Source organism: Mya arenaria, chromosome 17 (genome assembly GCF_026914265.1).
Source record: "Mya arenaria isolate MELC-2E11 chromosome 17, ASM2691426v1".
Classification (NCBI taxonomy): Eukaryota; Metazoa; Mollusca; class Bivalvia; order Myida; family Myidae; genus Mya; species Mya arenaria.
In genome coordinates this window covers 54,404,615-54,673,841 of record NC_069138.1, presented here as the reverse complement: position 1 = coordinate 54,673,841, position 269,227 = coordinate 54,404,615, and the positions used below count along the sequence as shown (strand labels likewise).

The 269,227-nt window shown below is 36.1% G+C and overlaps 10 protein-coding genes and 2 long non-coding RNA genes across 15 annotated transcripts; 7 read left to right on the top strand and 5 right to left on the bottom strand.

Annotated features, from left to right (window-relative positions):
- Positions 1–2,134: 2,134 nt before the first annotated feature.
- LOC128222748 (uncharacterized) lies at positions 2,135–46,177 on the top strand. Of its 2 annotated transcripts, XM_052931859.1 has the most exons (18): positions 6,333–6,493; positions 6,927–6,989; positions 38,182–38,276; positions 38,482–38,643; positions 39,253–39,417; positions 39,616–39,820; positions 40,086–40,261; positions 40,657–40,821; positions 41,182–41,415; positions 41,780–41,956; positions 42,225–42,437; positions 42,886–43,155; positions 43,397–43,576; positions 43,864–44,019; positions 44,799–44,840; positions 45,010–45,088; positions 45,289–45,366; positions 45,869–46,177. In XM_052931859.1, the coding sequence occupies exons 1-18, from the start codon at positions 6,468–6,470 to the stop codon at positions 45,948–45,950; spliced, it is 2,568 nt and encodes an 855-aa protein (XP_052787819.1). In that variant the 5' UTR covers positions 6,333–6,467; the 3' UTR covers positions 45,951–46,177. The 2 variants fall into 2 exon arrangements, 1 of the variants encoding a protein (XP_052787819.1); XR_008259216.1 differs by lacking the exons at positions 40,086–40,261; positions 40,657–40,821; positions 41,182–41,415; ... (7 more) ...; positions 45,289–45,366; positions 45,869–46,177 and adding exons at positions 2,135–2,496; positions 2,839–2,963; positions 3,249–3,440; ... (2 more) ...; positions 5,388–5,597; positions 5,770–5,973 and having other exon boundaries at positions 6,327–6,493; positions 6,927–7,146; positions 39,616–39,754.
- On the bottom strand, positions 10,225–16,581 carry LOC128222750 (uncharacterized). Its single transcript, XR_008259217.1, has 3 exons — positions 16,528–16,581; positions 10,861–10,944; positions 10,225–10,541 (listed from the first exon to the last, which is right to left on the bottom strand). It is a non-coding gene; the product is annotated as an uncharacterized LOC128222750 (long non-coding RNA).
- Positions 28,805–35,202, top strand: LOC128222749 (uncharacterized). The gene is made up of 7 exons (XM_052931860.1): positions 28,805–29,042; positions 29,700–29,774; positions 29,979–30,081; positions 30,444–30,542; positions 31,827–31,901; positions 33,718–33,762; positions 34,002–35,202. Exons 3-7 carry the CDS (start codon positions 30,070–30,072, stop codon positions 34,110–34,112), a joined length of 342 nt encoding a protein of 113 aa, XP_052787820.1. The 5' UTR covers positions 28,805–29,042; positions 29,700–29,774; positions 29,979–30,069; the 3' UTR covers positions 34,113–35,202.
- A 3,692-nt stretch (positions 46,178–49,869) lies between the features above and the next one.
- Positions 49,870–53,348, top strand: LOC128223626 (uncharacterized). Its single transcript, XM_052932900.1, has 6 exons — positions 49,870–49,906; positions 51,509–51,664; positions 51,971–52,012; positions 52,182–52,260; positions 52,461–52,538; positions 53,040–53,348. The coding sequence occupies exons 1-6, from the start codon at positions 49,870–49,872 to the stop codon at positions 53,119–53,121; spliced, it is 474 nt and encodes a 157-aa protein (XP_052788860.1). The 3' UTR covers positions 53,122–53,348.
- Positions 53,349–58,761: 5,413 nt separating this feature from the next.
- On the top strand, positions 58,762–59,431 carry LOC128222968 (uncharacterized). The gene is made up of 3 exons (XR_008259259.1): positions 58,762–58,835; positions 59,142–59,183; positions 59,353–59,431. It is a non-coding gene; the product is annotated as an uncharacterized LOC128222968 (long non-coding RNA).
- A 5,556-nt stretch (positions 59,432–64,987) lies between these two features.
- Positions 64,988–97,472, bottom strand: LOC128224201 (hamartin-like). Of its 2 annotated transcripts, none has more exons than XM_052933956.1 (22): positions 97,415–97,472; positions 92,816–92,947; positions 92,221–92,324; positions 90,244–90,396; positions 88,622–88,766; positions 88,058–88,215; positions 87,555–87,628; positions 87,116–87,276; positions 85,834–86,049; positions 84,687–84,769; positions 83,659–84,235; positions 80,619–81,064; positions 80,041–80,230; positions 79,502–79,645; positions 78,729–78,895; positions 78,129–78,259; positions 73,615–73,711; positions 73,258–73,353; positions 70,750–70,891; positions 69,834–69,991; positions 69,216–69,324; positions 64,988–68,426 (listed from the first exon to the last, which is right to left on the bottom strand). In XM_052933956.1, exons 2-22 carry the CDS (start codon positions 92,931–92,933, stop codon positions 68,008–68,010), a joined length of 3,888 nt encoding a protein of 1,295 aa, XP_052789916.1. In that variant the 5' UTR covers positions 92,934–92,947; positions 97,415–97,472; the 3' UTR covers positions 64,988–68,007. The 2 variants fall into 2 exon arrangements, with proteins under 2 accessions (XP_052789916.1, XP_052789918.1); XM_052933958.1 differs by lacking the exon at positions 97,415–97,472 and adding an exon at positions 97,061–97,179.
- Positions 97,473–101,540: 4,068 nt separating this feature from the next.
- Positions 101,541–133,631, top strand: LOC128224576 (kinesin-related protein 4-like). The gene is made up of 35 exons (XM_052934481.1): positions 101,541–101,784; positions 102,723–102,787; positions 103,377–103,541; positions 104,057–104,179; positions 104,792–104,870; positions 105,303–105,384; positions 105,471–105,575; positions 105,975–106,050; positions 106,878–107,042; positions 107,236–107,300; positions 107,835–107,920; positions 108,231–108,334; positions 108,768–108,865; positions 109,261–109,352; positions 110,016–110,131; positions 110,500–110,556; positions 111,509–111,710; positions 113,578–113,630; positions 114,288–114,408; positions 114,803–115,011; positions 115,305–115,436; positions 116,131–116,298; positions 117,132–117,290; positions 117,640–117,784; positions 118,821–118,909; positions 119,994–120,116; positions 121,198–121,306; positions 122,198–122,445; positions 122,988–123,113; positions 123,714–123,843; positions 124,288–124,462; positions 124,872–124,963; positions 126,733–127,581; positions 128,955–129,115; positions 131,449–133,631. The coding sequence occupies exons 1-35, from the start codon at positions 101,664–101,666 to the stop codon at positions 133,333–133,335; spliced, it is 6,777 nt and encodes a 2,258-aa protein (XP_052790441.1). The 5' UTR covers positions 101,541–101,663; the 3' UTR covers positions 133,336–133,631.
- A 2,629-nt stretch (positions 133,632–136,260) lies between these two features.
- On the bottom strand, positions 136,261–145,920 carry LOC128224587 (28S ribosomal protein S18b, mitochondrial-like). Its single transcript, XM_052934499.1, has 6 exons — positions 145,813–145,920; positions 141,691–141,865; positions 140,378–140,472; positions 138,821–138,892; positions 138,103–138,229; positions 136,261–136,460 (listed from the first exon to the last, which is right to left on the bottom strand). Exons 1-6 carry the CDS (start codon positions 145,879–145,881, stop codon positions 136,315–136,317), a joined length of 684 nt encoding a protein of 227 aa, XP_052790459.1. The 5' UTR covers positions 145,882–145,920; the 3' UTR covers positions 136,261–136,314.
- Positions 145,921–153,704: 7,784 nt separating this feature from the next.
- On the top strand, positions 153,705–195,112 carry LOC128223717 (serine/threonine-protein phosphatase 1 regulatory subunit 10-like). Its single transcript, XM_052933046.1, has 20 exons — positions 153,705–154,027; positions 158,862–159,046; positions 167,356–167,450; positions 173,709–173,795; positions 175,052–175,236; positions 175,825–175,890; positions 176,964–177,431; positions 182,583–182,667; positions 184,322–184,482; positions 184,984–185,180; positions 185,726–185,873; positions 186,270–186,422; positions 186,815–186,879; positions 187,302–187,355; positions 187,758–187,961; positions 191,153–191,629; positions 191,979–192,045; positions 192,511–192,687; positions 193,218–193,388; positions 193,751–195,112. Exons 2-20 carry the CDS (start codon positions 158,870–158,872, stop codon positions 193,855–193,857), a joined length of 3,144 nt encoding a protein of 1,047 aa, XP_052789006.1. The 5' UTR covers positions 153,705–154,027; positions 158,862–158,869; the 3' UTR covers positions 193,858–195,112.
- A 2,506-nt stretch (positions 195,113–197,618) lies between these two features.
- LOC128223084 (uncharacterized) lies at positions 197,619–244,972 on the bottom strand. Of its 2 annotated transcripts, none has more exons than XM_052932323.1 (13): positions 244,935–244,972; positions 242,185–242,365; positions 241,600–241,752; positions 240,914–241,051; positions 207,995–208,066; positions 206,580–206,691; positions 206,158–206,323; positions 204,422–204,526; positions 203,848–203,950; positions 202,643–202,825; positions 202,376–202,434; positions 201,662–201,769; positions 197,619–201,030 (listed from the first exon to the last, which is right to left on the bottom strand). In XM_052932323.1, the coding sequence occupies exons 2-13, from the start codon at positions 242,360–242,362 to the stop codon at positions 198,505–198,507; spliced, it is 3,903 nt and encodes a 1,300-aa protein (XP_052788283.1). In that variant the 5' UTR covers positions 242,363–242,365; positions 244,935–244,972; the 3' UTR covers positions 197,619–198,504. The 2 variants fall into 2 exon arrangements, with proteins under 2 accessions (XP_052788283.1, XP_052788281.1); XM_052932321.1 differs by having other exon boundaries at positions 242,185–242,362; positions 244,935–244,960.
- Positions 244,973–245,016: 44 nt separating this feature from the next.
- Positions 245,017–259,647, top strand: LOC128224440 (uncharacterized). Its single transcript, XM_052934282.1, has 5 exons — positions 245,017–245,151; positions 248,651–248,724; positions 249,741–249,825; positions 254,868–254,988; positions 255,607–259,647. The coding sequence occupies exons 1-5, from the start codon at positions 245,107–245,109 to the stop codon at positions 256,002–256,004; spliced, it is 723 nt and encodes a 240-aa protein (XP_052790242.1). The 5' UTR covers positions 245,017–245,106; the 3' UTR covers positions 256,005–259,647.
- Positions 259,648–262,303: 2,656 nt separating this feature from the next.
- Positions 262,304–268,334, bottom strand: LOC128222739 (probable voltage-dependent N-type calcium channel subunit alpha-1B; the record flags this gene model as incomplete). The annotated part of the gene is given in 3 exon segments (XM_052931841.1): positions 262,304–266,283; positions 266,765–267,065; positions 268,209–268,334. Coding segments are annotated over 3 exon segments (1,494 nt in total), but the record flags the coding sequence as incomplete, so codon positions are not given.
- Positions 268,335–269,227: the final 893 nt, after the last annotated feature.

The following is a 269,227-nucleotide window of genomic DNA, read 5'->3' as shown; positions in this document are numbered from 1 at the left end:
TACTTTTAATAGTTGTGTGTTGCCTCAGTTTGGTAAATCAGTCTTGACCCTGAAAATAAAAAATACAACATTTTAAAGGCTGCTTATCACGTCATGGGACAAAAAACAACACAATACAATTATGTTTTTGGGCGATATTTCCACATATTTTTAAACCTTTAAATCCACTAGGATTATATAATTCACAAGAGAAGAAACTTAACAAAACACGATTTGTCATGAAAAAGATAAATGTCCAGTTCAGACATTAATTGAATAGCTAATACACAAACCAACTGCTCAAAGGTACGATTTATATACCTGCAAATATAAAATTTAATATTTAAATACAAAATGCTATATTTACCGTTTTTGTTAAAACTTTTAATGAAAAGAATTAAATTGATTAATTGAATCAAACTCCATGTATTTTGGTAGTTCATAATTATCATACGTCTTATGATCATTTTAGTTGGATTAACATTTGCTATCGATGCGTACAGGGTTCCATAGTATATCAATTTACCGAGTATAAATCAAATTTGTTTTGTAAATGTTGAAAAGCAAGTTTTAAATACATGTGGCTGCTTTATATCTGCCAGGTTTAATTGATTGTGTCTGCATTCAACTTGCAAAAATGAAATATCGAACAGATCAAGCTTGACTTATTACTTTTATAAACCTTAAAGCTGCACTCTCACTGATTTACCGTGTTTACAACTTTTTATTTTTTGTCAAGGAAAGAGCATTTTTTTCCGTAGATATCTGCTAACCAATGATAGAAGACTGCTGACAAAAAATCAGATCGTAGATTTTCATATTTCCGTTCGGAAATTAATGTTTTACGGCTTACTAACGGTTTAAGATCAATGCATTAAACATCAATTTTTGAACTTAAATATAAAAACCTGCGATATAATTTTTGTCAGCATTCTTATAAAACTGGTTTCCATGGATTTTCGCAAAAATTGGCTTGTTCCAAGACAAAAAAAATAAAAAAAGTTGTCAAAACGTTCAATCTGTAAGAGTGCAGCTTTAAACTCTTACGTACACTGAAACGGACGTTCACGCGAAAAAGACTTTAAAAAAGCTCCAAACCTTTTCCCTATTTCTTAACTGCCACTAAAATGAATTTCTTACCAGCGGAGCAAGGTCAAATAGGAAATAATCAGGAAATTCTTCTATTAGAGCGTAACAGAATGTACACGTACGAACGCAGTCGCTGATGACACATCAACAATACTCAGTAAAATAACAAATTTTGAGAAAATTTAATAATTATCAAGGGAAGGATTTTTTTCTCAGCGCCGAATGTTTATTTGTCCGCCCTTCTCATTTTGGCGCCTTTCTCACTTGTTCTCTAGTTTTAATCCGGTTCGGACGTGTGTTTTCGTATTAATATGAATGTCAGATTCTTTAATGTTGAACATTTCACGACCACGCAGTTTGACCTCATTGATACCCATTCAAGCAAATGTTAATTAACATTACGTTGAGAAATATTTTATGCTAATCAGGAAGTTGATACACAATAAGACAAGCAACTGCTCATAGACTTTCAATTAAAGACCCGTTTGAATGTTGATGATATCAGACTTCTCTGATCAAAGCTTAACCTTATCGATCTACTACAAAACGTATCTTGAACGACATTCAATTATTTATATGTCAAAGTGAGATCTGCCCTGTCGCATTAATTTCAATAATTATAAATTAAGTATAGAAAAGTACATTCATATTCATAAGCTAGATCAGTTACCCCAGTGAATGAATTACAATTATTATTTCTTTTCATTGAATGATTACACAAACTTCCTTACAAACAGTCGGCTGGAGATCAATTTATTCATAATTGATGAAGAATCTCTATGTGATTTGAAATCAAAACTTAAGATGTGGGGTAAAATGATCTCATAAATAAACCCATAAATGAATACATGCGGAACTTAAATTCAATTCTGTGAATTTCTTAAAGTGCAGTGGAATTCTGGTTATAGGCTTGTCAAACAATTATTCGTAGAACTCGGGTAAGTACCTAATAAAAACCATTCTACAGACAACGTTATTTGATTGGTCAAATGAAGAGAAAGGAATATTTAAAAAGCATGAGCTGATGGAAGAATTTTAAGTCAAATTTTAAGACGTCAGCAAAGTGTATTGGTATTTCCATTTATAAACCTTACTGTTTCCATGAATTGCTAGAAGAAGAATAAGAAGAATTTAGAGAAATCTTTTGTCCAACTTTTTCTTCTAACATTCACAAGTTGCGACTGAACATTTGAAGTGAACAATGTGTTCCCTACGCGAAGTATGTTTATATTTAATTTTAACCTATTTACTGCTTATCTCATTTTCCCATGGGTGTAGTAGAAGGAAAAAGAAGCGGGATCGAACTTCTCCGACCCTAAGAGGTTGCCCTGGTGATTTAGAGTATTATACAGACTACAAGAAACCTTATTCATCCAGAGTTACCTGGGGAACGATAACTGCATGGGATGACAGGGATGGGCATGTCAGGTAACACATACATGCACTTCTATGATTATCTTTTACTTCTGTTTATGATCCGCTGCTACTGCTGCTACTGTTGTTGTTAATGATGAGTTTTATGATGAGGATCATGTTGTTGTTGTTGTTGTTGTTGTTGTTGTTGTTGTTGTTGATGATGATGATGATGATGATGATGATGATGATGATGATGATGATGATGATGATGATGATTACGACAATCATGATGACGTTGACGTTGACGACGACGCCGATAATGATGATGATGATGATTATTATTTTTTATTTGGCTTTATTATACTGCTTTATCTGACTGTCATATACTTTTTATAACATTTTATATTTACAAAGTGCTGTGCGATCAAAGGGCATTGGTCCAGGACAATATTTTTACCAGGGTGTACATACTATCCAATACGTTTCAAAAGATAGAGCGGGAAACCCAGCATCGTGTTCGTTTAAAGTCAATGTTAGACGTACGTATAATTAAGGAGTTGTATAGTTTTAAAAAATAAATGTTTCTAACATGATGAAATAATGTTCACAATAATTTCTTTAAAGCAAACAAGTGTTAACATTTATAATAGTATGCTTAGACTGCAAGATGATTTATCTTAATAACTTACTTATAGCCAAACGGCCTGTGGCTGTTCATGTTTTCGGTATAAAGTTTCAAACAGCATCTAAAACTAATTATTTTATGTTCATACATATATTTGTGTAACATATTTATCTCTTTCACAACCACGCATATTTGGCAGTTAGACAATGCGACAAACTACAAGCGGTATCGAACGGTTGGTATTCTTGCGATGAAACAACCCGCATGTATGTTGGAACTCGCTGCAAGTTCGGTTGCTATGCAGGATTTCAACTTAACACTGGGGATGCAAATACGATCGAATGCGCGGGACATAAGCGGTGGAGCGTGGACCAACAACCAAAATGCAACCGTAAGTAGAAACATTAATGTTTGAAGGGTGCTCTAATAATTCTATACACGGAAGTTATTTCAGTGGTACAGTATGTATTTTAGCGAATATCTAAGTACGGTGGCATAGAGTTCACAGGCCTCTGAATCGTTGTTGGTCACTAAAATGTTGATTAAAACCATTTTGGGTACATTCAATGATTTAGAGGCTTGTGATAGAGTTGACATCCGCAGTTGTGCTCTCACGTTACGAAGTTTAATAAGTTGTGGCCAAAATATAAATAAAGAGTTCCGTATGTCACCTCTGTGCCACGATATGTAAGTCTGCTATATATTTATCTTGACATGTTCAGGCGTTTTAAGAAATACTGCGAAATAATACTCAACTTAGTGAAAACAGCAGTTATATATACGCACTAACTCTTTTAAAATTCGGAGATATTTAATATACTTATTTTTCCAGCAATCACTTGCCCTACTCTTCAAGCTCCTTTACATGCGAGTCTTGCTTGCTCCAAAAAGTACGAGTACCAAAGCGCGTGCCATTACAGTTGTAGTGAAGGTTACGGAATATTACCAGGACAATCACGCGTTCGAACGTGTAGCAAAACTGGAGAATGGATTGGCGGGGAACCAAAGTGCGTAGGTTAGTATGTTTTAAAATAAAAAAACAAAATGACCGTTACAGAGACTACCCAAGCATTGAACAATACAATTGTTTAAAGACACAACGTCTAAAACAATTAAAAGTGACACACAAGACAACGTGTACGGAGTACACGAATATTTAGATACCGTAATAATTTAGTGCTAGGGTTACAGGTGTGTGTAGTTTGCGCGTAGACAGTTAGTCTTAAATACATGGAAAATGAGTGTCCACGGTCGAATGTCGTCGGTCGACTATTGTACTTACCTATATGCATATGGTCTTGATTTTGTTAATTAGTAATATGGTTCTAGAAAACCTAGTGAGATTATAAGTATCTTCCATGGCCGAGAGTGTAAGATAGGTTCATCCCGACCCGACCGTAGGGTGTTTTTCGGAAACGAGTTTTACCGGGGTTTATTGTCCATTAATGTTACAAAATAAGCGTACGGAGAATTGCTGTACAAAGTGTGATAACGCGGTACATATAGCCTGTGAATGCATGTTAATTATTTGTTTGCGCTTTAGATATAATACCACCAACTTACACAAACTGCCCCGCGATGGTTACGGTATATGCGGATGAATCCAAACACACCGGTACTCCTAGATGGAACGATCCAAATTTTACGGACAATGAGGGTATCGGAGGTGTAAACTCAGATCAAGTTCAAGGGCCTAGGTCGGCTACAGAACTGGGCGTAGGCGACTACACTGTTGTATACGAAGCTTCTGACAGAGCCGGCAATACGGCTAGATGCGAGTTTACAGTCGTTGTAAAACGTAATGATTGTATCTGTCATTTGATTTCTATCTGGATAGAAAAATACGGCCCGAAGACACGTGCGTAATTCGGTTACAAGGCGTGCCGAATTGCCGGCCGCAGTTTTTCTATCCTGACCAGAAACATATGATTGATTTTTTCTTGCATACCTTTAATTCTTCATTGCGTTTGATGTCGATATTTAAAATGCATGTTTGTTTATTTCTTGTAAAAGCTTATAAGATGTTAACATTTGATGTGCAGTAACTTCCTGTCATTGTCAAGGAAGTTAGTCTTCCCTTAAAATTCATTTTTTTGAATATTAATATAAGACATGGCGCGTTGTTGCACGTGACTCATCTGGTCACTGACGGAAATCTCCAGCAAAATGTAGAAGTAAATGCCTTCACGGCGGTTAAAAATGTATTATATTGTTTGTCAACATGTTTGTGTTGTGAAATAACAGAAGTTTTACTATATGAACTCAGCTGTTATCAAAGTCGTGTATGTAGCATTTTGTTATCTTTTTTTTTCTCAACATATTTTATTTATGTTTTTAGAGATAACTTGTCAGTCTCTGTACCCAAGACCTTATACGTCGCTTATTTGCCCAACTGGAAAGATATACGGGTCATCATGTTACTTCACTTGTGCGAACGGAACTGAGCTTACCGGAGCTGAAGAAATAAAGTGCGAAACGATTGACGCTGGTCATACCAGCGTTGCTTATGGCCTTTGGTCATTTGGAACAGCACAACCCTTCTGCGAACGTAAATATGTTTTTATCATATTTCATAAGTATACATTTGAAACAGGCAAGCTTGTATATGCATTTGAATAAAATCATTGATTTGATGTATTGTGCAACTGTTGTAAGATTTAAGTTGTAGTTTCCCCCCCCCCCCAATAGTTGCACGCAATAATGAATTGTTTTTCATAAAGTGACGGATACATGCCAAAAGCCCGAACCTCCGGAAAATGGCGCCCTGGCTTGCGATACTTGGGCAGGCGGGAAATATTGCGTTGTTCAGTGCGGAGAAGGTTTTGTCATAGAAGACAGTACCTTTGACAGTCTATTGACGTGCAGCGATAATAGTGGAATGTTTACGGGAATCGGAGAGGATCAGATCGTTCCTAGTTGTACAGGTAGTTTTTCGTCTTCAATGAGGGATAAGTTAAACGTCGTACCTTCTAAAATTTCAAATAATCTGACGGCAAGTTTGAAATAATTTGCCATTGGTAACTTGTGTCTGGTAATATTTCTGTTTTATGAGTTTCGTTTATAAAGAACGGTATGCGCTTATTTTCATATAATATCAATAAGGTAAACTAATGCATTTAATAAGATGTGAAACGTCTTAAGCGATGAACAATTCAAGTTAAGTCAGTGCAATTATTATCGTATTAACATTAACGACGGACAGAGAGACATTCGCTATGGAAATCATTTAACTGACAGCATGTTTTGTTATACATTCAACCTAAATCTTTCACTTTAGCGGAGTCATCAAACCCATTTTTCAACTATAAAATTGAGGAATACTACTACTTCGATGGTAACTGCTACGAATCAACCACAGAAATACAAGAACATTTCATTGAAGCATTGCTAGCTGGATTAGGAGACATTTGTTCAGCTAATGTCTGTGATATCGAGATTGTTGAGGTAAAACTAGTGTTCAATTACTCTTTAAAATAAAGCTCAGGCTTTTTGTGTATTTTTCTTTCATTGCTTTTACAAAGAAATCCTAGATTTATTCATTAAAATAGTATGGGCAAACATCAAGAACGTTTGCGCATTTAAATGGCCTACATAATTTTGTGATAACAAACACACTCAATAACTTTTTTTACGATGGTATTAGTAAAAATAGTGATACATTTACTTGTATTATAATAATCATCATGTATAGAGATTGAGAGCGGGCTAGGTATAAGTGTCCACCTCTCTTCAATGACGTATTTGGTTCGAGTACCACAGTAAACATGTTCTCTGGTCTCTCACTGAAAGGACGTCGGTACTTACAGCTTACCGCTGTCTAAACTATCCATAAAGCTAAACTATACCAAAGAAACTATTCGTAAGATTAATATTTCAGGTTATATGTCCAGATTCAGACGAAGCTAGAAGAAGACGTTCGTCAGACTCAGCAACAGTCATTGTGTGTGGTTTTGCTGTATCAATACAACAAAATAGCCAATCAAATGTGCAAACAGCGTTTGATATCAAGACTAAACTTTCTGAAGGCAGCCCAAATAAAAGCCTTAAAACAAACCGCAAAATGAAAAGGGAAAACGCAACTTTCCCTTTTCAGCATGGTAACATTTTTATTCAACAGAAACCCTTTGTAATGTTCTCAAAGCATTTCTGTAGGATTAGACATATTTTTGGGAATATTACCAAACACTTCATAGTATGGCATTGAAGAGTTATAGTGTGGTTTTCAACATTTCTGGTAATATTCCCAAAAGTATCCATAGTATGCCAGGTTTTCTGGGAATATTACCAATTTGATCTTGAAAATTTGGTAACATTACCAAAACATTTTGAAAATATTTCCAAACACTTTGTAGTATAGTATTGAAAGTTGTGGTGGGGGTTTCAACATTTGTGGGAATATTCCCAAAATAATCGATACCACGCCGAGAGATTTTCTAAAATATTCTTCAACTATGAAAAGTCACAATTATTTGGTAATATTCCCAAAAAAAATGATGAACATTTTCTGCTAGGATTCTGAATTTAATGTCCAGGTTTTCTGGGAATATTACCAATTTGATCTTGAAAATTTGGCAACATTACCAAAACATTTTGAAAATAATTCCTAACACTTTGTAGTATAATATTGAAAGTTGTGGTGGGGGTTTCAACATTTGTGGGAACATTCCCAAAATAATTGATACTATGCCGAGAGATTTTCTGAAATATTCTTCAACTATGAAAAGTCACAAATATTTGGTAATATTCCCCCCCCAAAAAAGATAAACATTTTCTGCTAGGATTCTGAATTTAATGTCCGGGTTTTCTGGGAATATTACCAATTTGATCTTGAAAATTTGGTAGCATTACCAAAACATTTTGAAAATATTTCCAAACACTTTGTAGTATAGTATTGAAAGTTGTGGTGGGGGTTTCAACTTTTGTGGGAACATTCCCAAAAAATCCATACTATGCCGAGAGATTTTCTAAAATATTTTCAGCTATGAAAAGTCACAAATATTTGGTAATATTCCCAAAATAAGTGATGAACATTTTCTGCTAGGATTCTGAATATAATGTTCAGGTTTTCTGGGAATATTACCAATTTGATCTTGAAAATTTGGTATCATTACCAAAACATTTTGAAAATATTTCCAAACACTTAGTAATATATCATTGAAGAGTTATGGTGGGGGCTTCAACATTTGTGGGAACATTCCCAAAATAATCCATACTATGCCGAGAGATTTTCTAAAATATTCTTCAACTATGAAAAGTCACAAATATTTGGTAATATTCCCAAAATAAGTGATGAACATTTTCTGCTAGGATTCTGAACATAATGTTCAGGTTTTCTGGGAATATTACCAATTTGATCTTGAAAACTTGGTAACATTACCAAACCATTTTGAAAATATTTTCAAACACTTTGTAATATAGTATTGAAGAGTTATGGTGTATTTTTAACATTTCTGGTAATATTACCAAAAGTATCCATAGTATGTTGAGAGGTTTTCTAAAAGTTAATAAAAACTAGGGGGTATTTTTCTGAATTATGAACATTTTCGGCTAACATTCTAAAATTCGTCTTGGAAATAACGTCCAGGTTTTCTGGGAATATTACCAAAGTTAATCTTGAAATTTCTGGTAACATTACCAAAACCTTTCTGGAATATTACCAAACATTTCATAGTATAGTATTTAAAGTTGTAGTGGGCGTTTTAACATTTTTGGGAACATTCCAAAAACTATCGATATTATGCCCAGAGATTTTAAAAATATTCTTCAACTATGAAAAGTCATAAATATTTGGTAATATTCCCAAAATAAATGATGAACATTTTCTTCCAGGATTCTGAATAAAATGTCCAGGTTTTCTGGGAATATTACCAATTTGATCGTGGTATTTGGTAACATTACCAAAATTATTTGAGAATATTACCAGATGAACTGAAACAAACTAATTTAACAAAAAGCCTTTGAAAACTCCACAAATAGTTTTTGTAGGACCAAATAGTTCATAGTATAGTATTGAAAACTGGGGTTTTCAACATTTTTGAGAACATTCCCAAAATAATCCATATTATGCCGAGAGATTTTTAATATCATTCTTAAACTAGGAATAGTCACAAATATTTGGTAATATTCCCAAAATGAATTACGAACATTTTCCGTTATCGTTCTCAAATTCATCCTGAATACAATTATATTATCTTGAAATATTTGGTAACATTACCAAAACTTTTTTGGGCATATCAAAAGATGAATTGACATAAAATAATCCAAAAGAAAAAGCTCCACGTGGGCTGCTGTAGGACATGAATTATTCTGGGAATATTACCAAAATCTTCATTGCATAGTATTAAAATTAACAGCAGGTTTTTCAGCATGTTTGTAATATTCCCAGAATAATCTATAGTATGACTAAAATTGTTCTAAACATTTCTAAAACATGCAATATCGCAAATGTTTGATAATATTTCCAATAAAAATATAAACATTTTATAATAAGAGGTGTTTGTCAAACATTAATCCCCACCACCCCCTGAGCGCCATGTTGTCAGGATTATTTGAACAATCGAAATATGCATGAACTTAAATGACAGCTGATTGGTCATGGCCATTGGATGACTTTAAGGCAGTTTAAAGATTATGACCATTCAAAGTGTGAGGATAGTAGACAAAGTGTTCAATCGTGTTCAGATGATAACAGATATTTGCAGATAAAATGTGTCCTCTTAGAAGGGAATAAGTAAATACGACAACATTTTATTGGCGAATATGAGATATGACCATGACGTTTGACTCTTATAAGTGTTGATTGATAGAACGACATAGATTACATATTCCTGGTTGTTTAAACCTACTAGAATGTTATTTCAGTATTACAGGTATGTCTCTTGCAATTTTACAATTCGACAATAATTATTTTAAATACAAGTGTGGAATTTCGCATATTATGATTTAAAAAAAAAAAACAGAAAAGAACAGAACAGACGTTTATAAGTCATATACATCAGAACATTTTCTAAACACATACACTTATGTTTTTGATATCAAATGCTTGTACATGGTTAGTGCTATGGTGAAAGACACAAATATGTTGACGTAAAGGCAGCAGTATCAGAAGATGAACTAAATTGATAATAATAATAATAATTATTAGGAATAACATTACGAATACATACTGATTCTTTAACATAATCGCAGAGCTTAACCAGCTCACATTTATTGACAGAGTTAAATATATTTCTGGGAATATTACCAACTAAATCTTGAAAGGTTTGGTAACATAACCAAAACAATTCGGGGATTCTTCAAACTTTTCCAACATCCAGTCAACTCTATAGTTGAAATCCTTCGTCTATACTTTTTCTCTAGCCCTGATGATCTGGCTCTGGGATACATTGCTATGAAAACTTCATCTCCTACATGGCTGTAGACGTTGCACTTCCCCTGTTTTCTTAAGCTTTAATAACCTCCGAACTGGTCTGCCTTTTCCTGTTTTACTTGTCTGAAAAATAATTATAATTGATTAAACATTATATATGAACTTTTTTTACAAGCAATTAAAATTTAACACGGTGCATAAATATGAACTGGTCTGCCTTTTCCTGTTTTACTTGTCTTAAAAATAATTATAATTGATAACATATCTATGAACTGTTTTTTTTAAGCAATTAAAATTTAACACGGTGCATAAATATGATCTATTTGTGTATTGTTCTTTATTATTTAAAAAAAAATACATGACTTTATAGGGTAACTTAATTGTAAAAAGTACAGTCTTCTGCAGCAAATTTTCCCATTTTTGCAGGCAGTTGAATACATACATGTATGGGTTTCTTTGGTGTTGATGTATGAAGTGGCTGTGTGGGTTCCTCTGGACTAACAACAGCCAATGGTTCATCGGACTCCTGAATTAAACCGTCATGACTTTTTTCCAGTTTTACTTCTTTATGTGCAAAATTAAATATAATGTCAAGAGTTTGTGCCTTCCAAACTTATCATTCTAATAAAGGTTACACAGGGTCACTGCTTATCAACATTTCTGTGATAATGATCTGAAGCAACATATAAGCCACAGTCTTATAAATACTCCTGACTGCCCAGCTGGTATTCAATTCCAATGCACATGTTTCAAACGAGCTGTACATCTTATTTTTAACTTTTTTTGTCGTTCATTAAATTTCATTTGATTCAGTTAACTTGAACTTTTAAGTTGAAGAATTTTGTTGTATACCATTATACTTACATAAACAGTTTAGAATGATCTCTTTTTGTGGGATATTATATATTTTTAATAATAAGAGCTATCACTAAATGTCATGAATATCCCCACACGCCCAAGTCAACTCATTTTAAATACGACCTCGTATGACAAAATTGAAGACCGAACACAAGCTATCGCCAGTTAGGCTGATAAAGAAATGATACGAAAAAAATGACTTAGAGGTCCCTTTATCAATTTCAAGAACTGTAATGAAAACATTGTGATTTCAGTTTTAACTTTTAATTTATCAATTAGTGTAGGCCACTTCTCTATGTATGCAAATATTTACCCCATTCTCAAGATCATTTTGATACATGCAATAACTCACCACAAGCTTAACACTGCAGTATCAGTCAAAACAAAGATCATCTGGGAATACACACATTCAACAGCCCAGCAGGATGGCCCACAAAGAGGTAATTAATTGACTGGTACAATTTCATGGTGATTTCATGGACTGATTAGCCTTTTTCTCAAAATGAGGAGTAAATGGGAGGCAATTTCTCTGAATTGTAGAGCGCAATGGACTTAGTTTAATGGCACAAGCTAATTTTTATTTTTCGCCAACTACCTTAGGATAACGGCAATCTACATGCCAATGGTACTTACTAAAATATTAAAATTCTAACCCTTGTAGAAAAGTAGTTTTCAGTTTAACCGCACAAAGGCATATATTTATAAACATATTGACCACTTTACACGAGGTTATGAACACTTGCAGTCCTATAGTTAATGCCGCTACTGAGCATCAAGCTGATGCTCGGGCTTATCAGTGGAACTAATCTAACATAACTGTAAACTGACCACTTGACCCTTTCCCTGCTGGGAGCTGTTTGCCTGACTAATTTGAGAGTAATAGCTATTCTTGTCTTGAGATTTGGGCCATTTTATGTTAGGAGGTTTTTCTTGGTATTTCAACTTTCGCTATCTTGATTATTAAAATAGTATTATTATCGAATGCTTTTGTATAAATTTTGTATATCATAGTTATTATTATTATTATTATTATTATTATTATTATTATTATTATTATATACGGTAGTCCAAAATCCACAATACTGACGCCCATCAAGTATCATTGTGCAATGTTTAAATGACGTCATAAAACAAGTTTGTCATGAATGTAACATTTATTACGAAATCATGTATCTTTTAAGTGATTTAAACCATTGATATATATATATTAATAACATGTTGATCCGGAATGTCTTATTCAACTGTTGTTGATGTTTTAAGATATTGATTTCAGTCAGTAAGCGCCTCGTGCGTCTTTAGTCGAATTCCATCTCCCTAATCAAAACGCACTAATAATAAGTTATTACCCTATTATAAGATGCTTTAATATACATATATTTTCTTTTTCGCAAAGAGAAAATAATATGGAGAAAATATATATTTCTGGAAAAATGCTCTACATACATTGTATTACAGAAACATGTAATAAAAGTTCAGTGACTGCTGTGATTAAAAATTTACATCAACTGTGCATGTAGGAGTGCAAACGATCAGAAAAAGTTAATTAATAATTTTAAATATTATATTAAAATAAAATGAGTCATATAACGTTCAAATATACTGGTATGATATCAAAAGTCCGGACATAGTGGTTTAAGATACAGTATTGCTTTGTTGTGATCATTTCTCATATGATGATATTAAACTGCTTTGAAACAAGTATTATATATATTGAAATAAGGTAGCAATGTTTTATGATAATTCCGAAAGCTTCCATGCAGTGTGTATAATGTTTAATCACTCTTCTAATGAAGAATGTTCTCACACAACAATGCAAATTAAGAAGAGAAATCTTACAAAGAAAACAAACGTTGATTTAACTGTGTCAGTAAAGAAGATTTTAATCGCTGTTTCAAAAGCTATATTTTAGGAAATGAATTTTCTAGAAAATTACATAAACGAAGATACACAAACATAAAGAGGGCTTATATAATTCACATGAAAAGTGGGCAATGATGTTTTTTTGAAGTGCATTTTAGCAAAGACCACTATGTCAATGTATCAATAGAAACCTATGAAAGTTCAGTTTCAACATCAAGGTAATATAGTGCTCAGATTAAAAAAAATAAGTTGCAAGCTGTGTTATAAGTAATAAGAATATCTAAGTACATCAATATATGACCTTATATTTTGGCAAATGGTTAAAATATTACATTTCTTTTAATATTACATCTTATGCCCCAATAAAATGGGGGGGGGGGGACATATAGATTTGCCCTTGGTCGTCCGTCTGTCTGTGATTCCGTCAGTAGGTAATATGCCAACTTGTGTTACTTAAAACTCGATTATATTACCTAAAGTCCAGAAACTCGGGCGTTATTTAGGTAAGGACGTTTTGCATCTCGGGTTTCGTTTCCCACTGCACTAAGTAAAACCAGAGTTATTATAATTTAATCAAAAAAGTATTTCACAGGAAAACATACGAACCTCAATCCAAGTGATGACTTCAGAGTTAACAAACTTTAGACTTTATAATTATGAGACTGTTAGCAATTGGATAATGTTGCTATGATTTAATGCGGTTGAATTACGCGTAATCATCCTAAAGTGAAAAAATAGCAATGTATCAAGTTTGCAGTATTTTTTTCTTGTTCCAAAAATGCAGCAAAAGAAAGTATTAATTATCATTTGTTGTGTGTGAAAATTGCGAAAAACATATTCTTTAGATATAACCATATATAACAAACTTCATTATAACTACATTATTGACACTGTTAGATATAACACTGTTAGTCATAAATTATATTTTATAAAACCTAAATATCCATTTCATTCAATTGTACATTTCATTGGGTTTAATAGGGTTGATATTGATACTTTTGTAGTAAGTAGACAGCTAACGTTATCTTAATGAAAAGTATAAATAAAAATCCCATGTATAAAGTTATTCCGTTCGAAATTAAATCAAACGATAAGACTGAATATATTTTTTTATTTACTTCAATGTTTCATTTCTTTGCTATGGAATCAATGTTTATGTTTTTTTCATTTTCATAAATAGTTTAAAACTAAAGTAAATGATATAAATTGCTTTTCTATAGTCATCGTGAATTTTAGTGCAGAAATCGTACTGAAGATGTTCTCTGATAAATATCCTTCTGACCCCAAAACTGACCAGGGAAGAGTGGTTAATGGGCCCCTGCTGACAGAAATTGGTTATCTCAATTACATGCATAATAAACACCTGGCTGTGAAGTGAGGCTTTGAAAATGGACCAAAATCCAGAAACCTGGCATAAACTGTAGGACTGCTTGATATGGGCACATTGAAAATGATCCATGAAATAATCAAAACAATAACTGGTAACATGAATCGTATCTTGTTAACCAGTTAGAATGTACTTACTTAATGGAATTCATAAACACTTACTAGACAACCAGTTGAAGCTAAAGGCCAAAATGCATTTATAAATATGTGGTAACACGAATGTTATCTGCCGGTAATTATGTTCCTAATTAAGTGGAATTCGCTAACCATAACTAGATAACCTGTTTATGCAGCTAAAAGGGAAAAAGGTGGCAGTTCCGAGCACTTTGAGGCCATTTTTTAGTATTGTTATATTTATCTTACTGAGAACAGTTTCTATTAACTAGATAGCTTGATAATTATCGCATAATTAAGTGGTTAACACGAACAACTCGCAGACGTTAACAGATTATCTGACAGCAGTTATGTTCCACCGTATGTATCAGACACATGCAGCCGATAACCTATGTTAATCATTTTGTTATTGTGTAACTTGTAAAAGTCAATCTCTGGAATGCTTTGATTGTGCAAACATTAGCTCCTACATCCTTTAAAGAGTCACATCAGTTATAAAAATGTATAACTAAATAAATAGTAACAACATGATGGTTTCATAAATGTGCATATATACATAATTATTGAAAAAAGTATACCTTTATACGTTTAGTAAATGCATGCAAATAACATTTAATGAATGTAAATGTAATACACGTTGTGAATTGAAGAATCATATTTAATTACATTTTAAAAAAATATTGCATACCTGAGAGGGCAATAGGAAAACATATCAACAGCATAACATAAATAACTGCACCTTGTAACGTGGGATAATACTCCTTTCAAGAATGCAATACTTGTTTAATAAATACGAGCTAAATATTTCTGAATCATGTGTTTTTGAATTTCACTTCAAAAGCTTCATGATACTAAGTATTTCTTTTTTCTATTTTACATCGATTGAACTGAAAATGTCCATCGATTATATCAATTATCCCTCTCAATGACTGAGTCCCGGGTCATAAACAAGTAGGCCAACCGCCTTTATTATGGAACCGTATAAAACAAAGTCGTATTTTCCTACCGGGATTCAAACCAACGACCTTAATAGTCTGGCACCGAATTAGCCGGGTAATGCAGGAGAAACAGGAACAAATCGTTCAAAGTTCTGATTATCAAACACTCAGCCATTTCTTAATTTCAAGTATGCCTCTGAATCACGGTATTGGGTGAATAATAAAAACTCTATAGAGCATTAATGAACAAAAGATCACAATAATATAATGCGCATTCCATTAACATGAATTCCATGCGCATATAATAAAATAGCGCCTTTGCGCCGATACTAATGTATATGATTAACCGAAGAAAATCGCATGCGTAAAGTAAATACAAATTGCAAAACATACTCCTGCGCTGGAAATATGAAAAGCTGAAATGTGCTTAACTTTATACTGAAATAGTTCTTTTGTAATTTTTGAAACTTTGATTTACTTAAATAAATAAAAATGACGAGTCTGAGAACGTCAGTGTAACTGATTTGTTTATTGTGTTTATTAAAGTTTAAAAGCAATGACCCTTAAACAACAATCATACTGCAGACACTTAAAACCAAAAGTGAAAGTAAATTGCGCAGTAAACAATTAAATATTTTAAAGTTGAAATAATGCCATTATAGCTAAAATACACCCGTTCCGTTCTATTGCATACAAATAAAAGTTTGTAAAAGTCTGTATGACCTTTCGATTTCTACAGATAACAACAGGTAATGAATACTCCGAAACAATACAACTTTTGACATCCATCTGATAAAGAAATCAGAAGAGGTAGGCAGACATTGAGTTGTGAATAAAATGTAAACAAAATTGTTGATCTAAATACACACATTAATAGTCTAAATCACTCAAACAAACTATAAACGTCACTGGCAGTATGCATTTATTAAATAACAAAAAAAATAACAGTTTACCTTTAGGCTGAAGATAAATTCATCATCAAACTCAAAGATATGCTTTGACAAATCCTGAAAGGTCAAATATTATAATAATTATAATAGTCTTAAAAAACAATTAACTGTGTTAAGCATACATCATACATATTCATGTACTTAATACAGTTTGATCAAATATCGTTATATTAGTAAATGGAATTACGTAGCATTATAAAATATAATGTTAATCTAAATTGAGCATTAAGATAAATTCCATGCTGGTGTATTCAATACAAACATTGCTTTTAATCTGCCTTTACGACATAAAGGTTAACTGCTTTACATAAGTAGAGTTATTTATATAAGAATATTTGAGTAAAACATGTAAAGTACCTGAGGATTTAAAGAGGTTTCCATTTCCTCAAGGGATATTCCTAATGTGTTGGTTTCTTCATCAATGACATCTTCCAAAGAAATGTTTTCTAAAGATATTCCGAGATAATCCTTTATTGATTTCAACTAAATATTGTGGGAATTAGTTTCAATTAACTGTTCAACAAAAATTTAAGCAGACTATCAAAGTTGTGTATCCTAAACAGTTCAGTCAAAATCACTTTATTTCACATTTTAATAGTCATATTGTTAAATCACATTCTGGATTGTTGCTTATTGGTTAATTATATCCCTCCGCAAATTTCTTAATTTCTAGACATTTTCCTTCAATCTTGAAGCTTCGTTTTATGACCTGCTGATGAGCAGTTATAGGCACTTGAACTGTTGCGGATTTCAAGACAAATATTGATCTGATCTTGACACTAATGGGCTTTGCAATTACAAGGGTGATATCTGACATCAAGCTGGTGTTACTGAGTGTTTTAACTGGTAAAATAAAACAAAGGTTTTACTATTGACTGATTTTAGCGTCAATCTAGTCCAAACTTATGAAGGCTCTGGACTGAAAAAATATATATCTGGCAACACATTCCATCATAATAATGTTACCTTTGACTAAGCTGACAGTACAGTGACTAAAGCTGAAACAAATGACTAATAAGCATGGATAACAAAAACCTTTTTCCCATTTTTTGTCTCATACAGATCGCATTGCAACTGCATAATGTCAAATGTATATGAATGGTCAAAGGTAACATATTTTATTATCAGTATAATTTAACACAGGTTATTGTTAATATGAATGCACATTTGTATAGTTTTGAGTCACCGGATCGATTTGTTGATTTGTTGATTGCCCTTACAGAAGTATACCAACCCTTCAGGTAGCTCATAGTGGTTGAGCACCTGACTTGCAAGCAGGGGGTTGAGGGTTCGAGTCCCGAGCTGTTTATAGCTGTGTATAACCAGAACTCGTTATGCCCTATATTTTATCAGCCTTACTTATTTAAAAAGCACCATCTACAATTTTATTTAACAATACGTGTACATTATACTCCTCTTCCTCTATATATGCACTTGTTTTCTCTTTATTCAACAGCATTGATACTGGTTCTGTTAGAATGGGCGCTACCTAAGTAATTATCAAACAATATATCTTGTACATGTAAGAACTTGAATTTGATTGAGACCTCAATCCTTCCCTCTGTAATTTCAAAAAAGAAGTCGATTTTAAATCGAAACAATAACAGGATAAAACTGTTTTCATCCGTCTGATCGCGTCAATTTGTGGTGTATGCTCCTTTTCATAGTTTCAGACTAAAAGCATGAACATTGGTATTGATATATGTGTATGTTTCACGTGTAACTTATCACAGACACAACTAATGGAAGTATTAACATCATTATTATAATTGTTATACGAACGTGTTTTGATGTGCAACACAATATTTTGAAATTACTCTATGTACAGCTCAATATCATAAAGCATTAATCATTGAAGGTCATTAATAGTAACTTGATAATGCACGACGTTATATGTATGCGTGCGTGTTTGTTCGTCCATCTGTCCATATGTCCGTGCGTATGTTTCTTCTGTCTGTACGTGTTCTTTTTATATGGATGTTAAAATGTAGAGTTCCAGACACATAACCTTAATCTTGACATTGTTATATTCATATAGACATGAATATACGATAAACATAAATACAAAGACGACCACGTCGTCAATGGTTGCGACAACAATCAAAAGGATTATGACAACGGTGATGACAAAATGAACATGATATTGAAGACAAGAACTATTACGAATCTGCTGATAACGATGGAAATAATAATGATAACAATAATAATTTAATGATTATGCTTATGATGATGATTAATATTATCATAAGTATTATCACGTCCAAAGAGCATTCAACTTTAGCAATGGTACGTCACATTGCAACGAACAACGGTGTTCAAAATATTGACACGAAAATATGTAAGAACATGACTTTTAATTTATTGCCGAAAAATGTTTGGTTAAGTGCAAACAGAATTGAGACATAATAAAATTGGGACTTTTGCAATAAAACAAAATGCCATACCAACTTTAATGACATACATGTACTATGTTTTAAACTACACGATTGTTCCAATTATAATATTAAAGTCCGAAATAAAAACGATATTATAGTCACATGAAATAGACGTCTATACGACGTCTAACGAAACACTGCAAATCTTCTTCTGTAAGAATAAAGCTTGACAGATAAACAGCTTTTATAAAATACTTCAATAAGTATGATCGAAGAAATATATATCTTAAAGCAACTGTTGTTTTCCATTCATTATCAAGATAATAAATTGGCTCCCCGGGAGGCCGCTGGCAATATTATTTCAATATTGTACAAAATTAGCATAGGGACCAGCGTTTAAAGTAGATGAACCAATGTTAACGTGTATAAGAACTCTTGCACAAGAAAAGATGTTTGATTAATGACTTCATGTATAAGTCTTCAATGTGATCTCATGATGACGCAAGTGACATAGATAGTCTTAGTAATCTGTGGCAAACAATAAGATTGCGTATGCCTTAATATAATAATGCATATGTATTACATTTGCATCACCGTAAAATCAATATAACAATTCACTAGAGTGACAGGTACATTTGTTTATGTTTCAAGCATTGGTTTTACTTATCATAATAATATTACATTTTGATTCAGTGCGGCGAGTGCCTTTACTATGGATCATTGAACAATTCTCATTTTTCGTTGGAAAAATCTAGGAACATACTGAAAGATTAAGATGTTAAGAAAGTGTATAAGCTTTTTCACCAGTCAATTTGTAACCACGCCCCCTCCCACATATCCGGCGGGATAGCCGGGGAAATGGGCCGTATTTTTACCTTTCAGGTAGCCCGGTAGTGCCGGGTGAATGAGGTGGTTTTGTCTTTGCGCCAAAAATAGCCAGGAATAGTCTTTACTTGGGTGCGGGGGAATTTTGCGAGGATTTTGCCAGTAGTTTTTTCCCGAAGGACGGGGATCATGGCTGGACCAAAAGTCAATGTCCCCGCTAATCCACGGACCTGGGAGGAGGGGGGGGGGGGGGTTGGGGCATGGTTACAATTGACTGGTGCATTACGTTGATATACAAGTATGCAGTATCTATGTAAATGAACGTTACCTCCGTAATATTGAATGCAGCAAACGTATGTTTTAGGTACAATCTATGCATTATTATTATTTTGTAACCGTAAGTAAACTATATATAATCAGCAGCATAAAATTTTTCGTTTCAGAAATTTATTATATATGTTTTAGGTCAATCCAATCAGATTAAAAAAACAATTATTATAAATATTGTTGCGTTTTCATCATCGTACTGTTATGTTTCGAACATCGTACTGTCCTCTTTTCACCATCGTACTGTCGCGTTTTGACCATCATACTGTCATGTTTTCACCTTCGTACTGTCACATTTTCAACATCGTACTGTCATCATGGGACTGTCGCCTTTTTGCCATCGTACTGTCATGTTTCACCAACGCACTATGATGTTTTCCCCTTGTAATGTCATGTTCTCACCATGGGACTGTCGCCTTTTCGCATTTAAACTGTCTTGTTTTAATCATTGTACTGTCTTGTTTTCACCATTATACTGTCTTGTTTTTATCAAGGTACTATTTTGTTTTCACCATCGTACTGTCATGTTTTCACCTTCGTACTGTCATGTTTTCAGCATGAGACTGTCACCTTTTCGCCATCGTACAGTCTTGTTTTCACCATTATACTGCCTCGTTTTCATCAACGTACTATCATGTTTTCACCATCGTACTGTCATGTTTTCACCTTCGTACTGTCGTGTTTTTAGCATGGGACTGTCTTCTTTTCGCCATCGTATTGTCTTGTGTTCACCATTGTACTGTCGCATTTTTACCATTTTACTGTCATGTTTTAACCTTCGTACTGTCATGTTTTCTACATGGGACTGCCGCCTTTTTGCCATCGTACTGTCTTGTTTTCACCATCATATTGTCGCCTTTTCATCATTTTACTGTCATGTTTACACCATCATACTGTAAGGTTTTCACCATCCTGCTTTTATGTTTCACCATCGTAATGTATTTGTTTTCATCATGGGACTGTCGCCTTTTCGCAATCATTCTGTCTGGTTTTCACCATAGTACTGTCGCGTTTTTACCATTGTAATGTCATTTTTTCGCCATCGTACTGTCATTGTTTTCATCATCGTACCGTCATGTTTTCACCATCGTACTGTCGCGTTTTCACCACTATACTGTCAAGTTTTTACCATCGTACTGTCATTGTTTTCATCATCGTACCGTAATGTTTTCGCCATCGTACTGTCATGTTTTCCCCAACGTTCTGTCATGTTTTCACCATGGTTATGTCATGTTTATGCCATCGTACTGTCATATTTTCACTATCGTAATGCCATGTTTTCACCATGGTACTGTTACTTTTTTGCCATCTTACTGTCATGTTTTCACTAACGCACTGTCAGGTTTTTGTCATGGTAATTACATGTTTTCACAATTGTACTGTCATGTTTCCATCATGGTACTGTCATGTTTTCAACATCGTACTGTCATGTTTTCACCATCGTACTGTCATGTTTTATCGTACTGTCATGTTTTCTACATAGGACTGTCGCCTTTTCGCCATCGTACTGTCTTTTTTCACCATCATACTGTCGCCTTTTCAACATTTTACTGTCATGTTTTCACAATTGTACTGTCATGTTTTCACCATCCTGCTTTTATGTTTCAACATCGTAATGTATTTTCTTCATCATGGGACTGAGCCTTTTCGCCATCATTCTGTCTTGTTTTCACCATAGTACTGTCGCGTTTTTACCATTTTAATGTCATATTTTCGCTATCGTACTGTCATTGTTTTCATCATCGTACCGTCATGTTTTCACCATCGTACTGTCGCGTTTTCACCACTATACTGTCAAGTTTTCACCATCGTACTGTCATTGTTTTCATCATCGTACCGTCATGTTTTCGCCATCGTACTGTCATGTTTTCACCAACATACTGTCAAGTTTTCATCACGGTTATGTCATGTTTATGTCATCGTACTGTCTTGTTTTCACTATGGTAATGCCATATTTTCACCATGGTACTGTTGCCTTTTTGCCATCGTACTGTCATGTTTTCACTAACGTACTGTCAGGTTTTTGTCATGGTAATTACATGTTTTCACAATCGTACTGTCATGTTTCCACCATGGTAATGTCATGTTTTCACCACCGTACTGTCATGTTTTCACCATAGTACTGTCATGTTTTCAACATCGGAATGTCATGTTTTCAGCATGGCACTGTTGCCTTTTTTGTCATCGTACTGTTATGTTTTTGTCATTGTACTGTCATGTTTTCACTTTCTTACTGTCATGTTTCCATCATGGGTATGTGGGATTTACATCATTGACTGTCTTGTTTTAATAATCGTACTGTCGCGTTTTCACCATCGTTCTGTCATGTTTTTACCATCATACTATCGCCTTACGGTGCGCATGCACATAAACTAATTTGCCCTTCATGTGAAAAAAATATCGGATACGATCACCATCAATGTAAATCTCCAATCATAATTGCGTCAAACTTGATGAAAATAATACAGATGTATAAGAAACGTCTCGTAAACTCATCGGTCTTTTGAAAAAACTAATGATAGCACAGCCCTAAAGCAAATGGCACAGTTTGAAGTAAAATGACGTAACGTCATATTTACTTTATAAAAGCACCTGTCTTTTTATGAATAATAATACTTCTACAACACTTCCTGCTATTAGAACTGCTACTGCTACTACTACTTCTACTACTACTACTACTACTACTACTACTACTACTACTACTACTACTACTACTACTACTACTACTACTACTACTACTACTACTACCATCATCATCACCTACTACTACCGCTAACTACTATTAATTCTACTTGCTACTACAAACACCACCAGCACCACAACCACTTCTATTACTACAACTTCCACTACTATTACTACTCTTGCGATCTCTATTCTGACTATTTGCTTGCTCATGCTGCTATTCTGTAATACAACTATTCCATTCGGGATTTAACGTGTTTGAGAACCAAGGCAACCATAGAAACCCGAATATGTCAGTCTTATACATTGTATTTTTAGAACAAAAACATCTGAAATAATATTCCACAAGCACAACCTTTTATAAAAGTTTTTTTCCGGGAAACCGACCCTCCGTAGCAAACTTGGTGTAAATATAATGATTATTGAACATCAAATCTATGATAACTGAACTATTATTTTGGGTACATTGAATGCTATGTAAAGTAAGTGCAAATGTGCAACATGATGATGATGATGATGATGATGATGATGATGATGATGATGATGATGATGATGATGATGATGATGATGATGATGCGTATTGTGATTATGAGAATGTTGATTATGATAGTTACGATAATGCCACATTGGCGACAATTTTTACAATAATACAAATCACAATGCGACGACGATGACGACAACTAAGATAATGATAATCATATCACGACGCAACATGACAACAATGATTACAATGATTATGTGATGACCACAACTAAGATAATGATATTTATAGTAGCAATTAGGTAACAACGACATTTATGCAAATCATGATGCAATGATGACGTGAATGGTGCTAACGAGGTTATAATGCGTAGTTGTTGTTGTTGATGATGATGATGATGATGATGATGATGATGATGATGATGATGATGATGATGATCTTCGGTTGAAGATATATTTCAAAGACACGCACCCCTGAAACCAACATGTTAGCACTTGGAGGGGAAATCTTCTTTGCTCATGCGCACCGGAAGACAATAGAACGATGATTATAACACGACAATACGATGATGACTTAGTGACAGTGCGATGATGGAAATACAATTGTACTTCAATAAAACGCGATAGTACGATGATGAAAACACTATAGTGCAATGATGATTACACGACAGTACGATGATAAAAACAAGACAGTACGATGATGAAAACACAACAGTAAGATGATGAAAACGCGGTGATAACAGCAGACAAATTAATGAAAGAAAATTAACATGCATTAAAAGAAACCATCTTTTTATACTACAGTTATCAATTTCCAAGAAAGAGTCTAAAATTTGTTAGCAGGGGTCAGTTCCCACCAAACCTGCTCTATCATAGTTTATTACGCTGGTAAACTAGTGGCTGGCTGATTTGATTATCCATGCTGGTATATAGCAGTGAAGTTATGATAGTTGAAATAATTACTACAGTCGTATGCAGAACGCTGTTTGTTCTTACTGCAGGATTGACCAAAGTTGGGGGATTTATGGAGGATGGATGACTTGCTAATTGAATTGCCCATCTCAATAACACCTATAATAAATACCTAAATTATTTAATCATTCACTTCGTTCCATCAGATAAATGCTACTCAGTTGCAGTCTGAGGATTGAAAAATGCGTCTCTTTGTAAAGTCCAGTTCTGGTTGACTTGCCGGCAACAAAGTACAAGCACATATTACTGAAAACAGAAAACTGGTTAGATAATAATAGCCGTCTCCCCGGCAATCTGTCCATTTCGATTTTTGTGTGAGGGAAATTACAAAATTTTGAGCGACTCAATAAAACTTCATATATTATTTGATTACGAACAATGAGAGAGACTACGAACGCTATTTTAGTATTTTGAAGTATATTTGCATCAATATTTAATTTTAATGAAATTGATAAAAATATGTTTTACTTGGAATATTGATGATTATTTTGATTTATTTAATTTAAACACGATTAGCTCAACTCTCATGAGTTATACACAAATACACCTTTTCGAAGACGTCATCATATCAGAAAGTTTAAATGGTTTACGGTTAAACAGACATTGTTACCCTTAAAGAATTCTTTATATTTCACACAAGTTAACTACACCATGATATAAATTGGTAAAACATTTCTAAAACGAGGCACTCAATGCACCATAATCAGTTGGCTTTGACACAAAGCCCCTGGGACGTAGATGGCTATTAAATTTTGGCATTAACTATCCAGCCACCAGAGTGCTAGATCTTAAATTACCTCAATGCCATGCTTATCAAACTGATCACAAGAATTAGTTATACATCATTATGCTGAACAAACTTGCCTCGCGTCAGTGTCAGTGGCTAGCAGGGGAAAGTCTTATTTTGCATACGCACTGCCCTCTCCATTCCTAAGTTCACTGAGCAAGCGCATGCATGTAAAATGGAATTTTCAATGAAGTGGAGTATTGATGGTCATATCTTCCAAACTAAAGAACAAAAATTCAATGGAAGAGTAATCAAGCATGTTCATTGTGGCAGCTTTGGTTGCATTAAGGTAAATACTACTATATTTTTGTTTATTTGTAAAAACGATATGATTCTTATCGTGTTATTGCCGCCTTTAACCCTTTGTAAAAGCGGATGCACAGTTTTAAAACAGTTTCTGCCTTCATGAAACAGTGTAAAAAAATACCTTTGTCAAACAATTTTCGCTAAGTTCCACATTTGCATTCCTTACACATTTTACTAATTTAAAACATATAATTTATGTTTGGCTTTTCAAACAACATTAGTTTTTATTATCATCTTTCTATCAACAAATTGCAATGATATAATTAAACATTTATCAAGTATTATATGAGTTGATATGAGCAATTTGCAATTAAGTTTTGCCACGCATATTTTCCTAGCAAAGTTTATAAACGCCTTTTTAAAAATGATAATTATAATAATAATATCATATAAAACTTTCCACAAGCACTAGTTGTGATGATTATATTTATCTTGTTTAAAATAAATATCTTTCACAATTTTCCACAAAACAGGTTTCCTTTGAAGATGATGAAAGCATTCAATGCAAGTTAGAACAGTTTATTTCCGGTACGAAGCCAGGATTCAGGCAAAGCAGATCCCTGTTCTTGACATGGTTAGATTTCCAGGTAAAATTGTTCAATGTATGCTCACTTCGCCCATTCTTAATAACTTATAACTTACTTCAGGTCATCTAACTATTTATTAGTAAAACATTTTTATAGTAAAAGTAACCTAAGCCTAAATCCCAGGTGCATTACGACACAAGGTGGTTTACATTTCTGTTACGCTTTGTGACTCTGGCTTATATAATAGCCGTCTCCCCGGCAATCTGTCCATTTCGATTTTTGTGTGAGGGAAATTACAAAATTTTGAGCGACTCAATAAAACTTCATATATTATTTGATTACGAACAATGAGAGAGACTACGAACGCTATTTTAGTATTTTGAAGTATATTTGCATCAATATTTAATTTTAATGAAATTGATAAAAATATGTTTTACTTGGAATATTGATGATTATTTTGATTTATTTAATTTAAACACGATTAGCTCAACTCTCATGAGTTATACACAAATACACCTTTTCGAAGACGTCATCATATCAGAAAGTTTAAATGGTTTACGGTTAAACAGACATTGTTACCCTTAAAGAATTCTTTATATTTCACACAAGTTAACTACACCATGATATAAATTGGTAAAACATTTCTAAAACGAGGCACTCAATGCACCATAATCAGTTGGCTTTGACACAAAGCCCCTGGGACGTAGATGGCTATTAAATTTTGGCATTAACTATCCAGCCACCAGAGTGCTAGATCTTAAATTACCTCAATGCCATGCTTATCAAACTGATCACAAGAATTAGTTATACATCATTATGCTGAACAAACTTGCCTCGCGTCAGTGTCAGTGGCTAGCAGGGGAAAGTCTTATTTTGCATACGCACTGCCCTCTCCATTCCTAAGTTCACTGAGCAAGCGCATGCATGTAAAATGGAATTTTCAATGAAGTGGAGTATTGATGGTCATATCTTCCAAACTAAAGAACAAAAATTCAATGGAAGAGTAATCAAGCATGTTCATTGTGGCAGCTTTGGTTGCATTAAGGTAAATACTACTATATTTTTGTTTATTTGTAAAAACGATATGATTCTTATCGTGTTATTGCCGCCTTTAACCCTTTGTAAAAGCGGATGCACAGTTTTAAAACAGTTTCTGCCTTCATGAAACAGTGTAAAAAAATACCTTTGTCAAACAATTTTCGCTAAGTTCCACATTTGCATTCCTTACACATTTTACTAATTTAAAACATATAATTTATGTTTGGCTTTTCAAACAACATTAGTTTTATTATCATCTTTCTATCAACAAATTGCAATGATATAATTAAACATTTATCAAGTATTATATGAGTTGATATGAGCAATTTGCAATTAAGTTTTGCCACGCATATTTTCCTAGCAAAGTTTATAAACGCCTTTTTAAAAATGATAATTATAATAATAATATCATATAAAACTTTCCACAAGCACTAGTTGTGATGATTATATTTATCTTGTTTAAAATAAATATCTTTCACAATTTTCCACAAAACAGGTTTCCTTTGAAGATGATGAAAGCATTCAATGCAAGTTAGAACAGTTTATTTCCGGTACGAAGCCAGGATTCAGGCAAAGCAGATCCCTGTTCTTGACATGGTTAGATTTCCAGGTAAAATTGTTCAATGTATGCTCACTTCGCCCATTCTTAATAACTTATAACTTACTTCAGGTCATCTAACTATTTATTAGTAAAACATTTTTATAGTAAAAGTAACCTAAGCCTAAATCCCAGGTGCATTACGACACAAGGTGGTTTACATTTCTGTTACGCTTTGTGACTCTGGCTTATATAATAGCCGTCTCCCCGGCAATCTGTCCATTTCGATTTTTGTGTGAGGGAAATTACAAAATTTTGAGCGACTCAATAAAACTTCATATATTATTTGATTACGAACAATGAGAGAGACTACGAACGCTATTTTAGTATTTTGAAGTATATTTGCATCAATATTTAATTTTAATGAAATTGATAAAAATATGTTTTACTTGGAATATTGATGATTATTTTGATTTATTTAATTTAAACACGATTAGCTCAACTCTCATGAGTTATACACAAATACACCTTTTCGAAGACGTCATCATATCAGAAAGTTTAAATGGTTTACGGTTAAACAGACATTGTTACCCTTAAAGAATTCTTTATATTTCACACAAGTTAACTACACCATGATATAAATTGGTAAAACATTTCTAAAACGAGGCACTCAATGCACCATAATCAGTTGGCTTTGACACAAAGCCCCTGGGACGTAGATGGCTATTAAATTTTGGCATTAACTATCCAGCCACCAGAGTGCTAGATCTTAAATTACCTCAATGCCATGCTTATCAAACTGATCACAAGAATTAGTTATACATCATTATGCTGAACAAACTTGCCTCGCGTCAGTGTCAGTGGCTAGCAGGGGAAAGTCTTATTTTGCATACGCACTGCCCTCTCCATTCCTAAGTTCACTGAGCAAGCGCATGCATGTAAAATGGAATTTTCAATGAAGTGGAGTATTGATGGTCATATCTTCCAAACTAAAGAACAAAAATTCAATGGAAGAGTAATCAAGCATGTTCATTGTGGCAGCTTTGGTTGCATTAAGGTAAATACTACTATATTTTTGTTTATTTGTAAAAACGATATGATTCTTATCGTGTTATTGCCGCCTTTAACCCTTTGTAAAAGCGGATGCACAGTTTTAAAACAGTTTCTGCCTTCATGAAACAGTGTAAAAAAATACCTTTGTCAAACAATTTTCGCTAAGTTCCACATTTGCATTCCTTACACATTTTACTAATTTAAAACATATAATTTATGTTTGGCTTTTCAAACAACATTAGTTTTTATTATCATCTTTCTATCAACAAATTGCAATGATATAATTAAACATTTATCAAGTATTATATGAGTTGATATGAGCAATTTGCAATTAAGTTTTGCTACGCATATTTTCCTAGCAAAGTTTATAAACGCCTTTTTAAAAATGATAATTATAATAATAATATCATATAAAACTTTCCACAAGCACTAGTTGTGATGATTATATTTATCTTGTTTAAAATAAATATCTTTCACAATTTTCCACAAAACAGGTTTCCTTTGAAGATGATGAAAGCATTCAATGCAAGTTAGAACAGTTTATTTCCGGTACGAAGCCAGGATTCAGGCAAAGCAGATCCCTGTTCTTGACATGGTTAGATTTCCAGGTAAAATTGTTCAATGTATGCTCACTTCGCCCATTCTTAATAACTTATAACTTACTTCAGGTCATCTAACTATTTATTAGTAAAACATTTTTATAGTAAAAGTAACCTAAGCCTAAATCCCAGGTGCATTACGACACAAGGTGGTTTACATTTCTGTTACGCTTTGTGACTCTGGCTTATATACTTATAAAAAAGTGACAGTTGCACTTTCCTAATCACGACGTTTTAAAGTGACACATGGAAGCCGGGCAAATACCAAATAATTCGTATATTTGTAATGCAGCATTTTTGGCAATATTTTTTTACATAATTGGACTTCCTGTTGTTGTTCTGTTTATTTAATTAGCGCAACTAGGTATCTTTTCTGAAGTTTTTTAACGTTATATTTGTCTAGTTGTTCTTTAGTCATCACTATTTCAATTTATTTAAATATTTCATGATATTTCATGATTTTGAAATGGATCGTCTGTAGCGTTTGCTATGAATCCATGTCAAACATCCATTTCTTTGTATTTAGATGTATAAAACTAAATTAATTTCCGTGGTTTGAGGATTGTTAAATGGTGTTACAAGGAATGATAATATTTTAGGCACACCTGTGAACAATCTCTTTGCCCAGATTATCACTACGAGTTGCCATACTTTGTTGTATTTCAGGGATGCGAGATGCAACATATCGAAAACAATCACCTCGAAAAGAAGTGCATCGCTAAAACGCGGCAAATAAATGAGGTATAGTACCCGGATTGCCAATATAGTAATGTTTTAAATGTTTTTAATTTGCTGGGAAAATCACACACAATAAGTTGTAAATACAAATATAACGAGCAATTTCTTTTCACACGCGTGAAGACTACATGAGATAAATGTGAAATTCCATACATTATTATGTTGTTGAATAGTATAAGGGTTTAATTGTAATTGTTTATTTTTCAGTTACAAGGGGAAATTCAGAATTTGAAAGAAAAACTGGTAAATAAAGACAGGCAGATTGCAGATATGCAGATAATATGCCGTTAAATCTTAAATGCTTAAAATGGTAAACTATTTTGATTAATTTTTGACATGTCTTTTTATTGTATCGTAATATTTCCATTTCTGTAAAGAGACCTTGTCGGTGTTCAACTTTTAAAGTAGTGTAAATAAATAAGCATAGGCCCTCTATTTTGTAACAAGTATTTCATTATATATGAACAACCTTATAAAGAACATAAAAAAGGAAAGCACATATGCTTATCTATAAATATTATTCATAAAATGAACATGAATTCTCTGTGAATATACGCCTATACACATTTTCAGAGAGTATTATGTTTTGTACTATTTAAATGTTTATTAAATATTTCCTATGTCGATTTAGAAAAATATCGCAAATTTTGAGGCCATGAACATATATTTCAGGCAAACCAAAACAGAGTGTATGCAGAGAATGATAGTCTAATGCTCAGAGTGAAAATGGCAGAACAGATAGCAGCAAGGGCAAGGGCTTCCCTACCAAAGGTACTGTTTTTTACACGGAAACCAATTATATCCAATGAAGCTCGTTATTTCTCACGATTATTATGTATATGTGCATGTTTATAGCTTCAACTTAAATAACAAAGTCCACAGCCTCTAACCACATACATAAATGCCGCATCTGATCAACCTAGAAGTAAATGGGGTACCTATTATGACCATATTCCTTGCATTTGTTTTAGCTCGTCTGTTTAAGAAAGATGAGCTTACATCATAGCTTCATGGGGATATGTTGTTGTCTTTCGTTGAAAACGTGTTAAAGTTGATATATGTGTAGTAATCACACAAGTTACAGCTAAGATGATTGACAAGTATATTATAAATCATAGTAAACCAAAGGGTCAACATTCATAACTCATGTAGTTCTTATTAGCATTTTGGTAAAATATTGTCCCTTTTTGTCTTTTTTGAACCCACAAGCGAAGCTATTGTTTAATTAACAAGGATAACAGTTGCAGTCTAATGATCTTTGATATCTTCATGTCGCTTTTTTAAAATAATCAGTCCGTCAACCTATAAGACTGTCCATCGTTCATAACAGACTCTTTATGATGGCTATAACTATGTAATTTCATATTTTGACGATCTATTTTAAACAGTCTTTGGTAGATTAACTGAAAAATCTTCATTATATCTTCATTTCTTTTCATCAAACCTTCAGCACATGTGATAAGATGACAACCATATTTACAACATCAAAATGTGAAGGTTAAGTTAACACTTAAGATCTTTGACCGGATTAAGAAATTAATTGTAATGTAAAAGAAATGTATATTGATGAAATATGTCTGCTTGCTGTCTGAGCCTTGTAATTATATTTTCAAATTCCTGCAATGGGTGAAAATCCATATGGATTTCAACATTTGACGAGAAAATAAAAGTTTGATTTTATATTCACATCTTTTATTCAATATTAATTTTGTAAGAATAACTGAGTTTTGGAGCACTGCTTGTTTTTCATTAAAGAACAGCCAAATTCACCAATGCATCTTTATGTTCCTAAAGTTTATTTATGCAGAAGGATCATGTAAACAATATTTTGCTTTGAAATATTGATATAAAGACCATTGTGTATCTCGATTCTAGATTCTGTTCCCATTTTTTAACAACATATTACTACAACTGACATAAATTTATGGTAGAATGAGACAAATATTACAAAGATAGAACTCTTAGTATGTCTTTGTGACTATTGTTAGTGAAAAGAAGCTCTGTCTTTTTTCTTGACCCAAATAAATTTGTATATTTGTATTATACCATTTGCAGGAATCTCGGGTTGCTGCAAAGAAACAGCTTTTGCAGGAAACGGTTACACAAGCAAACAATGCCAGATTCGATCAGGTTTGTTTGTCTGAAGAAATACAACTTAAAACTAGGCTGAATTCATTTATTACATATGACTGATAATATTTGATAGACATACTTTTCTCCTACCTCAGATAAGTAGATCCAAAAATTTGGCCATGCAGGAAATTAGTATCTTGCCCTCGGGCAAAGATAAAACAAAGACCCGTATGAAATACAGTTGAACACTGTTATTCCGAACACCGTTTATCCGAATTGATTGCTATTTTTTTTTGGTCCCGATTTTACTCCTACTTTGTTTAACTAAATTTTTAATCTTTAATCCGAAATCGCTAGTCCGAATGAATCGCTATTCCCAAGTAAAAATTACGGGCCCGATTTGGTATTTCACACCTTTTTATCAATTCTTATTTCGAACCTTATCATGTCATAGTTTTTCACACCATACTTCAATTACACTAGGGCATGGGCTTGGGGTGACAATGGAGCACAATTAGCGCTTGTTAAAGAATGAAATTGAGCACGTGAATTTTACAATCATCGATGTAAAAAAATTAGCAATTCATTTTGGTGATGTGATGTGTATATAATTTCTGGTTAACACAACATGAATATCAATCGAAAATACGCATTGCTCACTTAACCCGCTACCGAATAATCCGTACTATGTTCCGAATGCATACATGTGCTGTCAATTTGTTTTAAACGTTTTATGTTTTAATAAAGAAGTAAAAAAAAAAACGAATTGTTTGTCATTTTGTACATAATAAATCAACAAATATTTTTGTATACGAAATATCACTCAAACCGAATGTATCATATTGGTAACGTGTAACCGAAATTGCAATCTTCACGACTTAGTATTTCACGTCATCTATTATTCGCGAATGCTGTCAATTTTATGAAAATTATTAATCCGAAATATCATTATATTATTTTTGGGTCCCTACGATATTCAATTAACGGTGTTCAACTGTATTTTTTTATTGTCATAAAGAGTTCCAGTAAAAATACATTTTTACCTAATTTTATTAAACTGAGATGGGAGAAAAAGCATATACCATAGCCGCCCGTATAAGAAAGGTTCGTCCCAACACTCGCTCAGGGTGTTCTGTGAAAAATCAGTAAACCTCGAGTAAACCTCGTTTCCACAAAACACCCGACGCACAGGTTGGTAATGAACCTATCTTACGCTCTCGGCCATGTAGGATACTAATAATAACGTTGATACGTAATCGAATTAGCTAAACACTTCCAACTGAAAAACAGAAATTGCCAACCGCAAAATTAAGTTAAAGTGTTTTATAGTTCAGTAGTTGTAAAGATTGTATGAAAATAATAATTGAATTTAAGAAAAACAACTTATACATGCTAAATTATTAATGTTTATTTTCCATGATTTCTTTACCAAAGATAACTGGCAAAATCTTATTTAATGTAACAATTATAACTGAGCATAATAAATGATTTTAGTAATGAACTGAAACTTTCCTACCAGTATTCAAATGAAAACTTGGCAAGTGGCATACATGCATTGCATATCACATTCATGTTGTATGCAAAATAATAACAATATGCAATATAATACTCAGTCATATTCATAAATTTGGCAACCCAAGAAATAGTGCAAAAAAAATTCATACATACTTAAGAGCAAAGTATACTTTTGCAATTGCTTTAGAGCCCCGGTCCTGTGGTTAGACCATATACTTTAAAATCACGCTGTTGCGGATTCGAATCCCGCCTCCGTCCAGCATATTTTTATTATGGTTTCCCCACCTCTGTTTGTTATATGCTTTTCATAAATTCAATCGTTATTTTAGTACAGAAGGATTCAAAAATATATTTTCAGACAGCAGAAACTGAAACTTTAGCCGAAATAGCAGAAAATATGACGGTATGTTCAAGTATAAATACAGAAATATAAAGCCATTTGTCTATTAAAGTATGAAACATTATATAACAAAGCCATTTGTCTATTAAAGTATAAGACATTATATAACAAATATACTGAACTTAAAATGATCATTAATTGGATTTTGGCTATAATGGCAATATGTAGTATACACTGTAATTTTAAGAATACACCACATCTATAAAATCTAGGAAATACTTATATGTTTGGTTCGTCTTCAGGTGGCAGTTGTGGAATATACAAACCAGAGTGTGTATATTGGAGAAATGGAGGGAAACATGATAACCTTTGCCCGTCGGCCAGTCGGAAAACTAACAGTTCTCTCAACGTAAAAAATAAACAGAGCGTGATTTTGAATCCCTTGGACAAAATGAAAATTAATCGTCGATATTTAATTGCAAAATTCGAAGGATGTAAGAAAGACAACGTAATACAATTATCGGAAATTCAGATTCAACTTATAAATCAGTCCGTAGCTTCGTATTGTTCCAAACAAGCTTCAGACATCTAAAACCTCATATATTTGGTATGATCATAAATATCAGATAACAGTTTGCCTGTACATATCTTTTAAACCTTGTTTTTGTATTTCAGTAAGCTTACATTGTGTTTTCATTTTGTAAATATTTGTACATTTTATGATTGAGTTATTTTTTATTTACTTTTGCTTTGCCTTAAAGCCTATTTTATTTTAGTAAGTTACAAATTCAAGTTTCATTTTGTGAACACAGAGAATCGGTCAATGGCGAAGTCGGGAATCTAGTCTTGGTCTCTCTCGAGAAACATTCCAGTATGCTAAGCTCTTACCCTACATAACTCATTATTCATGAAATATTACATTTATACCCTTTATTGTCACTTGATAACAGTTCGAAGGCCATCATGCTTTGGCTCATCTACTCTGTGTTTATTATAAAAAAAAATTCTATTTTTTTTCATAATTTGTTTGTATGAAATACCCCTTCTTTCAACAACATTTGTGTCCAACATAAGCTGACTCAGAGTCTGATATAGTGACATCCTTGTAGGAAATATAAATCAACTTTTAAATGTTTGCTATAGGTTGTTTAGCATATACTATAAAGTATTCCGATCAAGAAAATGTCTTGTAAATGGCGAGAACGAATGATAGAAGTATTATTATTTTCTTGAATAGATAACTTTAAGCAGATACTTTAGGTTTATTTTAATGATATGGAAAGAAACATAGAACAATAAAAAAGTATTGAACCTGCTCCATGTTTACTGATGGAACATTCACCAATTATGTTAATCATGTTCTCGATGACTTTTTTTTATTTAAGCATACTTTAAATGTACAGTTCATAACATACACTTAGTTGTTTGTCATTCACGTTGTGAATAAATTGTTTAAAACTGTATATGTGTTATAACCGAAAAATGTTCAATACTGCTATTCATTTAAATGCCCCAGTCTGAGAGGCAAATAGATTTCACTTGTCTGTCTGTTCGTCGGTTCATCCAGCTGTCACAAACATTTTGTCACACGTATCTCCGGCAGTAAATTAGCAAGAGTCGTAAAACCAGCATGTCTAGTTTTGCATCTTAAGTTCTATTTGTCTGTTGGCTGTTTGTATGTTTGTCAAATAATCATATTTGTATTCCCTTCATCTGGTAACATCCCCGAATTGTTTTGGTTATGTTACCAAACCTTTCAAGATTTAGTTGGTAATATTCCCAGAAATATATTTAACTCTGTCAATACATGTGAGCTGGTTAAGCTCTGCGATTATGTTAAAGAATCAGTATGTATTCGTAATGCTATTCCTAATAATTATTATTATTATTAATTTAGTTCATCCTCTGATACTGCTGCCTTTACGTCAACATATTTGTGTCTTTAACCATAGCACTAACCATGTACAAGCATTTGATATCAAAAACCTAAGTGTATGTGTTTAGACGATGTTCTGATGTATATGACTTAAAAACGTCTGTTCTGTTCTTTTCTGTGTTTTTTTTTTAAATCATAATATGCGAAAGTCCACACTTGTATTTAAAATAATTATTGTCAAATTGTAAAATTGCAAGAGACATAGCTGTAATACTGATATAACATTCTAGTAGTTTTAAACAACCAGGAATATGTAATCTATGTCGTTCTATCAATCAACACTTATTAGAGTCAAACGTCATGGTCATAACTCATATTCGCCATTAAAATGTTGTCGTATATACTTATTCCCTTCTAAGAGGACACATTTTATCTGCAAATATCTGTTATCATCTGAACACGATTGAACACTATGTCTACTATCCTCACACTTTGAATGGTCATAATCTTTAAACTGCCTTAAAGTCATCCAATGGCCATGACCAATCAGCTGTCATTTCAGTCCATGCGTATTTCGATTGTTCAAATAATCCTGACAACATGGCGCTCAGGGGGTGGTGGGGATTAATGTTTGACAAACATCTCTTGTTATAAAATGTTTATATTTTTATTGGAAATATTACCAAACATTTGCGAATATTGCATGTTTTAGAAATGTTTAAAACAATTTTAGTCATACTATAGATTATTCTGGGAATATTAAAAACCTGCTGAAAAACCTGCTGTTAATTTCAATACTATGCAATGAAGATATTGGTAATATTCCCAGAATAATTCATGTCCTACAGCAGCCCACGTGGAGCTTTTTCTTTTGGATTATTATATTTCAATTCATCTTTTGATATGCCCAAAAAAAGTTTTGGTAATGTTACCAAATATTTCAAGATAATATAATTGTATTCAGGATGAATTTGAGAACGATAACGGAAAATGTTCGTAATTCATTTTGGGAATATTACCAAATATTTGTGACTATTCCTAGTTTAAGAATGATATAGAAAATCTCTCGGCATAATATGGATTATTTTGGGAATGTTCTAAAAATGTTGAAAAGCCCCAGTTTTCAATACTATACTATGAACTATTTGGTCCTACAGAAACTATTTGTGGAGTTTTCAAAGGCTTTTTGTTGAATTAGTCTGTTTCAGTTCATCTGGTAATATTCTCAAATATTTTTGGTAATGTTACCAAATATCACGATCAAATTGGTAATATTCCCAGAAAACCTGGACATTTTATTCAGAATCCTAGCAGAAAAAGGTCATCATTTATTTTGGGAATATTACCAAATATTTGTGACTTTTCATAGTTGAAGAATATTTTTGAAAATCTCTCGGCATAATATCGATAGTTTTGGGAATGTTCCCAAAAATGTTAAAACCCCCACTATAACTTTAAATACTATACTTTGAAATGTTTGGTAATATTCCCGAAAGGTTTTGGTAATGTTACCAGAAATTTCAAGATTAACTTTGGTAATATTCCCAGAAAACCTGGACATTATTTCCAAGACGAATTTTAAAATGTTAGCCGAAAATGTTCATAATTCAGAAAAATTACCAAATATTTGTGACAACCCCTAGTTTTTATTATTTTTTAGAAAACCTCTCAACATACTATGGATACTTTTGGGAATATTACCAGAAATGTTGAATATTACCAGAAATTTTGAAAACCACACCATAACTCTTCAATACTATATTACAAAGTGTTTGGAAATATTTTCAAAAAGGTTTTGGTAATGCTACCAACTTTTCAATATCAAATTGGAAATATTCCCAGAAAACCTGAACATTATACTTAGAATCCTAGCAGAAAATGTTCATCACTTATTTTGGGAATATTACCAAATATTTGTGACTTTTCATAGTTGAAGAATATTTTAGAAAATCTCTCGGCATAGTATTGATCATTTTGGGAATGTTCCCACAAATGTTGAAACCCACACCACAACTTTCAATACTATACTACAAAGTGTTTGGAATTATTTTCAAAATGTTTTAGTAATGTTACCAAATTTTCAAGATCAAATTGGTAATATTCCCAGAAAACCTGGACATTATATTGAGATTCCTATCAGAAAATGTTCATCATTTTTTTGGGAATATTACCAAATATTTGTGAATTTTCATAGTTGAAGAATATTTTAGAAAATCTCTCGGCATAGTATGGATTATTTTGGGAATGTTCCCAAAAATGTTAAAACACCCACCACAACTTTCAATACTATTCTACAAAGTGTTTCGAAATATTATCAAAATGTTTTGGTAATGTTACCAACTTTTCAAGATCAAATTGGTAATATTCCCAGAAAACCTGGCATACTATGGATTCTTTTGGGAATATTACCAGAAATGTTGAAAACCACACTATAACTCTTCAATACCATACTATGAAGTGTTTGGTAATATTCCCAAAACTATTTCTTATCCTACAGAAATGCTTTGAGGACATTACAAAGGGTTTCTGTTGAATAAAAATGTTACCATGCTGAAAAGGGAAAGTTGCGTTTTCCCTTTTCATTTTGCGGTTTGTTTTAACATCAGTTCAGGTTCTCTCCTATTTGAAGGAAGGACGGTTTCCAATCCGGAATTATCATGTCCTTTGGGCTCATATAAGGACAACTTTACTCTTACATGTGGTGAGTGATTTTTGTTAATGTCCAAACGTTATTGTGTTTTGGTGATGACGTTTGCACTTCAACTATTCTTGTGAAACACTAGCTCAATGTTCAGCATTATAATTATGTCGACATAACACGTCTCTTCAACTCGTAATCGTTTTATCGTTATAAATGTCGGTATTATGCAACAGATAAGGATTTATTTCCTTTCTTTTAAATACAGTTGAATGTAGAAGAGGCAGATTCCACAAACCTGAAAACAACCGATGTGAAATCTGTCCTCGCGGCATGTTTCAGCCATTGCCAGGGCAAACTAAGTGTGATTATTGTCCTTTTAACAAAACAACAGAAAGGATGGGAGCTGTGCACTTTGACGAGTGTATTGGTATGTAATAATTTCAATTTTAATTAACCAAAAACATTATAATTACCAGGTGCCATTTATCAATTACTCTTGTACATGACTAATAAAAAAAAATGGTAAGTTATATATGTTTGTAAAATGCAATCCATTTAAGAGTAATTTAAACCCATTGACAAACAATCTCGACAAACCGTTAGGGTTTTCTGCAAACCTATTACAAAATGTATGTAGTTAAATAAACTGGTAATTGTGAATATCCAACAACATAAAATAAGCCAACCTTATTAGAACGATAGTTTTGAAAGGAAATGAGGGCCATGTCCCGGTTTCTATCAATAAATTAATTGTTTTGGGAAGTTGGCGATTGCCATGATGTTAAAACAAAATAACAACTCAAGGACAGGCCCAGTAACCTTCATTCAACGAAGACCCTGCTCAATTGGTTATTCGAACAAACCCATATCTATTAAATTTAACACTTATTATTAAAAGTTTGCATGATCACGTTTAATACATAAAACGAAAGCATAATTTTGTTGGCACTTCTCATACCAATATGGCACAACATATAAGACAAATGTACAACTTTAAGCAGGAAATCATTATCACACTCTGATTGACTCCTTCCAGATGCGTGTCCGCCGGGATATGTCTCAGCCAACGGGGTTCTTCCATGTTCTCCATGCGACACAGGCAACTTTGCGTCCACCTTTGGTTCTGTAGACTGTTCAGTCTGTCCTGGACCCACAACAACCAAACCTGGTGAAATAGCTAAGTCCGCTGATGATTGTTATGGTACTGATTTTGATATCATCCTTGAAATGTATAATGTTTATGTTAAATATGACTGTTCTACGATGGAACTGGTATTCAGCATTCGATTGTGATTGTTGCAAATGAATTGAAATGGAATGAAATAAAAATGATATACAAGTAAATATATAAACCAAATACTATTAATGACTTAGTTCATAATACTTATGTCTTCATTAGATTTCGACCTTCAATTTTCATCGGATTCCGTAAAGAGTGCTGTTGCGACAACCAAGCAAGAAGTTATGTTGGAATCAAATGTTTATCTCAGTTTCTGGTTAAAGTGTTCAGCATGCTACAATATATTTAAAATATATGGAGAATTTGATGAAACAATTGCCTTTCTCGGGCATGCAAATAACACTGTGGAACTGAACTGGAAAGGGTATGAATTTCTGTTCACTTATTTGCAATTGATTTATATATTCGTTACTTATAATCATACCAAAAATATCTGAAACGTAGATTGAGTTATTTTCATGTATAAACCTCTGTATTATGTTTTATTAGAAGACATGGTGTATAGAATGTCTTAGAACAGTTATATCATAAACGGACTAAGAAATACCCTGGGAAATAAGAAACATATTTTCAATACATGTCTTTATTGTACGATAATTACATTACTAAGTAAACATTCATTTATTTAGCTGTGTATTCACGGGACATATTGATGCGCTTGAATTCACAAAACGGTGGCAACACGTCGTGCTTCATTTGCAAGACGATAGTATGACACTTGTTTTAAACGGACACCCGATAATATCAGGGCAGAACTGCTCTACCACACACATGGCAGCTACAAATTTGACTCTTCACGTTGGAGGTAAACTCGATTAAGTTAACAATATACTTTTAATCCAAATCATTCAAAACTATCTGACCGAGATTAATATTAATTAAATGAATAAACCTTAAGTGTGTAAATGCCCTATAAAAATAATTACAAATACACAGAATATCCGGGCTACTATTTTTAACTTCTGTTTTTAAGATTTCTTGCATGATTATTTTGATATTTTGAAGTTTCAAGTTCCAATCAGGCTAATGTTATCTTAGAAGAGTAAATATATTCCTTTAAGAAATCGTACAATCTAAGTATCAGTGGATGGCAATGACAAGATAATCCAAACAGCTGAAAATGAATTCCTAATTTTAAAAAACAACTATTTTTATACATTTCTGATGTAGCTAGCTGTTCATATTTTCTTTGAATTCCAGGCGACGGTTTTAGTGGAAGATTGACTTCCTTTAACGTTTGGGACTACAAACCCATCAGCGACGATACCAGAAACTGCTTCTCGGAAAATGAAGGAAACATCTTTTCTTGGAAACAGTTTGCTGATGCAGAGGGCCATTTTGCTGTCTCGATTAGTCAGTGCGATGGTAATTGGTATTGTTGATTTTCTTATCGTTGTATCCTTTATTTAACCTAATAATTTAGATAATATGTACGAGTACTCGTTCATATTAGCGTTTTGCAACCACTATATACAAATTGAAGTTGAAAAGTGGTTTAAGACCCTAGAAGACTCCAGTTCCAGTGAATTCTTGTTTCACTGACCGTTCCAAGGCGGTTATTCCATCACTTAACGGTAAAGCAATTTTGATGGGTATGGCTTGTTTGTGGGTGTTTGTATTTGCGTATGTGGTGTCAATATGTTTGTGCTGAAACGCACAAATGTCGGGTTCTATATGAGAGAAACGCTTACCGGTATGCTTATGACTTTTCACGATTTATTACAGACTATGATAACTGCCAAAGTGCACCATGTTTGAATGGTGGAACCTGTTACGACAAGATCGAATCCTTTACATGTTCTTGTATGCAAGGTTTCGACGGAGTGAAATGCGAACAGAACATTGATGATTGCGATATGAATTCCTGCCAAAATGAAGCTACATGTGAAGACGGGATTGACACATACATATGCGATTGTGGTGTTCATTACACAGGCGAATTTTGTGAAATTTTCGTCGGTGAGTGTAAACATTTTGGTTTGAAAGCATTGTCTTTATAGGTAAAATGTATCTAAGTCGTCAGTGTCATAAAAGAACTGTTCGATATGTATTATGTTAATAAAACCGCGGCATTACTGCAGTTGTATTGAATGGTTAAGAACCTGATCAGACACACCTAAGTAATCAGAGTTTCCAATCTACCAAACTACGAGTTTAAACGACGAAAGTTGTAAAACGATAAAATAATAGTTTTAGGGGCTACTGACTACTCTTGCTATTACCAGCAAACATACGATGTTCTTGCAAATGATGTTTATATCAGATTGAACTAACATAAACATTTGCTTATCATAATTAGTATAAAATTCCTTACGTTCTACAGTGAATGGATCGTGGTCGGCTTGGGGTGACTGGGGAGAATGCTCAGTAACCTGCGGCAAGGGACAACGTTCGCGTTACCGTCAGTGCGACAATCCTGTGCCGGAAAATGGCGGATTTGACTGTGTCGGTGAAAATGAGAAGGTTGAGCCATGTGCTTTGCCAGATGATTGCATTTACGGTAAATTGTTTTGTTGTTATATGAACACAAGGATATGAGTATGTGCTTTCCCAGCAAACTGTAATAACGGTTACCAACCGGAAACAGTGATTATTTTCCAAAACTACGTTATCAAGAAATCCATGAATTTTACAATCTGTGCATCATAAATTTTGTACATTTTTGGTGCTCACAAGGTGAGTTATAACGCGCAAAAAAGAACGCTTGTACATGTCCGTAGATCGACCGGGATATTGCCAATATTCATTTCATATTTTCCTTACATCAGAGTGTAACGAGGACCCCGAAGATCCCGAGAATGGCGCCATAAATTGCTCATGGACAAGCAATGTCACCAAGGAGTGCTTCCCCTTTTGTCAGGATGGTTTCGCGTTTGATTCCGATGAATTCTTGGATCATATTGAGTGTGGACCTAACACAGGATTTACATGGAATATACGGAATGAAGATAACCCGAAGGCACAAATACCATCTTGTACAGGTACATTATGTTGATGTTATATCAACATTAACATAAAATATGCATGGTCATAAGTAAATCATACAAAAAGAACAAATAATTTCCGCCTTCTTGGTCCGTGTTCAGGTATATATAATTTCGCTGAAATCAGTAGCTAAACTGTATTGTCGCCAACCGCTAATGACATAAGCTATACTCGATCAAAAGGGCGGATTTCTTTATAGTGAATGTAAGCATACCCGCTTGGTTTGAACTCCCCGAGGCTCGAGGTATTTTCGCCGGTCCCTTGGAGTTCGAGCCAACGGGGTTCGACTGTATAATGACCAGCTTAAAAAAAAGTTTATACACGTTTATGTAGTTCCAACCAAACATATGTAAAACAATCTAATGATACTTCACTTCAATATTAGTTTTTGTTTATTATGTATAAAATAAACTCTATACATGATAAAAAGCATTTAAATTTCAGAGGCCAAACTTGCTGAAGATAACATAATGAGATATTCTGGTGAATATGAAATTGTAAATGGCTGGAGTAGCAGTGCCGACAACAGCAGCTTAAGACCTGCAGTGAAACTGAAAGTAGAGAGTCTCGTTGAGGAGTTAGATTGTGTGGTATCAGGAACTTGCAACGTCAAAGGTTTAGAAGTAGTATCAGAGGTGGATACGGCATCTATCAGAAAGAGGTCTTTGGCAGGCATGCTATTTGTATTAAGGCTTTCTTGTTCGCCAAATGCAGGTAACTATTTGTACATGTGTTGATATTTAATTTTAGTTGATTTAAATAAAAATCAAATGAAATGACACGACCTTTAAAAATAAGATTTTTTCAAGGATTTACCAAATGACTTTAGCACCAAACGGTCGTCAAACTAATCCTAAGGAATCTCGACCTTACAAGAAATCACAGACTATTTTAACACAAATGATCTTTGCAACAACTATTTTATTTACTGCACGTATAAACGTTTCTTTCTTAGAATTTCGGGAATGCTACGATATCTTAGAACAAGCTTATAACACTCTTCAAAATTACGTCAATCAGACGTTGTTTGCGGTCAACGTTAATGGAGTTACGTTAGACCTAGTACACAATGGAACATCTGTAGAAGGAGAAGTGAACTGCTCACCTGGCACTGTGCAGATTGATTACTTCTGTGGTAATTATTACAAATGAATTATCCATTTTATCAAACAATAACATGCTTTAAATTATTTTCTAGCTACAAAGGTTTAAAAGGAACAATCAGTTATTACTCATACAAATGAAATGGAGAGAGTTTTAATGGTTCAAAAATACCTGGCCCATGTCGGTCAGATGTGTTTTTTTGTCAGTACTTACCCTAAACTTAAATCTACTCACCACATATAACACAGACAAAGATTTTATTCTGAATATTGTCGGAGCAAGTTTTTTTTTAAATATTATAGTGTAAATCAATTTCAGTACCCTGTGGGTCAGGAAACTACCCCGATGATTTCTTCTGTGAGCGTTGTCCACGTGGAACGTACCAGGATGAGATTGGCCAGTTGGACTGTAAACCTTGTCCCGATGGCTGGACCACCGCTGGGATGCAAACTAGAAACATCTCACTTTGCAACGGTAAACCAAATATGCATTGTATCTGATAGGTAGTGAGGAGGTCAGAGGAGTTTAACACTCGCCAAGTGGAGTGTAATAGTCTTTCATATACAGTTTCACATGAAACTTTTAGGGGCACTAAACAAATAAACACTTAACTAGTTCAAGTGTTTGCCAATATCAAGTCGATATCATTGTTTCCGCGCATATGTGTACCTTTATATCTAATTAAGTAATGTTTAGTTTTTAGTTTTATTAACAAATACAATAGACAATATGTCCATGAGTATACATTTACAAATAGAGAATTATATGCATGTAAGTAATCAAATGGTCAAATAAATCACCAATGATCATATAAATAAATATTCATGTTTCATGTCATAATAGAGACACAATATAGCATTATGTACATGTATATGACAGCGAGAGATCATTGTGTACATGAAAAACACATATTATTCATAGTAATAATGGTATTGGTTTCTAACATAAAATGCCTTATGTATATACATAGCTAAATTTCTATTCACTTTAACATTGTCCGATTGCATTAACTCAACAAACTTTGGTACATTTGGTCTAGTCCAATAATATTTACTAATATAAGTTTTTCTTAAATCACTATACAATGAGCATTCTAAAATAAGATGAAATTCATCTTCTAATACATAACAACACAAACATTTTCTATCAATATATGGTATAATGTATCTGCTTGAGTATTCTTATTGTCTTTCGAAATAGTTTAATTTTCATTATACTTTGAGTTTACACTTATATCATTAACACTATTTTAGTGCCACTGGATAAGCCAACACACAGTGAACGTCCTGTTTTATGTAAGTACCTTTCTGGTTCTTTATCAAGATATAACGTAAAATACAAAGTGGGCTGCAATGGCCTAATCACTTAATTTTTACACAACCGTTTACAATTTTCCTTTTTGAATTACCATTAACGCTTGAAGCATGTGAGCCTTCGATTCATTTTATTATTTATTTATTTCAGATAGCTTCATAATTACTGGGTTGGTTGTGAGTGTGTTCTTAGTTTTTATTGGCGTTTGGTGTAATCGTAAATTGGTAAAGTAAGTACTTGTTACTAGTTTTTCTTTCTGTTAAAAATACGAGTCTAATCTGTATATAAACTATTATATATTATTTTTCTCTTGCTTTGGGCGATTTGGCTACCGTTTTAATTAGCGACCACATTGATTTGCAATCTCCCGTAGTTAAAATGTATGTTCATAGTGTGAGTCTGAAAATGCTTACTGATCATAATTTATAGAAGCAACGTGTATTGTGGAAGACGGCCAAAGAAAGTCAGCGCATATCCACGCAGACACGGCCATCCCCGAGAGATTGGGTATTGACTTTTCTTTTTTATTTGCAAGAGCCTAAATAATGATGTTCCGTGCATACACTTTATAGTTTGAACTATAATAAAGCTGATACCATTGACGAATTTATCACAGCACAGATCCATTAGTAATGTAAACGTGGTCAGTTTAGGTTCAGGTCCATCTGCACAGCTGCATATATATTAAAACATTATATATATTATGTAATTAAAACGTTGTAGATCGAGGAAAAAATCTTACAGTAGTAAACTTTAAAAATATAATGGATCAATACAATATAAAATAGTAAAAAAAAAAAAACAGCAAGCGTTCGGAAATAAAAGGCCTGGGTTTCAGCGACCCTCTGGTAGGAGTAAAAGACAACAGTTATGGTCTTTGCGGAAATAACAGTCCTGGGTTTAATGAGACTGTTTATTGGAAGTAGTATTAATGCAACACTTAATGTTTGAACCGGGAAATAGTGTGATATGTAAGACTTTTCACATGTTGTTTTATTTTATTTTTCAGGAATATCAAATATGCATGGGGTGAAATGCATCATGGCCAAAGTAATGCTGATGAAAATGACTTTGTTGAAAAATCAATATGAAGGTCTACCCGATAACAACTGACGTGGACAACGGCTTTCCACCTCCATATTCAAAATGACAATTTACAATTTCAGACGTGAATGTACAGTCCAGTCACAAACTTTCTTAAAGATGATTCAATAAATTTCCAGAAAGAAATCGCGATATGCTTTTTGGGGAAAAAAATGGAGACGTTTTATATAAACATTACAAAGTGCATATTTATAATAAAAAAGTCAATACTGTTTCACATTTTTGGTATTGTTTTTTATTAGTTTTGAATTATAAAAAACTATTTAAAACAAAGAGCTGAGTTTGAAAATCCGGTGCCCGTGGTCTTCGGGCATGAGTTGAAACTACAGTATGGATTGATTACGACCAAGTTCACTAGAGCATAGCAGCCTGTGTAACGAGAAAGATGTCAGTGTGTCGAGAAAATAAGTAATGGCCAAGTGTCTAGTAAAACGGCCATAACATGCTGTTATGTCACTATTTCTGTTCAAGCTAAATAAATGATATGTTCTGTTATGTTATGCAAAAGGCACGTATGATGGTCACCTTGATATATTAAATGACGTCCACGCATAGTTAGAAAGCATGGAATATATTTTTCTCCCACCTCAGATAAGTAGATCCAAAAAATTTAACCATGCTAGAAATTCTTGCCCACGGGCAAAGATAAAACGTCCAACTATAAAACAGTTTTCATGCCCCTTTCAAGAAAAAATGCTTCACTCTCCTCAGAACTATTTAAAGACCGAATTCACTATTAACGCATATCCATGACAAACACGAATTATCACATATCCATACGCATTTATTTTCACTTCGCACAAAAGAGCTCCAGCAAAAAATACATTTTTTCTTAATTTTGTTGGTGGGAGATAAGGCATCTTCCATAGCCGCTCGGTAAACCTCGTTTCCGCAAAACACCCTACGCTCGGGTCGGGATGAACCTATCTTACACTCTCGGCCATGGAAGATACTTATAATCTTAGTCAGATACCACTGAATAAATTTCCGGTATATCGATGTTCAATTCAATTTGCAATATAACACTCATTTTCTCACTTTCACCAAAACCATATACGGGGAGAAAGCTCCACTCGTGTACTAATCATTAAACAATGTTACCACTGTATATTCGGTGACCATATCAAAACAAACAATGCTGTGAAAATTTAAACAAGAACATAGTACATCTAGCATTTTCAATGATTTTGAAAACACAAACCATTGGGCTGCAAATTCTATAAAGATGGAAAGAAGCCAATGGTATGGCATGAAACAATGAGTAGGCACTTCCGTGTATAAAGTGCCCTCTAGATGGCGTATTCACAATGGTATGGCATGAAACAATGAGTAGGCACTTCCGAGTATAAAGTGCCATCTAGATGGCGTATTCACAATGGTATGGCATGAAACAATGAGTAGGCACTTCCGTGTATAACATGCCCTCTAGAAGGCGTATTCACAATGGTATGGCATGAAACAATGAGTAGGCACTTCCGTGTATAACATGCCCTCTAGATGGCGTATTCACAATGGTATGGCATGAAACAGTGAGTAGGCACTTCCGAGTATAAAGTGCCCTCTAGATGGCGTATTCACAATGGTATGGCATGAAACAGTGAGTAGGCACTTCCGTGTATAAAGTGCCCTCTAGATGGCGTATTCACAATGGTATGGCATGAAACAGTGAGTAGGCACTTCCGAGTATAAAGTGCCCTCTAGATGGCGTATTCACAATGGTATGGCATGAAACAGTGAGTAGGCACTTCCGAGTATAAAGTGCCCTCTATACCCTACATAACGTAAAAACGCCATTTTCTGAAGAATTCCTACATATACACATTTTAATGGCTAGATTTTTCTGATTTTTAAAACAATACAAGTAGTCTGTCCATGCGTTAACGTGATTGAAAAGTCACATATTCAAAAAGTAACATCAGAGTTTTAAAACTGAAATATTCTAAAATACTGAAATACTGATGGTTTTAATACACGGTGACTCAATTATAAGAAAATATGTGCAAAGGTTGGAAATAATCATTATGCAATGTAACTATACAAATGTTACATTTCTTTCAACGCAGATAGAACAGAATTTTATTTCACTACAAGCTTACAGCCTATGAGTTTTATATCCACGGTGGAGAACCCACATGACTTATGTGCACGGCAAAATGTAAATCTCGAGGTCTCGATTCAGGTAGTTTCTTAATAACTCGTCATTGAACGTTTGTCTCTGACAATGCGTTTTAACATATAGACACGGACACTGAGCTATTTTTCAATGAAAAGAGTGTTATTTTCGTAAAATACAGTCGTGTAGTTTAACAATATAATCGCAATGAATATATAAAAGGCTTTTAATTTGTCGTGATGTGTGTTCCACGTGACATACATGTACAGCCAGTATAGTGACATATAACTTTGTCAATTTTCTAAATTCCACAGAGGGTTACAATTGTTTATTTTGTTGCCGGGTCGTTGGACTCATCAGGGCGCAGACGGCGATGGTGGTTTGCTGCTCGCGCAAGATTGTCTGGTTTCGGGAGGATGATGTCATCGGGAGTCACCATATCCCGCATGACTCGCTCCACGGTGGCGGCGGCCGACTCGAACAGACGTTCCTTAGCCACTTCCTTAACCTGAATAATACAATAAGAGTTATTATTTTTATAAGTATTATCAATCATAAGTATCAATTATTATGAAATTATTTTTTTTTCACACGCACCTTCTTCGTCATCATCACTCTATTGGCTGCCCCCGGATCTGCTGGATGAATATGTCCACCCAGACCAGGTATGAACATGCCCATGTACTCCTTCACGGAGGCAGTACACTTCATCTTCTTGTTCCTGATGGCGCACCTCCAATACTGTCGGCCTCCGACCTTGACCCCTTTGGTATACCTAGAAAATGGTATATTCGTTAACATACTCGAATCTAGCGAATGATGAAATAATCACTTTATAACTTACTTTACGGGAACAAAATTATGGTTTTGAGTAACTTCTTTATTATCATTAGCACTGAGCATTCCTGATGTTTCACCTACCAAGCACCCTTAAACGCTTGAGAAACGCTACATGAAATTACAGCATCCTCTTAACTCACTATGCGTAATATGCAAACATGCAGATAACAATAAAGGAATTGTAAATGTCGCTATGGTGATATTACTTTACGGGAAAAAGCATGGCTTTTTTTAAATATTTTTATCATTTTGTTTTTAACTTGCCTGTTCCGCATTTTCGGTGGTTCCATCTACCACAGCTGTCGCAAGCGACAGCGTGTGACCTCGTAATGTTTACGTTGCATTCAAGGCATTAGGATACTGATCTGCCATAATGAAATGGTAGTCTGAATTGACTGACAAAAACAACATTGTCATGCATTATATACATCTTCGAATGGAATAGTTCACTCACATTACAAACTGTCAATCATTAGTGACCTCAGTTTACCAATCTAGGAACAAACACAAGCGCATTGCTAATTAATTAATGACTATGTTGTCACTTGATTGCAATTATAATTAAACAAGTTGCATCATTACTATTGGAACCAATGTTAAATTGTTTAAATGTTTAATTAATTTCAGATATTTAAAAGAAAATGGATACTATATGGAAATATATTATTATTATATAATTTGTCTTAAGCATACGTCATAACATACAATTATACTAAATATATTATCTTATAAAAGTAAAAATATATTATTATTATTATTAAATGCTGTTAAGCCGTTTGAGTGTGATGTATAACTTAAACCCAATATTTTTATATGTATTCAATATTTACATGTAGGTTATTATAACGTGTAAAACGTGTAATACAAAAGTAATTGTTGAAATTTGTGAAAATAGATCTGTGACTTTGATTATCCAGTGTGTTTTATATAAATGACTAGAGCTATCACTGAATATGATTAACACCCCCGAATGCGACCCTGATAGGAACTGTTAGTGAAATATTTAGAAATCCCCTAAAAGTTACAGCGTGGAAAAGTTATGGTTCTTGTAATCTGCACTTCACCGCATTGTGCTTTACCATTGCATGATGTTTAATTAAATTCCATCAAGAAATTTTCAAGTTATGCTTCGTACAAGATATTCACTGCACTTCCTCTATTTTTGCATTTGAAGTTTCAATCAATTCCATCCAGTAGGTTTCAAGTAATTGTCCAGAGAAAAGTTTGACGAACAAAGGGGAATAACTGTTCTTGTACACTTCTTATTGTGCTTTACCATTTTATGACGTTTTATTAGATTCCATCTAGTAGTTTTCAAATATTAATCCGGACAAGAAAAAGTGAAAAAGTAACAAATGACAACAACTCTGCAATAAGCTAAAAGTGAGTTATGGTTCCCGTACATTGCAATTCATTTCATCATGTTCTATAACATTGTTTGAAATTTAATTAAATTCCATCCAAATGTTATCAAATCATGCTCCGGACAAGGAAATTTGTAATGGACCAACGGACCGAACAAACAGGGCGACTCCAATATACCCTGTTTTTACTTGATTTGCCGAGGGTATAATAAAACAACAGAATAATAAATATATTTCAACTATTTATTCCAATGCAAGGGTGGATAAAATCATATGTTGTCTTTTTTTAAGTAACTTAAAGGGACTCGCTCATGTTTTGGCACCAAAAAATAATTTCCCCGGAAATGCATTTGAAAACACATGACTGTAATAAGTTTACTCTTTTATTCAGAAATTGCAGAAATAAATACAATTAAAGAATAAAATGAAAATCTGGTTTTAGTGGAAGCAAATCCATGGTAGTACAGTCAAGAAAAAAAATAAGAAAACCAACATTTAAGCCAATTGGCAACACCGAGACAAACATACCATTTATATTTTAACATTTATTAAATACCTTGAATACCTTGAAAACATCACATGTTAATTGCAATCAACCATTCACGCTACAGCCTTTTGCTGAATTGCCTTATCAACTGTTTTGGAAATGGTGGACTTCAAAGACAATATTTGAGCATTTATCAACATTTGTTAAGGGTTCCAGCTGTCAGTATCGTAGTTTTAAAACTCCTGATGATTTGACACTTTATTTCATATTAATAAAACATATCTGTAAAAAAAATGCATTGTATTAACCAGGTGTGAGTCCCTTTAAACGGACTTATTTTCCCATAATATTCCACGCGGTTATCAGCCAAGGTATTCTTGCAAGGATTTCAATCAAAACACATCAAATATATGGTATTTTAATGATTGTTTAAGAAGTAAACTGCTTAGACAGTGGACAGTATATACACAGATTAAACACACTTTACTTAACACATAAACATGCCTATTAAGGAAACAATAATAATACAACACTTTGTCACTATATACCAATATGTATAAGCAGTATAAATTAAATCAATTCTGAAAAACAGGATTTTAAAAATCAGGCTTAAATTCATGTTTTTGTCAGTACTTACCCTAAACTTAAATCTACTCACCACATATAACACAGACAAAGATTTTATTCTGAATATTGTCGGAGCAAGTTTTTTTTAAATATTATAGTGTAAATCAATTTCAGTACCCTGTGGGTCAGGAAACTACCCCGATGATTTCTTCTGTGAGCGTTGTCCACGTGGAACGTACCAGGATGAGATTGGCCAGTTGGATTGTAAACCTTGTCCCGATGGCTGGACCACCGCTGGGATGCAAACTAGAAACATCTCACTTTGCAACGGTAAACCAAATATGCATTGTATCTGATAGGTAGTGAGGAGGTCAAAGGAGTTTAACACTCGCCAAGTGGAGTGTAATAGTCTTTCATATACAGTTTCACATGAAACTTTTAGGGGCACTAAACAAATAAACACTTAACTAGTTCAAGTGTTTGCCAATATCAAGTCGATATCATTGTTTCCGCGCATATGTGTACCTTTATATCTAATTAAGTAATGCATCTGCTTGAGTATTCTTATTGTCTTTCGAAATAGTTTAATTTTCATTATACTTTGAGTTTACACTTATATCATTAACACTATTTTAGTGCCACTGGATAAGCCAACACACAGTGAACGTCCTGTTTTATGTAAGTACCTTTCTGGTTCTTTATCAAGATATAACGTAAAATACAAAGTGGGCTGCAATGGCCTAATCACTTAATTTTTACACAACCGTTTACAATTTTCCTCTTTGAATTACCATTAACGCTTGAAGCATGTGAGCCTTCGATTCATTTTATTATTTATTTATTTCAGACAGCTTCATAATTACTGGGTTGGTTGTGAGTGTGTTCTTAGTTTTTATTGGCGTTTGGTGTAATCGTAAATTGGTAAAGTAAGTACTTGTTACTAGTTTTTCTTTCTGTTAAAAATACGAGTCTAATCTGTATATAAACTATTATATATTATTTTTCTCTTGCTTTGGGCGATTTGGCTACCGTTTTAATTAGCGACCACATTGATTTGCAATCTCCCGTAGTTAAAATGTATGTTCATAGTGTGAGTCTGAAAATGCTTACTGATCATAATTTATAGAAGCAACGTGTATTGTGGAAGACGGCCAAAGAAAGTCAGCGCATATCCACGCAGACACGGCCATCCCCGAGAGATTGGGTATTGACTTTTCTTTTTTATTTGCAAGAGCCTAAATAATGATGTTCCGTGCATACACTTTATAGTTTGAACTATAATAAAGCTGATACCATTGACGAATTTATCACAGCACAGATCCATTAGTAATGTAAACGTGGTCAGTTTAGGTTCAGGTCCATCTGCACAGCTGCATATATATTAAAACATTATATATATTATGTAATTAAAACGTTGTAGATCGAGGAAAAAATCTTACAGTAGTAAACTTTAAAAATATAATGGATCAATACAATATAAAATAGTAAAAAAAAAAAACAGCAAGCGTTCGGAAATAAAAGGCCTGGGTTTCAGCGACCCTCTGGTAGGAGTAAAAGACAACAGTTATGGTCTTTGCGGAAATAACAGTCCTGGGTTTAATGAGACTGTTTATTGGAAGTAGTATTAATGCAACACTTAATGTTTGAACCGGGAAATAGTGTGATATGTAAAACTTTTCACATGTTGTTTTATTTTATTTTTCAGGAATATCAAATATGCATGGGGTGAAATGCATCATGGCCAAAGTAATGCTGATGAAAATGACTTTGTTGAAAAATCAATATGAAGGTCTACCCGATAACAACTGACGTGGACAACGGCTTTCCACCTCCATATTCAAAATGACAATTTACAATTTCAGACGTGAATGTACAGTCCAGTCACAAACTTTCTTAAAGATGATTCAATAAATTTCCAGAAAGAAATCGCGATATGCTTTTTGGGGAAAAAAATGGAGACGTTTTATATAAACATTACAAAGTGCATATTTATAATAAAAAAGTCAATACTGTTTCACATTTTTGGTATTGTTTTTTATTAGTTTTGAATTATAAAAAACTATTTAAAACAAAGAGCTGAGTTTGAAAATCCGGTGCCCGTGGTCTTCGGGCATGAGTTGAAACTACAGTATGGATTGATTACGACCAAGTTCACTAGAGCATAGCAGCCTGTGTAACGAGAAAGATGTCAGTGTGTCGAGAAAATAAGTAATGGCCAAGTGTCTAGTAAAACGGCCATAACATGCTGTTATGTCACTATTTCTGTTCAAGCTAAATAAATGATATGTTCTGTTATGTTATGCAAAAGGCACGTATGATGGTCACCTTGATATATTAAATGACGTCCACGCATAGTTAGAAAGCATGGAATATATTTTTCTCCCACCTCAGATAAGTAGATCCAAAAAATTTAACCATGCTAGAAATTCTTGCCCACGGGCAAAGATAAAACGTCCAACTATAAAACAGTTTTCATGCCCCTTTCAAGAAAAAATGCTTCACTCTCCTCAGAACTATTTAAAGACCGAATTCACTATTAACGCATATCCATGACAAACACGAATTATCACATATCCATACGCATTTATTTTCACTTCGCACAAAAGAGCTCCAGCAAAAAATACATTTTTTCTTAATTTTGTTGGTGGGAGATAAGGCATCTTCCATAGCCGCTCGGTAAACCTCGTTTCCGCAAAACACCCTACGCTCGGGTCGGGATGAACCTATCTTACACTCTCGGCCATGGAAGATACTTATAATCTTAGTCAGATACCACTGAATAAATTTCCGGTATATCGATGTTCAATTCAATTTGCAATATAACACTCATTTTCTCACTTTCACCAAAACCATATACGGGGAGAAAGCTCCACTCGTGTACTAATCATTAAACAATGTTACCACTGTATATTCGGTGACCATATCAAAACAAACAATGCTGTGAAAATTTAAACAAGAACATAGTACATCTAGCATTTTCAATGATTTTGAAAACACAAACCATTGGGCTGCAAATTCTATAAAGATGGAAAGAAGCCAATGGTATGGCATGAAACAATGAGTAGGCACTTCCGTGTATAAAGTGCCCTCTAGATGGCGTATTCACAATGGTATGGCATGAAACAATGAGTAGGCACTTCCGAGTATAAAGTGCCATCTAGATGGCGTATTCACAATGGTATGGCATGAAACAATGAGTAGGCACTTCCGTGTATAACATGCCCTCTAGAAGGCGTATTCACAATGGTATGGCATGAAACAATGAGTAGGCACTTCCGTGTATAACATGCCCTCTAGATGGCGTATTCACAATGGTATGGCATGAAACAGTGAGTAGGCACTTCCGAGTATAAAGTGCCCTCTAGATGGCGTATTCACAATGGTATGGCATGAAACAGTGAGTAGGCACTTCCGTGTATAAAGTGCCCTCTAGATGGCGTATTCACAATGGTATGGCATGAAACAGTGAGTAGGCACTTCCGAGTATAAAGTGCCCTCTAGATGGCGTATTCACAATGGTATGGCATGAAACAGTGAGTAGGCACTTCCGAGTATAAAGTGCCCTCTATACCCTACATAACGTAAAAACGCCATTTTCTGAAGAATTCCTACATATACACATTTTAATGGCTAGATTTTTCTGATTTTTAAAACAATACAAGTAGTCTGTCCATGCGTTAACGTGATTGAAAAGTCACATATTCAAAAAGTAACATCAGAGTTTTAAAACTGAAATATTCTAAAATACTGAAATACTGATGGTTTTAATACACGGTGACTCAATTATAAGAAAATATGTGCAAAGGTTGGAAATAATCATTATGCAATGTAACTATACAAATGTTACATTTCTTTCAACGCAGATAGAACAGAATTTTATTTCACTACAAGCTTACAGCCTATGAGTTTTATATCCACGGTGGAGAACCCACATGACTTATGTGCACGGCAAAATGTAAATCTCGAGGTCTCGATTCAGGTAGTTTCTTAATAACTCGTCATTGAACGTTTGTCTCTGACAATGCGTTTTAACATATAGACACGGACACTGAGCTATTTTTCAATGAAAAGAGTGTTATTTTCGTAAAATACAGTCGTGTAGTTTAACAATATAATCGCAATGAATATATAAAAGGCTTTTAATTTGTCGTGATGTGTGTTCCACGTGACATACATGTACAGCCAGTATAGTGACATATAACTTTGTCAATTTTCTAAATTCCACAGAGGGTTACAATTGTTTATTTTGTTGCCGGGTCGTTGGACTCATCAGGGCGCAGACGGCGATGGTGGTTTGCTGCTCGCGCAAGATTGTCTGGTTTCGGGAGGATGATGTCATCGGGAGTCACCATATCCCGCATGACTCGCTCCACGGTGGCGGCGGCCGACTCGAACAGACGTTCCTTAGCCACTTCCTTAACCTGAATAATACAATAAGAGTTATTATTTTTATAAGTATTATCAATCATAAGTATCAATTATTATGAAATTATTTTTTTTTCACACGCACCTTCTTCGTCATCATCACTCTATTGGCTGCCCCCGGATCTGCTGGATGAATATGTCCACCCAGACCAGGTATGAACATGCCCATGTACTCCTTCACGGAGGCAGTACACTTCATCTTCTTGTTCCTGATGGCGCACCTCCAATACTGTCGGCCTCCGACCTTGACCCCTTTGGTATACCTAGAAAATGGTATATTCGTTAACATACTCGAATCTAGCGAATGATGAAATAATCACTTTATAACTTACTTTACGGGAACAAAATTATGGTTTTGAGTAACTTCTTTATTATCATTAGCACTGAGCATTCCTGATGTTTCACCTACCAAGCACCCTTAAACGCTTGAGAAACGCTACATGAAATTACAGCATCCTCTTAACTCACTATGCGTAATATGCAAACATGCAGATAACAATAAAGGAATTGTAAATGTCGCTATGGTGATATTACTTTACGGGAAAAAGCATGGCTTTTTTTAAATATTTTTATCATTTTGTTTTTAACTTGCCTGTTCCGCATTTTCGGTGGTTCCATCTACCACAGCTGTCGCAAGCGACAGCGTGTGACCTCGTAATGTTTACGTTGCATTCAAGGCATTAGGATACTGATCTGCCATAATGAAATGGTAGTCTGAATTGACTGACAAAAACAACATTGTCATGCATTATATACATCTTCGAATGGAATAGTTCACTCACATTACAAACTGTCAATCATTAGTGACCTCAGTTTACCAATCTAGGAACAAACACAAGCGCATTGCTAATTAATTAATGACTATGTTGTCACTTGATTGCAATTATAATTAAACAAGTTGCATCATTACTATTGGAACCAATGTTAAATTGTTTAAATGTTTAATTAATTTCAGATATTTAAAAGAAAATGGATACTATATGGAAATATATTATTATTATATAATTTGTCTTAAGCATACGTCATAACATACAATTATACTAAATATATTATCTTATAAAAGTAAAAATATATTATTATTATTATTAAATGCTGTTAAGCCGTTTGAGTGTGATGTATAACTTAAACCCAATATTTTTATATGTATTCAATATTTACATGTAGGTTATTATAACGTGTAAAACGTGTAATACAAAAGTAATTGTTGAAATTTGTGAAAATAGATCTGTGACTTTGATTATCCAGTGTGTTTTATATAAATGACTAGAGCTATCACTGAATATGATTAACACCCCCGAATGCGACCCTGATAGGAACTGTTAGTGAAATATTTAGAAATCCCCTAAAAGTTACAGCGTGGAAAAGTTATGGTTCTTGTAATCTGCACTTCACCGCATTGTGCTTTACCATTGCATGATGTTTAATTAAATTCCATCAAGAAATTTTCAAGTTATGCTTCGTACAAGATATTCACTGCACTTCCTCTATTTTTGCATTTGAAGTTTCAATCAATTCCATCCAGTAGGTTTCAAGTAATTGTCCAGAGAAAAGTTTGACGAACAAAGGGGAATAACTGTTCTTGTACACTTCTTATTGTGCTTTACCATTTTATGACGTTTTATTAGATTCCATCTAGTAGTTTTCAAATATTAATCCGGACAAGAAAAAGTGAAAAAGTAACAAATGACAACAACTCTGCAATAAGCTAAAAGTGAGTTATGGTTCCCGTACATTGCAATTCATTTCATCATGTTCTATAACATTGTTTGAAATTTAATTAAATTCCATCCAAATGTTATCAAATCATGCTCCGGACAAGGAAATTTGTAATGGACCAACGGACCGAACAAACAGGGCGACTCCAATATACCCTGTTTTTACTTGATTTGCCGAGGGTATAATAAAACAACAGAATAATAAATATATTTCAACTATTTATTCCAATGCAAGGGTGGATAAAATCATATGTTGTCTTTTTTTAAGTAACTTAAAGGGACTCGCTCATGTTTTGGCACCAAAAAATAATTTCCCCGGAAATGCATTTGAAAACACATGACTGTAATAAGTTTACTCTTTTATTCAGAAATTGCAGAAATAAATACAATTAAAGAATAAAATGAAAATCTGGTTTTAGTGGAAGCAAATCCATGGTAGTACAGTCAAGAAAAAAAATAAGAAAACCAACATTTAAGCCAATTGGCAACACCGAGACAAACATACCATTTATATTTTAACATTTATTAAATACCTTGAATACCTTGAAAACATCACATGTTAATTGCAATCAACCATTCACGCTACAGCCTTTTGCTGAATTGCCTTATCAACTGTTTTGGAAATGGTGGACTTCAAAGACAATATTTGAGCATTTATCAACATTTGTTAAGGGTTCCAGCTGTCAGTATCGTAGTTTTAAAACTCCTGATGATTTGACACTTTATTTCATATTAATAAAACATATCTGTAAAAAAAATGCATTGTATTAACCAGGTGTGAGTCCCTTTAAACGGACTTATTTTCCCATAATATTCCACGCGGTTATCAGCCAAGGTATTCTTGCAAGGATTTCAATCAAAACACATCAAATATATGGTATTTTAATGATTGTTTAAGAAGTAAACTGCTTAGACAGTGGACAGTATATACACAGATTAAACACACTTTACTTAACACATAAACATGCCTATTAAGGAAACAATAATAATACAACACTTTGTCACTATATACCAATATGTATAAGCAGTATAAATTAAATCAATTCTGAAAAACAGGATTTTAAAAATCAGGCTTAAATTCATGTTTTTGTCAGTACTTACCCTAAACTTAAATCTACTCACCACATATAACACAGACAAAGATTTTATTCTGAATATTGTCGGAGCAAGTTTTTTTTAAATATTATAGTGTAAATCAATTTCAGTACCCTGTGGGTCAGGAAACTACCCCGATGATTTCTTCTGTGAGCGTTGTCCACGTGGAACGTACCAGGATGAGATTGGCCAGTTGGATTGTAAACCTTGTCCCGATGGCTGGACCACCGCTGGGATGCAAACTAGAAACATCTCACTTTGCAACGGTAAACCAAATATGCATTGTATCTGATAGGTAGTGAGGAGGTCAAAGGAGTTTAACACTCGCCAAGTGGAGTGTAATAGTCTTTCATATACAGTTTCACATGAAACTTTTAGGGGCACTAAACAAATAAACACTTAACTAGTTCAAGTGTTTGCCAATATCAAGTCGATATCATTGTTTCCGCGCATATGTGTACCTTTATATCTAATTAAGTAATGCATCTGCTTGAGTATTCTTATTGTCTTTCGAAATAGTTTAATTTTCATTATACTTTGAGTTTACACTTATATCATTAACACTATTTTAGTGCCACTGGATAAGCCAACACACAGTGAACGTCCTGTTTTATGTAAGTACCTTTCTGGTTCTTTATCAAGATATAACGTAAAATACAAAGTGGGCTGCAATGGCCTAATCACTTAATTTTTACACAACCGTTTACAATTTTCCTCTTTGAATTACCATTAACGCTTGAAGCATGTGAGCCTTCGATTCATTTTATTATTTATTTATTTCAGACAGCTTCATAATTACTGGGTTGGTTGTGAGTGTGTTCTTAGTTTTTATTGGCGTTTGGTGTAATCGTAAATTGGTAAAGTAAGTACTTGTTACTAGTTTTTCTTTCTGTTAAAAATACGAGTCTAATCTGTATATAAACTATTATATATTATTTTTCTCTTGCTTTGGGCGATTTGGCTACCGTTTTAATTAGCGACCACATTGATTTGCAATCTCCCGTAGTTAAAATGTATGTTCATAGTGTGAGTCTGAAAATGCTTACTGATCATAATTTATAGAAGCAACGTGTATTGTGGAAGACGGCCAAAGAAAGTCAGCGCATATCCACGCAGACACGGCCATCCGCGAGAGATTGGGTATTGACTTTTCTTTTTTATTTGCAAGAGCCTAAATAATGATGTTCCGTGCATACACTTTATAGTTTGAACTATAATAAAGCTGATACCATTGACGAATTTATCACAGCACAGATCCATTAGTAATGTAAACGTGGTCAGTTTAGGTTCAGGTCCATCTGCACAGCTGCATATATATTAAAACATTATATATATTATGTAATTAAAACGTTGTAGATCGAGGAAAAAATCTTACAGTAGTAAACTTTAAAAATATAATGGATCAATACAATATGAAATAGTAAAAAAAAACAGCAAGCGTTCGGAAATAAAAGGCCTGGGTTTCAGCGACCCTCTGGTAGGAGTAAAAGACAACAGTTATGGTCTTTGCGGAAATAACAGTCCTGGGTTTAATGAGACTGTTTATTGGAAGTAGTATTAATGCAACACTTAATGTTTGAACCGGGAAATAGTGTGATATGTAAAACTTTTCACATGTTGTTTTATTTTATTTTTCAGGAATATCAAATATGCATGGGGTGAAATGCATCATGGCCAAAGTAATGCTGATGAAAATGACTTTGTTGAAAAATCAATATGAAGGTCTACCCGATAACAACTGACGTGGACAACGGCTTTCCACCTCCATATTCAAAATGACAATTTACAATTTCAGACGTGAATGTACAGTCCAGTCACAAACTTTCTTAAAGATGATTCAATAAATTTCCAGAAAGAAATCGCGATATGCTTTTTGGGGAAAAAAATGGAGACGTTTTATATAAACATTACAAAGTGCATATATATTTATAATAAAAAAGTCAATACTGTTTCACATTTTTGGTATTGTTTTTTATTAGTTTTGAATTATAAAAAAATATTTAAAACAAAGAGCTGAGTTTGAAAATCCGGTGCCCGTGGTCTCCGGGCATGAGTTGAAACTACAGTATGGATTGATTACGACCAAGTTCACTAGAGCATAGCAGCCTGTGTAACGAGAAAGATGTCAGTGTGTCGAGAAAATAAGTAATGGCCAAGTATCTAGTAAAACGGCCATAACATGCTGTTATGTCACTATTTCTGTTCAAGCTAAATAAATGATATGTTCTGTTATGTTATGCAAAAGGCACGTATGATGGTCACCTTGATATATTAAATGACGTCCACGCATAGTTAGAAAGCATGGAATATATTTTTCTCCCACCTCAGATAAGTAGATCCAAAAAATTTAACCATGCTAGAAATTCTTGCCCACGGGCAAAGATAAAACGTCCAACTATAAAACAGTTTTCATGCCCCTTTCAAAAAAAATGCTTCACTCTCCTCAGAACTATTTAAAGACCGAATTCACTATTAACGCATATCCATGACAAACACGAATTATCACATATCCATACGCATTTATTTTCACTTCGCACAAAAGAGCTCCAGCAAAAAATACATTTTTTCTTAATTTTGTTGGTGGATGATAAGGCATCTTCCATAGCCGCTCGGTAAACCTCGTTTCCGCAAAACACCCTACGCTCGGGTCGGGATGAACCTATCTTACACTCTCGGCCATGGAAGATACTTATAATCTTAGTCAGATACCACTGAATAAATTTCCGGTATATCGATGTTCAATTCAATTTGCAATATAACACTCATTTTCTCACTTTCACCAAAACCATATACGGGGAGAAAGCTCCACTCTTGTACTAATCATTAAACAATGTTACCACTGTATATTCGGTGACCATATCAAAACAAACAATGCTGTGAAAATTTAAACAAGAACATAGTACATCTAGCATTTTCAATGATTTTGAAAACACAAACCATTGGGCTGCAAATTCTATAAAGATGGAAAGAAGCCAATGGTATGGCATGAAACAATGAGTAGGCACTTCCGTGTATAAAGTGCCCTCTAGATGGCGTATTCACAATGGTATGGCATGAAACAATGAGTAGGCACTTCCGAGTATAAAGTGCCATCTAGATGGCGTATTCACAATGGTATGGCATGAAACAATGAGTAGGCACTTCCGTGTATAACATGCCCTCTAGAAGGCGTATTCACAATGGTATGGCATGAAACAATGAGTAGGCACTTCCGTGTATAACATGCCCTCTAGATGGCGTATTCACAATGGTATGGCATGAAACAGTGAGTAGGCACTTCCGAGTATAAAGTGCCCTCTAGATGGCGTATTCACAATGGTATGGCATGAAACAGTGAGTAGGCACTTCCGTGTATAAAGTGCCCTCTAGATGGCGTATTCACAATGGTATGGCATGAAACAGTGAGTAGGCACTTCCGAGTATAAAGTGCCCTCTAGATGGCGTATTCACAATGGTATGGCATGAAACAGTGAGTAGGCACTTCCGAGTATAAAGTGCCCTCTATACCCTACATAACGTAAAAACGCCATTTTCTGAAGAATTCCTACATATACACATTTTAATGGCTAGATTTTTCTGATTTTTATCAATACAAGTAGTCTGTCCATGCGTTAACGTGATTGAAAAGTAACATATTCAAAAAGTAACATCAGAGTTTTAAAACTGAAATATTCTAAAATACTGAAATACTGATGGTTTTAATACACGGTGACTCAATTATAAGAAAATATGTGCAAAGGTTGGAAATAATCATTATGCAATGTAACTATACAAATGTTACATTTCTTTCAACGCAGATAGAACAGAATTTTATTTCACTACAAGCTTACAGCCTATGAGTTTTTTATATCCACGGTGGAGAACCCACATGACTTATGTGCACGGCAAAATGTAAATCTCGAGGTCTCGATTCAGGTAGTTTCTTAATAACTCGTCATTGAACGTTTGTCTCTGACAATGCGTTTTAACATATAGACACGGACACTGAGCTATTTTTCAATGAAAAGAGTGTTATTTTCGTAAAATACAGTCGTGTAGTTTAACAATATAATCGCAATGAATATATAAAAGGCTTTTAATTTGTCGTGATGTGTGTTCCACGTGACATACATGTACAGCCAGTATAGTGACATATAACTTTGTCAATTTTCTAAATTCCACAGAGGGTTACAATTGTTTATTTTGTTGCCGGGTCGTTGGACTCATCAGGGCGCAGACGGCGATGGTGGTTTGCTGCTCGCGCAAGATTGTCTGGTTTCGGGAGGATGATGTCATCGGGAGTCACCATATCCCGCATGACTCGCTCCACGGTGGCGGCGGCCGACTCGAACAGACGTTCCTTAGCCACTTCCTTAACCTGAATAATACAATAAGAGTTATTATTTTTATAAGTATTATCAATCATAAGTATCAATTATTATGAAATTATTTTTTTTTCACACGCACCTTCTTCGTCATCATCACTCTATTGGCTGCCCCCGGATCTGCTGGATGAATATGTCCACCCAGACCAGGTATGAACATGCCCATGTACTCCTTCACGGAGGCAGTACACTTCATCTTCTTGTTCCTGATGGCGCACCTCCAATACTGTCGGCCTCCGACCTTGACCCCTTTGGTATACCTAGAAAATGGTATATTCGTTAACATACTCGAATCTAGCGAATGATGAAATAATCACTTTATAACTTACTTTACGGGAACAAAATTATGGTTTTGAGTAACTTCTTTATTATCATTAGCACTGAGCATTCCTGATGTTTCACCTACCAAGCACCCTTAAACGCTTGAGAAACGCTACATGAAATTACAGCATCCTCTTAACTCACTATGCGTAATATGCAAACATGCAGATAACAATAAAGGAATTGTAAATGTCGCTATGGTGATATTACTTTACGGGAAAAAGCATGGCTTTTTTTAAATATTTTTATCATTTTGTTTTTAACTTGCCTGTTCCGCATTTTCGGTGGTTCCATCTACCACAGCTGTCGCAAGCGACAGCGTGTGACCTCGTAATGTTTACGTTGCATTCAAGGCATTAGGATACTGATCTGCCATAATGAAATGGTAGTCTGAATTGACTGACAAAAACAACATTGTCATGCATTATATACATCTTCGAATGGAATAGTTCACTCCCATTACAAACTGTCAATCATTAGTGACCTCAGTTTACCAATCTAGGAACAAACACAAGCGCATTGCTAATTAATTAATGACTATGTTGTCACTTGATTGCAATTATAATTAAACAAGTTGCATCATTACTATTGGAACCAATGTTAAATTGTTTAAATGTTTAATTAATTTCAGATATTCAAAAGAAAATGGATACTATATGGAAATATATTATTATTATATAATTTGTCTTAAGCATACGTCATAACATACAATTATACTAAATATATTATCTTATAAAAGTAAAAATATATTATTATTATTATTAAATGCTGTTAAGCCGTTTGAGTGTGATGTATAACTTAAACCCAATATTTTTATATGTATTCAATATTTACATGTAGGTTATTATAACGTGTAAAACGTGTAATACAAAAGTAATTGTTGAAATTTGTGAAAATAGATCTGTGACTTTGATTATCCAGTGTGTTTTATATAAATGACTAGAGCTATCACTGAATATGATTAACACCCCCGAATGCGACCCTGATAGGAACTGTTAGTGAAATATTTAGAAATCCCCTAAAAGTTACAGCGTGGAAAAGTTATGGTTCTTGTAATCTGCACTTCACCGCATTGTGCTTTACCATTGCATGATGTTTAATTAAATTCCATCAAGAAATTTTCAAGTTATGCTTCGTACAAGATATTCACTGCACTTCCTCTATTTTTGCATTTGAAGTTTCAATCAATTCCATCCAGTAGGTTTCAAGTAATTGTCCAGAGAAAAGTTTGACGAACAAAGGGGAATAACTGTTCTTGTACACTTCTTATTGTGCTTTACCATTTTATGACGTTTTATTAGATTCCATCTAGTAGTTTTCAAATATTAATCCGGACAAGAAAAAGTGAAAAAGTAACAAATGACAACAACTCTGCAATAAGCTAAAAGTGAGTTATGGTTCCCGTACATTGCAATTCATTTCATCATGTTCTATAACATTGTTTGAAATTTAATTAAATTCCATCCAAATGTTATCAAATCATGCTCCGGACAAGGAAATTTGTAATGGACCAACGGACCGAACAAACAGGGCGACTCCAATATACCCTGTTTTTACTTGATTTGCCGAGGGTATAATAAAACAACAGAATAATAAATATATTTCAACTATTTATTCCAATGCAAGGGTGGATAAAATCATATGTTGTCTATTTTTAAGTAACTTAAAGGGACTCGCTCATGTTTTGGCACCAAAAAATAATTTCCCCGGAAATGCATTTGAAAACACATGACTGTAATAAGTTTACTCTTTTATTCAGAAATTGCAGAAATAAATACAATTAAAGAATAAAATGAAAATCTGGTTTTAGTGGAAGCAAATCCATGGTAGTACAGTCAAGAAAAAAAATAAGAAAACCAACATTTAAGCCAATTGGCAACACCGAGACAAACATACCATTTATATTTTAACATTTATTAAATACCTTGAATACCTTGAAAACATCACATGTTAATTGCAATCAACCATTCACGCTACAGCCTTTTGCTGAATTGCCTTATCAACTGTTTTGGAAATGGTGGACTTCAAAGACAATATTTGAGCATTTATCAACATTTGTTAAGGGTTCCAGCTGTCAGTATCGTAGTTTTAAAACTCCTGATGATTTGACACTTTATTTCATATTAATAAAACATATCTGTAAAAAAAATGCATTGTATTAACCAGGTGTGAGTCCCTTTAAACGGACTTATTTTCCCATAATATTCCACGCGGTTATCAGCCAAGGTATTCTTGCAAGGATTTCAATCAAAACACATCAAATATATGGTATTTTAATGATTGTTTAAGAAGTAAACTGCTTAGACAGTGGACAGTATATACACAGATTAAACACACTTTACTTAACACATAAACATGCCTATTAAGGAAACAATAATAATACAACACTTTGTCACTATATACCAATATGTATAAGCAGTATAAATTAAATCAATTCTGAAAAACAGGATTTTAAAAATCAGGCTTAAATTCATGCAGGGAGCCATAGAAATAAATAACATTATAAAGTAAATGTAGCAGGAGTTTCATGTATGTAAAACTCATATTTTTGTCCAGATTTGGATCTAAAATTTGTTCTCAAATTGCACGCAGATGGCAGATGTATACGGAGGTATACCACTAATCAATTTGTTAAATGTTAAATTATTTGGTTACCATTGAACAGTTCTGATGTTTCTATAGCATCTACCAAGCACCCTTAAACACAATAGAAAAACATGAAATTACATCATCCTCACAACTCACTATGTGTAATATGCAAACATGCAGATAAAAAAAAATAATAATGGAATTGTATGAAAAAGCAAAATGCTGTTATGATGATATGGCTTAAACATTTGTTAAACTGTGGTCAAAAATGTTGTAAAACTTGTATTTGTATTTATTTTATAAGACAATAAAGCTGACTGCTCTTATAATGACAATGTCAAGTGACATCTTAAGGTTGTGTCATTTTGGTCTACCTACCCTCTTGCTGTGTAAAATGTATAAATTCATTTTCGCACTTTCAAAGAAAGAGGTTCAGACGATTTCTGTAAGATGTATATATAAACATTATCTAAACTAAAGGTTTTATGTACAACATGTACTAAGTCCACATAGTTTTAGATTGACCGTCATATATATTTATTCTGATTAATAATATAATACTTTTTCAATACTTTAACCTCCATAACAGTACACAATAACTTGTACAATTTAACAGATTATATAAATGTTAGACAAATCATGCACCAAATATTCCGAAAATTACTTTAAAAGACAATTCATTCACCAAAATTTCCTAAAATTACTTTTAAAAAATCTATTGAATTACCTATTTTCCATTTATACAGTATTTTATTACTGTTGAAATGATTTTTATTCCCACTATTCAAGTAGAAAACATAAATAAAATAAAAACTTAACAAACCAAAAAATGTGGCCTCACACTAGAAATCCTAACCCTCAAATATTCAAATGTAAATAATGATCCAAGATGCATAGAAAAAAATTCATTTAGTGTTTATTTCCAATTTAATTGATTGAGTTAGGTCAAAACAACCCATGATCAATCATTTCATTTAACATAAAATGCAAAAGCATACGCAATCAATCAAATAAAGGTTACACTAACAAGAGCTGTCACTGGGACAGCATGCTCGACTATTACGAATATTATGATGCTTTTAAGTTCGAGGATTGCACAGTTTGGTGAAACATGGATGGATCAATGTAAAACTAGATAAGATGCAAAAACTTAACAAGAATTTAGAATGAAAAATGCATTATATGCAAGGAACGGTAATTATACTAGATTGTATCCAGTTGCAATGCAATACATCAAGTACTTGCTGAGATATTAACTTAAATGTGGTTACATGCAAAACCTTGAACAGAATTCTAAGTCAAATAATAAAGGCCCATACTTTGCATTATATTAAAAAAAGTGTATTCTAACTTCATGAATTAAAAAGGTTGGATGGTTGGAAATACATATTTTAAAGTTTCAAAGCAATACATGATGTATTCACTGAGATAATGACTTAAAGGTGCTTATATGTAAAACCTTTACCAACTTGGGACGCCCACACCAACGCTAGGATGAGTAGTATAGCTCTCCTTATTCTTCAAATAACAAATAAACATAACATCATAATTATGGAAAGTGTGTAATAATTAATTTTAAGCATTAAAAATCATAAAGAATCATCATACTTAATAACACAAAATTATTCAAGAAATCAAGTGTATAAACATAAATAATTGTCTTAAATGTAACAAATAATAAATAAATATTTACAACCCTAAACAAATCCAAGTGATGTATAAATGGTAAAACCATGCTCATTTAGAGTTGTAACAAAATTTCATTTCTATTAAATTTTTATAAATACATTAGTTTTAATTGATAAAATATTCACACCATAATTACTGATATTTATCACATATTAACATTTCATACTGATTAAAATAATCGCTTAATAAATTGAAGGAAAAAAATCAAAACACCAATGACAATGATACAAAAATGGCTGTCAGACGGAAAAATGTAACAATAAGAAAATTATCGATTACACTCACAATACTGCAGATAAAAGGTAATTTGATTCAACGCATGCAATTGTAATTGTATAAATCATATTACAGATAACATTTATAATAATGATTGTATATAAATATTTACTAAAACAAACAGGTAAGTATTTAATTCCATTATTTAGCACATGAAAGTCAATTTAAAAAAGCTGGGGCAAGACAATAATATTTACTTTTACTGTTCCACACTATCTGAAGTATAATTCCGTTGCCCTGGCAACAGACTAGCTTCCCTTGATGACACTGACCCAATGTCAAGGTCAGGGGTCTTTTGTTGCCTAGCAGCAGCACCAGAAATGATCTCAAAATCCTCTTCTTCAGTCATAGATAATGGAAATTTTCCATGTTTATCACTTGCTGACCTTTGACTTTGGCTATGTGAATAATCAAGGCCAGTATTTTTCTGTACACCAGAGATGGAAATTTCCCCAGAAACCGGTAGACTAGCCATTCTGGTGAGCTGTTTTGTGGGAAAGCTGGGCTGTTGTCGGAGAGGGTCAGAGTTGGTCCTTTCTCGGAACTGTTCATCCTCCTGTGCCGGACTGAGGGGTGGTTCAAAGCCAGGGGTGATAGAGGTTTGTCTACTTGGTGATCCTAGAAGGCAAGGCATGAACTATTATGTTTTGGCTAAATTACTATATATATTCAACTAAAAATTCTCTACAATTGTTTGGGTAAACAAGTGAAAATATTTGACTTAAAATAATAGTGTAATGATAAGTTGACCATTTTCTAGCACACAATTTGAAAACTATAAAGAAATTTTGCAAATCGTTTGGTGAAAGATCTAATATTCATATCTTATTTTAGCATATAATTTTAACCACAATGCACAAGTCAAAGATTGTACCTTCAGAACCTAAATCTTTCTTTTACCCTTCCCAAATATTGTTCATACCATTGTTAACTATACTTTGCCAATTTGATGCAGCCAGGGATTTGGATAACGGAAGTTTGGAAGTATATTACTCCCTACAAAAGGACTTAAAGTTAAAATTCCAAAACTAAGTCCCTGGAAATACAGAAACTTCCATAATATTTAATTGTGGACACAACTTCCAAAGTCGAAGGCTTTCAAAACCTGCTGGCAATATTGGCAGTATGGTAACATTTTCCTGATTTTAAATGAATCATTTGAAAACCCTTTGAAATTAGAGTTGGTATGTTTGAGTAGCTCATTATTTTATGTCAATAAGAACTGCAATTCAACAATGGAGAACATCTTTACTGTGCATGTGACTAACACTAAAAAATTTCAGAAGAAAAAAATCTTAATTTGCCGCCAAGAAAGTTCATACATCCAGTTTCAAATCCTTAATAGAAGCCCTCACAGTACAGTCATGGTCTGTATTCATATAAATCGAGCTTTAATTCTACACTCACCCTTGTCCAATTGTGCCTTTGAGAGTTCAAGGTCAGAGTAAAGTTGCAGAATGTGGCTTTCAAGCGCTTGGTTCACACGCAGGGAAGCTTGATGTTTCTCTTCTACACTCTGTCAATATAATAATAACTACTGTAAAATAACTTACGTATGATATTTGTTTATCCTGAAAAATAGCTGGGGATCTGTTTGAGTAAAAGGGATTAAGGCCCAAAACTTCTTCATGGTTGCAGGATTAACCCTGAACTTTACAACACCTGTATGATATTGCTTGGGAGCTTATGCTTGTTGAGATGCCGAGAAAACATGGCCTTGGTTTGGCTCACACCCACTTAACTGGTATGTTAGAGGCTTACACAGACCACTCTCAACCAACTTTTACAGAAGAGAGACTGAGAAAAAGAGTTACTTCTCCATTCTGGGAAATAAACATTTTTGTTTCATTAATGCATTTAATTGTATAATATTATTGTTATTAATTACACTGGATCCAATTTGAATACATTCCATGCTTCTGCAGTTATTAGATTCAATGCTCAGGTTTCATGTATTATTATTTGTAATAAAAACTGGCTAAACTAACAAACTTTGACATTTCATTTCATATGAATGAAACCCACCTGAAGTTCTTCACTATGTCTGGCCTTTACTTTATCCACAAGCAGTTTCATCTGAGACATGGCCTCTTCCTTAGATGTTAGGGACTCCATTTGATCTCTCAACTGGGCCTGACAACCTTCCAACTGGGTAGACTTAACACTTAAATCCTTCTTTAGGGCTGAAATTCAGATGTCATGCATGTATTTCATGTTGGCCATCAAACATAATATAATTTCTTCAAGGCAGACAAATGCAAATGCATGGCCAACAACTCCACTGGGGGTTGAAAAACTGAGGTCATACATGCATGTTATGTTGGACTTAAGTGATTCTAATTGATCTTTTAGCTCCGCCTGACAACCGTCTAATAAGGTCAACTTCAGACTGGATTTAATTTTCAAGGCTGGATTATAGTCCATATTAATTCATTCACAAGAGAAGAATCAATAGCAAATAGATACAACATTAAAAATCCTACATAAAAACAAAGACTATCTCAGCAGCGTGACACATGCCTCCAATTTGGCCTTGTTGGAATGATTGCCAATTAACCTTTAAGTGTGATCTTGACCTCTGAGAATGAATGCTAGGCATGTCACATCTACCCATGCTGCTGTACATTTTGATGAAAGTTGATAAACATCCGAAAAAAATTGAGTAAGTAACAGCTGAGACACTATTAAAAGGACGACAGGACACACAAACAAAGAGACAGTGCAATTACCATATGACTCCCTTCGGGGGCATAAAATACTATAAAACTATAAAGATGCAAGCATATACTAATGCTCAACTTAACGTTTATTAACCTGATTACTGATAACAGGGACAACAAAACAATGAAAAAAGTAGTCAACATCTCATTTTTTTCCTTAACAACAGATATTCCTTTCCTCAAAAAAATGTTAGCTAAAGGATGAGATTTTATCTCCTTACTGTGTATTTCCTGCTGTAGGCCAGCCTGTATGTGTTTATGCTCCAAATGTGAGGCCTTGCTGGCCTTGTAGGCTAGGAGTTTCTCGCTACTCTTGTGTTGTAACTCTCCCATCAAAACCAGCTCCTTCTGCAGCTGTAGGACCTGCAATAAAAAAAAAAATGGTTTATTGAAATTTAAAAATTTAATCCAATCCTGTATATATTTCTCCTATCTAGACAACAACATTGAAGAATTTCGGAAGAAGCAGAAACCTGCCTTTGATTCTCCATTGACAAAACAGGAATAACACATGAATTATCTATGCCGGAAACTATCTATGTGACTAGCTACACAATACAGGCATAATAATAATCCAAATCATTATTGGATATTTATCATTTCAATTAATTTCTGAGAAATATGCGCACTCGTACTAAAGGACATTTGGAAATATTTGGCCATAATTGACGTGTACGTGCAGTGTGTTCTCTTTCTTTCTCATGAAATTGATACTTAGGGAAACACAAATTTTAAACTCTAGAATGTGTCCTGTCACATGAATATCTTTCGCACATCGCTAATGAGGCTGCTGCTATCAAAACCATGAAGATTTGCTAATAACTAAACTATTTTCCAGTAAAAACTATAAGCGCTGCAATGCGACAAAACCAGGTTTTTGTAATGGGCAATCAGAAATTATAGCTAATTAATTTGTTGTATGAGCAAGTTCAATCTGCAGCTTCATATAAGCTATATTCACACTAAGATTCATCAATATCCATCAATTCTAACTAAGTTGTTGGGCAGAAAAACATTTTTCTATTTTTAGGAACAGTGACCTTGATCCCACCTCCCAAGCTAGCTCTTCACATAAGCTTCCTTCGCTCTAAGTTTCATCAATATCTATCAATGCTAACTAAAGTTATTGGGCAGAAACCATTTTTCTGTTTTTAGTAACAGTGACCTTGACCCCACCCCCCTCAAAAGAAATTCCAAGATTGCTCTTCACATAAGCTACTAGTACCTACACACAAAATTTCGTCAATATCTATCAATCCTAACTAAAGTTATTGGGCAGAAACCATTTTTCTATTTTTAGTAACAGTGACCTTGACCTTAGCTCCACCCCCCTCAAAAGCAATCCCAAGCTAGCTCTGTACATAAGCTACCTACACACCAAGTTTTATTAATATCTATCAATGCAAACTAAAGTTATTGGGCGGACACCATTTTTAAATTTTTAGTAACAGTGACCTTGACCTTAGCCCCACCCCCCTCAAAAGCAATGCCAAGCTAGCTCTTTACATAAGCTACCCACACACCAAGTTTAATCAATATCTATCAATGCTATCAAAAGTTATTTGGCAAAAAACATTTTTCTATTTCAAGTAACAGTGACATTGACCGTAGCCGCTCCCCACTCAAATCAATCCCAAGCTAGCTCTTCACATGCTACCTACACACCAAGTTTCATCAATATCTGTCAATCCTAACTAAAGTTATGGGGCAGAAACCATTTTTCTATTTTTAGTAATAGTGACCTTGACCTTAGCCCCTCCCCACTCAAAAGCAATTCCAAGCTAGCTCTTCACATAAGCTACCTACACACTAAGATTCATCAATATCTATCAATGCTAACTTATGTTATTGGGCAGAAACCATTTTACTATTTTTAGTAACAGGCGACCTTGATCTTAGCCCCACCCCCCCTCAAAAGCAATCCCAAGCTAGCTCTGTACATAAGCTACCTACACACTAAGTTTCATCAATATCGGTCAATGCTTACTAAAGTTATTGGGCAGAAACCATTTTTCTATTTTAAGTAACAGTGACCTTGACCATTTTTCTATTTTAAGTAATAGTGACCTTAACCTTAGCCCCTCCCCAATCAAAAGCAATCCCAAGCTAGCTCTTCACATAAGCAACTTACACACCAAGTTTCATCAATATCGGTCAATGCTAACTAAAGTTATTGGGCAGAAACCATTTTTCTATTTTAAGTAATAGTGACCTTGACCTTAGCCCCTCCCCACTCAAAAGCAATCCCAAGCTAGCTCTTCACATAAGCAACTTACACACCAAGTTTCGTCAATATCTATCAATCCTAACTAAAGTTATTGGGCAGAAACCATTTTTCTATTTTTAGTAACAGTGACCTTGACCTTAGCCCCACCCCCCTCAAAAGCAATCCCAAGCTAGCTCTTCCCATAAGCTACCTACACACCAAGTTTCATCAATACCTATCAATGCTAACTAAAGTTATTGAACAGAAACCAATGTTTGACGACCGCCCGCCCGCCCGCCCAACGACAACCTCATTCTAATAACCCGGTTTTCGTTGAAAACCTGGTTAAAAATTAAAGAGCAAAACAATGTAACCAGTCTTTTAGTTTAGTGTTAGCCTGTGTGACCTTGGCCGTTTTCAAGATCATTGGTAGTGTTGTATAAAGGAATACTGTCTGAATATCCTGAACAGACAGATGAATTTTACATGATTTCTCTTTAATTTATGAGGTAGGTCCACTCACCTGTTCCTTAAGTTTAGCGTTGGCCTGTGTAACTTCAGCCATCTTTTCCAGTTCCTTGGTCGTGTTGAACAGATGTGACTCCTTCTCCATCAGTCTCTGTAATAACATACACCTGTCCTTAACATAATTTAATAGAAATCTATTTGTAGCCATCGATTGAGAATCAGCTATGACAGCAACAAAATATTCTTTTAATCACGTAAAATTATGTTTTATCGGCCTAATACTAGCTCGTATTGACAGTTCTGGTGCTCTTTTGAAGAAATACTGTATTTGCCGATTTTGTGTCCGTCTTGTGTCTAGTCCCTTTCACAATGTTGTTTATTTTGTTCTGAAAAATTGGCCTAATGTCCCTACCTGTTCAAGTTTGTCTTGCTCTTCCCTCTGTCTAACCAGCAAAGTGTTAAACTCCTTCTTGGCATTCTTCAACTCTTCATTTTCTCGTAGGCAAGAGCTGAAAGACATACATAAATATTCATATGTTTGTGCAGTTTTATATCACAAATTAGAATATGGTGGTATAGGTGTCCATCTCGCACCCAAGAAGTTGTGGGTTTCAGCCCCTTTTAGGGCACTAGCTTACAGCCTCTTAAAACGGAGACCAGTTTGAGTTCTTTCACCAAGATAAAGGACTGGAAAGTCATTTAAAACTTCTAATAAAGATAAATTAACCTTAAAACTAATTTCAGGAAAAATGATGGATCATGCTGTGTATATAACTATTGACATCTTAAATGTGTACATCAATATCATTATATTTACTATGGTTTTCTAGTTATGGCATCAATAAAGATTTTTAATGATGACAACAACAAACAAAGACCATGCCATCAAGACTTTAACAATATCTCATTTTTTTTCATTTAAAAAACAGACAATCTTAAAAGTTGAAATTGTACATAAACAACTTTGGCACTTTGAAACAGTCATACCAGACCAAACTTAAAACAGGAAAAACCCTATTAATTGGACATGCTCATGTTTTGGCACATTTTTTCCCCTCAGTTGTGCACTTAATTTATAACATCTTTGATACCAAAATGACAGAGATATACTTAAAAGTATGAAAAATATTCTGGTTGTTGCGAACTCACGCCCGTACAGTCAATCACCTAATGATTTTCCACATTAGTGTCACGTAACGCCACCGCTCACTTAACTTTCGTGATAGTTCGTTCAGTAACCAATCAACAACTGTTCAAGTGTTCTAAGTCTTTATTGTTCCACGTTCTTTCTAAGTATAATAATCAGTATATAATACAGCATGGCATTTAAGGTAATCCCGCATCCTAACTGCCGTCCATTAAGGACCCAAGGCCGGTCTCCTTCCGTGCCTAACAAACTCTCTGTTTTCACATCCCAAATCATCTCTTTTATACTAATTTGTACTAATTTGTTGTCTACCTATGACAGCTTTACAACCACAGGAATACACGTTTTTGTAATTAACATGACCATTTTGTACATTTGTACCAGGTCGGCTGTCAACCATCTTCATATTCAAATGACAATCAAATATGCCCTACATTACTAAACATGCAGTATGTAGACACATATCCATTTAATTAAATCTTAATTATATCTTAATTATAACGTATTACGTCACATTCTATAGTATTAAACTCTGTTACGTGACATTCGTCCCTTTTTTATCAAGATTTTTAAGAAAATCTTTGCGTCAACCCCAAACAATGGTTATAATTGAATAGATAAATAAAATCGTAAGAAACTATGTTTCTCAACCCCAAACAGGTAAATTAAAAAAAATAATTCTGACAAAAAAAAAATACGCAAAAGAAAATCTGTGCCTAAATCTCAAACAATGATATCAAATTGTATTTCCGACAAAAAATACGCAAAAGAAAATCTGTGCCTAAATCCCAAACAATGATATCAAATTGTATAGATACCGTCCCTTTTTAATGCAAGATTTTCTTTTCGTAAGCAATAGAAAGTAAACTGACACGTTATTTGTCAAAATGTCTGACATAATATAGACTAATTGGTAATTAGCCCTCAGGTAATTAATAAACATAGTTAACAATTAGAAAATAACTGCAGATTGAGTACAAGTAATTAACACTGACAGTACTGTTGTCAAATTTGGTAATTAGTCAATGTTTTATGTAGCGCTGTTTTTCATGTTATCATTCTGAAGACAGGGAATCATCGTTGTTGTTGTTGCTGCTGCCGTGTTGTTGTAGATGTAGAGTTTATAGCCAAGGGGTTGTTTGATTGTAGAATGTCCCCACCGACTCGAAATGTTCTGCCATTATACGACTGCTAATTCTTGAAGTGTACTTAGATATATGTGTGCAAGTGTTCATGTTATTGAAGATGCTAACGATCTCAAGTTGGTGTTGTCCATCACACAGGAATCATCACGGTCCTAAAGACTTGATCATGTGACGTCAAGCCGAGCACAGGTCATACGAGAATGTGTGCTTAGCTCCTCTGGATATTCCGAAGTGTAACCAATTGGTTAGCACATCACATACGCAATACCAGAATATAGTTCGATCCTTTATGAAACACCGATGACCACTTAACACGATATCGCCACTAGGTATATTATCTCGATATCCGCTGAAGAAGTATGTTGACATTGACTGTTCGTATCACGTGACATATTACCTGTACTTTTACCTTTCATTGACATAGGTGTTGCTATTACCATGAAATTTTGTGTTGATATTTTCAAGCAGGCTTATATTTTGAAAGTGGCCCCATTTATAATTAATTACTGTATCTGTGCGTAAGTATTCGTATGTTTGATTTAATGAATGTTTGACCTAAGTTGTTTTTTTTTGTGAAACGTTTTGTTTTTATGAACAGCATTTTATTTTATTAAGAACCTTTTTATGCAATATTTTACAAAGCTTATATGTTAGCTCATAAGTAGTCCATTATTTTAAGAAAACTAATACATAAGTGATTCAATTAATTGATTAAATAACTCACACCCTAATGTGACTTCACAGGAGTCCAACAATTTTGTTGAAATTCAATATCTTGAACGTATCATCTCCAATCACTTTTAAGAAACCTGGTCTTTCTTGACCACTATCTTTGTTTATCTTTGTACAACTTTGTACATCTTCACAGTTATAAGAAAGCTAAACTCTAGCTTAACATGTTACCATCATGCTTATCATCGGATAACTTACAACTTTATAATTGATTCATTAGTTTTACCAAACTAATCTGTGAGTTACTTAAATAATTTAATTAGATTACTTACTACCTAACAAACAATTTTATTAGTGATTTCGAAATTGAAAATTACTTGCCGTATTCAGGCGATACACTTATATAATGACATCTAAGAAATTACTTTTCGTTTTGCACGCTTTCTCTCTCAGACCTTACTATGATCCAAACAATGATTTATTTATTTGATTTTTACAACTTTAAAACCATCACCAATTTACTCAAAACTATATAAAATGATATATTGACAAAATACTACAATTATTTACAAGACTATAAACTTACTTAATGTTAATGATTTCATATCATTAATGTCAAGTTAATTACAGGTAACATTGCATTCATTTAGCTATCTGATGTGTTTGACAATTATTTACAGTTACATGACAACTGAAGTAATGAAACCTGCCATTTGTCTCCTTCTTCGACATAAAAAATATTTCATTTTGTATTATCGTCAGTGTTTGCACTAAACCCTGAGTATATGTCATTATTTTTTTGTATTTATGCAACTTTCATTAATGTTAGACCTGCTAAATAAGTTTACTCAAACTTCTTTTAATTACATTTCTTTCCATGTTAATTATTCAATTAATGTCCTTAAATGACTTAGTTTTCGTTTTCATCTAGTTAGTCAATAATGTACTTAAATGATTTAGTTCAATACATGACAAGCTCTTCGTTTGCATTTAACGTTGTTAAGTCAGAAATTAGATAACTTAGGGGTTCTTTCAAAAGAACAGCTTGGCTCTGATTGCATTTATTATCCAAAACTTTAAAATTTTGCCCTGTTAAATATCCCAAAATTATAGCAACACATGTCATATCTAGGCAAGAAATACAAAGTAATAAAACGTAACTAACTTTTGTCCCGTGGCCTGGTCGCGCTGCAATGTCCATAGTCACTCGAACCGCAGTTGTCATCATGTACCTTTTTCTTCTTCATATCAAATGTGATCCAATAGTCATAAGTACTTCGCCGTTGTGTTCCACGTCAACCCTGTTCTTGAATATCCTGGTCACGGCACCAAACTTTTACGTGTCACGTAACGCCACCGCTCACTTAACTTTCGTGATAGTTCGTTCAGTAACCAATCAACAACTGTTCAAGTGTTCTAAGTCTTTATTGTTCCACGTTCTTTCTAAGTATAATAATCAGTATATAATACAGCATGGCATTTAAGGTAATCCCGCATCCTAACTGCCGTCCATTAAGGACCCAAGGCCGGTCTCCTTCCGTGCCTAACAAACTCTCTGTTTTCACATCCCAAATCATCTCTTTTATACTAATTTGTACTAATTTGTTGTCTACCTATGACAGCTTTACAACCACAGGAATACACGTTTTTGTAATTAACATGACCATTTTGTACATTTGTACCAGGTCGGCTGTCAACCATCTTCATATTCAAATGACAATCAAATATGCCCTACATTACTAAACATGCAGTATGTAGACACATATCCATTTAATTAAATCTTAATTATATCTTAATTATAACGTATTACGTCACATTCTATAGTATTAAACTCTGTTACGTGACATTAGTCATACAAAAAAAACCTTTAAAGAGACTTAACTGATCTCTTCTGGCTCAAACTCTTGTAAATCCAGTGTGTTAAGTAAACTTAATCATATCTTTATCAAAGCCAAGCCATACTTAAGTTGTAGATGTTTCTCAAATGTTTCGGAATCCCGTTCAGCCTTGAGCTGACCATTCTCAGTCTCCAAAAGCTTAATGTTCAGCTCCTGGTCCTTGAGCTGGTGGTCCTTCTGCTGTAACTGGTCAGTCTAAAATTAAGATTAGGTGAGTATGTAGTTTCACTGACTGTGCTAAGGCTAATAAAGATATTTTGGTAAATTTGTAGTTTGTTGCCGTGGAGCACTGTGCCTCTTGATCAGTCTCTTTAAAGGGACTTGATCATTGTCTTGAAAAACTAATCTTTCTGAAAAAGAAATTTTAAAATTCAAATATGACTCACACCAATTACTCCACACTTTCTTGAGGAGATATTTATAACTCACTACAGTTATGCAGATATTTTAGTGTATTGTAATACCTCTAGATAGGTAATATTTCAATCCAGTTAGTCAACTGTGTTTTAAATTGTTAAAAGTATATGTAAATAGTAGTGTTAGAAATGTGGTCCAAAAATGAAGGCTAACAAATAAATGACATATTCAATTTTCTAGCTACATAATATAATATGCCATTTTAAACTTGAAGGAAAATATTAAAGAAATTCAAATTAATATGAACCATGGCAGCATTCTGTTCCTCCAGCATGTTAGTATGGGCAATTTTCCTCAGTAGTCGCCTGTTCCTCTTGGCATGCTGGTCACGCTTGTGACGCTCATACATCACCTGGTTGTGGAGCAACGTCAACTGGCCTCTTAGAATACTGATTTCATCAGCTGGAGGGACCCCTATTTAGGATAAAAAAAATTATGATATAGTTTACATTCATTGATCACAAATGTGATGCTTGTAAATCACTTGGATGTGGGGTAACATCAACTGGCCACGTAGAATACTGATATCATCTGCTGGTGGAAGCATACAAAAAACAATTTGTTACAAAAAAGTGTGCGTATTTATGCTTGTGACGCTTGTGCATTATTTGGTTGTGAGATTACATCAACTCTCCTGCCTCAAAGAATACTGATCTGACCTACTTAAAGATTGAAAGAAACAGGTTACTTAGTTATTATACACAATCTTTAACTATTTGGTTCTTCTCCATAAAGTCTGCCAAATTATTAAATGTTTGTTTAAGCATCGGCTATTTAAGCATATACCCATAACAAATCAATTGGCCAGAAATGTATTTCATAGGGCCCCCCAAAAAGATTGTAAAAAATGAATAAAAATAACAAGTTTGACCAGTTCATAGAGAATTTAATGCTATTCTCTTGTAAAAAAAGGACAACAAAGAAAGAATATGGTTCATAGCCATCTCCACATCATTGTTTCATTCTTGTTCACATCACCCTATTTATACTGGTAATGTACTATATTAAACCCAATCTTACCCCCAAAGTGTGTCCAGTTGGTATCTGTAGTGGAGGGCATTGGGATTTTACTCAGCTCTTTGGCGTGAATGTCCCGACCCAGTTCAATGTGTCGGTCCAGTAGCTCAGGCGGGGAATAGGTCGTAAAAAAGGCAGGAGCTGTTTCTGAAAATACGCTCCAGACATTGTTTTTAAGGTTATGAATGTTCAATTTGTTCTCAATCTTTTCAAACCACTTGTCTCTATTGAATTGTTATTAAGGCTAAGTTGCTGTAATATTGTGAATTTTGTTAAAGGTAATGCTTCATACAAACTTACTACAAATATCCTGATATTGTTGTCTAAATCATCTACCTACCAAACAGGTACATGTATTTATAGTATTCCTTCTCAAAGTTGGAAGTAGTGAGGAAAGCCTATGGATTTTTAACAGCTATTATTTCAAGAAATGAAATGCAGCACAAGATTTTGTTGATGATGCCAAAACTGACACCAAAAGTAATACCTATTTGCGGCCTGAAAAAGGCCATGAAAATAACCTTATAAGTATAAAGCAGTACCTGACTGATTGTCCTGCACTTTTCCCCCACATTTGGTGCACACATTTGCAGCTGGTAGATTGAGAAGCTGCTTCAACATCCCATACACCCCCTGGTCTGCTGTTGACTGATGACTTACCCCACCCACCCGTGCTGACATGTGACATGGGGTAACAGTCACCTGACTTTGCTGGGTGGTTGTGACAGTGACCTGAAAACAGAGTGAGTTTGAAACTATGTTTGGTGATTTTTTTCAGTTTACTTCAATTGCATCACTTAAATAGCCTACTGAATTCGGCTCCAACAAAGGGTAAATGTGTTACCACATCAAATCTGGATTTCCGTGTCACAATGTTTTTTCCTTGATTTGACCTAGCCGAAAGATGACCTTTTGACAACTTACCAAAATGGACAACTTATCAACCATTTCAACAATTTACTGCTGATCAAAACAGCATGTCAGGAAAACAGTCTTTGGTTGTTTGTTATTTGACATCTTTCATAAACCTTGCAGTTATGTACTGGTAACAGAGGGGGATTTCTTAAAGTTGTCAGATAATGTATAAATTATAAAATTGCTCATGACATTAAAAAATTACCTGTGTCTCCTGTCTGGTATGGACAGTCACAGTGCTTGTATTTGAAACAGATATGCCCTGTAGACTAGCTGGCTGTGACATTGACACAAATGATGTCACTGGCTTACTAGACGCCATACCATCTTGTTGGTCAGATGTCACTAAACTGGAACTTAAAGGACCTTTGCATGTAGTGGAAGCTGACCTAGAGAGTTCATCATCCTCCTCCTCATCATCATCATCTTCATTCAAGGATGCTATTTTGGGGAATTGAGGGCATGAACGCGATCTCTTCTGAGCACCAAATGGCTTGTTAGACTTGTTGAGTTCAATGTTATTGGTGGCCGTGAGGCTGTTGAACCTAATTCTGTTCACGCTTTTCATAAACTTCTTCACGGACTCGGCGGTAACAGTTTGGTTTCCTGGCACAACAGAGGTCAGCTCAGAAACCTCATCATCGTCATCTTCTGAAAACAAAATACAGTACAGACATTTAACAAAGCTGTCGTAAGACAGCGCGCTTGACTACGCTGCTTTGACTTTGAAGTGGATACAATAACAATGTAATATGTGCCTGTCAAAAGCAATAACAATCAAATTAAAAAGAGAACAAGAATCGCGATGTGACAAAACCAGGTTTTTAATGATTGGCAGAAGAGATTTAGTTTCAACTGCTCTCTTCTATTTTTTGTAACAGTGACCTTGATCCTAAGGGCCGTAAACACAATCCCATGGAAGTCCTCCATAAACTCTTCCTACATATAGTATGTCAACCATTACTGAAACAGTAATCTATTTTCAGTAACAGTGACCTTGACCCTAGGAGGCCAAAAACTTGTCCTATATACCAAATTAGGTCACACTATGTCAACCCTTACTTGAGTTGTTCAGTAATAACCATATTTCTAGTTTTAGCAACAGTGACCTTGACCTAGACCATAACTCTTGGGGCCAAAACACAATCTCAGGAAAGGTCTCTATAAACTCTTCCTATATACCAAGTTCGGTCACAATATGAAGACCCTTACTTAATTTATTCAATGCCAACCCTTTTTCTATTAATAGTAACCTTGACCTTGATCCTAGGGGCCTCAAACGCATTCCCATAAAAGGTCTCCATAAACTCTTCGTATATACCAAGTTTGGTCTCTTTACGTCAAACCTAGCTAAAATTATTCGATACATAAGGTGACTTTGACGCTGCCCTCCCATCAGCCCGCCCGAACAATGACACAAGTCATTTAAATAACTAGTTTTCCCTTAATGAAAATGTGGGTAAGAATATAAAAATGTGCCTTTCAAAAGAAATTACCCTAAAATAAAAATAAAAAAATAAAAAATCATTCAAGGGCCATAATTTGTATTAAGTGTTAAAATGGAGTTATGTTCCTTGACGTAAGATAGTCGTCAATAATTCTGCACAGTATTAAGTGCATTGAATGAAGGGTATAGAAGTTTTTTTTATCAAAATCCCAACTTTCCCTAAAACTTTAACCTGCCCTTAAACTTTAACCTAAGTCAATCAGGGGCCATAACTTGTATTAAGGATAATATGGACTTATGTAACCTCATTGTGTGATGGTCCTGAACAACTGTGTGAAGTATTAAGTCAATTGAATGAAGGGTATAGAAATTATTAATAAATATCCCAACCTGCCCTAAAACTTTAACCTAAGTTCCATAGTCAATCAGGGGCAATAATTTGTATAAAGGATAATATGGAGTTATCTTACCTCATTATATGATGACCCTGAACAATTGTGTGAAGTATTAAGTCAATTGAATGAAGGGTATTGGACTTATAAGTGAAAATCCCAACTTGCCCTAAAACTTTAACCAGACGCCGACGCCGACGCTGGGGCGAGTAGTATAGCCCTCCTTATTCTTCGAACAGTCAAGCTAAAAACAACAGGAATAGCAAATAGATTCCAAATCTTTCTGTGTGAAAGCCATATGGGTTATGTCAGAAGTAAAATTTGAACCAAGTATAAAGTGAATGTTTCCAGGGTTGTTTGGAGCAATTGTCAATGTTTAAGAGTTTGTACTACAATGATGACGTAGACAAATAGACCATGGCTATAACAAAATATATATACTTGCTGTGTCAATCTCTGAAAATCGACATACATGTATGCGGAATTATTTTATATAGAAAAAGAAGAAATAAATTCGAGACCGAGTAAAAAAATTGACACAACTGGAAAATCAAGATAGCAGAGATCGACATAGCAAGTTTGGACTGTATTTACATTAATAAATTTGTATCAAGAAATGTTACTGAAGGTGGTTTGAATTATTTTTTTGGACTAAAGTGGGATTCAAGCCAGCTTACAGTAAAATAAAGAATCACTAATAACACTCCAAATAAACAGAAACATAGCCACTAGACCATAGTGAGACTTCATATCTTTGGAGAATGATAACAAAAAACATTCAAATGTGGACAACTAGATTGTGATTTTTTTAAATTTTCTGGAAAGTCTTATAATTTATTACATTATAAATTATATAAAAAATAGTGGCTCATGGCCTTTAACGTTAGTGACTTTACATGATCATCTTTCAAGTAAGACAAAATAAATGTACCCTGCACTCAATGTAAATTATTATAATGTGTGCTATTTCATACCTGGCCTGTTAAATTATACTTATTTTCTGTAAGCTATTGGCCCGTTCGTTTTGGGCTTTACCAAGATGTTAAAAGCGGTTGGAAGAGCTTTACCAATCAAACATATTTTTATCACATAAAATGATATGTTAAGCAACTTTTGAACAAACTATTTATTAAAATCAGACATTTTGTCATTTTAGACTATTATTGAGTCAAATGATAAAGGGCTGCACATCTTCTGTTTTAACTGCCGATATTTGAAAGAGACGGCAGAGCTTCAAAAACCGCAGACCACCAAAACAAACTGTTCAGGAAGGCATCTAGATCAATTTTAGAAGCTCTTCCCTCAATGCAATCGAACCAGCTGTAAGATATATAATTTCAAATTCCATATATATTTTCAAATTCTATACATTTTCAAATTCTATGCATTTTCTAATGTTTACTCACCATCGTTAGATTCCAGGCTTTCTATGACTTGGGAAATGTTGTCAATACAGACTGTATCCATCTGACCACCAGATGAAGCATTGGACATCCCACCTTCCTTCACTTCCTGTGAGCTATTGATAGCATCTTGTACACCATGGGTACTGGATTTCTCAAAGCTTGCGTTCAAATCTGCAGTTATTTTCAGACTATCTTCGAAAAATGTTGCTGAACTGCTCCTAGAAGGTGTTTTCGAGTTTTCACCAGTGCTAAAAACACTCGCCCCTTGGCCCTGTCTAATGCCAACATTATCTTTCCCATCACTCATAGATTTTAAAGTCTCAACCTGACTCAAGTGTTTCTTAGAATGCTCATAAGTCAAGTCACTATCAAACTGAAGTTCCCTAGCAGCTTGTAAAATCGGGAGGGGCTTGACCCCAATGGGTGGGGTATTGGTAAACTCCGCCCTCAAAGGGGATGGGGGTACACTAGGAATGTTACTAAGTGGGGTCAAAAGGGGCACTTGCTGATTGGTCGGAAACTCACAGCTTAGGCGTTTGGGATCTGGTCTTGATGGGCCTCTGCTGTTTGCTCTACTCTGGAAGAAAAAGTTAAACCTATACATTATTTAAGATTAAGAACATAGTTACTTCTGACATTCTTGAAAAACATTATATAAAATAAGACCATCAACTTTTGTTTTTCAGTCATAAAGGGGCATAACTAAATACTTATTCAAGCCAGAGTTAGGGGTCCTGCTATACATCTACGCATTGGCTGTGGCATCATGTGTACAAAGTATCAGTCCAATATCTTGAATGATTTTTTTTTTTCAATTAAGGCCTAGGGGTTAAAAATGTGCAATCAAATGATGCACAAAACGTTGCCAAGGCTACATTCACATTGTATGGCAATATATATTTTGTATTCTGTAAAAAAACTAACAAGCTAATGATTTATTTTGAATTACATAATTCTTTACATTCCAAAGAGTATTTGGATAATAGGAATGTCATATCAGTTAGTTAACACTTTCTCCTTTTACTAACCCTGTCTGCCTCTTCACTGATGGGCGGAGTTTCCCGAGGTGTGTTCATGGGGGTAGTTCCAACATTTATCGACAGATTGGCACCTGAGTAGGAGAATTATCTTGCTATTTAAAGATAAATTATTTGAATAAATAATTAAACTGTTCAATTTCATTAGGCTGTTTAGTTATCACTGACCATGTCCAGGCGGTCACCCCAACAATGACAATATTTTTATATGGTTTGCCTTTACCCTTGTCCCTTTAAACAGGATATTGGTTTCATTTTAGGCTACTGGTATAGTCCCTGTAGTTTCCGTGTTTTACTAAAACATTCCAAACATACAACTGTATTAAATCCCTTTTGGAAAGTAACATTATTGTTGCGATCAATAATTGCCTTACACATCCTAGATCTCCACATTTCAAGCATCAGAACATTAAGATTGATGAGAGATTAAAACAACAAAATTTACTTTTACCAAATAAACCATCGAAAAGTGAAGGAACGACAATATGCTAATTGTTGTAAACAGTTATTTTCATTATAACTAAAGTCATTTGGAACATCCTATCACATCGGAAATATGCTGGTACATCAGTGGAAGAAGTTCATGAAATTTTAAATAACAGTATTAATCAATGGTAATGTTTAAACGTGTATTTTCTATACTTTTTTTTTAGTCTGATCAAGTGTATCATTGCATAAAAAATTAAGATTGCCAAGAGTAAAATCAACAAGTTTAACTGCTAAACTGAAATGACTACGCCATCTACTTGCAGCGTAGTTAAATGTAAAGATTTCTGATATTGAAAACCGTCCATATATATCTGTAGTTGTTTGTGGAAAATGGTAGAGGAGTCCCGATTGAACTACAGTATACGTACAATTTATGAAATTTAAAACCGAAAAACATTACGCACAAAGCAAGCAGATGCCAACAGTCTGTCTGGTGTGGGGGGTTTTCTTGATAAATGGGCATAACACAACTGTTTTATGTATTGTCACTTGTTACATGCATACTAAGTTCCACGTGAATATCTCAAAATGTTTATCTAAATATGGTTCAATGGCTAAGGTTAAACTTACAACCTCACCAAGGCTTTGACAGTGCAAAAACTTTTTTATTGAAACCACAGCCAAGCTAAAAGTCATATCAATTTATTACCAATTTGTGCTCCAGTCACAATGCCACCATATGGGGTATGTGACCCAGATATTGCGCCACCACCTGAAGCTTCAAATACATGCATGGCGGGCGTGTTTGGTAGAGAATGAGGAGGTGTGGAGAGCCCAATAACCTCCGATGGGCTCCAAAACATATCCTGGGACTGTACTAGGGGGCTGCCTTCTGGGACTGTTATCAGGGACAAGGAAACTGGTGCTGGAATTAAACAGAGATAAAGCATTGTTATAAGTCTCTTTTTTTATTTAATCAACTTGAATTCTGTTCCAGAATTTCATGTGCATGTAAAGCTTCTTGCAATGCAGTATATAAATATTTTAATTGAGGCATAAAGCTTGAATGCTGTATGCTTGCATTATATTTGAGGCATAAGGCTTCTTCAATTGCAATTATTGAGTTTTTCTTTTATAAAGTTTAGTATTTTTGACATCAATGTCCAGAACTAAAAATATGCCATGCATTAATGCTTCCTTATGTGATAAAAATAGTCCAATACAATCAATGATTATGATCTGCCTACCTGTCAGTAATGATTATTACTGGTTTACTATTAAATACATTTCATACTACCGGTACTATGAAAACATGAGCCAACATCCCTGATTACTCCATGGAACTCGATACCCATACATGTACCTGCTTCTGATTGGCAGTGGGCTTGTCAATAACAACCATAAGAGTTGTAATCAACCAATAAAATTTAAGGCCAATACCAGAGAACCTCAAGTGCCCGGCAGACTCGTGTCTATTAAACCATTTAATTTTAGACTCCTATCTGACAAACAATGTTTTAGCACTATTTATTTAACAACAAAAGTTGAACAATGTTTCTTAAGATTCTGGTCTTGTGTTATAGAGGAAGCTGGAGTTCCCAGATGTAACCAACTTGTCCAGATTGGTGACCAACAACCAAATTCACATATCCTCAGGCCAGGAATGAAACCAGGGATGTTTGAGGAAAAGCAAGTGCAAGAACCACTGTGCTTACCAGACAAACTAGGACGATACATCTGTGTCAGTCAATGATGTGACAGAGCTACATGATTGGACACTTTAGAACATATATGCCTTCTATTTTGGGTTCTAGTACAAGACTTTTTATTTACCAATTTAATTCCTACCCAAGATACTAGAAAAATGCATTCAGTTGGAAGTACAGCCTTTCAATCCTTTGACTGGTTAGACACTGTAGCTTCACCCAAGTGCCTCCTATTGGGTCCAAGGGCATTATTTATGATTAACCAATGAAATTTCAGACTCCTACCTGAGGCCCTTGGCAGACGCATCCGATTTGCTGAGAGCCTGTCAATCATATGACTTGGCTTTATGATTGGACACTGTAACTCCTCCCATGTGCCTTCAATTGGGTCCAAGGACATCTTGTTACACTCAACTACAATATCATGGGTCTCCATATGCTTCCACCTACAAATAACCAAATGAAGTTTCCAGTGCTATGTTTAGTTTAGTTATACTCATGGTAACATTGATAAAAAATACTGAGAAATGTGCATGATACTTGTAAAACGATAACCAATCATTTAAGTAAAGAACAACCATTAATGAGCATTTGATTCAACCTACAGTTAAGCAACTTAACTGTCTAGTGTAAATAAAAATGTGACTATAACAGCCTGAAGTCCCATTGCTCATGGTTGCCATGTCAACTGAACAATTCCATTATCATGAAAGCAGGAACCAACCTCTGTGTGGATGTTTCTTGTTCTTTGGTGCCAATGATCAGGGCAGGGTGTAGTCTCACACGCTCTAACATACACTGATAAAAAAACATGATGTTTAACAAGGGGTCAGTTCATGACAAACACATACACTGAAGTATGGACAGAATTAAATGGCCAGATTGTTTTTTTGTTTAATTTGGGTGTATTTGGAATGTTCTTAAAATGATCGTTGAACAAATACAATTTCATGAGATTTAAATTGCTCGTAAAGTTGAACATTTATATACTAGAAAAATACATTGCGTTTATTAACAGGAACAATGTGAGGGGTAATTAGATTCATAATATGTGTCCATGCATTCCAATGAATTGACCAGATGTCTGAAAGTGAAGGTAGGATTTATTTGATGTTTCAATTATGATCATATAATATAAGCTTTGTAGAGCTTTTAAGCGAAGAACATAAATCAGGGTCAGATACACTTACCACATGGCCTTGGCCTTCAATAAGATTGAGCTATTACCTTTATTGCCTCATCGAAGACAAGGGTGTTGTCTTTCTTGGAGTAGTAGTGTCTCAGGTACGTGAGGAAGTTGTACGGAAACATACCATATAGTCGGTGAAACAAGGCGTACACGGCTATCTGCAGATGCAGGTAGAATATGTCTGGAGTATTCCCCGCTGGAATGAAAATGACAACAAGTGAACAATCCTCGAAGATATATGTGAAAAGGGAGTTTTGGAATGTAAATATGCCATAGAGATGGCAATACAAGGCATACACAGCTATCTGCAGATGCAGGTAGAATATGTTTGGGGTATTCCCCGCTGGAATAAAAATAGCTAGAACTGAACATTACTCAAAGGTAAATGTGAAGGTGTTTGGAGACGTCCCATATAGTTATTTGCATACACTCATTTCTGCAGATGTATGAAGAATATATCTAGAGTGCTTAAAGGTAAAAGTTAAAGACCAACACAGTTTAAAGGTACATGTACATGCATGTGAGGAAATTGTATGGCCAGAGTCAGTGGTTTATTAACGTAAAATGGGACCAATAGTGGGTTACCCTGAGTGATGCCTTACGTGGTTTCTTGACAGTAAAGGAAGCCAGCCTGTTGAAGACTTCAAACAAGTCTGGGAGATATGGCCCCACCAGGGTTGGGATGGAAGGCAGCAGTATGGTAACTACGGTTACTGCTGTCATCAAAACTGGAATGTTGGTTTCCACCTGGAATATGCCATAAATCAGTTGAAAATACAAAATGAACATCAAAAGCATTTTGTTTTACTAAAATATCAAAAGCATTAGTTATAATAAATGTTCTTGAAATAATCCTGTGAAAGTTACAACAATGTTAAATATATGCTACTCAAATATTTGGTATTTCTATGTAGGTATGCCACAGTGAATTGTATGATGCTAAAGAACTGAATCATTAACACATCAAAAAGTTCTTAATTACAGCACAATACAAATTCAATTAATATTTCAATTCAATAACCTTTTTTTTTGTTTAAAGACTCAAACTATGGCATCTGTTATCATAAATTGTGAATACAGAGTTATGTACATTACAAGATTGTTTTTCAATTAAGGTTAATTTTGTGATACTGGTAGTAAATGTAATATAGTATAATATGTGAATGTTTTTTATTAATCTTCAATATTATTAAGTAAGGGTTACTTTTAGAGGAATTATGATATTTCATAATTCATCATTTCAACTGATGAATAATCCTGCATGTGTTATCATTAGGGACTTTACGGTATTTATGTGGTCATTGATAATTGTTTACTGTTAACTGTTATTTCATGATGTCGGTCACCTGACCAGTCATGTGATTAAGATAGAATTGTTGGTTCCCAAACTGGTTTTCATGTTTTTCTCATTAATATTCATTCCATTTTTAGCAACCAATGAGTATATGTTTTCCTGAGTTTTTAACCAATGAATGTCTTGTTTCAAGCTTTTGGTGAGGCTCAGCCAAATAATGTTTCTCAGGAACATTTCTGATTTTGGTTTCTGGCGTGATGGTTCTAATTAATTTTAATAAAATTTCATTGGAAGGGAAAACATCAAATTAAAGGTATTTGCTTCTTTTATGTTTTTATTCTACTTGTATTGCAATTGAGATTCAAATAGTTATTTGAGATTTATTATTGCTGGAATTTAATTTAATTGGTGTTTTAACAAATAACTTAATATTTATTAACATGCATGTTTCAGCTTTACCATATAAAACCTGTAAGAGGATGAGCGTGAAATCGGTCTACCTCCATATCAGTAACTGAAGTATATACGATTATAGTCTACTAGAGATTATACTCTAGGTGTGTGTGTGTGTTTTATGTATATCAAGAATTGTAAATTTCTTTGTATTGTGTTCCATATAATTAATTATATTAACGGTTTTAATAACCTACATGAATTAATGGAACTCGCTGTATTTGTGTATTTTGTCTTGTGTTCTATTGCTTGTATTTGTGTACATTGTTTTATTCACAATTTAATTATAGTTATGTCCTATGTTTGTTTCAGGGCTTATTAAAAATAGCTCAGTTCAGTATTTGGAAACATATTATAAAATAAACATATTGGAGACAACTGAAAATAAAGAACTCAAAATATTAATCACGCTTTGTCTTTTTGAATCTAAATATTGGATTCAATATAAAGATACAACATAAACTAGCGCATAATTACCTTCATAGACTTTATGATGACCTTAAGGACCGACATGTTGACTATCTTGATCAGCCAGTGGGGCTGTTTACACACAGCATACAACAGTAACTGTAGGGCTGGTAACTGATGGTCCTGGGACTTGATTCCATCACAGAGTTTCTCCAGCAGGTGCTAAAGTAGATAAAGACATTGGATAATTACATGGTGACAATCTAAGCCAGTGAGGCTGTTTACACACCAAGTATAACAGTAACTGTAGGGCTGGTAACTGATGGTCCTGGGACTTGATTCCATCACAGAGTTTCTCCAGCAGGTGCTAAAGTAGATAAAGACATTGGATAATTACATGGTGACAATCTAAGCCAGTGAGGCTGTTTACACACCAAGTATAACAGTAACTGAAGGGCTGGCAACTGGTGGCCCTGAGACTTGATTCCATCACAGAGTTTCTCCAGCAGGTGCTAAAGTAGATAAAGACATTGGATAATTACATGGTGACAATCTAAGCCAGTGAGGCTGTTTACAAACCAAGTATAACAGTAACTGTAGGGCTGGTAACTGGTGGCCCTGAGACTTGATTCCATCACAGAGTTTCTCCAGCAGGTGCTAAAGTAGATAAAGACATTGGATAATTACATGGTGACAATCTAAGCCACAGTAACTGAAGGGCTGGCAACTGGTGGCCCTGGGACTTGATTCATTCACTCTCTAGCAGGTGCTTAAGTAGATGGAGACATAGGATATATACATGGTTCGGGCCACAGAGCTTCACTTGTAAACTGTAAACCAAACAAATTGTAAACTTGACATTTCTTGATCTATAATGCTACATTCTTGACTTCCTTTTTTTCTCATGTGAGTCGAGTTACAAAATGATACCTGTTTAACATTAATTTGTAGGTAATAATGTCACAATTTAGAAAGGTATTTGGCCAGTCCAAGGTAAAAACACATGCTGCCAATTCAGGCCCTCTTCCAAATAAGCTTACAGGCCACAATTAAAATTCATTAACCTTTATAAGTAATGCCATTCAAATCCTGTGAGCTGGAATGTGTCTAAAGCAATTCACTAACTGGACCTGATATAATGGTTGTTGGCCTCTTGGCTCACCCCAGTTCTTAGCCCCACTCACTCACAGAGCCCCGGCCACAGCCCATCTCCCATGCTTGTACAAACTCTTTCCTCCTGATGTTTGGGCTTCATTAAAATTATTATAACTAAAAAATTCTTATGCATATCCACACTTGTCTGTTTAGTTTTTTTTTCATTCAGTAATGATCTAGCATTGATTAATTAAATTAATAACAAATGGATGAATATAAGAGGAAAAAAAGATATTGGTGGGAAGTTTGAGGGATTGTTATGAAAGAAAAGAAATGGGTTGACCTTTTCAATATATTTTTTATATGTAACTGATATGAACTGAACATCAGAACAACACTTCTTGTTGGTGAAGATTTTTTCTGCATTGCCAGATAATAAAGTTGTCAAATTTGTAGCAAGCCTTTACAATCTGCTAAAAGAACACAAGCTAAGCAAGGGGATGCCAGTGCTCGCCTTATTTTTTTATCAATTAAAGGGCATGACTCAACTTTTAGTAAACCCAGAGTTATGGGCCTTGATACACATGGACACACGTATTTAGAATACAACCTACATTTAAAGCTAATAAAATTGCAGATCATCACGTACTCGGCTTAATCATTAAGAATCTCAACTTTTGCAGGTGTTCAAAGGTTGACACTGTGTCAGCCAATGAGGCTGTATTCTAAGTCAGTTAAATGATCTGAATCAAAATTTTAATACTTAAGAAGGGCTTGTTTGTAATGCTCACTCCTACCATTCTTGACCATTAAGATTTTAATTAGTGTCATTTTACTATTTTGCAGTGTCATTATTATCAGGTGTACATAATTATGTCTTAAATGTTTTTTTGAATTATGGTTGAGTTTAAAATGCATGCACAACATTAACACTAAGGCTACCTAAAGTACCTTGTCATGAGGGTCCTGCACCTTACACAGGATGTCAGCCACGCTAGTAGACTGGGTCATGTAGAAGTAGTCCACCAAACTGTGAACCAGCCATGACTCCTTCTCTGGAAGAAGTGAATTGTCATACAATAAAGGTTTAGTGTTTCAAACATTGTTTAGGAATGATAATCAGGACTTTCATCATTTCCAAAAACAAAACAGTGAAATTAACCAATTTTTAAGTTGTATCCCATTCTTCAATTTAACTTATCTAACAATGATTCTGATAAATTGTAACAAAACTGGTGTTATGAATAAACAGTCAATAAAGTATGATTAACAATACTGTCTAAAAAAACGTAAAGATATACGACGCCATCTGGCTGGTAAAGAGTGAGGTCAATCCAGGTTCCTAAATGAGATTTGCAATATAATAATCTACAATAATTATGGTTTGACCAGGGTCTGATAAACAAACCTACTTCCCATCCTACTGACACTTAGTCAATCTTAATCTAATACCAGCCAAGAGACCAAACTAAAGGGTAATTTAAAAGATGCGAGTGTTTAAAAAATCAGAATTTCCACATCAACATGTGTTACTCCATGTACTTACTTGAGTTGAGGTTTTCATGTATAAGCGTTGTGATCTCCTCTGTAACGCTTGTCTCCTGTGCCTCCAGCAGCGTGAACACCTCCCTCACATCTCCCATCTTCTGGTCTAGGTCAGCCATCTCTCACACTGTACCTAGAGTAGGATCAACAGTTTATGTTTCCATATTGTTAACAATATCTGAATCAAATGTTACCTGGTTTATAGCTTTGTATAACTTGAACCTAATCGTCTCACATCCATATACGTTCGTCCACTTTGAACAAATCTTTGAAATCATTTTTCACAAAATCCTTCCCAAATTGTGAATTTTCGATGGGTCAAGGAGAATAACTCTATAAAAACTCAATCCGGATTAACGACCTTGCTATATATCAATGTGATACATTCCATATTTCGGGAGACCATTCTAGAGAGTTTGACATTGGACCAGGGGATTTTCATTGATCAACATTTATTGCTTCCACATTACAATCATTTTACCTATTTTCTACATCCAGAAATATTTTATTTACCCTTCTATGTAAATCTATTATATTGTTATTAGACACTGTGGTGAGCAAATCATATGCATATAGGATGCACTTGCAGAACACAATATTTCATAGAAAAATATGTCTAAGAGACAATTTAATGGGCTAACTGTCTTTCGAAGTCAATGAAAAAATCTGACTAACAAGAAATTCTAAATGGAATAAATATTATCAGTTTTGTTTATTTTTTTCATTTCTGCTTTGCTTCAATCCTGATAAAAAAAATAAATAATTTGTCACATTTTAAGTTGATAAATAGACGTGGCTCATTTTCGCAATTTTTAAAAAAATATCCTTTTCTTTATTATCATTGTAATCTTTCTCACATATGCTATGTAGAGTTGTTCGTTTACTTTCAGTTTCACATTTGTCATTTCCAAAAGAAATGGCAATGTACATGGCAGCAGTGCTTCAGTCTGAATTTGAAAAGGGCAGGGTGCTAGGTCAGAAAGTGCACTTTTGATGCACATTAAATGAGTTCCAATGGGGTACATGCAAAGGTCAATGTTCAATTCATATTGTGTATGTGTTGTAACTATTCCAATACTAATAGTTTGTCATGAATACCATCTATATAGATGTTAATTTACTTAATTTAATAAGTGTCAAAATTATGTATATTTATTATTTTTATACTTATTTCTGAAAGTTGACTTGACAATATGTCAATCAAATAAATTTCATATTCATCAAAGAGGGCTTTGTCAAACAAAAGGGCACAGCAGGGCAGATTAAAACGGCAGCAGGGTGCCGAAAAAAAGGCAGCAGGGTGCTCCCCCTATTATTTAAGTCTAGCTGGAGCACTTATGGATGTCAACACTTAGGTAAAGCATAAACCTGCAGAAGAACAGCCTTTTCTTTAAGGTATTTCAATCAGATAATTACCAAATAATATATTGTCACCTTTATCTTTATTTATCCTTTCTTTTTAAATCTGAAATTTTTTCAAAGTTGAAGAACAGTATCCTGTTATCTGCTCTATGATTAGCTAAAAAAACAATTCAACCAATGAAAATCCACCTTTCATCTGATCAGTATACTTGACACTTAATACACAATATCCAATTTATGCATACATGCCCCGAAATTTCGATCCATTCCCCGGTCTCCCCGCGGGAGATAAAAATCACCCGGAATTTCAAAAAAATAAGTATTTTTTTTAGATATTTCACATCAGGCAATAATGACAAAGTGAAACCACAGTATGTGAGTGAAACTGAATGTAAAGAAACAACTCCGCAAGGGTGAACTGACTGTTTAAAAAAGTTTTGATAAATGCCAAAAGGAAACCAACAAGTGATCAATTAATTTGAAGTAATGATCAAAGGCAAAGAAATATTACTATTTTGGAAAAGGAAGAAATTAATAATTTTCATTCCATTCTCTTATTGTCTGAACGTCATCATAGCTAAGTTAAATTTAATTTACAGTATTACAGTACGACATGACAATGTATCATAAGAATATGATAAATCATGACATAAAATAATTCTGTATAATGAAAATGTTAGAGGTTTTCATAGCAAAATCATAGCAAAATATATATGTCAATACATTTTTTCGTACTTGCGTCTAAAATACTTTGAAATTTCGCCAACTTAAACCTGCTAAAAAATCCCCCTGAATATATATATATATGTATATGATACATGAAGTAACAAGAAAAAACCTGTGCCTTTTATGAGTCAGTGTAGTGTACACAAAAACAATCAATAATCCTCTTAACCTACAGGGCAGTGAGAGCATTTGTACAAACACAGATAAAATTCAGTGTTGTGAGAAAATCTCACAAAGCATACATGCCATATTTCTGAGAGGCTTCCCAGGGGATTTGGTCTGAATTCCAGGGGATTTTGATATTACACCAGGGAATTTTTATGCAGCAAAATTTAGTGCAATATCTACATTTATGATATATAAATACAGAAACACACTCTATACAATAACTTTTGGACTTGGTCATCATGGTCATTCATGGAATTTCACACTCATAATATTAAAGATGCTTCCCACTGTCAACCTTAGGCTAGTTTTTAGAAAAAAATAAAAAAAAAAATTAAATTCCAGGGGATATTGATCCCCGCGCAGAGGACCAAGGGGATGGGTCGGAGTTCAGGGGGATTTCCCCCCACACACACACACAAACCGCCAGGGGATATGGCATGTATGACAAAGAATATTTACCTTTTTTATTTTTATTTCTATATTTTCGGGGGGTACGGGATCAGGGGATCGGTAAAAAATCTGGGTTACTTCCCCACCCCCACAGCTAATGCCATTAGCTACAATAATGAGCATTCAAGGGTATATTTCACTATTTTGACATTTATGTCAGGAGTCTGCAATAATCATTGTGGATGAGAAATAAGTTGAAAAACTATTATGGGTTATGCTTTTGTTATATATATGTCTCAAATATTTGGGAGCAGGACTTTTCAACCCCAATCAACCGCTTTGTCACAGTCCGTATACTGGCTCTGCATTTCCTCACTATGGGTACAACATCTGTTTGATTTTAAATCCTGAAAATTATACACAAAATGTATCAAGCTGGCCATAGTTTGGAATGATGGAATATTAGAACCTTAATTAACTGTCACTTTCAAGTTACTATAACCTCAATTAAAGGTGTTATGAAGCCCCTTAATCCCTTGGGAATTTATGACCATGTCACACATGTTGCCCATTAATGAATGTGCGACCTTCATTCCATTCTTTAATTGCATATATGAAAAGACAATACAATGCTTATAGCATTTTTTTACATATATACCACTTTATAATAGAATGTCCTTATTTTTTTTAAACTGAGAAATAAAAAACGTTAATAAAATCTTATGTTACACTTATGTAATTTGAAAGCATTTGGAACTCAATCTATAATACATTTTTAACATCTTTGAACTCAATGTATACTTTTGTATTTCTTAAACATTGTCTGCTAAATCATGATATTTTGAAATATTATGAAGAATTTTATTTAAAGTTCAACTCATTTTATTGTCTTTTTTATTGATGACAAAATGTTTTAAAAAAAGTGTTTAAAAAAAATATAAGAAAAACAAACCCTGTTTCAATTAATTGATGGAGCAGTACCATGCACATAATATATTGTGTGAGGATTTCCTCAGGGAGATAAGGAAGATTTATGGCTAAATGACTAAATAGCTAAATGGACAGTCGAGCATTTTTTTTACTTATTTCAATGTAAATATTTAATGAATTATTGTATTATCATGTGTTTTAAGTATATGTATATTTTGTATGTAAATTACATATTTTTTGTTTGTTATATTTTTAGTCTTGATATATTCTTGATTTTTAAAAGAAATTTCAAAAAAAATAGTTTACTGTTGTAGTTATTTTCTTAAAAAGGTGAGAAATTAAGGGGTTGAAAAGTCTTCGATTATTAGGGGTTGAAAAGTCTTTGTTTAAGGTGGGGTTAAAAAGTCTTAGCACTTTTAGGGGTTGAAATGACAAAGGGGTTGAAAAGTCTTTGATTTCACAAATGACAAAGGGGTTGAAAAGTCTGACAGCCAAATATTTGAGCTATACAAAATGCACATATAAATCTATCTATCTTTAAAATCAACAAAAGACTCGTTGACAGCCCTTTAGGTGGTCTAGGAATGCCATGCAGCCCAGGTAGCCAAGTGTCCCGGCAGTTGTGGGTCAGAGCAATTCACTGTCCAATTTCCATCCAACGTTAACTTACCAGTGTCAGAAGTCAAAGACAGGTGTGCCTGGATTGGCCAGTCACTCAATTAGCTCAGTTGACATTTATCAGAGACAAATTAAATCAAAGGAAGAAGTAATGCACCAGTCACTTGTAACCACGCTTCCACCCCCCCACCCCCATTAACACATATGTATTTATGTAATTATGCCAAAAAACATGTACTTGGTGAAACTCAATAAAGTGCCGTCAGCTATGGTTCGAATAAATTGGGTACGAATGAGTTAAAACAAAATGTATTGTCATCGGTATGCTTCCGCATATCAAAGACTGTACAGGTAACTGTAACCTAGTGTGCAAAAATAAACTGATTTACTTAAATAATGCTATTACCTCACGTGACAATTAAAAAATATAATATTATTCCATTTCCTAGAACCTTTCAAACCCCTACCGCAATGATGATAAACGGTTACAGAAAATCAAATCATATAGCGAGTTTTATCAATGTGTTATTAAATGATTTATGTACTTGAACCAAACAGTTTTTGGTGTGTGTATAAAAGAATGATGATCGAATACACATTTAAATGTTTTTATATAAGATGAGATTGTTTGTGTAAAACTCCTTCTCAGCTGTTTGCTGCTAACCAATTAAAATATATAACACATATAAACACATTTATAGGGACCTTCTTCTCAACAGTCATTTTTTCGTGCCGGTTATCCCAGGAACTATTCATATTTATTTCGAAATTGTTATTTAGTCACACAAGAGCAATAGAGAGTGCATGATCAGTAAAGTTGCATAAACTAACACTTCCAAATCAATATAAATGTAATATTCATGCAAACTCCGGGTCTGACAGGATACCTTTACACGTACGCACGTTCGAACCACGTGTATATCTTGTGAAATGTGTTTGTACGATAGCCGACAACTGTGGCGTTTCATTTCACTTTATAAAACTGTATCACCCATCCTTTGAAAATGCCTGATTCCTATTTCACCAAATTTCATGTTTTGCACGTGCAGAATGCCAAAACAAGTACACACAATGAAACACGCTTATCATTGTACGATCGCTTTTTTCAAACAATTAGTGAGATTTTTTTTATTATTTTTTTAAACATTTTGTTTGGTCAGGTAAGACACAGCTAGTTTGATTTTGCAAATAACTCATTACCTTTGTTAAGAATTTTAGGCAAGTATAAACTTTTTTATGTACATTACTCACTTATCTTTTAGCGACAGGTCGTATACGCGTTGATAAGGCGCTTTCATTGACAATGTTTACCAAACCGATAACGTACACCTGCGGATTCATCCAAAGTGTACCAAGATCAGTCACATTCTGCCATATCCTCCGCCGTATTAAAAACAGTATCAACCTTGCCTTACCACAAAGAATTTCAATCTAGAAGAGTTGTGGTTGCTGTTCACTGTACTTCTCCTCAATGGGATATATCTGTATATGATGTTTTGAGCACCAAAAAATATGCACGGAAAAAAATAAGTATAGAATTAAACGGAGGGCAATAATAAGGTTATAACCTACATTTTTAACCAATGAAATGGCATATTGGGCCCAAATATTAATTTCTCCGCTCTTCCTTTTCATTAAGATTTTACACAGTTATGTTCGAACTGTAACCTAATAAAAAACTAACTAAAAATATCAAAGACAGTTAAGTACCTTGAATGCATGTCGTGTAATGGTTATACTAGTATAACATATTGTGTAAACTCTTAGACTGCTGATTGTTTAGAACTTTGTTGCAGTTAACAATTGTGTAAACACCATCGTTCAGTTTAAAGAGGTAAAAACACAATTAAATAGTTCTAGTTTAAATGTTTACAATCATCGGATGGCGTAAATCAGGTTGTTAACTGTAACAAAGTTCTGGATATTTGGTTTTAACTCATTTAGATACTTACTGGAAATCCAAGATTTGACGTTAGATGGCGTAACTTAGGGGCGTAACCTTTTGACCTGCGCCCCTCCCTACGAACCGAAATATATATGGTTTAAAGTGTTAGTTAGTTTAAACTTATTTAATTTTATAACGATTGTGAAATAAGGTATTGTAACTTAATCACTCTCGTTGGCACGATTTTGCGCGAGAGTGTGGTCTTGTATTGTGAGGGAAACCGGAGTACCCGGAGAAAACACACTTTTCCGGCTTGGTGACCACTAACCAAACTCACATGCGCCCAGGCCGGGAATCGACCCAGGGTCGCTTTGGTGAGAAGCGAGTGCGCTAACCACTGCGCTAATCGGACCGGTTTAGAGTGTTAGTTGGGGGTGAGGAGGCCCCCCACCCCCACCCACCCCGTTTTTTTCAACAATGTCCAACCTTAGGTGGTCCCTTTGGGTGTATATATTCCTATTGTTTTCCTATTTTGAAATTAAAACTTAAAGGTTTAAGGAGGTCGATTTTAGCGGGACGCGCACCAGTTGTACAGCCCCATCCCCCGCGGATCCGCTAGTGGTTAAAATCTAAAGAAGTTTAATATTCCAACTACTTTAATAATTAACAACTTATCTTAAATGTTCTTTATTCGGGATAACTTTGTACATTTAATAATGCTTTAGGAATGATAAAATCACTTCGGGTTCCGTTATTCTAAACAAAAATAGTCTAAATAACATTTGGAGAAAAACAAACACAAACAGTTTTGTCAGATAGCATGTGCACATCATAATTATTATGAAAGAAACGGGTACAACATGTACACAATTAATCTATTTTCTGATTTAAGATATATTGCTGTAGCTATTTTTTTTTTAGATTTTTTAAAGTTTTTACCCGAATTTTTTTGGTGTACTCAGTACTGGTTAAATCCAGGACTGATTTGTATCCCGTGTATCGGTGCTCTACGCCGAGCGCGTAAAAGAACCAAGAGGTCACTTCGCAAATAGCAAGTATATCTCTTGAATCTCATGTTGTTCTTTCAAGTCTTCTAATATCCGGATGTGACTGGTCATTTCTATCTCATGCCGCTTATGGTATTTAAACACTTTAAATCGTAATGGCTTCATGGCGGGGTCAAGCCATAATGCAGCCAACTGCGCAGGCAGACATTGACGTCACCCGCCAAGTTTGTTAATCAGAAATTAATTAGACTTTTGAACTAAACAGAGGCACTATTCTCATAAGCAGTGTTAATACATATGGTGGCCAATTACAGCCAGCAGAGAACTCTCCAGAGTAAAAAGGGACAATTAGGTAAAATTGTGTAAACCCTTTGGAGAGACTAGAGTGGCGTCACGGCGGGGTCAAGCCATATTGCAGCCAATAGGAGCAGGCAGTTAGACAATGATAAGCTCAAATAAATAAGCAATCGTACTTACAGCATTTGTATACACTGTGGATCTTCACATTTTCAGCAACATTATCGCATTCGTAACATCGTTGTTGTAGTATTTTGCTCCACAGTCTAGCAGTTAACATTGGAATTTGTTGATTATAATTCGACATGCCATATATTTGATACACTGTGATACGTAAGGATATATATATATAATTCTTAAAAGTCTAAAAACTTCATCGGAAAACTGAGAATCGTTGTAAAAGTACATATGATTTGGTAGATATCCGGTAGAAATTCAAAGGTAACATTTCTATCTTCAATAAACTGAAAATATCTTCTTAAGAATATGTTTCTAAAAGTACACTTTATGTCAAAATAAAAGATATAGATGTAAAAAAATAAACAGTTTCCTGATAATAACTGAATCGTCAAAGCCCTAACATAGACTGATATATATTTGATCTAGTTCGTATTTGAAATCTCTGGATTTTTAAACAATAAAATGCTTAGCTAATAAATTGCAGTAATATGGCTTTAATATTATTAGATTGTTCACTACTGTGAGTATCTATTGGTGACAGCTACTAGACTACTATATCGTATGGCGCTCACTTGAACAACGTAGAATAGATTCACGACTTGTAATGTTTTAAAACATATACCACAATCATGTTGCTATTACTCCGTCACCTTATATTTAAACACAAATGAGATTAACCAGACTAATCGCGGCACCCACTATTTTAAGACAAATTCAAGTACGCCCTGACTATCACAAATTTTCATTCTATTCTCACTCGGTCGTACTTTGGAACAGTTTGCCAAATCATATTGTCACTATTCCCACCCCTGACGCATTCAAGGTGGCTGTGGCAACCATTAAGCATAAAATAAACGTGCAATGTTTTTATCTTTTTACCTGTTCACCTATCACTCTTTATCATGTTACGTAAATTGCATTTTCTTTTATACCCCAGTTCTCCCTTTTCTGATGTTGATTTGCTTCATCAGTGTTTCATTTTTTCACTAACAAGCCGGCGCTTGTCAGTAACATGTCAGTAACACTCGGAAGCGGAGTTGACGTTAAAATTTACCGACATTAAACAGGGATAGATAAATTACCGCCTTTTTGATTAGTTGAATATAACCTATTTGTTCCTATTCGGTGTATACTTTTCCCCATGCACTGCACCAGCTTCCTGTTCAAGTGTGCGGGTAAACGAAAGAAAAACGTAGAATAATTTTCTAAATCATAAATTATTTTGCGGTATATTTTAAATGACACCTATTCAGTAGTGCAGAGCACATATTAATTTTGTGTCCGAAATGGATGTTGACCATGAGGACATTGATGAGGATATTGAACAGTTGAACAAAGTTCTGCAAGACGAAGATGACGAAGAAGGGGAAGAAAGCGAGGGTGAAATGCGAAGCCTGGAATTGGATGGTAAAATATTATATATTTGTTATTTTCTAACAGAAGTGGGCTTCTTTGTTATATAAATACGTATTTTGTTATAAAATAATGTCAGATATTGTGTAATGCAGTCATACGTCTGAAAATATTTTGAAAACATTTTGAAAGGGGAGGTAATAGAAAGAAAGAAATAAAAAAAAGTTATCCAAATTGTTGACTTAAAAATTTTATTTTACAAAACCTGCTAAACATTAAACTGAGTTGTGTGGCAAGGCATTTTTGATATATTTTTATATAATCAAATAGGTCAGGTATGCCGAAACAACACAGATGCTAGAAGCTGTTAATATCCGCAGTCCCTTTAAATTGCAGAATGTAGGGTTGGTGCAATTACTGTACCGAAAACCTGGGAAAACCCCATAAATTTTCATAAGTATACACAATAAAGTATTCGAGGTGGTTTGTACCCAGATTTAATACTTCATTGTGCTCATGGGTTGTATGCCGTAGTTGTTGGAGGTTGGAGAGGGGTGGGGAAATCTGAGGAGGAGGGGGGTGGGGGTGGCTAATACTCGAGAACCCCTTTCATTTTCATAAGTACATACAAAAGTTAGAGTACGCGGGGTGGTTTGTACGCAGGGATTTAATACTTCATTGTGTATGTGGGATGTATACCTTAGTTGTTGGTGGTTGAAGAGGGGTGGGGAAGTTGGAGGAGGGGGGGTGTGTGTGGTTGCAGAGCTATTTAACCGACTGATCAAAATAAGCTCAAGCCCTACATACTAGTAAAATAATTGCGTACTTGCTGGAATTCTGTATTTTTTATAGCTGTGCTTGTTTCAATTTCTTCAACCAAGTCAAGTGGTAATGCTAGAAAATAGGCTTGTTGAATCAGAAGCCTTATTTTGATGACTACAACTGTAAAAGATGTACATGTGTATTATTTAGTTCATTAATATGTAATTCAGGAGAATCATACACAGACAGAGATGGGTCAAGACCATCCACAAGTACAGATGTCACCTCCTCCTTTGTAAGTAAAATATTTACAATGAAATTATTGATATGTAAACAAAGTTTGCCAACCTCATCGGACTCACTATTCTATGTAGTACAGCCGAAATCCATTGGCTTGAACTCACTAGGCTTGAATTCCTCGTTGGCTCGAACTAGATAAAAGGACCGATTTCCTTAAACTGAAGGTAAACCTTTCGGCTTGGTTTGAACTTTCCAAGGCTGGAGTTCCAGCAAATGGGGTTGGACTGTATAGCAATGGTTATGGGTTTACCTGGGAGTTTTAAAAGTGAGAGTTTTTGACCATGCGAGGATTTCTGAGTAACTTATGGGGTACAATATATGGTTTATAAATACTAAAGAAAAAGGTTATTTTAGGCATCCCAGGGGGTGTCCCAGTGATGCACAGTAAGTTGGAACTAGTGGTCCCTGGCAAGAAAATTGAGTCAGGAGCTTGGGGTTTTCTATGTCAGGGAAATCTCTGTTTGTGATGGGTAAAACAATGCTTTTCATAGACAAAGTTAAGAAAATATTGAAAATCTACATGGTTTGGCTAAATCTGGCATTTATTTGCATTTCTATTTAAATTGAAATTTATTGTTCAACAGCCAACAACATCCATCTGTACGGACCCGGATGACATGTCTGTGCGGTTTGATTCATCCACCATCAATGCTGAGTCATGCCTGGCCATGAACAGGGCTTATCAGGAAGTGCTACTGGACACGCTCAGGCAGATTGAGATGTCCCTCGCAGAAAACAGGACCAAACAGGTAATAAAGCAATTTCTGAAATGATCTGTTATGATAGAGGTTTATTAATGAATGTACATGATATATAATGGTATCAAATTTAATTGAAAAAGTATTCATGCTTAGCATTGTTTCGTATATATGCAATTACTACTCATAAAAAAGCAAAAAAAGTGATTAAAGTGTCCTTTTGTGTTTCTGAAATGTTCTTAAAAGTGTCAAGGTGGATGGGGAGGGAGGGGCAATGGTTGAACACAGTGGTTGTATCCAATCACTCATAAAATTTTAAAGGATCAGAAATTATTTGATTTTATTATTACCGTAATTTTCTTTTTACATTTTTTATAAACAGTAGCATATAAAGAGATACTTGATGGAAGTTGAAATAATTACTAGCTTAAGGCAGTATACCTTATACATTTATAAGGCATATGCTTTGGAATGAATTATTGGTGAAAGGTCCCATTGTGTCGAAATGGCTCAAATTTTTTATCAGGCATTCAATGAAAATTAATTAAATTGGCTACATCTTGCAGAGCAAACTGCAGCAGGAGGTGAAAGATGCCAGTAGATCATCAAACTATGAGAAGAAAATGGCCGGGAAAGGGAAGCGATGCACAGAGCAGAATATACCATACTTCCGGGACAAGGATGGCTTTGTATGATATTTGTTTTGCGTTTCTTTTGCAAGAATGCTTTTAAATTTTGTAATAGTTATGTTACTCAAGTTGTGATGTAATTTTGAAATAAAGATTTGTCATAATACATATTTCAATGATCAGCACAGTTCTATTGTCGCCAAAGGAAGAATTTGAATTGTTTGCAGTCACTAATTATAAAGTACAGAAAATGACATTAATTTAATATACCATTTATAAAAATGGTATGTATAGTTATATCCATTGAAGTTGTTTACTTAATACCAATTTTCAAGTTGGCAAATTCGGTTGCATTGTTTATGGTATTGAATCTCAGACAATGTTGTTACAGTAACTCTGAGTTAAGCCCACTTAATTATCAAAATTCGACCAAATTGTCTGCTCTCTGACTTTACCAATTTATTTTTTTCATTCATTTGAAACTGAACTAGTTTTTTAAACGGGTACAATATCTTTGACAAGGTTGGTATCTGGCCTGATTATTTTTTAACTCATGAGTGACCAAATTCACCAGCCTGCTCTATATCTTGAGCATAATTTGTTGTAATATATGTGTTTTTAATAAGTTGATATCCATTTCTTTGAAGTAATTGTAAACATTTCCCATTTTAGTATCCACCAGCTAATGAAGATGTGAAGATAAAACAGACTCTGAAGGAAGACAAGACTTACGTTAAAGCCAAACCTGGATGTGAGTTTTGGGGTTTTCTATTACATGCATGCAGATACTGATTAAGTGCATACATTATCTATTTGTATCAACTATAACACTAGCTAAAAGTAGTAGATATTATGAAACCAAATGTTTTATTTCAAGATAACTATAAAATCATATAAGAAAAACATGTGTGCCTATGATATTCAACAAGGTATATGAGTTAACCATATGATATATGCATGTACAAGATTTACTATCGTTTACTTGATACTCAGGAAATTGTTAATACAGGATTTCTGCTTGTGTCTACGTATTGAATATGAATTAAACTGCATGTCTACAATGAACTATATTTATACAGGTAATTTTTAATTTATGCAGAAATATAAAAATATGCTTAATATTGATAAAAAAGTTGTTTATATTGGATTTATTGATTGTACTAAATTAATTATTGTTGCACAGGGTCTAAGACACAAAGGCAAACCTTGATAAGTGCAGTGAAAGAAGATGCCATCCAGCAGCTGGTTAGGCCTCTTCTAAGCAAGTAAGTTGTTTGTTAAATGGAAATGTACGGAATAACTTGAAGCATTAAGTTTTTTGTGTTAACATTCAAATGCCTCATGTTTACAGATTGGAGGTAGAGTCTGAGAAAGCCAATAAGTGTAAGAACAAGGAGGAGATAGATGCCAGCAAGACTCGAATACAGCACCTTTATGACGAGGTTAATAAGAAACAGTAAGTGAAAAACTTAACAACATTGTTTGTATGATTTCTTTAGTCTTATCTAAAGTTAATGTCAGGTTCCTGTAGTCAATTTTATATAAAGTGTTTGCCATTATTGTTAGAAGCACTCGAGCAACTCTGAAAATGAAATGAGGTTCTAGGATATTTTGCCAGGAGAGTTCAAGCCAACAGGGTTCCACTGTACCAGGTCTCATTTGTAGATCTTGTATTGAACAGATTATTATTTTGGCCTAGATGAAAGCTTTTACATGCTGATGCTGATAACAATGCCAAGGCTATGACATGATTTCCAATTGCTATTCTTCGGAAAACATATGAGCTAAAAAGACAGCTTAATTGACTTTTGAATGTACTCTATTGAAACTTGTGTAATTTATATTAATATTTCAGGAAGCTGTCTGGAAAAGAACTTCTGAAACTGTTTGACCCTGACAAGATAGACTTCATGAAGATCTCGGCCACCAATGTAAGTGCAGTACAGCTGAGCCTACAGCCAGTAGTTCACAGTGATAATTATTTTACAGTGATTGTGAAGAAAATTATGTAACTGATGTTAACTCACTCTCGTTGGCAGCATGATCTTGTGTGTGAGTGTAGTCTTGTTTGTGGGGGGGGACATGAGTATTCCAAAAATCTCCAATTGCCCAGCTTTGTGACCACCAGACTGGGTGAGAAGTAAATGATTTAATCAGACTTCTTGTATAGTCCTTTATTTTAAAAAAGCTAATATATGTCCGTTTGATATATGGTGTTCTTCTGCTAATTATGCCCTTCTGTTTCAGAAAATGTGTCCTATCTTTTAAATTTTACTGAAAGGCAGGTTGCCTGATAGCTTTTAAATCCTTCGAAAGAGGAGGTATTCTTTTAGCTTCTAAATATTTCTTTAAGAGACATATTCTTTTAACTTCCAAATCTTGTCTAGAGGGGACATAAAAAATCTCTCTCAGTTCAGAAACAAGTATTATTCAAAAGAACGTTAGAACATGTTGCTGACAATGAATGCCTTTATCTAGCCATTTTGGGTATAAGTATTTGGATCTATATTCGAGAAATTTATAGTTAAAGTCGTCCTTAAATTGGGAATAAAAATTCAGGATTACACATCAAAATCCAGAATTCTTAAAGATTCTGAAAAATTTTGCAATTGGGAATTGGTCTGAATGTCTGACCTATGCCAAGAAAAAAGTCTGCACTGTTACAGGCCAGAATTGGCAAAAAATAATGGTTTAAGGACAAGACTGTATGTACCAGGAAAAAATGTTATTATTGTTTTATACACTTGTGACTATTTAGATGAAGGGGAAGTATGATGCCACTGAATGTGAGAAGATGTGGCGGACAGTACTACAGCCAGGAATTAACAAGGAAAAATGGTCCGAAGATGAAGATAAGAAATTGGAAGAGCTTGTAGAGAAACACAACATGCGAGACTGGAAAGCTATTGCTGAAGAATTGGGGGTAGGCTTGACATTTTTTTTTCAAAATTGCCACTTTTTTTAACATAACATTAAAATATTGTTATCAATGATTGTAGGGATTGCTACCTTTGAAAGGCCAGGCGTCATTTATTGTCATTAAGGCCAGCATAGAAACAATTTAACATGTCTTTTTGGCGGATAGAAGACATTAACTTGCACATCTTCCTTTTCAGACGAATAGAACACCTTACCAATGTCTGCAGCATTACCAAGAAGAGCACTTTGATTATGACCAGAGGTAAAGCTAACTTGGAGGCTCTGCAAACTTTCTTTATTTTGCACTTTATGACGCTTAATGATTATATCTTTCAACTCATTGAATATTTGATGATTTTATTTGCTTGACAGTGTTCCTACTTGATGGGTAAACAAAAGTCTTTTAAAAGCAATTGAAAAAAGAGTAGGAGAAAATTATGTTTGTGATGGTACTAGCATGATCATAACATCCTAAATAAACAAGGACATACATCAGATTTTGAGAAAAAGGATTTAAGTCAAAGTGTATTTTTCCACCAGAAAAATGAGTATATTACTCCCTGACCTTTTTAAAGAGTATTCATGGATCTTTCAAGACTGTTTATATCTTGATTTTGAATGCATTTTTACACACTTATACCAATCATTCTGGTATCTTATACACATTAATACATATTGAAATGAGTACCTGCATTCAAGAAATTTGGTATGAACTTTAATTGTTGTCAGTTGGAATCAAATCATCTTGCTGGAGTTGGCATAAATTTGTACAAATAAGTGATTTCTTTGTTTCCAGTCCTTGGACCGAGGCAGAGGATGAATTACTGAAAGAAGTGGTCGAAACATGTAGATACGGATCAGGAGTTATTCCATGGCCACAAGGTATGATGGTAGTGTAGATAGTGGGAAAACACTTTGATAATATTTTGAATTCTTGAAGATACTTTGAAAATTATTATAAATCATTCAAATCACTGAATTAATGAATCAAACGAACATTGGGCTCTGCTTGGTTTGCTCTTGAATGGATGTGTGCTGCTGATAAAATTTTGTTAAGAGCTATTATTTCAACATATATTGGTTTGCAACAGGCTCTTGGTCACAGAATACATTCAATGTCCCCCCTAAAAATTTAAGAGTGTCTCTTACCTAGTATCTATACATGACTGCACAATTCATGTGTTTTATACAGTTGCGTACTACATAGAGCGGCGAAGCACCAAGATGTGTGAAATGAGATGGTCCAAGGTTGACCCCTCATTAACCCATGGCAGGTGGACAGAGGCTGAAGATATGGTAAGTGGCTAAATTATCTGTTTTCTACACTTAACCTTGGATAATTGATTAACCATTGTTAAAAATACAATACTGGTCTTGTGATTTAGTTTGTTTTTAATGTTATATGATTCCCCATAACAACCTTTATTAGGTTTCAGGAAAAAGAAAATGTCATGAAAAAAGTATCAAGGCAAAAACTTTCTTTGCCTCTTTTTGCTTACCCATTTTCCATGGTCTAACAATATCCCATAAATACCAAGTCATTTCTCAATCTTAAATCATATAATCTCTTCTCAGAATAAAGTGATTCAAAATCTTGTATGTGTTTTACGATTTTTTAAAGTGCATTCTCTCATAGATTATGTTAATGAATACCCTTTGATCATTGAAGCATGGTTCAAAATAATAATAATAATAATAAATAACCAACATTTTTGCGATGTTTTTTCAGGCCCTCCTGGCTGCGGTTCAGCTGATGGGGAATGCCTGCGACTGGAACGTTATTAAGGATTTTGTGCCTGGCAGGAATGCTATGCAGTGTCGAGAGAGGTAATGCTATGCAGTGTCGAGAGAGGTAATGTGACTGGGTATACCTGTCAACAAGGACAATACATGTATACAGCTGTGATGATAAAGTTTAGGATTAATCCAGAATTCATGATTCAGAGCTTTCAAAATCAGCTTACTGTATGTTTAAAAAAAATTCGGACATCAGCATTAAAAATAGTAAGAAGTACCCAGAAAAGGATGTAATATATGGCTTTTAAATATTTTAACAGGGCTCGAATCTGTTAACTATGCTTGAGGCCTGATAAGGAGAGAATGTTTTAAACTGTGCGCTGTTACTCATGTTGGCAACACAGATGAGAGTTCACAACCTCTTAAGGAACATATGTTTGAGGTCCTACACATGTTTATGATGATTGTGTCTTTTTCTTCTCCAGGTTTTTGAAAAGTCTTGACAGCTCTGTGAACTTTGACCACTTCACTTACACTGAGGATAGGATTGTTCTTCAGTCTTACAATGATTTAGGAGGTATGCACAAACCAATAAGCATCATAGATTAAACCTAAAAGTTAAGGGTAAAATCGGTTGTCCGGTTAGCGCAGTGGTTAGCGCACTCGCTTCCCACCTAGGCGACCCGGGTTTGATTCCCGGCTTGGGGGCATGTGAGTTTCTCTGCCTAGAGGTCACCAAGCCGGACAAGTGGGTTTCCACGTACAACACAAGACCACACTCTCGCGTAAAATCGTGCCAATGAGAGTGATTAATATAATGTTGTAATAACTTGTTTCACAAGTGTTGTAAATTAAATATGTTTAAACTAAAGGTAAAATTTGAATGTTTCCCATTCAATTTTGTCAGTATATCTACTCAGGTAAATTGCCATTACTGTCAATGATGTAATAGAGGCCTGTAAAAATAACAAGAGGTTTGATATTAAATGTAGGCTGCAAATAGTTGTGTACAATAGGTGGTTGCACATTACATGGTAGATCAGTTTTGCAATGAAAATATTCAAATTTATAATACGATCAAAGTTAATTAAGTTAAATAAAAAAAATCCACTTGATTGGCTTGGTGACCACAAACTCAAATGCTCCTAGCTCAGGAACCGTCTTGGGTCACCTAGGTGAGAAGCGAGTGTGCTAACTACTGCACTAACCAGACTTTTAATTTGCATCAATTAATTTGCAGCTGAATGGGCGACAATAGCCGGCAGATTGAAAGGTCGTACAGACTGTATGGTACAAACCAGACACAAACGACTCATGAAGTGGAAAGCTATGTACGAAGAGTTCATGAAACTCCATGTAAGTTGGCTGTAATTCTTTGTTTTTATTTTCATTCTATATACATGCATGTAGCCCAAGTGCTTAATTTAAAACCTGGTATAAATCTCATTGAGATTCATTTCCCTTGAGAAATAATTACAGACAACAAAATGTTAACCTAGCCCTTTTTTTCTTCATTAAAAATCCTTCATTGAATGATTATTTTTTTTACTTTTATTTGTTAACTATATAAGTATAATTTTTCCCCCAAAGATAAAAAGATGTCATTAGTATTTATTGGATTAATTTTTGAACATCTTTTGTTCGGTTGGCTTGAAATATGATAACCAGCGAGTCTTAATACATTTGAAGATTACTGTATCAATATATTTTATTTTATTTTTCAGAAACCTCTTCAGAGAAAAATCTTGCACCCAGCGTTTTATATTGATAAACACAACACTGTAAGTACCACTATCAACAATCAGAAGATCAAATAATCACAAAAACAAACAGTTCCAGGATTAAAAAATATTCTTATGTTTTCAAAGGGAATTTAAGTTGTTTGAAAAACATATTTACCGTAAAAGGATACAAGTTGTAAGTTTTGCGTATGTATGCATCACCAAAAAATTACATATGTCATGTTTAATAGCAACATGTATCAAATTAATGACCGCATATTTTAAGATTTTGAAATAATTTTTCTAAAGCAAAAGTACTTGAATCTCGAATTGTATCTATAGCAAAGATTCCCGTAACACCCTGTGAGCAGGCTGTATAGTGTTTTTGTCTATAGATTCCTGTCAAATAACTGTCAAAAGTTCACGGATTTCTTCTAGAAAACACCTTATATTTCTGCATCTTTGTTAGTTCCTTCTGGTTTAGAACATATATGTGAAAAACTAGTTATTTTACCCCTTTAATGTAGTGGTGTGGGCTATATAGGAATCACCTTGTCCTGTCTGTCCGTCCTAGGACATCTGAACATGTCTACCTTTCTTCATTACTCCATTTTTGAGGTATTGACTTATACATATCAATCTCAATGAGGAGAAGTGCAGTACAGAAAACCATAACTCTGCAGTATTGTTTTAGTTATTGCCCGATGTACTGGTAGTCATGCCGTGGATTATTATAATGCAATGAAATTGAACTAAAAACCTGCCATGGAACTTGACATGATAACACCATTCAACATGCATCAAATTAGATGTTAAGATTGGCTTAAGGAGATTTTAGAATGGCACTTGATAAAAAATTAGCAAAATGGTGGCAAGGCATAGCATCTGTTTTCCTTAGTGTTAATTTGTTTTTTCATCAAGAAGAGGAGGAACAAGGGGAATCGTGGAAATACAATCTTCAAAACAATATATGGTTAAAATTACCTTTTGAAATTAAGTCTTTTCCATACAGATACAACTGCGTAACCTCCCTGGATTTAAGAAGGCCACACCAAGGACCTTGATCAGTAACACAACTAAAAGGAGATATAAACAGACAGACGAGGGGGCTAAGAATAAACAGACAGACAAGGGGTCAAAGGATTTGATTGGTGAAGCTAGGAAACTTGTAGAGATGGGCACTGAAGGATATGAGGAAATGAAAGATGCTGAAGGTAAGGGCAGTTTAGTTTTATGCTTAAGGACAGAGAAACATAATTTGTTAGATTCTAACCTGATTCAGTTAGGGAAAAATAGCGTAGTTTGGGCAAAAAGGGGAATAATTCTAACATGATTCCTATAATTTTCAAATAGTTTTTAAACTTTTATACAGCAAACCTATGTTAATATTCATGAAAGGCATTATATTGCTACAATTTCTCTGTAAATGCTGCAAAAAAAATTGAATAATTAAAGGTTTCTTTTTACCTGGGCAGGGGAAAAAGATATACTTTTTCAGGACGGAATGGGGCAAATTTTTGGCCCTCCGAAAAAGGGCGAAACAAAACACACACTGATTTTGTTAAAAATTAGGTTGACATTTTTAGCAATGCTTTATTTTTTCAATAAAAAAAAGTCGAGATATTGTGATAGCCTTGGTGTTGCTATGGGCGGCATCTTTAGCAGTGTGCAAAACTGGAACCTTGACCATCACTCAAAAGATGCTCAAGATATTGAAAAGAAATTTGGTAAACATATTGCCAAAGACAAAAAATATGACAAAAAATGGGTCTAGCTCCACGTGGTCACATGTATAAGACGGTCAAAGTGAGAATATAGAAAAACAAATCTCAGGTCTAATCTTGAAACTATCACAGAATCAAATCAGTTTCTTGGGTTGATGAAAGTGAGACAATGGATCTGTTTTTTTTGGTAGAAACAAGTTCTGATAGCGAGACCATGACCTTGACCTAGATCTGTATCATGGGTAAAAAAACAGTGCTGACAGTGATACCATGACCTCCTCTTAGAGTGTAACCTTGACCTTGATCTGGCTCGTGACCTAGATGTTTATTATCAGAGACCTTGACGAATCACACTAGGCAGTGTACATAGTACCTTGCCTCTGTTTTGAGAATACTTTAGTAGATACTCAATTATTAAGCCAACTTCTTTGACCACTTTACAGCTTAGTATGGTTCAAAATACCAAATGTTTTTACACTTTAAACACCAAATACCTCATAGATTATATTGATGTAGATGTTTGCATTTCAGTTTGAATTTGTAAAATAAAAACCAAAAAAGTGAAGGCCTGTTCTTATGGCCCTGCAGTCCTTGTAGTGGATACTGCCTGTTGCCATAATTTACACTGCAATTTCTTTTCTTAGACAGTTAAGATCCAGTTACTGTTTAAGCTGGAGTTGGCATCAAAATCACGACAAAGCCTATCCGTTCCAAGTTAAACTTTATTGCAATAATCCAATCCAATATCAATACTTATAAGCATTGAATTAAAATTAAAAAAAAATAAAATTGTTTCAATGTAAGATTGCAATACATTTTACCTTGTGACCACCAAAAGTAAATATTTTACTTGTGGCTGCTCATGAAACAAAACTTTTGTTGCTCTCTCTGTGAAATATGTTATGATCTTATATTGAAACAAACAGTTATCTTCCCTTTATAAATAATTAAAGAACATTGGAATTGCAGGATTTGATATTAAAATTGTTTTAATTGACAATTTGTAATGACAGCAAAAATATAAATTTATATGTGTCTGTATGATAGAGGTTATACGTGCAGTTGACCAAGCATATAATTCACAAAATATTAGTAGTTGTTTAGGCATCATAAATATTAATCAACTAGAGATAAATTGTTTCTAATTTTGTCTGCATAATACAAATACATAGCTCATTTTGGCAAAACTTCTTCATTTTTATTTTTTTGGTAGCTAGTAATAGAAAGTTTATATGTTTTTATGTATGCATAGCTGTATATGGGCTGGAGACCTTCATGCAATAAATATTTGAACTTGAACTTGTAGAGGTTATAAAATGTCACTAACATAATTTGTACCTTCTTTGTATTTTTCCAGATATCAAAGAAGAGGCTGATGATGAATATATAAAGGAAGAAATTGTTAAAGAGGTATAAGAAATTGGACATTCATAACTCATGTATCGTAATTGAGTTTGCTATTTACATGATTTACTTTTTCAAAAGGAAAAGATATTTCTGGATTTAACGAAAAATTGTATTTGAGACTATATGTGACCCGTCTCATTGTTTTCCAACTCCATGCAGCAGTGACTTCTCTCTGCATTACAGTTATAACTGCTGTTATGCAACTCGCTTGATTGTGATCACATGAAACATCATTCTAAAAATAAAATAAAAATGTTTCACTTCAATTATTTTTCTAAACTTTAAAAAAAAGTTGTTTGAATTCATGGAACACAATAAAATATTGCATAAATGCATGTTAAATGTAGTTTCCAAAAAGTAATTGCATAGCTGAACTCGATGTATTTTTCATACATGATAGAGATCTATGCCTGGTTAACTTTATGTAAGAACCATCATTGAGGAATGGTGTTTATGTAATCTTCTGTATAAACATTTAAAGGTTTTAAATTGCATATTAAAACACACACTTAGGAAAATTAACTGACTGTAAAAACTGTAGTGTCGGCGCCTATTTCAAATTTAGGGTCAGGTAACCTGAACCAAATGTGTTTTTTTTAAGCCTCACTGCATAGGAGATTGATTGTTTTTAATACCAAAGTCACATTTATTTTCACCAAGGAGGAAGAGAGCGTAGCTAATGAGGAGATAAAGGCACTTAAGCAAGAGTTGCAGGCCTTTGTGGACAGGACCGGTATTAAGGTGAACGACTACGCCAAACTCAACAGGGACATTGCTGAAGGTATGTAAATACTATATTGTGTTGGAATTATGTATCAATTGAGAATCACTTTTGTTGGGTGTTTTACCTGTATACTTTTTATGATATATCATTTGTCTCTGCCTGCTTTTGAATATTTTCTTTTTTAATGCTTGGACATCTTGAATTAATTAGAAGTTGTGCGGTTGGCAAATGCTATGAAGAACATTTAACAACTTATTATGTGATACAGTTGGTGTAGCCAACAATTGGTCATCGCAATTCTTTTGTATTTTTATTTTATAGCAGGTTTTAAGGATTGCATATTATGTTTGATGCTTTTTACTTGTTCATCTCTTCATCTGTGAAACAAATTGTAGGCTTAGCATGTCTCCAATACATTCAACATTCTAATTTATAATGTTTCATATCCCAGGTGGCAACTCCACTGTTGTCTGGCGTCCGCCCCCTCTGAGTCTGTCGTCGGAGAGGTATTTCCGTCAGATGGTGGACAAATTCAGCCAACTACAGGTCCTGGTTAAGAGACAGGCACTGAAAGAGATTAACAAGCTCTATGACAGTAAAGAGGATCTTAGTGCAGAAGATGCACAGCACCTCAAGGTGTTAGGAGAAATGTTTAGCCAGGTAATTTGGATAGAAAAAATAGTTCTCTCTTTTCCAGTCTTTAATTCATACTGAGTTTTATATACCTGATTTTATTGTAGATGATATGCAATTATTTACCCTAGAATAGTATTAAAGTTATTGGATGCGTGCTATGAATCAGTTGAATGGATTTCAGTTTCAATTTTTCCCTGTGTACTTAACAGAGTATTCACAGTGTTTACATGATTGATCTAACTGTTTTCTCCTGCATATTATGTATCTTAGCATTTTATCTAACAGTTAAAATTTGGTACACAAACATTTGATTTCAGGATGCTGCTGACAAGGGAAGGCTTGACCAGTTTACAGATCGCCTGTATAATCTGTTTGGGGAGAGACTGCCGGCCAAGATGACTGTTCGAGAATTGCTCGACATAGCTCGCAGCAAGAAACTTGGCATCAAGGTGAGATGGATTGCTGAAAGAACTGTTATGTTCTGTTTCTTCTGGGCCCGTATTCAATTAGCATCTCAGTGAATATTTCAAACTTAGTGAGAATTTTGTAATTTTTAACATCCATTATTTTAAATACCCACTACTTTTCATCTGATTTATTATAATGCTTATATTGTTTAGACCATTTTCTTGCTTATTTTCATATTTTCAGTGTACAAACATTGTTCGTTTTCTTAAATTCAAATTAGACAAAAGGCAACTTTTCACTTAGTTGAAAATTGTAACTAAGATGCTTATTGAATATAAGGCACCATATCAATTTTTTGATGTTACTCATGTTTGGGATGTTTTCATTCATCATGGGTGTTGTCAATTGTCACAATTCCAATTGTCACTTTTCCACGTCCCTACCAAGAAGGTCAAGGTCACACTAAGCGGTAAATCATAGTTTAACGCCTTTTAACCTATTCACTCTTGAAGGAAACAATGTATACATGCTTATAGTGTGAGCTCTTCCCTGAATGTAGGCAAATTCATCTGATCTGACATGGGGGGATTCATCAACTACAGTGACAGCTCTTGTATTTTTATTGCATTGGCCAATTATTTGTACAGGCTTTTGAGAACAAACTTGATATCAAATTCTATGCAGCTAGGTTACAACTGCTTTTTCAAAGTCATTGTATAACTATTTTTATTCCAGCGGTCACAGTATATTCAGGATGATGATGACCCAGATTTGATCAATGATGAGGAGGAGGAGGAGGAAGAGAAGGAAGAGAAGGAAGAGAAGGAAGAGGATGAAGATGAAGACTTTGATGATATTGAAGCTCAAGAGCTTAAAGAAGAAGAACTTGCCAGCCTGACCAAAGTAAGACTTGAAGAATCTGACTCACAATAAGCTAGTTTCCTGATAGCTCCATGAACTATCATAATGTAACTTTCTGTTCCCTGGTGACCCCATATAATTTGGGTTTCATAAGAAATGATATTAGTTGCTGATTACAAAATGACAACATTAATGATTATACATAAATATATTGTAGTTTGCATTTTTGCTCTTTATGAGAGGTAAAATCACCTGGGGGGTTTTATTTGCCCACAAAAGTTTGTTTTATTGGTTTCTGTCTATTTTTTACCTTCTCTTTTTCTGCCCATAAATCCCTAATACACGTTACCCAAAATAATATGGGCTCACCACTTATCGGATACCTATAGCCTTAATAGATCTGTGGGGGCCTTTTGGATATTGTCTCTCAAATACTTGAATCTGAATTGGCTGGTATCATAAATATAATAGGGTTATTAGTACTGGGTTTTCATGTGGGAGGTTGTATTCGACTCAAGTAGATTTTTGCAAAAATCCATGCTTTATTATATACATTACTGGTAAGATCACTTAAAAGCCACATGTTTTCATAATAAATGACATTTAAACAACACACTTTTATGTTTTATGACGTCATTTTAACATCGCACAACGATACTTGTTATGACATGACGTCACAAGAGTGGAATACGGCCGTATTGCACTGAAGTGGTATACAGACTACCGTATTTTGTGATACGTATTGCGTGTGGATTTATGATGGGTATATAATAAAAACCATTATCCTATGGTTCATCTATTATGTAAAGGTCAACATGTGCAAGCATATATATTAGGACATATATGGTAGTTGTAGCTTAAATTCCCTTTTATAGCAACCCTGGGAGGAGAGTGACAGTGAAGACGAGAAAAGGAGGAAGAGAAGGCGAGTGCAGGACATGGAGAGTGACAGCAGCGACGAGGAGTACTTCACCAAGCTAGAGAAAGAAGCACAGAAGAGAGAGAAGGAGCGAAAGCTGAAGGCTGCTAGACGGGTAAGTCAGGGGGCTCATAAAGGGTCGCTTGTACAATATTCTTGCTACAAAAAGCATGTGGATGAATAACAATGATATTCCAATATATGCATGCTACTTATTGTATGGTAAGTCCCAACATGGTGCAAAAACAGTTACTACACCCCCAACCTTATTGATTGAAGTTATACAATGATTACCTTTTTTAATGTATTTCCATTATAATTTTATAATATACAAACATTCATGTACCTTGTATTTACTAGTACTCATATCACAAATGCATACCAGTGATAATCAAATTTGCATATGTGCATTTGTGTGTTAAGCACATGTTCTTACTGAATTCCAAGGTTGTTTTCTTGTACAGAATTATAGGGGTTGGTCCGATGAACAAAAGTTCAAAATGAAAAATGCGATGTCTCAACACGGAGAACTGAACAGAAAGATAAAGGCTATCATCAAGAGGAAGATGAACCAGACCGGGCCAGGCAGGAAGAAGAAATACATTATGTGTAAGGATTGTATTTTGTAAGAAATGTACATTTTTATGTGAAAGGTTTGAGAAAATGAAATTTGATAGTTTAAAGCTGCACTCTCACAGATTGAACGTTTTGACAACTTTTTTTTATTTTTTGTCTTGGAACGAGCCAATTTTTTCGCAAATGCATGGAAACAAGTTATATAAGACTCCTGACAAAAAATAAGATCATAGATTTTTATATTAAAGTTTAAAAATTGATTTTTAATGCACCGGTAGTAACGTTTTAAGCCATAAAACATTAATAATCAAAAAGAAATATGAAAATCTGTGATCTGATCTTTTGTCAGCAATCTTTTATCATTGGTTTGCAGATATTTGCTCTTTCCAAGACAAAAAATAAAAAAAGTTGTGCAAACGGTATATATTTGAGAGTGCAGCTTTAAGATAATATTGTGATTATTAAATTGGCTTGTCTTCCTTATGTAAAAAATAAGAAGTGATATGAAATAAATGAAAACATTTTATGTTATAATGATTACATACAAAATGGTAGTGGAAAATAGTTCCAGAGACCGTTACTTGCCTCAGCTCTATGAATGTTTATGGAAAAAAATATATGTACTTCTTGTACAGGGTGACAGCACTTTGAAAATAATTTAAAATGAAAATGTTATTGTGTTGTTCGTGATGCAAGGCAGACATATAGGGAATACTTTGTTGGTGAAGGCACTTGTTGTCAGCATCATATTTTCATTTCTGTTCAAAAGCTTTTGAATTACTGGTTGTAGAATCTTCAAACTTGGTATGTTTATTGGTCATGGTTTTTAGACAACACCTATTGATTTTGTGGTTGAGGCCAACCTTGATGGCTTGTAGAAGAAATATAGGTGCTCTTTTTTGGAAACTTACCCAATATTCAGAATTGTAGATATATCTATATTGTGTCAAAAAACATTTCAAACATACTCTACTTTTAAAAGCTGGGGATGATATTTCATTATATCTATGCTATTGAATGTTCGCTAAAGTAAATGTTCAATATGTATTGAAACATTTGATTTCAACAGACCCCATGAAGATTATAAACCAGGACAAGGAGAGAACTCCAGAAGAATGGAAGAAGATTGATAGAAAGTCCTTTGCTTCATTCACCAAGGTACCTTACCCAGTTTGTTCAAAATTTTACCGTAGATAAGTACACTTTTCTTCTCCACAGATTAGGATTAAAAATTGCCTGGCTACTGTAGATAATAGTGATTAAACGATTATCGAGTACAATCGATAAATCGTCACTGACAATGCTATGTTGGCGACAATCAGTAGTGGTTGTCCAAAATCGATGTCACTTAATGTTACTTCTGGTAACTAGGGATTTTTATTGTTTTGTGGATAAAGTCGAGTAAATGTTAATTTTCTTTCCAGTAAATTCTTGTTGAGTTCATTTTAACAAGGTATGTCACTCTCTTAAACAAATGCGGTGAATGTTAAAAACTTGAACACTCTCCCAAAATTACAAATTATTTTTAATTGTTTATATATTTCATAAAACCTTCAATAACCTGTCTCTATGGTGTAGTTGGTCCGGTCTGACCTTCAAATTCCGGGGCTCGATGCATTCTGTTTTTGAAACCTATTTTTGGTATCGTTTGCTATTAACTAATTTACTTTTTGGGTGAAAGTTTTATGAAATAAAGATATTCTAATGAAATGTTCAATATAACAGGTTGTTGAATGATAAGCTGGTTCACAAATATTTATAGGCTTTTACATTGATAAAATGCTAAGATAACTTACTTAATGCGGTGTTCATTATTTTGCTATTGATGTGCAATTATTAAGTATGTGTCTTGTTGTTATGTGTTTTCGTTCAGCATGACTATAGCATCACTCATATTGAATCCAGGTTTAACAATTTAAATGATCATGATGATACTATGTATACAGAATGTATTCCTTACTGATATTATGAACTTTCGATTATTGTCCCATAATAGTAAATCGAAATGCTTGGTCCGATTCCATTCAATTATCGATATCAAATGGAGCCCGATTTTCAAACACTAGTAGATAATATATTTATTTATAAGTTTTGCCTTTTTTTCCAAATCCAGTTCAGGGTTGTTTCAAAAAAATTGTGAAGTTTATAGTTTTAAAATAAAGTCTGATTTTACCCGATTTTTCTCACATTTTTTCAAATTCTTGATTGTTTATACGTACTGAAGATGTGTCCGTATTTACAGAGCCTGGATGTGGACAGTAAGGTTGTGTTCAACAAGGCCTACCATACCAGAAGGAAGATCACAGCCATGGCCATGTTAAAACCCATGGAGAAAATCAAACGGACACGATCACAGTCAAGACAGGTTTGAGACTTAAAAAAGCTGAAATTGGAAAATTTGAAAGATATTATAAATGTATATGTTGGATGCCTGATGGCCCCATATTACTGTGGCATCATTTGAAGGGGTTTTGTATTCAGCAAAAGAAAACTTCTTTTCTTACGGAAAACTATATAATATATAAAAAAAAATTGGCTTTAAAAGATTGCAAATTAGGTTATTTCCGTATGATTTTAATTGAAATAGGAGCAAATATACAAACTGTTATAATTTTATGTTACATGTACATTTGGTCATTCATTTTCTGTATTAGTTATCAGCAAGGAATTACTTGGGTCATCAGGCATCCAGATTTAACATTAGGTTGATGGAGCTTATTTGTAAGCTTGAAAAGCACCACAGTGATCTATAAAGTATAAGAGAGTTGTTGCAGCTGATTAGCCCTCTTTGACTTTCCCCTCTCCATGCGTAGTCTCAAAAACTTCCTTTTCCCTTTCAAAAATATTTCCATTAAATTGACCCTTTGAAGGAAATTTTGATACAGTGCAACTGTAAAGTGCATTTTTTAAACTCTTAAATCTGAAGAGAGATTTGGAAATGTTTTACATGTCTTTCTTTTCATCAATATGGACTCTTAAAAAAATACCTAAAAAAATTTAATGAAATACATTAACAGGTATTTCTCTGACCCTTAAACTTCTTCATGTCCAAGATAATGGGTCTATTAAAGGGACCGTATTATAGTTAAATGTCTCATATAAATAAGCTGTATAATAAAGTGATTGTCAAAATAAAATAATATGCATGAGTTTTCCAGTACACCTGTTATCGTTCAGGTTTGAAAAACAATGGGTTTACTAAATGGAGAATAAATCACTGTCCATGCTGTTATATAAATAAGCTGAATCAAAAAATAAATGTTGGGGACATGATCGTTAAAAATTGCATTATTAACATGTCATGATTTGGTCCCTTAAAAGCATGTCCTCATTTAAGCCAGTTAGAACACATTATGTAAAATCTTAATGACAAAGAAGGGCTGGTTTAGATTTTACGCAATTTGTTCTGACTATTACAATAATGTGTATTATATCTTGCTTTACAGGTGCCGAAGATAATGGGGGTATTGAAGGAAGAGTGTAATGCAGCTGATACTCTGATGGACTGTCAGCAAGAACTCAACATTGCTGATGAAGATCTGGACGGGTCCTCAGGTAAGATTGGACTATTAAAAATAACTTTATAGAAGTGATTAATGAAAGTATTGTGTCATTAAATCACTATTGCAGATGTCTATCACTGTATTTAAGATTTTATTTAATCTTAAATGACTATTAAAAGCAGATTTGTGTTGGCACTGTTGTGCTATGTTTGCCTATTCTGATTTTAGCTGATTCCACAGCTGAGCAAGGCACATCCACCAAGCTTACTTCTGAATAGCTATCAGGATTCGAACATACTTAAGTTCTTGAATTTTAGGCTATCCTTAAAATTGCAAAAACAAACTCCTTAATACTACTTAAATTTTCTTTTAACTGGAAAAATTCTTAAATTTTCAGCAATAGTTCTTAAATTTCTGTGTTCTGCCCCAGCTGAGGTGTCTGTAGTGAAAAGGTCTATTTTTACAAAAAGTTTGATCTTACGGACACTGCTTGTAACTCTTTGCTATCTGTTGACCCGAGTGTGACGGTTCAGGTATGGTACAGGTTTAAGACCTCAGTGGTACAGTTTACATGAGCAACGGTTCAGTTTATGTCCATTTCCTGTTTTGTTTTTGATGTAAAGGTTACTGAAAAAGGCATTGTCAACTAATAGTGTCTTTTTGCTTATCTTGACCCCGAAAATAAACACAAAACAATGTGTATATATTGCATAAAAGTTATTGACATCAGTTCAATGGGTGAGTCTGTTCTGAAATTAAACATAAGTCAGAAAATCACAAGATCAATCTGCCTACCAATACCACAAGTTATACCTACAAAATCAAATAAAGGTCCTTGAAAACTCCTTGACTTTTATGCTGTATGAACTCCTCCCTGCCATTTATCCAAACAAGACCAGCATTGTCATCTGCATACATTACTGACATGCTTTTCCATTTTCAGCTGATTCCACAGCTGAGCAAAGCACTTCCACTGAGCCGACCAACTACGACCGCTCCCTTCCTTACATCCCCCCAAACAAGACGACACTTCTGGGAATGAGGCAGCTCCTCTATGAACACAAGGCCCTTATTGACAACTCCAAAGCCTACTTCAATCCGCAGGAACTGAAGATGCAGTTATACAAGCTGAAAACTAACGGCCCCAATCCACTCATGAATGTGCTATTAGCTGCTGGGAAAGATATGGAGGTATGAAGGTAGCAAGAAAACTCTGGCCTCAATTTCACGAAACAGCTTAACAGGCTTAAGTAGCTTATTTCGCTTATCCAAAATTAAATTTGTTTTTGATTAATAAAGAGTTGTTTCTTGTGATTATTATGAACATTATTTCTATTTAAAGTCTAAAAAAGAGAAGATATTACACAAATTATAGGAAAACAGTATAGTATGATAAGCTTAATCCTGATATAAAGCACTTAACATTCCAAGAAAATTGGGCCAGGGGTTTAATTCTTAAAAAAAATAATTTTAAGGTCATGATTCTACAGCTAAAGTATTTATATTAAAATAAAATACTTCCGTATGGAAGTATTGCAGACAATAAGTATCTTTTATACTATAGATAACTTTAATTTCATGAGGGATTAATAATCACAATATCTTCACAATTCAGTCAGATCTGAAATTCAAAACCTTTCAAAATTTCATTTGCACATATTTGCTGATAGTTACATAATAGCATTGTGAATTTTAAACCTTGCTTGTAAATACATCATTTGCTTCCTTATTAGAAAAACCGGGCCAAGACAAGCGTAGAACAGCCGAGCCGTAAGATGAAATCTTCATCCCAACATGTAGGACAGTGCCAACAAACCATGAGGGAAGTACGCCAGACTCACGACTACCAGAAACTCAAGGTACTTATGGCTTGGTTGTTTAATCATTATTATTTTGAGAGTTATGTAGCCTAAAACAATGTAAAGGATTAGCTCTTTGTCTATCACCAATTATCTATTCATCCATTACTTAAAGTGTATCTTCCCTATGCCCAAACATTTTATCAATTAAATTAATTCATAATTTGTAAATCTACTGGTTCCCAGCTGTGTTTATCGCGGACTTACTGTGTGGCATTTCATCTTAATCCGCTAAGTGACGTATGGCGAAGCACCTATTGAAAGCATGTTGCAAATACAAAATATCCACTGAGTGATTATAACCATGTGGACGTTCTGTGGACGTGTTGAACAATTTCACTTTCCTAGCTCCTCTTTTATTAGTTAACTAAATACATGTCATTTTTATTAGAGTGCTTTCAATGCAGATTGTTTCATTGTCTTCCTAAGGTCAAATCATGACATTTGCAGCTTGTATCAGATGTCAGTCCCAAATCATCAAAAGCTATCACAGTTACTCCCCTTGACACTTCATATCTAGAATCTGACTTATAACACTATCTCCTTTGCTGAAATAGCATACTAAAGAACCTGTCTTCTAACATTGTCTGTTTCACACAGGCCCGGTTCCAAGCAGTGTTTACATGGCCAGCTCTCATGTCGACAGTTGCTATTCCGAAAGTGCGGACTTTTCCCCCAGCCATCATAGAGAAATTAAAGGAGCCTTCTTATACTGAAATTTTTGAGGAAGGTACTGAAAGTGGAACTTTAATATTCATATTTTCAATATAATTCAATTGAAGTCTGTTAATTTTTTACAAGCTATAAACTTTGAGCCTAAAAAATGATCAAGAAAAAAAGCGTAAATAATTTTAGATTGTCTGTTGTGTTTCGGGAAAAAGAGTCACATCATTGTCATTAAGTGTTGGTGAATGGGGGTAAGCAGCGTGCAGAAATTGTTACCTTGGCCATAGCTTAAAAAACATTCAAGATATTCAAAGAAAGCATGAAGGACATGTTGCTAGAAACAAGACACATATTGTATTACAAGGTCGTAACTATGGCTTCAATAGTTCTTGAGAAAAAATAACACTGCTCTAGATATGTTTAAACTTTAATTTATGGTCTTGTTCTTAAGGCAAACTTTTCATGGAATATTTCTTACAATTTTAAAACTGGTTAAATGGAATTTCAGACCCAGAAATGAAAGAGGAGCCTGAAGATGATGACTTAACAGCAGATGCTGATGACGTCATTCCAGAGAATGCGGAAGATGAGCTTGACAAGAATCTCCCAGAAATCGAGGCGATTGAGAAACTGGTGGAGAAAATCATGGAGGAATATGCTAGGACCAGAAGCACCAGGAGAAAGTAAGTATTTTCTGGGTGGTGGTGGGGGATGTATGGGAGACTGGGTGGGGAGGGAAGGATCCTTTAGGGATGTGAAGGGGAATGTACTTAAAAAAGAGAGGGGGGGCAGAGGTGTGGGGATTGTAGAACTTGAAGGAATACCCCCACATACATATATAAAGTAGGTACCTTTTGGGGTGTGAAGGGGAATGTATTTATGAGAGCCATGAAAACAGGGTGCAGGGAAGGGGTATAACATGAAGGAATATGCCCACATTCCGGGAGTAATAGTATGTAGGTATTTTTTGAGGTGTGAAGGGGAATTTATTTAAAAATAAAATGGACGTACTTTGTGGCAGTTCACCCTCTTGTTCGGTTATGAATATACAATCAGTGTAGCTCTGCATCATGTTTATTGGACCTGTTTTAGGAGGATAGAGAGGAAGAGACCTTTGAAGAAAAACTCAAACCAAAAGATGGGACAACAACAGAGGATGAAGACCATGATCCTCAGACGACTTGGTTAGTAGATATTACCTTTTAAGACAGGCTATTCCAACTGTGTACTTTATTTTACCAGTTGTTAAATTCCTAATTCCTAATAATATCATCACACTGTCTTTATATGTTTTTTTTGCAAGCTTACTTATGAAATACACAGTCTCCCCAGACTGACTGCATGTGGGCCAGAAACTATGTCAATATGCAAAAGCAAGGCTCCAGAAGAGACACAGAAAAAAGAATTGTTTGGTTATTTCTCAATTCTTTAGAGCATATATTATTTTTAACATTGCTCGTAATCATATTTAAATTCACTCTATTGTATTTCTTTTCTCTTTTTCAGTGTTCGAAAAAAAATCTGAAATAAAAATCTAATGCAGGGCTTACATAAATTCTTTATTTAGCTGTTTATTGTTCCCATGTAAATGACTGATAATATTGATTTGAATACAATGACACTGTGGTGAAATTGATATTGTTTACTTTGGTTGATCTTGAAATTCATACATGTGCATTTACGGTACACACAGTCATAATTGTACAGGATGATTATAGCCTTCTTTTACCTAGTCAGATTGCCTTGACCTTGTCCTAGTCAGACTTAGACCTTGTCCTGGTCTGAGTTAGGCCCTGTCCTGGTCAGAGTTAGACCATGTCCAGGTCAGAGTTAGACCTTGTCCTGGTCTGAGTTAGGCCCTGTCCTGGTCTGAGTTAGACCTTGTCCTGGTCAGACTTAGACCTTGTCCTGGTCTGAGTTAGGCCCAGTCCTGTTCAGAGTTAGACCTTGTCCAGGTCAGAGTTAGACCTTGTCCTGGTCAGAGTTAGGCCCTGTCCTGGTCAGAGTTAGACCTTGTCCTGGTCAGACTTAGACCTTGTCCTGGTCAGAGTTAGGCCCTGTCCTGGTCTGAGTTAGGCCCTGTCCTGGTCAGACTTAGACCTTGTCCTGGTCTGAGTTAGGCCCTGTCCTGGTCAGAGTTAGACCTTGTCCAGGTCAGAGTTAGACCTTGTCCTGGTCAGAGTTAGACCCTTGTCCTGGTCAGAGTTAGACCCTAATCCTGGTCAGAGTTAGACCTTGTCCTGGTCAGAGTTAGACCCTTGTCCTGGTCAGAGTTAGACCCTGATCTTGGTCAGAGTTAGACCCTTGTCCTGGTCAGAGTTAGACCTTGTCCTGGTCAGAGTTAGACCCTTGTCCTGGTCATAGTTAGACCCTGATCTTGGTCAGAGTTAGACCCTTGTCCTGGTCAGAGTTAGACCCTGATCCTGGTCAAAGTTAGAGCCTGGTCCTGGTTAGAGTTAGACCTTGTCCTGGTCTGAGTTAGACCTTGTCCTGGTCTGAGTTAGACCTTGTCCTGGTCAGAGTTAGACCTTGTCCTGGTCAGACTTGGACCTTGTCCTGGTCAGAGTTAGACCTTGTCCTGGTCAGACTTGGACCTTGTCCTGGTCAGAGTTAGACCTTGTCCTGGTCAGACTTGGACCTTGTCCTGGTCAGACTTGGACCTTGTCCTGGTCAGACTTGGACCTTGTCCTGGTCAGAGTTAGACCTTGTCCGAGATGACGATTTGGTTTAAGGAAATAGTAATCTAGGAAATTGTGTAAATTATTGATTACCCAGAAATAAAGCACAGTTTGGTTTCATAATATGTCATACTTGTAATGTTATTTGCTTTGCTAAATGTTCAGGTATGTGCTGTTGCATACATGAGTTTTGAGGTTGTTGTGTATGTATTCCTTATTGGCCCTTTAACTTGCAGTTATACCAGGCAGAAATTAAAATTCCAATTTTATTTCAGGACTATATGAAAGAATGAAAGAGCTTCAGCAGGCTAAGGTCAAGTCAAACAGTTCCAATCCAAAAGCGGGGCCATCCATAGATCGAACATACAAACCACATATGAGGAAAACATCCCTCAATTCGATCACGGATCGGACAAGAACTACACGATCAAAAGGTGGTGTTGATGATGATACATCTGAGAAATCTCAAACTGAACCTGCAGACATTAAAGAAATGCAGACAAACCCTTGTGAAAAATCTGCTGGTTCTGCTGAAGGTGTTAATAAAAGTAATGATTTACAAAGACCAACTGAAGATGTCGTTGAAGATATGGCAATTGATGATCAGGTGGATGATGTTAATGATGACATTAGTGAATGTCAAACTGACAAGGCTTTAGAATTGATCAATGGTAATGCTCAAAAAGTGATTTCAGGATCTAGTCAGATTGCAGAAAACATAGTGCCTGACAGCGATCTAAACTCTAAGGTTCCTCAGTCAATAGAAGAAAGTAAAACTGTTGCAGATCCAGAACAATTAGATATTACACAGACAGTGGAGAAAGAATGCCAGAATGAAGTCCATCAGTTGAAAGCAAGTGATATCACTGTAAAAGAATCAAAAGAAAGTCAGAAGATTGTAAATGAGTCAATAACAAGTCAGAATAATGTTAATGAGTTGAATGTTAGTCAGATTAGAATTTGCAACCCAAATACAAGCAAAAATGAATCTGAAGATCATGAAATGGATGAAGAAATTAACAAACAACATACAGCTGAAGAGGGATGTCAGGCCAACTTTGAGGACAGTGATGATGATGATGTTACACCTCAGGAGAAGTCAACTCGGTCTACTGAGCCATTAGGTAGGTTGATTGGTTATATTCAGATTAAGTAACTGGAAAAAAAGAGGTTACATGTTTATTGAAAAAAAGTGTTTTTATTGTCTGCTTGTGGTGAGCTTGACATAGTCGTCACAAAAGTGGTAAGTTGTATGTGCGTGCGTTTGACTGTCCACCCTATTTTTAATGTCTGGGCTGTAACTTTGTCATGCATTGGGGAATTTTAAATAACTTGGCACAAATACTCATCATGATAAGATAGTGTGTCACATGCAAGACCCAGGTCAATTGTAGGTCAATGGTAAAAGGTCACTCATGGGTCAGATTTGTTTTTTAATTATTAGTAATCAATGTTCCATCAGTTGCATTTAGGGTCAAAGAACAACATTTTACCAAACTGTTTTATGGATGAACCTCTCACAAAATGTGTTTTTTTTGGGGGGGGGGGGGGGGGTGCTGAGGGTATATAGGAGTAATTTGTTTTTGTTGGTAAGTTGGTCAGGCTGCTGTTAATGTCTGGACTGTAACTCATTAAAGCATCAATAAATTTAAATAAGTTTTTCGTAAAAGTTGAACACCATAAAAGATAGGTAAGTTCGACTTTGGTTACAAACTACCAATATTTGAGAGAGTAATTGTCCCTTTGCAAAGATAGTTTTCCATTCCAAGTGGTGTGTTTGGGACAAAGGGTATTCGTCACTCAAGAGACAGTAGTGGTCTTGGTATTGAAGACATTTTGCTGACAAACATCTTGTCATGTATTTTAACTGAGTGATATACCTGTTGTGCACAGTTAAGTTTCTGCCAACATTATTTCCATTCAATGTGTATTTTGGCTTGATTGATTTAACTGTTGTTCATGGTAATAAGGTTTCTAGCAATTACATTCCCAGGTCAAAGAACAATATTTCTGTGAAAAACTACAAAAATAAGCACAGTAGCCAAAAGATTAAACAAAAACCCCATTTAATGGCACAGGGTAAACGCCAAGTACATTGAACACAAAAACAAGAAATCACAAATAAGAAACATGAAATGACAGCACAAAACTCCACAAACAGAACAGTGCATATATACTATATAAAAAACTAGGTAATGACTGTATGTTTATCAAGCCTGAAGATTGTTAGGTACCGCCTTGGAACGGTCAGTAAAATGTAAATTTCTGGGGGTTTAAACCAGTTTACATGCACAAACCTCACTCTAATCCATACCAATAAAATAAAAGTATTAATAAAAAGATATTTCATTCAACAACCTTGTTTCATCATTGTTATCCAGCGGTGGGCTGGACATTGTTGAGGTTTTCCCTACAAAGCTCTAGTTCAACAAGTTCTTTGCATATTATGTTTCAAAATCCAAATGGTATGAACTTATTATTAAAATGAATACTTCAGTTGAGGAGGTGCCTAAGAGGAGGCCTGGAAGACAGAAGGGTACAAAGCTTAAGTGCTACACTCCCAAGGAGAGTGCTAGGAAATCATCCCGCCACCCGGTTATCCCCCCTACTAGTGATAGTAAAGAAGCTAAAAAGGATGGGCAGGATCCAGCAGTAAAGGTTTGTCCAGTATTCAGTTACAGAGTGTTATTGAAATTAGACATTGGTATCTACCATTCCATATTCTTATGGTAAAAAAAATAACGAGTTGATTGTTCATAACTTGTTCTTATCGTCATTGTTGTTAACGTCAGTGTTGTTGACTTTCAAATCTGAGCTGCTCAGGAACATCGTGGATACCCTTTGATCTGCAGTATGTCTAACAAGATTTGAGACTACTATTTCAACTGTACCCGATTAATTTCAATATATGAGATAATCATCAAATTATTTACGTTTAAAAATTAACAACAGTCATAGTTGTTTACATTGTTAACTTCAAACAAAATTCTAAATAATGTGATTCCAGTACCATGATGCTAAAAAACTAGCTTAGTTTAAACTATTTGATTTTACAATGATCGTGAAACAAGCTATTGTAACTTATATTAATCACTCTCGTTGGCACAATGTTGCACGGTCTTGAGATGTGGGGGAAACCTGAGTGCCCGGAGGAAACCCAATTGTCCTACTCAGTGACCACAAACCAAACTCACATGTGACCATACTGGGAATCGAACCCAGGTCGCCTAGGTGAGAAGCGAGTGCACTAACCACTGCGCTTAGCAGACAACAGCTTGTTAATAAGAGAAAACTGATCCAGCTAAGCCTTAAAAGCAGTGGGAAGGCCCTGCTACCTTTTTTAGGCCGCTTTTATACTTGGCCATGCTGTGCTCTTCTGTTTGACAGAGCTGGCTTGGACGATTATGAACTATATTTGATATTTATTGGCCATGTTATCAAGTCAGTTCTCAGAAATGAGTATATAAATAATGAATATGCATCATTTGGACGCTTGGAATAAGCCAAATTTGGTGTAAATGTCTGTTAACCGGTGAAATAAGACGGCTGAAAAAAGATCAAATCCCAGTTGATCATAGAGCTTTACGTTCATATGTAAAAAAAAAAAAATGAAATTTTGTTTAAGGTTTTGCATGTTACAACATTTAAGTTAATACCTCAGCAACTACGTCATGTATTGCATTGAAACCTCATAGAAAGGTTCATAACCATCAATCATACTTTATCAAATCAGATAACTCTTATTGTGCATAAAATGCAAATTATGGCTGTTTATCCATAAGATAAAAATTATGGTCAAGGGTTATCTAATTTAACAGTGATCCATGCATGATATACCAAAACTTTGCAAGTCTTTAACTTAAAGTGGTGGATTGGTAGAGTTTGCTTTCTCTGTGACTATTTTTATTAACAGTGAACTTGACCGTGTCAATCTAAAGAAAGGAATTCATAAGTCCTCCTATATTCTAAATTTGGTCACAATATGTCAACACTAGCTACATGTATTCAGTTTTAACCTTTTTATGCCCCCCTTCAAAGAAGAAGGGTATATTGCTTTGCGCATGTCAGTCAGTTGGTTGGTAGGTCAGTCGGTCGGTTTGTCGGTAGACCAAAGCTTGAACGAGTGATAACATAACAATTCCTGGACGTATGGACACCAAACTTGAGGTGAAGGTTGGGCATGACTAGTAGATGATCCCTATTGATTATAGGGGGCATCGGGTCAAAGGTCAAGGTCACAGTGACCTTTAATGGTAAAACGAATTTAAAGCTTGTCCGAGGGATAACTCAACAATGCCTAGACCAATGGTCATCAAACTTGACATGGAGGCTGGGCCTGACCGGTAGATGACCCCTGTTGATTTTTGGGGTCATTGGGTCAAAGGTCAAGGTCACAGTGACCTTGAATGATAAAAGGTTGTCCTAGTGATAACTCAACAATGCCTGCACCCACGGCCCTCAAACTTGACATGGAAGCTGGGCCTGACCAGTAGATGACCCCTATTTATTTTGGGGGTCATCAGGCTAACGGTCAAGGTCACAGTGACCTTGAATGATAAAAGGTTCTTAGTGATAACTCCACAATGCCTACACCCATGGCCCTCAAACTTGACATGGAAGCTGGGCCTGACCAGTAGATGACCCCTGTAGATTTTGGGGGTCATCGGGCCAAAGTTCAAGGTCACGGTGACCTTTAATGCTAAAACATTAACACAGCTTCTCCCAGTGATATCTCTACAATGCCTGAGCGTATGATCATCAAACTTGACATGGAGGCTGGGCCTGACTACACCCGCCAACCTGAACAATGTGACGTACATCATTCTAATAATCAGGTTTCAGTATGATAAAACCCGGTGTATATGTGTTAAAACTTGGTTAACAGTGTAGCTATGACTATAACATGGCTTTATTGTTAAGAGTATCAGTACCGTGTTGACCTGAAAAATGACTGTATCTAACTCTGTGATAAATTGTTGTTATTTTTTCAGAAAAAAAAGCGACCAAGCTACCAGTTTTCCCAGTCTCGCATTCGAGCCATGATACCAGGGCGTTTTGACAAGCTTGTCGCCCAAATACCAGATGTTCCAATTATGAGTGAGGCAATTCCAGAACCAAAAACTAAAACGCGAAAGCAAAGAACTAGGAAGCCTAAGCAGAATGAGATTGTCGGCAATTTTAAACGAAAACGTGTGTCCGCCAAAATGAAGAAAATGCTTCAGAGTAATTATGAGATGAAATGTTTAAAGCAAGCAGAAAAACTGACAAGTTTAAAGGAACAGCAAGAACAGCAAGAATTACAGAAGTTGATAGATAATCCGAAAGTTCCTTATCTTGCTATTCCGATATTGAAAGAAAAGGATGACAATGATGAAGATATGATCGATAAAACTCGCAAAAATATACAAGAGAAATTATTGAAGGCATGTATGACAGCTGAGACAAATTGGGGTAAAAGCAAATACAAAGGAGGCAAGAAGCAGAGTTATTTCTTTAAGCCAAAAGGAGGACAACCAAGAAGCAAAGATACCAGGCTTGACAAGAAACGATCCAATAGAAACACTAGTAATATGAAAATAACCAAAAGACTGGTTAAGAATATAAGCATTTTAAAATCTGTGAATAGTAAACTAAGCAATCAGGGGGAAACTGCTCAGTCAAAGACATGGACAAGTACAAATTCAACATTTCCTGAACTAAATGCAGATGGTCAAGAAGATTTTCAACAAATTGAGCAACCCAAAACACTTTCAGAATACGAGCCTTTACTAATTGACCAACCCAAGACACATTTACAAAATGAGCCTTCACAAAGTGACCAACCCAAGACACATTTACAAAATGAGCCTTCACAGGGTGACCAACCCAAGACACACTTACAAAATGAGCCTTCACAGGGTGACCAACCCAAGACACCAAATAAGATTAAGAAAAAGAAAGAGACTTTGAAGAAACAGAAAGCGATCCCTGTCGCATACAAGGGCGCATCTGCCATGGGAAAGGAGGTCTGTATAAAGTCAACCCAGAATATACTTAAAAGAAAACTGGCAAAATCTGCAATTGAAGAGAAAAGAAAACTAGTACAATCTGCAATTGAAGAAAAGAGAAAACTGGCAAAATCTGCAATTGAAGAAAAAGTTGAGGAAGATTATCGTATAGTTAAAGTGGAGAGAGACAATGATGATGATGATGATGATGATGAAGAAATTCCAGCAAAGATTGCCAAGACTTGTGAAAATATTTCAAACTCTGACACCTCTCCAATAGTTCGATCTGAAACAATTGAGCCCTCACCATCTTGTCAACAACAAACCATCAATGAGCAGAACTCAGTACATAGTCCTAGTTGTGAAGTGACTAGTCGAGCTCTGGAACTACCAAACCAACAACAAAGTACTTCTACACAGATAGTTTCAAAACCTCACCAAGCTAATTCTGAAATTCAATCAGCTGCAATAGGGCAAGTGAAACTGTCCACACCTTCAAGGATCAACCAATCCCAAGCAGCAGCGGATACAGCTACTCCACAGCCGGCAGCAGCATTGATGAATATGCAGAGCATGTTAGGCCCAATGATCAGTATGAGCCTAATGCAACACCAGGCTAACAGTTCCGAACCCCGTGGGACTCCATTGATCGTACCTGTACCCGTCACGGTGGGAAATACCCAACAGTTTGCCTTTATGCCGCTGTTTGCCAACAGTGAGGGGAAGTACATTATGCCGGACGGAAAGGAACTTGAGGTCGGGAGTCCCGGGAATAGTGTCTCTCTGCCTGCCATAAACTTGCAGCAAAATCAGATGACTGCAACTGCTGCTCATGTTAACAGTGGTGGAGATTCAGGGAAGACAGACAGTGTGTCGGAAAAGATGGCCTAGATGTTGACTGAGTCAACATATTAAATGTTTAAAAGTGATGTCGTAAATGACAGGATTAACTTAAACAAAATTCTGAACAATCGGAATGGGCTATTTTGAAGCATTTAAAATCAGTATTAAATCAGTTCAAACAATTGTTATATTAGTGTTGATTCAGTTATTTAGTTATGGTTTAAGATTGTATTTGATTGTTTTTCGCTTCGTTGTTCGATACAATTCAAGACTGAAAATCTGTTGATTATGCTTTTCATTAATGTTATTTTTGTACTATCGATTGGAATAAAATATAGAAACCATCAAGGTATTAGAATGTTATTCATTAAAGATTCATCAAGTCATTTAGCCAAGTGTAAAAATAATGTTCAAGGGCATGTTATTTGTTAGACAAATAGGTCATTGGTCATGAAAGTATATCAACTACTTCTACTTATCATATTGGTAACGCATACTAGATATCAGCATTATTCTTCTAAAATTGGGAGAAGCTTGTTCCATTAAGTCAAATACACTTAAAATTGTGAAAATCATTTTCAAGGGCACAAACTCTTCAAGACAAGTAGGTCTTTGGTCAAGAGTCCAGGTCTAATACACATCAAGTAGTAATGTCTACCAAGTATCAGAGCGTTATTCATAAAACTGGGAGTTCGCTCCATAAACTTCTTGCAAGAGACACTCTGACAGTATAGAATATGACATCTAGATCATTTTGCCTGGTGCTCAAGATTTGTGTTGAAACAGGCACCAGATATCTGACATTGACCTTTAATCAACATGGCTTTAACATGCCCTTTTTAAGTGTACAAATTTTAGTTTCAACTAGATTGCTTTTTGGAAAAAGCGCTCGTCTCCCCTATTGTGTGGTCTTAGCTGTGATAAAAAATAAATGGACATGAAATTTGTAACTTTGGACTGGAGATGAACCAACAGTGAAGTTTGGTTTATTCACCCATATCAAGTAGTGAACAACTACTGCAACCTTGACCTTTGACCTACTGATCTCAAAATCAATATGGGGTCATTTAGCAGTCATGACCAACTAGCATACTAAGTATGAAGTTCCTGGGTGCAAGTGTTTTTTTAGTTATTTAGCCGAACCGAAGTGTGACGAACGGACTGACGGATTGAGCACAAAATATATAGGGGTCATCTACCAGTCATGACCAACTTGCATACCAAGTATGAAGTTCCTGGGTGCAAGCGTTCTTTAGTTACTAAGCAGTAACCGTTTCATCACCTCAAGGTCACAGCGACCTTGACCTTTGACCTACTGATCTCAAAATCAATAGGTTTCATCTACTAGTCATGACCAACTAGCATACCAAGTATGAAATTCCTGGGTGCAAGCGTTCTTTAGTTATTGAGCAGAAACCGTTTCTTCACCTCAAGGTCATGGTGACCTTAACCTTTGGCCTACTGATCTCAAAATCAATAGAGTTTATGTACTAGTCATGACCAACTAGTATACCAAGCATGAAATTCCTGGGTACAAGCGTTCTTTAGTTTTTGAGCAGAAACCACTTTTAAGCTTAAGGTCAGCGCCAACATTTTACCTGAAGGTAACAGCGACCTTTGACCTTTGATCTCAAAATTAATAGGGTTCATCTACTAGTCATGAACAACTAGCATACCAAGTATGAAGTTCCTGGATCCAAAGGATCTTTAATTATTGAGTGGAAACCGTTTCTTCACCTCAAGGTCATGGTGACCTTGACCTTTGACTTACTGATCTCAAAATCAATAGGAGTCATCTACTAGTCATGACCAACTAGTATACCAAGCATGAAATTCCTGGGTACAAGTGTTCTTTAAATTTTGAGCAGAAACCACTTTTAAGCTTAAAGTCAGCGCCAACATTTTACCTGAAGGTAACAGGGACCTAGACAACGACCGTGACCTTTGACCCACTGATCTCAGTCAATAGGGATCATCTAATAGTCATGACCAACTAGCATACCAAGTATGAAGTTCATGGGTGCAAGCGTTCTTTAGTTATTGAGCAGAAACCACTTTTAAGCTTAAAGTCAGCACCAACATTTTACCTGAAGGTAACAGGGACCTAGAAGACGACCGTGAGCTTTGACCCACTGATCTCAGTCAATAGGGATCATCTAATAGTCATGACCAGCTAGCATACCAAGTATAAAGTTCCTGGGTTCAAACGTTCTTTAGTTATTGAGCAGAAACCATTTTTTCACCTCAAGGTCACAGTGACCTTGACCTTTAACGTATTGATCTCAAAATCAATACGAGTCATCTTCTAGTCATGACCAACTAGCATACCAAGTATTAACTTCCTGGGTACAAGCGTTTTATAGTTATTGAGCAGAAACCATTTTTAAGCTTAAGGTCACCGCCAACATATCGTCTTTTACCTGAAGGTAACCTTGTCCTTTGACTTTTTGATCTCAAAATCAATAGGGGTCATCTACTAGTCATGAACAACTAGCATACCAAGTATGAAGTTCCTGGAACCAAAGGATCTTGAGTTATCGAGCGGAAACTGTTTCTTCACCTCAAGGTCACGGCGACCTTGACCTTTGGCCTACTGATCTCAAAATCAATATGGGTCATCTACTCGTCATAACCAACTAGCATACTAAGTATGAAGTTCCTGGGTCTAAGCGTTCCATAGTTATTGAGCGGAAAGGAAGTGTGACGTACGGACGGACTGACAGACAGGACAAAAACAATATGTCTCCCCGATTCATTGGGGGAGACAAAATTAACTTGATGTAAATATGAGCCTTGCTCTGTATGGTCACTAGACAGAGGTGGCCAAAATAATACAATGGATTATACAATTATGTGCTACTATTCATTTGCGAAACAGAGTCCCCTTACTAATTTAAAGTTAACTAAATGGTTTAAGGTACCGTAAATTTGGACAATCTAGAGCAGAAAGGTTAAGAACAGGGACTAGACCAGTTTATGTGTATATTTTATTTTTCATAGCCAAAAAACACAGACAAGCACACACTTTCACGTTTTAGACTGCACATATACATCTGAAGTGTTTTTATCTAACTCGGCTTGCTCTTGTTGTAGGAGCAGGGACTGCTGTTTGGCAGCTCCTTTGTAATATTTCATGTTGTACACCCGGGGTACATAATACTTCTCCAGAGTACCTGAAACACATTTAATGTAAAAATATCAAACAAAAGTACATACAGTCGAAACCATTTGGCTCAATATCGCTTGGCTTGATTTCCTCATTGGCTTGAACTTGATGTAAAGGATCAATTTTTTTACTCTGTGTAACTTCTCCCGCTTGGCTCGATATCTGTGAGGCTCTGAAGTATTTTGGCCAATCCCTGGGATATCCAGCCAACAGGTTTCGACTGTACACTCAATGTCAAAAGCAAGTACAAATGTTTACCCTTTCGATTTTAACATATAGTTTATATGGCTGGTAGTGTATGTTGCAAATGTAATATTTACATGTGGTGGTTGCATTCATTGTTCAAGGCATCAAAGTGTATATGCCATAGCCCTAAGGAGGGGGGAAATCCAAGTATTTCTTACAACATATACATACTGGAAACATTGCTTCTCTGTTAAAAAGAAACGTTAATTTAGTGAAATGCTTTTAAAGTAAAACATGCCAAAAAATAATGCGACAATAAAGTTCAATTTGAGCAAAAAATAAAGGTGCATAAATTGATTTCATCTTGGCCTAGAGGAATAACAAAAATCTGATGGGCTAATGTCAAAATCCCCTGAAGATCTGAACAAATTCTCTGGGAAGGTCTTCAGGAACATGGTGCATTTGATTATTTTCTTTTAAACATGGATAGTTCACTTAAAATGAAAAAAGTAAATACATAACTTTTCAAAGTGTTTATTTTTTTGGATAAAATTATATTTGGATATGCATAACGAAAAACACGAAGGAAACAAAGTAAGCTTGTTCAACAAAAAGGTATTTTCAGCAAAATACCACCAATGGTCAAGGTTTTTTTACATCATTCTCAATGACTTTTCAGCCTTTTTGATAAAAAAGTTGTCTTTTACTTTTTGAGTTGTTTTAGACTGCCCTTACCGGTAAGCTAATAGGTTACTTTTCTATTGAAATGTCTCATTTTCAAAATTAGAAAATCAAAAACATGATGATTTGCCATGCGAAAAAATATAGAGCTTGAGGGATGGAAGAAAATTCTGGTAAGAATGAACAAGCGTAGACTAGAAATAAGAATTAAAATCATAGGAAGCATATCAAGAGTCAACTATCGCAAAATTTGCCCCTTCTTATTTCGGCATACCAAGTCTGGTGATAAGTGGTTGTACTTGGCCAAATTTAGAGAGCAAACACTGTAAATACAGCTTTAGGCAATTCAAGGGTAATAACTCTGGATTGACAGAGGCGACATGGCTGGTTATTGAACTTGACAGAGATATTCTGCCATACACTTTCTTACCAAATTTGGTGATGATTGGAAAAAGGCTTCTATTAAAAGGACAATACCAATTTAAGGTAATTTCCATCATCAAAGGGTGATAACTCTCAAATGACTAAAGTCATATGGCTGTTAATAAAACTTGTCTGAGATATTATGCACATACCGGGGTACATTTTCTGACCAAAATTTGATGATTAGACAAAGGATTCTAAAGTTTTTGATATAAAGACAGCATACTGGACTCTGCCTGAGCCTGCCCACCCATATGAGGCAGGTGAAACTTTAATGGGTCCCGTCCTACAAGTAGGACTATGAACAACAAAACAGAACATTTCATTCAAAAACTTATTTGTATCTAGACCATGCATACCTCTGTCCTTGGCCTTCATGAGTTCTATTTGGAGATTTTTGTACTGTTTCTCACATAGCCCTGTAATTTTGGGGTTCATTGCCTGAAGCGTTTCCGGGGCAGCAAATTGCTTCAATAACTCTGTGTGCTGGAAAATAAAAGAGTCTGAATGTAGCTTGTTGACGTCTCTGGATATACCAGAACTTCTGTACTAGAACATTAAGTATAAACTGTGCTTTAGTTTAAAATGAACCTGTATGATCAACTTTGTACTAGTTATCGATGTCACAAAATAAACTTCAGCAGCCAATTGAATAAAACTTTGATAAGTTGTTCACAAGTTAACTTTTGGCTAGTTGGCTTATGCAATGATTTGATTGGTTATCGGTTATTATTTGATAAATGTTTGACCAATCAATAAATTTTGGATCATTTCGACCAAACCAAAAACTTTATCAGTTTAAAACCAATGGCTACAGAGCACCCAAGTTATTTCAGTAATTGCATGAGTTGTTAAGAAGCTTTTTATATTAAACATCCAATTTATACAAGTTCATTAAAACAGTAATGTAATATACATTTAGGTAAAAGTACATTTCAGTTTTTCACTAAAATTTCAGCCTCAAAGTATGAGTTTCAAACCTTCATAACTATTCTGAAGCACCAGACACATATTTATAATTAAAATACATAACATATTGTGTAATTTGGAAATTTTTGATTTACTGACAAACCGTACCCGATAGTCAAACTTGAGGTAGTCATCACGACATATAGGGCAGGCACTACCAGTGGAAATAATTCCCTTCCTCTGAAAACAACAATACAGAAGTACATTCAATTTTAGCCCTACCAAGAGCCAAAATAGCCAATAAAATATACTCATTCCATAACAAGAGTGATGCAGAGCGAATGCTTACACTTGTCTGTTGTGTTTTAGTTGTCTAAGGGGCATAACTCAACAATCATAAAGGTATGAGTTATGGGCCCTTGCTGTATATGTTTGTTTTGTCTTTGGAAACATGCTTACAAAGTTTCATTTGATGTCTTGAAAGGTTCTAGAGTTATTGCAAAAGGACACTGACAAAGCTCATGAAAATACTATGCCAATGACTATACAGTACCTAGACTTTATCTAAGATTTTTGTCTTCAAAGTGATATTTACGGTCTGTTTCGATGGAAACATTTGGCATTTCCTAAATTCCTATAAATGTTACAGCACCAACTTGTACATTATAAACACAAGAACAAGAGCGGTGCATAAAGGGTTTCAAATTCCCCAGTTATTATGCAGACAATGTTGAGATAAAGTTTTTTTTCAAGCTTTTACCGTAATCACATTCGAACAATGCAAACAAATATTTTGCTGTTATTATATCATAAATTTGGTCCATTTTATGATAGGCTTATGAAAAATAGGCTTATGAAAAGAATTAACGATTATTGATACAAGATGGCACCAGGATTCGTCACATCTACGGGCTACGATAAAGAAGGGTAAAATGGTCAACATTGTGGAACCATACCGGCAACATTGGCAGACCTAACAGCCAAGATTGGCAGACCTTATGGCCAAGATTGGCAGACCTTACCGGCAACATTGGCAGACCTTACAGCCAACATTGGCAGACCTTACAGCCAACATTGGCAGACCTTACGGCCAACATTGGCAGACCTTACGGCCAACATTGGCAGACCTTATGGCCAACATTGGCAGACCATACGGCCAACATTGGCAGACCTTACAGCCAAGATTGGCAGACCTTACAGCCAAAATTGGCAGACCTTACGGCCAAGATTGGCAGACCTTACAGCCAAGATTGGCAGACCTTACAGCCAAAATTGGCAGACCTTACAGCCAAGATTGGCAGACCATAAGGCCAAGTTTGGCAGACCATAAGGCCAAGTTTGGCAGACCTTACGGCCAAGTTTGGCAGACCTTATGGCCAACATTGGCAGACCATACCGGCAACATTGGCAGATCTTACAGCCAAGATTGGCAGACCTTACAGCCAAAATTGGCAGACCTTACAGCCAAGATTGGCAGACCTTACAGCCAAGATTGGCAGACCTTACGGCCAAGACTGGCAGACCTTATGGCCAAGATTGGCAGACCATAAGGCCAAGTTTGGCAGACCATAAGGCCAAGTTTGGCAGACCTTACGGCCAAGTTTGGCAGACCTTACGGCCAAGATTGGCAGACCATAAGGCAAAGTTTGGCGGACCATACAGCCTATGTTTGCTGTATGGGGGAAGGGCCATATCATCTGCTATTCCTTCTGTTGGCCTACTTACAATACAAGTTGTCCTCAGTCGAATAGCGTAGGTCCCGACCACATTGCGTCGGTAATTCTTCCATACTGGGTCATCTCCATAAACTGCCTTGTATGCTGAATTTAGAACAGTCAGGTGTCATAAACATGATAATACTATTTCATGAGATGAGCAATACATTTTCGATATGACATAATTGTCCATAAATACACACATGCCCTAATGCAATTGGTGTTTTACAGGGCTTTTCACAGACTCGGCCAATATAAAAGCTTACTTATATGCAGTGTGCTTTGATTATGTCAAATACCACAAAGGTTTGAAAATATTTTGCATTTTTCTCAACAGATGCTCGTCTTATGATATCCGGCTTACTTAGATACCCTTTAAGATATTCTGAAGTCATTCAACAGTTTTATGATGTCTTTCTATAATTTATGTAATAATACTTTTTTTAAACAAGAGCAATTAAAAGCCAACACAAACCTTGCCAGTTTATTTTTCACTTAAAATTAAAGCCAGTGTTATTTCCCTATCCTTGCTATAAACGTGCATATTAGCCTTGGCATAATGTGTTTCAATGTCTTGATCAATTTTTAAGTGTGATACATGTAAGGCCATAGTTGAGATTTTTGCACTGTCCCTGATGAACACATAAAGCTTTGACAATATCTAAACTTTCTTTTTTTTAAAATACAGACTCCGCAGGTAAACTTATAATGGTTTGGTAACATGCAAACATAAAACAGGCTAAGTAGGTAGGGAAAACATTTAAATTTGGAAAATTAATTAGTTCTATGAACAGATGTTTAACAAGAGCACCGCAAAACGGAGCATTATACGCCCGAAGAAGATTCGGCTTGAGGTCCTTTTAATGAAGTGATGATTTGTATAAAGTTATTTGAAAATCGCTTTATTAGTTACCAAGTTATGGCCCGGACACAGAATTGCTAACGGACGGACAGACGGACAGACGGACAGACGATGGAGGCCATAATATAATACGACCCTTCGGGCGTATAAAAATGCATCATTTTGACTAAAATTGGAAAATCCAATCGTGCCTAATTATGACAAGTTTAAAAATATAGATGGAAAAGATAACAATGAGATCAAGTTTGTTCCTTCAAATTTGGTCTATACAATAACCCTTTCATACAATTACAGTTTGTGAGCTCATTTTTTTTTAATTTTCAAACATTAAACATTTGGGATGGCAAATTTGTCTCAAAAAACAACATTATATAAGTACATGTACATGAACGAAATATTGAAACAAACGTCAAATGAAAGCCTGTTTCAAATTCACACTAGCTCACCACAAACCAACTTACATTCACTTTTCAGGTACTCGATACATTTCTCAAGTGGGGCTTTGACTACTAGGTAGCCAGGCTTTCCTTCGAATTCTCTGTCTGTCAATGGTGGTCGTGCTTTCTTCTCTTTTTCTGCATCAAGCAAGTGACAAGATAGACACAGCTCAGCTCTGCTTATCACTCCATTCAGCAGCTGAAAAACAAACACTCTTCACTAATCTTAACCTCCCCCATTTTTTTTTAAAGCCAAAATAGAAGATTGAGATAGATGACATCTGTTCCACGGCAACATTTTATTGAGATTGGAATGCACCCTCCTAACAGTCTTCCCAACACTCTTGCCCTATCAGCTGCCGATTATATCATGAAGTTGATGACTGTACATGTGTTGTCAAGGACAAGTTTATCACCACCACCATATACATGAATTTTAAAGGGGTCCCTTGCCATCTTCATGACATGAGCATCCCATTAAACAGACAAGGAAGAGGGGTTGTGGGTTCAATACCAACCAGAATGATGTTCTTTTAATCTGTCAAAAATGACACAGTACTGGTTCATTGCGTGTATACCACGTGATAAATAACGTCATAATTTTTTTATATGCTACGGATGGCAACATTTTCCTTAAAATAAAGACTTAAATCAAAGATAACATTTCTTTTACTACACCATATTGAATAAAACAAAGTGCAGTTTCTGCTGCTTAAAAAGCCCCGCCTTCGATTTATTACAAGAGTTTAACAATGTTTTGACAGTGCTCCGCCAGACGGCAGTATTGTGAAAAGGTTTGTCCAAATGTTTTAAGAAACTAAACTCTCAATCAAACTCTGGTAAAAGACTGAAGGCTGGGCTCCATAAGTGGCATATTTGTTGTGAAAAAAATAAAGTTAAAATTACGGTAATAGGGCTTAAAAAGCAAGAGAGCTCTGTCACAGTCATGTGATAAATGCCCTTGTTCATTGGGCCTTTTCAGATGGATAGCCATTATCAGAACACAAGAGATGTTTGTAAAACATCTATGCCCACCCAATGGCAACCAATTAATTTCACATTAAATGTCTCTGGGGAAATTTAAGGTTTTTATCAACATTTCTACAAGTTTGGGGATAGCAGGACCAAGCATACTGTAGCTATCAATTGCACAACCATTCTAGTTCAAGGTCACCATGACTGTGATCTTCTAACCGCAAAATCAATAGGGTCATCTGCTGATCATGACCAATCTCCTTACCAAGTAACAGGACCATAGGGCCTACTATACTCTAGTTATCAATCCTACAAGCGATTTGTGTTTAAGGTCCCTGCTACCATGACCCTTGACCTAAAAATAAAAAGGTCTCATCTGCTGTTCATGACCAACCTTCCAAGTTTGAAGACTGTAGGACCAAGCATACTTGGTAATCAATCAGACAAAATTTTGGTGTCTATGGTCAATGCTACCATGACCCTTAACCTCACAATAAATAGGTGTCATCTGCTTGTCATGACAAGCTCTAGTTATCAATCACACTGGCTTTTTGTGTTCAAGGTCACCATGACTGTGACCTTAACTTTTTACCAATTTATTTTAGCTTGATTGTGTAGAAAGATAAAAGCTTGTTTTGAACACTCAAAGAGTCTGCTTCCGAGTGTCCATGTGAGAGACCACAAGTAACTTCCCAAACAGGGGATCAAACCGAGGATTTCTTGGTCGGGAGGCGGACACTTTACCTCTGAGCCATTCTGACCTCACCTGAGCCATGAACTTTTAGCTATCTTAAAATCAATAGGGGGTCAAGACCTACCTCGCTGCCAGTTTGAGGCATACTCAATAAATCAATCAGACAAGGTTCTTGTGTTTAAGGTCACCACATCCTTGACCTTTGACCTCAAATTGTAAAGAGGTTATCTGCTGATCATGATCAGCCTCCCTACCAAGTTGGAAGACTTTCACCCTCGGCGTACTCTACTGGTTGACGGTACATTTCCGAACAGGGCACAAATCCCGAAAACCTACTTAAACAGCTGTTTGTTTACCGTGATCGATTATTCCATGATCTAGATCAATACAGAAGCTTTTCTTGCTCACACTTGCCAAGTTTCATCTTGTTTCGTTGAGTACTTTTCTAAAAATGTCATACAATGGTTTAAAACGCTTAAAGATCAAAATGTAGCTCAGTGCACAATGCTTTTCATGTTCGGTATTTGTGCCCTCCATAGCATAAATTGAAGGTTGATATACTGTCCATAAAATGAACTATTTTCGACATAAAATTGATAAGGTCGCGAATCTATACTTTGACAGATGTTGATAAAGATGTTTCATACCAAATTTTAACTTACTACAACAAAAAAATCTTAAAGACAATTGTTAAAAAGGGTTCAGATTTGTGACCTTAGCCAGTAGTTATTTATTGAAAGGTTTGGTGTACCGACCAACCAACATGTGAATAGCAATCCTCTGGAACACTGGAAGGGGGCATAATATTGTGATATGTGCTCATAATATAACATTTTGTTATAGACGGAAGTACGTTCATAGTATTGTAACGTGTTTGGAGTGTATCGAGCGGCTGTACACTATTTTATCAAAGTTATCGCAGAACTCTTTAATAAATGACAAAAGATGAAACTATAAAATAATTTTCCTCAAGGTTACATAACCTTTTGATTATGTACAAATGATTTTGATTGAGCTCCAAATAAATAATCACAAAATAATTATAGAAGAAGTTTTGTATAAGTAATTTTCCTGTTGCCAAAATGCCTATGATCAACTTATAAAAATGATTTTCCAACTCTAAATCTACTGCTTTATCAGTGATCTCTGTGAATTAACAGAAAGCTGGGCTTTCTTGCATAAAACACAGAGTTGTATCTTTCAAAATAACAATACTTAAAATACTACTCAGTTATGAAATACCAGATAGCCGAGCTTTCGTGGTAAATACATAAAATGCGTTCACTTTCTTACTTTACGTCGGCAATCTAAATATAAATACGCTCTAACTTCATCCAACAGGAAAGCTTTCACTGAAAGATTGTTGAAGTTCCAACTTACTATGCCTCACAGGGATAGCTGAGCTTTCTAGCAAGAGCATAGAAGTGTACACATTAAATTAACTATTGTATCATTCAACAACAACCCGGTCCACTCGTCAGCTATTAACTATACAATACGTCAAAGCTGAGCTTTTCGGTAAATATAGTTAATATTTAAGATAAGCAACTACAAAGTTCAAGTTGATTAATACCAATTATTTCTTGATGTTGACTGTATGGTAACTGCATCTAGAATGACTATATTATGAAAAACTCGGCCTCATATACGCCGCGAAAAGCGCTCAAGCAAAGCAATGCTTTCATTGGTTGTTAAAACTGCACGTCGATTGGTTGAAAACCAAGCACTTTGATTGGTTGCAATCAGCATTCTGATTGGACAAAATTATTCTTAACTAACTGACTATCAAAATAAAAAGAGCAACAATTTTTAAGGTTACAGTCAACTATTTTAATACGCCTGTGGTAAAATTCGTCACAGTATGTATGATAACTTGGTTGGTAATATGCAAATTAGCAAAGCCTGTGCTCTGTGTGGATTGAGAATTTACTTATATAAATATCAGCAGAACGCTTCAGGGTCGAGCATGCTTTTCTCTGAAGGTATTTGTTGGTGTTTGTTTGGTGTCGCACGTTACAATATGAACAAACCAAATCCTCATGTATGCAGGTTTGTGGCAAGGCTAATGTCTGCTTTGTCTTTTTGATGCCAAGAGATTGATCATATCAGTACTGAATAAAAGTGAATTCAGTTAAGGCTAACACTTCTAGTAACACCAACAGTTTGCAAACTGTTTTGTTTGGTATCCCTGCTGCATCACAGCACAAACACTGCAGTAGGGAACCAATTCACAAAAGTTTGCTGCAAACACCTTAACTGAACACAGTTCTGATGAGTAACACCTCTCATTGAATGCAGTCTGTTCAAATTAAAGCAGGCTATTGTATTTGTCATCAATGATACTACTCATGACACAGGACCAAAAGTTTTTGATTTTTTGAGTACAGTATGTGCCTGTTACACCCAAGGTCATTATTAAGAGTGTAACTATCAATTGAAAGACGTGCAATCGAACGTAATCAAAACAGAATGCTTACAACTGTGCGTGTCGACAAAATCGAACTTGAAAAACTGCCAATTGCACTGAAAATTCTTCGTGACAACATGACCAGCGAAAACACATTACTTTTTTGGCGGAAGTTCAATACTAGTAACATCTAAACAAAGGCAGGACCAAATACATATGATTTTTTCAGGTGAACTGTGTAAAGCAGAAAGGTTAAACATATTTTATTGCAAAAGGTATCATGAAGATATTTAATTAATTAAAAATAACCCTTTTGTTCATTATTGTTTCTTCAAGCTGTTTTACGGGCCTAACACAATCTGCATGGACATTTTTTTTTATTAGTTTGACATTTCCTGTGTATCCCTGTCTGTCCATGGTAAAAATATCATCAAAAGACTCGTTGTAGACCATTAAGTGGACTACATTTATGGTTGCTCTCTAAATTTTAATGAGCACTTAAAATCATAATGAAACTGAACATGTCATAGAATACATTGAATTAACAAGTCCACGTGATTAATTTTAAATCTTTTATGAAATAGAGATACATGTAGATAATCGCATACATCTGTAACGGTCCGCTGTAGGCGGCGGATTAGTGTAACGGCTCGCAGTAGGCGGCGGATGTGCGTTCATAATAACGTTCCGTTATAAACGGAAGTACGTTCATAACGGATGTAAACTTGGTTGGTAATATGCAAATTAGCAAAGCCCGGGCTCTGTAGGAATACTAGAAGTTAGTGTATATGAAGACCAGTGGACCCCTTCAGGACCGAGCATGCTTTTCCCTGAAGGGATCTGTTGGTGTTTGGTGTCGCACGTTAAAACATCTTTTGTTCACTGATTTTTTTGGACGGTTTTTTTTTCAAGTGCATGCCTTTTGACTTCAGCAAATTTATATATCGTTCCCGGATTTTTTTTTATATAAAACTACCGACTGTAAATATACAATGAGTAAAGACTGGTAAAAAAGATTGGCCTTCTAAATGGGAAAAAATTAATTGTATATTGACATTTTTCTCGAGGATTTTATGGAATGATATTGAACAGTGCTAGTGCTCATGGTTGGCAATGAACAGTGCTTGAAGTTATCGGCACCCGTTGACAGAGTGAACGTGTGTTTCCCCGGTGCTGGAGTTGCTCTACAGTATCAGTAACTGTGAGTGTCATGGACCCACGTTTCCAGCTGTTTCAGTATTCTTAAGTCGGCCATCAATTATTGTGCTAGCACTTTATGGTGTTTAAGCTTACTTTCTTTTTGGTATCAAACCTTAACGCAAAATGCATGGTCACATTTTCGACAAGGGTTTATCGGAGAGAATCATTTTATATCTCTCCATATATAAGCTTTTCTTTCGATTAAATTCGTTCCAATATATCTGATAATCATGGATATAAATGTATCACATATATGTTATATCTCATGTTTGAAATACCTTTTGAGTTATGTGTTAAAACTAAGGGTTCTTATATGGCAGGGGATCGGACGTGAACAGCTGTAATGAATTTCGGTAAATGGTTCTTTTGTAAGATTTCAATGCCTCTTAGTGAACGTTTTAAGTTCGTAGAATAGTGTGGCGTTTTAGACCATGATTTTTACATTCATAATTATTAAGTATCTACCTGAGTCCAAAGTAGTATCCTAGAGCTTACATACATATACTTATGTGAAAAACTACAGAAACAAGCTCAGTAGCAAATAGTTTAAACTAGGGATGCAAACGAATATTCGAATATTCGATCGAACGTTTAATATTCGAATGTCAAAATTGGTATTCGAATATTCGATGCTTTTTGTTTGGTAAATATAATAATAAACCTTTTTCCTACATCTGTGTTGTTGTATATATTAGCATGTCTTGTTTTTACAACGATTGGTCCCTAAATGCCAGAGGCGTGACGTGATGACACTATACCGGTACACGCGTCATATGTTAATTAGGGACACATAGAGACTATAAACAGTACCCATAAACTTTAAACATAAACCTAGTTTAATGGCACTCAGGGTAAACGCCAAATACATAGAACACAAAAACAAAAAATCACAAACAAGAAACATGGAAGAACAGCACAAAACTCCACAAACAGCACAGTGCATACATACTATATATATATATAATAGGTATGTGTATCAAGGATTGTTACGTACCGCCTTGGAACGGTCAGTAAAATGTAAATTTATTGTGGGTTTAAACCAGTTTTTGTGCACAACCTCACTCTTATCCCAACAATCCCGAATAAAGTAATAACAAAAATGCCTGAACGTCATCAAATTTCAAGGTGTATCTTAAACATTTGCTTTCTAGTTGTTGCCATAATCTCGTTTTAAATAGGACTTCTTTAATTTTCAATGCATATATAAAAACTAGGTATGTTTATTAAGGAGTGTTAGGTACCGCCTTGAAACGGTCAGTAAAATTTAAATTTACTGGGTGTTTAAACCAGTTTACGTGCACAAACCTCAATCTTATCCCAATTAACAATCCTAAATAAAGAAAAAACGTAAAAGGTAAATCTTATCAAAGTATGCATTAACTTGAGGAAACTTAATAATGAAACAAATAATAATAAACTTATAGCTAAACCCAAAGTACTTCAATGATTAGAGATCCGGGCCAACTCTATCTGCATACGGAGGAATACAATTCAAAGCACCTAATGCAAAAACTTTTCAAAGATACGATGCAGTCATTGTTTGAAACTATGAGCACCACACACAGTCTGCCTTATACAATAAAATGTTTAAAATGGGTGATCAAAAAGCATCATTGTTCTAAAACTGGGAACAAATCATTATTAAAAATAAAAGCGACATTTATTAGCTAATCTTTTCTTCCAAATGATTACCTATGTAAAATATTTGAAGAAAATGACGTCACATGCCAAAACACTCCGAGTCAGCCAAAGAAGGTTTTAAAGATAACATGAATTTGCAAAATTTTCATAAAATCAAAGGACTGAAAGCTTAATTATGTAAGGATGCTATATTCAACCCTATATTTTGTTTTAGGAATTCATCTTCAAAAACTAGAAAGCAAGTACTCTTCAAAGTATTGCCTTTATATCCACGGTTTAAATAAAATCCAAGTAATTCATTGAGTTTATCTGCCAAACTACCAGCTGGAAACATTTTAATTTTACGAATTTTCTTTAAAACATCACCATAAAAATCGGGATGGCCAATACTATTAGCAATTAGCGATTTAAGGCTAATATTGTACTTTGATATAAACTTATAATGACCATTAACAAATTTTGAGAAAGTTTTCCTTAATTTATAATATATTTACGCGTTCAGTATAATATTATCATGGTGCTCGCCTGTGTGCATCTATGCTGAATACACTGGTAAACGTCACTCGGGAATCAAAATGGCGCGGCCATAACTCAAACTCAGATACATAAAAAAACTAGCATCCGGTACCAGGTCATGGCTGAGTGTTGGTTGTTTTATAAGCCAAAGCCTAGATTGGCCCATACCTATTCTGGTCGTTGACCCGTGCCACAATGCTTTGTCATGGAGCAAGCCGATTAATTTCACAGACGTTGCGCAAAAACGGCAAGATGTCTAACGTTTTCATGGTTGACGGAAAGGAAATTGATAGAGGGTTTGATTTAGACCTTCTTGGTTTTGGAGACGGGCTAGTTGCTTAGGAAATACACGTCTTTGAAAAAGACTTTTAAAATACGTCGCTTGAATTCCATACTGTTCTTAGTGGATTTTGGGGTTATTTTTTATTTGTTTATCATTAAAAAAAAATAATTTTCAAGCCCGTTCACTTGGTCTAATTTAGAACAGTCTATATATTATATTTAGAGAGTTATTTTACATTCCATTCTGTTCTATCTCTAAATATCCCGCTCTCATAACTTCCAAGCTGCTCTAACTCTTAAATGGTCAATGAAGTCATAGTGTCAACGACACATGATTTACTTCTTTCACAACTCCAAAATGCATAAAAGTTAGAACAGTTTGGAACACTTGACAAACACAGTCAATAACAAGCGCATGTACAATAGCACATACACAAACTGTTCTCAATTAGAACAGTATGGAAATCATTGAACTTAACAATAGCGTGACATTTGTGGTCATCATGATTCGATTTTATAAAAGTTAATATTCTGAAAAATTAATAACTGCATGTTATTGACTTTTTATACATCATTTACACATTGTATTTTAAATGGTATGTAAAAATGGTGAAATTACGTTTACAAACAGAAATTTTCTCAAAACACTAATAGATGCTGTTAGAACAGTCTGGAACTCAAGCGACGTTAAAGTAAAATCCAGCTGTTTAATTACTATTAAAAAGTTAGGTATCGGTTTACTCTACGTACCGTGTACATGTATGTAGCCCAACCACCTTTTGCAGCAATGAAATAGCACCTGTTATGACTCATAAATAAAGAAAATAATAATATTATTAAAACAAGTTTTTAAGAGCTTTTAAGTGGCTGGAAAACTAAAACATTTCACAGTGTTTTAGCTTGGTCGATGTAAACATAAATTAAGTACCGGAAATATGATTAAAAACGGCTATTGTAAATATTTTTCCTAATATGTAACCTATTTAAAACTGTATGATTTTATTTCCGGGTCACCAATTCATTGTAATGTTTTGTTATGTTATGTAGGTTTGTTTTTCACGTCGGGAAATAAAAATGTCTTGTATCCTGTATCTCAGCACCGGGAGAACACACCTCCAGCATCGGCAGCTCACTTTTAAATCGAAAATACGTGTGGCGGAGATTGTTTTAATTGCCCCGATTTCCTTTTATTTCTTTTGGACTTCGCAACACACTGAAGATTTTAAAATTCCCGGTTTAAAATAATAAATGAGTCCAACTGATAATAAATCTCAATTAATATTTCAAAGTGGACTCAGAATATATGACATGATATCCAATCTGGTATTAAATATTTAATTCCTCAATATATCCACATTTAGCATATGTCCTAAATTGAAACTTTCAATGAAAACTGTCTGAACAAGCTACATACTAACACTTAACAAACTTTATAAGAACTCTACTGCATGCAGTTGTTGTTGGGTTTATAAAGGTCTGCCCTCGCCGTATGGCTGCATTATGGCTTCACCCCGTCACATCCCTAAGTGTCACTGAAACCTATTTTTGAGGCCAAAGGGGGAGTTTTATTCCCACCGTTTTGTGGGATATTCGCCAAACGAGTAATTTTGAACCCCAAATGCCGCGGGCCCCACGATGAATGACATCTAGAGTGGTACCACAGCTCTGACTATTGGATATGATTTTATTTCTTTGGTCTTAACTTGTTGTAATTTAGAAATTGGATAACACGCATGTCTTAAGAATCTTTAACTACTGTAAGTTTTGTATCTTTTTTAAAGGATGAGCAAGACTCGCGGACAGTTCATTGGCAAGAAAATGTTCCGAGAACAGGACGTTTCGTCCAGTCTGCATACATATATAATTATGTAAACTGACCTTTTTGTTGTCGAATTCCGAGTTGCCTCACTAATTAAATCATAAAACTTCTTCAAGACCAAAGAGTGCGTTGACATTTTTTTTTACTTTAACTTGATTTATTTTTCTTTAACTTGATTTAGTTTTCTGATTGCTTTCTTGATTGTTCATGTACTCTTTTTTTTAAGGTCTGCGCCCGATTTTTGTCCATTTAAATATGCATATGCAGGATAATTATCATCCATACTGGCCTACCTAGATATAAACATGTGGCCCCTGGTCCAGTGTATGCTCTATTCACGTATATATAATTTATTTTCTCAATTTGAATATCTTTTTTTTTAATGAATAAGGCGTGGGTCAAAAGCGTTTTTCATACAATGTATCTGGACCAGAGGCGTTATTAAAACAACACCATTACCTTGCATTGCATATAACATGCTTTATCCTGGACTTCTACTGGTACTATGGTTGTATACGAGCTTTAATTTAGAATTGAATAATTGATAATTCGGTGAGCCTTTATAATTTTGATATTTTATTCCGATACTGGTTTCTTTCTTAACTATTCCGGGCGCAATATAATTTGGTTTCGTTAGGCGATATTTTGTTGTGGTGACCTGCATTTAATAATTTATGGTAAGATCGATGTGTACCATCATACTCTGTAATACCTCGTCCTTTCATGTGAAAACGAAAGAAGAAAGGCAAAGAAATGTTTTGTTACCTCAACGTAGATTATACTTCATTGAAATAATTTATAACTTCTAAAAGTAATGGAAACCCAAATTATACGCGTTCATCACATAACTCCGGAGATGAAGTGTTTGTTTACCGGGCTCGGTAATGTTACTCTACATGAAAGTAATTGTCAACATATTTTATAGCAAAATAGATTCCCGCCAAATACCTCGTCATTCACGAAATATGTAAGAAAACGTGAAAATAAGGAATTGCATGGAAACCAAGAACAGGCGGAGTTTAAGTTTATAACAAAATATCGGAGTAATAAAGAAACTTTGTTTCACCGCGGCCGTAACTTAATACAATAACAATACATCCGGAGTAAACTTTAAAGTTGTTACAAATAATAACAACAACAAAAACCATCATAATTCGCGATCTTTGCGACATTCCCCACAAGCAATTAAGGAAACACTTCCTAACAAAAAAGTATTATTAAACAGTATTAGCAATAGCAAATTATAACATGTATACACTAATTTAAAATACATTTGCATCAAAATGTTCATTGTTCTTTTTTAAACCAATATCTTTGGTAATGATGGAATGTTCATCTTATACAGATACATGTGCTGTTAGTTCTTCATGGGCCTAAAAAATTATGTCTGTTTCGGAAAACCCGACCCTACCTATAAAAATGCGCCGAGCAAAAAAAAAATCGTTAGCGAATACAAAGTTACGAAGGGCGGATAAATGCGAATTGGACGATCAGAATTATTGTTTATATGATAAAACAAAGTCAGGCAATGACAGTAATGTAGGAAAGACTGCCATGTGCAAGGAAACACTCTGAACTTACGACAGATTTTGAAAAAAAATCCCTACCTACCCTACCTAAAAAATTTGGGAAGGTTACCCTAAACAAACATTTTTTTTTTGGCCTAGTACTCGTAATGAATGGAAGTCATCTTCATAAGTAACTGTTCAAAATAATAGTTCATCACCTCGGTAAGTGGTATATCTTACACTAAGGAACACACACATCGGTATCAGGGCGCACCTTCAGGTCCGGGAACACACCTTAGCATCGGGAATTTGAATCACCATAGGAATCGCACCTAAGCATCGGTAACACACATTTAGCACCGGGAACACATATCAGCACCGGGAACGCACTTTTGACACCGTGAACACACCTCAGCATCGGGAACACACCTTAGCACCGGAAACATAATTCAGCACCGGCAATACAACTTAAGCTACGGTAAACATGCCCCAGCGCCATCATGAGGCAAATCCCCGGCAACGAAAGCACACATCAGCCACGTGGACACACCTTCAGGACTGTGAACACATTTTAGAACAGGGGGAACTAAAAGATGAAAAAAATCATGCAATGTTTTTATATTATACATTCTTTTTGACACTAAGAGTTAATATGGTATTCCTGACATTAGTATGTAAGGGGCATGAAACACCCGACTTAATATCCGATGAATTTGTTTGGGGATTTCGTTGTGTTGTTGCATATTGTTTAACATGCTTACAAAAGGAGTAACTTTGTTTCATATTCGAACAGTAGGTACTCTTGATATAAATTGATGAATATCGAAGAAAACACATAAAGGAATACAATTTTATATATGTATTTGTTTATTATATTAAGTAAATATATGTTTATCGTGGCTTTTTCAAGAAATCGTCTTTGTTGAGAATCGTATTTGAATATCAACTCCTTTTATTCTAAAGTCTGGCTGTTATCGATTTTATGACGTCACAGCATAGGCCGTGCGCACTTCATGCCCAAACAAATCATCAAACAACAATTTTCTTTTGCCAAATGTAACACATAAACGACTTTGTTCCAAATACACATGTTGTTTTCACTTAGAATATATGTACATAAACATTTCTGCGGAGTAGTTTTAGGCATTGCGTACGAACAGTGACGATAATTGACAATTTTATGTGGAGTTCTCGATCCGCCATGTTTGCGTCCTCTATTTCATTGAACTCCGGATGATGTTCACTTATATTCTTCTTTTGGCGAACGACAACAAATAATACGGATACTTTTGTATATTATGGCTTATATTTTAACCGATGTAAGTATACATGTCTTCTTAAAAAAGTGATAACAAATCTACAAAAGACTTGAAGAAATTGGCATCGTGCCCAAGTTATTTTGATATTTTGCTAAGTTGGACAGTTGTGGCGAAGGCTACAGTCTACTATTAATGGTCCGCTCTGGGAATCTTTTTTTCCAAGTGCTTTTGGGTTGGGTTAGTCAACAGTTTCAATGTAATAAGGTAAACATTCTCATACTTAAAAATGAATCTAATGAGTCATATTTAAACAAATGACTTAGTTTGTGCTATTTCTCCACACATGTTTATGAAAAAAAACGAAATTATCTCTTACCTGTTAGACTGTTATAAATCATTGATTTTTTTTTTTCAATTTTCTAACATATTCATGGGGAAAAGGTATGGGTCATCTTTTCAAAGAAGTAATCTCAGGAAACGCCCTGCTATTGGGAAGTTTAGGTTGCAGTTTAGTCCACCTAAATGGCCGTCAACGAGTCTTATGACGATTTTTTTAATATGGCAGACTCGTGACGTCCACCATCCCAGCAAAAAGTAGCAAGCGGTCCTTGCGCAGAGAATCCTCGTGGCCACAATTTTGAAATTATCTCCGTTATAAATTCAAATTTCTACGAAAATATTATTGCCTACTATTAAACATGTATTAAGTTACGTCAGTATGCCCAAAAAACATGTTAAGTTGTCATAAAACACTTACATGTGTCGATTGTTTATCGAGTATCCCGATATCGGTAAATCTGGGACAAATCTGACTGGCTGTGTACATGTATAACGGTATTCGTGACCCATAATATATTAATGTGAAAATAACAACTCTAATGACAAATTAAATCCAGTTCAGATCACTGTCGGATAAAAATTGAACAACTTTGTCATTATTATTCAACATCAATGCATATTATTACAGTATATCATTTCGCCCGTTGTTAAATGGTAGAGAGTTGTAGCGTTACAGGGATACATAAGAAATGTCAAAATAATAAAAAAAGTATCCCTGATCACTCATTATTGTAGCTAGGTTGCAGTTGACCTTAAATGTCATTTGCAAAATCTCTCTTTATGTGTTCAGGTGGCTGACATCTTTTTGAACGTAACAACACCTGTAAGACATCGGATTCCTACATTATTATGATCGATGTTGAAATTATTTAACCATCAATTCTATAATGTATCATTTAAGCTATTTGAAACAGAGAACTTGAAATAATTTCGCTGTATGTAAATAGAACTTGGTGAAATGAAATGTCTTTGGAAAACGCCCACAACATCAAAAATTGATTACTGGGCAGTTGCCTAATTCCGGATTTGCCTAAATATTCAGAAATTGTTTAAAAAGCGTTTCGGCGGCCGTGATCAATATAGAATGATCACAGTCTACGCAACTGACCTCCATAGCAACAGAAACAACACAAAAGTGCAGCTATTCGAGTATAACCCCAAAATAAATACCTCTAAACTTTCGCTTTCCTAAATGTCAATATTAAGTCACATGGGGGATGACGTCACACAGCGCAAGCTTTTATATTGAGGTTCGACAGGGTTATCTTAAACACTAGACCTACTATATGATGTTTATGTCTTATCGTCAATCACGAAATACAATGCCAATAACATAAATAGTAAATAAATTGACGATGTCATTGTTTTGTGTTGTGCAGCATTTGATATGAAAATGAAGAAAAAATGAAGCAGATTCAGACTTTCAAAATTATGCAAATTCGGACAAATTAGTACTTCGCATACACCGAAAATACACATACAAATACTTCAGAGAAGTATAAAATTTATATTCCGGTTAAACATTTAATACATGATGTTTATTTAAGTAGCATTTGAATATTTGTATTGACTTAATAATGTTAACTTTGTTCTTTGAAAAATTTTGAATATTTAGGCACTGAATCTAGGTTTTTGGACGTCGTTTATGCCCTTGTTTCGTACTGAATATTATATTATAATTAATTGTTTTTTCTTTTATTCTTTTTCCATTTTGGTTGATATAGTACCCAACATTTCTCTAATAAAATTTCATGCACTTATGTTCAGTAATTATGACAATATTTTAAGAAAACTTCAAAATTGATCCAGTATTAGGAAACTGCCCAGTACTTGCATATTTGTATTGTACTGTTTTATTTATAATGGCATTGCTGAAATTAATTCTGACAGTCTCTTGTCAAAGAAAACAGCTTTGCTTGGCCCCTTCCAGTATAAATAACTTTAGCAGATACCATAATTCAGCTTTTGCCAAATTGATTTTTTTTATTTTTCCCGATCTTTATTTTTCCCTTTTTATCTTTATCTAAATATTTGATATTATTTAAAAGAAGATGGAATCATTGTTTGTGCTTTTGTTTAAGTTGATTGTTTCTAATTCAACCTCCTCTAACCATCATTAATTTAAATAAATGAGCAATTTGTGACAGGGTCTGAACTTCACCTGTTAACATTTATATATTGTAAATTATATGGATTTGAAAGGCCTCTGAATGGCTGACAGAAATGATGCCAGAAGATGACCTCCTTTGTCTTAAGTTAACTTCAGATCCTAATATGGAATGTATATTTCCGATTATTTAAATCATTTACGAGTTAAGATTTCCTACCGTGAAAAGGTCGGGCCTCTATTAGTTTTTATCAAAAAAGTGCCAATGTTTAGCTGTGTCATGTATGGGTAGTTTGATGTGACAGTGTATAAGTATTCCATCAATTGAGAATTTTATGCATTTTGTCATTGGTATCAGTAGATGGTTGTTTATGTTTGCAGGCTTTCAAGTGGGCCTTTCTTTACCTACTTTTCAATACTTATTTGTTTGGCTCCTACTTTTCCCTACTTTTTTTTTAAAAAGGCTGACTATCCCTACTTTTTTGTAAAAATAGTTCAAAATTGTGGAAAAGTTTTCACTAAATTTATTAATTGGAATAATCTAAATCTTGATTTTAAAAAGAAGCCATTTCTAGTATTTTTGAAGGATTATTTGATGCAGTTGGTATCCAGTGCTGCAAGAGGTGTTCTATGATTAGAATGAGTGGTGCATGTTGACAAGTCACCCATTCCAGGTTCATTTCCTCATTCTGTGGCTGAATCCCTCTTGAAGCACTGGTTTCTAAGCAAAGATAACTACATGTACATCACAATTGATAAATATGTAAGGTAGTCATTATTTGCATCCAAAAAAGTAATGCACCAGTCAATTGTAATCACGCCCCCCCCCCCCCCCCCCCCCCCCCCAGGTGGCCCATCAGTGCCGGGTGACTGCGGTGGTTTAGTCTTCACGCCAAATATAGCGGGAAATTGGCATTATCTAGTGTCCCTTGGGCGTGGGGGCATTTGGCGGGGGTTTTACCAGCAGATTGCCTCCGCAGGGGCAAGATTTTGCCCGGGCTTGGCTGGACCGAAATTCCCCACTATTCCCCGGACCTGGGGGGGGGGGGGCGTGGTTACAAATTACTGGTGCTTAAAGGCTATCTTACTTACCCTATGTATTGATCTTAATATCCCTATTTTTCCCTAGGTTTTCCAAAAAACCGCATCCTTCTTTTATCACTACTTTTCTGTTTATGGTCACTTAAAAGCCTGTATTTGTATTATTGATACTATTTTTATAATTATATTGAAGGTCATAAGGTTTAATTTACTCAAGGTTCCAATTGATGCTAAAAATTTAAAATATGTATTTAATTTTAATGATATTGAATATCCTTAATGAATATGATAAAAATTTAGTATAAATAGAAATAGTGTACAGTGTGTGTATACCACGTGATAAATTACGTCATATATGCTACGTCTGAACGCAACATTTTGCTAAAAATGAAGACTTATATATCAAAGATAACATTTCTTTTACAACACCATTTTAAATAATGTCTATGCCGCTGAAAGAGCTCTGCATTTGTTTTATTACTGAAATTTGATAAGGTCATTAGTTTCATCAAACACTTCATCAAACCTGTTTACAAAACAGTGCTCTGTCATACAGCAGAATTGTAAAAAGGTTTGTCAGAGTGTTTTAAGAAACTAAACACTCAAACTGGTACAATACCGAAGGCAGGGCTCCGTAAGCGGCGTAGACTGCGCTTTGTTTTATTTAAAATGGTGAAGAGATTGTGTTAAAAAAGTTATCTTTGTTAAGTCTTTTTTCAAATGATAATATTGCCTTATTTTATGAGACTGATGCATATTTCAGTTTAACCCAGAAATAATGATGTTGATCCATCAGTGTTTTTTCTTTACCTAAAATTAGGACTAAAGATTGGATCAAATCTCCAATTTCCATAGTAATGTTTTCATGATGTGTCATGTGGTGAATTTTAGCTTTCAAAGGGCCCTTGGCACATTCACAGAAGTGTGGCAAAAACACAGACCAGGCCTGGGCTTTGACCACTAATGTCTTGAGTTTGTGACTCCGGCTTGGAAAAGCTAATTTTAATATGTGATAAATAGTCTGATGTAGTTCTTTAATGTGTAAATAATGGCTAAACATGGTATTTCCATGGCCAGCTTACAATTATGCTCTTCTATTATAAAATTGGAGAAGTCGGAACAAAAATTTGAAGATTTACAACTAAATGAGTCTTTGGTACAAACTGAAGACATTAGAGAATACAGCCTCTGTGATCTTGATGTCATTGTTTTTCACAATAGATGATCTGTCAAAACTGGTGACTCAGTTATATTTCTTTGACCTATGATTTTGATATAGTTAATCTTTCACTGTGTCTCCATTGACTGATGTAGTTGGCATAAAGTTATAGATCTATTTCCTTTACATATACAGTATTATTTAGTTAATGTGTGAAATTAAAGAGAAAATATAATATTCATTTTCAGGTTAATCCATGGAGGTCGAGGTGTTAGTTTACACGAAGGACGGCTTCAAGAGAGTCAAGAAGAGGCTGAACAAGGTGCCCGAAGCGGACGAGAAAGAAGAGGCCAACGGGAGGGGAAGTGGAGACAGCGAGGAGGAGAAAGAAATAGAGAGAGCTGAAGAACAGAGTGAAGACGATAACAAGATGGTAGTGTATTGTATACTTGAAAATAAAGTATATACAGTGTTTTTAACCTCCATTTTGGGATAGGGGTCAGGGTCATTCTGATTTAGGAAAAAAATCAAAATTTCTTGTTTTGATTTAATTCGGGAAATTCTGATTTCTGTATTGAATTTGAAATTAACAATAACCCCGTCCTTATAAGGAAAACATTTATTCCTCCTCACAAAGACTTTAAGGAGGTCAAATATCTTGCACAAGTCAACTAAATAATTTCCTTCAAAAGAGAAATTGGTTTTCAAAAGAGAAAGTGGGAATTTTTATTCTGGGGATTAAAGTAGATGTTTGGGCACTTGGAATGGGTCAAAATTTTGACCAGAAAAACACTAATGTATATCGTATGTTCAGTTCTATAAACTTGGAAAATAAATTTATGTTGATACTTCAGTTCAGATGTGTTTGATATTTTATGTAGGCTTGTCATTGTTTTAATGTTTACTTGCATACAGAAGCTTTAAACTGATGACAAGATAGTATAGAATATGAGACAGTGTCACTTTTGGTTTATTGTGCACAAGTTCACAACTAAAAATAATTTTTTATGTTAAAACATTTAAAATTATTAGTATCACTAAATATTAAAAAACGACTTGATAACAAACTGGTGTTCCTTTGATATTATTGCATGGAGTCAAGTCATTGGTTGTGTTAGTTTTTCTCCCTTGTACAGAGGGCTTGTTGAAGTTCTTTTCAGAGAATAATGATGTTTACAAGTTGTTTGGCGAAATTGGGAATGAATTGTGATGTGGTAAGATTTTAAGGCTGCTGGTAAGTACATGTACATGTATAACTCTAGGGTTAAAAGTGAAACTGTTCTATCTGATTCTTTATTTGATGATAGTTAAAGTAGAACCGTTAAGCTTTCACCCCTCAGTTGTTGGTATGGATTTAAACTATTAGTTCATATATTAAAGATGAAGTCAATAAATGTTGTTCAGTCATTGAATTTGTTTTTTACCATTTTAAACAGGCATATTGAAAGCTCAGCGCAAGAGAGTTTTAACTCTTATTTCATAAGGAGTTATAACTGTCCTGCGGTGATCTCTCGTCATGTAAATTTATAAAGTTTTGACTGTGAGTTTACAAGTACATTGTACAGTACTGGTATTATCATTATTCCATGTTAACTGAATCAGTTGGTTACAAGCAGAAGATACTAGCATTCATAATTTTCATGAGCTTGAAATTAAGTTTTGAATATATTTAGAAAAAGTACCGATAAATTGCTTTGATTAAGACTGTGCATGTTTTAACCATAAATGCAGTTGGCAAGCTAGTCTTGCAGTATATTTCAGATGATCAGTGCATTCTACGGAGCCTGAAAAACAAAACAAGTTGCTGAAAAATATAAAGAAGACCCAAGCTCTGTACATTTTTTTCTGAAATAATAGGAAAGGGGTTTCAAATAATGCTTATGGTTTAGAAAAAGTTGATTTCAAATGACCATCAATTTGACATGAGCTGCATCGCGGATTGAAAAAATTAAACATAAAAAAGGCCTGAAATAATGAAATACCATGTTTATAAATTTCTTCCAAACTTTCTTTAAAAGGATTGTCATTTGCACATCATTTTCACTAAGATTTATGACCAATAGTTTGATAATGTTTCCTTAGCAACCACAGAATTTGTCCCAACTTAATTTGATTCCGTGTTAAGAAATCAACTTAAATTTCAAACTAGTTGAAATATTGATATGTTCATTTTGTACATAATTTCTTTAATATCCACTCATGACTTTATGTGCATGACCACAAATTAAGAAGTCGGAATGGGCAGAACATGGTCTCACTTTAATTACTTCCTGAAATGTCATGTTGAATAAAATAAAAGCCAATTTATGCCTAAAGGCCCAAAATGGCGCAATGTGGCTCATGTCTTCAAAGAAACTAATAAGTGAATATTTAGGAGAAAAATCCATGCAATTATAAAAGAAGTTCAGAAGAGCAAATCAGAAAGGAACATGGGAAAATAGCGAAGAAAATGAAGAGTCCTCCCCAGTTGCTGCAGTTTATACAGAAGATTTTGAAATGGAAGAACTACATAACAGTGAAAAATACAAGGATTTCAGGAATACCAATGTGGATCAAATTTTATTAAATTTATAAAGTGTTCAGGATATTATTTGATACATCCAAAGCACATTCAGGACATTTTTTTTCTGAAAACTGCTGAAAGAAAACCAGCTTGCAAAGTTTTTGTTTCACTTCTCAATTTTTTGAATATTTTGTGAATTCCTCGAGAAAATGTTGAATATGCATCATTTACCTATTCTTCTTCGATATTAGCATGCATTCAATAGCAGCTTATTTCCAAATAAATACTGCTGCTTCAAAATGTTAACTAGAAAGCCTTCTGGTATTCCAAAGAGAGACTGGGTGAGAATGCTGTACGGTTGAAATCTATAAATACTAGAGCACAGTAAACATATAACATAACTATAAGTAACTAACAGGGTATGTTTCGAAAATGCATTCGTCATTATTTCACTACAAAAAATATATTCTGTTTTTTTATTTCCTCATATTTCTGTTCATTGTCAGTGCTGACTCAAGCTCAGGTCACATCAATATGTAGCTAAATAAATAAACTTTGGCACTAAGATAATTTAATTTATGTTTGAAATCGACTAAGATTTTTATTGAAATGGCCCTCAGAAGCGTTGCTAGGGTTTTGAGGTTAGAATTCCTTATTTTGGACATTGTCAATTTAAGAAAAAAAGCATCTTGGGGTATGTGTAGTTGGGGTTAACGTTAAACAGTCATAAATTATGAACTTAATGTTTCTAGCTAGCACTTCTGTAATCTTGAATTAATGGAGAGTATTTAAATGAGCTTGTATTTTGCAAGCTATAAGGCAAAAGTTTAAGGAACTTTTTAATTTGGACAAATAAGTTTAGTAGTTGCTGGTAATATATTCTATTTTTCTGTGAAAAATAAGACTATACTTGACCTACTTTTATACTATTTGTTTCTTAAAGATAACATTAATTCTTCTACATAAAAACTTTTTTAAGCGGTCCAGTTCCATGTTAAAATTACTGAGTTTTATCAAAAATAGTTGGGATATGGTATTAAATAGAGCTAAATTCTGATGTACAAATTTGAATTATAAAGCTTTTTGAGATGTAAATATTGCACAAAAGCTGGCAATGCCTCGAATGTTTTTTTTTAGTCTTTCACTTTCTACACTGCTGTGCTCTGGTATGGTGAATGTGTTGCATGCCTTCTTAGAGTATGAGCCCATGTTTGAATGGGACATTTATATTGTTTTGTGCAAACTAGAGCCTTCCATATTTAAAAAAATAAGTTTTGAACTCTTAGTGACTTTGTACATGTGTATTTTGTAGTGAAAAACTATGGAAGGCTTTGGTTTGCTTATGAGCCCACTAAAAATGTGGGACAAGTGTGTGTGTGTGTGGGATGAACGAAAAAAACCTTAAATTTGTCATTGTAACGCAATAGAAACATTCATTAACAGATTAAAAAGTTGATAAATAATTGATTTGGTGAAAAAGGTCATGGTCAGATTTTTTACAAATAAAATGTCCTTTATGTAAATGCTCCAACAGAAATAGTTCTGGTCTTTTTCTAACAAATTGTGCAAGGACCATGATTAAAAGTGAGGATTTAACCCTCTTAAGTAGTCTGGATATCACCAAATGCAAACAGAATGCCCTCTTACCTGAACAGGGTAACTGGGTCAACTCTGGGATATTCATTGGGCATTTTTTTCTTTCCCTCGCTGAAATCTAGTTTTTGCTGTTGAATGTAACTGAGACATTATGTATTGCGATTTCGATATGATTTGAGAGCAGTTTCTTATGTAATGTCAAGGTCAAAGTTTATGCAAGGCCATTGACTAGTTCCATTGTTTAGCAGCTATGATCTATTAATACATTTCAGCCTGTGACCTTTCATTCATGTCATGGTCGATGTATGAAAGTACTTTGATCTGGGTACCTCCATTGCACTCCACCAATGCCCAAAGATCAAGGTCCTGCATTGAATCTTTGACTTCTTATGTCTTGTCAATTTTTGATAAATTTTTAAATGATGTATTTGCATATTTTGCACTAACATTGGAATCCAATTCATCCATAGTCAAGGTCATTGTTAGTCAATGTCACAGGATCCCAAGATCGTTTCCAAGGATGTTCCGTAAACTTGATCAAATCTGCTTAAGTGATTGCCCATTGATGTTGGTATCCGTCTTGTTATTGTTGAGCAATCATATAGGTAGTGTTTTTTTTCCTATACCTGTCAAAGGTCAAGGTCATTGTTAGTCAATGTCACAGAATCCCAAGGTTGTTACCAAGGATATTCAGTTTACCTTATTAAATCTGCTTATGCGATTGCCCATTTATGTTGGTATCTGTCTAGTTATTGTTGAGCAATCATAAATGTAGTTTTTTTCCTCTCTCAGTCAAAGGTCAAGGTCATTGTTAGTCAATGTCACAGGATCCAAAGGTCGTTTCCAATGATGTTTAGTTTCAGTGATTAAATCTGCATAAGGGATTGCCCATTGATGTTGGTATCCGTCTAGTTATTGTTGAGCAATCATATACATAGTTTTTTTTCTTTATCTGTTAAAGGTCATTGTTTGTCAATGTCACAGAATCCCAAGGTCGTTTCCAAGGATATTCAGTTTACGTGTTTAAATCTGCTTGAGCAATTGCCCATTGATGTTGGTATCCGTCTAGTTATTATTGAGCAATCATATACATATTTTTTTCCCCTATATCTGTCAAAGGTCAAGGTCATTGTTAGTCAATGTCACAGGATCAAGGTCATTTCCAATGATGTTTAGTTCATGTAAATTAATCTTTAGAAGTAATTGCCCATTGATGTTTGTAGTTGTCTAGTGACAGGTTTTTCATCCATATCTGCCAAAGATCAAGGTCATATTAGTAAATGTCGCAGGATCCCAGAGTCATTTCCAAGGAAGTTACGATCATGTGATTGATTCTCCACAAGTGATTGCCAATTGATATGTGTAGTTGTCTAGTAATTGTGAACAAATGTTTACATGGTTATCATCCAAAACTACGGTCAAGGACATTGGTTTTCAAATCTAAGATGCTGTACATTGCCAGTCCATTATTTAGGTGGTTCTATGCATTATTACAACCCTCATATGATGGGTGCATAACTGAAGTTTGCCATTTATCACCAATGTCAAGGTCATTGATCAGGTTGTTGGTACTTTTCTAAAAGATGTCTAATGAGATGCAGGTAGTGTTTTTATGCTTGTCTGTCCACTTCATTTGGTAATTGTTTAAACATGCTGTACTCACATTGTTGTTTACTGTCAAGGTCAAAATCTGTGTATAATTTGGTAGAGGTCCTATCTTTTTAATCACTTGTAAATCACGATGGACTATTGCCATGGTCATAATTAGTGTTTTAAATTTAGTGACCAACATTGTATATTGGTTTAATCTTGAAAAGTGTTGGAAATCATCAACTTTTGAGGAGTTGTTTTAAATGTAGTCCACTGTTGCAGTTAAATTTTGTACCGTGAAATGGTTTTGTGTTCCAATGTAGCTTTGCCAAGATCCTTGCTTGAGACTGTGAATCTCAAAATATCTTTCTAATTTTTTATAAACTATTTCAATTCTTGAGTCAATTTGCAATGTTAATTAACATTTTATTATGGATTAGTGCATGATGTAGTTACTGGAGGGAATGCTTCTTCTGTATTAACGAGTTTAAATTTGTGTGTCATTCATTGGTGATTGTGGGCATATTAGTTGCTGCCATGGTTGTAACTTTGTATAAATTTGTCATAGTCGGTCAATCAAAATATTTGACTTATTTATCTGATATTTTTTACCAAAAAATGTAGTTCACTTCAGTCTTTTTTTATCAAGAATGGTAGGAGCAAATTTGTAGCTAGGAATGATTAAAAACAATGTAATGCTACTATTGTAGGTATGGAAATGTTCCCAGGATTTGTGATGAAATGGTGCCCAATTGTATACTTGATTAAAATCCCAAACTATTAACCCATGCATGTATTGTGTGGGAAATTCCTGTGAAATTTTATTCCCATTTATAAGTGCATTCCAAAGATATTTCTATTGTTTTGTTAAGGTTATTAAAGTATTTCCTCTTGCAATTCAGTATAATAGAATTATCTGGAATGTGTGTTATCTTGATAGAGGCGTGAACTTCTATTGATTGTTTAAGGTTAAAATAGTATTCTTACAGGAAGTCTTTTCACTATGTTGACTGAACGTTTGATTGACTACAATAATAACATAGTAGATTCTTTATCACTCTGATATAAATGCCATGCAAACATAGAACCAATTTGTACTTCAATGTTAAACTTGCGTAATAAGGTCTGCTTGAACTGACTTGTGTTGCATGACATCATACCTTGCTTGTGTTAAAAGACTTTAATTATCTGGACATATTTGATTGCAAATCATATCGATAAAGGTAGATAACTCTTAAAATTATTTTAACATATGTTGTGAGTTGTGTCAACATTTCACTCCCACATAAAACTACCAAATTTATTATCAACTACTGATGTAACACTTATGGTGTTTGTTAGATGAAACACTGGCTGAAACTTATACATGTATGTGTACTGCTGTGCATTCAATATTTTATTGCTCATGACATGTATTGTAGAAACATTTGCAAAAAGCTTGTCCTCTAATAATTATGCCCACCTTCGAAGAAGAGGGGTATATTGCTTTGCACATGTCGGTCCATCGGTAGACCAAAGCTTGTCCGAATGATAACTCGACAATTCCTGGACGTGTGGTCATCAATTTTCACATAAAAATAGGGCCTGACCAGTAGATGACCCTTATTGATTTTAGTGGCCATTGGGTCAAAGGTCAGAGTCACATTGACCTTAAACGGTATAAGGATTTTAAAGCTTGTCCGAGTGATTTATCAACAATGCCTAGACTTATGGTCATCAAATTCGACATGGTGGCTGGGCCTGACCAATAGATGACCCCTATTGATTTTAGGGGTCATCGGGTCAAGGTCACAGTGATCTTGAATGATAAAAAAAAATAAAAAATGATTGGTAATTTGACAATGCCTGCACCTTTGTCCCTCAATCTTGACTTGGAGGTTGGGTCTGACCAGTAGATGACCCCCTATTGATTTTGGGGGTCATCAGACCAAAGATCAAGGTCACATTGACCTTGAATGGTAAAAAGTTGTCCGATTGATAACTCGACAATGTTTGCACCCATTACCCTCAAACTTGACTTGGAGGTTTGGCCTGACCAGTACATGAACCGTGTTCATATTGGGTTTCGTTGGGTCAAAGGTCAAAGTCACATTGACCTTTAACATGAAAAGTTAACAAAGCTTCTTCCAGTGAGAACTCGAAGCCTGTACCTATGATCATCAAACTTGACATGAAGGCTGGGCCTGACCAGTAGATGACCCCTATTGGTTTTAGGAGTCATTGGGTCAAAGGTCAATGTCACAGTGATCTTGAATGTGAAAATGTTATTTGAGTGATAACTCGACAATGCCTGTACCCATGGCCCTCAAACTTAATAAGGGGGTTGGGCCTGACGTGTAGATGACCCCTTTTAATTTAAGGTGTCAAAGGTCCAGGTCACAGTGACCTTTAACGCAGAAGGTGTCTGTGTGATAACTTGACACTGCCTGCACCCATGGCCCTCAAACTTGACTTGGAGGTCCATGCATATTTTATTCAATTGTCCAGATAATCCTGACAACAGAGCGCTCAGGGGGGGCATAATGTTTGACAAACATCTCTTGTTTAATTATTTTTGTATAAAATACAATATACCATCCTTCCATCACATATGATATTAGGTTCTTATTGTTAGTTTAATAACTCATTTTTTTAATGTTTGTGTATATGTGTGTATGCATATTTCGGTAAATATCTGCCAACACATGTATCCCGTTATTTTGTGTGTATTTGTCTAGAATTGTGTACCGGTATATGTAACTCATGCTCAAAATATTCAAGCATGAATTCAGATTTGTTCAAATGATTGTGACTCCAAAGGAACACCAGTTTAATGTTGAGTTGAATGTAAAAATGTATTTGTATATCTCTATACAAAATGTATGTTTGACAGTACAGTTTAACAATCAGCTCACATAAAATTATATGAATAAGTGTTTACGATTAAAACTGAAAATTCATCAATGATGACTTTGAGAAACTACTCTTGAGATCATTTTGCATACAATTATGTAACATTCAAACATAACTGTCCTCAATCCTCATGGCTTCTTATGGTCTCTTTATTATTACAGGTGGTTGATCCACAAGAAGTTTTGAAGAGTCTGGACGAGCTTCTTTCCCCAACAGGAGCGATGAAAGGTCCGGAGGAGGTTGTCAAAATTGCCGGGTAAGTGAAAGTAGTCACAGACTCATATTTTTACATTGTGATTTGTGGTGTTTCAAGATTAAGGTTATTGCTGCCAGAGAAGGAACAAAAACCTGGCCCCAATTTCTCGAAACTTCTTAAGTACCTTATAACAGGATAAAGCTAATCTCACTATTTTTGTTGATCTTTACAATGTGTTATATTTACTTCTTCAAGAATCTTTAGAAATTATGTAGGAATAATCTGTATGATTATCAGAATAAACCATTTTTCATTTACCAAAATCCATTTTCAGCATGTATTTCGGCTAATTGAAATAAGCGACTTGAGCCTTAACTGTTAAGCTTAAGAAGTTTCGAGAAATTGGGGCCTAATGATTAGTTAAACCCTATTGAGTGTGAGGTCTAAAGGTCAAGGTCACATTGAAGTGTTTATTCGCCCACAAAATAAAGTTTTTGTGTGTATATAGGCTGGTTGGTTTCATCCAGACAATTGTTCTTAAAAGGGTTAGCAACTACTTATTTTATTATGAAGTTATTACTCCATTTCATCCTTAGAACTTGACAAAAATATAGTGTCAAGACATTAGAAATTGTAAATGGTTTGGCTGATTAATTGCTTTTTTGAAGAGATGTTAAACTCCATAAAATACAGGTTACTTTCGACTTTTGTGACAAACGACCAATTTTTAATGGAGTTATTGCCCCAACTTGGAATTTGCAATACATGTGCTTTTTTTGATAAAAACACAATTATCCACTTTTATGATAAAGCTAACAAGGTGCAGGGATGGGATTTTGTCTTTTTATATGACAAAGGATAAAAAGTACTCCGAATTGTACTTGTTTTTATTTCAAACAACATGGTTAATATCATGGACCTATAAACCATGGTTTATAGGTCTGTGTTAATATTAAGTGTTGTGTTTATTCTTTGGTGTTAAATATTTATAGGGGAACCAGGCTACAAACCAGAAATTGATGATCTAGTACCAGGGTTCAAAATTTCCACCTTTCCATCTGTCATATCAGTTTTATAATACCTAAAATAAAATGGTACCCATGTTGAACACCATAAAAGACAGGTCAAGTTCATAAAAGTTTTAATAATATAATATGATCATTCATCATATCATGTTTTGCATAAAAGTGATGGTTGCTTATTCTATGAATAGAAATTGGTCTGGGCTGTAATTCAATAAGGCCTTGCAGGACTTTAATAAGTAACATATTTAATATATCATGATGGTGTCTTTGGTGTGTCACGAATGACGTTTATTGTGACTATATTTAGTGTATCTATTATATAAAGAAAACTTGCTCAATAACTGATGATCCTTTGGGTGTAGGAATTTCATTCTTGGTACCAAAGTTGTTCATGACCGTAGATGACCCTTATTATACCCCCCTTCAAAGAAGAGAGGTATATTGCTTTGCACATGTTGGTTGGTCAGTCGGTATTTATTTTAGGACTTAACGGGTCAGGGGTCAAGATCACAGTGACCTTTAACGGGAAATGGTTGTCAGAGCTGGTCCTAGTGATAACTGAACAATGCTTGGACGTATAGTCATCAAACTTGACATGAAGATTTGTCCTGACCAGTAGATGACCCCTACCGATTTTAGGGGTTATCAGATCAAAGTTCAAGATTACAGTGTCCTTGAATGCTAAAAAGTTGTCCAAGTGATAACTTGCCAATGCCTGCACCAGTGGCCCTTTAACTTGACTTGGAGGTTGGGACTGACCAGTAGATGACCCCTATTGATTTTGGGGTTCATTGGGTCAAAGGTCAAGGTCACAGTGACCTTGAATGCAAAATTTACAAATCCTGGACCTTTGGTCATCAAACTAGATATGAAGATTTGGCCTGACCAGTAGATGACACCTATTGATTTTAGGGTTCATTGGGTCAAAGGTCAAGGTCACAATGACCTTGAATGCAAAAAAGTTGTCCGAGTGATAACTTGGCAATGCTTGCACCCATTGCCCTTTAACTTGACTTGGAGGTTGGGTCTGACCAGTAGATGACCCCTATTGATTTTGAGGGTCAAAGGTCAAGGTCACAGTGACCTTGAATGCAAACTTGACAAATCCTGGACCTATGGTCATCAAACTAGATATGAAGATTTGGCCTGACCAGTAGATGACCCCTTTTGATTTTAGGTGTCATTGGGTCAAAGGTCTAGGTCACAGTGACCTTGAATGCAAAAAGGTTGTCCTAGTGATATTGCCTTTTAACTTGACTTGGAGGTTGGGCCTGAATTTAGGGTTCATGGTGTCAAAGGTCCAGGTCACAGTGACCTTGAAAACAACAAGCTTGTCTGTGTGATAACTCAACAATGTCTGCACCTATGGTCCTTAAACTTGACATTTAGGTTGGGGGTGACCTGTAGATGACCCCTGGATTTTGAGGTCAAAGGTCAAGGTCACAACTCACAGGTCATTAAAATGGGGGGGGGGGCATAATGTTTGACGAACAACGCTTGTTGATTTTAAGATCAGTAGGTGGAAGGTCAAGGTTGCGCTGTCTTTCAAGTAAAAACATTGTTGGCAGTGACAGAAAGCTGAAAAATTACTCAATAACTAAAGTGCACTTGCACTTAGGAACCTCATCAGGTGGTATGCCAGTTGGCGTTGACAAGTACATGTAGATGACCCCTATTGAGTTTCAGTAGGTCAGTAGGTAAAGGTCACTGTGACCGTGAGGTGAAAAAACGGTTTCCGATCAATAACAATCGGTACACATGCTCTCTGGATCTTCATTCTTGGTATGCCAGTTGGTTATGAGGAGTTGATGACCCCTATCAAAAGGTCAAGGTGACCTTGATATGAAAAAAGAACACTTGCACCAAGGAACTAAATACTTTGTATGCCGTTTGGTCATGACTAGTTGATGACTTCTATTGATTTTGGGATAAGTAGGTCAAAGGTCAAGGTCACATTTTGATTTGAAAGAACAAGGCATATGGAGGAATCTGCGTCCTAGACACATTTCTAGTGCTACCATATGTCAATGCCAGTGTGCTGAACGTATTTAGAAACAATGCTGGTTCAAGGTCAAGCTGACAGGGTTTTAGCGTTGCAATTTTCACATTTAATTTTGAGCAAATTTTCTGATGGCTTGGACAATTGTTTCAAAAAACATGGTTTGGTCTCATTCAGTGTTTTCAATAAGAACCGACTGCTGGCCAAAATGGACGGTTCAAATGGCAATTGGGTCGGTACTAATTTAGGAAAATAAGTGAATTTTAAGTACAATAAGTAGAAGCTGGTCGGTAACTTTACTATTCAACCAAAACTTCTTGTGAACCCTGCTCATTACAACCTCACTACAGTTGAACACCATTAATCGGAAATCGTGGGGACCGAACAAATTAATTCAGAATAGCGATACTTCGGATTAACAATTTTTAGAATATGACAGCATTCGCGCATTATAGATGACGTGAAGTCGTGAAGATTGCAATATCGGTTACACGTCACCAATACAATACATTCGGTTTGACTGATTTTTCATATACAAAAATATTTGTCAATTTATTGTTTAATAAATGACAAATAATTTGTTATTATACTTCATTATTAAAACAACATAAAACATTTAAAACAAAATGAATCAAATGCGGCAATCAAATCTGATGAGATAGACATTCTCGAATGATATTCAGGTTGTGTTAACCAGCAATTATATACACACTATTTCACCCAAATGAATCGCTCATTTTCTGACATCGATGTTTGTAACATACGCGTGCATAATGTCATTTTTAAACAAGCGTAAATTGTGCTCCATGGTCACCTTAAACCGATGCCTGAGTGCATTCAAAGTAGGGTGTGAAAAACTATGACATGATCGAGTTCGAAATAAGAATTGATAAATAAATGTGAAATACCAAATCGGGACTGTAATTTTTACTTTGGAATAGCGATTATTTTGGACTAGCAATTTGGGATTAAAGATTAAAAATTTAGTAAAACAAAGAAGGAGCAAAATTGGGCTGAAAAATAATTTCGAAATAGCGATAATTTCAGATAAACGGTGTTCGGAATAGCGGTGTTCAACTGTACTTTGTTAATGGCCTTTTTTATTATCATTGTAAAGTATTGTCAGGTTAAGACTGAATCGGGTATTAAATAAACTCAAATGAATTTAGGTAAACTTATTTTTCAAAAGTTCTATAAATAAGCATGTATTTTTGGATTGCATTAGCTTTTGGTCATTTGGCTCAAGGTTAAAATATTTGTTCATTCCAAGAAACAATTTTTTTTTTACTCTTGTTTCACTTTCTTTCTGACAAAATGTCTTCAGGGCTGTCAAGTTGTGTAACTATGGATTGCGTTAAGTTTTGCAATGAATGTCAGCTTCTGTCATGCACAAAATTTCTGCCTTAGTTTAAATTCTTTATATCGACCAATTTCAAAGGCGAAAGGTTTTTATGCCAAATGGAGAATTTTGACACGCTTTCTCTAGGCTTTTCATTCGCTATTCAAATATTTAAATGATAACATTTCACAAAGTTTGGGTCATGTTCTCAATACCAAAATGCCTAGAAAAGGCCTTGGCCGGTATTTATAAACCTCATTAATAATTTCTTATCTTTAGTCAAATTCCAAATAAATTCATACGCAAAAATAAAGTGTTTCTTACAAAAAAAGTTTGTATATTACATAGAATTAATGAGATAGTTATAGATGTTATTAATTAATTATGTTATATGACCAGTGGGGTATTTAACTAAAGAAAATGGCTTAAGTTAAGAATACTTGATTCTGCTGCTTGATTTTAGGTCATCGAGTGCAGTTTTGGTAGTTTATTTTGTTAGGTCAAAAAAAAGTTCAACTTGGTTAACACATTGAATGCACAGATTTACTCCATCTTTGACTTTCTTAAATTTTGTGAGAATGTTTGTTCTATGAATCTAGGTTGAGTTCAATAAATGGGTCACATGTTACAGTGGTCAATTGGTTACCACTCAAGAGCCCACACAAATCAATCTTTACCGTAAATGACTGGGTATAAGACGATAGGGGGTATTAGATGCAGGCAAAAAATTCCGTGAAAAATCTGACCCTGTGACCTATTAATGATATGCCTTGGTTGGCCTTGAATTTATGATTTCCAACAGTTGTTCAACTGTTTGAAATCATAAATTCAAGGCCACAGGGTCAAATATTTGAAATCCTTGGTAACACTCTAGATGTGACATTTGTTACCTAATCTTGATTATATGATCTGTCAGAATGTTTCGTTTCTCCAAGAAATCGGTCATGTTATTTCAAAAATAGGTCACTTGTAGGAATTAATGTTTGAAAAGATAATGAAAGTTTTGTACACTTGTGGGCAAAATGTTGACTACATGCTTCCCTTGTTATGAAAATTGAGAATTAAGAATTTATTTATCACAAATGTGATATGCACATGGGCACCTAATGCTTTTAGGATTGTAGGATGTCCTGATTGAACACAAATAGTTAAATAATTGTCAGAAACCTTTCAACCAATTCAGTGGTTGACTGACAATTTAAGTATTACTGCTAATGTTTGATTATTTCACAACAATGTTCTTATGACTCAAACAAAGTTGTTGAAGTTGTCATATATTGCCAAAAATAAATACTGTCTTACTAGGGTGGCGCTTATTAATTATAATTTTTTATCAATGGCATTAGTGAACCTTCGAAAAAAATATTCTTAAATGATAGATCTATACTTGGATAGGTGGATTTTAAAATATTTACACAGGTATCTTAGAGGGACTCATTCATTTTTTTAAAATGCACAATATAAAGTGTGGCAAACCATTAGGAGTGTTAACCTAAGATACTGACAGCTAGACCCCTTCAACAAATGTTGGCATATGCTCAAATATTGTCATTAAAATCCTCAATTTTAATAGCAAAAGTAACGTCTTTCCACAAAGGGCTGAAAGGTTCAGTTATCCTGTTTGTGAATGAATCCTTGTGGTAGTGTGGTTTTGTTGTCATTTGTCCTTGACTGTAGCAACGTGGGTTAATTGCAAACTAAAACCATTTTCCCTTTAAGGTTTTATTGTTGTTTTTTTGTCCCTATGATAAATCACTGGAAAAAAAAATGGTTATGTTGGATCACCTTAGATTTAAAACATTGATATGGTAAATTCATAGAAATATCTAAAAACATAAAGTTGGAGCAGACGGGGTCACATAGAACTGCAGCATTCACGAGCATAAGCTGTGTTACAATATATATGATATATGTGTGATCTCCAAATTGTGAAACTTTGCTTTCTTTCTCTTCAGGATGATGAAGGAAGCCAGTAAGCTGGTTAACAAGTGTGTCTTCATCAACATCCTCAAAGTGGAGACCAGCAAAGACAACCTGGAAAAGTAAGATCTATAGATTAAAGCTGACTAACCATTGCGCATTTTCTATTCTCTGTCCATAATTCAGTAAAAGAGCGAACAGAAATTAGCTTATGTTGAATGCTGAAAGTGAGAGACCAATGGCATTTATGAAATATGAATATCACTGATACCTGAATATTGAGTAGATCTTGTAAAACTGTCTGTTTGTTTTTACTGTGTATTTGAAGTGATGTCCATTTTGAGCTTCTGTTTTGGACTTAATATAGAAATTGATCTTAAGCTTCTAAAATAAAGCAAAACCAAAGAAATAGTCAATAAATTTATATTGAAAGGCATAAGGCATGTGTAATGATATAGAGGTAAAACTGCCCGGCTATCACCCACATGGGGTTCTCTTGATTTTCTTTACTCTATATATATTATAAAGTATTCATAATATGTTAAAAAATCAGGAGAAACCCTAGAGTTTGATCCTCTCCAGGGAAATGTTCTCTTGGTATCTTAAAAAGAACATGTAGTGTTGGCATCTGCCCAGAAAATGGACTCCATATCGGCTTACAGCTAACTTCTGTATCAAGCTACAATAAAATGTTATAAACCAATATGTGTAATGAAACATTCCTTGCAGCCCTTGCAGACATATCAACTTATTACATATTTTATTGAGAATTATGTAAGCAAATGGTAAGTTTTTAATATGTATAATATAGGACAAAATGATTGAAGATGTGGGAGACTGCAGATATGCCTAATTCTTGGAACAAGTCAACAGTTACAAGGGCATATCTATCTGCTCTGATGATATTGCAACTGGTTCTGTGAACAAAATGAAATGTTTATTATGATGATATCTGTTGTGTATGTCAATATTTTTGAAAGGAATTTTTGCAGGATCTGTCATAATCATATTATTATAACAATATATCTTAGGCATTTGGTTTATATCAGAAAGAAGTATGTTCATGTTAATTAAATGTAAAGGTGTCTTACTATAACTCTTTTCCAAAACATATATCAATTTCATTAGCAGCCCTTTTCTGATCATTAAAAGATGAAGCATAAACTATTTTTAATAAACCCAAATCTAATGAATCAATTTTAGCATTGAGGGTAAACTTGTCAATAAATTGGTGTCTTTTAGGCGGAACATCATTATATTTTATATAGAAGCCTGCCAAGGTGGTTAATGCCATTTCTTGAAGCTGGGCAGTATAATATTGATGTATTTCTGTGGTTCCTAAAGTCCACAGACACTAACCCCGTCTCTCCCCCAACAGGTTGATATCGGGCGGAGGCTGGGAGACCCTAAATGAATGGTTGCAACAGGCGAAAGAGGATGAGAACAATCCCTTCATCATCGAATTACTTAAGGTGTACAGACAGCTGCCCGTCACAGTGGACTTACTAAAGACCAACAAGGCCGCTAAGACCATCAAGCATCTGTGTAAAACAGAACATGCTGGTAGGTTTTGTAGAGGTCATTTTTAGGAATGATAATTTTATCAAAATATATTCATGATGGATTGTGTATATCTGTTTGCTTAATTTGGTTAACTATGTTAGAATGCTTAATTTGGTTAACTATGTTAGAATTAGGCCACCATTAATAAATAGATTGTTTGGCCTTAACCAACTTGCATACATTACCACAATCCATTTTTTTAGCCTCTCCCATGTTCAAAATTTGTATGTATTGAATTAAGGGGTTAGGAAGTAAAAAAAAAACCACATACACACAACACTACCTTCCTACCTTTCCTCCCCTCAAAATGTGGGTCAGTAACGCCAAAGTTACTTTTTATTCAGGCCTTGTAGTGTGTTGGCTTGGAAAGCACTTGGTCGTATTTTTTAATTTTTTTGAAATGTTCAAATACATAGAGTGGCCACATTTGAATTGGAGTTGTCCAAAATAGAACGACTTTAAATTACCCATAATATGGCCAAAGAAACACTTTGCAATTTTTACCGAGCTGTTTTAACTCTTTTCGACTCTTATCTCTCAAGTCTAGGGGTGAAAATTATGATTTTGCAATCTGAGCATGTATTGCAGATATACAGACCGTGGCTAAGGCAATCTTTGAAGAGTGGATGAAACTGGTGCAACCAGCAAGTAGTGGTAAGTTCACTCACACTCACACATAATGGTAACTAGATATTGGGTAAGTATGACTACATACAAAATCTTAAATTAAGTCTTTGTTGACTGTCAGCTATACATGGCTAATGATGCCATGCTGTATAAATTACCTGACATTAAATAAATTGATTTTGTTTGATTTTAATTATTTGATGAGCAATGAGAAATACTATTTTGACATATCAAAAGAAAAGTAAAAAAATATTCTTTGCCATAAACCATGAAAGGGACTTGCGCATGTTTTTGGACCAAAAATTAATTCTTAAAACTCTGGTTTTAGTGGGGATTGACCATGCTGGTAAAGTCAAGAAATAATTATAAAAAACTGATAGCATAACCACTCAGCCACTAGGACTGGTACTGCATTGGATATTTTAACATTTTTTTAGATACCTTTACAGGCTAATGTCTGTCAACCAATCATGCTTAAGCTTTTTGCGGATTTGAGTAAGCAATGGTTTTGGAAATTGTGGACCTCAAAGACAATATTTAAGCATATATAAACATTTGTTGAAGGGTTCCAGCTGTCATTATCTTAGTTTTAACACTCCTGATGATTTGAAACACTTTATTTTGTATTAAAAAACACATCTTGAAAAGTGAATTTTACAAACCATGAGCTAGCCCCTTTAAGATATTAAATGTAATGAATTTTTGTGCCTAATACATTATTCACTTTCAGGTTAATCTGTAAGATTTCTTTCAGCAGTTTCTTCAATGGATTAATAATTTGATAATTTGATATTAATAAAGATGCTCATTGCTAAGAGGACAATTTCATACATACATATTTGATCCTTGATAACAACTTCTGTAGACAAACCCTTTAACGACAGCAATTGAAGTTATTATATATATATATATATATATATATATATATATATATATATATATATATATATATATATATATATATATATATATATATATATATATATATATATATATAGTTCCTTGATAATGTCTTTAGTTTTTAACGTCAATAATAAAGTGATTATGACTTACAAGTATATCGACATGAATTTTAATTGAGAAAGATTGTGACATTTCAGAAAAACCCAAGAAGAAGAGAGACAAGGATCGTGAAACAGACAAGGAAAAAGACCGCGAACGTGAAAAGGACAAAAGTAGCAGTAGCAGCAGTAGTAAATCCAAAGATAGTAAGAGCAGTAAGGACTCTAAACACCGATCTGAGTCAGGGCATCGTGAGAGTAGGGACAGTAAAGATGGTAAAGACGAGAAGAATCGGGATAGAAAAGACAGAGATCGGAAAGATCGCGATAAAGATAAAGAGAGGGAGAAAGACGGGGCGAAGGAGAGGAGTAAGAAGATCGAAGAGGAAAATATGGATAGTAGTTCTAACGACAGTGTACAGGGTGGTGATGAAGTTACTGTTCGGAAGGGTTCAGGGCTGAAACTGCATATAAAACTGAATGGGGAAAAGACCGAGGGGAAAGATGGTGAAATCAAGAAACGACCCGCAACAGTTAAACGGCCTCCGAGTAAATTTAGATCTACAGGTACTAGTATTTTACGGACTTTCAAATGACTCGACTTGCAATAAGCCATGTATCCATATACTCCAATGCTCAAACAGTTGATCTTTTTACATGTGTTATACGGGTATAAATGAATGTTTACGTGTTGTGATATACTAACACAAAGTGCAATAAGTTGAACCCAATCTCATTATGTGCAATATTTTGATGATATACATGTTAGTTCAAGGGCTGTTTTTTTGTGTCACATCACAAGATTTTGTGCTCCATGTCATAAGCTTGGATATGGAAACGATTTCACTCTTGTACTAAGAATGAAATGAACTGATATTTGATAAGGAATTTGAGCCTTACATCGTATGATGCGACACAATGACAAATAATATCAATGCCAGGTCCTAGAATTACTCTCATAATTTTCTCTTTAGTCTTATCAACACATAAATCTATTAAAAAATGAGCTGCAAAATTATTTACTTTATAAAAGTGAGAGAGTATTTGAGTAATAGTATTTATGTTATTTTTCCCTCACTAGGCATGCCGGAATACATAAAATACTAGGTAGTTAATCCATGGATGAGTAGGCGCATTTCTCTTCTCTTATACTTAATTACTTGCTTGCATTTATTTATTTTATATAAATATAAGAAGTGTTATGTAATGAATGTTGACAAAATATGTACCTACCATCATTGGAACTGTTTCAAATATGCTTGGATGTGTTGGTGGACTCCCAGGTTTCTGAATCATGTGGTCTACCTGAGAAAGGAACTCGACAGTCCCAAATATTGTTTTGAGCCTACTTAAATAATAAGACTTTAAAACGATGCTTTTATCTGATTCACATGTGAGTACTGCATATGGGACTTGTAACCTAGTTACCTTAAAGGTGTTTTTATGTTATTAACTTTGTTTAATTGGCTTGGTCTAGCATACAACTAAAAACAGCCACCATTTTGAAAGAGAAAAACAAGTTTTATAGGTATGTGCCGCAGGTTTTAAGCAATTATATGGAAAATAATTCACTGATCTCTGTGGTTGAGATAATCATAACAAGTCCATTTAGAAAAATCTAGCTCATGATTTCTGTTGGCTGAGGATGGCTCGCTTTCCTCTGAATAAGAAAGTCTATTTCATCTGGACTGGGAAGCAACATGTAAAAGGGATGAAAACCAAAAGAAATTTACATGTAGGCTGTTTGTAAGACCTTTCTTTTCCTACATAGCCCAAAGTATTTAAAATATAAAAACAGACAATATCAAATAAAGTAAAGAACTAAAATTGTATACTTTTTCTGTCAACTATTTATAAATTTTTACATATATGTTTCAAATTATATGTTGCCCCAGATTATTGGCATTTCAAAGGCAGAGAAACTGTCAATCAAATTTGTTAAAAGACATTTGTATTTAACACATCATATAACATTAAATATACACTTTTATGTGTTGGACATCCAGTTACCAGATTCAACAATAATTCAAAGCAGCATCTGTGTATGAGCCATATTAGTTGAAATGGTTAATCTAAATTAATTAGCCAAAGGGACTGAATGTCATTAATAGTATGGCTAGAGATTTAAGATCCAATTTTCATCTGATAATTTTGCAATAACTGCTACATCTACATTATATGGTAGTTTACACAGCCTATATCTCATCTTTAGTTTAAAAGATCAAGTAAATAACTATGTAACTTTCATTAAATAAATTGACAGAAAAATATTAATACTTTAGTCCTTAAAAGGCTCGTTAAATGCCTTCATACAAATCCAGTCCAATGCAATACTGATATAAACAATAATGTCTAAACACTTTGTTGTTAATGCAAAAAGTACATCAATATTTCTCTATGGATCAGTTTTATAATATGTGAATACTAAAAGATATCTAAGATACATGTTTGTAATCACAAATTAAAACAGGCTTCAAAATTTACAAAATGTCTATTCAAAGTGCGGTACAGTAAGAAATTAAAATATTACATGGGCATGTTATTTAGTTTGTTGTGTCAAATGATATTGCTATCATACAAAACCTCAATACAACACCACTGTGAAGGCCACCTGTCGTCCAGCAGAATAGAGCTGACTGCTATGATTCAAGAACACAATGATGGGAAATGCACATGTGAGTATTAGTCTAAGTAATATGTACCATCCCAGAAGGCTAAGCTGCCAACTTGTGAGTGAGGTTCTGAGTGAGAGTTTCCAAAGTGAAATTTCGAGGTTATAACAAGCATCCACTGACAATGCATTCATTACAAGTACGATATGGTTCGGGTGCTTAATGCCAAAATGTATCAGATCACTATGCCTCTTAAAATTCAAAAAGTTGAGAAAGGGGTACTATCCCTAAAAGCCTTGCCTGTAAAGTCGTAACATTGTGAGTGGTGTTCATTTTCATGTATTCATTTGTATATTTACACAATATGAAGAAGGCCAGAATGGCCAGAACTTTAAATTTGCATGGAGGTCAGTGTGAGAGCATGACTGGGCCCAGAGGTGTGATTCTGAATGAGATCAGATTTGACAAAATGTGAGAGTACATGAAACCTGCTCAATGTCTGGACCAATGAACAAAGTAATCAATGAATATGCACTAAAGCACGTACAAAATATATTTAGGTTTTTTAAAAGCGCAAAGGCCAAGTTTTAGAAGTATTGATCTAGGACCTGGCATTGATATTCATAACCATTTTGATAGTGAATGTTTAGAAGAAATCAAAGCTTAATGTTGGAGCCATTTCATTAAGGATCCTAGAAATGGTTTTGTACTCAAAAATAATCAAAAAAATAAAGTTGTAATGTTTAATTGTTCACTGATAAAAATCATAGAAAATACAAAACCAATCCTAGCATTCATAATGAAATTGTCCCATTTTTTTTTTAAGTTGTTACACAATGGTATACAATACACCCGTGGCCAAAATGTGTGGACAGGCTAATTTATTGATTATAACTTGTGAATTTCATTTCAAAAATATATTTTTGTAATTTTATTACAATCAAGACTACTTTATGTTAGATAAATTGCACCTGTCAGTGTCACAGATAGAGAATCTTTAACTATTATCTTTGTACAAATAGACAAGAAATTTGAAGTGGGGCGGATCCTTGATCTAGTGGTAGCACACTTAACTATCAATTCAGGGGTCGCATGTTTGATTCTTCCCCGCACCACTAAAAAAATGCAAATCTTCTTCCGGGAAGGCCTTTAATTGGGTCCCCATTGTGTCAGTGCTTTACACTGGTGCACGCGAAGGAATCAGGGTACCTCTAACCAGGGTTACATACAGTCTGTGTGCCATGTTTTAAAAACCTTGCATGACTTACAATTACCGTAGCACTTGCTGAATGGGCCTTGCCCGAATGTGAGTATAAATAAACTTGCCCACCCTTTTAATTGACAGTGGGTATGGAAGCAGTTAATGCTATACTAACATGAATACTGCTGTTTAAACAACATTTTATTAAATAGTTTTGTCCAGAGTATAATGGCCACAGGTGTAATATATTTATAGTTCAGTAATTTAAGATGTTATGAATTATTATTGTTAGTGTGTTATCTTTTAGCAATGCTATTTTGCACACAGTGGGATTGATGTTATTAATTATTAAGTCAAAATAGTGAAAGCAAGCCAATGTTTTATTGGTTTTGTATTAGTGCAAAAGTAGCGCAGGGACAGTTTTAAATCAATAATGTGAGAACAAGAAATAAAAATAATCAATATATTTAATGGCATGATATACTTTACAACTTAATTTCAGGACCACATTTGGCTTTTTGAGTTACAAAAACATTGATTATGCGGAACGTTACTTTTTGCATATTACTTAATTTACACCAAATGTCAATATTGGGCTTCACATTACATCTATGCTCTCTGTTATTCCCATGACCCTGTTTTTTGATAAATTAACAGTTTGCTGCTGGTTGGCTTATCAGTTGGAACAAGTCATTTTAGGAATTACTTAAAAAAAAATTGTTTAGTATTCCGATACTTGAAATATGGTGTCAATGTCTTCATTACTTATTGCCTAACCAGTGGTTCTTAAATTATTTTGATCAGTATACAAGCATTTTTGCTATTAATTTTTTATGGAAAAATATTTTCGTGGCAAATCATTGCATGGATTTTACATTACTGAAACTGTTAAAAATGGATTTTCAGTATTTAATTTTATTGATCTGAGAATTTTATGTGGAATGTGAAAGATATGGTTGTTTTGGGTAGTTATTGTTGATATTGCTGCATTCAGAATTATGAGCAGATTTACATTTTACAAGTATTCCCTATTGAATAACTTGTGTATTGTTGAATGACTTGGCTATATTATTCATAGTTATCTGTGATATTGATGATGTGATAAATATTGATGTAGCTCTCTAAAGCTTTCCATGAACTCGACAATCTAGAGTGAATTACAATTAGCTATTTATAATTCTGTAATCATTACAAAGCAATCATAGTCCGTTTTCTGACGGCAGCTTTTTGACATCCTAAAGGATTTGCTGCTGTGGAAACCTGATACTGAAAATGGAATATCAGATGGGGTATCTGATACTCAAATGTGTGAAGTTTGCATGCGTGGTGAACTGGTATTATTTTTTAAGAAGACTGAAAATAATGCAAAATAGTTCATTTCATGTCCGATGTCAGTTTAGATAAAGAGCAAAAATACAAACTACAATTTCTTTCCATATACTGTAGTAGTCCATAATCTGCAAGCAATACCCTGAAAATAATACTGAAAATGCCTAGGGATCAAAAATTGTCATGAAGGTTTATGGAGTTATCAGAGAACTCGCATATAGATAACAGTTTTACAATTTTAAGAAAAAAGTACTCTTTATTATTTTTAGTTCATACGATTCTTTTAGGTAAAGAGTTATGTAGTCATGCTATTTTAAGAATGCAAAAATCTCAGTGTTTGCTAAAATATACAGTGGCTGGCCATAAGCGAGTCATCAAATGGTTGCCTGCTGATGGAGCTGACTGCTTACTTGTTTTTGATGGTCAATTCATGGAAGGCTTTAAGGGGACAATGTCACTACAGTATTTATGTACATGTACATCAATACAAAAATAAAACCATGAAAAAGAACACCTTTGTCCTTATCTTTATGTACATTACTCTAATAATGACCAGTCTTGTTTATGTATCGCCAGGTCTTGTAGATGAAGAAACAACCCCGCCTCCTGCTAAACTGCCAAAAAATGCTGACCTTAGTAAACCTATACCAAAACGTACTGGGTAAGGACCAAAATTGCAACTGGATTGCATTGTTTATATTTCTTATAGGCAGAAATAGGCAAAGACTGAAACGTAGTATTTGAGAAATTTGCAAAACTTGTGCTAAGAGAGATTCAGTTATTATTCTTCGAGTTAGTGGTCTGATAATTGCTTGAAATTTAAATAAGCCATAACTTCTGTATAGACTGAAAATCCTAGTGTATTGCGTTGTTTATATTCTCTTAAACCGCAGCCCTTAACAAAATATAGTCCTACTGTCGTGAGAAATTTCAGTGGTCTGTTTTTATGCAATGCCTGTAAAATAAAAATGCCAGAACTTGTGATTAATATTTCACATAAAGAAATGTCTCCTTATGTCAACACTGCAAATCAAAAACACATGTGATGTAAGCATTTTCAACCAAAGCTCCTCAATTAAGTTTTGATAATGCTGATTGGCCTGAGTTTGATACATCTCCAATGACAAAGGCTATGGTCTCTACATATTAAAGCACAGGTTGTATCCAAGTGTATTTCCCAGGGATTAGTCTTGCCAGATGTGAATCAACCAGAATCTTACATCCTCTGTAAGTCTGAAAATTTCAATTGAAGATTATGTTCCTTATATTGAATCAATGGTTATGAAGTGGAAATTTCCTGTACATTAAGTCCAATTGCAATTATATGCACTCCCAATATCATTTCCAAAACATGTAGAAAACCGTCCTTGAAGTTTGAGAGCTTCAAATTAAAACAATTCTTAAATGTTAATTAAAATTGCTCACAGAGACATTTCACATGTATTGTCATTAAACTTGTGTTTAACCCAAGTATGTTATATTGATGGCTGATATTTATCATGTAATAATAATTTCATTGAGCATTTTTAAACCTAGATACTCTTGAACTCGTACTCAACAACAAAGTGAATTTTTCTTCGGTGGCTATTTCCTGTTTTTCTACCTTAAGATTTTGTGTCTGACTCTTATTATTTTATTGCCAATTGGATATGACCATGTTTTTTTCACCTTACGGGACAAATTTTTAATAGTTTCTTCCCCCCCCCCCCCCCCCCCCCCCCCCCAAAAAAAAAAAATCCCTGCCAACCCTTTATATATTTGGCTATGAAATCTTTTTTTATACCTAGGTGCTTCGGTTGAAAATGACTCTTATTGAGGCAAATTGAAATTATAGAATAAATAGTATAAAATACAGACCAGAAACCCATATTTGTAAAAAAAATAAAAATGTTAATACATAACAATATGTCTCGTGCCAAATGCCTGTTTAGTTTAGAACATGGACCATGTTGATGTATTTCTTTCATGCCGAGATCCATACAGATATTTGTGAAAATATCTTCTTTTATAATGAGCTTGTTTTGTGCCTCTTTTACTACTCGAGTAAAATTGAGTCCGAGACAAGCTTTAATATCGTCTGTAATATTGAGACTGAATTAGTGCCTTGAAAAAATCTATAATGTATTGTTGAACCCATGCTAATTGACCCATTCTCAATATTTGATGTGGTGCAAGATGGTTATATACATGATCCATATTGTCATAGAATAACATTATAGCAATACATCTTCAATACCAATATTCTGTTAATCTTTTAATTTTCTTGTGCTTAAAATTTCTTCACCTATAAGTAATAATTTCTTCTCTTACGCCAGGTCTGACATTAAGTCTGATCTCCCCAGCAAGCGATCTCGGTTACAAATGCCCCCGCCACTGACAGTTCCATCAACAACATCCACAACCACAGCCTCAAACTCGCCTACATCTCCTGGAGAAATGCATGGAAAAATCAAGATTAATCCTGCCAGATCTAAATGTAAAATTACTAAAATATTAAACCATTTTTACAGCTTGTGTAATGGGTATGAAAAATATAACTACAAGCAAATTAAGGTTTGTTTGCAAGACTCGAATATTTCTAATGCTAATGGAATATTACTGTCTTGAAAAATCTTTTTTTTTACCTGATGTGTACTTCATTACCATTAAGTGAATAACATATGTTTTAGCTGTCGTCTTACTGAAGTAAAATCGGTGATTTAATGGTATTAAGGACATTATTTTCTAAGGAATTTGTTTGTACTAATTGTTCACCATGTACATTATCTTCTCTAATAAATTATTATATTTCGAAATCAATTCTTACTTTAATTCACATTCTTTTATCATGAGAGCTTGAATCTGTACTTGACATAATCATTTTCAATAAACTAGAGCATCTTGCCCAAGGGCTGTTTTTAATTGCTTTTTTTTAATGTATTATATGCATTTTAAACTCCTTCCAGGCTGTCATTAAATCCTTATTTCTGTTTCACAGCAAACTATGAGATTCACGAGAGCACTGGTTTCATGGAGAGCCTCGATACCAAGTCTGCAGTGAGACCAGTGAAGAAGAAGCGACGTAGTTCTGGGGCTACCCCACCCACTAGTAGCTCCGGCAAGGCGCCAAACGCTCCACCTAGTCCAGTCTCACCCAACACTGCAATTGCAAAGTCACTACCATCCGTTCCATCTGTGAGTATTAAAGTTGGCTTTTGCATCAATGTTTCAACGTAACCATTAGTTTATCTTGTTATGTGCTATGTGTCAACCAAGGTTTTGCCCCAGGCGTGAGAGTGGCGGGCATGCCCAAGAGATTTAGACTGCAAATTGTATTGTTGAAATCCTGGGCATGTTATTTTGCAAATCCATGGTGTCAGTTGTTCTAGGCATAAAAATTCCTTTTTTCTGAAAAAAATAATCCAGCCATGTCTACTTCCCTGGTGGCAGTGTCAACGCCTGTTGGGAATCATCCTGTGTCTAGCAACCCATTTATGTCCGCCACTCCTCCCCGCATGACATTAACAAGTCCCTTATTATATAAATGAAAAGTGATGCAGGTATGTAAGGGGATGGGTTTATAATGTGCAGGTATTGAATTTCAACAGAAATTGATACTGAATTTGGCAAAATGTTTTCAAAATCAGCAATATCATGCATGTCACTTCAGCTACAAATATTTTGTGCCAACTAGCAGTACTCAATTGCATTTATAACAAAATAACTACCAAACGTTGCAGTTTTACAAAGACACTCAACAGGAGGCCGAGCCGTCACCTGAAGAAGAGAAAAAGGAGGAAAGTATAGAGGACAGCCCCTCCCCCACAGGCCAGGTGACCGAGAAAGCAGAGAAAGCCATTGAAGGGGAGAATAATGATGGAAATGGTGGTAAGATACTAGTTAATGGTAAATGAATAAGATTTCTTTTAATAAGTATTTTTAACTCTCTTGCATCCTTAAAAAAACTGTCCGAAATTGTATTCTAACAAAAGAGAAAATTGATAGTAGAAGCAATTTGAAAAGTCAATTCCATATGGCATGGTTGGTTTAATTAATTCTAAGTAATTTGCAATGTATATAAAAAAATCGCTAAAGATGTAGAAGAGAATTTGTTTGAACTAATTCATAAACAGTAAAACCTGATTAACTGTCTTCTAGTGAAGGAGCAGATTGTTTCTGCCACAGAGCCTTTTGAGATTTCTCCTAAATAAACATTAGTTTACTGAAAAATTATTACTTAAAGAAAAAGGTGACATATATTTCAACATTTTAAACCATCTACAGAGAAGGAGCGAAGTGCCTCGCCCACAGAGAGTCAGAAAGGCCTCCTGACCACAGGGGCTACCAAGGTGAAGAAGAACAAGAAGAAAGTCTCCTGGAAACCTGAACACGAGATAAAGGAGGTGTTCTTATTTGAGTTGGATGAAGACGAGAGGGGTATGACAGTCATTGAAATTGGATATTTTTACCAACATGCCTGGATTCTTACATTATTACTTGGCTGTATTTTTTTTTTATAAGTCTGGCTGCATAAAATTCAAATTTGTTCATGACAGCCCTGTCTTTAGTAGGTTATGGCAACTGACGTTTGCAATTTGGTTCCCCTTCTGCAGTGTATGCGCTGCAATGCAACAGGGATACAAAACAAAACAGTTTGCTTATGTAAGCTAATGTGATCAAATGTTCACCTAAACTAAATTGGAGGCTTTGCTTGCAAGCTGGTACTTATTTCATGTATTTATATCATTTAGGGAGAAGTTTAACAATTGGCTATACATGGAGATTTTAGTTATGTGTAAAGTGCTAATTGACTAATCTTATTGTTACAGTGAATGTGAACAGAGCTAAGGACTTCAACTCGGCCAAGAAAGCAGAAATGATCCAGGACAGAAGGGTAGGGAAATTAAAGTTATGAAATCACTAATCTTGTAATACCAGGGATTTCCCTGATGCAGAAAACCAGGGTCCCTGACTCAATTTTCATGCTATGGAGTTCCAATATGAGATTATTGGGCATCCTTTTGACCTCAAAAATATTCTTTCACTGAATGTAAACAATATATTAGGGCCGCATATTACCAGAGACTACGTAGTTTCTAACTGGGTCACAGGACCCCCAGTTGAACAAATCTAGGTTAAACACTGTAATTCTTGAACCAGGAATTTCAATTTTGATACAGATTTATGTCGAGGTTTGCTCAGCTATGTATTTGAATGAGTTTGTGTATTAGTTTTCAAAGAACGCTTTGTTCAAACTGAAGTAGATAAAACTGCCCATATTTTGTTAACATGTACACATATCATTTTATTTTTCAGGCTGTTGAATCAGTCAGGAGAATGGCAAATGACCACATGATTGAGCAGATTACTGTAAGTATAACCTAATTTAATGTTGTTGTTTTTTATATATTTTGTTTCTTTATACAGCCAGCCCTTTATGCAACAAACATTATAATTTCTTCTGGTTTTCAGCTGCAAAGAACAGACATAATGAACTTTGGGTTGAGTTGAAATCTGCTTATTCTTTTTTTCTCTAATGTAAAGACAGTCACAAAAGCTCACATGAATTTGCCCATTTCTTAAGTAACATGTGTCTTATTCGAGAAGCAGGTCAAAGTACTCTCGTTGGGGCTTGAATGACATCTTTGTTGAGATATTGACACCTACACCAATAGAACAAGACCCTCTTTAAAAATAATATCTGATAAAAATTTATGGGCATTTGCTACATGTATAGTAGAAAAACACAACAAAATCATCCTTCATTCACAGTGGTACCGTGCTCCTGTGGTTCTTGGTCGCAAGGAGCTCGAGTATGGCAAAGAGAGCAAGGAACGATCCGTTCAGCGCCAGAGGGAGGCAGGGGTGTTACAAGCCCTGTTCTTCTCCCGAAACATGTTGCCTGACACCCCCAAAGAGCCAGAAATGGAACAACCCGAAGAGCATGAAGAGCCCAAGGTCATTCCATTAGAAGATGTGAGTATCTGGGATTGGTTATGTAGTTATGATAAGATCAGATAAGTGGGCTTGGTGAGATGTTAAAATGAGATGTTAGATAAGTAGATCCTAACACCCGTAAATATACTGATATAGAATAACCCATCCACCATTATGATCCCAAGGTCATTCCTCTAAATGATATTAGTATCTGGTCTCAGATTTTTGGAGGTGTCTCCACACTTTTATTTTGCTGGTATTATGGTTGGAACTTATTTTCAGTGATGAAATTTGGTTGGATTCTGCTGTCTTCATCTATTCCATATGTTTTTATGTCGCCTGTGTGGCAAGAATCCTGTTGTCTGGTGGCTCAATTTCATTCCAGCTCCTTTTGCAAACTTTGGCATTTCTCATCAATCTTTACCAAACTTTGTCAATATGTTTGAGCATAATACATCAACCAAATTTCATCAATAGCCGGCAAGTCAGAACACCTTAATACTGTTTGCAGTAATATTAGCTTGAGTTTACTATGCTATATCATTAAAAGTTTGAATTAAAACAAGAATGGCGAACATCGTATTGCAGCCAGTTGTGATGATGGAGGATTTCCGTAGATTCTTGCACATCGAGATGTTCAGAAGGTGGAAATTCAATAACAGGAAACATGTAGGATGTTCACACAGTTAAACCTGCAGTTATATTCAGTGTTTTCAGAATCCTCAGCACATTTTTGCCTTTTTATGCACGCATTGTTCAAATGGTCATTGTTTGATTTAGTCAGGACCATAAGCATGGTTCTTTGCTCTGTTTGTTTCATATTTCTATATATATATATAGGCATTGGTGAAGAAATTATGTTGATCATGTTTTCTTACAGATGTCATGAAGATAACAAAATAACTAAAACAAATGATAACAGATGAGATTTGTGAGGGCCTTTTTACCCGTTTAGGGGAAGACACCATACCCCTATTTGTGCGGATTTTTTAAATTTTATTTTCAGTTTCAGGGAAAATTTCTCAAGAGTACTTTTTCAAACCAAAAAAAATGGATTAAAGTATCAATAGAGCAGAAAATTTATCATTTAGAAATCTTCAGATTGTCATTATATATTTTAGCTCGACTATTCGAAGAATAAGGAGGGCTATACTACCCTGGAATTCCGGATACCGGACAAAAAATTTGTTAGTTGTCAATGTAATTTTACCTCACAAAACCGGACGTTTATTTGTTCAAACATGTCAAAATAATTTTGTGTATTAGGAATTCGTGAATCGCGTGTCACTTTGTTTTGACAGCTGGTGCGTCGTTAAATATTACACCTGTGATGTTTGGTTTAACTCGATAATCGATAATGATGATTGCGCTGTTGATTGACTGTCCCGTGATAATCAAACGATAATCAAACTTGTGAAAAGAAAATTGTTTGAAACATTAATTTGTTTGTTGCAGAAAATAAAGAACTAGAAATGGTTATTAAGTGATCATTTTGGAGGGTTGTTCTATCTAAAGACTTGATTGAATCAAATTAGAGCGGTGCATTAATTAAACTATCAAACATACTAAACAAGCATTAAATTACGCAAGTTGTTTAATTTCAAGATTATAAAAACGCAGAAATGTTTAATTATGCTTATCACTTTTGCAAGTGCTTTAATCATGTCTCAACCTCTGTCTAAACATCGTAGAATTGAACTGTCCCTAGAGGACAAAAGCCTTTAAAGGTTAACTCAGTTAATATTTTGAGAAAACTTACTCCGTACTTCAAATCCTCACTATACCGGAATCCTCACTAAACTGGAAATTTTGCCCAGTCCGGACCTTGTCCGGTTTAGTGAGTTTCCACTGTACAATGGTACTCAACCATCCAACCTACTTAATAAACCATGTAACTCTAGTTTGCATTTAATGAAAAATAATTGCCCTTTATTATTTTACTTAGAAATTCTGGTTAAGGTTTTGCATGCAAGCACACAGGTAAATATCTCAGCAACTACTTGAGGTATTGCATTGAGACTTGATATAATGGTACTCAACCATCCAACCTACTTAATTAACCAAGTGAGATAACTCTAGTTTGCATTTAATGCAAATAATTGCCCTTTATTATTCGACTTAGAAATTCTGGTAAAGGTTTTGCGTGTAACTACATTTAAGTCAATATCTCAGCAAATATATCATGTATTGCATTAAAACTTTATATATGTATTCCCAACTATCTAACCTACTAAATTTATGAAGTAAGGTAACACTTTTTTTTTAATATAATGCAAATTAAGGGCCTTCATTATTTGACTTAGAAATTCTGGTTAAGGTTTTGCATGTAAGCACACATAGGTTAATATCTCAGCAACTACTTGAAGTATTGCATTGAGACTTTATACAATGGTACTCAACCATCCAATCTACATAAATAACCAAGTAAGATAACTCTAGTTTGCAATAAATTCAAATAATGGTCCCTTTTTTATTCAGCACATAAATTCTGGTTAAGGTTTTGCATGTAACCACTTTTAAGTCAATACCTCAGCAAATACATCATGCATTGAAGTTTTACACGCTACCAACCATTATACCTTCTTATTTAATCAAGTAAGATAACTTTATCTTTCATATTATATAATTTTTGCCCCTTTATTATGTTACTTAGAAATTCTGGTTAAGGTCTTGCATGTTAGCACACATAGGATAATATCTCAGCAACTACTTTATGTATTGCATTGAGACTTGATACAATGGTATTCAACCACCCAACCTAATTGAATAACCAAGTTAGATAACTGTATTTTGCAAATAATGGCCCTTTATTATTAGACTTAAAAATTCTGGTTAAAATTTGCATGTAACCACGTTTATGTTAATATCACAGCACATTATATATTCCATTGAAATCTAATCTAAAAGTGATCCATGCATGTTTCGCCCAAACTTTTCAATCCTTACACTGAAAAGTGGTGGAATAGTCGAGCGTGCTGTCTCTGTGACAGCTCTTGTTTAATTAAAGATTGTCTTTGTTTAAAAATTGGGAATTTCAGAGGATTTTTTTGGAGGGAAAAATCAGGGTCCAGCACTTGAGGTTGTAGCCGAGTATCAGCTGTGGCCAAGAAGGGTAAATAGGCCTTGTCTGTACATTGTTCATTATACTTTTCATGTATAGCTCTTATTATGAAAGGTATGACTTGAGACCAGTATTGCAAATTTCATCAAATTTTTCACTTTAACATCAGGTATCGGGAGGTGAGCAGCTGTTATACAACTATGAGACCAACCCTAAACCAGTCGTTGGCTCCAAAAAGTCCTCAAACTCTTCTCAACCACAGAAACAAGCACCACCACTACTCCCAAATCCAGAAGGACAAGGGGGGCCGGGAATGCCACCAGATATGCCCCCCAACAGCAGTGCAGGATTCATGCCCCCTAATATGGCCCTGCCCAGTATGGGGCCAAGCATGCCTGGGGGTCAACCAGGTGGTCCAATGGGACCCATGGGACCAGGCCCTATTCAGGACAATCAGCAGGCAATGCAAGGGGGTATCCCAGGTGGTCCTCCACCCCCTAATGGGCCTGGAGGGTTCAATGTCCCAGCCAATTTGAACCTACCCCCTGACCTGTCAGCTATATTGTCTCAAATACAGAGCCAGCCGTCCGGTCCGGGCACAGATCCTGTCATGGCCCAGGTGCAACAGATCCTCAACAACATTATGGTTAGTGCAAGACTAAGTTCAAATATATGAACCCTTATGCTAAGGAAATTGGTTTAATAAACTCAATATGGTTCCTTTAGTAGATTTAGGTTCATGCCTTCTAGAAATGGGCAGCCAGTTAGTACCCCACAGGTATTGGTCAGCCATTAAATGCCAGTATTAAATATTAGTCATAAGCTCTGACTGCTGATTTAAAATCACAAACATACTATTATATACATACAATGTAGTTATTTACAAGAATGATTAAGATTATAAGCTAACAAGTTAGCTTCAAAATGTTTGAAAATGTGACAGTCATGTGTCTTTTGTGTAGCATATTCTCTATGTACATTATTGTGTATTTCAGTGTGGTGGATCTGAACAGAGTTATGAGCAGCTGCAACAAATCCAGCAGATCATGAGCCAACAGATGGGTATGTTTGTTATACAATTCATTATGAACCTAAGCCATTCAGTATGTTGTTCAATAAATAATTTTAGAAGCCCTTGTCCAACCATCACCAAATTTTTTCAGAATGTTATGGAAATATTATCTCAGTTAAATATCCAACGATGTTGCTTGATAGTAATGACTCAATTGGTCAGTATGTGTATAGACATTATATCTTTGACAAGTTTGATAACCAGCTGTATCACTTGAGCCAGCCAAGAGTTGTTGCCCTTTAATCATAGAAATTACTTAAAATTGGTTTTCAACATTGTTTCTCACTGGTAGCATTGAAGCATGAAACAGTGTTGAGATGTTTCAGTAAAAATTGCCCCAAACCAAGAATTAATGCCTACATCCATTCCTCTTCTTATAGTTACACAAACTTTGTCTTACAGTGTTTGAATTTGGAAATATTTACTTGAGCATAAATTAAATTTTCTTTATCCAGGCATACCACCGGAGATGTTGATGCAGATGTTACCCCCGGGCATGCCCCCACCAATGGGAATGCCCCCACCAGGCCCAATGGGGATGAGGGGCCCGCCTCCGATGATGGGAAATGGGCCACCTGGATTCATGGGGCCCAGGCAGATGGGACCAGGACCCCCAAACAGATTCGGACCAGGTAGGTTGAGTTTTAAGATCTGGTATCTACATGTACCGGTTGTAATTCTGTTAAATTATTTTAGCAAAATTAAGGTGGAATTCTTCATAATTATTGCAGGGATGTGATTTATCTGTTGATTTCCACGGATCCTGTGGCTCCAGGGAACAAAAAAGAATATAAAATAAAAAACAATTTAAATTCAAAAAAAAAATTTGCTTTGGAAACAATCCAAAAGGGGTCTCGGCCAAGAGCCCCTTAACTCTTCTTTGGGCATGAATCCCTTGTACTAAAATCTGTAGCTATCTTTCAGGATTGAATGGTTAAAACTATTATAATCTGTTAGGTGGTTAAAAATTATTTCAGTATTCCAAGAGGCTTGCCATGTTTTAGTCAGTCACAATAAAAATCCAGGCATGTAAAATTGCCTTACTTGAATGAAGCACAGGTGTGATGACTAAAAAATTTTCTATGGCAAATAAGCACCTTGGCCAAATGTCTTGAAGCAGTTTTTCAATGTTTTCTCTAAATGGTATTTCTTTTCATCACAGGTCCCCAAGGTAGCTGGGGAGGCCCTAACATGGGTGGAGGGAACTTTGGAAACCCCAACCAGGGTCCAGGTAATTTCCGTATGCGGGGCAGCTGGCAGCCAGGGCTTCGAGGTGGGAAGAGAGGAGGCGGACCCAACCCTAACAGGCGGGATGACCGATACCGAAAAAAAGGTAAGCCATTTCTAAAATTGAAACGTTTTTCATTCAAAGATATAAATTTTATATTTAAAAAAAAAATCTACCCGTCTTTATTTGATAATATTATTGCAGCAAGAATTATAAACTGTTCCAGATCGATTACAAGTTGGACACTTATATCTTAAAAGAGACCCTAGTTTATTTAAACATTACATAAGTGCACATGTTGAGCCTACTGGGTACCATGATATATGAATAGTGGTCCTTAAAAGTTTTCTGAGACTGTAATGTATATATATATATACATACTGGCCCATTATTCAATACTTAAGGATTTAACATGAAGTGACCAATAATATTTACTAAATAAAATAAATTTATTCCTTTGTTTTCAGCATGTGTTCACTTCCAAAAGAATGGTTACTGCAGAATGGGCGATGACTGCGACTTTCTTCACCCAGGTGTACATAAACAACCAAATAATGATTCCATAGACACCTGACCTTCTGTAGCCTGACACTGTATGGTTGGCTGTAACCATAACTTTCCTGTAAGGCAAAGGGTTTTGCTCAGAAGGTTTAGATTGACGGGAAGGTGGCATTAACTGCTCAGAAAAGGACCATGAAGCAGTCAATATGGTGCTTAAGTTCTGAGAATAATCCTAGAAAGGCATACTAATGGAACAGTTTGTTTCTGTGAGAGAGGAAAGGACGCAATTTCTGTCAAGACTGAGCATGTGGAAAGATTAGCTGCTGAGAATGTCAAAGAAGCATATGAAGTTGGATTTAAAATGAAAAGTGTTCATAACGATAAAACTGTGATATTACATTGAAACTATGGCAGCAAAGAGTGCTAGACATTCTGACCAGAAGTGGGTAACACTGTGGAAAATGGACCAACTTGTGTGGCCTTACAGTATCATGTTGTGAACGATTCTAGATGTTCAGTGAGAAAAGAAGTGGTTACTTCTGACCAATGAGAAGAAGACAAACTTGACAGTATTTACTGATACATGTGTGTACAAATGCGCTAATGACAGTTATATAACTGCAATGAATGGCGTTGTCAAAACAATATCCCGCTATGTCTTTATACCGTGTTCAATCAGTATTGCAATTTTCTGAATGAATGAACGATTCAATGCTATGTGGACTGTTAATTCTGTATAACACTGCAACGTTCACTACTGACCGTAATTGAAATGCTTGAATGAAAACACTTTACATTATAGTATTGAGATGCTTTGGAGTTTACAATAATGAATTTGGATTATTTAAATCCTGTGTTCAAAATGTAAAATTGACATACAAGTTTTGAATACAAATTAAACTTTTTTTTGTTACTAGCTTTAAGTTTAAATCTTGTTTTTAACAGTCAGACCGGGAAATAATGAACTTTATACTTGCTATTTCTTTATTATAGCTTGCAAATTCAAATTGTATATATTATTTCATTGTATAAATGTTATGAGAATTTAACTTTGCTCAAACAGTGTTTAAACGACTATTGTTTTGTTTATACCATGCCTTGATCAGAAATGGTTCAAAGGTATAGTGTTGAAAATGAGAATGTACATTAATATATATATACAACATGATCATGTGTGACCATGATGTATTACATGGTCATATATTGCTTGAATGACCAGAAAAAAAGTGTTTTCGAATGATGTACACATCTTTGTATGTTATGATTTTATACTTTTGAATTGAAACTAAATTATAAAAAAAGATATTGAAGAAAAAGTACAAAATGTTGAATAAAAATTATAAATAAAAAAAAAGGTTGTCTTGTATGTATTTATTGGCATGAATGTATTGCTCAGGTGAGCTATTGTGATCACTCTATGCCCGTCTTCCGGTGTCATCTTTCGTCATGCATCTTCAAAGTTTTCTTCAAACATCATCCCCTCCCAAACCACTCTTTGATGATTTGTTAAACAATTTTGATGAAACAGGAGTGTACCTTGGTTGGTGCCCTTTCAAAATTGTTCAAAGAAATGAATTATATGCAGAACTTTGGTTGTCATGGCATCCGAAAGGAAAACTTTGAAAATCTTTTTGACAAAATCTACATGGCCTAGAGCATAGTTATTTGGTGTGTAACATTGTCTAATGGTCCTCTACCAAGGTTGTTCAAAGTTGACCACACTTGTTCAAAATTGATCACACCTTTGGGGTCACCTGTTTAACATAAAGATATATAGTGAAATCTTTAAAAAAAATCTTCTTGTCTAAAACCATTAGATACAGACCCTATTTAGAATGTAGTGTCATATGAAAGCCCTCTATCAAGTTATTCTTATTATTGCCCTGCTGTCAAAACTGACCCAGAGGTAACAAGTTTGCCGCCTTCCTGTTTTATGTTTAAAAAATCTATCTGAATATCCTTTTTCTCTAAGCTTTATAAGAGGAGATACAGGAAAATTGATCATACCTACTGCTTCAGTGCTCTTGACGAATGTTTCGAGAGGTTTAACAATGCCAAAAAGTCCGAAGCTATGCCTTATTGTTTACAAGATTATAGGGACCATCTTTTCAACATGTGTATGGCAAAATATTGTAAGATAAATAATTCTATGTAAAATAAAAAAAATCTGTGAACTGAGAAATAAAACAATTAAAAAAAAAATCTTTGTACCTCTAAGAAATATTGTTTTGAAAAAGCAATTGTATACTATGATTAACAATAAGAAGGGGTTCTTGATGTTTGTTTAATTACACCTTGACTTATGTACTGAACAATTCAGTAAATCAACCCAAGTAGTCCAGAGCTACTATTGCTTTCTTTGGTGATGTTAATTGGTAAGTTTGGACATCTGATGATGCCTGACCGAGATTACTGTCATGCTACATGTATGCAGTTGGCACCATGCAGCCATATTTCATTAATTATCAAAATTAAAAAAATACTATCTGTACATATGACAAGCAGTCACAATTTCAGACATACAAACACTAAGACTAGAGCACTTAAATGGGACTTGCTTAAAAAAAAATTATGGTCATGCATCTGTAAACACTAATATTATAATAAGTTTGCTGTTTGATACCGAAGTTGCAGCAAAAAATAAATTAAAAGTTTTGCTAGGATAGCTTATCCATGTCGGTACAGTCAAGAAAACAATAGGAAAACTGACAACTTAACTTCCAGCCCACAAGGACTCTATGTGGAATAATTTAACCTTTAACCAATTGATGAAAATTCTTAATTACACTTTTCAAATCCATGAACTTCAAAGACAATATTTGAGCATGTATATATATCTGCAGCTAGAATTTAGTAAATCGGATGTGTCACCTGTCAGGCGAGCCCATCATTGACTGTATTCTATACCAATTGTGAGGGTCACTATGACCTTGACCTTTGTTGCTGACCTCAAAACCAAAGGTTCATCTTCTGTTGATGATCAATATTCCTACGAAAATGATTGGAAACCCATTTTTTCACTAAAGGTCACTGCAACTTTGACCTTGGTCTTAAATGAACCCAAAAACTACAGGGCTCATCTACTGGTCATGATCACAATTAGAAATCTATGAAATATCTTACTTTTGTCAGGTTTGACATGCACAGGCCTTCCAGCTTTCATACTTTTTCCTACTTTTTTAACAGCTTCCTACTTTTTTCTAAAAAACTCCTACTATTCCTACTTTTTTGAAAATAAAGTCCACAAAAATATTAAAGTATGATCATTGTGCTAGTTTTATTTGCAGAAAATGATCAAAAGATGTCAAACTGGCTGTTTTCTGTTGTTGAAAGGTGTGGCAACATGTTTCACTTTGACATGCATCATCTTTCATAATAAAGGCTGAGGGTTGATGACCACACAGTTCAGCAACAGAAACCGACCAAGCATCATTCACTAAAATATTCAATGTGGCATAAAGAATGGTATGATTTTGCATTAAAAACACCTCCTCTAGGTAAGTTAATAGCTATCAATAATTACATATTTGACCAAAAATATTCCTTCTCTTTTCCTTACTTTTTTGTAAAAAATATTCCTACTATTTCCTTCTTTTCTGTCAGAAAACCTCCTTCTTTTTGTTAGTTGCTGCTGGAAGGCCTGCATGCATGCAAGTAAATTTAAAAAATACAGAAATAAATAGGGAATACCCAAAGGAAATGCACTTGTCTGGCTTGTTTACCTCCAACTTTTAAAACCAATCTCATTGTCAGTTGATGGACAATCGGGACCACAACTTCATATATGACTACCAGTTGGATTTTATAATAAAAACTAAAAACAATTACTTTAAACAAGTCCAAGTTTTATTTGTGTATTCAACAAGAACATAACAAATCCACAAAGAACATACAAGGTGGTGTATTCAACAAGAACATAACAAATCCACAAAGAACATACAAGGTGTCATTCAATGACAAAATATTAATATGAAATCATTACAACAACGTCTTATCATGAGGAGAAAAGTATAAACCAGGATTATATGGGCAGATATTTGAACATATCCATTTCTTCTATCTCTAGCAAATAAGAAGCAATATTATTTAATATTTTATAATCAACATAAGACAAGTTGTTAAATTGTGTCAAATTTGGCCAGTTCAAATAATATCTGGTTATAATTTTATAAAGAGGACACACTAACAAAAAGTATTCATTTACTATAATATTCATATAACATTTTCTATCTTTTTGGTCTATAATTCTATATCTTTGTTCTTGAATAGTAAGGTCGTGTTCTCAACATCAAAATCTATTAACATCCTTAAATTATTGCTATCGATACAAAAGAAAAAAAATGAATCGCAAAATAATGTTGCAAGTATATATCATATAATTTTCTAACAACAGCTTCTTTCTGTAAATTCGTTAATTTTACATTTTTTAAAAATATGCAAATCCAAGTTCATTCAACAACTGTTTCAAAAACTGTCGAAGTATCAATATATTTCTTATAAAAGATATCATATCATATTGTATTCCTCATATATAAGAGATGCAGGATATCTTTAAACATGTTGTTTATTCTGACCAATTCGTGGCTGAAATTCAGCCCTATTCTTAAAAATATACTTTTTTGAAATTCCCAATTTTATGGTTTGAAAATTTATTTTTTATTGAAGAGCTAATGTATTCTTAATAAAATCTTTTATCTATTCTTGTTCATTGAATACACTTTTAAGTAACTTTATTGTTCCTTTTCTTAGTTTTGCCAGTAGCTCTGGCATTCTTTTGTGAACCCATGCCTGCCATTGTCTGTGATTTATTTTCATGTTTGTCTTTTACAATGAAACTTTTAGAAGCCAGACCTGTACCTTTCTTAGGTCTATGTTCAGAACTCTCAACTTTACTATCAGCTTTTGTACTAATATTCTCTTGTGGTTTATAATCATGTATGATCTCTGATTGACCAGTAACTGTGTCTCTCTCACTTCCTAAAACATTCATGGTACATGTATGTGACCTGTACTCTTGCCTCGAAGATTGACTGGTTTCCACATGTATGCCACTGCCAGATTGAAGACCTGTCTTTATATGTGACATATATCCCTGCCTTTCATGCTGACAGGTTGTTTCACTGTCTTGATATAAACCAGTCTGGTTTTGTGCCACATATTCAGGTTGACTGGCAACACTACCAGTTTCTGTATCAGCCTGTATTTGTGGCCTATACTTTTGATTAATCAACTCATTATCAGCAACTAAACCAGTCTGAGACAGTGGCCTATATTCCAGTTTCTGCACTTGATTCGTTACAATATCACTCCTAGGAACTAAACCAGTCTGAACTAGAGGCCTAAAGTCATGCTTCCCCTGTTGATTGGCCATGTCACTTTCAGCAAGTAGACCAGTCCGTGAATGAGGCCTATATTCCATTCTACCCAGTGGAATATTTCCAGCATCACTTTCAGCAACCCTGATCATCTCTTCAATACTTGGACTTGCTTCAATTTCACACATTTCCATTCCATCAATTGACTGAATAAAGAAAATCCCCTTTTCTTTATCAAGAAATATATTAGGAGAGGAAAGATTAGAAAATGGAAGGCTAGAAGTTTCACTTATTAACGAATTACCACTTGATTTTCTCGATCTGTCTCCCGTTTCAGAATTTCCACTAACTTGCCTGGATCTTGAGCTTGACAGTTTTTGACCATGTTGGCTCTCATGCATGGATTCTTGAAAGAGGTGTAGCTTTTTGCTTACATGTGACATTATTACCGAAGTTCTAGAGCTATTAGAAACACCACTAGGATTTCTTGATTTTCTAGAACTTCCACTAACATTTCTTGATTTAACTCGTCTCATTGTTGTATCATAGTTTTTCTTTTTCTTCGAATCCATTCCACCCTTTATAGAGTCTAAATTCTCATTCAAGTTCTCTTTTGTTAAAGAAACAGGTTTGAAATTGTCTGACTGGTCTTTAAATGTCACACTTGGTCCAGGAGTGTTTGCCCTATTTGAAGCTTTAGTGACATTGTTAGGAACTTGTTCACCAGCATCACCTGTCACAATGTCACCTGATAGAGGGATGAAAGGTAGAGTGACCACACCTGCAGACTCAGGAATGTTAAACTGCTGAATTACTTGTTGCACATTATCGCTGCTCTGTGTTTCATAGCTTATGTGAATATGAGATGGTAGGGGATTTGAAGAGGGAGGAATATGATTCACAATTTGATCTCTGGTATTTTTAGTATGACTTGGGATGGATTGACTACTACCATCATGTTGATGTACTTCAACAATATTTGGTTTCCTTGACAACTGAGTGGCTGCATTATTCACTTCATTTTCATGTGCTGAAACAATCAAGGGAATATTTCCCCCCAAATCTGATTCAACTGAAGAAGCACGGTTTATTTCACCATTGTCCAAGACATACATAATTTGTGTCAGGCCTGTCGCATTGTCAAATATGGGAACAGGCCTATAAACACAAGATGGATTATTATCTTGCATAATCGGTTCTGGTACATTACTAACAATATGCTGAACACTTTGTGGTATAAAACTTTGCCCTGCATCGATGCTTATTTGTTGAACAACTTGAGAATTTGGCAAAGTCTGTTTGGAATTATTTTGGACCGGTACAATTGATTCAATATTAAACACCCCCTGGTCAGTGACAAGCTGGTAACTTTGACTTGGGTCCAAAGTCATCTGCTGAACCAGAGTCGGAACCATAGGAGGTTGACTTTCAATGATGTTTGCTCTCTGCACTATTTCAACTGGAGATTGTAACTGCATTTGTTGGAGATGAGACAAGTGTTGATCAACAAAACTCTGACTTTGATTGTTTTGAATTTGCTGCTGTACAATAGGATGAATAAGCCCATAATTGCTCATATTTGCCTGGGGAGCGAGTGATGTCATAGATAGAGTGGTGACAGGAAGTGATGTCATCTGATGTGATGTCACATGGTGTGATGTCACCAGGTGTGGTGTCATAGGCTGTGATGTCATTGAGAATGTCATATTTCTACTCATTTCCCTAAGCTTATTTGTGTATGACAGATTCTCCCTATATTTGGGTGGGGGAGGCATGAAAAGTTGAAAGTTTGAGTGATCCATCATTGGTGGATTCAAATCAACATCTTTGTTTGTAAGAGGTATTTTGACAGGCTGGTTGAGAATCTGTTGACCAGTCAGGGAACTGTTTCTTGAATTTGGAATAACCTGCATGGATGGCAACTCAGATTCCTGAAAATATATTTAGGGAGACTTATTATTTAAGTGGAATTGTGCTCAACAAATCAATCAATATATTTAATACATGTATATACACTGCAGATCATGCTGACTGCCTTTTTATTTACATTTTGTACCCTTGCCTACGGAAATGTAGCAAATTTAATAGTAAATCCATGGCACTTAACCTGGTGCATGCTTTAAAAAATGTTCTATTTATATTAGACATTTCGAACAATTCAGTGTTCAGTGTATATATCTTGAAGGTCCTAAAATAGTCTTAAGTTATTTTTTGAGGAAAGGTTTAAAAGTGAAATGTTCTTAACAAGAGTCCTTACAACTGAATGGAGCTGATTAATATATGTAGATACAGTTAACCTCTGGCTAAGCCCGGCATATTTTAGTCATACAGCCAGCCACCATATGACCGGTCCTGTAGCCTGAATACACTACTTAAACACACTAGTAATGGATAAGCTTAAATTACAAGATGATGTTATCAACATGTCTGAATTTTTTTAAGCAGATTACACAGTAAACTGAGAAAGTCTACTGGACGATTATTCAACATAAGTTTTGGTTTAGCAACTGAGTCTGAGCCAAATTGGCTGCTGCTTCTTAAGGGTTGAGCTTAGTAATGTACCCTAGAGGTGTGTGTCTGTGCACGACCTTGTACCACCATGTGACCTGTAGATGCTGGCACAGCAGGGGGGTGAGACACTGCTGGCGGGGACTGGCTTTTGGAAGGATGCTGTGAAAACAAGAAAGGAACATATACATAATTTTATGTCATTTAATTAACATTACATTACTTACAAAGCTATTTCAATGATGGCAATATTAAATACCAAGAGAGGAAAGATGAAACATGAAGACTTTCCATATCAAAGCATTTTATTTACTTTTAAAAAAATAAAATTTATCCATTTATACAAACACAAGGTATTATACTAAAGCCCGCCTTAAACCATACCATATACTTTTAAGAAAGGCCTTTAAGTATAAATAATTGCATTAACATGAAGGTTCATATTACAAATGTAAATGATTATGTTTCATGATCAATAAAAATGCAAATTCAATAAATGGTACTGAACTTCAATAATTTTTACACAAATTGTTCATATACCAGACAATAATTAGCTATAAAAGCACATTTAAAAAAAAAAAAAAATTGTTCTGAGATAATGTATACATTATCAAATTTATGTGTCCACAATTTATTTGGTATGTAAAACAATAAAAAAAAACATTAATTAAAACAGTTTCAGACAGTTGAATGAACAAGATTTTGGTATGATGAGCATGTAATGTGTTTTTAGTAATTGCATAATACAATAAGGTTGGGAAGAGATACCTCAGAAACAGTTTTCTTTCTTTTCCCACTTCCTTCTGCGATTTCAGCATCTTGAGTCTCTGTAATATGTATCAAATGAAAGTATTTAATCACAAATGATTTAATGTTCTTTAACATTGTCTGAATAATAATTTTCTGGTAATAAAGTGATACTTGTTTCATGTTTTTTTGTATTAAGTCCAAGAACCTGTATTTACAAAATAATTTTTGGATTAATGGGCAAAGTAGTAAACACAATTAATTCTAAAACAAACAAGCTGCACATACCAGTATTTTCCGACCTGGTCCCTGCTTTCTTAAAGTGTTCCTGCCAGTACTTCTTGAGCCCATGCTCTGGTGGGTCCCTTATCCCTCCAGTCAAGGTCATGTGGTTACACACCTTCGTGATTGTTGAGTTGGAACAGCCCGTAACCATGGTGATGAACGTGTTACAGTTGAAGTGGGTCGCTCCTGAGAATAATTAAAGTATATAATAGCACCAGAAGCAGAGGCAGATGCAGATGATAACGTTCATAAAATGTTCTATATTAACCAAGGTCCATAATAATTCAAGTAAATTTAATCTAGTCATTGTAAAGGGACTTAATCATCGTATGATAATATTAAAGTGCAGTTGCAATCCATAGCAAAAGAGAAGGGTTGTAAAGTGCCAATAAATTTCATTATTTATGCAGAGGAAAGCTATCATAGTTGACATTTATTGTTCATGATGAAAACCAGAATGTGAGGTGCCTATCACTTGGCATTTCTGTTGTAAGAATCTCAGCTGGCACCCCCTTTGCCTCAGTTGTGGGCGGGTTCTCCAATCTTACCTGCTTATGTAAGCATCTGACCTAGCACCCTCCTTGCCTCAGCTTGCCCTTGTTGTGCCCAGATTCTCCAATCTTACCTGCCGTTGTAAGCATCTCAGCTAGCACTGTCCTTGCCTCAGCTTGCCCTTGCTTTGTGCGGGTTCTCCAACCTAAACTGCTGGTGTAAGCATCTCTGCTAGCACCCTCCTTGCCTCAGCTAGCCTTTGCTGTGTGGGTTCTCCAATCTTACCTGCTGGTGTAAGCATCTCAGCTAGCCCCCTCCTTGCCTCAGCTTACCCTTGCTGTGCCCGGGTTCTCCAATCTTACCAGCTGGTGTAAGCATCTCAGCTAGCTCCCTCCTTGCCCTTGCTGTGCCCAGTTTCTTCAATCTTACCTACTGGTGTTAGCATCTCAGCTAGCACCCTCCTTGCCCTTGCTGTGCCCAGGTTCTCTAATCTTACCTGCTGGTGTTAGCATCTCAGCTAGCCCCCTCCTTGCCCCAGCTTGCCCTTGCTGTGCCCAGGTTCTCCAATCTTACCTGCTGGTGTTAACATCTCAGCTAGCACCCTCCTTGCCCTTGCTGTGCCCTCTTCTCCAATCTTACCTGCTGGTGTTAGCATCTCAGCTAGCCTCCTCCTTGCTTTAGCTTGTCTTTGCTGTGCCCGCGTTCTCCAATCTTACCTGCTGGTGTAAGCATCTCAGCTAGCACTCTCCTTGCCTCAGCTTGGCCTTGCTGTGCCCGGGTCCTCCAATCTTGAAGCAGGCGGCGGTGGGTCAGAGCCAGCTGTAAGGTTATATAATAGCTTATTTTGTGGCAATGAAAAACAGACTTTTTTTATTTGTCACATCAAATATTCTGTGTATACACATTGTTAGTATATCTTATAATTAGTGATTTATCAGCCAGAGGAACATCTTACTGGGTTGCCACATATTTTTAATTTTTCACATTTTTTTTTATTTTAACTGTTTTATGATATAGAGCAAAGTTATTTTCTCAACTATTGTGGCAAAATTACTGTTGTAATTGTACATTAACATAATATCTGATTTTGTTTATTATTATTTTGTGTCATTGAAATTATCTGTCCTAAAAAATGTCTTATTTTGTAGTAAATATAGGAGAATAGCGTTTAATTATGGGCCTTGATACATATGTGACCTTAGGTTTTGTGCTTAACACTTCCACCAGTTTTTACATGTGATTCACCGTAATACCTAAAACAGATAAGCTAACATTATATCTTTTACCCACCATTACACAGCTATCTGCACAGCAGTACATGTCAATCATAGCCTCAATATCTGGCAGCTTGCCAAGAATTGCCTTACCACGGGTACGCTCTATACGACACGGCCTCTGAATGATAAGAGAATTATAATTAAAGGCAATAACATTATTCTTACCTTAGTGAGGCATAAAAAAATGTTAAATTTCACAGAAAAAGATAAAATTGTGATAAATTAAAGTCGTATTAGATTTCAACTGCCAAATATGTCAAGTTCATACCGGTATGTATTTATAATGGATTTTTAATCTTATTACGAGTTTTAATCACAAAAAGGGAATATTTGACAGTCTGAAGAACTTAAGGCAGAAGGGTGCCTTTGCTGGACTCCCAAGAGGGCAGAAAGGTAATGCCTAAGAAGGATAGGGTGCATGAGCACCCTTCCATAACAGTTTAACACTGTAGCTAAAACCATACTTAATGGTTCCGCTCTTTCAGCCAACGAGGCTTATTGACATTCAATTGATACAAACCTTTATTATGTATGCAAAGGCCTAGAAAAAAAGTTGTTTGGTTAGGGTAACATCCTTTTCAGAAATAAGTATGGTAGTTTTTTTTGTTGTTTTTTTATTACCTTTTTTTAAGAATGTCAGTTTCATCATAGTTGAATGGTGTTAAAGTTTTCTTCTGTATAAGCATTCAAGGTTTTAAACTACATATTGAAAAGCAATTAAAAAAAAAATAAAAAAATAAAAAAAAGTTTTTAGTTTTTCATTTTTTTTTTAGTTTTTCATTTTGTTCTCAAACTGACTATAACTAGAACTCCGCGAGTCGGATGTGTCGCCTGACGAATTATTTACTGTCGACACTATAGCTGTTAGATTGGCATTTTATTCATGTATAGACAATGATGTTGCCATTTAACTTTCAAGTGTAGGTGGCATTTGATAGTTTACGAGATATGCCACGGACAAAACCTAAGCAAGAAAATTAACAAGGGCAATAACTCTAAAAATATGGCAGCAAGAGTAACGGTTCTTGTGCACTGCACTTGCCCTCAATGAGATCTATCTAGCTATGAAGTTTCAAGTTGATACCTCTTATATTCTTCAAGATATGCCCCGGACAAAACTCACAAAGGGCAATAACTCTAAAAATATGGCAGCAAGAGTTAGGGTTCTTGTGCACTGCACTTGCCCTCAATGAGATCTATCTAGCTATGAAGTTTCAAGTTGATACCTCTTATATTCTTCAAGATATGCCCCGGACAAAACTTTAAGCATGAAAATTAACAAAGGGCAATAACTCTAAACATTTAGATGCAAGAGTTACGGTTTTTGTGCACTGCACTTTCCCTCAATCAGATATACACGGAATAAGTACCTACGGAATAAGTTTCAGGTTGATACCTCCTATAGTTTACGAGATATGCCACAGACAAAACCTAAGCAAGAAAATTAACAAAGGGCAATAACTCTAAAAATATGGAAGCAAGAGTAACAGTTCTTGTGCACTGCACTTGCCCTCAATTAGATCTATCTACATATGAAATTTCAAGTTGATACCACTAATAGTTTAGGAGATATACCCTGGACAAGCGAAAATGGGACGCGAACGCCGCCGCCGCTGACAAAAGTAACCCCTATATCTCGTCTCTCAGGCGACACAAAAATGGTAGGGTCGGCGTCTATTCCGTAGGTAGGGTCGGGTTACCCGAACCAAATGTATTTTTTTTGTAGGCCAAACCAGTAAGGGGTATTACATTGTCCGTTTTAAGGCGTTTGTGCAGGAAGTTATTGGAGTATATGAGTATCCTCTGTGTGGCGCGCTCGCAAAGTCTCATGTCTTCCCGCAGCCTCTGACGATGGATAATCACAAAATCCTCAAAACGCTTTGACTTCTTCTGACCATTGCCCAAACCTACTGAGCTGTTGAGAAAAACAAGTATTATAGATATCTGCACATAATTAATAGAAAAGGGAAAGTTGTGAAGAATGCTTAACATTGCCCATAACACACTCCATAAATAAAGTCAAAATACAAAAAAATAACAACAGAAGAATGATTTAGTTTCTCTTATCATAAGGAACTCTTAATGTTACACTTGAAGATAAAATTGATCATAATAAGCGTACATAAATGTAAATATTAGGGGTTTTATAAAATGACTCAAATGAAACTTACACTCTGGTTTTTTGGTTTTCTGGCATGACATAGCATTTTTCCTGTCTCAGTTTTTCAGCTTCCTTCATCAGATCAAGCAGCAAGTCAACTTCATGCTTCTGGTCAGATTTCACTGAAACATACCAGCCTACATGTAACCTACAAGTTATTAAGAGCTGTCACAGGGACAGCGGCGAGCCTATTCCACCACTTTTAAAGTTTAAAGATTGCAAAGTTTAGGTGAAACGTCCATGGATCACTGTAAAATTAGATTCCATGCAAAACCATAACCAGTAAAAAAATAAAGGTGCAAAATTTGCATTATGTGGAAGATTAAATAACCATACATGATTGTATAAAGTTTCAATGCCATACATAAAGTAATTGCAGAGTTATAGAATTATATGCGCTTACATGCAAAACCTTATCCAGATTTTCTAAGTTGAATAATAAAGGGGCAGTTTATATTATATGCAAGACAGAGTTATCTTACTTGATTAATTCAGAAGGTTGGATAATTACGAACACTAGAGGGCCATAATTTGCATTTTATGCAAAATAGAGTTATCTAACTTTATTATTTAAATAGGTAAAATGGCTGAGTACTGTCGTATAAAGTCTCAATGCAATACATCAAGTAGTTGCTTAGATATAAACCTATGATTGTTAATATGCAATTAACCTTAACCAAAATTTCTAAGAAGAATAATAAAAGCCCATAATTTGTTGTTGTTTTTTTTAAATTAATTAAGTATGATGGGTACTAAGTTGGGAACACATATCTAAAAAGCAATACATGATATATCTGCTGATATAATGACTTACAGACTAATACATGCGAAACCTTAACCAAGGTGTGACGCCGACGCAAGAGTGAGTAGTATAGCTCTGCTTAATCTTCAAACAGACCAGCTAAAAAGAGCACAGCAAGATGACATCAATGCTCTTCTGTTCTTACCCTGTCAAAAAGGGGCATAACTCAACAATGATTAAAAAGCCAGAGTTATGGGCCTTGCTACACATGTGCATTTGTATTATTTGTTGTACTTGAACACAGACAATGTCACTGACGACAACATCATGGATATAACAATTCCACAACTTTTCTTAAAAAAACCCCAGCCAAGCTTAAGAATCAAGAAATACAAATTGTAAGGCAAGATGTAACATGGGCAGGTAGCTACCAAGATGGTTCTGGTCTGAGGAACTGCATACAAGATGTAACATTCTCTAGGGCAGGTAGCTACCAAGATGGTTCTGGTCTGAGGAATTGCATACATGTATCATGATATGGAAGTACTTAATAGTAAAAACGTACGACTAAAATGACTTATCAAATGTATCATAAAATTTAACATGATCCAGGCCACCGATTGTTAAGTGTTATTTGCCCTTACGTTTAATTGACTTTAAGACACACAAACCTCCAAACTTACCTGATGTCTTTATGAATTTCTGTAAACAGCCACACAATTTCTTTTGACTTGGGGGACAATAGAGCTTTTCAACTGAAAATTCAAATGCATACCATGTAACTAGCCTGCATACCATGTAACTAGCACGCATACCATGTAACCAGCAGGCATACCATGTAACTAGCACGCATACCATGTAACTAGCACAAAAGACCATGTAACTGGCACAAAAGACCATGTAACTAGCACGCATACCATGTAACTAGCACGCATACCATGTAACTAGCATGCATACCATGTAACTAGCACGCATACCATGTAACTAGCACGCATACCATGTAACTAGCACGCATACCATGTAACTAGCACGCATACCATGTAACTAGCACGCATACCATGTAACTAGCACGCATACCATGTAACTAGCACGCATACCTTGTAACTAGCACCCATACCATGTAACTAGCACAAAAGACCATGTAACTAGCACGCATACCATGTAACTAGCACGCATACCATGTAACTAGCACGCATACCATGTAACTAGCACGCATACCATGTAACTAGCACGCATACCATGTAACTAGCACGCATACCATGTAACTGGCACGCATACCATGTAACTAGCACGCATACCATGTAACTAGCACGCATACCATGTAACTAGCACGCATACCATGTAACTAGCACGCATACCATGTAACTAGCACAAAAGACCATGTAACTAGCACAAAAGACCATGTAACTAGCACGCATACCATGTAACTGGCACGCATACCATGTAACTAGCACAAAAGACCATGTAACTAGCACGCATACCATGTAACTAGCACGCATACCATGTAACTAGCACGCATACCATGTAACTAGCACAAAAGACCATGTAACTAGCACGCATACCATGTAACTAGCACGCATACCATGTAACTAGCACGCATACCATGTAACTGGCACGCATACCATGTAACTGGCACGCATACCATGTAACTGGCACGCATACCATGTAACTGGCACGCATACCATGTAACTGGCACGCATACCATGTAACTGGCACGCATACCATGTAACTGGCACGCATACCATGTAACTGGCACGCATACCATGTAACTAGCACGCATACCATGTAACTGGCACGCATACCATGTAACTAGCACGCATACCTTGTAACTAGCACGCATACCATGTAACTAGCACGCATACCATGTAACTAGCACGCATACCATGTAACTAGCACGCATACCATGTAACTGGCACGCATACCATGTAACTGGCACGCATACCATGTAACTGGCACGCATACCATGTAACTGGCACGCATACCATGTAACTGGCACGCATACCATGTAACTGGCACGCATACCATGTAACTGGCACGCATACCATGTAACTGGCACGCATACCATGTAACTGGCACGCATACCATGTAACTGGCACGCATACCATGTAACTGGCACGCATACCATGTAACTGGCACGCATACCATGTAACTGGCACGCATACCATGTAACTGGCACGCATACCATGTAACTGGCACGCATACCATGTAACTGGCACGCATACCATGTAACTAGCACGCATACCATGTAACTAGCACGCATACCATGTAACTGGCACGCATACCATGTAACTAGCACGCATACCATGTAACTAGCACGCATACCATGTAACTAGCACGCATACCATGTAACTAGCACGCATACCATGTAACTAGCACGCATACCATGTAACTAGCACGCATACCATGTAACTAGCACGCATACCATGTAACTAGCACGCATACCATGTAACTAGCACGCATACCATGTAACTAGCACGCATACCATGTAACTAGCACGCATACCATGTAACTAGCACGCATACCATGTAACTAGCACAAAAGACCATGTAACTAGCACGCATACCATGTAACTAGCACGCATACCATGTAACTAGCACAAAAGACCATGTAACTAGCACGCATACCATGTAACAAGCACGCATACCATGTAACTAGCACAAAAGACCATGTAACTAGCACGCATACCATGTAACTAGCACGCATACCATGTAACTAGCACAAAAGACCATGTAACTGGCACGCATACCATGTAACTGGCACGCATACCATGTAACTAGCACGCATACCTTGTAACTAGCACGCATACCATGTAACTAGCACGCATACCATGTAACTAGCACGCATACCATGTAACTAGCCCGCATACCTTGTAACTAGCCCGCATACTATGTAACTGGCACGCATACCATGTAACTAGCCCGCATACCATGTAACTGGCACGCATACTATGTAACTGGCACGCATACCATGTAACTAGCACGCATACCATGTAACTAGCACGCATACCATGTAACTAGCACGCATACCATGTAACTAGCACGCATACCATGTAACTAGCCCGCATACCATGTAACTAGCACGCATACCATGTAACTAGCACGCATACCATGTAACTAGCACGCATACCTTGTAACTAGCCCGCATACCATGTAACTAGCACGCATACCATGTAACTAGCACGCATACCTTGTAACTAGCCCGCATACCATGTAACTAGCACGCATACCATGTAACTAGCACGCATACCATGTAACTAGCACGCATACCATGTAACTAGCACGCATACCATGTAACTAGCACGCATACCATGTAACTAGCACGCATACCATGTAACTAGCCCGCATACCATGTAACTAGCCCGCATACCATGTAACTAGCACGCATACCATGTAACTAGCACGCATACCATGTAACTAGCACGCATACCTTGTAACTGGCACGCATACCATGTAACTAGCCCGCATACCATGTAACTGGCACGCATACCATGTAACTAGCCCGCATACCTTGTAACTAGCCCGCATACTATGTAACTAGCACGCATACCTTGTAACTAGCACGCATACCATGTAACTAGCACGCATACCTTGTAACTAGCCCGCATACTATGTAACTAGCACGCATACCTTGTAACTGGCACGCATACCATGTAACTAGCACGCATACCTTGTAACTAGCCCACATACCATGTAACTAGCACGCATACCATGTAACTAGCACGCATACCTTGTAACAAGCAGGCATACTATGTAACTAGCACGCATACCATGTAACTAGCACGCATACCATGTAACTAGCACGCATACCATGTAACTAGCACGCATACCATGTAACTAGCACGCATACCTTGTAACTAGCCCACATACTATGTAACTAGCACGCATACCATGTAACTAGCACGCATACCTTGTAACTAGCAGGCATACTATGTAACTAGCACGCATACCATGTAACTAGCACGCATACCATGTAACTAGCACGCATACCATGTAACTGGCACGCATACCATGTAACTAGCCCGCATACCTTGTAACTAGCCCGCATACCATGTAACTAGCACGCATACCATGTAACTGGCACACATACCATGTAACTAGCCCGCATACCATGTAACTGGCACGCATACCATGTAACTAGCACGCATACCATGTAACTAGCACGCATACCATGTAACTGGCACGCATACCATGTAACTAGCACGCATACCATGTAACTAGCCCGCATACCTTGTAACTAGCCCACATACCATGTAACTAGCACGCATACCATGTAACTAGCCCGCATACCATGTAACTAGCCCGCATACCATGTAACTAGCCCGCATACCATGTAACTAGCACGCATACCATGTAACTAGCACGCATACCATGTAACTAGCCCGCATACCTTGTAACTAGCCCGCATACCTTGTAACTAGCAGGCATACCATGTAACTAGCCCGCATACCATGTAACTAGACCGCATACCATGTAACTAGCCCACATACCATGTAACTAGCACGCATACCATGTAACTAGCCCACATACCATGTAACTAGCCCACATACCATGTAACTAGCACGCATACCATGTAACTAGCCCACATACCATGTAACTAGCACGCATACCATGTAACTAGCCCGCATACCATGTAACTAGCCCACATACCATGTAACTAGCCCACATACCTTGTAACTAGCCCGCATACTATGTAACTAGCACGCATACCTTGTAACTAGCACGCATACCATGTAACTAGCACGCATACCTTGTAACTAGCCCGCATACTATGTAACTAGCACGCATACCTTGTAACTGGCACGCATACCATGTAACTAGCACGCATACCTTGTAACTAGCCCACATACTATGTAACTAGCACGCATACCATGTAACTAGCACGCATACCTTGTAACAAGCAGGCATACTATGTAACTAGCACGCATACCATGTAACTAGCACGCATACCATGTAACTAGCACGCATACCATGTAACTGGCACGCATACCATGTAACTAGCACGCATACCTTGTAACTAGCCCACATACTATGTAACTAGCACGCATACCATGTAACTAGCACGCATACCTTGTAACTAGCAGGCATACTATGTAACTAGCACGCATACCATGTAACTAGCACGCATACCATGTAACTAGCACGCATACCATGTAACTGGCACGCATACCATGTAACTAGCCCGCATACCTTGTAACTAGCCCGCATACCATGTAACTAGCACGCATACCATGTAACTGGCACACATACCATGTAACTAGCCCGCATACCATGTAACTGGCACGCATACCATGTAACTAGCACGCATACCATGTAACTAGCACGCATACCATGTAACTGGCACGCATACCATGTAACTAGCACGCATACCATGTAACTAGCCCGCATACCTTGTAACTAGCCCACATACCATGTAACTAGCACGCATACCATGTAACTAGCCCGCATACCATGTAACTAGCCCGCATACCATGTAACTAGCCCGCATACCATGTAACTAGCACGCATACCATGTAACTAGCACGCATACCATGTAACTAGCCCGCATACCTTGTAACTAGCCCGCATACCTTGTAACTAGCAGGCATACCATGTAACTAGCCCGCATACCATGTAACTAGACCGCATACCATGTAACTAGCCCACATACCATGTAACTAGCACGCATACCATGTAACTAGCCCACATACCATGTAACTAGCCCACATACCATGTAACTAGCACGCATACCATGTAACTAGCCCACATACCATGTAACTAGCACGCATACCATGTAACTAGCCCGCATACCATGTAACTAGCCCACATACCATGTAACTAGCCCACATACCATGTAACTAGCCCACATACCTTGTAACTAGCCCGCATACCATGTAACTAGCCCGCATACCATGTAACTAGCACGCATACCATGTAACTAGCCCGCATACCTTGTAACTAGCCCGCATACCTTGTAACTAGCAGGCATACCATGTAACTAGCAGGCATACCATGTAACTAGCCCGCATACCATGTAACTAGCCCACATACCATGTAACTAGCACGCATACCATGTAACTAGCCCACATACCATGTAACTAGCCCACATACCATGTAACTAGCACGCATACCATGTAACTAGCACGCATACCATGTAACTAGCACGCATACCATGTAACTAGCCCGCATACCATGTAACTAGCCCACATACCATGTAACTAGCCCACATACCTTGTAACTAGCCCGCATACCATGTAACTAGCCCACATACCATGTAACTAGCCCACATACCATGTAACTAGCACGCATACCATGTAACTAGCCCGCATACCATGTAACTAGCCCGCATACCATGTAACTAGCACGCATACCATGTAACTAGCACGCATACCATGTAACTAGCACGCATACCATGTAACTAGCACGCATACCATGTAACTAGCCCACATACCATGTAACTAGCCCACATACCATGTAACTAGCACGCATACCATGTAACTAGCACGCATACCATGTAACTAGCACGCATACCATGTAACTAGCACGCATACCATGTAACTAGCACGCATACCATGTAACTAGCACGCATACCATGTAACTAGCACGCATACCATGTAACTGGCACGCATACCATGTAACTAGCACGCATACCATGTAACTAGCACGCATACCATGTAACTGGCACGCATACCATGTAACTAGCACGCATACCATGTAACTAGCACGCATACCATGTAACTAGCACGCATACCATGTAACTAGCACACATACCATGTAACTAGCACGCATACCATGTAACTAGCCCACATACCATGTAACTAGCACGCATACCATGTAACTAGCCCACATACCTTGTAACTAGCACGCATACCATGTAACTAGCCCACATACCATGTAACTAGCACACATACCATGTAACTAGCACGCATACCATGTAACTAGCCCACATACCATGTAACTAGCACGCATACCATGTAACTAGCCCACATACCATGTAACTAGCACACATACCATGTAACTAGCCCACATACCATGTAACTAGCCCACATACCATGTAACTAGCCCGCATACCATGTAACTAGCCCGCATACCATGTAACTAGCCCACATACCATGTAACTAGCCCACATACCATGTAACTAGCACGCATACCATGTAACTAGCACGCATACCATGTAACTAGCACGCATACCATGTAACTAGCACACATACCATGTAACTAGCCCACATACCATGTAACTAGCACGCATACCATGTAACTAGCCCACATACCATGTAACTAGCACGCATACCATGTAACTAGCCCACATACCATGTAACTAGCACGCATACCATGTAACTAGCACGCATACCTTGTAACTAGCACGCATACCATGTAACTAGCACGCATACCTTGTAACTAGCACGCATACCATGTAACTAGCCCACATACCATGTAACTAGCACGCATACCATGTAACTAGCACGCATACCATGTAACTAGCCCACATACCATGTAACTAGCACGCATACCTTGTAACTAGCACGCATACCATGTAACTAGCACGCATACCATGTAACTAGCACGCATACCATGTAACTAGCACGCATACCATGTAACTAGCACACATACCATGTAACTAGCCCACATACCATGTAACGAGCACGCATACCATGTAACTAGCACGCATACCATGTAACTAGCACGCATACCATGTAACTAGCACACATACCATGTAACTAGCCCACATACCATGTAACTAGCACGCATACCATGTAACTAGCACGCATACCATGTAACTAGCCCACATACCATGTAACTAGCACACATACCATGTAACTAGCACGCATACCATGTAACTAGCCCACATACCATGTAACTAGCACGCATACCATGTAACTAGCACGCATACCTTGTAACTAGCCCACATACCATGTAACTAGCACGCATACCATGTAACTAGCACGCATACCATGTAACTAGCACGCATACCATGTAACTAGCCCACATACCATGTAACTAGCACGCATACCATGTAACTAGCACGCATACCTTGTAACTAGCCCACATACCATGTAACTAGCACGCATACCATGTAACTAGCACGCATACCTTGTAACTAGCCCACATACCATGTAACTAGCACGCATACCATGTAACTAGCACGCATACCTTGTAACTAGCACACATACCATGTAACTAGCACGCATACCATGTAACTAGCCCACATACCATGTAACTAGCACGCATACCATGTAACTAGCACGCATACCTTGTAACTAGCCCACATACCATGTAACTAGCACGCATACCATGTAACTAGCACGCATACCTTGTAACTAGCACGCATACCATGTAACTAGCCCACATACCATGTAACTAGCACGCATACCATGTAACTAGCACGCATACCTTGTAACTAGCCCACATACCATGTAACTAGCACGCATACCATGTAACTAGCACGCATACCTTGTAACTAGCACGCATACCATGTAACTAGCACGCATACCATGTAACTAGCCCACATACCATGTAACTAGCACGCATACCATGTAACTAGCACGCATACCTTGTAACTAGCCCACATACCATGTAACTAGCCCACATACCATGTAACTAGCACACATACCATGTAACTAGCACACATACCATGTAACTAGCACACATACCATGTAACTAGCCCACATACCATGTAACTAGCACACATACCATGTAACTAGCACACATACCATGTAACTAGCACACATACCATGTAACTAGCCCACATACCATGTAACTAGCACGCATACCATGTAACTAGCACGCATACCATGTAACTAGCACACATACCATGTAACTAGCACGCATACCATGTAACTAGCACACATACCATGTAACTAGCACGCATACCATGTAACTAGCACACATACCATGTAACTAGCACACATACCATGTAACTAGCACGCATACCATGTAACTAGCACACATACCATGTAACTAGCCCACATACCATGTAACTAGCACGCATACCATGTAACTAGCACACATACCATGTAACTAGCACACATACCATGTAACTAGCCCACATACCATGTAACTAGCACACATACCATGTAACTAGCCCACATACCATGTAACTAGCACACATACCATGTAACTAGCCCACATACCATGTAACTAGCACACATACCATGTAACTAGCCCACATACCATGTAACTAGCACGCATACCATGTAACTAGCACGCATACCATGTAACTAGCACGCATACCATGTAACTAGCCCACATACCATGTAACTAGCACACATACCATGTAACTAGCACGCATACCATGTAACTAGCCCACATACCATGTAACTAGCACGCATACCATGTAACTAGCACACATACCATGTAACTAGCACGCATACCATGTAACTAGCCCACATACCATGTAACTAGCCCACATACCATGTAACTAGCCCACATACCTTGTAACTAGCACACATACCATGTAACTAGCCCACATACCATGTAACTAGCACACATACCATGTAACTAGCACGCATACCATGTAACTAGCCCACATACCATGTAACTAGCCCACATACCATGTAACTAGCCCACATACCATGTAACTAGCCCGCATACCATGTAACTAGCCCGCATACCATGTAACTAGCCCACATACCATGTAACTAGCCCACATACCATGTAACTAGCCCACATACCATGTAACTAGCCCACATACCATGTAACTAGCCCGCATACCATGTAACTAGCCCACATACCATGTAACTAGCACGCATACCATGTAACTAGCCCACATACCATGTAACTAGCCCGCATACCATGTAACTAGCACGCATACCATGTAACTAGCACGCATACCATGTAACTAGCACGCATACCATGTAACTAGCACGCATACCATGTAACTAGCCCGCATACCATGTAACTAGCCCACATACCATGTAACTAGCACGCATACCATGTAACTAGCACGCATACCATGTAACTAGCACGCATACCATGTAACTAGCACGCATACCATGTAACTAGCCCGCATACCATGTAACTAGCACGCATACCATGTAACTAGCACGCATACCATGTAACTAGCACGCATACCTTGTAACTAGCCCGCATACCATGTAACTAGCACGCATACCATGTAACTAGCACGCATACCTTGTAACTAGCCCGCATACCATGTAACTAGCACGCATACCATGTAACTAGCACGCATACCATGTAACTAGCACGCATACCATGTAACTAGCACGCATACCATGTAACTAGCACGCATACCATGTAACTAGCCCGCATACCATGTAACTAGCCCGCATACCATGTAACTAGCACGCATACCATGTAACTAGCACGCATACCTTGTAACTGGCACGCATACCATGTAACTAGCCCGCATACCATGTAACTGGCACGCATACCATGTAACTAGCCCGCATACCTTGTAACTAGCCCGCATACTATGTAACTAGCACGCATACCTTGTAACTAGCACGCATACCATGTAACTAGCACGCATACCTTGTAACTAGCCCGCATACTATGTAACTAGCACGCATACCTTGTAACTGGCACGCATACCATGTAACTAGCACGCATACCTTGTAACTAGCCCACATACTATGTAACTAGCACGCATACCATGTAACTAGCACGCATACCTTGTAACAAGCAGGCATACTATGTAACTAGCACGCATACCATGTAACTAGCACGCATACCATGTAACTAGCACGCATACCATGTAACTGGCACGCATACCATGTAACTAGCACGCATACCTTGTAACTAGCCCACATACTATGTAACTAGCACGCATACCATGTAACTAGCACGCATACCATGTAACTAGCAGGCATACTATGTAACTAGCACGCATACCATGTAACTAGCACGCATACCATGTAACTAGCACGCATACCATGTAACTGGCACGCATACCATGTAACTAGCCCGCATACCTTGTAACTAGCCCGCATACCATGTAACTAGCACGCATACCATGTAACTGGCACACATACCATGTAACTAGCCCGCATACCATGTAACTGGCACGCATACCATGTAACTAGCACGCATACCATGTAACTAGCACGCATACCATGTAACTGGCACGCATACCATGTAACTAGCACGCATACCATGTAACTAGCCCGCATACCTTGTAACTAGCCCACATACCATGTAACTAGCACGCATACCATGTAACTAGCCCGCATACCATGTAACTAGCCCGCATACCATGTAACTAGCCCGCATACCATGTAACTAGCACGCATACCATGTAACTAGCACGCATACCATGTAACTAGCCCGCATACCTTGTAACTAGCCCGCATACCTTGTAACTAGCAGGCATACCATGTAACTAGCCCGCATACCATGTAACTAGCCCGCATACCATGTAACTAGCCCACATACCATGTAACTAGCACGCATACCATGTAACTAGCCCACATACCATGTAACTAGCCCACATACCATGTAACTAGCACGCATACCATGTAACTAGCCCACATACCATGTAACTAGCACGCATACCATGTAACTAGCCCGCATACCATGTAACTAGCCCACATACCATGTAACTAGCCCACATACCTTGTAACTAGCCCGCATACCATGTAACTAGCCCACATACCATGTAACTAGCCCACATACCATGTAACTAGCACGCATACCATGTAACTAGCCCGCATACCATGTAACTAGCCCGCATACCATGTAACTAGCACGCATACCATGTAACTAGCACGCATACCATGTAACTAGCACGCATACCATGTAACTAGCACGCATACCATGTAACTAGCCCACATACCATGTAACTAGCCCACATACCATGTAACTAGCACGCATACCATGTAACTAGCACGCATACCATGTAACTAGCACGCATACCATGTAACTAGCACGCATACCATGTAACTAGCACGCATACCATGTAACTAGCACGCATACCATGTAACTAGCACGCATACCATGTAACTGGCACGCATACCATGTAACTAGCACGCATACCATGTAACTAGCACGCATACCATGTAACTGGCACGCATACCATGTAACTAGCACGCATACCATGTAACTGGCACGCATACCATGTAACTAGCACGCATACCATGTAACTAGCACGCATACCATGTAACTAGCACGCATACCATGTAACTAGCACACATACCATGTAACTAGCACGCATACCATGTAACTAGCCCACATACCATGTAACTAGCACGCATACCATGTAACTAGCCCACATACCATGTAACTAGCACGCATACCATGTAACTAGCCCACATACCATGTAACTAGCACACATACCATGTAACTAGCACGCATACCATGTAACTAGCCCACATACCTTGTAACTAGCACGCATACCATGTAACTAGCCCACATACCATGTAACTAGCACACATACCATGTAACTAGCCCACATACCATGTAACTAGCCCGCATACCATGTAACTAGCCCGCATACCATGTAACTAGCCCGCATACCATGTAACTAGCCCACATACCATGTAACTAGCCCGCATACCATGTAACTAGCACGCATACCATGTAACTAGCACGCATACCATGTAACTAGCACGCATACCATGTAACTAGCACACATACCATGTAACTAGCCCACATACCATGTAACTAGCACGCATACCATGTAACTAGCCCACATACCATGTAACTAGCACGCATACCATGTAACTAGCCCACATACCATGTAACTAGCACGCATACCATGTAACTAGCACGCATACCTTGTAACTAGCACGCATACCATGTAACTAGCACGCATACCTTGTAACTAGCACGCATACCATGTAACTAGCCCACATACCATGTAACTAGCACGCATACCATGTAACTAGCACGCATACCATGTAACTAGCCCACATACCATGTAACTAGCACGCATACCTTGTAACTAGCACGCATACCATGTAACTAGCACGCATACCATGTAACTAGCACGCATACCATGTAACTAGCCCACATACCATGTAACTAGCACACATACCATGTAACTAGCCCACATACCATGTAACGAGCACGCATACCATGTAACTAGCACGCATACCATGTAACTAGCACGCATACCATGTAACTAGCACGCATACCATGTAACTAGCCCACATACCATGTAACTAGCACGCATACCATGTAACTAGCACGCATACCATGTAACTAGCCCACATACCATGTAACTAGCACACATACCATGTAACTAGCACGCATACCATGTAACTAGCCCACATACCATGTAACTAGCACGCATACCATGTAACTAGCACGCATACCTTGTAACTAGCCCACATACCATGTAACTAGCACGCATACCATGTAACTAGCACGCATACCTTGTAACTAGCACGCATACCATGTAACTAGCCCACATACCATGTAACTAGCACGCATACCATGTAACTAGCACGCATACCTTGTAACTAGCCCACATACCATGTAACTAGCACGCATACCATGTAACTAGCACGCATACCTTGTAACTAGCACACATACCATGTAACTAGCACGCATACCATGTAACTAGCCCACATACCATGTAACTAGCACGCATACCATGTAACTAGCACGCATACCTTGTAACTAGCCCGCATACCATGTAACTAGCACGCATACCATGTAACTAGCACGCATACCTTGTAACTAGCACGCATACCATGTAACTAGCCCACATACCATGTAACTAGCACGCATACCATGTAACTAGCACGCATACCTTGTAACTAGCCCACATACCATGTAACTAGCACGCATACCATGTAACTAGCACGCATACCTTGTAACTAGCCCACATACCATGTAACTAGCACGCATACCATGTAACTAGCACGCATACCTTGTAACTAGCCCACATACCATGTAACTAGCCCACATACCATGTAACTAGCACACATACCATGTAACTAGCCCACATACCATGTAACTAGCACACATACCATGTAACTAGCCCACATACCATGTAACTAGCACACATACCATGTAACTAGCACACATACCATGTAACTAGCACACATACCATGTAACTAGCCCACATACCATGTAACTAGCACGCATACCATGTAACTAGCACGCATACCATGTAACTAGCACACATACCATGTAACTAGCACGCATACCATGTAACTAGCCCACATACCATGTAACTAGCACGCATACCATGTAACTAGCACGCATACCATGTAACTAGCACACATACCATGTAACTAGCACGCATACCATGTAACTAGCACACATACCATGTAACTAGCCCACATACCATGTAACTAGCACGCATACCATGTAACTAGCACACATACCATGTAACTAGCACACATACCATGTAACTAGCCCACATACCATGTAACTAGCACACATACCATGTAACTAGCCCACATACCATGTAACTAGCACACATACCATGTAACTAGCCCACATACCATGTAACTAGCACGCATACCATGTAACTAGCCCACATACCATGTAACTAGCACGCATACCATGTAACTAGCACGCATACCATGTAACTAGCACACATACCATGTAACTAGCCCACATACCATGTAACTAGCACGCATACCATGTAACTAGCACGCATACCATGTAACTAGCCCACATACCATGTAACTAGCACACATACCATGTAACTAGCACGCATACCATGTAACTAGCCCACATACCATGTAACTAGCACGCATACCATGTAACTAGCACAAAAGACCATGTAACTAGCACGCATACCATGTAACTAGCCCACATACCATGTAACTAGCCCACATACCATGTAACTAGCCCACATACCTTGTAACTAGCACACATACCATGTAACTAGCCCACATACCATGTAACTAGCACACATACCATGTAACTAGCACGCATACCATGTAACTAGCCCACATACCATGTAACTAGCCCGCATACCATGTAACTAGCCCACATACCATGTAACTAGCCCGCATACCATGTAACTAGCCCGCATACCATGTAACTAGCCCACATACCATGTAACTAGCCCACATACCATGTAACTAGCCCGCATACCATGTAACTAGCCCACATACCATGTAACTAGCCCGCATACCATGTAACTAGCCCACATACCATGTAACTAGCACGCATACCATGTAACTAGCCCACATACCATGTAACTAGCCCGCATACCATGTAACTAGCACGCATACCATGTAACTAGCACGCATACCATGTAACTAGCACGCATACCATGTAACTAGCACGCATACCATGTAACTAGCCCGCATACCATGTAACTAGCCCACATACCATGTAACTAGCACGCATACCATGTAACTAGCCCACATACCATGTAACTAGCCCGCATACCATGTAACTAGCACGCATACCATGTAACTAGCACGCATACCATGTAACTAGCACGCATACCATGTAACTAGCACGCATACCATGTAACTAGCCCGCATACCATGTAACTAGCCCACATACCATGTAACTAGCACGCATACCATGTAACTAGCCCGCATACCATGTAACTAGCCCGCATACCATGTAACTAGCACGCATACCATGTAACTAGCACGCATACCTTGTAACTAGCACGCATACCATGTAACTGGCACACATACCATGTAACTAGCCCACATACCATGTAACTAGCCCACATACCATGTAACTAGCCCACATACCATGTAACTAGCCCGCATACCATGTAACTAGCCCACATACCATGTAACTAGCACGCATACCATGTAACTAGCACGCATACCATGTAACTAGCACGCATACCATGTAACTAGCACGCATACCATGTAACTAGCACGCATACCATGTAACTAGCACGCATACCATGTAACTAGCCCACATACCATGTAACTAGCCCGCATACCATGTAACTAGCCCGCATACCATGTAACTAGCCCGCATACCATGTAACTAGCACGCATACTATGTAACTAGCCCGCATACCATGTAACTAGCCCGCATACCATGTAACTAGCCCACATACTATGTAACTAGCCCGCATACCATGTAACTAGCCCGCATACCATGTAACTAGCACGCATACTATGTAACTAGCACGCATACCATGTAACTGGCACGCATACCATGTAACTAGCACGCATACCATGTAACTGGCACGCATACCATGTAACTGGCACGCATACCATGTAACTAGCCCACATACCATGTAACTGGCACGCATACCATGTAACTAGCACGCATACCATGTAACTAGCACGCATACCATGTAACTGGCACGCATACCATGTAACTAGCACGCATACCATGTAACTAGCACGCATACCATGTAACTAGCACGCATACCATGTAACTAGCCCACATACCATGTAACTAGCACACATACCATGTAACTAGCACGCATACCATGTAACTAGCACGCATACCATGTAACTGGCACGCATACCATGTAACTGGCACGCATACCATGTAACTAGCACGCATACCATGTAACTAGCACGCATACCATGTAACTAGCCCGCATACCATGTAACTAGCCCGCATACCATGTAACTAGCCCGCATACCATGTAACTAGCCCGCATACCATGTAACTAGCCCACATACCATGTAACTAGCCCGCATACCATGTAACTAGCACGCATACCATGTAACTAGCACGCATACCATGTAACTAGCCCGCATACCATGTAACTAGCCCACATACCATGTAACTAGCCCGCATACCATGTAACTAGCCCACATACCATGTAACTAGCACGCATACCATGTAACTAGCACGCATACCATGTAACTAGCACGCATACCATGTAACTAGCACGCATACCATGTAACTAGCACGCATACCATGTAACTAGCACGCATACCATGTAACTAGCACGCATACCATGTAACTAGCACGCATACCATGTAACTAGCACGCATACCATGTAACTGGCACGCATACCATGTAACTAGCACACATACCATGTAACTAGCCCACATACCATGTAACTAGCCCACATACCATGTAACTGGCACGCATACCATGTAACCAGCACGCATACCATGTAACCAGCACGCATACCATGTAACTAGCACGCATACCATGTAACCAGCACGCATACCATGTAACTAGCACGCATACCATGTAACTAGCACGCATACCATGTAACTAGCACGCATACCATGTAACTAGCACGCATACCATGTAACTAGCACACATACCATGTAACTAGCACACATACCATGTAACTAGCACGCATACCATGTAACTAGCACGCATACCATGTAACTAGCACGCATACCATGTAACTAGCACGCATACCATGTAACTAGCACAAAAGACCATGTAACTAGCACAAAAGACCATGTAACTAGCACGCATACCATGTAACTGGCACGCATACCATGTAACTAGCACAAAAGACCATGTAACTAGCACGCATACCATGTAACTAGCACGCATACCATGTAACTAGCACGCATACCATGTAACTAGCACAAAAGACCATGTAACTAGCACGCATACCATGTAACTAGCACGCATACCATGTAACTAGCACGCATACCATGTAACTGGCACGCATACCATGTAACTGGCACGCATACCATGTAACTAGCACGCATACCATGTAACTGGCACGCATACCATGTAACTGGCACGCATACCATGTAACTGGCACGCATACCATGTAACTGGCACGCATACCATGTAACTGGCACGTATACCATGTAACTAGCACGCATACCATGTAACTAGCACGCATACCATGTAACTAGCACGCATACCTTGTAACTAGCACGCATACCATGTAACTAGCACGCATACCATGTAACTAGCACGCATACCATGTAACTAGCACGCATACCATGTAACTAGCACGCATACCATGTAACTGGCACGCATACCATGTAACTGGCACGCATACCATGTAACTGGCACGCATACCATGTAACTGGCACGCATACCATGTAACTGGCACGCATACCATGTAACTGGCACGCATACCATGTAACTGGCACGCATACCATGTAACTGGCACGCATACCATGTAACTGGCACGCATACCATGTAACTGGCACGCATACCATGTAACTGGCACGCATACCATGTAACTAGCACGCATACCATGTAACTAGCACGCATACCATGTAACTAGCACGCATACCATGTAACTAGCACAAAAGACCATGTAACTAGCACGCATACCATGTAACTAGCACGCATACCATGTAACTAGCACGCATACCATGTAACTAGCACGCATACCATGTAACTAGCACGCATACCATGTAACTAGCACGCATACCATGTAACTAGCACGCATACCATGTAACTAGCACGCATACCATGTAACTAGCACGCATACCATGTAACTAGCACAAAAGACCATGTAACTAGCACGCATACCATGTAACTAGCACGCATACCATGTAACTAGCACAAAAGACCATGTAACTAGCACGCATACCATGTAACAAGCACGCATACCATGTAACTAGCACAAAAGACCATGTAACTAGCACGCATACCATGTAACTAGCACGCATACCATGTAACTAGCACAAAAGACCATGTAACTGGCACGCATACCATGTAACTGGCACGCATACCATGTAACTAGCACGCATACCTTGTAACTAGCACGCATACCTTGTAACTAGCACGCATACCATGTAACTAGCACGCATACCATGTAACTAGCCCGCATACCTTGTAACTAGCCCGCATACTATGTAACTGGCACGCATACCATGTAACTAGCCCGCATACCATGTAACTGGCACGCATACTATGTAACTGGCACGCATACCATGTAACTAGCACGCATACCATGTAACTAGCACGCATACCATGTAACTAGCACGCATACCATGTAACTAGCACGCATACCATGTAACTAGCCCGCATACCATGTAACTAGCACGCATACCATGTAACTAGCACGCATACCATGTAACTAGCACGCATACCTTGTAACTAGCCCGCATACCATGTAACTAGCACGCATACCATGTAACTAGCACGCATACCTTGTAACTAGCCCGCATACCATGTAACTAGCACGCATACCATGTAACTAGCACGCATACCATGTAACTAGCACGCATACCATGTAACTAGCACGCATACCATGTAACTAGCACGCATACCATGTAACTAGCACGCATACCATGTAACTAGCCCGCATACCATGTAACTAGCCCGCATACCATGTAACTAGCACGCATACCATGTAACTAGCACGCATACCATGTAACTAGCACGCATACCATGTAACTGGCACGCATACCATGTAACTAGCCCGCATACCATGTAACTGGCACGCATACCATGTAACTAGCCCGCATACCTTGTAACTAGCCCGCATACTATGTAACTAGCACGCATACCATGTAACTAGCACGCATACCATGTAACTAGCACGCATACCTTGTAACTAGCCCGCATACTATGTAACTAGCACGCATACCTTGTAACTGGCACGCATACCATGTAACTAGCACGCATACCATGTAACTAGCCCACATACCATGTAACTAGCACGCATACCATGTAACTAGCACGCATACCTTGTAACAAGCAGGCATACTATGTAACTAGCACGCATACCATGTAACTAGCACGCATACCATGTAACTAGCACGCATACCATGTAACTGGCACGCATACCATGTAACTAGCACGCATACCTTGTAACTAGCCCACATACCATGTAACTAGCACGCATACCATGTAACTAGCACGCATACCTTGTAACTAGCAGGCATACTATGTAACTAGCACGCATACCATGTAACTAGCACGCATACCATGTAACTAGCACGCATACCATGTAACTGGCACGCATACCATGTAACTAGCCCGCATACCTTGTAACTAGCCCGCATACCATGTAACTAGCACGCATACCATGTAACTGGCACACATACCATGTAACTAGCCCGCATACCATGTAACTGGCACGCATACCATGTAACTAGCACGCATACCATGTAACTAGCACGCATACCATGTAACTGGCACGCATACCATGTAACTAGCACGCATACCATGTAACTAGCCCGCATACCTTGTAACTAGCCCACATACCATGTAACTAGCACGCATACCATGTAACTAGCCCGCATACCATGTAACTAGCCCGCATACCATGTAACTAGCCCGCATACCATGTAACTAGCACGCATACCATGTAACTAGCACGCATACCATGTAACTAGCCCGCATACCTTGTAACTAGCCCGCATACCTTGTAACTAGCAGGCATACCATGTAACTAGCCCGCATACCATGTAACTAGCCCGCATACCATGTAACTAGCCCACATACCATGTAACTAGCACGCATACCATGTAACTAGCCCACATACCATGTAACTAGCCCACATACCATGTAACTAGCACGCATACCATGTAACTAGCCCACATACCATGTAACTAGCACGCATACCATGTAACTAGCCCGCATACCATGTAACTAGCCCACATACCATGTAACTAGCCCACATACCTTGTAACTAGCCCGCATACCATGTAACTAGCCCACATACCATGTAACTAGCCCACATACCATGTAACTAGCACGCATACCATGTAACTAGCCCGCATACCATGTAACTAGCCCACATACCATGTAACTAGCCCACATACCATGTAACTAGCCCGCATACCATGTAACTAGCCCGCATACCATGTAACTAGCCCACATACCATGTAACTAGCACGCATACCATGTAACTAGCACGCATACCATGTAACTAGCACGCATACCATGTAACTAGCCCACATACCATGTAACTAGCCCACATACCATGTAACTAGCACGCATTCCATGTAACTAGCACGCATACCATGTAACTAGCACGCATACCATGTAACTAGCACGCATACCATGTAACTAGCACGCATACCATGTAACTGGCACGCATACCATGTAACTAGCACGCATACCATGTAACTGGCACGCATACCATGTAACTAGCCCGCATACCATGTAACTAGCACGCATACCATGTAACTAGCACGCATACCATGTAACTAGCACGCATACCATGTAACTAGCACACATACCATGTAACTAGCACGCATACCATGTAACTAGCCCACATACCATGTAACTAGCACGCATACCATGTAACTAGCCCACATACCTTGTAACTAGCACGCATACCATGTAACTAGCCCACATACCATGTAACTAGCACACATACCATGTAACTAGCACGCATACCATGTAACTAGCCCACATACCTTGTAACTAGCACGCATACCATGTAACTAGCCCACATACCATGTAACTAGCACACATACCATGTAACTAGCCCACATACCATGTAACTAGCCCACATACCATGTAACTAGCCCGCATACCATGTAACTAGCCCACATACCATGTAACTAGCCCGCATACCATGTAACTAGCCCGCATACCATGTAACTAGCCCGCATACCATGTAACTAGCCCGCATACCATGTAACTAGCCCACATACTATGTAACTAGCCCGCATACCATGTAACTAGCCCACATACCATGTAACTAGCACGCATACCATGTAACTAGCACGCATACCATGTAACTGGCACGCATACCATGTAACTAGCACGCATACCATGTAACTGGCACGCATACCATGTAACTGGCACGCATACCATGTAACTAGCCCACATACCATGTAACTGGCACGCATACCATGTAACTAGCACGCATACCATGTAACTAGCACGCATACCATGTAACTGGCACGCATACCATGTAACTAGCACGCATACCATGTAACTGGCACGCATACCATGTAACTAGCACGCATACCATGTAACTAGCACGCATACCATGTAACTAGCACGCATACCATGTAACTAGCCCACATACCATGTAACTAGCACGCATACCATGTAACTAGCACGCATACCATGTAACTAGCACGCATACCATGTAACTGGCACGCATACCATGTAACTGGCACGCATACCATGTAACTAGCACGCATACCATGTAACTAGCACGCATACCATGTAACTAGCCCACATACTATGTAACTAGCCCGCATACCATGTAACTAGCCCGCATACCATGTAACTAGCCCGCATACCATGTAACTAGCCCACATACCATGTAACTAGCCCGCATACCATGTAACTAGCACGCATACCATGTAACTAGCACGCATACCATGTAACTAGCCCGCATACCATGTAACTAGCCCATGTAACTAGCACGCATACCATGTAACTAGCACGCATACCATGTAACTAGCACGCATACCATGTAACTAGCACGCATACCATGTAACTAGCACGCATACCATGTAACTAGCACGCATACCATGTAACTAGCACGCATACCATGTAACTGGCACGCATACCATGTAACTAGCACACATACCATGTAACTAGCCCACATACCATGTAACTAGCCCACATACCATGTAACTGGCACGCATACCATGTAACTAGCACGCATACCATGTAACCAGCACGCATACCATGTAACTAGCACGCATACCATGTAACCAGCACGCATACCATGTAACTAGCACGCATACCATGTAACTAGCACGCATACCATGTAACTAGCACGCATACCATGTAACTAGCACGCATACCATGTAACTAGCACACATACCATGTAACTAGCACACATACCATGTAACTAGCACGCATACCATGTAACTAGCACGCATACCATGTAACTAGCACGCATACCATGTAACTAGCACGCATACCATGTAACTGGCACGCATACCATGTAACTAGCACACATACCATGTAACTAGCCCACATACCATGTAACTAGCCCACATACCATGTAACTGGCACGCATACCATGTAACTGGCACGCATACCATGTAACTGGCACGCATACCATGTAACTAGCACGCATACCATGTAACTAGCCCACATACCATGTAACTAGCCCACATACCATGTAACTGGCACGCATACCTTGTAACTAGCACGCATACCATGTAACTAGCCCGCATACCTTGTAACTAGCCCGCATACTATGTAACTAGCACGCATACTATGTAACTGGCACGCATACCATGTAACTAGCACGCATACCATGTAACTAGCCCGCATACCATGTAACTAGCCCGCATACCATGTAACTAGCCCACATACCATGTAACTAGCACACATACCATGTAACTAGCCCACATACCATGTAACTAGCCCACATACCATGTAACTAGCCCACATACCATGTAACTAGCCCACATACCATGTAACTAGCCCACATACCTTGTAACTAGCCCGCATACCTTGTAACTAGCCCACATACCATGTAACTAGCCCACATACCATGTAACTAGCCCACATACCATGTAACTAGCCCACATACCATGTAACTAGCCCGCATACCTTGTAACTAGCCCACATACCATGTAACTAGCCCACATACCATGTAACTAGCACGCATACCATGTAACTAGCCCACATACCATGTAACTAGCACGCATACCATGTAACTAGCACGCATACCATGTAACTAGCCCACATACCATGTAACTAGCCCACATACCATGTAACTAGCCCACATACCATGTAACTAGCACACATACCATGTAACTAGCCCACATACCATGTAACTAGCCCACATACCATGTAACTAGCCCACATACTATGTAACTAGCACACATACCATGTAACTAGCCCACATACCATGTAACTAGCCCACATACCATGTAACTAGCCCACATACCATGTAACTAGCCCACATACCATGTAACTAGCCCGCATACCATGTAACTAGCCCACATACCATGTAACTAGCACGCATACCATGTAACTAGCACGCATACCATGTAACTAGCCCGCATACCATGTAACTAGCACGCATACCATGTAACTAGCACGCATACCATGTAACTAGCACGCATACCATGTAACTAGCACGCATACCATGTAACTAGCACACATACCATGTAACTAGCACGCATACCATGTAACTAGCACACATACTATGTAACTAGCCCGCATACCATGTAACTAGCACGCATACCATGTAACTAGCCCACATACCATGTAACTAGCCCGCATACCATGTAACCAGCCCGCATACCATGTAACTGGCACGCATACCATGTAACTAGCCCGCATACCTTGTAACTAGCCCACATACCATGTAACCAGCCCGCATACCATGTAACTAGCCCACATACCATGTAACCAGCCCGCATACCATGTAACTAGCACGCATACCATGTAACTAGCACGCATACCATGTAACTAGCCCGCATACCTTGTAACTAGCCCACATACCATGTAACCAGCCCGCATACCATGTAACTAGCCCACATACCATGTAACTAGCACGCATACCATGTAACTAGCCCACATACCATGTAACTAGCACGCATACCATGTAACTAGCACGCATACCTTGTAACTAGCCCGCATACTATGTAACTAGCACGCATACCATGTAACTAGCCCGCATACCATGTAACTAGCACAAAAGACCATGTAACTAGCACGCATACCATGTAACTAGCACAAAAGACCATGTAACTAGCACGCATACCATGTAACTAGCACGCATACCATGTAACTAGCACGCATACCATGTAACTAGCACGCATACCTTGTAACTAGCCCGCATACTATGTAACTAGCACGCATACCTTGTAACTAGCACGCATACCATGTAACTAGCCCGCATACCATGTAACTAGCACGCATACCATGTAACTAGCACGCATACCATGTAACTAGCACGCATACCATGTAACTAGCACGCATACCTTGTAACTAGCATGCATACCATGTAACTAGCACGCATACCATGTAACTGGCACGCATACCATGTAACTGGCACGCATACCATGTAACTAGCACGCATACCTTGTAACTAGCACGCATACCATGTAACTAGCCCGCATACCATGTAACTAGCACGCATACCATGTAACTAGCACGCATACCATGTAACTAGCACGCATACCATGTAACTAGCACAAAAGACCATGTAACTAGCACGCATACCATGTAACTGGCACGCATACCATGTAACTAGCACGCATACCATGTAACTAGCACGCATACCATGTAACTAGCACGCATACCATGTAACTAGCACGCATACCATGTAACTAGCACGCATACCATGTAACTAGCACGCATACCTTGTAACTAGCACGCATACCTTGTAACTAGCACGCATACCATGTAACTAGCACGCATACCTTGTAACTAGCACGCATACCATGTAACTAGCACGCATACCATGTAACTAGCACGCATACCATATAACTAGCACGCATACCATGTAACTAGCACGCATACCATGTAACTAGCACGCATACCATGTAACTAGCACGCATACCATGTAACTAGCACGCATACCATGTAACTAGCACGCATACCATGTAACTAGCACGCATACCATGTAACTAGCACGCATACCATGTAACTAGCCCACATACCATGTAACTAGCCCACATACCATGTAACTGGCACGCATACCATGTAACTGGCACGCATACCATGTAACTGGCACGCATACCATGTAACTAGCCCACATACCATGTAACTAGCCCACATACCATGTAACTAGCCCACATACCATGTAACTAGCACGCATACCATGTAACTAGCCCACATACCATGTAACTAGCACGCATACCATGTAACTAGCACGCATACCTTGTAACTAGCCCACATACCATGTAACTAGCACACATACCATGTAACTAGCCCACATACCATGTAACTAGCCCACATACCATGTAACTAGCCCACATACCTTGTAACTAGCACGCATACCTTGTAACTAGCACGCATACCATGTAACTAGCCCACATACCATGTAACTAGCCCACATACCATGTAACTAGCCCACATACCATGTAACTAGCACGCATACCTTGTAACTAGCACGCATACCATGTAACTAGCCCACATACCATGTAACTAGCCCACATACCATGTAACTAGCACACATACCATGTAACTAGCCCACATACCATGTAACTAGCCCACATACCATGTAACTAGCCCACATACCTTGTAACTAGCACGCATACCTTGTAACTAGCACGCATACCTTGTAACTAGCCCACATACTATGTAACTAGCCCACATACCATGTAACTAGCACGCATACCTTGTAACTAGCCCACATACCATGTAACTGGCACGCATACCATGTAACTAGCCCACATACCATGTAACTAGCCCACATACCATGTAACTAGCACGCATACCATGTAACTAGCACGCATACCTTGTAACTAGCCCACATACCATGTAACTAGCACACATACCATGTAACTAGCCCACATACCATGTAACTAGCACGCATACCTTGTAACTAGCCCACATACCATGTAACTAGCACGCATACCATGTAACTGGCACGCATACCATGTAACTAGCACGCATACCATGTAACTAGCACGCATACCATGTAACCAGCCCACATACCATGTAACTAGCCCACATACCATGTAACTAGCCCGCATACCATGTAACTAGCACGCATACTATGTAACTAGCACGCATACTATGTAACTAGCCCACATACCATGTAACTAGCACGCATACTATGTAACTAGCACGCATACTATGTAACTAGCACACATACCATGTAACTAGCACGCATACCTTGTAACTAGCCCACATACCATGTAACTAGCACACATACCATGTAACTAGCCCACATACCTTGTAACTAGCCCACATACCATGTAACTAGCACGCATACTATGTAACTAGCCCACATACCATGTAACTAGCACACATACTATGTAACTAGCCCGCATACTATGTAACTAGCCCACATACCATGTAACTAGCACGCATACCTTGTAACTAGCCCACATACCATGTAACTAGCACACATACCATGTAACTAGCCCACATACCATGTAACTAGCACACATACCATGTAACTAGCCCACATACCATGTAACTAGCCCACATACCATTTAACTAGCACGCATACTATGTAACTGGCACACATACCATGTAACTAGCCCACATACCATGTAACTAGCCCGCATACCATGTAACTAGCACGCATACCATGTAACTAGCCCGCATACCATGTAACTAGCCCACATACCATGTAACTAGCCCACATACCATGTAACTAGCACGCATACCATGTAACTAGCACGCATACCATGTAACTAGCACGCATACCATGTAACTAGCACGCATACCATGTAACTAGCACGCATACCATGTAACTAGCACGCATACCATGTAACTAGCACGCATACCATGTAACTAGCACGCATACCATGTAACTAGCACGCATACCATGTAACTAGCCCACATACCATGTAACTAGCACGCATACCATGTAACTAGCACGCATACCATGTAACTAGCACGCATACCATGTAACTAGCACGCATACCATGTAACTAGCACGCATACCATGTAACTAGCACACATACCATGTAACTAGCCCACATACCATGTAACTAGCACGCATACCATGTAACTAGCACACATACCATGTAACTAGCACGCATACCATGTAACTAGCACGCATACCATGTAACTAGCCCACATACCATGTAACTAGCACGCATACCATGTAACTAGCCCGCATACCATGTAACTAGCCCACATACCTTGTAACTAGCAGGCATACCATGTAACTAGCCCACATACCATGTAACTAGCCCACATACCATGTAACTAGCCCGCATACCATGTAACTAGCACGCATACCATGTAACTAGCACGCATACCATGTAACTAGCACGCATACCATGTAACTAGCACGCATACCATGTAACTAGCACGCATACCATGTAACTAGCACGCATACCATGTAACTAGCACGCATACCATGTAACTAGCACGCATACCATGTAACTAGCACACATACCATGTAACTAGCCCACATACCATGTAACTAGCCCGCATACTATGTAACTAGCACGCATACCATGTAACTAGCACACATACTATGTAACTAGCACGCATACCATGTAACTAGCACGCATACCATGTAACTAGCACACATACCATGTAACTAGCACGCATACCATGTAACTAGCACGCATACCATGTAACTAGCACACATACCATGTAACTAGCACGCATACCATGTAACTAGCACGCATACCATGTAACTAGCACACATACCTTGTAACTAGCAGGCATACTATGTAACTAGCCCACATACCATGTAACTAGCCCACATACCATGTAACTAGCACGCATACCTTGTAACTAGCCCACATACCATGTAACTAGCACGCATACCATGTAACTAGCCCACATACCATGTAACTAGCACGCATACCTTGTAACTAGCACGCATACCTTGTAACTAGCACGCATACCATGTAACTAGCCCACATACCATGTAACTAGCACGCATACCATGTAACTAGCACGCATACCATGTAACTAGCACGCATACCATGTAACTAGCACGCATACCATGTAACTAGCACGCATACCTTGTAACTAGCCCACATACCATGTAACTAGCCCACATACCATGTAACTAGCCCACATACCATGTAACTAGCCCACATACCATGTAACTAGCCCACATACCATGTAACTAGCACGCATACCTTGTAACTAGCCCACATACCATGTAACTAGCCCGCATACCATGTAACTAGCACGCATACCATGTAACTGGCACGCATACCATGTAACTAGCCCACATACCATGTAACTAGCCCACATACCATGTAACTAGCACGCATACCATGTAACTAGCCCGCATACCATGTAACTAGCCCGCATACTATGTAACTGGCACGCATACCATGTAACTAGCACGCATACCATGTAACTAGCACGCATACCATGTAACTAGCACGCATACTATGTAACTAGCACGCATACCTTGTAACTGGCACGCATACCATGTAACTAGCACGCATACCTTGTAACTAGCACGCATACCATGTAACTAGCCCGCATACTATGTTACTAGCACGCATACCTTGTAACTGGCACGCATACCATGTAACTAGCACGCATACCATGTAACTGGCACGCATACTATGTAACTAGCACGCATACCTTGTAACTGGCACGCATACCATGTAACTAGCACGCATACCATGTAACTAGCACGCATACCATGTAACTAGCACGCATACCTTGTAACTGGCACGCATACCATGTAACTAGCACGCATACCTTGTAACTAGCACGCATACCATGTAACTAGCCCGCATACTATGTAACTAGCACGCATACCTTGTAACTGGCACGCATACCATGTAACTAGCACGCATACCATGTAACTGGCCCGCATACTATGTAACTAGCACGCATACCTTGTAACTGGCACGCATACCATGTAACTAGCACGCATACCATGTAACTAGCATGCATACTATGTAACTAGCACGCATACCTTGTAACTGGCACGCATACCATGTAACTAGCACGCATACCATGTAACTGGCACGCATACCATGTAACTAGCCCGCATACCATGTAACTAGCCCGCATACTATGTAACTAGCACGCATACCATGTAACTAGCACGCATACCATGTAACTAGCACGCATACCATGTAACTGGCACGCATACCATGTAACTAGCCCGCATACCATGTAACTAGCCCGCATACTATGTAACTGGCACGCATACCATGTAACTAGCACGCATACCATGTAACTAGCACGCATACCATGTAACTAGCCCGCATACCATGTAACTAGCACGCATACCATGTAACTAGCACGCATACCATGTAACTAGCACGCATACCATGTAACTAGCCCGCATACCATGTAACTAGCCCACATACCATGTAACTAGCACGCATACCATGTAACTAGCACACATACCATGTAACTAGCCCGCATACCATGTAACTAGCACGCATACCATGTAACTAGCCCACATACCATGTAACTAGCACGCATACCATGTAACTAGCACGCATACCATGTAACTAGCCCACATACCATGTAACTAGCCCGCATACCATGTAACTAGCCCGCATACCATGTAACTGGCACGCATACCATGTAACTAGCCCACATACCATGTAACTAGCACGCATACCATGTAACTAGCCCGCATACCATGTAACTAGCCCACATACCATGTAACTAGCACGCATACCATGTAACTAGCACGCATACCATGTAACTAGCCCGCATACCATGTAACTAGCCCGCATACCATGTAACTAGCCCACATACCATGTAACTAGCCCACATACCATGTAACTAGCACGCATACCATGTAACTAGCACGCATACCATGTAACTAGCACGCATACCATGTAACTAGCACGCATACCATGTAACTAGCCCGCATACCATGTAACTAGCCCGCATACCATGTAACTAGCACGCATACCATGTAACTAGCCCGCATACCATGTAACTAGCCCGCATACCATGTAACTAGCACGCATACCATGTAACTAGCACGCATACCATGTAACTAGCAAGCATACCATGTAACTAGCACGCATACCATGTAACTAGCCCGCATACCATGTAACTAGCACGCATACCATGTAACTAGCACGCATACCATGTAACTAGCACGCATACCATGTAACTAGCACGCATACCATGTAACTAGCACGCATACCATGTAACTAGCCCGCATACCATGTAACTAGCCCACATACCATGTAACTAGCACGCATACCATGTAACTAGCACGCATACCATGTAACTAGCCCACATACCATGTAACTAGCCCACATACCATGTAACTAGCACGCATACCATGTAACTAGCACGCATACCATGTAACTAGCACGCATACCATGTAACTAGCCCGCATACCATGTAACTAGCCCACATACCATGTAACTAGCCCACATACCATGTAACTAGCACGCATACCATGTAACTAGCCCGCATACCATGTAACTAGCCCGCATACCATGTAACTAGCCCGCATACCATGTAACTAGCACACATACCATGTAACTAGCCCGCATACCATGTAACTAGCCCACATACCATGTAACTAGCCCGCATACCTTGTAACTAGCCCACATACCATGTAACTAGCCGGCATACCTTGTAACTAGCCCACATACCATGTAACTAGCCCGCATACCATGTAACTAGCACGCATACCATGTAACTAGCCCGCATACCATGTAACTAGCCCGCATACCTTGTAACTAGCCCACATACCTTGTAACTAGCACGCATACCATGTAACTAGCACGCATACCATGTAACTAGCACACATACCATGTAACTGGCACGCATACCATGTAACTGGCACGCATACCATGTAACTAGCACGCATACCATGTAACTAGCACGCATACCATGTAACTAGCACGCATACCATGTAACTGGCACGCATACCATGTAACTAGCACGCATACCTTGTAACTAGCACGCATACCATGTAACTAGCACGCATACCATGTAACTGGCACACATACCATGTAACTAGCCCACATACCATGTAACTAGCCCACATACCATGTAACTAGCCCACATACCATGTAACTAGCCCACATACCATGTAACTAGCCCGCATACCATGTAACTAGCCCACATACCATGTAACTAGCACGCATACCATGTAACTAGCCCGCATACCATGTAACTAGCCCGCATACCATGTAACTAGCACGCATACCATGTAACTGGCACACATACCATGTAACTGGCACGCATACCATGTAACTGGCACGCATACCATGTAACTAGCCCACATACCATGTAACTGGCACGCATACCATGTAACTAGCCCGCATACCATGTAACTGGCACGCATACCATGTAACTAGCCCGCATACCATGTAACTGGCACGAATACCATGTAACTAGCACGCATACCATGTAACTGGCACGCATACCATGTAACTAGCCCGCATACCATGTAACTGGCACGCATACCATGTAACTAGCCCGCATACCATGTAACTAGCACGCATACCATGTAACTGGCACGCATACCATGTAACTAGCCCACATACCATGTAACTGGCACGCATACCATGTAACTAGCCCACATACCATGTAACTGGCACGCATACCATGTAACTAGCCCGCATACCATGTAACTAGCACGCATACCTTGTAACTAGCCCGCATACCATGTAACTAGCCCACATACCATGTAACTAGCACACATACCATGTAACTAGCACGCATACCTTGTAACTAGCCCACATACCATGTAACTGGCACGCATACCATGTAACTAGCCCACATACCATGTAACTAGCCCACATACCATGTAACTAGCCCACATACCATGTAACTAGCCCACATACCATGTAACTGGCACGCATACCATGTAACTGGCCCGCATACCATGTAACTAGCACGCATACCATGTAACTAGCCCGCATACCATGTAACTAGCACGCATACCATGTAACTAGCACGCATACCTTGTAACTAGCCCGCATACCATGTAACTAGCACGCATACCATGTAACTAGCACGCATACCATGTAACTAGCACGCATACCATGTAACTAGCACGCATACCTTGTAACTAGCCCGCATACCTTGTAACTAGCACGCATACCATGTAACTAGCACGCATACCATGTAACTAGCCCACATACCATGTAACTAGCCCGCATACCATGTAACTAGCCCACATACCATGTAACTAGCCCACATACCATGTAACTAGCACACATACCATGTAACTAGCACGCATACCTTGTAACTAGCCCACATACCATGTAACTAGCACGCATACCATGTAACTGGCACGCATACCATGTAACTGGCACGCATACCATGTAACTAGCACGCATACCATGTAACTAGCACGCATACCATGTAACTAGCACGCATACCATGTAACTAGCACGCATACCATGTAACTAGCACGCATACCATGTAACTAGCACAAAAGTCATACTCGTTCAAGTGCCGGTCATTTATTAATGGTATACCACATTATCATGATACTACTATTTGTTAAGTAGAAACGGGAATAGATATAAAATATATACCAATTAAAAATAACTATATTCTTTTTAAAACTGTGAATTTTCTAGAAAATTAAGTAATGCAAAATCATGAAAAACATAAAATTATGTTTTTCCATTAGCACTAAAAGTTCATGTACTGTATACATTACAGCAAACAGAAAGTTCATTTTTACTTCTGGCCGTAATATTTCAAAAACACTAAAGTCATACCTTAATCTCAGTCTCAACAGATTTTACCACAAGGGAAAACTGTTCTAAAGCCAAAAATGGATTTGAGTACGTACAATTCATTGTTTTTTAAATAATTACTCAAGTATATGTTTTTGCTCAAGAAGGAGTTTTCTTTAATATATTGATCAAATCTTTGTATCAACACATTCTATGAGAAAAATCATTCTCAAAAAGTATAAATACATGCAGAATTTCAAATCATACTATGATTTTAATATGTGGTAAAATGAGTTGAGATTGAGATTTGACTTGAGTATTTTTATGATATTGGGGCCTGGTGTGTCTAATGTTTTTTTCATTCTAATACATGCATGTACCTATCAGTCATCGAAATCAGACATTTGAATGAACAAAACTGAATGATAACATAAGTGCTTGGCAGCAAATTCATTAAGAACCCCTGTCCCCAAGTATTAAAACATTCAAAGAGTATATAAAAATGCAAAATATTGAAAGCCAAAAATAGTGGGTTTAGCTTAATCCTGTTATAAGAGACTTAGGAAGTTTCGAGAAATTGGGGCCTGCTATATAAAATGAAGAATTTGCTAAATTAGACCATTTATTTATGCATTCAATTTTTTACCAACACATCTCCACATACCCCTGGGATCACTCCACTCATTTTTCAGCTCAGCTATGAACTCCTCTATACCTTCCTTGTATTTGGTCTGTTGTTCTTCTGTTGGTACATCAACCGGCTTGGAGATTCTCCTTCTCAGAGGCTTATCATACAGTGCAACTGAAATCAGGCATCTATGAAAGAGGCAATCCATGAAGAAAAAGCATACTTCATGGTATTGGGCTTTTTAATCAAATGTTTATAATGAGTGAGAAATGTAACAAATGTTTGTTTGTAAACATGTTTTTTTTGCACATGACATCACTATACAGGTATGTTTCGACAATTTAAGTGAAATGTATGTTTGGTAATGCCTTGCATTACAAAATGAAAGATACTGGTAGTTAAATACCAGTCTAATAGGTTTCCTTTGTCATGAACATAGAAAAAATGTCTTATTTCAGGAAAGCTTCACATGTGATTTTACTCAGGAACCAGGTCATTATGATCGAACGACGTTAATCACTGAGCACTGAATTATGTAAATATTGTTTTCAAGTTGTATTATTGGACAAAGCAATCTAGTCTACACTTTTCACAATAGCACATGGAGCCTGGGCATTGAGAGAAAATTTGGGGCAGTTTTCCCCAGCCCCCTCCCACTCCACCTGCCAGGGGATATGGCATGTAGGTTATTAAAAACACTGTATCAAATACAATAACCTTACCACAGGCATTACAAAGCTGCATTTCCTGGTTTGTGTTCTTGTCAATGCGGATTTTGGGCAGTGGCATGTGCCGAGATCTTCCCCCCTTCTTTCCAGACTTCTTGAGATTCACAACAAACGGAGATTTGCACATGTGGCAGGAAAATGGCTCACCTGAAATTTTGCACGGATGGTACTTACATGCTATTTTTCTAAAGGGCAACAAAGAAATAAGTGGCATTATAATAAAAGAATCTTTACCCACTTTAATTCCTTGAATCAACATGAAACCACAGCAAAATATATGACAATTTGTGCATGAAAAAGTATATTCAATCATTATAAAAAGAATAAAATTAAGATTCTCTATTGTGAAAACTTTAAAACACTATTGGTTATTGTACAGTAAGAAGTAAAACAAATTTAATCCATCTCATGCAGCAACATCCACTGCATGAATAAATTCATTTAATTCTTAATACATAAACTACATTTGTAACCAACTTCATAAAACTGGTGAGGGCCCAATAAATGAATCAACTAAGTCATGTACACCATCAAAAAAGAGTTTGAAGAAACAAATGATAAATAAATTATCACAGTTACCATTGACCATGTCATAAGGCCTGTTGGGCAAGGTTTTATAAGGTTGATCTGTCTTTTTCTTCTTTTCGGCATCAGAAGGTTTGAGCTCTGGAGAGTATGATTCCCTTCTTCTGCGCTTTCTAGCACTGCGTCTTCCTTTGGATGGAGACTTTTCCCCTACCACTTTGTCTTCATCCATCTTCTAGAATGGCATGTATAAATCAATTAAACAATAAATTTTGTTAAGCAATGCTAATTCAAATGAATTTAAGTTGTAGCTTACGCTATTTTGTGAAATATGCTTGGCTAAGAAAAATCCCATCTAGACTAGTCATTTGCAGTGTTCACTTCAAGTGCAGTATGTCAAGTTAAATCCAAAGGGTTGTCATGCTTGGTGCTCAGAATATTAGAGAAAAACTGCCATTCATTCATTAAACGTGTTTGGGGCAAAATTTGCTGTTTGGTTCTACTTGAAGTGTATGCAATGCGTTGCAACAGGGGTACGAAACAAAACAGTACCGTTGGCTACATTTCAATCATGAATCTAAATGAACCCATTGCAGGTTACCTCTGGAGTACATGTTCATGTACTTTGTACCCAGTTTTTTTAAACAAGATGTTACATGTTTTAACAAGATAGCTAACAAATTTGATATTCACCAAATATTCTGTTCATATCCGGTGTCCACGGAATTATATATAGCAATTGCATGGTTAAACAGGGAGACACAATCAAAACATAGTACTGTAGTTGCCCAGCAAACACATGACGTTGTATCAACGTCGGATATAGGTTGGATTAAGGTCGCGACGTCGGCAACTTAAATACAACGTTGTTTTCTTTCCTTTTTTTGTTGTTGTTAAAATTCATCTTGTTAAACAAACATTAGCAGAAATAATTATATTGATAGCTTCTAATCATGTCATTTAGATAATTCCGAAAACAATGCATGTTTAATTCCTTATCTTAAAATAGAATTGCGCAATTTTGAACCCATTTCGATCCGCCATATTGCTCATGAGATGTACGAATATTGACAAAAGAGAAAGAGTAAATTACTCCTCTAGAGACTCGACGGTTCATATTTTAAATATTACAACAAAGTAAGTTGATACAATGCATGTTTAACGGTTTGTAGCAATAATTTTCTGGTATTTTACAAGGTTGTTTCAATGAATTTTTAGCATACATGAAATTCAACCCGATTCACCCTCAATTGGCATCGCGCCGATTTGTACCTTTTTGTATGAGAAAACAATGTTAATTGTTCTCTTAAATAATATCTGTAAATACTAGTATTTTCTGTGTAATTTTGATCTTTGATCAGGATCAGAAAGGCCCATGTTATTTACCATTGTTTTTGTTAAATTCACTGTCATCCAGCAAAATTATATATATTGTTATTAAATTCATATTATTCTGTACCCCTTTTTGACAGGTTTATGACGGATGATGTAATGCCTACCTAGTGTGAAGGGGAAAAGGAGAAAATGACTTTTCAAAAGCAGTTTTTCAACGTGTTCAAGGTAATACTTGCCAAGTCAAATCTGCTTCTTGACAGTAATCATTAAATTATGTTATTATTAAAGTGAGTACCAGGTATAGTCTTGTGCATTCACCTCTTATAAAAATAGCACTTGTGCCCACTCAAGAAAAACAAAGCAATTAATCACTGAAAATGATGTCATACGCGATAGCTTTGATCACAGATTCTTGTCACTGAAATAAGTATAACAATTAAAAGATAATGAAAAAATACAGCAAATATTGTACCAAAACTGGAGAAATTTTGTTGTTTGAAATTTGATATCAAAACCATAATTTCAGCAGTTTCAAGTCAATATTATTTTATTTGACAAGGTTTTATGTATTTCAGCAAGTGTCACTGCGTTTACTGCTACTGAACATGAGGTTGATGGGGCAATTGGATCCTGTACGCTCCAGACAGACAAGGAGGTGGAGGATGACGAACTGTTTACACAAGTTAATTAACCTACATCTCTAAACTTATAAGTTTACCATGTGTCATTTAATTGAATGTGCCTTTATCATTTAACACTTTTAGTGTCTGTACAGATTAGTTGTGAAAATAAAACTTGTACATTCTCTGAGTTGTTTGTTAACGAATGTAGGTGAATGCTGTGGTAATTCCTAATTACCTGTGACCTGTGTGATATGCATGTTTATACAATGGATTTTGGTTGTTATCACGACGTTGTTCCAACGTCGTAACTCCGATGTTGTTCCAATGTTGTAACTCCGACGTCTAAAAAACTTTCATTTTTAACCAATATACAACGTCTATCCAACGTCGGTTTCTGACGTTGTTACGTCTTTCCAACGTCAATTGTTTGCTGGGTGTATACTGTATATTTAGTATGCTGGATACCAAATATATGTTAATTGCATCTGTTTTTAGTAGAATTCATTGTTCGAATAATGTGCTCTTTACGGGTCTTAAAATGGCTTGATTCTCAACTTTAAAATAGTTTAAGGTTAGCATTTAATATTGCATAATTAACGATTAATTTGTGGATGGAATGATGAACAATGAGACTTCGATAATGCAATAATCTGATAATTAACATTTATTACAAAAAAACAAGTCACTGTGTGAAAAAACACTATCTCAAGCTTAATACATTGCATGTTCACTCATATTTAAATCCTGACAAAGACACTCAAATGCAATAGTATGTTGTCAACCAAGAAAATGGTCGATAAATGATTGCATCTTAATGAAATAAGCGTTGATTTTTATTCTCCTTACTTCGGTCTTTTTGCGTCTTGCGGTTAACCGTCATCCGGGTTCTCTTTGGCAAGGGAAGTTACTCCGCATTCTGTTTATTTTGCTCGGAGTGACTTCCCTTGATTGAATACGGAAGTTAAAAAAGTACATGAAAGTACAATATTTTCGTGACGTTTATATGCTCTGAAACAAAATGACAGCTCTCAGTGAAGAAACAGCTACTATTTTGAAGACTAGCGTAAGTGAAATAACACTTATTTCACAATCATCTTTTGTTTGTTTTATTGAAATTATTGATGATCAGACACATTGAAATTAGACTCATTGTCTTAAATGTTGAATCATATTATTTTTTTACATATATACATGTATAGTGAGATATAAGGCATTAATCATATAAACCATACTAATAAGTACAGCATTTAAATCTGTCATTGTGTTAAAATCAATATTAATCATAGTTTATGAACAGAACATTTTATACCGTCTCTGTGGCCTAGTGGTTAAGCATCCCTGGCCATGTCCTACCAAAAGACGTTAAAATATGGTACATGCCTGGAGCTCGGCATTTAAAGGGTAGTGCTTAGTTTAAACATATTTATTATGCAGAAAAACAACAATACAGCATTTGTTACAAACATATAAAATAAAGGATTGGAACGGTAGAATTAACTAATAAAGTTCCTTTCCTTGAATGGTTATTTGCAATAGTATTAAATACAGGTTTTACTAAATAAAGGATTAATATGATAGCTCTCAGAGTAGTAAGATGATTTAGATAGAATGGTGTCTAAAGAAGTTGCTTCAGCTGGAAGACTATTCCAGGAAAAAATAGCCGAAGGAAGGAAAGAGTTCATATACAATGATGTGCGAGTTCTAGGAATGGAGATTTTAGATGAATTTCTGAGATATCTTGTTGATACTTGCCCTACTGTTGGGGGGACCAAGTTTGAAAGATAATCAGGAGTGAACCCATTTTTCATTTTAAAGAAAAGAGAAGTTTGTGCTTTTCGCGCCTAGTTTGTAAACTTTCCCAGCCAGTTTCAACTTCGAGAAGACGTATGGAAACCAAACGTGTACAACCAGTTACAATTCTGGCACACTTGGTCTGGATTTTATCTAATTCATTCTTTTCATGTTGGGTGCAATTGCTCCAAATAACGTCTGCATATTCAAGGATTGGTCTGACAAAAGATAAATAAATAACTTCTATAGATCGCCTGTCTAATTGAAATCTTAGCCATTTCATCACGTTGATCCGAGCCCAATTTTTATCTTTAATATAATCAATATGAACATGCCAACTACAATCTTCAGATATATGTATTCCGAGATGTTTATGGGATTCAACAGAAGGTATCACTGTATCAAACATTTGCAAAGGAGGATGAAGGGGCTTTAATCTTTTTTTGGTTAGCACCATAGATTCGGATTTAGATGGATTCAATTTCACAAGCCACTTGTCAGCCCAATGAGACAACTTGTTGATATCGGACTGTAGTTGCTCAGCTGCAACTTGGGGTGTTTCGACTATGACGAATAGACTAGTATCATCAGCAAATAAATTGATGTTAGAATTGACATCATTTACAATATCATTAATGTATATAAGAAACAAAAGGGGGCCTAAAATAGAGCCTTGGGGTACACCAGCCTTAATCTCAGAAAATGATGAAGAGGCTCCTGGAATAACCACTCTTTGTCGACGATATTCCAAGTAATTTGAAAACCAAGAAAGAAGTGAACCACATATGCCTGCATGTTCGAGTTTGTACAAAAGGCCACGGTGCCAAACCTTGTCAAAGGCTTTACTTATATCAAAGAAAACAACTCTTATTTCAAGACCTTCGTCAAGGGCATGGCAGAACTTATTATAGATGTTAGTTGATTAACGGTAGAATCACCGGGCATGAAACCGGATTGAAAACATGTAAAGAAGTGAGTATCACGGAGAAAGTTAAAGACATGTTTAAATATAATCCGTTCAAAGACCTTTTCCATAGTATTTAGGAGTGATATTGGACGATAATCTGATGGGTCTGAAGGATCACCCTTTTTGAAAATTGCACAAACATTTGAACACTTCCAACTTGACGGCATAATAGAAGTGTTTAATGAATCATTAAACAGATCACACAAAGGCTGACTGAGTTGAGCAGAGGCTTCGAGAAGAATGCGATTACTTACTCCGTCAGGACCAGATGCTTTACCCAAAACCAGGCAACTTATCGCATCTTTTACTTCAGATGGGGTAATGTGGATGTTATTAAGAATATCATGAGTAGGATTTGAATCAAGCAGAGGCAAAGTTTGACTGGAGTCGTCAATGTATGTTTGACGAGCAAAAAAATCGTTCAGAATATCGGCCTTATCTTGTTCGTCTGTCTTTAGTTCACCATCAGCTGGGTTAAGGAGTGGAGGAATAGCTTTGGATGTATCAGGACTAATGAAGGATTTGAGAGTTTTCCACCAATCTTTCGAACTAATTTCGCTGGATTTGAGTTTGGAAGCAAGATTATCAAAATACAAGGATTTGGAGCGGCGAATCAGAGCAACAACTTCATTTCTAAGACCACGGAACTTTAACCAGTGTACTGGATGCCCTTTTGCGTTTTCGAATTTTTAATTTAATATCAGCATTCATCCATGGGGGATCTTTATGATTAACATTAACAACCTTGCTTGGAATACAACAGCTAGCAATATCAGCGATCTTTGTCAGGGTAGTGCTTAGAAAAGTGGTACGATAAAGAGCTAGGGTGTCACACCCAGACTTCCTTGTATCCCACCAATGTCTCTTCAGCGTGCTGTCCCTTCAGCAAAAACAAAGGACCCTGTTGGAAATAATTGCTTGCACTTTCATGGGTCGCAAGGTCTAAAGAAATACATACATACAACAATCTAATGCATCTGTTAAATTAAAGGTTATTATAATCCATGCCTATATACCACAACAAGAACAACAAATGTTGCGTTAACCAGAACAAATCAGTAGAGTTAATTTATTTAAGGCATTATATGTCCTCAAAATTGTTGTTTATCTCACTATATTGCCTTAAAATGATAAAATTCAACACTTGAGACACAATTAGTCAAATATCTTCGGTCATCACTGGACACTACTCAGTGATTGACATTCAAGTGCAGTTGAGATATTAATTTGGTGTACATAAGGTGTTGTTATACATACTTTTATCCATCATTTTTTAATTGGATCACCTACAATGTACAACCTTAAAGACTGAGTTATCTCTTCCCCCTGTTGGACCAGATATATTACCAGTATACAACTTTTTTTTAGCTCATGAATCTGAAAAGTTGAGTTTTTATTGTTGGAATCATAATGACTTTATTTAACATTGCGCGAGAACTGTTTAAGATATTCAAATGAAACTTGATACCGGTACACATGTTGCCAAACACATGTTGTACATACATTTAAAGCAATGCCCTTAAATCTGGCTTTAATAATATTCGATATTACATGTATGCCACTTCAAGGCCTTGTTTGAATGAAAAAACAACAACAGACATGCATTGGCCTTGGCTGTGCAGCACTCTTGTTTCAATTTGTCTCTAAGGTCCCATTTGAAAACTTGGGCCACATTTAGTACTGTATAACATCATACATGTAGATTTTAGTTTTTTTTATATGCCTTAGCCTAAGTATGTGCTCTCAATTTATGTAATTTTTGTGTCATAATTAACTGGTCATCCATTCCATCCTTTTAACAAAGGTGCTGAATGAGCTCCGGCCTGCTTTGTGTCGAGATCTGAACCCTGTGATGCACTTTCCACATCTGAAGTCAAAGTAAGGCTGTTTTGTTCTTCCTATGATAATCTTCAAATAACTCTTTGTCTGAATTAAAAAAGGTTTATAATATCCCTGTGTCAAAACTCATTGTTTGTAAATTCTAAAAATACACGATGCATGTAAAATATAAATATACTTTACACCATGGCCAGGGTATTTTTCAACCTGGAAGTTTTAAAATGTTCTGCACTAAGTTCTCACATATGAATGTGTGTGGTATACTTATAAAATGAATCAATAAAGTTGGTCATATTCTTTGATATATGCTACTAAAATGATCTTTTTCTTGTGTTAATAATGTTGCACCAATGTTTTATTAAGTTTAAAGTTGTAGAAATATTTTACCACTCATTAAGAACATGACAATAAATTGCAATTCAGTTATACACAATAGTCAATACATGTATAAGATGTATTTTATAGGGCCACAGAGTTACATAAAAATACAAAACATTGAATTTTCAAATCTTTCAATAATGCTGATTATTTTGATACCTTGACCACGGCGTATACTACAAATAATGTAAATAGATGGATCAGTAAAGGACAGTTACATCAAAGTTTGGATACATTATGTTCATCATCATTTTGAAAAAAAAAAGGGGGAAAAGTTTTGTTCTTGTGGTCATGTATAACAGTGTTACTCTTCCTGATAGAAAGGTTGTGAAACACTCTTTATACAGGTCCGTGTATATGTGGGCTGCTTTATGTGCACTTATGATGTCATCCAGGTATATGAACTTTGTACAAGTTAAGAAATATAGGTGTGATAAATGTACCATAACAGGAGGAAAGTGATTTATGCAATCCCAGCGAACTTACGAATGTACAAGTACAAATTTAAAGAGAAATTTTGCAAACCAAATTTAAACTAATTAATCTGTGATTTTCACCTGTACTTGAAGTTACTCTTCTGTGAACGAAAACAGGTAGTGGTTCACAAACCTCTATAATAATAATAATACGATATATTGAAGATGATGTATGAGATTATCTGGTGTTTCTGTTTTTAGGTACATTCTGAACAGAGATGACGAGGAGATAATCAGCAGCATACCCATAAGTAGACAGAAGGTTGACAAGCTCATTGATATTTTGGTTTGTATAAATTATTTGTATCCGTTTATTTACTTATTAGAAGTGAAACAAGATGTAAAAAATAATAATAATGTAATATTTTGCATTATGCAGAGCCTATAATTGAACATGACTTCTCTCCTCTCTCCAGTGTTACAAACATGCAGGAAAGTCTGGTTGGCGCTCACTTGAACAACGTAGACTAGATTCCTGACTTGTAATGTTTTACAACATATACCATCATCATGTTGTTATTACGCTGCCATCTTATATTCAAACACCAATAAGATTTACCAGACTAATGCACCCACTATGTTTCAGACAAATTCAAGTAAAAACTGACTTTCACAAATTTTCATTCTATCCTCACTCGGTTGTACTTTGGAACAGTTTGCCCGATCATATTGTTACTATCCCCACCCCACCCCTGAAACATTCAAGGTGGCTGTGGCAACCATTAAGCATTAGATAAGCGAGCAATGTTTTTATCTTTTTACCAGTTCACCAATCACTTTTTATCATGTTACCTACATGTAAATTTTGTTTTCTTTTATACCCCAGTTCTCACTTTTCTGATGTGATTTGCTTCATCAGTGTTTTATTTTTTTTCACTAACAAACCGGCGCGCACCGTTCATGTCAGTAACACTCGGAAGAGGAGTTGACATTAAACAGAGATAGATATATTGTGATTCAGGGTTCTGGGGGCGGTTTCAATAAAGGATGTTAGTCGTAACTTCAATTATCTTAAATCTGTATAAAGGGCACCAATGGTAATACATCATATTGGTCTTATTTCATTATCTCTGTGTTCGTTTAATTGATAGTTAAAGCTAATTTCACTCAAATTTGAAGCAGAGTAATGGAACTATGATACTAAGATTATTTCATTTCAAGATTAAAATCAACTAAGATCTTTATTGAAACCCCCCCAGTCTTTGAGCTTTGACAGTGAAAAGTACATAAAGCAGATTATAATCGCCAAATTTCCATTTTTGGTAACGAAAACATCCACCAAATGCCCATTTAGTCATTAATTTTTTTTTTTTTAGAAGATGTATCATGTTGACTGGCTTATTTAAGGAAAATAGTACTCATTTATGGTCTTTTTTTTCAAGGATAAGTCTGCGCTGGGCTGCTTCAGGCCTGCCATCTTCTTTGTTTAGAAGACAAAAATACACTAACAATTACATATCACAACATCTTGTTAACTTCATTCATGAGGACAAATTATTCAAGCCCCACTATCACAAAGTTGATATTTTTAAAACATGAATCACAATATAAGTGCAGATAGAGCTGTTTAACACGGAAACTTTATTGTAACATTTAACAGTTTTTATGAGTATTTAGGTTAATCAGGTTCCAACTTTAAAGGCACACTATATAGGTTGGTGCAAAGTAATTTGTATACAGAAAAAATAAAAAATAAATTTGAGTTTTTTTAACTGGGAAAATTGTGGCCACGTAGCTATAAAAAATTTTTTTTTTTTTTTTTTATAAAGGCTAATATGTTTTAGCTGTACGTACACAATTCATGTGCTTTTTTCTGTTTTGATCATTAAAGTCAAAGGAGTTGAACATGATAATGCAAACACCATTTATTTGCATCTGAATCTATATTGTCCGCCTTTAAAAGAAATTTCTGCTTACTTTTGAGTATATATTTTAGTAATTGCACTGATTGGAAAACTTCTCGCTTAAAGCATATTGCATATGCTGGTTTGAGTTAATCATTAAGATGTAGATCTGAATGTGGTCCAGTATATACAGCCAGTATACTGGTATGTTGTTACAGCCATATTTAGTAATTATAGCACTTACATGTCTCTAGCTTATAAAAATATGAGGAAAAAACCCAAACAATTTGTATGAGGCACAAGTTGGATAATTTGTATATCAATTTCTTTTGCACAAAAGCGCATTCAGTAGTGACACAGGTAACTTGGCTGGTTGCAAAATTTTTCCTTGTTCGAAATTTTAGATTAAGTTCTTATTTGTTAAGTAAACGATCTTGATTTTGATGAAAATCTTTATTGTCCATCCTGCTGTCCACCCCCCCTCTCCCCTAAATCATCCAAGTTTACTTTTATTTCAATATAGGAGAATTTTTTTTAATAAAATACGCCCAAAATGCACCATTTCAGACTAGAAATTGTAAAAAAAATATTTTGGGAAGTACCCTCAAACCTCCCTCCAAACACTTTCAACCAAATAACATTCGGGTTTTGAGCGAGGGCAAAGTCAAATGGTTGTGCCTCCTAAGTTACGCCCCCTCAAACATCGAATCCTGGGTCTGCTCCTGAAAATTATACTGTAGGTAGGGATTGAAATATGAAAATCGGTCAAAAGGCATAGTGATAAATGGTCATTTGATTTCCAGTTATGTTTATCAAATGAAAAGACAATATAAGTGTTTATGCTGAAGTTGTAAAGTGTAACCGAGCCGGGCGTGTGAGTGGTAACGCAAAGGCTGGTTACAGCACCCTAGGTCAAGCAAGGACGGGCAGATGGATGTGAAAAATAACAGATGTTTTTCTACTTTCTTGTATTTATTTACAAATTATTCAAATTATGATGTAATGTAAACCAAAAATATGTAAAACTATAGTTTCTCTTTTCACCTAGCCGCTTAAACGAGCTGTAATGTTTTTTGGAGATTGGAGTTTCAATTGAATCAGAAAAAGTAAACAATAGCCAATCAATACCAGTGTGAAAGAAAAGATATAGAAACAATTATTTATCAAAACAATATAATACATTTTCATCTCAGTATACATTTTGTTGTTCTATTCATTTGTCCTAATCTGGCCTTAAAGCTGCATTCTCACAGATAAACCATTTTTACAACTTTTATTTTTTGTCTCGAGAAGAGTAAATTTTTGCGTAAATATCTGCAAACCAATGATAAAAGATTGCTGACAAAATATCAGATCGTAGATTTTCATATTTCCGTTCGAAAATTAATGTTTTATGGCTTACAGTTTAAGGAAAATGCATAAAACATCAGTTTTTGAACTTAAATATAAAAATCTGCGAACTGATTTTTTGTCAGTAGTCTTATATCACTGGATTCCATGATTTTTTTGCAAAAATTGGCTCATTTTAAGACAAAAAATAAAAAAGTTGTAAAAACGTTCCATCTGTGAGTGTGTTGCTTTAATTTTTAAAAAAGATATTAAGCATAAGAATCTTAATGTAAGTTGCTCTGTAATATAGTTAAATTTCTTCCTTAATCTTGATTTCACAAAATAAAAGTTAATTTTTTGTGATTATCATAAACATACGAGTAATTTTCATTTAAAGTGCAAAAACTCTTGTAAATATTACACAAATGATACCAAACCAAAAATAGTGGGTTTAGCTTAATCCTGGGACTTAATTAAGATGTTTCGAGAAATATGGGCCTGTTGTTTAACTAAGAAAACGGTCCCTTTGGACAAGACTTACTGTACAGAGAAAAATATAATTATGATGAGCTCAAGGTGAGGACAAAAGTTTGCTTATTAAATTTAAGTAATAGTTAGATGACATAAAGTAACATTTTAATGATTAGGAATGGGCAGAGTGAGCAAAGTGAACATGCCCTTCTTAATGATTAAAAAACTTCTTCGGGTAATCTTACTGTCTTAGAATACAATCTCATTGGCTGACATATTGTCAAAGCAAAAACTGATGAAGGGAGTGTGTATTGGATGAGTGGCAGTAAGCAGACCTTATAACACCCGCGGAAGTTGAACGTCTCAACGATTAAGCCTTATACCTAATGTTTGCCTATAGATCTGCAATTTCATTGGCTGTAAATGTAGGTTGTAAATTCTTATAAAGTATACTTCATAGTAATCTTATATCAATCACATTAAATATAAATTCCTAAGCATAACAAATGTCAGATAAGTAGAAACCATTCGCATGAGTATAAATGACTCTATATTTATGGGAAAATGTGATCAACAATTGATAGGAACATGAATAACACACATGCACTATAGACCAAAAAGGTTGAAGTGAGAAACAGTTACACCAAATAACAAGCTGGTTATAAATGTTCTTAAGTGCACAAAAGTATGATTGAACATAAAAGCAAATTATGCGGTAATTTTGTTAAATGGATGTAATTTTTGTAGCTGAAGATGAAATTATTTATACTTTTGCTCCACCATATTTGTCCATGTTTAGAGAATACACATAGTTGTTACCAGGTATTCATTATATAGCAGCACTTATACTGTCTTGGTAAAAGTTTGTATAGCTATGTGGTAGAGTGTTCACCTACAGAGAGAAGGGAGAAGGTCATTGGTTCAATCCTCGCCACATGCACAAAGTGTATTCGCATAGTTTGTCACATTTTTAGCTCCCAACGTAAATGTCTCACTTTGTATGAAAAGGCTAGGGTATTGGACATACAGTGGCAATTGTGTCTTGCTAAACAGCTAGCTTTTACAGCAAAGTGGTAGAGATTCTTACCTGCAAAGCAAAAGGTCAGGGGCTCAATCCCCACCAAGCCCATAAAGTATATTTGTGATCATTTCAACAGCCATTGTAAATGACTCACCTAGTAGGATAAGCCTCAAGGTCAAGTAGGATAAGCCTCAAGGTCAAGTAGAAGGTTTTAAAAAAAAATGGACGAGGTGTGTGTAAGCAGTTTAGAGTATATGGCACCACTCATTAAATTAACTGTCTTCCTAATAAGATAGATTTGATTCACAATAGAGTGTCACACCTCAAGATCAAAGGGTCGTGGTTTCAACCTCACCAGATTCACAAAGCTTATTGGTGTAGTTTGTCATTCAAGGAAGAATTAAAAAAATGTAGGAGGTGTGTGGGTACAGGATATATAGCAGCACTTTTACTGTCTTGCTATTGAGCTAGCTTTAACCTGGTAGAGTGTCCACTTGAACAACAAGGGGTCAGAGTTCAGTCCCACAACAGGAACAAAGCTAATTTGTTTAGTTTGTTAATGATCGTTAATTTTAAGAATTTGCCATTGATTATGGACGACCTCAATTGTAAGGGATCATCATTTGATCAGAAATGGTACTGTTTGGTATTTTATTGAACCAGGTACAGAAAGGGGAGAAAGGGTTTGATGAGCTTGTACGTTCCATAGTGAAGGATAGAACCCAGCTGTTCCTGGCACAGAAACTCAACCAGGCATATGAGGAGAAGCAGAAAAGGCTCCAAGGTCAGTATAAGTCTGACATATGAGCGTGTGTGAGCGTGGATGTGTGTGTGTGTGTGTGTGCATGTTTGTGAGTGTTTGAGTGTGTGCATTTTTGTGAGTGTGTGTGAGCGTGGATGTATGTGTGTGTGTGTGTGCGTGTTTGTGTGTGTGCGTGTTTGTGAGTGTTGGTGTGCGTACATGTTTGTGTGTGTGTTTCATTGACTATAGGTTACATGCATGTGTGTTTGTTTACATGTGTCTGTGCATGTTTGTGTGTTTGTTTGTGCATACATGGTTTTACATATGAAGGAGTTACTTTTGGCATCAAACAGTGGCAGCTGGGTCAGAAAATCCTTGTGCATATACTATACTTTATTATCCAATCACGATAAATCTTGGTGAGAGTGCTCTTGGTCACTTTGTTCAAGTTATGCCTCAAGGAAATACAGTTTGTAAAATATGATATTTAGAACAGTGAACAGACATTCATTTTGATATGCATTCTTAAGGTGTTATTTGAAAAAAATATTGATATATTAAGTATAATTTTTTCTTGTACCTGATTCAAAAGACAGAAGATTTAAGTATAGTTTATTGTTGGCCTTATTCATACATGTATATATTCATACTTTTTTACAGCAATCGAAATGGACCTGCGGCTTTCCCAGAGAGAAGACCAACAACGATCTATGTCCCTGAGGCTTTCCCAGGGGCCTGTGGAACATTGTAACAGCCCTGAACCCCTTGCCGAGCCTCCAAGTCTGAAACCAGTCTATACTCCACAGACTGGTTCACACGAGAAGATAAAATCTGGGGAGTTCAGAAGCTCTATATCTGACTTAGGAGTAGACACAGACAAGCTCCCAAAGCCGGTGATGCCTTTAATTGGTTTATTGACAGATAAGGAAAAAGATGAGGAGTTAAAAAAGGCTGAGCAATCTCTGAAAGAAGATAGCTTTGACGAAGGATCAGATGATTTTGATAAGAACAAGGTGGTGATCATTGAGGTAGTTGATGGAAACGAGTCTAAAGCTTAGCAATATTTATTTTGGTTTAAACATATCAACATTATGGTTACTGAACCCACAGCCTGAGTCATTGAAATTAATCACAAGCTCTTTTTATAGTGTTTTTATAATTTCAATCACCAGAGTAGATGGTGAAGTCACTGATTTTTTGTATATTTTCAAGGACAAAGTTCAATAACTAGCATGTGTATAAATGAATAATGTTGTATTTTATCGGCACAGTTAAGCTCGGCCTCCTTGTTTCTGTTCTGATATGGGAGTTAATGTAAAGAGGAAAAAAACAACATTACATGGTACAAGAAATATTTTATATACGCTCTGGAATGGTTTTCTCATACTTTTGTATTACTATATAGGTATATGAAGAAACATATGTCAATGATTAGTTTAGTTAAAACTTTTTTATTTTATAATGATTGTGAAACAAGTAATTACAACATAATATTAATCACTATCATTGGTGGTTGTGTGTGTGTCTTGTTGTGTGTGAGAAACCAGAATATTTGGAGGAAACCCCGCTTGTTCAGCTTGGTAACCACAAATTCAAGGCCAGTGATGTCTTGGTTAAAAGCGAGTATGCTACCTGAACAAGCAATTAATGTCAATGGTATACTTTCAAACTGTCCAAGTTTGAAAATATGTATCTGTGGCGGGGTACCAAGGAAGATCATACAAGATTCAAAATTTATTGTCAATTTTAAGCTCTACATGCCGAAGAGTTCATGCGATGTCATTCATCCCTGTTTTTCTACGTAAACAATTGCTTGTGAACACAAACTTGTACAATAGTTAGATATCCATGAGAACTCCGTTCCTTTCGAATACCAGCCATATCTTGCCCATGTATGACTGGATTATGTCCCTTGAAATGATTAAAATTGCTATTGTAGCCGAGTCAAACATTACTGTCTAAGAAAGACGACATGTTATTTTTAGATTGGTTGCAGTTGTTTTGTTTTTTTTTCTCTTCCTTTCTGATACAGTTTAAGAGAGACAACCTTTACTCAGATATGCTTTTGGCTGTTGTCTTTCTCCCTTGCCTTTGTTTAAAAGGGTTGACTGATTTCTCTTAAGACTTATACAATTATTAGACACTGACTTAATGATATTCCTTTCAAAAACCAGCCACATCAGCCCATGCATGACTAGATTTATTGAAATTATCAAAATTGCTATAATACTGCTTGTGACACAAATGAGCCTCCATTTCCTATCTGATATTCACCAACCTATCATAGCAGTTGTTACGTACTGATAAGACCTTGGCTCCTTTCGAAAACCAGTCAGATCCCACAATGCATGACTGGGTTATAGCCCCTTGAAATTCATCTAATTGAAAATGACAAAGGCCGTCATGGGCTTCTTGTTTCTGCTTGTATGGAATAGATATTGGCCGATTGCTGAAGTATTATTAAAGCTTTACTAATGTTTCTGTAAATGCATGCTAATTATATGTATGTTATAATATTTTGTTTTTTTCAACATGTTTGGTGTAAAATTGGTTGTGTAGATATTACACAACAATGGATTGATTTACATTTGTGTTTATATTTTGTACTTTTTGATATTTTACACATAGAATCTGATATTAATTTTGATATAATTTTGTATAGACACTTACAAATGTATGTGTCAAAAGGTGATAGAAAATGTAAATGTTCTTCTTCAAATATACCGGTAATAGAAGATGAGTATTAATTAAATGCAATTTACAATATTCTTAGATCTTACTATCTAGGTAATACATCCTGTCTTTCTGAATCTGTTAAAGGTAGGTGTACCCTAGAAATTTAACTGTTTCTTCAATACTTACTTTACTTTTTTCACTCTTATAATATGGCTCTTTACCCTTTTTTTGTATTTGTATGTGTTTATGTTTAATATGTATATTGCCAGGATAATGTTTTGTAATAGTCAAAGGCATTTATATGCAGCTCTTACCAAATAGGTTATACACGTACCTTCAAAGATTATGCTGGTGAATATGATGTGGTTCTAGGTTCAGGTTTATTTTATTTTTTAGATATACATGTAATAATAAAGTTGAAACCTGTTGGCTGGATATCACTTGGCTCGATTTCCTCATTGGCTCGAACTAAATGTTAAGGACCGATTTTGATTTACTCTTTGTAAGCATGCCTGCTTAGCTTGGCTCGATATTCGCAAGGCTCGAAGTATTTTGGCCGGTTTCTGGGATATCAGACCAACAGGTTTCGATTCGAACATATGTGTTGGGCTCATCATTGTAACTTTGTCTTCATCTTTTAACTGTCGGAAGTAGTTATGTGAATGATTGTAAAATATCATGTTTATAGTGTTTATGTAATAGTTAGAAAATATTGCGTAACATCTTAATGATTGTGGAGGCTGGAGTAAACAAAGCAGGCAAATCCTTCTTAGTTATTAAGATTTTGCACAAAATGTTCTAACTGACTTATATTATTAAGTGTTTTCTGCAGGCAGGGAACCAAATTTTTAAATCATATCTTTTAGTTATAAAACTGTAAGAAAACTGTAAGTATTATCTATTAAGGGTTGTACATATTGAAGGGTGATATAATAGGCTTTAATTTTGCAGGTTACAATCTAAATATGAGTAGAGCACCTTTTGAAAAAACGGCGTATAGTTTTGCAAATGTCCATCTGTCAGTTAACCACATCTTTTCCCCACAACAACTCTTGGTGACTACAGCTCAATTGATGACCCAGGTTGATAACCCATATTTTTTTAAGATCCAAAGGTTAAGGTGATGGTTCACCATGTTTGAAAACTTGTCCACAAAATAATTTTAGGAAAATTTGACCTATGTGTATGCCTAAGAAAAAACTGATAGATTGCCTTGACCAGCAGAAGATCCATTTTGTTTTGAGGGCAGTGGGTCAAAGGTCAAGTTCACATTCAACATTTTATGAAAATTTTGTCAGCACACTTACTTGAGAATGATTTGATCTAGAACCATAAATCTCAGTTTTGGGTTGCCCTTTGTTTATATCAAGTGTCAAGGTCACTGACAACAGTCTTACAAAAACTTTACATGCACCATGAACACAAAAAAAGTTTGATGAAACGTAAATAAAAGGTTGGCTTTGACCAATTAATGATCCCAGTAGATCAAAGGTCAATATCATGGTCAAAAGTCTTTTGAAAATGTTGTCCCCCATTAACTTAAGAACAGTTGCCCTTGACCAGCAGATGACACCTTTCGATTTTGAGGTCAGTAGCTTAAAGTTTAAGGTCATGGTCATAAGTCTTCTAAAACCTGTGCCTCAGTATCTCTAGAACTGTTTGAACTAGCACTATTAAGCTTTAAAAGAAGGTTGCCCATGATCAGCTTATAACCCTTATTAATTTTGAGGTAAGTAGGTCAAATGTCAAGATCATGGAAACTTGAGAACCATGTGGTAACAAAAATATAATTTATTAGGTTAAATTACATTATATTTACCCAATGTAATTAATATCATGTTTCATAATTTTGGAATGGTCAAAATACCCCATTTTGGGGGAATAGTTGTTCATTATAATTTCTTCAATATTGGAAATATAATTTAAGCTTACTTGCAGACTTGTCAGTCTAGAATTAGGCGTCAATGTTCTCTTTTTGTATGTACATTTTGTCTTTTTTCAATGAATAAATGTTTTAATTAAAGATATTTTAGTTCACTTTTTTCTGAATTTGTTGTTTTCTCTTTAACTCTGGCTGGTCATACTTAATCTGGTCAGTAGGTTGAGTTGCAACGCAATTCAGAAGGGTTAAAGGTCACTTTTGTACCATTTTGCATTAAAGTGACCCTCTTATTCAAAATGTATACACAAGCATGTATAACAAACATCAATATTGACTGATAAACCTTTAACTTCTTACTAAATAATGCATTTATAGAAAAAATAAATATTACTGATAACAAGGATGTAACCCTGTATTAAATAACAGAAAACGCAAAATATTAAATGATTGGTGAATGCTTTAAGATTTACTGAGATCTAATATAGCCCCATAAGGTGAAAATATCGCACATTTCTTTCAAATTAAACTCGGTATCCTTCATAAGAACAATTGTTTTCGACATTTATCAATCCTTTTTGGAATATTAAAACAATAGTATTAATTGTGGTAAATCTTATTTGGGAGTAAGAGTGCAGCTTTAAGTAAGAGTTCCATAACTCCTCTTTTCAAGGTTTCAGTTTCTATGCTTACTACACTGCAGTTGGAAGTTGCATCCATAATAAAGTTTCAGTTTTTATCCTTTCCATTTGATGTAAAACAAGGATCCCCAAGCTTGACTGGGATGTTGGGCTTCACCAGTAGATCACCCCTATTGTTTTGATGTAATCAGTTCAAAGGTCAATGTCACAGTGACCTTGAACGTGAAAAGCTTGTCCTAGTGATAACTTGACAATGTCTGCATCTATGGTCCTCAAACTCAAGAGGGAAGTTGGGCGTTACCAGTAGATGACCCCTATCCAAAGGTCAAGGTAACAATGCCATTGAAAAAAGTCATAATGAGTGTCCGAGTGATAACTTGACGTAGAGATTGGGCCTGATCTTATTAATTTTGAGGTCATAAGGTCAAAGGTTTATGTCGCAGTGCCATGAATACGAAAACCTTGTCTGATTGATAATTCAAATTTACGTCCTAATTACTTATTTCCTGCTGCCAGAAGTATCATTCATAATCACAACGTGAATTGTACCTACTGCCGTCATACTTTGAATGCCTGTTAGTCATAATTTTTAAACTACCTTGTAGGCATCTAATGTGAAATGACTAATCAGTTGACACTTCGGTCCGTATATTATTCAATTGTCCAAATAAACCTTACAACATGGCGTTCGGGGGGGGGGGGGCATAATGTTTGACAAACATATCTTGTTTAAGTCAAAGAAACCCCCTGGTGTATATGTGGTGAACCTGAAACCATTTCTCATAACCTGATTGACTGCAACCTCTTCTGTGCTGAAAGGGAAAAAATGTTCCCCGGACTCCACACACTTTGACCAGCCCAATTGCGTTCATAACCAGATAATGACATCAGTCCCGCAATTTATTCCTTAAATAATTAATATATATGTTTTTTGTACGTCCATTTATATTTTTATATTATTTTAAAAATTTAGACTTATCGACTTTGTCCCTGCAGTTTTCATTGTATATATACATACTTAAACGGCTAATTGACTGTCGAAGGTCAAATAGCAAAACTCATTGACAAAAAATAATTTTAGACTGTAATCCTGGGTTGGTATTTAATGTTGGACTTCATTGGATATAAAATATTTTGCGGTGTGAAGTTAGCGACCAACTGGCGTGAAGTTAGCAGCCTAGCGCCCAAGTGGCGTGAAGTTAGCGGCCTAGCGACCAACTGCCGTGAAGTTAGCAAATTGGCTACCTGACGACCTAGCGGCCGAATTGTACTCTGAAAACCATGTTAAATTATTTTTTTTAAATTTGAGATTAACATCCTGCATCGATTATGAACATTTATAAAAAAAAAATCGATTAAGCTGTCCAGCGGCTTAGCGGCCTAGCGACCTTGCGGCGTGAAGTAAGCGGCCGGGAGGCCTATAATTGTTTTCTATTTCAAAGCATAAATTAATGTTTTTTATGCACAAATTATCTTTAGCATTTTTTTCTCTCCAAAAGTCGATCAAGCGGCCTAGCGGCATAAAGTTAGCGGTCTGACAGCCTAGCGGCATAACATAGTTTTTTTCAAAGCATTTTCATGCGTTTTTTTTCAAACAATGCTAGAATAATATGTTTTATTCATAAATTAACATACTGAAGCGATTATCAACATTTTCCCAAAAAGCTAATCAAGCAGTCCAGCGGCTTAGCGGCGTGAAGTTAGCTGGCTGGCGGACTAGCAGCTTGGTGTTCTATATTGTTTTCTATTTCAAACTTGTTTAATGCGTTTTCTTTTCAAACGATGCTAAATTAATCCTATAGCGATTATAAGCATTTTCATAAAAAGTCGATCTAGCAGCTCAAAATTGTTTTCTATTCAAAAGCATTTTTTATGCGTTTTCTTTAAACAATACATTGTAAACATGCTTTCTATGCACAAATTATCAGTCTTGAGCTGACGTGTTCCGAATGAGTTTCTATACATGAACTCCAGCTACGCTCGCTCATGGTGGAAGAGATCTAGTCTGCTTGTCAGGGGAGATCACTGCGTAGGAGATTGGAAATAAATATGTTTAAATGAAATATCAAGTTAAACATTTGTTATCATAGATATTTGAATATTTTGTTCTTGTAACAACAGCAGAAGGAAATTAAAAGAAACAACATGATTATTTATTTTTTTATTGATCATTGAAGCAAATTTATAAATATTTTGATAAAAATGAAATAAGTATATATAATTAGCGTAAAAATGAATGACAATTAAAATAGAATAACAAAATCACAGTTAATATGTTAACTCATATTGGAGAACTGACCTATTATATTATTTTTGATTCATATTGACCCTTTACAATTGATTATAGTACATAACAGCCAATATGTGAACATTATATGGAGCTTTGTCATTGTACACATAAACAATTATAACGCATTTAACACTGTCAAATAATAGGTAACACTCCAATACGTGTTCAGGACTTACATAGTGATATTATTCACTTACACACGATACTATGTAAAAATCTTGTGCCAATGTTATTATGTATATGTTTATTAAAACGACTTATCAAGGAAAATTAAGTAAGTCCTTATTGACAAGGAAAATATGTTACACAAACACACTTTTAAATAAAGAGTTATAGTTTTCTTTGAAAATGCCATTAGTTTTTAGTGAAAAAAAACAACAGCATCACTATTTGGTTTGAAAATACAAATGTTTTTTTTATCGAAAATGTAACTATGTTCTTTTAAAAATGCAGACTTATGTTTGAAAACGCGAGTCGAATGAAACAATTCTTTCTTTTGAAAATGCTAGTAGATGTTTGAAAATATACTTATTTGTATTGGAAATGTATGAATAGTTATATGAGTTCAAACGCTATTTTTTATTGAAATTTTGTATTTCTGTCACATGAAAAGTCGTTCTAATAAACACATACAATTATGTGATCCCGATAGAATATAAATGTAAAACACAACATATTAGTTGACTGAAATGGAAAATGCATGGTTCCTTCAAATTCGCTCTTTTGTACATAAAGATATATATGCATAAAACTCATACATTCGATCACAAATTCCACATTCGTGATATCAAAGCACACACATTAGTACAAATTTTACAGAGCTGAAATTTGAAAATACTTCAAATATATACACTAGCATGTTCGCTATATTTAGAGTTACCAATGAACTTAAAAGAAAAATACAACATATGTTGGGATATCATCTCTTACATGAAGTGAAACACTTAAATATCTTGTAGAAAATCACACACATAAATAACATGTTTATATACACCAATGATATTGTTTTTTCGTAACAAAAAGGACCAATTATTTAGTATTTTTTAAACAGCAGTAAAATAATGACGAAAATACTTATTACAGACATGAAACCCTTTGTCATATCACCAGTTATAATGCCTTGATAAAGTCTGGCTAAGAATTTAAACTTCTGTCAATGTATGAAACTAATAGTTCACCAAAACTGTTATACATGTAGTTCATTTAATCCATTGAAATAGAATAATTGCAAGGAATGTACATACACAACCTCTTGGTAGATTCCTAAGTTAATACATGTGAAATGCAAATGAACAATAGTAAAGACTTACCGAGTATTGCTAAAGTACAAATTATACAACGCACAGCTTATACTTTGAAAATACCGAGAAAGGGCAACAGTTTCAGATTATGGATTTAAAGACGTGCGTAAATGGATCAGCAATAAAGTGTTCAAAAACATTTTGGAATAATTAACATGAAAGGGAAGGGCCATTACTCCGATAGAGCAATGGGTATCTTTGATCATCAAACTCACAGGTACCCTTGATGGCAGTAGAAAGGTTTTGTTACATTACTTGTTCTTGTCGCTACTCAAGAAAGTGATAGTTTTACCAGCTTTTTGTTAACCGTTTTCTCATGATTTTATGAATATTATTACCATTCAACGTGAACGAGGATCTCATTACCATTCACCTGGACAGAGTTTATAACACACATACATTGATGATGTAGCATTCAGAAAGTAGTTGGCGCGTGCATGTTTATATGTGCGTTCATAACACACATACCTTGATGACATACCATTTAGAAAGTAGTTTTTGCGAAGTGCGTTCATAACACACAAACCTTGATGACGTACAATTCAGACATTAGTTGGCGCTTGCCTGTACTAGTAGCGTCCGTACTCTTTATTACCTTTTTTGCCATAACGTATACATGTACACAGTTTACATAACAGTCAATTTTGTATTGAGCATCATGAGACTGGAATAGTTTTTTTGTGAATCTAAATCTAAGGAATTGTCTTCTACCATACGATAAAACATATTCTACAGTTATAATAATGAAGTAAAACAATTAACAGCAACAATCAATAATAATAAACTGCAAATGTACAGAACAGTTAACCAAATTTTAACGAATAAAATAACAGAGCTGTATATAATCTAATATTGTACAAAACATGAACAATGGTAGTACTGGTTTGTTACACTTTTGAAATGCAGTGTGAAAGTGTCATTTGTTTTATTTTAGATTTGCTGCAATGTTCATTTATACCACACATCGGCTTACTAGTAACAGTACACATGTTTGTTTATATATTCTTCGATATTGCACATTTTAATAAGCTTTCAGAGTCATTTGAAGAGAATTAAACTAGAAGCCGCAATTACATAGTCTCTATTTTTAGTTTAAACAAATACCACAAACTATTGTAAAACCAGTAAGACCAGCCTCACGAAATTTTGGAAGGCAAAGGAACTGGTATATTCTGATTTCTGAACATATTTTCCAGCTTATATGTACTGGTTAGGGTAATTAGATAAAACACATATTTGCTTTAGCATACACATACATATATAAGTATAAATAGGAATCGATCTCACTTAATCACAGTGTAGTTATTTAATGACAGAGTAATAAGAGTTATGTTAATCCTAACTTAGATCCGTAATCATTGAAATAAACACTATATACACTCTAATTATTAAATGTAAACGTCGACTGAACTACATTATTGTCAATATATGTAAACAAAATACTGATTGAAGACTATGTATTAGCAAAACATTAAAGCATACATTAACACCAGTCATCATCGTCCTCGTCCGAGTCATTATTTGTCAATGGCGCATTGCTATCACTGCGTAACTCCATCTTCTCCGACCTCCTCCTCCGCTTGTTGTAACCGTTTGGAACATCAACGGAGTTGCGCGGTGATCTAGGGCCGTGGCCTCCATTTTCAGGATGCATGGGGTTCATATGAAGATTTTCTTGCGACCGCCCATGCGACCTATCGCCACGCCCCCTTGTCACTGAACCCCCACCCACCAGCCTATTTGATTCGTCAAAACTCCTACTAGGCGTGTGTCCTATATTTGATTCGTCAATATTCCTATGTGCATGGTGTCTAGTTCTTTCGTGATTTCGCGCACGATTTAAATCCGGGGAATGTCTTGAAGAATTATTCATTTGATCACTAGGTGGCACATTTGGTCTTCTACTATAGTTTCCCGGGAGTGACCTAGTTTGACCGGGTCTATCGCGCGGATCACTGATTTTATTTAAATTGTTTCTCTCAGTTGGACTATACGGCTCAGGGCGGCCTAATTTACCTGGCGGAGGAACATTTTGTGGCACGGGTGCAATGTTCAGTTTAGGTTTATGTGTTGGCGAGGTATTAAGTCGCGGAAAGTTAATGCTCCCCGGACTTTTGGATGGCTGGGGAACCGTTGGAGAAGGCATTACACGCGGCATATTCTCTTTGAGCTTAGGTTGAGCAAGGTTCAGCGAAGAAGGCTTAGTTACTTGAACGGGAGGCATTGGTAGCTTCCTGGTTGATCTCTTTGGTGGAGTATTAACCGGACTGGCCACTGGGCTAGGGCTTCGTGACCGGTCCGTCAGATTTGATCCACCGTAGTACTCGTTCATTGGAGTGGATGAAGGGGTGGGATTGGGGGACGGGGATCGTGACCTGGTTTCTAAGGAGGTGGATCTATACATTTCGGAGCGCTTCCGGGGCTGTGGGCTAGGTAGGGGAGAGCCCATTACGTGATGTTGGGGAATCAACGGGGGCCGTTTCACTCGCGGTCTGCTCCTCAGCTGTGGTGAATTCGGAATGCTGGAGCTGTCTTCGTGTCGAACAGTTGCTAAAGAAATAAAAAAAGTATTCATTTAAAAACAGATAACATGCTATTGGAATTGTCTCCTGAGGCAGCAACATGTCGAAACAAAATGTTTGTCCATGCAAGGTAATTAACGCGACGATGATTGTCTTTCGATCATTGAATTTACCAATTAAAGGAATCATAGTTCGTCAATAAATACTAGCACATGGTGGTATAATCCAATTGATTAATTTGACCACCTCTTTTAAACAACTTCCCTCCGTAAAGCGACCAGTAGGAGTGAGGCTGTCATTCGCGTCATGGTTATTCAAATACGGTGGACAGAGGCAAACTATGCAATACTCAACAAGTTCATGATTTTAAGAACCACTTTACATCCGAAAGGACGGAAAGCCAAATAAAAAGAAATATAAGAATTTAATTGGCCTTCATGTTTATGGTCAAGGGAACAACTTTAATGTCTGTATAAAGCATTTCAGCTGGATTATCAATGGATGCAAACCTTTATGTTTACGTCTTTCATGCTCGGCAATTTCATGAGCCTGCTCGCAAATGTTGGCCACGGCAGAAGCAAACCCAACGTCCATCATACTACGGCGAGGTGAGGTTGACCTCCGAAAGGGACCAGGGGAGGTCGACGGGGATTCAAAGGGGCTCCGATGGTTGAGGATAGGAGACCTGGGGCTAACAGGGGTTGGAGGGAGGGAAGGGGTCTGGCGACCCGTCTCTGAAGGGGGTCGGACAATACCGAGGCCAGCATGCTCGGGGCGCAGTCCTTGTGAGAAATCACGTCTGTCTAGAGACTGGAAAAAGAAAATTATATGCTTCATAAATAAACTGAATTTGTAATTTATGTTACAACATATTGTATATCAAACTGAAAACAAAAAAAAGAACAATCTTAATTCAGTTCAGAAATGACGTGTTTTATTTTAATATATTTCTTTTAAAGGTTAACAAATTTGAATACTATAAGGTTCAAAGATTGTTATAATGTGATTATATATATTGAAACCAAAATGATATCAAACTAGCTACCTACACCAACTAAAGTAACTTGACAGAGATTGCAAACCATTGCTTCTGCTAAACACCAAATGCACATACAACTATTATAATTTATTCTTAACTGGATACTCTCTGAGAACTGTGACATAGTAAAAAACTAAAAAAAACTCACATTTTGGAAAACCTTGTATTTAGTAGAATGTCGTTTCGTGTATAAAAGCACTTTTAAATTTATAAACGCACATACGATATTAAAAAAGAGAAAATATACCCATATTAAGAGTCAATTTATAAATAATCAAGAACAACACAAATGCATTGAACCACTGTTGATTACACGATTGGGAGTTGATGAACTGATTGGGAGTTGAAGAAATGATTGGGAGTTGAAGAAATGATTGGGAGTTGATGAACTGATTGGGAGTTGATGAACTGATTGGGAGTTGAAGAAATTATTGGGAGTTGATGAAACGATTGGGTGTTGATGACACGATTGGGAGTTGATGAAACGATTGGGAGTTGATTAAACATTGGCAGATGATGACACGATTGGGAGTTGATGAAACGATTGGGAGTTGATTAAACATTGGCAGATGATGACACGATTGGGAGTTGATGAAACGACTGGGAGTTGATGAAACATTGGCAGATGATGACACGATTGGTAGTTGACTCCCCTATATTATCTTTAATAAATGAGTAATTAACCGAATGTAAGAGGAGTATTCAGATCACAGAAGAAAAGACTGATTTATAGTCTTCCTTTTCCATGAAAAACAAGATCGCATACAAATTAAAACAATACATGTGTTTTTATCGTGAAACAAATATGACATAATGAACCGACACCTTAACGCATGATTTCACACCCAGAACACCTCCATGTTTACCAATCACCATTGACGATTACGAAGGAACCTGACCCAGTACTATAATACCTGGAAGTGATCTGACACAATGTAAATGCTTGATGTGTCGGAATCAGGAACAGTAATTTCGTCGTCATCTTGCGAGTACGAACTATTCACATAGCCGTGGAGACCTCCATAATGGATATAGCGTATCTATCGTATGCATGCGTATTTAAGGCATAACTCCATAATGGATATAACGTTATCCATACTCGTTATAGCGAGACTGTCATATGGATGTAAGAAAGGCATTATGCATGCATAAGGCATTAATCCATACTAAATATAGCGAGACTGTCGTATGAATGCATGTACGGCGTTAATCAATACTAAATATAGCGAGTCTGTCGTATGAATGCATGTTAGGCATTAATCCATACTAAATACATGTATAGCGAGTCTGTCGTATGAATGCATGTACGGCATTAATCCATACTAAATATAGCGAGTCTGTCGTATGAATGTAGTATGTACGGCATTAATCCATACTAAATACATGTATAGCGAGTCTGTATATGAATGTATGTAGGGCATTAATCCATACTAAATATAGCGAGACTGTCGTATGAATGTATGTAGGGCATTAATCCATACTAAATATAGCGAGACTGTCGTATGAATGTATGTAGGGCATTAATCCATACTAAATATAGCGAATCTGTCGTATGAATGTATGACTCGCACAGATTGATCGTTTTGACAACATTTATTTTTTGTCTTTCAGTGAGCCATTTATTGCGTAAATGTCTGGGAATATGTGATATAAGACTGCTTACCAAAGATCAGATCGCAATTTATCACATTTAAGTCCGAAAATTGATGTTTTCTGGCTAAAAGCGTTACTAACATTTTAAGAAAATAATCTTTTAGGCAGTTTTACCAAAAATTTGAGATTTATTCTATTGTGAATTATCTGATATGACTGAATTGAAGGCATTGATGCCCAAATCAGCCGGATTCCGAGACCAAAAAAATAAAAAGTGTCAAACCTGACAATCTGTGAGAGTGCAGCTTTAAACCCCAACACTGTTGTACTGAACAAAACT

Coding starts and splice junctions, on each gene's coding strand:
- LOC128222748 (XM_052931859.1), top strand. CDS start 6,468: ATGTCTGTGATATCGAGATTGTTGAG. Junction 6,494..6,926: donor GTGATATCGAGATTGTTGAG/GTAAAACTAGTG, acceptor TTAATATTTCAG/GTTATATGTCCAGATTCAGA. Junction 45,089..45,288: donor TGTAATCGTAAATTGGTAAA/GTAAGTACTTGT, acceptor CATAATTTATAG/AAGCAACGTGTATTGTGGAA.
- LOC128222749 (XM_052931860.1), top strand. Junction 30,543..31,826: donor CAAGGGCTTCCCTACCAAAG/GTACTGTTTTTT, acceptor TACCATTTGCAG/GAATCTCGGGTTGCTGCAAA. Junction 31,902..33,717: donor ACAATGCCAGATTCGATCAG/GTTTGTTTGTCT, acceptor ATATATTTTCAG/ACAGCAGAAACTGAAACTTT.
- LOC128223626 (XM_052932900.1), top strand. CDS start 49,870: ATGATTAACACCCCCGAATGCGACCCTGATAGGAACT. Junction 52,261..52,460: donor TGTAATCGTAAATTGGTAAA/GTAAGTACTTGT, acceptor CATAATTTATAG/AAGCAACGTGTATTGTGGAA. Junction 52,539..53,039: donor GGCCATCCCCGAGAGATTGG/GTATTGACTTTT, acceptor TTTATTTTTCAG/GAATATCAAATATGCATGGG.
- LOC128224201 (XM_052933956.1), bottom strand. CDS start 92,933: ATGGCTGACCTAGACCAGAAGATGGGAGATGTGAGGGAGGTGTTCACG. Junction 87,277..87,554: donor CAAGAAACATCCACACAGAG/GTTGGTTCCTGC, acceptor GGTTATTTGTAG/GTGGAAGCATATGGAGACCC. Junction 70,892..73,257: donor ACGCTAAACTTAAGGAACAG/GTGAGTGGACCT, acceptor TTTTTATTGCAG/GTCCTACAGCTGCAGAAGGA.
- LOC128224576 (XM_052934481.1), top strand. CDS start 101,664: ATGGATGTTGACCATGAGGACATTGATGAGGATATTGAACAGTTGAAC. Junction 105,576..105,974: donor GACGAGGTTAATAAGAAACA/GTAAGTGAAAAA, acceptor TTAATATTTCAG/GAAGCTGTCTGGAAAAGAAC. Junction 107,921..108,230: donor AGTTATTCCATGGCCACAAG/GTATGATGGTAG, acceptor TGTTTTATACAG/TTGCGTACTACATAGAGCGG.
- LOC128224587 (XM_052934499.1), bottom strand. CDS start 145,881: ATGTTGTCACGAAGAATTTTCAGTGCAATTGGCAGTTTTTCAAGTTCG. Junction 141,866..145,812: donor TTTTGTCGACACGCACAGTT/GTAAGCATTCTG, acceptor TTTGTTTTTCAG/CTGCTGAATGGAGTGATAAG. Junction 138,230..138,820: donor ACCTCAAGTTTGACTATCGG/GTACGGTTTGTC, acceptor TTTATTTTCCAG/CACACAGAGTTATTGAAGCA.
- LOC128223717 (XM_052933046.1), top strand. CDS start 158,870: ATGGAGGTCGAGGTGTTAGTTTACACGAAGGACGGCTTCAAGAGAGTC. Junction 184,483..184,983: donor TAATCCTGCCAGATCTAAAT/GTAAAATTACTA, acceptor TCTGTTTCACAG/CAAACTATGAGATTCACGAG. Junction 193,389..193,750: donor TGACCGATACCGAAAAAAAG/GTAAGCCATTTC, acceptor CTTTGTTTTCAG/CATGTGTTCACTTCCAAAAG.
- LOC128223084 (XM_052932323.1), bottom strand. CDS start 242,362: ATGGATGAAGACAAAGTGGTAGGGGAAAAGTCTCCATCCAAAGGAAGA. Junction 208,067..240,913: donor TGAGTGGAGTGATCCCAGGG/GTATGTGGAGAT, acceptor TTGAATTTTCAG/TTGAAAAGCTCTATTGTCCC. Junction 202,826..203,847: donor TGAGATGCTTACACCAGCAG/GTAAGATTGGAG, acceptor AATTATTCTCAG/GAGCGACCCACTTCAACTGT.
- LOC128224440 (XM_052934282.1), top strand. CDS start 245,107: ATGACAGCTCTCAGTGAAGAAACAGCTACTATTTTGAAGACTAGC. Junction 248,725..249,740: donor TTTCCACATCTGAAGTCAAA/GTAAGGCTGTTT, acceptor TTCTGTTTTTAG/GTACATTCTGAACAGAGATG. Junction 249,826..254,867: donor ACAAGCTCATTGATATTTTG/GTTTGTATAAAT, acceptor TTATTGAACCAG/GTACAGAAAGGGGAGAAAGG.